This window comes from Schistocerca nitens, chromosome 3 (assembly GCF_023898315.1).
Source record: "Schistocerca nitens isolate TAMUIC-IGC-003100 chromosome 3, iqSchNite1.1, whole genome shotgun sequence".
Lineage (NCBI taxonomy): Eukaryota > Metazoa > Arthropoda > Insecta > Orthoptera > Acrididae > Schistocerca > Schistocerca nitens.
Window position 1 is genome coordinate 250,480,004 of NC_064616.1, and position 271,701 is coordinate 250,751,704.

General features: G+C 40.3%; 1 protein-coding gene and 1 long non-coding RNA gene across 5 annotated transcripts; both read right to left on the reverse strand.

Moving 5' to 3' along the window:
• Positions 1 to 35,144: 35,144 nt before the first annotated feature.
• On the reverse strand, positions 35,145 to 41,200 carry LOC126248215 (uncharacterized). The gene is made up of 2 exons (XR_007545428.1): positions 40,571 to 41,200; positions 35,145 to 38,399 (listed from the first exon to the last, which is right to left on the reverse strand). It is a non-coding gene; the product is annotated as an uncharacterized LOC126248215 (long non-coding RNA).
• Positions 41,201 to 95,977: 54,777 nt separating this feature from the next.
• LOC126248212 (rab11 family-interacting protein 1) lies at positions 95,978 to 239,065 on the reverse strand. 4 transcript variants are annotated; one of them, XM_049949032.1, is made up of 12 exons: positions 238,930 to 239,065; positions 232,340 to 232,378; positions 210,617 to 210,722; positions 210,384 to 210,521; positions 200,432 to 200,595; positions 174,081 to 174,149; positions 159,527 to 159,669; positions 156,147 to 156,372; positions 147,176 to 147,475; positions 140,877 to 141,034; positions 139,989 to 140,126; positions 95,978 to 96,473 (listed from the first exon to the last, which is right to left on the reverse strand). In XM_049949032.1, exons 1-12 carry the CDS (start codon positions 238,958 to 238,960, stop codon positions 96,405 to 96,407), a joined length of 1,581 nt encoding a protein of 526 aa, XP_049804989.1. In that variant the 5' UTR covers positions 238,961 to 239,065; the 3' UTR covers positions 95,978 to 96,404. The 4 variants fall into 4 exon arrangements, with proteins under 4 accessions (XP_049804989.1, XP_049804993.1, XP_049804991.1 ...); XM_049949036.1 differs by having other exon boundaries at positions 96,392 to 96,473; positions 139,960 to 140,126; XM_049949034.1 differs by lacking the exon at positions 95,978 to 96,473 and adding an exon at positions 137,686 to 138,141 and having other exon boundaries at positions 139,960 to 140,126.
• Positions 239,066 to 271,701: the final 32,636 nt, after the last annotated feature.

Genomic DNA, 271,701 nt, shown 5'->3' on the forward strand with positions numbered 1-271,701 from the left:
GAAGTGAAACATGGACGATAACCAGTTTGGACAAGAAGAGAATAGAAGCTTTTGAAATGTAGTGCTACAGAAGAATGCTGAAGATAAGGTGGGTAGATCATGTAACTATTGAGGAGGTATTGAATAGGATTGGGGAGAAGAGAAGTTTGTGGCACAACTTGACTAGAAGAAGGGATCGGTTGGTAGGACATGTTTTGAGGCATAAAGGGATCCCAAATTTAGCATTGGAGGGCAGCGTGGAGGGTAAAAATGGTAGAGGGAGACCAAGAGATCAATACACTAAGCAGATTCAGAAGGATGTAGGTTGCAGTAGGTACTGGGAGATGAAGAAGCTTGCACAGGATAGAGTAGCATGGAGAGCTGCATCAAACCAGTCTCAGGACTGAAGACCACAACAACAACAGCGATGAGACACCCCATAACACTCATAAACTAGTAACAAGTGACATTCCAAAAGTTCTGAGAAAACGGATTGTTTTACATATATCGTAAAGTAATCCTTAGTCAAAATTAAATACTTGATACAATATATGGAGATACAAAGCTGTACGGCAATTGGAAACAAGTTTTTCGCTCCTAAAAGGTTTTCCATCCACGTGCTGAAGGTCGCTCAACGGCGAGTGGCTCTGAAAACTGGATATTGGACGAACCAATAGACAAACGCGATTAACGGCAACAAGCACTCTAAGGAAATCTCAACATTAACAGCGAATCACCAGTAATATCATTGTTCTCGTAACATATCAACACCTACGTGTACACAAATTTGAACTTTAAATGACATGACCAACTTCGTCGTTCTGGACCTGGATTCAAACCCAGCACCAATAGCCATTGCTAACTAAGCTAAGCTTTGTTTGTGCCTTATTGAGACCGGATCACTAGGCATAAAGAGACGTGAACTATAGACGTTTGCACCAGTATCAGTTACCAATTCAGATCCTGAAAATAAATGACGAAAATATTTGTACTGCACTGCGAATCCTGTCATAACAGTTACCGTCCTGGGAACTACCCCAAACGACGTTTAATATGGTGTCATTCACAAGGAACAAGGTATGCTCATGTTTAAAATTGAAATGCCATCATATAAAGCTTGTGACAGGGATGCGAACCCAGCACCTAATCGGATTGTTAACGAAGTACAGTCATGCTCAAAAGTATCCGAATGACCTGGATTGCATTTCGACTGCTTCCCATGCAACCCACAAACGCAGCTGTCTAGCAGTTCCTCTAATCGCTCCTTGATACAGTCGATTGACTATTGAAAATGTCACCACTAGAAAACGCTGCTCTGTATCGCAATAACTCAGGATGTAAAGTAATACCACTATACTAAAAATATCAGGGAACACCTCATCACAGATAAGACTGTCCTTAAGGCTTGTAAGCTCGCATTTATTGCAATAACTGACATACCTGAAATGTTAGCACTCTCATTATTACGACGACGAACCGACTCGTTATGCATATGGATTCAAACCCAGGTCATGCAAACTAAGATTTAGTGACTGACGGAAATTAACAGTCATTCCTGACTAGGCATAAAGAGAGTGATATACCTCGATTTTAGACAGTATCAGTTAACAAATATCAACTTTAAATTACATGACGTAAACATTTTTAACGGTCGCGAATTCCTACCAAGCATCTATTGTCCCTGTTAACGAACTACGAGAAATGTTAAATACTGCTTCTTCACAAGTAACTTACTTGAAATGCAGTGAGGTAAAGCTTTGTGTTGGATATGGATTCGAACCCAGAACCTAATCGGATTGTTATCGAAGCACAATCAACTTTGACATATCGGATTTTCTCGGCAGTAGGTAGATGTATTAAATGAAATGACGAGACGAAACATTAATTTTTACCTTCCCAGGACTTCAACCCGGCACATATCGCTGTTATATTCTAGTGAAAACGAACGTTAAGTATGGGTTTGTTACACCAGCAGCGACATGTGAGCATGTTTGAACTAGAAATAATATGACAAAGAGTTCAGTGCTGACTAGGAATCTAACCCCAAACATATCGTTGTTGACTACACACAAAGAGACGTCAGCTACCGCATTTTTCTCCAGCAGCAGCTCGGAATAACATCCTTGAACTTACAGCTGTCTCGCAAATAGTTCTGTGTCTCACTGGGAGTCAAAATCGTCAGATATCTTTAGTGTTGACAACGAATGAAAATGCATTAAAAATAAAAATTATTATCCACCAGCAGATATGTGTTCTCATGCTAGAGCTTGATAATACATAGTGAAAAGTTTAGTGCTGGGTCAGGATTCCAACCCATTCATGCGCAATATATGGAGATGTTGGGGAATCTGCAGTTTTGAACTAACAACAAGTTGTAGTCGAGCTGTATTGTCACGAAGGGATCAAACTCCGCGTTAAGGGCGGTCTGAGTTGCATTCCCAGTTCAGAACCAATTTTATCGACATACGGAAGCTCAAATAAAAGACGGAATCAGTGTCCTGAGACCATACACAGGGTTTGTTTCATCACTAGAAATAAATAACTAGTATAAGAAAGGTTACTGGTGATAGTTTCTACATGTCACCACTCCTTACTTGATTGTGTTTCCACCTAACGTCTACTTGATAGAGAAGGAATATCTTGTTTAATGTGATTTTCAGACCACAATGCCATTATACCTTCTTCACTTGGCGTAGCCAGAAGAGAATGGAATCTGCCTCTCTCTATCAAAAAACACCGGCAGAAGTTGGAATCGTACCGAGACCATCATCATATGAAACTATCATCAGTCCAACAGACCACCAAACCCTTTCTGTACGACTCATTTCTCTATCACAACACCGTTGCGGCACACAAGATGAGAATTCTGATACACAGGCTCCCTGTAGTGGTTTGCAGGCTGTTCAGTATATTCATTTACTTGGTTGACCGAATCGCCATGAACTAGTTGCCTTGGCTACCCTGTGCATACATTCGACTCTATTTTGTAATCACCGAAATAAAATCACGTAACTGACACCTACACAGAACTGCCAACAGTGTAGGATGCAGAAATTTAAATAGGAAGTGTTCCTTTCCATTTGAGCTACTCTATTGCGCTATCTGTTTGTTGAAACCATCGTGCAGTGCAAAAGAAATGCTGTAACTGTCTGTCTCTCAGAAGTCTAGATCCGGCCATATGCATTATCACACAGCACTGTGGAATGCCGAAGTTCTGGAGGAACTGTTGTTCACTTCCAGAGGTGCTGTAGTTACGTCACAGCTAGTAGCGTAACGGTAAGTGTCGCGCACTGTTGATAAGACGTCGTGTGTTCTATTACATTCGTTACTACATTTTTTAAAACGCAATTCTGCTGTCTGCTGAAGTTATCAATTTAATGGAACTTTGAACATAATTCTCTTCACTTCTGAATAGAAAATAGTCGCATGTGGAAAAAAGGCTAACTTCTGCGTCATTTTGTTCTTTTCAGGTTTAGTAGACGGCTAGGCAGCAGATATGTCTCGAAGCTTTTGTATTATGTATGGGGAGAGTGAATCGTGCCAAAATAATCAGAAAAGTATTTTCTACATTAGCTGTTGTCTGTTAGTGGCATTTTATTCTTCTTCAAACCTTGTTTGACAGCTTTAACTCAGAACAAGTTTTCTACATGCATGTAATCAATAAACTGCATGTGCATTGTCAGACTGTTGTAGATAACATCAGAGAATTCGCATACATCGTTGATGATTAATTTCTCTCTCATGTTTAGTATTGTTCTAACAATACTAAAAGAAACCTTACGAAAACTGAGCACTGTATTGTAAGAAATGAAATAAAACTAACCACGATAACCTTACGACGAAAGTCTGTTTTAACAAAACTGAGTATCTGTACACAGGCGTGCTTCTATCTGCACGAATTAGTAAAATACTACTCACTTAGATTTCGATTGGGTCTGTGTTTAAATGGTATGCTGTGACATACTCAACAGGTATGCAAACGTGGCATTTCATAAATAAAGTTACGTATTCCTAGAAACCCAAAATTAGCTTGTCAGCAGCGGAAAGAGGCGTTACCTGTTGTGCAGCATTGTAAGTTTTCACCATTGCACTTTGAGCTGAAAATATTTTCTTGCGATTTGCTTATCGATGTTTGATCTGACTGCTTGCAGCTCTTACACAGAAGGGATAAAAACGTTACATTCAGCGAGGCTGGAACCGCGAACCATAACAGTCGCATTTCCGCAGGTCAGCACGTCAACACAGAGCTAGCGGATAGATATGGTTTGCGCCTTCCTCTTACGAGGCCAATAGTGGCTAGAACTCGTAAACCGCTATTTACAGGACGAGATTAGTTGTGATTGCCACACTGAATGACTTTGATGGGCTGAAAAACGTAAATTTACAATCTTCTGTTACACCTCAAGCGATAACAACTCAGGTTATTCAATGGAAATGACACGAGAAATCAAGTGAACTTTGAGGCTTAATTCCGTCCACACCAGGAAGTAACTCGTCGATCACAGAGTTGCCAAACATACCTTGCGTTGTTGCCAAATCTGCTACATTACCAGCAGGAAGAAGACGAACCGATGTGATCCTATAGCGGGCTGGGAAGTGACCATAGCTGGCGCCTCAAAGACGCAGCTGCTACGGCCTGGAATACGTAATGCGTCTGATTCGCATTTCTGTAACTAGGTTCAGGGACTGGAGCTTAGTTACTAATAATACTCAGAACTGACTGCTACTAAGCATCATAAATCAGTAACTCTCATAGTTGTTTTTATATTTCTTTCGTAACTGTACTCAAAACTAAGAGACTCATTCACGGACGTTTTCGTGCCTCGCCGATAGTCGACCACAACAAACAAATAAAAATAAAAAGAGTATGTGGGTGTGTGTGTGTGAGAGAGAGAAAGAGAGAGAGAGAGGGGGGGGGGGGAGAGGGAGAGAGAGAGAGAGACGGTAAAAAATTGTTGTAAACAAATTGAATACTGGTATGTAAAGAAATCTTTCATTAAAATGACTCGTTCCCCATCATTACGATATGTCGTATTCTTGATCTATGGAACAAGTATTAATCTAATCTCATCAAATCATATCATATTGCAAACTATCCATGAAGAGTCATGAAGTACCGAAATTTTCGCCTATATCAGTAACCAAATCTAAACTTGAAAATAAAAGACGACAGATTTTGTAGTATACCGGGACTCCTATCAAGACCCTTTCATCCCTGTTAACTAACCATGAAAGATCTCTGATATACCTCAATTCAGAAGTAACGAAGTGTGTATGAATTTAAAGATGAAGCGCATGATGTGAAGTTCTGCGACGGAGATACGAACCCAAGACGTAATCGGATTGTTAACTAAGTAATATCAAATTTATGTATCGGTTTTTCTTGCCAGCTGCTAGGTGTAAAAATCTAAAATAAGGACACAACTTTTTGTGCCTGAGCGACAATCGAACAGCACTCCTATCGTTCTTCTTTATTGTCCACGAATATTTCTTAAGTATCAATTGCTCACCAACAGTAAGATGTGTGCGTGTTTGTCCAGAAATTGTTGGAAACATGAACAGACATTAAAAATGCACGTTAATTTTTCACTAGCAGGCCGGTGTGCACGTGATAGGGCTTGAAATGAAATTATGAATATTTTTGTACTGGATCAGGGTTCGGACCCACATATTTACCTTTGGAGGAGACCTAGAGAAGACTGCAGTCTTGGGAAAAGGAATGAAATGATTGAACTATACTGTTTCGAGAGATTCAGATCCTCGAAAGAGGAGATACGAATTCGAATCACAGTCCAGCACCAAATTTTTCAACGTCTCTAGTTCAATCAAGTACAAGTAAAATAAGAGCCCTGGTCCTTAAGACGGCTATCAGTTCATCAAATAAAATAAAATTTTCTAATGTAAGTAAGTTTACTGGTGACAGTATTTCTGTTTACCCTGACCTCCACCTATGTCATTTTCCAACGTAAACCGGCTCTGCCCAGTTTGGAATGAAGGAACGTGATGTTTAATGCGGATTCTGGATTATAACAGCTTTCTCTTGAGGTTACCAGAGGTAAAGTAAATCTGTTTGTGCCTCTTAAAAGTAAATGCCTGAACCCACACATTGCACTTGTGATAGTTCGTTATACCAGACCACATTTCCCAGCCCCAGGAGTGTACTGTAATGGATGATGTGCTTAGCTTACTAAACTAGTCACGGTGGAGAAAAACGCGAGTCTATTAAATGGTTAAGTAGAAGCAAGCTTCTGACGTGGAGATTATGCTATTCTCATGTCAGCAGGATGTAAAGACTCTTCTAGGCGTCATAACCTCGATTTGAAGCCATTTTGAAATTTTCACTAATTCAGCAAATTTCTTAGTTCGAGAAAATCCACTGTGAAGTGTAAATTTACCGGATAATTCTCTTATCACCGTCATTATTACTATCATTTTCTTCATACCGCTGCTGGAACACATGTGCTTGAAGATCATTTAAGTGCTTTTGGTCATTATAGAAGTAGTTGCCCAAGAACAAGTTCTTTCCCTGTCTACGGAATCCTTTTCATGTTAATATCAAACATCAGCAATTACTCGTAGATCACATTAAAACTAAAGTAATTGATGAAGACGTTACTTGATAACGAAAACACGCTGCCTTTCTTCATTTACTTGCGCCTAGAAATGGCTGTCGAATACTGCCAAACCAAAAGCCAAGGGATCTTACTGCCTTCCAATATACGTCGCTGTCGGTTCTTCCATATGATTTGGTCGACGTGACCTGTTTCAAGTTGTGTGTGACACAGAATGTTTTAGAAAATCAATTGTTTTTCTTTGCAATAAACAGAAAGATTTTCATTCTAAGCTATCCAAGTACAAAATTTTCGCAATATTAGTTCAAATTTAACATTCGCTTCCATAATGTAAGGAAAGTATTTCACAGTTGCAAAACCCGCATCCGACTCACTGTCCATACACTTAGTCGCTGGCCATAAATTCTAGCTCAAAGTGACAACAGCGAAGACTGTTTGCCAGTGCTCTTTCTCACCGGAAAATATGCAATTCACTCATTGGGCTCCATGAGTACACTTTAACAGTAATTTATGTGTGTATGCAATGCATACGGATTGTAGAATTTAGTGGTGCTCTCTCTTCCACTTTTGTGTGCAATATGCCTTACCTAAACGGGCCCTTTATCATTACAGGCCCTGGGCGGTGCAACATCATATTGACAAAAAATGGTTCAAATGGCTCTGAGCACTATGGGACTCAACTGCTGTGGTCATTAGTCCCCTAGAACTTAGAACTACTTAAACCTAACTAACCTAAGGACATCACACACATCCATGCCCGAGGCAGGATTCGAACCTGCGACCGTAGCAGTCGCACGGTTCCGGACTACGCGCCTAGAACCGCGAGACCACCGCGGCCGGCATATCATATTGAAAACAGTAATGTGCTTATACTGACAACCTCATTGTTCGTTTTACCCGATTTTGTAATCATTTAAGTAAAACAACATGACCTTCGAGTGGGAGACATTTCGTCCCCCTTTTCCTTCTGTGAAATTTGCCACTAAGCTTTTTGCCTTCGAACCAGCGAAATGCGGCAGAGTACGGCTGGTAAACGATTTACAAACCACGATTTAGTGCCGTTAACACGATTTATTTAAACATTGGCGTAGCTGAAGGAATTTAGTTTCTTCTTAAATCGTCTTATGCAGCAACGTTCACAGATATCTCAAATAGGAAAAGCTCTTTATCCAGGTACGAAGGTTGTAAAACAAACTTCCCACAGTTTGTGTCAGGTTGATCTTTTCGTCTGATAGCACTGCGTAAGTATTTTGTGTAAGAGGTATTAAAGTAGTGTTCCTGTAGATGTGGGAATCATTGGTAGAAAACGAGTTTCACACCAATGGGTACAGTACTGATAAATATTCAAAATGCTTATCAACCTAAGTCTGCGTTCATCCACAAACTGAGACGTATTTGTAATACTGAAGCTAGACTAGGTATCCCTGTCTTCCTTGAGTGGGCATTGGAAGGCGTTTACACACAGGTATACGAGTGTAATCCCAAAGTTAAGGTCTCCTAAGGGACACGCAAGTGCCAACGCAGGCACAAACGAGAGATCCTTAATTTTAATGGCAAGCAAAAACCACAGTGTTGGCTGCATGGTGGCAAGGTGATAAAGAGCAAGACTGTGGATGCGAAGGTCTCAGGTGCGATCCCTCACGAGTCCCACGATTTTTATGTGCCGTTTTACACATATTTCCCCTGGGGCACTGTTTGTTGATGTGAAAAATGCCGAGTTGCACTGTGGTCCGAAAGCCACGTACAACTGTAGGTTCCCCTATTAACTGGCTAGGTAAGTCAACTCAAAGGTCGGATGAAAGCAACAGCATACCACCTCCAACAAGACCGTGCCTATTAAAGCACTGTGGTGTTCAAACCACTCTTGCGACTGATGACTGCTTTACCTTCTATGGGTTCCAAAACTAATGATCTTCGGGTTATTAACATTTTTGTGTTTTCATGCTGTAGCTTTGATACCAGTAAACGTAATTAACAGGTCGAGCACTGTCACCGTTCGCGTTGTCAAGGTGGTAGACGAGGATGCTGTCGACCCCAGTTACAATTTTGGCCACGGCTATGTTTCAGTTGAATACCTCCATAGGCCTTTCTGCGTATTTCAAGATATACTTTTATACACTTGGTACGCTTCCAAATTGATATCTGATAGAGCTCTATTTAGCAACATGAATCAGATATGTTTTCCGTGCAATATATCAGACAACACGTCAGTGCAGCGAGATTTCGTTTATGTGTTGCTCATGGTGCAAGAAATATTTGTGTTTTGCTTGCTTCTGTGATAGGTTTCACCCCACTGAATGCGAGCAAGCTCACGAATAGACTGTCAATAACTGGAATTACGCAATAACACACTTAAAAGTTGTATTTTTGCATTATGTATCCCGATGAAAATAACTGTAAACATGTTATATGCATACTTGCTTATTATCGCGCTTCTCGATGCTTTCCTCAAAAAATTAAAATAAAAATAAAAAGAGAGAGAGAGAGAGACGGAGAGAGAAAATAGAAATGTATTTCAAATATCAGCTCAGTAAGGCCATGTTCGTCTCGTGATGTAAAGCAAGGATAGTTGATAGGTAATATCTCGTTGTACTAGCGATATGTATGGCTACGGGGTTCTTTGTTTTCTCTCTGCAAACAACTAGACCAGAATTCAGTAACAAAGTGGTAAGAACACCTACTCAGTGCGCCAATTAAACACTCAGCCATTCTCGGTTATTTAGTTAATCGTCTGTAATGCAGTAAACATCCTTGATTATTGATTTGTAATTACTACCATTGTTATTGTTATTCGTCACCCACAACAGCTTTCCTATCACTCATTGCCGCCGATGCACGTAACGAATGGATCAGGATGAATGGAATGTGGGATGTTTCGTCACGGAGAATATACACATTTATCTCGGCGTCTTGTGTCAGGGTAATACGAAAATCTCAATAAGAAAAGACGACAATAACACCCAACTATTTCTGTCCACTTAACACCATGACGACAGACAAACTGGCGTCTCACTGTATTTTGATTATAATTCGTTAGCCTTTTTGCGACCTCATTTTAATACCTCGTGGGAGGAGGCATAATATTTTGCTTTTTGAACACCGAACAGTAACACACAAAGAAAGTAGATGGAAGGATACAAAGAAAAAATCAGACTCATGGGTGTGGATCCAGTTCATCACAAGAAGATTAAACAAGAGGGAAACATTACGAAAGCAATGAATACGCTGGTTAGTATACATTATTTGTATACATCTGAAGATGAAAAAGCGCAGATCTGCACAGTGCCCGCATCTGCACTTTAGTTTCTGTCTTAATGGGCATAATTTTTAGTTTCTCCTCTTCTGAATTATCAAATGAATTGATTATTACGTGGTACAGAATAATTAGGTAACTGTGTTTCTTACAGCTCCCATTCGCACCAACATTTTTCTACATTCTCGTGCAGTTCATGAAATTCTACTTGTATGATCGCAAGACTGCACATAGATGCAATCGATATCAAGGTGCAAAGTGTTTGTTATCTTACATTTCGTGACAGGTGGGCAAAGTTGATTTCCAAAGACTTTTTATTGTACTGGAATCATCTTTTGTCACAAAGTAACAAGGTAAGTGTTTTATTCGTATATATTTTGTGGGAAACTGTAATCGTGGTGGAAGATTACACACCTGAATGTTTGACACATCTGGTAGGAGAAAACGCTGCATATTAACCAAAGCTCGCGCCTCCTCTCCGTATCCTCCTATGACACGAGCACAGGATTCTCCTCCTACAACGCTACAGAGCTGTTCCTAGCACAGCTGAGAATTGGCAACATCGTCACAAACATTTGGCAACACTGTGACAGTGCAATCACTTCCGCGTATGGTACTGAACTGACTCGCTAAATTCACTTGATATTCCCTTTCCATTTGAATGACTCGTGGTATATAATCCCCACGTAAACTAAGACACTGAGACAGAAATCTCAATTTTTAGGCTAAAGAAATGCTATTCTTCACATTAGTGACAACTTTTAATATCTTTCACGATGCGTTATGAGGCTGAGCGACCAATACCATGACGAGAGTGGCGTACTGGCAGCAGTGTGTCCGTAGCCCCGAGGTACCGCCCGCGTCTCGTGTTCCAACTGTTAAGAAAATCGTTAGTTCTAACCATGGTAGGGGCTGCGCGTGCGAGCTTTTATTGTGTATTATTTAATGAAGCTGCGAATTCCCAGAAAAATTCTGTATCAGGATCAGAAGAAAACCTTTACACATCAAATCCTCTTGGCAGCTCGACTCAATAAGTTGTGTTAATGGTAGTAGATCTCGGCTTTCTGACTGCAAAGCTGCTATACAATACAAGCGTCTCTGAAGAAATTCGAATCGACCGTCAACAATACGAAATTCAATAATGTTCTTCACTTTAGACTCCCATGCCAGGGTGATACGTAAGCAGGAAATAAATTGATTATCAAATCGCAAGAAAATACTTTCATCTCAAAGTGCAATGGTAAAAAACTTACAATGCTGCACAACAGGTAACGCCTCTTTCCGCTGCTGACAAGCTAATTTTGGGTTTCTAAGAATACGTAACTTTATTTATGAAATGCCACATTTGCATACCTGTTGAGTATGACACAGCATACCATTTAAACACAGACCCAATCGAAATCTAAGTGAGTAGTATTTTACTAATTCGTGCAGATAGAGGCACGCTTGTCTACATGTACTCAGTTTTGTTAAAACAGACTTACTTTCGTCGTAACGTTATCGTGGGTAGTTTTATTTCATTTCTTACAATACAGTGCTCAGTTTTCGTAAGGTTTCTTTTAGTATTGTTAGAACAATACTAAACATGAGAGAGAAATTAATCATCAACGATGTATGCGAATTCTCTGATGTTATCTACAACAGTCTGACAATGCACATGCAGTTTATTGATTACATGCATGTAGAAAACTTGTTCTGAGTTAAAGCTGTCAAACAAGGTTTGAAGAAGAATAAAATGCCACTAACAGACAACAGCTAATGTAGAAAATACTTTTCTGATTATTTTGGCACGATTCACTCTCCCCATACATAATACAAAAGCTTCGAGACACATCTGCTGCCTAGCCGTCTACTAAACCTGAAAAGAACAAAATGACGCAGAAGTTAGCCTTTTTTCCACATGCGACTATTTTCTATTCAGAAGTGAAGAGAATTATGTTCAAAGTTCCATTAAATTGATAACTTCAGCAGACAGCAGAATTGCGTTTTAAAAAATGTAGTAACGAATGTAATAGAACACACGACGTCTTATCAACAGTGCGCGACACTTACCGTTACGCTACTAGCTGTGACGTAACTACAGCACCTCTGGAAGTGAACAACAGTTCCTCCAGAACTTCGGCATTCCACAGCGCTGTGAGATAATGCATATGGCCGGAAATAGACTTCTGAGAGACAGACAGTTACAGCATTTCTTTTGCACTGCACGATGGTTTCAACATACAGATAGCGCAATAGAGTAGCTCAAATGGAAAGGAACACTTCCTATTTAAATTTCTGCATCCTACACTGTTGGCAGTTCTGTGTAGGTGTCAGTTACGTGATTTTATTTCGGTGATTACAAAATAGAGTCGAATGTATGCACAGGGTAGCCAAGGCAACTAGTTCATGGCGATTCGGTCAACCAAGTAAATGAATATACTGAACAGCCTGCAAACCACTACAGGGAGCCTGTGTGTCAGAATTCTCATCTTGTGTGCCGCAACGGTATTGTGATAGAGAAATGAGTCGTACAGAAAGGGTTTGGTGGTCTGTTGGACTGATGATAATTTCATATGATGATGGTCTCGGTACGATTCCAACTTCTGCCGGTGTTTTTTGATAGAGAGAGGCAGATTCCATTCTCTTCTGGCTACGCCAAGTGAAGAAGGTATAATGGCATTGTGGTCTGAAAATCACATTAAACAAGATATTCCTTCTCTATCAAGTAGACGTTAGGTGGAAACACAATCAAGTAAGGAGTGGTGACATGTAGAAACTATCACTAGTAACTTTTCTTATACTAGTTATTTATTTCTAGTGACGAAACAATCCCTGTGTATGGTCACAGGACACTGATGCCATCTTTTATGTGAGCTTCCGTATGTCGATAAAATTGGTTCTGAACTGGGAATGCAACTCAGACCGCCCTTAACGCGGAATTTGATCCTTTCGTGACAATACAGCTCGACTACAACTTGTTGTTAGTTCAAAACTGCAGATTCCCCAACATCTCCACATATTACGTATGAATGGGTTGGAATCCTGGCCCAGCACTAAACTTTTCACTATGTATTATCAAGCTCTAGCATGAGAACACATATCTGCTGGTGGATAATAATTTTTATTTTTAATGCATTTTCATTCGTTGTCAACACTAAAGATATCCGACGATTTTGACTCCCAGTGAGACACAGAACTATTTGCGAGATCACTGTAAGTTCAAGGATGTTATTCCGAGCTGCTGGTGAAGCAAAATTCGGTAGCTGACGTCTCTTTGTGTGTAGTCAACAACGATATGTTTGGGGTTAGATTCCTAGTCAGCACCGAACACTTCGTCATATTATTTCTATCTCAAAGATGCTCACATGTCGCTGCTGGTGTAACAAACCCATACTTAACGTTCGTTTTCTCTAGAATATAACAGCGATATGTGCCGGGTTGAAGTCCTGGGAAGGAAAAATTAATGTTTCGTCTCGTCATTTCATTTAATACATCTACCTACTGCCGAAAAAATCCGATATGTCAAAGTTGATTGTGCTTCGATAACAATCCGATTAGGTTCTGGGTTCGAATCCATGTCCAACACAAAGCTTTACCTCACTGCATTTCAAGTAAGTTACTTGTGAAGTAGCAATATTTAACATCTCTCGTAGTTCGTTAACAGGAACAATAGATGCCGGGTAGGAATTCGCGTCCGTTAAAAATTTTACGTTATGTAATTTAAAGTTGATATTTGCTAACTGATACTGTCCAAAAATGTGGTATATCACTCTATTTATGCCTAGTCAGGAATGACTGTTAATTTCCGTCAGCCACGAAATCTTACCTGCATGATTGGTTCAAATGGCTCTGAGCACTATGGGACTCAACATCTGAGGTCATCAGTCCCCTAGAACCTAGAACTACATACACCTAAGTAACCGAAGGACATCACACACATCCATGCCAAAGGCAAGATTCGATCCTGCAACCATAGTAGTCACGCGGTTCCGGACTGAAGTGCCTAGAACCGCACGGCCTACACGGCCTAGCCTGCATGGCCGGCCGGGGTGGCTTTGCGGTTCTAGGCGCTACAGTCCGGAGCCGCGCTGCTGCTACGGTCGCAGGTTCGAATCCTGCCTCGGGCATGGGTGTGTGTGATGTCCTTAGGTTAGTTAGGTTTAAGTAGTTCTAAGTTCTAGGGGACTGATGACCACAGCAGTTGAGTCCCATAGTGCTCAGAGCCATTTGAACCATTTGAACCTAGCCTGCATGATCTGGGTTTGAATCCATACGCAGAACGAGGCGGTTCGTGGTGTCATATGAAGTTCATACATATTCTCAACTAGCTGCTCGTGAATAACGTAAATTTCTAATGACATTTTGTGTTACATAACAAGTATGGTATGTTACTTTGAAGAGGAAATCATGAATACGACGAACTTACTACGTGCATTACCTATCTGACGTAATAATGAGAGTGCTAACATTTCAGGTATGTCATTTATTGCAATAAGTGTGAGCTTACAAGCCTTAAGGACAGTCTTATCTGTGATGAGGTGTTCCCTGATATTTGTAGTATCTTGGTATTACTTTACATCTTGAGTTATTGCGATACAGAGCAGTGTTTTCTAGTGGTGGCTTGTTGCAACCATTTTCAATAGTCAAACGACTGTACCAAGGAGCGATTAGAGGACCTGCTAGACAGCTGCGTTACGTAGGTCGCATGAGAATCAGGTGAAATTCAATTCAGGTCGTTCGGATACTTTTGAGCACGACTGTACATTAAATCAGAAGTTAAATATCAAATGTTTTCACCAATAGCGAAATGCTGGAACCTTAATTGACGATAGAATTGTTTTTGTCTGACTGGGATTCGAACCCAGCATCTAGCACCGTCGTTTTCTAGCCAGGAACAGATGATAAATAGCTACTGTTGGTTCACCAGTAGCGAGATGGGCGCATGTTTAGCTAGACATCAGGCGACGAAAAGTTCTGTGCTGAATGGAATTCAAACCCCGCCCACGTGGTCATGAAGAAACTTTAACTATCAAATTCTTTTCCAATAATAGCTAGGAATGGCATGTTTGTACTTTCAATGATGTGATGGAAAATACTCTGCTGGCTAGAAGTTGAATCCACAACATGCCGTCGTTGGTGATCACAACGATCACAACGTCAAACCCAAATCCGTTTTCACCAGTAGGATGGAGAGGAATGTTTGAACTTGAAAAGATGTAAGGAAACGTTTGATCTTGTAATGTTGTGATAAAAAGCTCATCATGTGGCTGTGAGTTGAAACGAACAGGTTACAGTTGACAACGCACGAAGAGACGTTGAAAATGCAACTATTTTTCACCAGCAGTTCGGAGTGCACATGCTACGGCTTGAAATGAAATAATGAATATTTTGTGCTGATCAGGATTCGAAACCTGATAGGTGCCTGTGGAGGACGCCTAGAAGAGTTTGCAATCTTCGGGAACACAGTGAAACCGAATTCTAATCCCAGTCCAGCACCACAATTTTCAACGTCTCAGTTTCAAATAAAGTAAGAGCCTTGTCAACTTACATGGTCATTGGTTCATTAAATGAAATAAGTTTTCTAGTTTACGACGGCTTGCTGGTGACATAGTCTCTGCCTTACGGCGTTTCTCCATCTGTCACAGCTCAAACGAATGCCCAGTCGGCAGCGAAGGGATGTTATCTTTACTGCGGATATTGAACTACGGAGCTTATTGGCGTTCTGCACTTGGCGTTACTAGGGGTGAAGGAGAGCCACTTGTGTGTGTTAAAAATCTACGTCTGACGTGAGATGTGAACCTACACGTCTTACACATGAATACAAGATTAATCCACCAGACCACAGAACCCCCTGCCAAGCACATAATTACGAATTGCAGAGTATTCATTTAGATGCAGATGTCAAGGGACGCGTAACAGGAAGGAGGCCGGGATCTGGGAATGGATAGAAGTGCAGAAGTGTAAAATATAAGCCTGAAATGCTTGTAAAGTATTGTTTACTTAGATGTGTACCACAGTTCGTTTTATCTTAGGACCGAGAGATATGGAAGGACTGTTCTCAGAACGAAGAATGGGTTATAGGGATGGGGAGATCAAAGAATACGGTTTCATAGGTGGTGAGAGGAATGATAGAGAGTAAAGACAGCAGCAATTAAAAGAGAAAATGTAGCGTCATTGGAAACCGCTAGATTTGTTTACAAAGTTTTGGGGGAGTGTAATAGAAGGGCACTTGCGGCGATAGTGTCAGAGAGAGAGTGTGTGAGAGAGAATAGAAGGGATATTAACAACGAGTAAACATAAATGTTCAAATGTGTGTGAAATCTTATGGGACTTATCTGCTAAGGTCATCAGTCCCTAATCTTTCACATTACTTAACCTAAATTATCCTAAGGACAAACATACACACCCATGCCCGAGGGAGGTCTCGAACCTCCGCCGGGACCAGCCTCACAGTCCATGACTGCAGCGCCTTTAGACCGCTCAGTTAATCCCGCGCGGCGAGTAAACATAATATGAAATCGTTGGCGTATTGTGTGGAGGACGGAGGGTGTATTCATGGTTGGAGGAGAAGAGAGAGACGTATTTGAAATAACAAAAACTACTGTGACAGAATCCATCTACGCTGATTAGTTTGTAAGTATGTAGACAGGGTATAAATGAAATCAAAATAGAATACTTAACAAACTGTATATTCAAAAGAAACCCACTTGAATTAAAAGGGCAACTCAAAGGAAAGCTAACCCATATTGTATCTTCTGCGTTGCCACGCGATCTTCCACTAGCTCCCAATGAGGAAAAATGACGAAAAAGAAGACATAACAAAACATTTTAAGAACTCTAATATTTTATCCAGAATCCTTCCTTATTTTGTACTTCTATCACGCGCCTTGGCATAGAATGTATAAGCCGTCGGACGTAACAGCCTGAAGAAGCAACTTCCTCCCAGACTTCCAGGACGCAGTCCCAAAGAGCGTCCGCAGTAGTTGGTTGGTTTCGTGGCCAGTTCTCTGTTAATGTTCTGGCGACCTCAGCTTACATGTTTTCCATGGAGTTCATATCAACCGCCCGTGGCGGCCAGTCCATGACGTTGACGCCAATCGTGGAGAGCCGCTGCTGAACAAATGCAGACTTGTGAATGGGAGAATGGTCCTCTTCCAATGTGACGTCCCCTTCTGCGTACAGCATTCGCACTGACGGAAGCACCACATTTTCCAATATGTGGGCATACTGCGCGCTGTCCAGAGTTTCTTCTATCCTGTGAAGAACTCCCGCCCCTCTCGCAGAAATCCAACTCCAGCAGGTAACAGATAGCGGCCACTTCTTCTCGTCGTGGTTACATATTCGCGTCGATGGCGAGTCCCTTGCGGCCGGCAAACAATTCGTGGACCGTCGTTATTGGTGGAAAACACCTTCTCATTAGTGAAAATGACGTTGTCCCACCTCGCCTTCAGATGGAGCTCCGCAAATGCTAGCCGGTATAAAACATTGTCTTCGCTGAGCTCTTATTTCACGGCGGATCGTCGTGCATGCAGTCCAGCGTCCCTCAGCCTTCGGCGAATCGTGTCACTGGAGCCGGGGAAGTTGGTCTCCCGCCGCAACTGCTTCGCGTTCAGAAATGGATTTTTTCTGCTCCTAGACACTAGGTCCCTGTCTTCCTGCTGTGAGATCACTCTCTTCCTGCCTGAGCCAGGAGCCCTGTTGGTGGTGCCTCTTTCAAGGCAGATCATCCACCATCTCGTTGCAGTGGTATGTGATACTCCATAACGTCTGCCAGCTTCTCTGATGGAACATCCTCCTTCCTCACTGAGAGCGATGACTCTACCTCGGCCGGCCGGAGTGGCCGAGCGGTTCTAGGCGCTTCAGTCTGGAACCGCGCGACCGCTACGGTCGCAGGTTCGAATCCTGCCTCGGGCATGGATGTGTGTGATGTCCTTAGGTTAGTTAGGTTTAAGTAGTTCTAAGTTCTAGGCGACTGATGACCTCAGAAGTTAAGTCGCATAGTGCTCAGAGCCATTTGAACCATTTTTTGACTCTACCTCGAATAGACCTCTCCCAGTGAGCCATTACGGCAGACAGCCTGATGTGCATTTCTGCTTGCCGCTCTTATACTGATTCCAGGAGAGAAGGTAAACATATTTACGTCAAACGGAGCGGCAGAGGCAGAGGCATGCGGCGCAGCCGTGCTGTCTCGTCCCGGGCTGTTGGCCCACTAACGCCACCGCCAGCTCGCTCACTTGCGTCTCGCCTCGGTCAGCCTGGCTGGCCCGTAGCTCGTGACCCGCTGCTAGTACAGTCCCGGGTCGCATGGCCACGATCACGACTTGAAGCATCAAAAGTTACACCTAACCTACCCAAGTCTGTAGTACAAACTAAAGCAGCTACAGCTATTATGCTATAACATGTGCAGGCACACCTACAGTTGACGATTAATTCAAATATTTGACGAACAATACTTTTTAAAATACATTCATTTTAAACATAGCTACCACAAAGTATTTCACCTAGCTAGCAACAGCATGACGCAGGAAACTATACTTTCTTGTAAGCGCTGTGCATTAGATGTAGCCTTAAGAAAAACTGTATTCAACCACGACAACTAAGCGGAATGTAAAAGTAAACAGGTTTGGCGCCAACTTCTCCAAATAATAGTATATACTTAATATATAATACACGTTTTGTGCACTTATAACATGTACTCAGTGTCTCTGAAACAATACGTACTGCACGACGGAAATTACTTTCTGCTGAGGCACTTCATTTACATCTCAATGATACACGACTACTAGAGAACATTGCTCTTTGCGGCAGTCAATCCACTTGTAAATTAACATCATGATATCGCAGATATTAGGCAACAAGTTACTACGGATGAGTAAGGCCTTAAGGTTTGCAACAAAACATGCTACTTCTAGCTACTACTGAATATGAGGTTGATTATTAACGCCGGCCGCGGTGGCCATGCGGTTCTGGGCGCGTCAGTCCGGAACCGCGCGACTGCTACGGTCGCAGGTTCGAATCCTGCCTCGGGCGTGGATGTGTGTGATGTCCTTAGGTTAGTTAGGTTTAACTAGTTCTAAGTTCTATGGGACTGATGACCTAAGATGTTAAGTCCCATAGTGCTCAGAGCCATTTTTGATTATTAACGTGTCTTCATAACCATGTGTGCGGCGTTCGACTCTCAGTCAGCATAGACGTTTTCGTCACCTTATTTCTAGTTAAACGTGTGCACATCTCGCTGATGGTGGACCAACATTGGACATTTCTCGTCTGTTCCTGGTTAGACAACGACGGCGGTAGACGCCGGGTTCGAATCCCAGTCAGGCAATACAACTTCAGTCGTCATTTAAGGTTCCAACCCCACTACTGGTGACAAACTGTGATATCTACATTCTGATTTTACGTACTTGTTCAACAATCCGATTAGGTGCTGGGTTCGCATCCTTGTCCCCAGCTTTACATGATAGCATTTCAATTTTAAACATGTGCATCCTTTATTCCTTGACAATGCAACACTATACAACGTCTTTCGAGGTTAATTACCAAGAAGGTAGTTGTCATGTTAGGGTTCCTGCTTTCGTACAAACATTATCGTCATTTACGTTCAAGTTGAGAATTGATAACTGATACTGGTGCAAACGTCAATATTTGATGTCTCTTTCTGCCTAGTGATCGAGTCTCGATAATGCACAAAGCTTTGCTTGGTTAACAATGGCTTTACGTTCTGGGTTTGCATCTGGATCCAGAACAAAGACGTTGGTCATGTCATTTAAAGTACAACTTCGTGTACAAGTAACTGTTGATGAGTAATGTGAACAATGATATTACTTGTGATTCACTGTTAATGTTTGGATTCCCGTAGAGTGGTTGCCGCCGTTAATCACGTTTTCTTTTAACTGCTTAGTATTACATAAAGTTGATGCGAAACCACTCCCCGTTGAGCGTTGAACGACGTTCAGCATGTGTTGGGTAAACCTTTTAGACAGCAAAGAACTTGTTTCCAATTGCCATACAACTTTATAAATCCATATACTGTCTCAAATATTTAATTGTGCCTAAGGATTACAGAACGATTTATGTGACAAAACTAGTTGTCCCATAACATTTGAAATGTCACTTATTGTAATTAAGTTTAGTTTACAAACGTTAAGGACTGTCTGATCTCTTCTGTACTATCATGGTGTTACTTTACATCTGGACGGACTGTCACAAAAAAATGGTTCAAATGGCTCTGAGCACTATGGGACTCAACTGCTGTGGTCATAAGTCGACTATCACAAAGACTGGTGTTCTCTAGTAGTCTCTAGCGGTACCCATTGTGTATCTTACAACGACTGTACTGTGGAGGGTTGCGACTATGTGCAACGCAGATATGCTATGTTGTTGGTTGCATACATTCAGGTGCAGCCTACAAGTTGGAATTTAGGGGTGACCCACTTCTTTTGCTGTCGAGTGTACCAGGATATTTTATAATGTAAAATGAAGCTGGAAATATGTGCTTGGGAAAGACTCGGTAAGTAGTCTGTAATATGAAATAATAGGGACCTGAACATTGACTGACGGAAGGCACCTTATGACTATGGATTGTCTACCTTTGACTTACAACCCAGGATGAACTAAGGCACCCTCTGGAAATAGTTTTAGGGCCTTGCATAAACTCGTATGTCTCAAATTTTACAACCAGAGTTATTTCGGGAGACATGTGCGATATGGTGTAATACAAAACGGACTCGTTTTGGAATGTGCACCCTCGTCATTTCAACAAGTTATCTGCAAAGACCCGCGATGAATATATTCAACAGGAAACAACTCACTACACAATTCGGCCATTACAATTTCCTGCAATGACTCCTACGGAGAATGTTTAGGATGCTTTCAGTTGGCGTAACTCACCTCCGATTATTTTTGTCAGTCAAGAGCAGTTTTGGAAGAGTGGTATTCACGTTCTATGGTGCTCATATACACTACTGGTCATTAAAATTGCTACACCAAGAAGAAATGCAGATGATTAACGGGTATTTATTGGACAAATATATTATACTAGAACTGACATGTGATTACATTTTCACGCAATTTGGGTGCATAGATCCTGAGAAATCAGTACCCAAACCAACCACCTCTCGCCGTAATAACGGCCTTGATACGCCTGGCCATTGAGTCAGACAGAGCTTGGATGGCGTGTACAGGTACAGCTGCACATGCAGCTTCAACACGATACCACAGTTCATCAAGGGTAGTGACTGGCGTATTGTGGCGAGACAGTTGCTCGGCCACCATTCACCAGACGTTTTCAATTGGTGAGAGATCTGGATATGTGCTGGCCAGGGCAGCAGTCTAACATTTTCTGTATCCAGAAAGGCCCGTACAGGACCTGCAACATGCAGTCGTGCATTATCCTGCTGAAATGTAGGGTTTCACAGGGATCGAATGAAGGGTAGAGACACAGGCCGTAACACATCTGAAATGTAATGTCCAGTGTTAAAAGTGCCATCAATGCGAACAAGAGGTGACCGAGACGTGTAACCAATGGCACCCCATACCATCACGCCGGGTGATACGCCAGTATGGCGACGACGAATACACGCTTCCAATGTGCGTTCACCGCGATGTCGGCAAACACGGATGCGACCATCATGATGCTATAAACAGAAACTGGATTCATCCGAAAAAATGACGTTTTGCCATTCGTGCACCCAAGTTCGTCGCTGAGTACACCATCGCAGGCGCTCCTGTCTGTGATGCAGCGTCAAGGGTAACCGCAGCCATGGTCTCCGAGCTGATAGTCCATGCTGCCGCAAACGTCGTTGAACTGTTCGTGCAGATGGTTGTCTTGCAAACGTCCCCATCTGTTGACTCAGGGATCTAGACGTGGCTGCACGATCCGTTACAGTCATGCGGATAAGATGCCTGTCATCTCGACTGCTAGTGATACGAGGCCGTTGGGATCCAGCACGGCGTTCCGCATTACCCTCCTGAACCCACCGATTCCATTTTCTGCTAACAGTCATTGGATCTCGACCAACGCGAGCAGCAATGTCGCGATACGATAAACCGCAATCGCGATAGGCTACAATCCGACCTTTAACAAAGTCGGAAACGTGATGATACGTATTTCTCCTCCTTACACGAGGCATCACAACAACGTTTCACCAGCAACGCCGGTCAACTGCTGTTTGTGTATGAGAAATCGGTTGGAAACTTTCCTCATGTGAGCACGTTGTAGGTGTCGCCACCGGCGCCAACCTTGTGTGAATGCTCTGAAAAGATAGTCATTTGCATATCATAGCATCTTTTTCCTGCCGGTTAAACTCGCGTCTGTAGCACATCTTCGTGGTGTAGCAATTTTAATGGCCAGTAGTGTATGTCATAACACAGCGCTCCATGCGGTGTATTACTGCTGGAGTAATCACGCTACATGTGGACATTGTGTCACACCAAACTTATATTATATTTTTACATTCCAAACATGTTCTTAGGTCGAATATTCATCCTTTGAAACTTTGTTTCTATTTTCTATTTATACAGTTTCGTGTGCCCTATACGGGCTAGCTTTAATAACAACCGGCACATAAATTTCTGAGTTATCATCTCCTTTGTGACTTTTCTTTAATTTATCCAAATTATTGTAGTCACCTGTCACCAACAACGCGGTTGGTTTGTTTATCGGACGCAGAGCGATTAAAAAAGCTTCGTGACTGAAAGTCAGTACTGGAGCAGGGCAGCATTTTTAGATGGCGCAGGAAAAGTTAATGCTTTCTCGCTCTCAAGGCGCCTCTATCTTCAAGAAAGGGTAACGAAACAAGCATATGCAGTCTGAACAAGAGCAGCACAGAAATTGCATGCAAGCTTTCTCCCACCAGCATATTCTTTCACATGCCGTTTCCTAAGTTACCTACTCTGTCAACAACCAGCTGAGCCAGGCAAAGACTAAAACGTGATCACTTTCCCGGCTTAGATGTGATTTAAGTCACAATTCAAAGAGTATACGTAGTTATTTTGCTATTGACAGGAAGTGAGATTGTTTACCACCACTGTAATATGTAGAGTGAAACCCTAGAAGAAGATGTGGAAGACAGAGAGCATAAAACAAATGTGGAAAGTTGTATTTTCGATAGGTGGCACTCCACAGTTGAAAGGTGTTTTTATTAAACTAATGTTGGAAAGCATCCGAGGGCTGATCTGCAAAGATCATCGTCACTCTCTCAATATATAAACCAAACAGACTTAATTCTAACAATTAGAAGTAAGTCTGTTTCATTCACGTTATTTGGGGCGTGATGGTGATTCGCTTAGCACATGTCGTGTGTTTTCCAACATGGCACCCAAGCCGAAGATGATTTTCGGGAAGGAAGGAAAGAAGACTTGAGTTTAACTTCCCATCAACGACGATTTAATTACAGATATATCATAAGCTCGGAATGGATAAGTAAATGGGCCGTATTCTTTCACAGGAACAACCCCAGTATTCGTCTTAAGCGATATAGGCAAATCACAGAAAATCTTAACTGGGTGGCCAGACAGATTTTTTTTTTTTTTTTTTTTTTTTTTACCGTAAAGTAAGACTTCACTGGAGGGACAGGTGATTAATTTTGAGTATATACAAACTGGATATTAATGATACCAAGAAAGAAGCAAAAATCTGAAGAGGAGTGAGACTACAATGCCCTCTGTCACCTTACTTACTTTAAATAGGTTCATCGAGGAGGCAGTAACAACAGTGCAAGAAAAGACACATGGAATCAAAATTAACGGTAGGCATTAGATTTACATCGGCTGGCACGTGGATGGTTGACCATCCTGTCTGCCGAGCGCTGTTGGGAAGCGGGATGCACTCAGCCCTTGTGAGGCAAACAGAGGAGCTACTTGATTGAGAAGTAGCAGCTCCGGGCTCGTAAAGTGACATACGGCCGGGAGAGCGGTGTGCTGCCCACATGCCCCTCCATATCCGCATCCAGTGACGCCTGTGGGCTGAGGATGACACGGCCGCCTGTCGGTACCGATGGGCCTTCCAAGGCCTGTCCGGACGGAGTTTAGTTTTATTAGATTTACATCAGATCTGCCGATGACAATGCAATAGTGACATGTTCAGAGAAAAAAAAAAAAAAAATGTATAGGGTCTTAAATCAAGGGGTAACAAAACTAAAAATAAATATCAAGAAGATTAAAGTCATCGTTATAGACAAGAAAGGAGGTGGGTGTACAACCGACATGAGAATAGGTAGTGAGCAACTAGAGAAAGCAATCGGATTTCGCGCAGTGAGCAAGTCGAGGAAGCAATCGAATTTCGCCATCTCGGCAGCAATGTGATGTCTCAGGGAAATCAAGAAAAGAATAGCTTTGGCCGAGAGCGCCTTCCAAAATAAGAAGAACCTTTTGATGAACATGTGCATGAACTTCCACACAAAGAAGAGATTTGTAAAGACCCTTGTGTTGGGTATCCTCACGCACGTATTTACTTACTTGTCCTCTTGCAAATCATTCTGCTGGTCTTCCACTTCATTTCTTCCCTCAGGTTTTCCTATAAACATTTTCTTAACAAAACTTCCTGGCAGATTAAAACTGTGTCCCACCCCTTGACCTGTCCTCACAGCTTTTTTATTCTGGAAACTTTGTAAACACTTCGTGATTCTGGCGTTCTCTGTACAAGACCAGCTCATCTTATTATTTCTTGCTCGATTTTCACTACAATATTCATATGCCCAAAAAGTGTTTGTCCTTATTCTCTAACTTCCTTTCTCTCCCACTGCCCCAAATTTCTTTGCCAAAATCTTCATTTCCCATCTCAAGAACTAGCTTTCTTCCTTTGTAGTCATCACCCAGCTTTCCCCATGCAAACATTGCTCTAGGTCTTAATATAGTCAAATACATTTGGATTTTTGTATTCCTGCAAACATTTCTGGTTTGAATTCATTCTGAAAGGAATAACAACATCGGTTTCCACTTGCTGTCCTTTCTTGAATTACCTGTTGTCCTCTTATCTTCTGTTATTATCGAAGCTTTTCCACCCTTTGGTATTCTTTCCTATTTATTTTCATTGAAGTCTCTCCTCTATTCTCACTAGGGTCTCACATCAACATACAGCCTTACTTCGTTTCACCGCTGCTCCTTCCAAGGTAGCATAATTGTCCTTCGAAACTCTGCCATTCCTTGCAATTAATGCAACATCGTCAGCGTATTCCACCACCTGGATCTGCCAGTTAAATACTTTTCCCCCTGTATTTGTTGACATTTGCCGAATTAACTGCTCCACTTCTAAATTAGAGAGTAGCGCAGAGATCACATGTCCCTGCTGCATCCTCTCCCTACATGGCTCTCTCGCGACAACTCTTGCTCTATTCTGACCTTGCAGACTGTTGCTATCATTGTCATTTCGGTCAACATCGCTAATTTTGTTGAGATTCTAAAATCCTTCATACATTGGAAAATCTTATTCCTGTCTAGGCCGTGGTATGCTTGCTTAAAATCAAAGTACAACTGATGCTGTTGCTTGTCATATTCGTAAAACTTCTCTAGCGTTTGGCCCAATAGAAGTATCACGTCCACTGCGGATATATTTCCCTGCATCCAGTCTGTTAATCCCCCAGTATCGTTACCACCCGATATTCTAGCCGAGAGGCTAAAATCTTGCTAAACACCTTATATGTTGTGTCGAAACCCAAGTAACTGCTGCACTCTGCCTTGTCACCTGTCTTATAAAATGGGCAGATTATTCCCATGTTCCAATCCTTGGGAATTTCTTCCGTAATCCATATTTCCTTTATTAATTCATTAATAGCTGTCTCCATCTTCTTTCCCCCAAATTTTAATAACTCCTGCTGCTTTATTATCCTTAAAGTTTTCAATTGCGTTCTGCACTTTCTCTAAGCCTGACGGTGCGACTTCCGGTTCCTCCATTTCTGATTCTAATTCCAGTTCCAAATTCAATTCCTCCTTTTCCTCATTCACGGTTTCCTCTCTGACCCTCCCCCCCTTCCCCCTCTCTTTATTACTCGTTATGTCTCTAATGACCTCGTTGTCAATGGGACATTAAACACTAATCTCCTCCTCCTCCATTAGAAGAAAAAGTTCGAGGGTAAGGAAGTCTAGCCAGTAGATATGTTGGTGAGTGGGGAGACTAAAGCATTTGTGTGTCCTTCAGAGGACCGATGAACTGTGTGTTTGGCATCATCTAAATGACGCCAGAGCGCCCAGTGTAAACGATAGAGGATTGTAGTGGCGATATATGCAACGAAACTGAAGTTTCAAATCGCAAAAAACATCAATTATGATGAATGGGCTGTTATGGGTACCTCCATTTCCTGGTACACTATAACCCGCCGACAAAGAATATTGAGAAGACTATGAATGACTTGCGTGCCCATCTGCTCTTCCTATCCTTCATACACACCATTTCTCAGAAATATTGTGCACTTGTGAAACTCCTTGGACTGGCGTATTCGGTTACTCGGCACGTCTCGTCACCCTACTCATCTCTCACTTGTACAGTGACATTAAACGTCATACTGCAGACAGAGTGGTTATCAATACTACAATTGACATTTCAGAACACCATCATCAGTTGTGATCGCTTCTTTGTGGGAGGCGAAGGGAGGGAGTAAACGGTACTAGGTAAGCGGTATTAATTTAACAATCTTAACTTTTTGTAATGCAGGTCCATAGCCTGCATTAATTCTTTAAATGAAAAAAAAAACATGTTACGTAAATTTGTGTTATTTACATGAAGGGTGAAGTCAGTCAAATGGCTCTGAGCACTATGGGACTCAACTGCTGTGGTCGTAAGTCCCCTAGAACTTAGAACTACTTAAACCTAACTAACCTAAGGACACCACACAACACCCAGCCATCACGAGGCAGAGAAAATCCCTGACCCCGCCGGGAATCGAACCCGGAACCCGGGCGTGGGAAGCGAAACGCTACCGCACGACCACGAGATGCGGGCGAAGTCAGTCAACCTGAGGCTAAACACAATTACGGTCAAAAGCGGAAAATGACGTCGTTTAAGTGATGTCTGTCTTTAACTTCTATTTAAATATTCTGGCAGCAGTGTGGAACACCATCACAGTACTTCACTCTGAAATACTGCCATTTATTAGGGGACAGGCAAGTGAGAGTACACTACTGGCCATTAAAATTGCTACACCACGAAGATGACGTGCTACAGACGCGAAATTTAACCGACAGGAATAAGATGCTATGATATGCAAATGATCAGCTTTCAAGAGCATTCACACAAGGTTGGCGCCGGTGGCGACACGTACAACGTGCTCACATGAAGGTTTCCAACCGATTTCTCATACACAAACAGCAGTTGACCGGCGTTGCCTGGTGAAACGTTCTTGTGATGCCTCGTGTAAGGAGGAGAAATGCGTAGCATCACGTTTCCGACTATGATAAAAATCGGATTGTAGCCTATCGCGATTGCGGTTTATCGTATCGCGACATTGCTGCTCGCGTTGGTCGAGATCCAATGACTGTTAGCAGAAAATGGAATCGGTGGGTTCAGGAGGGTAATGCGGAACGCCGTGCTGGATCCCAACGGCCTCGTATCACTAGCAGTCGAGATGACAGGCATCTTATCCGCATGACTGTAACGGATCGTGCAGCCACGTCTCGATCCCTGAGTCAACAGATGGGGACGTTTGCAAGACAACAACCATCTACACGAACAGTTCGACGACGTTTGCAGCAGCATGGACTATCATCTCGGAGACCATGGCTGCGGTTACCCTTGACGCTGCATCACAGACAGGAGCGCCTGCGATGGTGTACTCAACGACCAACCTGAGTGCACGAATGGCAAGACGTCATTTTTTCGAATGAATCCAGGTTCTGTTTACTGCATCATGATGGTTGCATCCGTGTTTGGCGACATCGCGGTGAACGCACATTGGAAGCGTGTATTCGTCATCGCCATACTGGCGTATCACCCGGCGTGATGGTATGCGGTGCCATTGGTTACACGTCTCGGTGACCTCATGTTCGCATTGACGGCACTTTGAACAGTGGACGTTACATTTCAGATGTTTTACGACACGTGGCTCTGCCCTTCATTCGATCCCTACGAAACCCTACATTTCAGCAGGATAATGCACGACCACATGTTTCAGGTGCTGTACGGGCCTTTCTGGATACAGAAAATGTTAGACTGCTGCCCTGGCCAGCACATATCCAGATCTCTTACCAATTGAAAACGTCTGGTGAATGGTGGCCGAGCAACTGTCTCGCCATAATACGCCAGTCACTACCCTTGATGAACTGTGGTACCGTGTTGAAGCTGCATGGGCAGCTGTACCTGTTCACGCCATCCAAGCTCTGTTTGACTCAATGCCCAGGTGTATCAAGGCCGTTATTACGGCGAGAGGTGGTTGTTCTGGGTAGTGATTTCTCAGGATCTATGCACCCAAATTGCGTGAAAATGTAATCACTTGTCAGTTCTAGTATAATATAGTTGTCCAATGAATACCCGTTTATTATCTGCATTTCTTTTTGGTGTAGCAATTTTAATGGCCAGTAGTGTATGTCAGGCACCAGGAGGGGTTACTTCTATAGTACATCAAAACTAAATCATACAGCACCGGCAATCATTCGCCTGAAAGAAAACACAATCACTTCCTGCTGTTGACGAAATCGTAATCGTATTTTTATATCGACGAAGTCTGTAGCCATGTATAAGGTTTATAACATCCCCGTTTACAAGTTATGGAAGAGACCTGTTAAGTACGAATTAAATTAAATATTTTACTACAAATATGCACATACTGCTTTTGTGAATACAAAAGCAAACACAAAGGCTACACAGCCAGAGAGATGAAGGATTGTGAAGCTAATAATCCACATACCAGCCATTCAATTAGATATTTCATACGATGGAGCCAAGACTTTCAATGATTGCACGAAGCGCGGTCATTTCGATGACAGGCCCTTGACTAAGAACCACATTGCACCTATAACTATCAACAGTTGAGCTACGACGATTGAAGATGGTGCTAGCAAACCAGATACCAGTAAATCAAATTGTGACGTGGGTTAAAGTAAGCTGCGCTGTTGTGCAGGCTACTATATGACTTGTCAGATAGTTTCGCGTATGTGTACACGTATCTGTATTCATTCAATGCGATGTTTTTTCCCCGGGAAGCACTTGTAACACTGCCAGCAGGCCCTGCATACTGATAGTAGGAATAATGAGAGACCGCACGGCGGCCAAGGCTGTGCTTTCGAACTCTTAACAACATCAGTAACCATTACATCGAATGAAAGGTGGTAAATATTTGGTCGGGAAGCCTCCAACAAGCACTCCAGCAGAATATGCTGTGTGACAAGCACTGTACAGTTCTACAGAATGCGTATTTTGATCACCAACTCTCCACGCAAGGTTCATACATCGCCACCCACTCATTCATAAATCATACTTTATGTCACTACAACACATTTATAGTGTTATAGATATAACCCTTTCCACTGACGATTCATGAAAGATGGTGACCTTGAAGATCATCACAGGTATGTGTTGACTAATGTCTAACGGTCATAACGCAGGATTCACATTGAGTCAGAGTCGTAGAAGCAACATACCAAACGTAGCCAGTGGCTAATTTAATAGGACCGTGGCATTCCTACCTTTTATTAGGGGATAAGTGCATCCATTCCAGTTACTGGTATCGAAGCATGTCCCCCTTCATTCTCGTTGGTGTCTGTGGTTCAACAAGATGACCCAGCTGATTTTGCATCTGGAGCTCACTAAAACCTTGACCTCACTTACCTGATAAATTGGATATAGATGAAAAGACCCTCGTTCTTGACCAGGTCATTCGCTGTAACTGATCCCACGAAAAAAGTCTTCACCAGTTGACACCTTCTCAGAGGCCAAGTTCAAAACTTTTGAACATTCTTTTCCGTACCGGTTTCTTCAATCTTTCCATTTTGTGAATTTCCTTTTGACGCGTTTGCTCAATTTTTTCGTCATATTCACAATTTTTCCATCTTTCTTTACTCTCACCTTTACCTCATATTCATCAGCAATTATAGCTTCGCGATCAGAAACACTCTTTGCGTACAGAAGATTGTAGCAGAAAGAGTCTACTATTAAAATAACTTCCATGCGTGTGACCCAGACTTTGCCCTAATTTGTGGCAACACTATCCGCGCTGACAGTCAGCTGAGATCTGTGTTAATTGTTTCTTTACCTATCTTCAGCTCAAAGGATAACACGTACGATCATAATCAAAGACGTAAAAACACAAATAGGATGTGCTATTCATACACTTCTAAGTTACTTTCCAAGTTACTTCTGTGTATACATTTTTTTTTCACACTTCGGAAGTAGAAATACTAAAAAGAAAATCTCAACGCCGAACGCAATTTACTAAAGAGCATCTTTATACGAGTTCAACCAAATCACTAGAGTTTAACTATTAGAAGTTAATTCCACACGTTTCTCAGCAAGCCCGCTACTATTATAACCTTCTGAAGTGGAATCATTACAAATCTCTGCATTTCACTAAATACTGCGGATGCACAGGAAAAACTCGGCACGACACAAACGACATCGACATCATGGACTTCATGATAGCAGTAGGGTAGTATGACTGGCGAGTCCCCCTTTATCTTGTTTTGATTAGGTCTTATGTATGTACAATACACACACTCAGATACTGTTACCAAGGGGACCGCACCTACTCGTCATCACCGATTACAGGCACGTCCAAATTTATGGTATATACAGGGCTTGGTCAGAAATGAAAATCACAGAATGCTATTTTTTCTAATCGCTTGGCCAGCTGGAGCTCCCACTTCTGACTTCCATGTCTAACTACCTACTTTAACATTATATACGAGGATCGCCCAGTACAGTCGTTGATCGTGGTTTCGATGCACTCCGCTGCTCATGTTGTCACTCCGCAAGGCCTAACTAAGGTGCAAGATTTTCAAAGGGCACAGTATGGCAGTATGCTACATTGTTCCCCAAAGAATCGAGACTAGATGCATGCAACTTGAAGCAAGCACAACGAAAGACAAATACAAATGACAAGATATGTCCATTGATTTCATCCTTTGAAAACCAAGTGAACTCTTTGGCCACGGATTCATCTTTTTTTTTAAAAAAAAAATAAAAATAAACCGTATTACCGAAGAATAATTTCCATTTCGTGGAACAGTGTAATGGAGTAATTGATTAACATTTAATATTGAACGGTTTTTCTTTTTAGTTGGCCTGGAAACCGGGAATTACAATGCCTTCAGGCTCAGGGAAAAAACTTTTTCCATAGCTAAGAGCGCTAAATAAAATAATCTGCTTCCAAAGCAGTAAATTTAACCAGTTAACTTCCGTTAGCATTCAACAAGTGTTAAATTAACATTACTTCTTTGGTTCTACTTTGATGGAACGTGCCAGAACCATCACATCAATCTATGAAAATGAAAGAGTAAATTGTATTTTAGTGTAACACAATGTCTTCATGACAGAAAACATTATCTGAATGGGCAAGTTCAGAAACAAACATTAGGATCAACTAAAAAGATCACTTAAAATTTTATTTTCACAATTAATAAACGGATATACGATGGGTTGGTACCTTAGCTTGCAAATCGACTTGTCACCACATTGAATGAACAATTTGTTCACATTGGATGCTGTTGTGAAAGCAGGAGGGATGCAGTACGTCAAAACTGCTGATGTTTGATAGTTTTTTCTGGTATTGTTTCATATCTTACATATTTAAGTGTTAGCAGCTGCTGTACTTACCTTTCTCCAACATAAAATTCCCTCAACCCGACCTAACTGTTCTATGAACAGACAGCATACTTTCAGAAAAAGGGGAGGGGGGGAGAACAAATTAATATTGCACGAACCAGGCACTTACACATGTGTAGTCAGTATCAAACATTATGGGGCAATTTGGACAAAACAGTTTGGCAATACTCATTGACAACAAATCCAACTCTCACTTTCTACTAATTCTATCCCCCTCCCCTTTCTTTCCAACAGAGACAAGCAAAATGTACAATTGGTTCCTCCAACAGCAATGCCACACCATCCTTTCCTCCTGCACTGGGAGTTCCATGTAACTCGAATCTTTCTCAGTTCTTAGTGAGAATTTGCTCAATGCACCAGCAGGAGAAGTTCACTATGAAGCTATTTAAATTTGTTTACTCTACTTTTACACACATTGTTAATGATACTTTTTCAGCCCATTTTGAACTAACAGTTTCTTAAGTTTCACTCACTACAAACAATAAGGGGTACTGATTTAATTAATTGCCTGCAACTTTTGTTAGGTACCATTCACTTAGAGAAAATCTGATGGGGAGAAAAGTAGTTACTAGTTTTACAGACAAAATTTCCTTGTTACTTTCAGACTACACCTTTCCTTCCTCTTCATGTCCATCATTCAGAAGACAAAGCGAAACACTGCACAATACAACCCGACCAAATGAGGCATTACAGTTGTTGAGACTGACCCCTTAGATCCAAGCACATGTTATTCATCCAGTCCAGCAACAATGATTTAAGTTTTCAGTGCTCTTCCTAAATCATTTCAGGCAAATTCTGGGATGTTCCCTTCAACAAGGACACAGACAACCAACTGTTCTATCTTCATAAAATAATAAATAGTCCAGCACTCAGATAATGAGCATAGGGAGAGCAGATGCGATAATTCTGCATTGCAGCTCATGGCAAGGTCCTAATGGAGGTGGTTTGCTATTGCCTACCTCACCTGTTATAATGTGTCTTGCGTGTAGCTGTGTCCTGTGGATGACAGTGATGAGTGCCATACACTGCAGTGTTGGATCTGAGTTGTCACGGATGAAGGAAGGAAGAGGGTGAAACTTGGTGCTGGCATGTAGCCCATTCATCTTGAAAAGCACTCAAGAGACTGCAGAGTTTAACTTCCCCATCCAATGGATAGATCACCACCAACAGAATTACATGTCCTCACTTTGTGAGACACCCCACGGAGGTTTGGAATTTAATCCAGGACATTGGCACAAAGACTGGTGATTGGAAACTCTGGGTCACCTCCTCTCCTCCCCTTGCAGGTCAAATACTGGCAGTGAAAATTTCATGCACTACTGGGATTTGGAACAGCTTACTTCAGAGTCTAGCAACCTCGGCTGTGGAGGCGATTATCCACATACAAACATTTGTTTGTATTTTATGTGAATTTATAGTTATGTTATTCATTTTCATTGTATTCTGATGACAAATCCTACTTCACAGTGAGTTGACACCTGAATGAATAAAATGAAATTAAAATATGATTCTTACACTAAGTTGATTAAGCAGTTTTGGTTCTAGTCTGCTAACCACAAACAACTAATTCTTAAACCACAGCAGCTAGGTCAAACACATACAACTGATGCTCTGTGCCAGTTTCACTAAATAAAGTTTTCAGGTGTGTGTGTGGGGGGGGGGGGGGGGGGGGGGGGGGAGAGAGAGGGAGAGAGAGGGAGAGAGAGAAAAAACTGTATTATTAAATCCCAGCTGCTTCACTTTTTAAAAGAGAATATTAACAACTTTGTGTTACCACTCTGAGAACTAAACCATTTACCTTTATCCTTAGATATGCATTCTATAACATTCAATTTAAGTAGTTAGAAAAATCTTTGTTTGAGCATGAGTTTATCTCTTGCATATTTTTAACTTACTAACTGTGGAGGAAGTAATGCTTCGTAAACCCTATGCTCGGAAAATCATTAAGCAGAAATCGCTTCACCGAATTTACTGCAAAATAAAAACTCTCTCCGAGTAGGATTACCCACCATAAGATTAAGGATCCCCCTGAAAAGGGTAGTTCCAAAGTGGACCCAGAGTACCTCATTTGCTTTAGTCCAGAAAAAATTTTCCATAATAAATGTCTGGTGGAGAAAGTGGAGAAGTATGACCCTAACCAATGAAGATGTAACAAGTATATTATCAATTAGTTAAGGGTTGGTGGATAAAATCCGAAAGTCCTCAGTTTTTTTGCTGTTACTTATAAATTGTGCCATCTCTGGCAACAGTTCATCAATGTTGAAAAATTCGAAGATGCACCATGGCTCAAAACACGTGTTAAAGTGTACATCTACATGTGACTGGCTTGTTCAGTAAGTTCGAAAGGTTGGAGAAAGGCAACAGTACAGTATACCACTCCCTATAGTATTATGACTACCAAAACACTGTTTTTGAAATAAACCTTCAGGTTGAGGACAGTTTTACCTTCTTTACCTCATTGACAGATCCATCTGCACCAGCGTCACATTCAGACTACTAAAACAGTTTATGCCATACAGTTTAGTATATTCTACTACAGAATTCATTTGAAGCTGATTGAGGGATTCTAGAACCAGAAATTTTCTGCCAGCAACCAACACAGCATGAAAGCTTTATCTTTAGTATTGTGAAACAAAGGAAACACACAGGCTTAAAATATAAAGTATGCTGGTCTGATAATGCATTTTATATAAAAGGGGCTGATGGCTCAACCTGGAAACACTGTGTTCTACAGAACTTTTAACAGGGGAAAATGGGGGGGGGGGGGGGGGGGCTTTAAACTAAATATTTTATCTTGGCAAACTTCCCCATCTTTTTTATGGTAACTACTGCAGATAGCTCATCTGCTAGTATTCTGAATAGTTTCACATGAATTTAGTTTGCTCCTGACTGCAACTACAGTTAACATGTGCACAGTCTTGTCCCCTCTCATAATTATTTAAAATAATATGTGGTATACTAACTACTCTCAGTCTGTACAACTGATTAGCCTGTTATCAATGAAAAACAAGACTGCTTTCTTGGTCTGCACTCCATATGAAAATGAGCTATTAAGGGGGAACAACTATCTTACTGAAGTCATTTACCATTGTTAAAGTAACTGCCTCTCTTAGATGAATTCGGTGAAATGACATTCAGTTTCTTTTTTTTCTTTTCTTTTCAACATTTGTTTTTATGATTAGAAAAAACTGCACAATATCAAAAAATATATGAAAACAAATACAACCCACCAGGTACTCAGTACTTCTATACAGATGGATTTGTTTTTAGTTAAAAATGAATGTTTCATTAAAAGCTATGATCTTCTAGGTGTGCCATTAAACTATTGGTTACACCTCACTGTTGACTAAAGGGGTTTAAAATTCTTGAGAAGAAAATCATATTTCATGTGCATATTCATTACTGAATGATGAATGTTTGCTTTTCAATAATAAAATTATGTCTGAAGAAAAATTAAAAAATTCTAGTTAATTGTTATCACTGTTAAGCTCATCATGCTTGTTATTTCCAAATAAAGGAAGTACATGGCATTGTATCATTACACTATTAGTATAGAGTGCAGTGGTGAAACAGAAAGTAATATAAATACAAACAGCAGAGGGGGGCAAACTTACATGTTTTATCAATTTTTATTTATTTTTTAGAGAATGTGGCATGTAGCCCCTTAACTTCACATAATTACCATACATGTAACAGTGCAATTTTAGTTTTACAGCAAGCCCATTATGGCACCAACAAAAAAAGATTTGTAGTAAATGATACAAATAACACTGTGTGTCTATAATTACAATAATGATTGCAATCAAATGCAATTTTTCCACAAATTTAATGTTCTGGAGTACTATTAATCAGCATGTACACTACATGTTTCACAGATTATTGCTGTTTTTGTCTAACTTGTGGGTATCATAGCACTTAAAACCTTTACCTGTAAATTAACTACTGCCAATCCTCTTTATTAAAATAAACTATTTGCTCATGGATGATAAATCTAACATCTCTGCTCCTAATACATGGAATTTATAGTAGTAGTTGAACATCTTTCATAGACTTGAAACATTATTTCCAAACTATTCATATTTCAGTGAAAATAACACTGTAACAAACATTGTAATTGTGATCTTGTTAGCTATACAAGTTGAAATGCAGCTATATAAATGTAGATAAAGTATATCTCAGGCAAACTACAAGAGACTACTTCAGTAAATACAAAAATGCAAACAGCTCTCAATGTCTATCATTAAGCATGTATGGAAGCATAGACAACAGGCCAATTTCAAAATGTCATTTTGTCAATAATTTCCACAAGAGCAGGTAAGCAAGGGATATCTTCCTCCACATATAAATGAGGATATGTTAATAAAATATTTCACAGTATTATATAACTCAAAAGCTAGGTACTGAAGGCTATGAAATAGAACTTCACGTTTCTGTCTGCTGACCTGCAAGCTATCATCCTGCAGGGACAGCATAAATACAACTATGCACTAACATGCTTATTTCTAATTTTAAGCAAAAGATAGCACAAACAGCATGAAAAGTTTTTTTGCTACTGACTACTCATGTTTTTATGGCTATTTCCTTTCAGGTCTCAAGTAGCTCATTTCAAAATAAATTGTATAGTAATTCTGATACTTCAGTTCAAAGTGGAATCATCTGAAATACAAAACTGCTAGTCACCTAAGGCCATTTAACATCAACAAACTCAACAAGAATAAAATATCAGTCAAAGCAAGCAGTTCTCAATCTTGTGTTGAAGATTTACCTCCAATTAGACAAAAAGTAGTTGCTCCATTAGGCAAGTCAGCATAATGTTAGATGACAACAGCCACTTGCTTCACTGATTCCCAAATCCACCTCAGGCATATATCCCAAAATTTTATGTTAGTCCCTTTCCAGAAGCAAACCATTATTAATGAGCATAACATTATTATGATCAAACCCCTCATTTAAGCCACCACAGTTCTCAGGTGCGTTAGGAGTGGGTTTTTATTTTTGCACAAAAATGTTTCACATTTACATTTCAAACAACAATCAACAAGCATATGAAACATTTTATCAATCAAGCTGTAAATGCATCTAGCAGTCCAGTGTTGATGTAATGTGCCACAGTGCTGTAGGACTCCAGTGTAACCATGATCATAATTTCTATTGGATTTTCAGCCCATAACCTGCTAGTGTTGGTCTATTTTCTACTTATTTCTGCCATCGATTTATTGTGTTTTCAGTAGCGTATACAATTTTTTATTTTATTTCTAAAGATATAATTATATGCCTCATTCCAACTTTCACTGATTTACTAAGAAGCTTTCTTTCTATAGATAAATCGGTATGAGCAATACAGTTTTGTATTTCAGTAGATACTAGTGATACCACTGTATGCCTCATTACAACATTCAATGCTTTACTAAGAAGCTGTCTTTAACCAGAGAAACAGGAATGAGAAACGAAAGGCTGTAGCCATACATATTTTATTGTGTAGTGTTCAATAAAAACCAACTTGTGCCAATAGGAAACAGCCGACTTAAAGTATAACAGCATATATGGTGCACTCAACATTTGCCAGCTGTGCTCTACCTGGAGAGAGAGAGAGAGAGAGAGAGAGAGAGAGAGAGAGAGAGAGAGAGAGAGAGAGAGAGAGTGTGTGTGTGTGTGTTTTATTGATGGGAGAAACCCTACAACTGTGTGCATGCATCACAGGTGCATTGCTTCTCCAGAAAACTGTGTTCTGTACACAAGAACACATAACTTGAAACTTTAGCAACATAAAAAAATGTTTTAAAATCTGTTGCCACATACTTAGCAGGATTACATCACATCTAGTAACATTACAACTGCACTGCTCTATTAGTAAGGATGTCAAAGCTGAATAAAAACTGACACTTCAAAAGGATTTATTTATTCATTCATATGAAAACTTTAGGAACTGTAGGCCAATGTGCCAGATTAGGTTATGATACAATTTACTCTGGATAAGTTAAATATCTTTTCATCTACAACACAGGGCAGGCACAAACTTTTTCAACAACATTGTATTAGAATACACACCACTTTTAAACACACAAGTACATAACAGAAAAAGCTGTTCCTCAAAATGGTGAAATTTGTTACAGTCCACAGTTAGATAACAGTATTAAAAACTCAATTATTAACATATTAACTGCACTCTCAGACAAAGAGAAGCATCATGTTATACAGATGAATATAAGAAAATATAATTTTTATTTTTAACAGTAAGGTCAAGAATATTTTGAAAAACAAAGTTGAAATGGTAGTTTGAATTGTTTTAACCACATAAAAATGTGCTAGCTTTTTCCTGTTCAGTCTACTGAAATTTGTCAAGACTTTATTTAAAAAACATAAGCAAAAGCACCTCTTGCAAGCTTCAATGACACTTTTTGCTGCCTTATACTGGATTTCAGAATCCACAGCAAAGAACTACACTTGAAACATTTTTTTGACTAATTTAAACACTATAACAATTGCAAAAGGCCCAAAATTATTTTAAGTTATTTCATATTTCAAATGGATGCAGCCTGATCTCTGTGAGAAAATTAAATTTATGGAATGTTCAACGAGATGAACAACTGTCACTGCCTAGTAAAGCTGGAACATAATATGTGCACTGTTCACTTGAAGATAACTGTTGTACCCAGAACACACAATCTTCTGAGCAATCATCCCACTGGTGAGTCAAATTCGTTAGTATGAATGCAGCAATGCAAATGAAGTTTATTATCAGGTGGTGATAGCTGTAATATTTAACGATGCGCAGACAGCTTGGACATTAGCGCCTGGGGAGGGTTAGTCCTGGAATTTGAAAGGAAGCATCCATGGCCTTTGAATGAGCAACTGCCTGCAATGACTGAGGAAAATTACAAAAGTTCATTAGCATCTAATTCTAGATGGATATCCTACATAATATTAGCTCTTGTATTACATATCTATCTTGAATAACAATCACAGTAAATCAACTTACAACTTTATCCCAGTATGAAATATAACTACCACAAAAAACTTAAAAGTTTTTATGATAAAGACCTTCCCCTTCAATTCTCTTTCTGGAACACTAACTTTAACTGTATGTTAAACAAGAAAACTGTATATAGTAAAATTTTATGCTGCATATGACTGCCACAGAGAAGCTGAATAAATTATTCACAGCGACTCTGAATTGCTGGCAATGTCTCTTGCACAAGAAAAGTTTTAACAAATACAGGCTGCTGTTTTACTAATAACAAATTCATAGTTTCAACAACATGTCAGTATTGACAATTCTTCTCTTACTATATATTTGTATAAATTGTTCTTATGTATGCCCATATGGTTTCAGGAAGGAAACTTTAGCTAGAATTTGACAAAAATCAGTAAAAATGCAAAATGAATGTGTCATTTCATTGGACACTTGCAGTCTCATGCATTTCCATTTATTCAAATAACAGCAACTCGGCAAAATACAGCAACCTGGTCAGTCATATGCAACTACACAGTGCCAGCACTTTTCTTGGCGTCTGTGTACTACTGAACAGCTGTTTTTGTTTACTTGGGAAGTTCACACATTGTGTGCAAAACTGTCTTTTGAAGCATCAGTTTTTGCAATGCAATTTAATATTATTTACTTTTTTGCTACAATAGTTTAGCTAAGACCTTATAGCAAGCAGTAAGTCTACAGTACCTGTAGACAATAACCTATGTCAGTGCGTCTCCCCATAACACTCATGCAGCTGTTTCTTTTATTTGTTTTTTAGCTTGTAATTATTTTCTTGGTCTGATTTGCCCCACTTGCGGTTATCTCTCACATATTTACATAAAACAATCTTCCCCCCGTTCCATGGTTGTGTGCCGTAAGTTCTTGCCCTCTGCGTCCCACGTTCTACCTCGCTATGATAAATTTAGCTAAGCGATATTTTCATTCATGAATTGTGTCATTCTGAAGAACTATTCATTTCCAGTAATTTTTAAGAAACTATATTTTGAAGCAGAATTATTGTAAAAGCTAGCCTGATTGCATGCACAGGGAAACAGCATCTGCAGCAAACTTTTTCGTCTTATGTACCAAATAGGAAATAGTAGAAGCTTGCCTAGCCTTCCGTATAAGCGCTACTTTTAATATAAATGTACGTGACACTGTTTATAATTAAATGTAAGAATGATCCTAGAAACTTACTTACACCATACGCACTTTAAGCTACCTATGTACTGTTCCCAAGACATTGCATGCTATTTGCAGAAAAATACCAACATTCAAATTTGCTATCGTTTGGTATTTGTTACTTATGCGTCAAAGGCATGCGAATTTCTACAGTCATCTTTTTTCTACAGAGACATCTAGTGGCAGAAGCGGGAGGCACTCCAGTACTATAGATTTGCCTTCGAATGTGATCAGCTGATTGCTATTTTGTGCTATAGTTATAAATTTTTATTTCATAACGTTCAATACAGGAAGCAATTAACGCCCTAACATACTGTGATGGAACCAGAGTTATGCAACCAAAAGCATTTAAACGACAGTTTTTCTTTTTTTAATGTAGGTACTGGATTAAGGAAAAACTTTATTCCTTCTCAACAGACAATCTCTTAGGCACGAAACTTCTCAGACCAATATTTATTTATTGTTTCGAGTGCGCGTTTACTACCCTAACCTCTGAGCTTAGTATAGCACATGAAATTTTCTGTGACGTTCGGAAATGAAATTTAAAATATATTACAGCATCTCGTTGCTCCACAGCGTCATTAAAGCCACGTGTGTTCACAGTGTCACAGGGGTGAGTTTTGTCACACGATGGAAACGAATAACCTACATTAACCTACTTTCAAAACTCACTACGTTTTAACCAAACGCATAAACAGAACAGTGTTTTCCTGTGTTGCTAACATGAATGAGATGCTCACGAAAACGTCCATGTGCCGGTTGCCATACCATGCTCTAACGGGGCCATTAAATTTCAAATGTCAGTAATTGCACCAGCGATAGAAAAAGTGGAACTGTAAAAGTGTAAATACGTTAGTCAAAATAATGATTTTTTTTTCACTCACCATGATCATTTTATGCCATAATCTATCGACTACTTCATTCCCATCATAGCTGAGAACAGGCTTCTTCACGAGTACGAAACACTCTTTTTTTTTTAAAACTGTATCCCCACTCTTCAGTCGTGCCACGAACGTCCTTCGTCTTTCACTACAACGACAATTCTTCTAAAAATTCTCGCAGGCAGTAGTGTGGCGCAGCAGTAGTTTAACTCGCTGCTGCAATGTTTGTTGTGGAGAGGACCACTGACTACGTAGTCAAATCAGTATCTTGATATATAAAACTCATCGTACATGTGCCTAACTTTTCTGTTACGCCAAGTGACTCTAAACTGTCCAGCAATTTATTAACAATGTTCTTGATGCATGACTGTCATTTTACTACACACTCTTAAACAGCTGCGTTGCTCCACAGTGCACTTCCAACCCGCGTAGTGTATTTATGGTAACATCAATCAACCACGCAATGGACCAATCCCACTCTACGAAGCGCTCTGTAGTCAGTCACCCATAATAGGAAATGTTGATAATAGTAGAGACGGTGGGGTGCTCTCAATCGTCTTTTACGAAAAAGTGGGCAAATTTACAGTAGGGAGCATTGATATTACTGAACAACATTAGATGAAGAGCGACAGGGAATTCTCGTTATTAGCCTAACATTCCAACAACTTTCTCTGTGAGCAATCGTAAATGATTTACTCATTGAAGTTATGTAGAGGCAAAACGTATTCACAATCAATAAAATTGCAACCTCACGGAAAACAAATACTCACAAATCTGTGGTAAAATTAACGTAAACACCGAGAACAGTACGGTATTAGTGAATAAAGTACAGTACGCCCCCGCTGTAATACGTTAGAGAATTTTTGTTAACAATATTACAGTATCATGTGACTGAATCGTGCCTGACATTCGTTTACTTACTACGTAAAACCTGTTTTAATGTCAACATACGTAATACTCACGTCGTTATAACTGATCGAATGTTTCATTTTATGCAAATCTGTTATAAAATCTAAGACATTCATTACTCTGAAAATATAAAGATGTTACCTCGCTAACCCTAGCAAAAAAAGTGTTACCTTCTTACCGGTATGCAACATGGGCGTACACAGGGGGGGGGGGGGGGGGGGGGCAGCTGCCCAAGAAGATATTCGCAGTTTTTCACTAGTTTACTGTTTTATTTTATTTAGTAAGAAGTGCTGTGTATTGTCTCAAGCCCTTGTTTCCTGAGACTAGTATGACCTGACCCCCCCCCCCCCCCTAGTTTAATGGAAACATCACATGCATTAGTGCTAAAGCTTGCTCTTTATAAACGTACTGTACTTCAACGTTACGTTAGCTATTACATACAGTATATGTACACGTTTGCGTGTACAAACATGAAATTAAGTTTGTCTGCATGGTAGTGAAAGCTGCTGAAGCACGGAGTGGCTGAAGTGTTGCGTTCAGATCATAAAACGAGGTACTAGCAAAAGCAAACAATGCTGATGTACAAATTAAATTATTTGACTGCAGTCAGAAACGAAAATTTAGGAAAGATATTTTCAAAACTACAAAAGTCATACGAATTAAAATCAACTGTGACACTGATACTCTCATCGAACAATAACAATAAAAATAGTGCGACTATTTCTCTTTGATTCTGTCAATGCCTGCATAATTCTGTATAATCCTCAGGTATTAAAGATACGAAACACTTAAAATACGGTACGTTTGTATTTTCATTTGTGGGAGTCCTCTCCACTGCAGATTATGTTCCGCTGTTTATTCCAACACAATGAGACTTAGCTGTTGTTATGAAAGCAACTTTCAAGTACCTAATTACATGTGAAAATATTTCAATCCCCAAGTTCGTTACAAACAGGAAAGTAACTTGTTATTTGCATCTTTAGGTATTCCTGCATTAATTCCACGACGATGTGTTCTCACGCTTAGTAACAACCCCCCTTCACACACACAGACATTCACTCACTCAATCGTTTCCCAGTAGACATTACCTTTCTTACCTATTCACAAAAGAAAATAGTTCTCACCAAAATTCATTAATTCCCCATCATTTTCAGCTAAAAAGAACACTATTCCTTTTGTGACATTAACGGGCCACCAAGAGAAATAACTGCAGAAAATGAACAACAAAACTTGAATAAAATATAGTCTTTTTTTATACAGGTACATAGGTACTAGTTCACGTGTGTTCAAAACATTGACGTTTAAGACAATGCTACCACCAATCACTTATACCATTTCAGCTGAAGTTGAACTTGCAAAAGAATAAGTTAAATAAAGGAAAATCTGGGTGAATGATTTCTCTGGTAGAGACTTGTACAAGCTTTCGGGATTCAGGACTTTGGTCTATGAAGCAAAAAGTCTGATGCTCGGTTTGACGTTTAAGAACTATAGGAAATTGACTGAGCAGTGTAGCAAAATGAAAAGACAGAAACAAAAAATAATTGTGTGTAATGATTGGCTTCAGTTTCACACAAGCGACTGTTCACATGATAAACGTGTCTTTTACTTCCCCAGCGTTTCTATGTTTTTATCCAGACTTCAACGCATTTAGAATAACACTGTTTTCTTCTCACATTAATTATAAAACGCACTGGTGATACTCGACAGTGCTTAGATCCATGAAAGCTAAGGTTCTCAATGTACTTCACTATTTGTCATACATATCTTGTTTCGCCAACAGGAAGGAGGAAAGGTTAAAGTTTAGCGTCTCGTCGACTTCGAGGTCATTCGGGCGGGGCACCAGCTCAGCTGGACATCAAATTCGGCCGTGGCCTTGTTCCAACAATGACCATACTCACGAAACGCAGTGCTTGTAGGCGAAGGTGGCTAACTCACATGGTTGTGAAGAGGATTCCCTACGTCGTGGAAGCTGATGTCTCTCTGTACACCAGCGACTAATGTATCTGCGTGTATACTCTGTACACAACCGTAATGTAAATGTCAGGTTGTTTTTTAATTGTTGTTTTTTAATTGTACCATGCTCCGACAGTTCTTCCTGTCAGATTGAAATATACGACTGGATAGAAGTGTTAACTTGCCTCTACGAATAATTTAATCAGTCTGACTTCATGTGGGAAAGTAGAATGTAATCCTGAGGACAACCACAGTAGCCGGTTCACGCCAGAGATGCACGTTTTCATCTGAACGACCTACCATTAATGCCAGCATCATACAAAGTCTTCTGCGTGGTCTAATGACTCACTGTTTAATCTGATATTACCTGGATATCCGATGCAGTTGATTTTGCACTTTTAATTGGCTCATTTTGTGTGAGACTAATTATCCATCCCGAGCTGCAAGTTGTTTGAGCTGCATGGTTCTACTTTTATTTTTAGCCGCATCGAATTCTTCTTACTTTTTAGCATTTGACGCTTACAGAGTTGAAACGAATAGAAAGTTATTTTCCATGTGTCGAAAATTTTAATCTTGTCGAAAATGTAACATTTAATTGTCTTGCAAGAATATCGAAGGTTCTTTCAGCTGAGGACTTCTTGCTAATACTGTACTGTTCCGCCGTACTTTGTACTCGCATATTGGTGCTTGCCGCGTTAACAGCCCACCAACGACATTGGAACAACAAAAACGTAGGCCTGGGAGGATAACGTTGTGTTTTAGGACTTGAGAAATGTAGTAGTCCCAGCCAGTATTTGTTCCTTATCATTTTGTGTTACTTCTTTAGAAAAAAAAAGAACTGCAAAGGGTTATTCTTCCTTCTTATTTCCTTAAGAATGACACCACAACTTACTAAACAACAGTACCTCTCCAATAACACTGCAAAGACTTCTAACCATCGAAAGCGGGGCCCACAATAAACTAAAACTACTAACTGGCCAAACGTGGGGACTAAGCCCCACGATATCAGACGCTCATACACACCTTCATCCACCCCATCCTCGCGTATGCAACTGCTGCATGGTTTTCCGCCTATTCGAAGTGTTACTAGTCCTTTCATATCATGAATATCATGACTCCACCTCTCTTTCCTTATCCATTTATCCTCCACCATTAATTTCTCGTACCAGCTCATAAATTTCCAAAGCTTCTTCAAACACCTGCGACCTATTTTACCATTCAATGACTCGCAAAATCGAATTCCAACGCTCCATTGTAACCCTGATCCTTGAGAATCATGTTCTTCTACTGTGGTCCACTTCTCTTACATACCTACACAATCGACATCCCTTCCTAGGGTAATTTTAACCTCCTTCCGCTTCCAGACCATGAACTCATACCGGAAATCAAGCCATACAATCAACTGTAACATACCCCACCCCTTCCATTCCAAATGAGAGTCCCAAACCACACTTCTCCTGCATAATTGCAATCCCACTTGCCTCCTACATAGTCTTCTCTAAAGCTGCTACAAAACCGTCATAGGCAGCATTCGCAGGACGAGTTGTAGGACATAGTTTACAGTAAAGCCGGTAAGTTTCAACACCAATACTTGAAAGAATATTAGCAAGCCACTGCCTACCTTGTATGTGATAGGCTGGAAAGTGTGCCCACAGCTGTGCAAAATAGTCAGTCAAGCCCCCAAGCTGTGCGTTGAGTTCTCGGAACTTCAATGCACAGGCAGATGTATAGTGCTGTGGCGCGGTCCCGGTAATAGGAAGCAATGCTGTTATGATTGTTTGGAACTCCAAGAGTCTTTTCATACCTTCCATAAGTTGTTGAGTCTGTTGTGCCTGAAACTGAGAGACTTGTGTGATATTTCTGGCGTAGCCATGGCGTACACAAATACAAGGCGGAAGCAATGACTAATTCGAAGCAAAAGCGATAGCGGAGCACAGTACAACAACAAAATGCACTATGTACACTGGAAGTAGTCTCCTGCCAGAATTCTGTAAACGAGAAGATGTTAATTCACTCAGATGGTTCAAATGGCTCTGAGCACTATGGGACTTAACATCTGAGGTCATCAGTCCCCTAGAACTTAGAACTACTTAAACCTAACTAACATAAGGACATCACACACATCCATGCCCGAGGCAGGATTCGAACCTGCGACCGTAGCAGTCGCGCGGTTCCGGACTGAAGCCAGCCGTGTGGCCGAGCGGTTCTACGCGCTTCGGTCTGGAACCGCACGACCGCTACGGTCGCAGGTTCGAATCCTGCTTTGGGCATGGCTGTGTGTGATGTCCTTAGGTTAGTTAGGTTTAAGTAGTTCTAAGTTCTAGGGGACTGATGACCTCAGATGTTAAGTCCCATAGTGCTCAGAGCCAGCCGGACTGAAGCGCCTAGAACCGCTCGGCCACCGAGGCCGGCAATTCACTCAAATACTGGTGTGCAACGGCTAGAACTGAATCAGACACAAATTTTCTAAAATTAAACAGCACCATCAAAATATTTTTTCTCATCGCCAAATGTTATGACGCTTAGCATCGGCGTCAAACGATCTGTCCGAGTGGTAGACACCCGTACAAAATATACTTCTGCTCAGGAAGGTGCACGAGAACTAAAACGTATATCAAGTATGGAATGAATAACCAAACTTCACTGTAAAATAGTTGTATTGTGAATACTCAGTTTACACATTGAAGATCTGCATGTGTTGCAGCACAAAGTTCTTTGCCTACTGATGACGTTGATCTGCGCAACTGTAAGTCTCTGTACAGTAGCTCTGTTGCGATTTACTGAAGTTAAAGTTCAACGTAGCCAACTGTCCTAGCCCTGAGTTGACGTGTCTGAGGCGAGATAAACACTGAATAGCGATGTACGTCACTGTACCGCTTAGTGACTCCGCTGGCGTCTTCGTACACAAGACTGGTTGGGCCCCGAAGACTAACTGGGGAGTAACTGTCGAGTAACTGGAACTGCCACTACAGACGGCATCTCTATGGGCGGTCGAATCTCGCGGCGGCGCCTGTTGCAGTAGCGACCGCTGGTGGACGGTCGCTGCACTTGGGCTGCCAACTTCGTAATCTTCGATGATGACGGCCCCCGTGTGTCGTGTCGAATGTGCAACGGTACCGAGCAGTCACCTTCACAATGCCCCACAGGAGCTAGCAGGCACTCACAGTCAGTGTATACAACGATTGGACAGTTGTGTCCACAGTAGGCATTTCCTCACCTACCGGTCCCTGGTTCGTGCAGTAAATGAGATACCTTTCAAGATACTATCCGTCGGCAAACGAGCTGAGAAACCTATGGCAAAAATGTCGTTTATGTTCGTGAGCTGTGGTAAAAAATTGCTGATTTGAAGAGGGCGCCGCAGCGTGTAGTGTGAAGCAGCCGCCCTCCGTTTCTGGCGGTGGCGCTGCTGTGGCTATCGCAGCTTTGCTGTCTCCCTCTGGTGGGAAATGGGAAAGGTAGCCTGCTCACGTGCATTTAAGGGGCGCTATAAGCTCGCTAGGGGTCCCCTCCCCCTTCCTCCCTTCCTTCCTTCCCCCTATCTCCCCTGCCCTTGGCATCTCTGCTCTCCCCTCTCCCTCTCCCAGCCCCTTCCTCCTCCCTTGGCAGGTCACCGGACTCGTACATGGTCAGTGGACATTCGCGCGGCGGAGATCATCGCCATCAGTGTCTCGTGTGTGTGCCTTCGTGTTTGTGTTTAGTGTTCTTTCGCCGTCACGCCACCACCGTTCACCTGTGCCGTCGCAGTCGTCCGTGTTTTGTGCACTGGTTTTAGTGGTTTTTTTTTCTTGTCCAGCGTGAACGGCTTCGTGTATATTGTTTTTTGTGTCTACAGTTTTTGCCCGCCATTTTTATTGTTTATCTGTACCTCCTTTATGTTATATATATTGTACCACTCGTGGCTGAAGAGCAGTGTACTATGCTGCTGACGGCCCACCTTTGTACAAGGTGTTAGAATAACAATAAAGGAAAAAAAACTCGCTAGGGGCGAATCTGGTCAGTTGGTCAGCTGGGTCAGTGTGGGGCGGTCAGTGTCTGTCTGTCGTCGTGAGTGCTAGTATGTGTTAGGCCGCCAGTCTGGTCGAGTTTGTTCAGGCAATGGTCGTTGGCGGTTGGATCGACCGGTTGGTCGGTCACGCACTGGGACACAAGATGACTTGTCCGTCTTGAGCGTCAGCGAATGTGAGGTCGCCACGTCAGTCCAGTGGGCCGCGCCGTATAGCAAGGGGTAATGGCTTCGTGGCCGACACGGGAGCAACAGGAGACTACCCCACGACATCGGTCTGGCCGGCGCGAGCTGCGACGCCGTGAGACGGGAGATCGGCGCGCCATCCTGCGTCCGTTGAAGCGGCTGGCAGCGGACGGTTCGGGAGAGCGTTTTGGGGGTGCTGCGCCAGGTCTTCGCCAGACATCGCAGTTTTTTTTTAGAAGTTAAGTGATTCATGATATGTTGTTTCATTTACTTGTTAAATTCTACTTGTTTTCTTGGTCAGTCTCTCGTCCCCAGGTTGCTCGTCTGTCTCCCGTCCGTATTTGTTAGGCAGTTATGGTCTGTCTGTCTGTCTGTCTTTCTGTCGATCTGTCGGTCTGCCGTACGTTAATAGCTGCCTCTGTCAGGTTTGTCGGATTCGGTGTTAACGAATTTATTGCTTAAGGTGTAAAGGCCGAATCCCTGAAATATGTTTTTATCTTGCCTATCATCTTGAGAGGCGGTATATGTGTAATGTAGAGCTTGTTTGTACATTTTATGTAAGACTGCATTTCATGGGTCTTTATTTAAATGGTCATTTTAGTATATAAAGTTGCCACCCTTCCACCGTAAGAGTTTTCTTTAAAAACAAGTTGCACTTTCGGTAGCAAGTAATTTTTTTTTTTTTTAATGTGAGTGTTTTGTACCGTGTCCATCCCTCCTACGGGGTGCATAGTTTATATGTTTGTGCAAGTTGTTAAAATTTTTAGTTTCAAGTAATCTGGTGTGTTGCAGATTTGCACCAGTGTAGCCTTTCAGAGGTTGTTGTGAGCGGTCGTGACTACGGCCATGTTAACAGGGAGCGGCAAGGTTCTCAGCCCAAAATCTCACATTGTCAAAAAAAATTTTGTTATTTCTGCCTCTGAATAAATTGTAACTTGATATTTGCAGGGTGCTTTCTGATTACATTTTAAATCTGTTTTTTAAAAAAAGGGCTTTTAGAAATAAATTTCCATTTATTAAAAAAAATTAATTTGTTTTCATCAGTTACCCACTGGCAACTACTTCCACGCTCACACAGTGTGATTAAATGTGTTAATGTTCTTGATGAATCGTTAGTAAATAAAGTAAATTCTTTAAGAAAAGATTTTGAAAGTAAATACACGGTTTCAGTTCGTCCTTGCTCTACTGGCAGGAAAGTAGGCTGGACATACTTTTGATGCACACATAGCGCCGCTTGTCTCCCTTGGAGAATAGCAACAAATCTACATGTTTGGGTCGTCGACCAGCTAATTTTGAAAAGTAAAGCGGTCCAACTACTTTACACCTTACTTCTTTGTTTTGCACAATGTGCTCCTGGTCATCTTCTAGCTTGCAATCAGCATCCAAGCTGTATACAGAAACTGAATGATCAGGGTTCTGCCCATCGGACTGTGGCAGGACCTAGAGTTTTTTGGGGAATGAGATGCCTTAGAAATTGTATTGTCAACACACATTTGATGTTTTATATGTTCTTGTATTGCATGCATATTTTGATTAATTTCTATCGTTAGCCAGAAGCAATCATGCAAGGCAATATTCATCCTTGTCATCAAGATTCCAGCAGGAATATCTTTCGGAAGACGAATGAAACTGGGCCCCCATTAAGTGGATCAAAGGCATGCTAGTATTTATTAAGGTGGCGTACAAGGCTGAACACCTCACTGGAACTTCTTTCGGGCATATTGGAAAATGGCCCAGTGTGACGCTCTTGGTTAAAGTCCCAAAACTCAGACGTTCCAGACTACTCTGCCACAGAGTCGCCCTGCGATATCACACCACTTGTCCCCCAAATTTGTTCATTGCTCTTTTCCTCAACAGCATCACTCTTCTCTTTCAAGGAGGGCATGAGTTGACGGTTCACAACTGCTTTGCTCATAATGGCGGGATACCGTGGGTCGTTGACGAATCTGTGGAACTCCCTTTCCAAACTGGCATCACAAGCATTAAGGAAGGTGGAACGATCTTGGTAGCCTGTATTCGTGTTGTGAATGCAGGCCTGTGAGATCCTACATGATGCTCCTGCATGATGGTGCTCCAGCCTACTTCGCCATTAACGTCCGGACGAATCTAAATTATGTCTTCCCTGGTCAATGGATGAGGCAAGGCGGTCCAGTTACATGGCCTGCTCGTTCACTGGATCTCAGCGATTTCTGGTTATGGGGCTATCTCAAAAGTATCATGTATGCAGAGCCCATTCCAGATGTGGAGACACTGGAGTAGAGTATTCGTGCTGCCTTTGACACTGTTCAGATGCAGCCTGGTCGATGTGAATGTGTGAGACAGAACATGCTAAAGCGCATACACACATGGATTGAGGCACATTGAAACCATTTTCAGCACATGCTGTAACTGTGGTTGCATGATATAGCACATTTTAGACCGCAGCCTCTGTAACAATGTATGACTGAATAAATGGTCTCTAGCATGAAACCATGCATTTCTGGGCATAAGTTCATTAGATCTTTGTTGTTCCGTATCCTCTCACTGATCGATCCCTAGAGTTTGTACACAGCGGAAAAAAAATCACGCTGTATACCTTTATTTTTTGGTGCAATATACTTATCAATATTTTTTCTCTCTTTGCAGATGATATGGATGAGGCATATGGACGTGGGCTTGCAGCTGCAATAAACGACACATCAATGATGTGTCAATGGCTGGATGCATCACAGTCTGGCCCGTCTACAGTGATGATGTCCCCATGGTTGGCTGTGTCACAGCCCAGGCCATCGACAATGATGTACCCACAGTCAGACGTGTCGCATACTGGCCTGTCTATAATGATGCACACACAAACACCGTGGGCTACCATCTTGACACTGTGGCCCAATCCATCATCAACACCATGGCACAACATTGCAACTCCAGCTCGTTTGCCATGGTCTGGGCCGTATTCTCTGTGACCTGGACCGTCATATGAACGTCGCCATCAGTCATCACCACCCCATCATCCTGGGTCTGGCTGCAGCAGCAGCCACACAGTCCACTCTGTTGCCGTTGTGTTAATGTTCAGTCCCAAAATTGGTTTGCTGCAGTTCTCCGTGCTACTCCATCCTGTGAAAGCCTCTTCATCTCCAAGTAACTACTACAACTTACATCCCTCTGTATTTGCTTAATGTATTCATCTCTTGATCTCCTTCTACGATTTTTAACTCCACACACTTCCCTCCAATGCTAAATTGGTGATCCCTTCATGAATCAGACAGATCCCTTTTTGTAGTCAAGTCGTGCCATAAATATCTTGTGTCTCCGATTCTGCTGAGTACCTCCTCATTAGTTGTGTGATCTACCCATGTAATCTTCAGGATTCTTCTGTAGCACTAGACTTAAAAAGCTTCTATTCTCTTCTTGTCTACACTGTTTATCACTCAAGTTTCACTTCCATATATGACTGCACTCCATACAAATACTTTCAGAGAAGGCTTCCTAACACTTAAATCTATATTTGATGTTAACAAATTTCTCTTCTGTAGAAACGAATTTCTTGCCAGTGCCAATCTACGTTTTATATCCTCTCTACTTTGGCCATCATCAGTTATTTTGCTGACCAAATAGCAAAACTCATCTACTGCCTTAAGTGTCTTGTTTCCTAATGTAATCACTCAGCATCACTTGATTTAATTTCACTACATTCGATTATCCTTTTTACGATTCTAACCAGCACAGCATGGCCATTTTGGATGATGTTGCAAGGCCAGATCAATCACCTAGAATGCTGCCCTTGCAACTACTGAAAATGCTGCTCCCCTCTTTAGGAACCACATGTTTGTCTGTCCTCTGAACAGATGCACCTCTGCATTGGTTGCACCTATGCTACAGCTGTCTTCATCGCTGAGGCACACAAGCCACCCTACCAGTGACAATGTCCATGATTCTTAGGCAGGGGGGAGGGGGGGGGGCGCTCTGTTACGGATCACCAAGTAAGTCTAACAGGTGCATTCGACTACCCTGTGGTGATGCGCCGTACGTTAACGGCGAAGTGGGCTGGAGCACCATCATGCAGGAGCAACATAACCCTTTGAATCATCAATGGCACTTCTTCCAGCAGGGAGGCAAAGTTACCAGCAAGAAACGCCAGTAGTTCCAGTCTGTTATGGGACGTGGAAGGAAAACTGGTCCCAAACTAAAGTCACCAATTATCCCAGCCCACACATTCCGGCTGCACCGATGCTGATGATTTGCGGTCACCATACCATGGGGACCCTGCATACTATCCCACAGATGACTATTACGAAAGCTGAAGATACCACTCTGCGTAAAGGTTGCCTCATCTGTGAATTGGATGGGTGACACAATTTCCAGAATCGTGATTGCCTGGTGAAGAAACCAGTGAGAAAACTACTTCCAATGTGGAAAGTGTTGCTAGTAAGTCCTGCACATGTTGTAAGTGATAAGGGTAGTGACAATTGTCATGGAGACTGTTCCCCATGATCATTAGGCTTACCCTGTACTGGCAGGCCAACTGCCTGGTACTGACACGGCAGTTGCCTTCCACTGTGTTAATCACATTTTCCTCCAAGTCTGGAGTCCAAACATGTCGGGTACGTCCTTCATTATTTTTGGCTTCCTGAAACAACCCTTTCTCAGACGAACGGCTTAACACTGTTGCAAATATTGAATGCTGTGGTTGTTGTCGGTGGGGATAGGTCTCCTGATACAATCACTGCCCACCACCCACTGTCATTTGCCTTTCCACAACTAACACCATGTTCGCAAGCTCTCGATTCGAATATGAAACCATTGTCTACAAAGCTGTGTCACATCCACTACTAGGTGAGTCAACAAGAAAAGTGAATTGGACACAACATTACCAGTGACAGTGGCAGGAGAGGGAGCTAGGGCATGATGTATGGGGAATAGTACCACCTTCTAGTAGGAAACCATGCATACTGTAATTGTGGCTGCATGGTACAGCATGCATTAGACAGAAGTCTCTTTAACGAAGTATGACTGAATAAATGGTCTCTATCATGGAAACCATGCATGTCTAGACATAAGTTCATTAGATGAAGATGGTACCATCAGTGACCATGCAGCTCTCTTAGAATGAAATGATAATTAAATCAGGACCCTAATCTGGCGACAGGCGTTGATATAAATCAACGGGGACAGTTGAAATGTGTACCCCGACCGGGACTCGAACCCAGGATCTCCTGCTTACATGGGAGATGCTCTATCCATCTGAGCCACCGAGGGCACAGAGAGTAATGCGACTGCAGGGATATATCCCTTGCACGCTCCTGTGAGACCCACATTCCCAACTTAATATCCACACATTACATTCGTATTGCCCCTGCCCATTACACTCATTACTCGTGGCAGACAAACTTATCGAGTATTGTAAGAGTTCGGGCAATGTATGTGAATCCACACAGAAGAAGAAGGTCAATGGCCGGTTAGCCTTAACTATATAAAGATGGTATCTGTTCTTTCGGACATGTTCATTAGACCTTTTTTGTTACTTATCCTTTCATCAGTCAACCCCTAGAGTTTCTACATGGTGGAAAAAATCACCCTGTATACAGATGTCTACAGTAATTCTACCTAAACTCAAAATAGGTGCTGGTGAATCAGTCGAAACAATATTCATCACACCATTATTGGCTCCCATGTCTCGTATTATCTTATGCAGATCATCCTGTGGATCAATTTCATTATTAAGGGCACCTAGAAACAAATAAAATCCCACATAAGATTGCATGTTTGTGTGGGAAACAATTATTGTTGTAAGGGAACAAAAAGAACTACTACTTACGTATTTGTCCCGTCATGACTGGAGTCGTTTTCCACGATCTGATGTCGGAGAATTGAGATGAGTGGGATCTCTCATATGCCTGGACTAGGTGTTGGCTCAATCATAGACTGCAGTTTGGAGTGAGTTAAATCGATCTCAGTAACTTCTATCCATTCAACTTTATAATCATCGAGTGCACCTACAAACAAACAAGAACACATTCGTTGTAGTGCTTGCAGTTGTGTTTGTAAGAAACTTAATGTTATAGTAAATGAAGGACGTCTACTCATATATTCGCTCCTCGACAGCTGGAGTCATCCCCCTTGAGCTAACGCCAGATAAGGGCGTCCACTCACATATGGGGATCTCCATCTATATTACTGGAACCTCACCATTCTCCTCTGACTCAATTTCATTAACTGACTGGAGCGCTTAGTTAATTGTTATTGGACCTGGTGGCATATCATCCATGCGCAAAGCAGCAGTCTTGTTGAAGCATTCTATAACAAACAGAAAAAGAAGCATAACGATAGATAACTGCATTAAGCACGCACTTTGGGAGAGGAGGGACAGAGAGGGAGAGAAAGGGGGAGAGAGAGAGAGAGAGACGGGGGGGGGGGGGAGGAAGAATTGATAAGTACGTTCACAAGATTCGTCTGTTATCCATGTGCCATCCTCTGGACCACCAAGAAGCTCCATCAAATCCTCCAATGTACTGTCATGGCTCATAGCGTGCTCCCATCTGCAACAGAAGAAGATGGAGATAGAGAGAGAAATTAGTCATCAGATTTCAGATAAAATGGGCACAACAACAACAACATGGACAGAAATCATCAAATACCTGTTAAATCGCCAGAGTCCAATCTGGCAACATCATCACTGCCAATACGTTGCTTCATGGTTCAAGCACATAAACAGAATACTGACAAGGTCCGTGAAGTAAAAGAATAATGGGAATAGCAGTTCCTATTGAGGAGCAATAGAGAGTGCTCTAGCCAGTCTACTCAGTAGGCACGAAGAAAGGAATGATGGGATGGCCGCTACTGAGGAACACTAGGGAGTACTCCAGCCAGTTTACTCAGCAGAAATCAACGATAGGATGGCTGCTACTGAGAAGCACTGGACACTTTCTCTAGCTAGTCTGTTCAATATATGTAGGAAAGAAATGATGGGATAGCTGCTGAGAAGCAACAGAGAGTGCCTCTAGCCACTCTACTGAAAAGCCAGGAAGGTGATTGACTCCTATCAGCACTCAGACTGGAATGAGCTTCTGCATCAAAGAGGCCCTTTTTGGAGACAAGAGACGCACTCCATTGCTTATTTCAGTCACTAGAAATCGAGTATGTTTATCGCCACATAGACAGGTTATTACCTGTAAGAGTAGGTGTGGTTGAACCAGAACCTATCTGCTATCACACAAGTGTGCGAGCTGGGCCATCATGTGAGCGATGGTGGAATTCAGAGAATCTGGTGATTCAGAGAAAAGTATTTTTCTCTGACGCTTTGTGGGCCCCAGTTAACGGCAGCGCTATCACATCAGTGTTGTTATACAGGGTGATTCAAAAAGAATACCACAACTTTAGGAATTTAAAACTCTGCAACGACAAAAGGCAGAGCTAAGCACTATCTGTCGGCGAATTAAGGGAGCTATAAATTTTCATTTAGTTGTACATTTGTTCGCTTGAGGCGCTGTTGACTAGGCGTCAGCGTCGGTTGATGCTAAGATGGCGACCGCTCAACAGAAAGCTTTTTGTGTTATTGAGTACGGCAGAAGTGAATCGACGACAGTTGTTCAGCGTGCATTTCGAACGAAGTATGGTGTTAAACCTCCTGATAGGTGGTGTATTAAACGTTGGTATAAACAGTTTACAGAGAATGGGTGTTTGTGCAAAGGGAAAAGTTCTGAATGGCCGAGAACGAGTGATGAAAATGTAGCACGCATCCAGCAAGCATTTGTTTGCAGCCCAGGAAAATCGACTCGCAGAGCTAGCAGAGAGCTGCAAATTCCACAATCAACTGTATGGAGAGTCCTACGAAAAAGGTTAGTTATGAAACCTTATCGTCTGAAATTGGTTCAAGCACTGTCTGCAGCTGATAAGATTAAAAGAATCGATTTCTGTGATTTTATCCTTGCTCAAATGGAAACAGATGAATCTTTCGTTTCAAAGATTGTGTTTAGTGATGAAGCAACTTTCCACACTAACGGGAAAGTCAACCGTCACAATGTCTGTATATGGGGCACTGAGAATCCGCGGGAAAGAACTCAGTATGAACGTGACTCGCCTAAGGTGAACGTTTTCTGTGCCATTTCAGCCAATAAAGTTTTTGGTCCCTTTTTCTTCGAAGGTGCTACTGTAACTGGACTACAGTATCTGGAGATGTTAGAGAATTGGCTGTTCCCTCAGCTCGAACAAGAAGCACAACAATTCATATTTCAGCAGGATGGAGCGCCACCACATTGGCACTTATCTGTCCATAACTACCTGAACGTCAACTACCCGAGGCGATGGATCAGCCGCCAGGCAGCCCGTGACAGAGCACTTCATCACTGGCCTCCAAGAAGCCCTGATCTAACCCCCTGCGATTTTTTCTTATGGGGGTATGTTAATGATATGGTGTTTCGGCCACCTCTCCCAGCCACCATTTATGATTTGAAACGAGAAATAACAGCAGCTATACAAACTGTTACGCCTGATATGCTACAGAGAGTGTGGAACGAGTTGGAGTATCGGGTTGATATTGCTCGTGTGTCTGGAGGGGGCCATATTGAACATCTCTGAACTTGTTTTTGAGTGAAAAAAAACCTTTTTAAATACTCTTTGTAATTATGTATAACAGAAGGTTATATTATGTTTCTTTCATTAAATACACATTTTTAAAGTTGTGGTATTCTTTTTGAATCACCCTGTATTTCAATGCAGGCATGCGCTATATCATTTTCGAGCTCACACATGGGCTGCAGCGCATCTGTTGGTGAAAGAGAAAAATAGTCTTCCAAAGCTCTGTGACTAGCTGCAGAGCTCCCCGTTAGTGGCAGAAGATCATTCCATATAAGAGAGAGAGATGGTGGCAGCCATCTGCCGCGAAGCGGCTGTTATCTGCAGAACGTCCCCATGCCACACTCACTGCTGGGCAATATCAGTCACCACTGACCGCCTGGACAGACAGGACCACGGCTTCAGGAAGTGGTGGTGCCACACCACTGTCATAGTCACTCCGTCTTGATGAGGAGCATAACAGCGCAGCGCAGGCTTTTGCTGTGGCGCAATGCTGTGCAGTTAAATATGTCTGTATTTGAAAAGGAATGTGATACAGACGTCTCAGTGGTGACGAAGAAAATTCACTTTCTAGATAAAGTGTGTATCTCTGTTCATGTATTAAATGACTGCCTGTGTACAGAGAGGTCCAAAAGGGCCTTTGAATACAGGCAGCTATGAATAGGTAGCACTTCCAGAAACGTACTGAGGAGGCCTCTAGCATTATAATCGCCATCCTCAACGAACTCCACAGGCCGTGAATAATGAATATTTACCTCCACCCTGTAAGAGGAGGAGGTGAACAAATAAAAAACTACATAGTTTTAAAAAAGACAACGCCGTTTATTGATAATCAGCTTCAAATTATTTGTACATTTCCTGAAGCATATATACACTGAAGAACCAAAGAAACTGGTACACCTGCCTAATATCGTGAAGGGCCCCCGCGACCATGCAGAAGTGCCGCAACACGACGTGGCATGGACTTGACTAATGTCTAAAGTAGTGTTGGAGGGAACTGACACCATGAAACGTGAAGGGCTATCCATAAATCCATAAGAGTACGAGGGGGCGGAGATCTCTTCCAAACAGCACGTTGCAAGACATCCCAAATGTGCTCAATAAATTCATGACTTGGGCGTTTGGTGACCAGCGGAAGTGTTTAAACTCACAAGAATGTTCCTGGAGCCACTCTGTAGCAATTCTGGACGTGTGGGGTGTCGCATTGTCTTGTTGGAATTGCCCAAGTCCTCCAGAATACACAATGGACATAAATGGAGGAAGGTGATCAGACAGGATGCTTACATATGTGTCACCTGTCAGAGTCGTATCTAGACGTATCAGAGGTCCCGTATCACTCCAACTTCACACGCCCCACACCCTTACAGAGCCTCCACCAGCTTGAAGAGTCCTCTGCTGACATGCAGGGTCCAGGGATTCCAGAGGTCGTCTCCATACCCGTACACGTCCATCCGGTCGATACAATTTGAAACGAGACTCGTCCGACCAGGCAACATGTTTACAGTCATCAACAGTCCAGTGTCTGTGTTGATGGGCCCAGGCAAGCCATAAAGCCTTGTGTCGTGCAGTCGTCAAGGGTACGCGAATAGGCCTTTGGCTCCAAAAGCCCACATCGATGACGATTCATCGAATGATTTACACGCTGACTCTTACTGATGGCCCAGCATTGAAATCTGCAGCAATTTGCGAAAGCGTTGCACTTCTGTCACGTTGAACGATTGTCTTCAGTCGGCGTTGGTCCCGTTCTAGCAGGATCTTTTCCCGACCGCAGCGATGTCGGAGATTTGATGTTTTCCCAGAGTCATAATATTCACGGTACACTCGTCAAATGGTCGTACAGGAGAATCTCCGCTTCATCGCTACCTCGGAGATGCTGTGTCCCATCGCTCGTACGCCGACTACAGCGCCACGCTCAAACTCGCTTTAATCTTGACAACCTGCCATTGTAGCAGCAGTAACCGATCTAACAACTGCACCAGACACTTGGCTTATATATGTGTTGCCAACCGCAGCGTCGTATTCCGCATGTTTACATATCTCTGTATTTGAAAACGCATGCCTTTACCATTTTCTATGGCGCTTAAGTGTATAATCACTTATGTGTCCGTCACTCTTTTTCCTGAGTCTCCAAATACCAGGCCAGTCAGAAGCTTCAAGGTTCCTCATTGATGCATTTTTGAATATGTCATACAGTCACAACATAGGCTTTGACATAAACTGTGCTGCCTTTATGATTGTAAATTCTGAGCGATGTCGCCATTTCTTCTTACTACAACGTATCATCATTCCACCACTTTCCGTGGGGAAACTGAGTCAACGAAGCTGCTGTCTGCCGAGTCTTGGCACTCTGTACTGTTTTAACTGGTCTTGGTGAAGCGACAGTAGTGGAGAACATCTTCAGTACTCATCCAATTTTGGTCAATGCAACGAATGCAACATCTTTAAACACAAGCTGCCGTGAACATCTACAAGAATGTTTGCACTTCAATGGACCACCATAGAATGCCTTGGGTGTGAAGCAGCAGTGCTACATTTATGCTAATTGGTGTACTATTTGTATGAGAGGCGAGTAATTAATAACACAATCACGCAACAATAATCCATATGCCATGGTCCCTAGAGGAAAGCTGTTTGGCGATACAAGTTCAGTGCCTATAGGACCTGCCTTAATACTCTCGTTTTGCTTTGAACAGTCCATCATGACAACTGGCGCTAATTCTTTAAATTTCTATGGGCTGGGCATTCACCTAAATTCATTGTCCTCGTATCAAGAAAAGCGAAACCTCGAGAATATATCGTATAGTAGCCAAATATTTTCATCGTTTCAGTTAGGTTGTAGATTATTGTAAAAGGTCTCGAACGTTTGGCATATTTTTTGATTTAACTAAGGCATTTGATTGTGTTGGTCACAATATATTGCTCCAGAAGTTGGACCATTACGGAATACAGGGAGCAGCTCACCATTGGTTCACCTCTTACTTTAGCAACAGACAAAAAAAGGTCATTATTCACATTGCTGAGAACGGTTGCGTTGTGAAATCTGAGTGCGGTATGGTCAATTGGGAAGGGGGGGGGGATTCCAGGGATCAGTGTTGCCGCCACTCCTGTTTCTTATTTATATAAATGATATGCCCTCTAGTATTCCGGGTAACTCTAAAATACACTCCTGGAAATTGAAATAAGAACACCGTGAATTCATTGTCCCAGGAAGGGGAAACTTTATTGACACATTCCTGGGGTCAGATACATCACATGATCACACTGACAGAACCACAGGCACATAGACACAGGCAACAGAGCATGCACAATGTCGGCACTAGTACAGTGTATATCCACCTTTCGCAGCAATGCAGGCTGCTATTCTCCCATGGAGACGATCGTAGAGATGCTGGATGTAGTCCTGTGGAACGGCTTGCCATGCCATTTCCACCTGGCGCCTCAGTTGGACCAGCGTTCGTGCTGGACGTGCAGACCGCGTGAGACGACGCTTCATCCAGTCCCAAACATGCTCAATGGGGGACAGATCCGGAGATCTTGCCGGCCAGGGTAGTTGACTTACACCTTCTAGAGCACGTTGGGTGGCACGGGATACATGCGGACGTGCATTGTCCTGTTGGAACAGCAAGTTCCCTTGCCGGTCTAGGAATGGTAGAACGATAGGTTCGATGACGGTTTGGATGTACCGTGCACTATTCAGTATCCCCTCGACGATCACCAGTGGTGTACGGCCAGTGTAGGAGATCGCTCCCCACACCATGATGCCGGGTGTTGGCCCTGTGTGCCTCGGTCGTATGCAGTCCTGATTGTGGCGCTCACCTGCACGGCGCCAAACACGCATACGACCATCATTGGCACCAAGGCAGAAGCGACTCTCATCGCTGAAGACGACACGTCTCCATTCGTCCCTCCATTCACGCCTGTCGCGACACCACTGGAGGCGTGCTGCACGATTTTGGGGCGTGAGCGGAAGACGGCCTAACGGTGTGCGGGACCGTAGCCCAGCTTCATGGAGACGGTTGCGAATGGTCCTCGCCGATACCCCAGGAGCAACAGTGTCCCTAATTTGCTGGGAAGTGGCGGTGCGGACCCCTACGGCACTGCGTAGGATCCTACGATCTTGGCGTGCATCCGTGCGTCGCTGCGGTCCGGTCCCAGGTCGACGGGCACGTGCACCTTCCGCCGACCACTGGCGACAACATCGATGTACTGTGGAGACCTCACGCCCCACGTGTTGAGCAATTCGGCGGTACGTCCACCCGGCCTCCCGCATGCCCACTATACGCCCTCGCTCAAAGTCCGTCAACTGCACATACGGTTCACGTCCACGCTGTCGCGGCATGCTACCAGTGTTAAAGACTGCGATGGAGCTCCGTATGCCACGGAAAACTGGCTGACACTGACGGCGGCGGTGCACAAATGCTGCGCAGCTAGTGCCATTCGACGGCCAACACCGCGGGTCCTGGTGTGTCCGCTGTGCCGTGCGTGTGATCATTGCTTGTACAGCCCTCTCGCAGTGTCCGGAGCAAGTATGGTGGGTCTGACACACCGGTGTCGATGTGTTCTTTTTTCCATTTCCAGGAGTGTATTTCTGTTTGCTGATGGCACTAGCTTGGTAGTAATGGATGTTGTGTGCAACACTATCTCGGTTGCAAATAGTGCAGTTCATGACATAAGTTCATGGCTTGTAGAAAATAAAATAACGCTAAATCACAGTGAGATTCGGTTTTCACAGTTTCAAACACACAATTCAACAAAACCTGACGTTTTAATTTCACATAATGGGCATATGATTAGTGAAACTGAACAGATCAAATTTATAGGTGTTCAGATAGATAATAAGCTGTCGTGGAACACCCACGTTCAGGATCTTGTTCAAAGACTTAATGCTGTCATTTTTACTGTTCGAACGGTATCTGAAGTGAGTGATCGTTCGACACGAAAATTAGTCTACTTTGCTTATTTTCATTTGCTTATGACGTATGGTATTATATTTTGGGGTAACTCTTCCTATTCTAAAACAATATTTTTGGCACAGAAACTGGCGGTTCGGGCAGTAAGTGGTGTAAGTTCACGAACCTCTTGTCGACCCCTGTTCACGAGTCTGGGTATTTTGACATTGGCTTCTCAATATATATACTCCTTACTGACATTTCTTGTTAATAATATTAGCTTATTCCCATGAATAAGCATCTTTCACTCAGTTCATACTCGGCATAAATCAAACCTGCATTTGGATCGGACTTCCTTAAAGTCTTGTGCAGAAAGGTGTGCAGTATACTGCTGCATACTTTTTCAATTAGCTACCACTCGAATTCAAAAATCTTAACAGAAATCCATGCGCTTTCAACTCGAAACTGAGGAATTTCCTCATAGATAACTCCTTCTATTCTGTCGAGGAGTTCCCTGAGAAATTAACCTGATTCCTGTTGTATTGTTGACTGCGTTTACTTAACCTTATGGATTGACTTTTTTCGGGTCCATAAACATTTATTTTTATCTGTTATTACTTTTATTTTGTAATTTCATTTACTGACACGTTCCATGACCTTGGAGATTTGCTCCTCAATTTGGTCCATCGGAACTTGTGTAAATAAATGAAATAAATTATTGTATCGGTAATATACAGCTACCAGGAACACTTTTGCATTGGTTAGTTTACAGTTGTCGAATACACTGGAATCCCTATTCACATTCTATCTTCCGTCTGTCAGCAGTGCCAGAACTATGAATCGAGGCGTTTCTAGTTGAGCAGCTGTCTTCATCACTCAACTTTGTCTTGATATTGTCGGCAGAGCTAGATACTCGTAGTTACCCTGAACAGAAACATAATGATAGCTGAATTCCAGAATTTAGCACACGTAAAAGTTTCATACATTCCTCATCTGACAGAGATATGTGCAGTACTTTCCACACCAACTTCCGCAAATCTATTTTATTTTGTGCTCCTTGCGTGTGATGTACACATTATTATCTGTAGCACTTTGAACACCCTGTTTGGTGTTCATAATAACGCATTTATTATCCCCAAAACCCCTCATAAACATTTTGAGGAGGAAATGCATATTAAAGCATTTACTTGTCGATCTGTCTAAGAACCATAATGCGTTTTGTAGAGCATTCAGGTCAGAACTCGATATGTTACGTAAGTTTTTAGTGTTGATGTGATTCCAATGTTTCTTGTGTGGTCGACGACTTTGTCACCAGTAAGTTGGCATCGTATTTCTTGAAGCAGAAATGTGAACGTATTATGTATGATGCACGATGTTTCTGCTCGAGCATTTCCATCATTCTTCATAACTGTGCCTTCCAAGTACAGGAAACTGCCGCTTGAAATTGCTAAATCATCTTGATGTTGAATCAGAATTCTTATCTCATTGTTATCATTGAACACTGCTGAAGAAAAAGATTTGTGGGAGCTATATTCCCATTTTGAACTGGATTTGCTACACCAAGCTGCGTCATTGTGCGAAGTTTCAATCATGCTGACTTCAACAAGCCGTAATTCTGGTGTGTTACCACGTTGTCCTTCCACTGCAGATTGGGGTACTGACTGGTGTGGGGGTTGGTTTTATACTTTACGACCATAGTGATGCTCGGAATGAAAATGTACCACGATTTCCTCTCCTCAAAAATTAACTATATTCCCGTTCTGCCAACAATGTTCAGCTTGAGATGGTTTAATGTCCGGTTAGTGACTGGGAGGTATGTCGGGCTGCTTGGTACCTCAACGAGATTGTCCCAATTTAGGGAAAAACCCGTAGATGGCATGTACAGAGTGACAATTATTGAACTATATGGAAAAACGTAAATTAGTTACAAACTACGGCGTGCACACACTTTATTCAACGTTCAAACGTCACTACAGATATTCGGGTTTAAGTTATGAGATGTTCGATATGCCTGCCATCATTGGTGATGATGTAGCGCAGACGAATAGCGAAATTCTGCATGACCCGCTGAAGTGTCGGAATAACGGTGCTGTCGATGACCTCCTGGCTGGCTTTTTTCGCCGGCCGAAGTGGCCGTTCGGTTAAAGGCGCTGCAGTCTGGAACCGCAAGACCGCTACGGTCGCAGGTTCGAATCCTGCCTCGGGCATGGATGTTTGTGATGTCATTAGGTTAGTTAGGTTTAACTAGTTCTAAGTTCTAGGGGACTGATGACCTCAGCAGTTGAGTCCCATAGTGCTCAGAGCCATCTTTGGCATTTTTCAACTCAGCAATGGTCTAGGGGTTATTGTTGTGCATATTATCTTTAATATAGCCCCAAAAAAAGGAGTTGCATGTGTTCAGATACGGAGAATATGGCGGCCAGTCGAGGCCTATGCCAGTGCCCTCTGAGTACCCCAGAGCCAGAATGTGGTCCCCAAAATGCTCCTCGAGAACATCAAACACTCTCCTGCTTCGATGGAGTCGAGCTCCGTCTTGCATGAACCACATCAAGTCGAAGTCAGGGCCACTTTGGATAACGGGGATTAAATCATCTTCCAAAACCTTCACATACCGTTCAGTAGTCGCCATGCCATCAAGAATACCGCACTGATTAATCCGAGACTGGACATTGCACGTCACACATTCACCCGTCCAGGGTGAAGACACTTCTCGATCGCGAAATGCAGATTCTCAGTCTCCTAAATGCGCCAATTTTGCTTATTGACGAATCCATCCAAATGAAAGCGGGCTTCGTCGCTAAACCAAACCATGCATGTGCATAGTAATTCCCATATTGCCCCAGGTCCAACCGTGCAGTTTGAACACCCTAATGCAAACCGTTCAGAAGTTATGACGATTTTAATTAATATGGTTCAATAACTGTCACACTTTGTTAATCGGTCGTTGAGGTTTGGGTTCTTTGCGAAATTACACTCGACACGGATCGTGTTAACAGGTAAAATATCCTCTGGTTGATTCAATTCATAGATTTTTTCGGTATTATTAACCAAAATTTGACTCCTCGAGAAACCAAATATGGACCCCATTGAGCCTTCCTGGCTAAAGTCCTCCTAGATGATGTTCGTTGTTCGCCTCAGTGATCTATGGAATACTGTTGTTAGTTTCCAGATTGATCAATGTAAAACGCTATTCACTCTTGCTTAGATCTATTGGGAGGAAACTAATTCGCACTTAATAGAGATGAGAACTCTGTTCAAGTGACATTTAAACCTTAGCTGACTTATTGATGTACATGCTGCTTGTTTTAGGCAATTATCAGCAGAAACATTTAACAGAAATTACAACAGAGGTACCACAATTCAGACACTTTTTAGTTTAGTTTCATATCTACAAAAGTTGCATCCAGGGATATGCAATTCAGCTGGTAGCTTATTGAGAAACTTGTACAACACATTGTTGTTGATGAAGCAATGACACAATTTTAAATACGCAACACAATGAATTCCTGATACTCATGCAACGTCTAAATTTACGGTCTCACAATTCTTGCATTTGCTTTGGCAACATATTCCGTATAAATATGCCATGAAATCTTTTGAGTTTCTTGATGAATTTAAGCAGATCTGTATTGGTGAGACGTCTATCCAATAGTATAGTTAGGAGCCTTTCTCTTTTAATAAGTAAGCCTAGTCTTTTTATGTGTTGTTTTAAATATAGTCAATTTACTGAAAGTAACTGCCTCTGTTATCCTGTTATGCCGTTGTAGGTAGTGGGGAGCGGGCGTGGTAATTATGACGGTAAATAATCACTCGCACTCCCGTCACTTACCACGAATACTTTTATTTTCGGAGCCTATACACAATGCGTGTAGCATAGAGCGCGTATTACAAAGAACTGATCTGGTAAAATTACAGTTGTTCTTGCTGCTGTAGTGCAGCGATATTATTGGGGGGCGGGAGGGGGGGGGGTATAGCCAGTGATTCTAAGTCCCCACACCGTTTAGATTCCTGTATATGCCCCTCTGTGTTTGGTGCGTTCTTTACTGTTCGGGCTATGGCAGCAGCATCTCCTGCTAATACCCAGTTTCTGACAATCCAGTCAATCTGGGATTAGAAACAGGATAATTCCACCAAATGTCTCTAACTATTCTCAGGACCCTAGGCGTTTCAGTATGTCTTCTTCTTCTACTTTTTTCGTTCTGCATCTTCAAGGCGCTTTTTTCCGATACTACTACTGATTGGATGCAATTTTTTAAACATCCTACAGGTTTCTTCTTATGCTTCTCTAGCGCACGATGAGCTGTGTTCATAATTTGTTTGAAATCTATTCCAGCAAAAATTTAAGTTTGGTATTTATTATCAACTGACAATGCTATAATACGTTGTCCTATGCCCACGTCCCTTCATCAACATATTTGTTTGGCTTTATTGGCTAAAATTCGATTTGCAGCATGACGTTCTGCCAAACCTTGATTTGCAGCATACGCAAAATCATGCTTCTTGCAGGCCTCATCAACTAGATTAATCCCCTTATCACCACAATTCAGACACTTTTTAGTTTAGTTTCATATCTACAAAAGTTGCATCCAGGGATATGCAATTCAGCTGGTAGCTTATTGAGAAAACCGCCACCTCTTCCGATGCACTTCCTAGCACTCATGCTACTGCACTGGCAGAGGTTTGCGCACTCTGTTATATACCAGCTCTCTAGCATTCACCAAACTGTTTTGCGATGATGGTAAGCCAAGCCATTTCACTAAACATGTCTGGTACAGATATTTTCTGTAATTCCTCTGTGTAAAAATCTCCCTACAATTTCTTCATCTCCGCTGTCCTTCAATAGGGAAGTTCTCTGGTTTGTTACCTGTACTTTGAACTGTTGCACAGAGAAATACTATTAGAGCGAAGAATAAAATTTGTGATCTGTACACTGGACTCGCATTCGGGAGGACGACGGTTCAATCTCGCGTCCGGCCATCCTAATTTAGGTTTTCCGTGATTTCCCTAAATCACTTCAGGCAAATGCCGGGATGGTTCCTTCGAAAGGGTACGGCCGACTTCCTGCCCCATCCTTTCCTAATCCGATGCGACCGATGACCTAGTAGTTTGGTCTCCTCCCCCAGATCAACCTAATCCCCTTTTAATCTGAAAGGAACAACATCCATGCATAGCGCTCCTCACCGGTGTGCAATGTTTGAATAATGTGTATAAACACTAGGACGCACTGGAACACAAACAAGAAAGGAGCACAATGCCACAAATGTGCAAGAGAGAGTGTAGGGAACATATGTTTCAACACCATAACGCCACCGCAAAGGTGACTTAACGATATTCTGTTAAGGGGAGCCGGAACAATCCATCTCCTTCATGTTAATTTTAGCAAATAGTAGGAACATTTTTCCTAAAACCATTAAACATGTTGCTCTGAAATTTGGAGTACATGTTCAGTGAATATTTCTCTACAAAGTTATAATGTCATTTTAAGAAATATTTATTGGTTTTTGTTTTACAATTTTTTTAAACAGATGCTTATTTTTTTTCTCTAAGATTTTGCACTTTTTCTTCTATAAGTCTTGAATTATACAATATTTTTTTACAATATCTTATAAAAATGAAGGAAAAGAAATAAACAATATTGCGTATAAATTTCATTGATATACTGTTAGCAGTTTTTGAGAAAATGTTCCACAAAAAGATGAAAATTTTAAAGTTACGGGAAATGGTTTCCAAAGTTTTTTAATACATTCCTGCCCCATATATTGGATTATCAGCAACCTCTTCTCTTTCCAGTGTTAATTTCGTTTTCACTGGTCTTTTCTTCCCTTTTGCTGCATATTGTAGGCTTTTGTCTCTTCTCCCCGCATCTCTTAGTCTTTCTTCATCAATTAGGCGCATTGTGGAAATGGTGTTGTGTCCTGGTTGGAAACCTAAACGTTTCAACACATCACATTTGATAATGTTTCATTCATTGTATGTTGCCACTGCATCATGCACTCAAAAATGCAATTTTTTTATCTGTACAAACACTCTTTTCGGAATCCTAATCCAAATTAAATTATTTACACTTTCATTTGGATTTTGTGTTTTCCCATTTAAACACTTTTCCAATAAACGTGGCTGTGATAAATCTCTGAATATGGGCTTCATTTCATCAATTACAGCATTTGGCCAACTTTTTTTATGGGCATATTCTTTTCCTGATTGATACTTACACCATGAGTCATCACTTGTGGGGCACAGTGCATGTTGTGGGTGCTCATTTGTTGATGCAGTATGAAAAAATAATGCCCACACTGCTCTCCTCATATGCTCAATTCTTCTTGTATTTTGCCTAATTGCACACCCATAATATCTGTGCAATCTATCAATTGCTTCATCTGTCAGTCTTCCTCTTGTTCCAAGGGTCTTACCATCACTAAGCTTCTGGGATTCTAATGTATGCTTTAGTTTGTGCAAGCAAGCCCACATGCGCTTCTGCACATGGCCAATGCACTCCTGTTTTTTAATGTGAATTGAAATTCATTGCCATAAGGTTTGAGTTCCTCTACAGCTTTATATCCCCTAGAATCACCATCTCCTAGATAGTTAGTGTATCGTACATTACACCACTCCTGTGATCTGGAAAAAACTGCTTTCACTCCCTCTACTTTCATCACTCCACTCGTGCCGTGAAAATTTGCTTCACAGCTTTCACTATGTTCGGCCTTGGTATTGCCCTTACATCTACAATGTTTTGAGAGAATAGCGACATCAGTTACTTTGCAACTGTCTCAACTGGTAGCTGTCACAACTCCATTTAGAGATTAATGACCTCTACGTTGACATTATCCATCTAAAGCAACATTTAAATCTCCACAATTCCCATTATCTGTCACAGCTTCTTCAACTGCTTTCTTCATTGTTGCTTGAGCTATATTTTCAGCAGAAGATCCCACCAATTCGTTATAAAATCCTAACTTGGTTGGTGGTTTTGGCAAGTTCATAATTCCTCATAACATTGGCCCTGCAGCACTGCCCTTGCCAATGCAACGCAAGCCATACACTAGCCTAACATTTATATCATACACCTTCTTTCCACTATTACCACTACGATGAATACTGTTAGAATTAGAAAACGAAACTTCTGCAGCACATTTGTTACACTTCAATAACATTTTATATTCCAAACCAATGTGTGAAGTTATTTGCTCTAGTCCTCTTTCTTTGCAAACTTGGCATAATATGTTATGTTTCAAACTATTAGAGAGCAAGGAAATGTTAATTATTTCATTCACATCATTACTGTCACTTTCATAGTTTTCAAATTTTTCTTTGCTGTCACAAAGTTTATTGCTGGAAGGAGTTCTATCACAATCATTTGGAGTAGTCGGTCAGACAGTCTGAGCAGTATCTCTCTTCAAAACAACAAAAGATTTCTTCTTCCACTCATTGCGCCTTTTCTTTAACACTCGATTGCTGAAACGGGGCATATTGATATCCACAAACCAAATATTTAAAACAGGTACGAGCAAAATTCGTCAAATACGCAAAATTGAACAGCTAAACAACATAAAGCAAACTCCATAAGTCCACACACACGGTATAGCGTTTATGTTTACCGATATGAACAGTCACTTGTCACAGAGATAAAGCCATACAACGTTGGAAAACAAAACACTGTCTAATCCCGCAAAGATATCCTGCTTGTCCGCATCTCGTGGTTGTGCGGTAGCGTTCTCGCTTCCCACGCCCGGGTTCCCGGGTTCGATTCCCGGCGGGGTCAGGGATTTTCTCTGCCTCGTGATGACTGGGTGTTGTGTGATGTCCTTAGGTTAGTTAGGTTTAAGTAGTTCTAAGTTCTAGGGGACTGATGACCATAGATGAAGTCCCATAGTGCTCAGAGCCATTTGAACCATTTGATATCCTGCTTGCAGCCAGAGAGCGGCGCCGTCAGAGGTGACAGACCAAGTCCCTACAACCGTTTATGCGGTGCGTCAGCTTTGCAGCAATAAAAAACACACTTAGAATTCACTATGAAGGGTGAAACTTAATTTGTTTCATTTAGAAAACTCCAAATAATTTTTGAATGAAAAAACCAAAAAAACGTTAATTTTGTCATGTGCATCGTTCAGGCTCCCCTTAAGAGTTCAGCGTAGTAACTACACCTAAAAACTGTGCAATAACGCCTTTCATACTGAAAACCTTGCATGAAAGAAAGTACTGAAGCTCTGAAACTAAATATTAGTCTAACAGACAATGCTGACAGGCTCAAAAAACTGGAGCACATTTGGTCACCCATGTGGGGAATCACGTCATCGATAACTATATAACCGTCCCCTTCCTTCCACTCATGATTACAGTCTGCATCGCTGATACCGATGAAAGACCATCTCCATTAGTTGCAGGATGACCTGTTGACATGTGATGAAATGATGCCAGCTGCTACCAGATTGGAGTCTGCTTCTGTGAGTCCCCAACCATCTGGCTCCCTGCCAGTCACAACAGTGACTGACTGAAGATGGGGGCCAGGCAGATGTTCCATGGATGAAGAACTAATCTGTCTGACTGCAGGCTGTTTGAGTTGGAAGCTCCGCGCGTGGTGCTGCCAATACCCGGCAGTGCATGTACTGCCTTACTAGCTGTACGCTGGGACTGCCCTTCACTCTGTCCTCCGTGTCGCTGCTGGAACTCCCACTTACTCACCATCATGACAACCGTCATCATGGGTATGCTGATTTCTAGAGTAACCCTAAGCACAACTATGTTCAGTGAGAGTGCTGAGACTATGGCAGATGTTCACAGTAATGCCAGCCTGTGAGGCGATGCCGGCCACCATTCCACCCTGCACGAGGCCACAGAACTGACTGCAGGCAACACCAGGAGCTACAACTGCAGATTACACGATGGACACTAATGCACCACTAAGCATATTCTTGTGACATAGACACATAATGGCTGCTACCAGGCCAAGCTGAGGAGGGTATGTTAATTTATTGCTGTCTCACTGATGCCTTGGGAATGACACTGGTCCTCACCACCATCTCTTCACCCAACTGTCCTGAACTGTCATAGGTCGTATTCAGTGAAACCCTACTAGACATTGTAATATCTCCATCGACCAGTTTGGCAGGTCAGATTTCTCGAACACAGTTTTTTATTTCAAAATACGTACCAGATCACCTGTAATGGATCTCTTCATCATGGATCCACCGTCTTAATATGACTGTAAATTGTATTTAGAAGTTCATTGTCATGAACATCGTTAGTTCTCATTTTAATTTTGTCATGCTGAGCTCGATTGTACTTCCCAATAATTTGGAAGAATGTCTAATCACGTGTATGAGCCATGAAGATTAAACTGCATCCTCATACATTTTCTATAGTTCTGTTCAGACGCTCCACAATATTCACTTTCATATGGAAGAATGTTGAGTAATTCCGTATCGTTCCATTCCTGACTTGAAACACCGTAAAATTCGCCTCCTTGGTCGGTTTGTAGGTTTTTAGGACACCGATTCGTCCCAGTCTGCAGCAGTTGTTCAAACACCTGCATAACATCCTTCCCACTCTTTGCCTTCACAGGAAGGGCCCAGCCAAATTTGCATTACATGTCTATGATCATTAAAATAGTTAAATCATTAAATAATTATATCATTAAATAAATAAATCATTAAATAAATAAATCATATGTTTGAAACCTTTCAAATGGCTCTGAGCACTAACATCTAAGGTCATCAGTCCCCTAGAACTTAGAACTACTTAAACCTAACTAACCTAAGGACATCACACACATCCATGCCCGATGCAAGATTCGAGCCTGCGACTGTAGCGGTCGCGCGGTTCCAGACTGAAGCGCCTAGAACCGCTCGGCCAACCCGGCCGGCTTGAAACCTTTATTCGATTTGAATATTCTCTCATATCCACAATACTGGCCTGCCATAAACTATCCTAACCTCGTATTATGATACGTCTGCATGAGAATGTTTTGTGAGGATGCCTGTGGAGTTCACTGACCAACGTTTCCATAATTATTATTCAATAATGTGTCTTTCTTAAAGTTCTGAAATGACAGACGTTATTTTGTTCGTGTGAACTGTATCTCCCGCGCTAGCTGATGTCGTGAGTAGTCATAGTCAATCCATGATTTCGTTGGGGTCATCATAATACATGTACTCCAGAGGTAATGTGTTTAGTTTTTTATGCTGAATGTCAGTGTCTTTGCTATGCACACTGTTTATTGCTGGTCTAACAATGTTAACGTTTTTCCTACTGTTTGTGCTTTTTAATAGTCCTTTTGGAGCACAGTCTTGCCTATGTGAGTTAATCATATGTAATACTTCAGCATATGATTGCTTCTCTTTCAGCAAATACTTTCTGGGTTTCGAAGTTTTTACGAATATTAATTCCACTAAATCATGTGTTTTCTCAAACTCCAAGTCTCCAGCCTGTATGGTGCCCAGAAGTAAGCATATTGATAGCTTTTCCACCATATACAGTTTATTATGACCGACTCCGTATGTTGTATCTAATTCACTAGCACTGTCATGGTTGATGAAATTGGTGATATTACATACTTCTTCTTCTTATATTCTTTTACAGATATCAAAAAAAGTTTTGCATCACCCCGTTTCCCAGAACTCCTGAATATAGAATAGACGTTGACTGTGGATATTGTATCACAGACACCGTCCCTTTGACTGTTCATAGATGTCACTAAACCCGCCCAAAGATTTAAACAGCCATGCATGAGCAGCGCCTATTAAACGGATGGGGTCCGACAGACGATCAGTTCCAGTCATTCCACCAGGAAGGAGGTACACGGCTCGTGTTGTCTGTAGTTCAACCATGCCTAGATGGTCAATACCGCGGTTCGATCGCGTCCGCATTGTTACTTTGTGCCAGGAAGGGCTCTCAACGAGGGAAGTGTCCAGGCGTCTCGGAGTGAACCAAAGTGATGTTGTTGAGATACAGAGAGACAGGAACTGTCGATGACATGCCTCGCTCAAGCCGCCCAAGGGCTACTGCTGCAGTGGATGCCCGCTACCTACAGATTATAGCTCGGAGGAACCCTTTCAGCAACGCCACCATGTTGAATAATGCTTTTCGTGCAGCCACAGGACGTCGTGTTACGACTCAAACTGTGCGCAATAGGCTGCAACTTCACTCCCGACGTTCATGGCGAGGTCCATCTTTGCAACCACGACACCATGCAGCGTGGTACAGATGTGCCCAACGACCTGCCGAATGGACCGCTAAGGATTGGCGTCACGTTCTCTTCACCGATGAGTGTCGCATATGCCTTCAATCGGACAATCGTCGGAGACGTGTTTGGAGGCAACCCGGTGAGTCTGAACGCCTTAGACATACTGTCCAACGAGTGCAGCAAGGTCGAGTGCCCTGATGTTTTGGGGTGGCTGTGGGGCCGACGTACGCCGCTGGTGGTCATGGAAGGCCCAATAACGGCTGTACGATACGTGACTGCCATCCTCCGACCGATAGTGCAACCATATCAGCAGTATATTGGCGAGGCATTCGTCTTCATGGACGACAATTTGCGCCCACATCGTGCACATCTTGTGAGTGACTTCCTTCAGGATAATGACGTCGCTTGCCTAGAGTGGCCAGCATGTTCTCCAGAAATGAACCCTATCGAACATGCCTGGGATAGATTGAAAAGAGCTGTTTATGGACGACATGACCCACCAACCGCTCTGAGAGATCTACGCCGAATCGCCGCTGGTTAGTAGGACAATCTGGACCAACAGTGCCTTGATGAACTTGTGGATAGTATGCCACGACGAATACAGGCATGCATCAGTGCAACAGGACGTTCTACTGGGTGTTAGAGGTACCGGTGTGTACAGCAATCTGGACCACCACCTCTGAAGGTCTCACAGTATGGTGGTACAACATGCAATGTGTGGTTTTCATGAGCAATAAAAGGGTGGAAATGATGTTTATGTTGATCTCTATTCCAATTTTCTGTACAGGTTCCTGAACTCTCGGAACTGAGATGATGCAAAACTTTTTTTGATGTGTATACTATCCACTGCAGTGTGTGAGAGCTGTTTAATACTTTCTGGTATGGGGCTAAAAACGTGAGAGAGACAGTTCAAACTCCAGCTGTCCTGGTTTTAAGAGTCGTTGTTTGTTATGAATAGCTTTCTGTGCCTCTGCGACTTTGCGTTTTGTCGACATGTCACATATTGATCACTCTTCAAGAAAGTATACATAAAGTCTAATACACAGTTTTCTTAGTCTCGTCAATCATTTCATCTGTTACATTTAGTAACCTCAGAAGGGTTTCATTGCTTTCTGCCTAAGCTTTCTTTACGCGATACTCACAAGAGGAGACTTCATTAACCTTTAGTTACCACCTGCATTTCTGTAAGAGCGTCACTGATCTTTGCTATTGTCGCCTCGATGTACGACTGTATTTTGTCATTCAACTGCTGCATCTGAAATTCATCTTTCGTAGCTGCTGCCTTGATAATGCTATCCAAATCCGTTAACCTAGAGTCGATTGCTTGCTCACTTCACTGGATTCTGTCATTCGGCTGTTCCACCTGTGATTCACGTTTCACAGTTGCTGTCTTGACACCACTATCCAATTCCGTTAATCTTGTATTGATTGTCTTGATTTTTCTGTCAATGTATAAACGTAAGTTTGGTTTGTGCTTCATCCCATCAGATGAGCACACTGCATATGTGTAAATTTATCCATAGCCTATGACGTACTGACACAGCTGCACATTGATACGCTACCCTTTATGCATAATTTCCTGGAAGTTTCGTCTATTTCGACTACCATTCAAATTCCTCATTTTATCAATAACCAGAAAGCCATACTGCGAGTTACTCCATCATTCCCTGCACACAGTAACAAATACATTGAATAACACGTTGGTTCCTACACGCACTTGGTAAATATGCTTTAAGTTCATATTGTCCTGTTTGAAAGAGATAATGAGGTTCACATTATCCTTAACCAATTACTTCGGGACCATTGAGTACGTGTGACTCAAGCAGAAGCCATCGGATTTTATATGGCAACCAAAGTAGATGTCATTCCTGTTTTCCACCGTGCTGTAGTCAAGTATGAATACACTGTTGCGCTTTACTTTTTCAGATAGTGGTATATCTGTGCTTTTACCGAACGTCTGGTAAATTACTCTGTTGCTGCCATGCATAATCTCGTCCAGCAGCTGATATTTTGACTCAAACGATGTTTTTGAAAAAGTGAAGCGGATCCACTCAGGATGTGTAAACAGTGATAGAATAAGATTAGTCTTCGTGCAGTATGAATGTCCAACAATTAAAGCACATATCTCATCGAAAAGTAATTATCCATTCTTTTTATTCTTCTTACAGTTTCCAGTTTCATTGCAGGACGGGTCGGTTACTATAAGACTCTTGTGACAGTGATGTTTCGTTTACTCCGTCATGACAACGATTACACGCTTACATTGACATACAGGGAATTTTATAGACAACACACATTTAACTGTTAAACACAAACGTGACAATAGCTTCGACAAGAAAAAAGAAAATCTCAAGGTGGTACATATAACCTGTGGCCACGAGTTCGACTCCAGTCCACCGCCAGCAGTGGAGAATGAAGCTTTGACAATGTCAGTCACTCGTGCAGCCAAAAGTCAGAAAAATCATCAAACAAACGTCGGCCAAAGAACCTTACATATTGCAAGGTATTTGAACAGACTTAAATAAAGTCGCAGTTCTGTATCTACATCTGGCACACCGGGATCATAAATTTCTACCTCTACGGACGTACAGCATGAATAATAGAGCTGAGCTATGGTTTCTTCCAATGAGTGAAGAGTCTGGTGAGCTAACTCCAACAGATCACTCCTCAATGCCTCACAGAATAGGGACGATTGCCAACTTAGCCGACACTGCAGCACACCGTATTGCATAACTGCTGCACATCAGGTTCTTAAACGTCCGCTCATGTAGATGTGAGCACTCTCTACTGTTAAATATTTTAATTGTTTAAGGGAAGTCACCAACTGTGGCTCTATGATCTACCAGCATTACTGGCGGAGAGTGAAAGTTTCGGTGGAACAAAGCAGAAATCTGCATTGACGTACCACATGGTCGAACCCACGAACCCATTTATCTTTGGGTAATATCACTTTGGCTAAATCACGGATTTCCGAACACAACCACCAGATAGAACTCCCGGTTCGATATCGTGCCCACACTGACACGTTTGCAGCCGGTGTTATTTACATCGTAGCTAACATTACACAGCATAATTACCGCGTCAAGTGGCTGCAACGACTTCACCTAACCTTTATGCATCCGAGATTTTCATCTTTTGCCGGTTCTCTCACGACTTGAGTGGACTATTTATCGATCGCTGTTCAAAAAAAATGTTCAAATGTGTGTGAAATCTAATGGGACTTAACTGCTAAGGTCATCAGTCCCTAAGCTTACACATTACTTAACCTAAATTATCCCAAGGACAAACACACACACACACCAATGCCCGAGGGAGGACTCGAACCTCCGCCGGGACCAGCTGCACAGTCCATGACTGCAGCGCCCTTTGACCGCTCGGCTAATCCCCGCAGCCGATCGCTGTTAATATACATTATTTGCTGAAGTGTATGCAACTTTAAAAAAATTCTTGTCTTTGGTTTCCGTATAAAAGATGAATACGCTGCGATCTCCTGCCACCTTATAGTCAGAATCACCAGGGTTATGAACCTTTGGACATCGATGGTGCTCGTCGTACACTGCTTCAGTCACTTTTTATTTTGTTCACCACCATCTCTGGTGTGTGAAATATAGAATACTGTAGAAGTTGACTACGTAACATGCACTGCATTTCTAGTATTGTTTCTTCCTCGACGTAGATTAAGTCCGATGCACGCATGTCTCAACTCACTTCTCATTATAAAGTTGCCAGTCCAGTCCTTCCGCTAACAAACAGTATCAGAGTTCGAAGTTCACTGTGAACGATGCCATCTTGGTCGTACCGGAGCTTTGTTTGCGCCACGGTGTTCCTGGCATAGCTGCTGTCAACACTACTACCGATTCCATAGTCAGTCCTTACTCCGAACTGTGTTTACTGCCAGTGTTTCTAGGTATTATCTTTTAATCGAAACACCGTACTGAAACCTATGTTATTTTATCATTCTCCTTTAATCCTTCCTTTAAATTAACTTGTAATATTAGACAACACTTAAACTATCTTGAGTGCATATTAAATCTGAATAAATGATAGTTGTTCATTTCGAAACTGTCTCTGCTATTTGTCTGCAGTGTACAAGACATAGACAACGATCTAATGGAAGGTGAAGGGACGATATCAGGAAACAAGTAGAGTGTACTTGATGCGTGAAGTTGAGAATCGTAGTAAAACGAAGGAAGATAAGGATTTCCCGTCCCGTCGATAACGAGGTCATCAGAGTCGGAGAGGGTCGCAACTGAAGGGTTTTTTATCGAGAAGGGGATGAAGAATACTACTCACAGTGATGATATTTATTTTGTGAGCCAGAACATTACGGCCGCACTTATACAGCGTAAATGAGCATGGGTAGATGTCACGAGGCCCTGTAAAGCGATATGAAGAGTGTATAACAGATGTCAAGGATGCAAAGAAAGAATTCGTTCGAGTCCGCGTGTGGAGAATAAGGAGAGATTCTGATTAAATGAGTATCGGAAAAGGCAGGCTGATTACGAATGCATCTTGAGCAGCGATCCTCGTCGGATTTTTACGTGCTCTCGCCATTAGCATTTGTGAAAACTATATGAATGTCGGTGAAACTTTTAATTAACTACTAACTTCCATAGCTCATCCAAAAACTCGGACATCGCAGAATTTTTCACTCTATAGTGCATAAAAAGTGAAAGTCTATGGCGGAACTGACAGTGAAAATTGCCTATTGCCTATTGGTGCAAATGGAGCTACTTGTTAATGTTATATACGGTCTTTCTCAGCACATATCACCAGATACAACTGCAGTGAGCGCAGGAACATTGTGACTGAACGATGGACCAATATCCCCAAAGAAATCAGGATTTCGCAGAATATATGTGCGTATGTCAATATTTTTGCCGGCAAGCTGCAGCCTGTCATCCTGTCGTCTTTCCCACAAATGTTTTTTTCCAAAACAGCTTTAGTTGTCAGAACGCCAGAATTGTACTATAGTAATTTGAGGGATATAGCGATTAATTGTAGGTGATTCCCTCCCACCCCTCCCCCTCGCCGAAAGATTAGCTGCGTATCAGCCGTCATAAACAAGTCTTTCACATCGTCTAGCGCTAACTCAGAGCTCCATATCCGTCTGTTCGTAATATACAGGACTTCCGTAACCTGTGAGTGAGAATCTGATGTCCGCAGCTCGTGGTCGTGCGCTAGCGTTCTCGCTTCCCACGCCCGAGTTCCCGGGTTCGATTCCCGGCGGGGTCAGGGATTTTCTCTGCCTCGTGATGACTGGGTGTTGTGTGATGTCCTTAGGTTAGTTAGGTTTAAGTAGTTCTAAGTTCTAGGGGACTGATGACCATGGATGTTAAATCCCATAGTGCTCAGAGCCATTTGAACCATTTGAGAATCTGATACTCTCTCTACCTGATCACGTGCCACGTACTTGTGGAGTCCATGCCACGAGAAACTGAATATTTATGCCTGCCAGTTGTACCACTGCGCTTTTAGATGATTCCGACTGATCTGTATTAACGTCGGTGCACATACCTATGATATAACTTTGGTAAATGAATGACAAATCAGTTCTGGTCTCTTCTACATGTTAATCGAGCCCATAACTTCTCGTATAGCTACACATCCTCACAACAGAGATTTGTTTAAACTTACCCATAGTATATAACCCAAGCAATGTCTGACTTTTCCATGTTCCAGTTTGTCAGGAAAAGAAGACGCAAGCCACACGAGATATTCTGCGAACTTAACAGCCATGCTCTGAAGTGTCTCAGTCTTTCTTATCACAGGCGCAGCAAATTTGGAGAGAATTTTCATTGTCAGAGTCCCGCTTTTGACCTGAGCGCTGTGGCTCGAAAAAGCTTGGTCGCGATTAGACGTAATGACAAAATTGCTTGCGGCAGGCAGTGGACGCGTAGGCTTCGGGCCCACTGCTGTAATATGTGCAGAGGCGCCTCGCTGTCCTCTACTGCACGTGCAGCAACCCACATTAAAACCTAGAGGCTTCGTAAGCTGAATTGACATGCCATAAACTGGTTAGAATCTGTTAGACGAGAATATTAACGATGAGTATTTTCTGTTGACCTTTAGCATAGTTAATGGAGATCCGGCGCTAGTGGCTAAATACTTCTTGCTGCAATGTATGCTGACTGTTTTGGAACGTTAGTCTATCAAAATTGGCCGGCCGTGGTGACCGTGCGGTTCTGGCGCTGCAGTCCGGAACCGTGGGACTGCTACGGTCGCAGGTTCAAATCCTGCCTCGGGCATGGGTGTGTGTGATGTCCTTAGGTTAGTTAGGTTTAAGTAGTTCTAAGTTCTAGGGGACTTATGACCTAATATGTTGAGTCCCATAGTGCTCAGAGCCATTTGAACCATTTTTTTCTATCAAAATTATCTATCACGTTTGCCTCATCGACGGAGGGGCAAGGTTGGAGAAGGAAATTGCTCGTATCCTCTTTTCCAAAGGAAGCATCCAGAAACCTAAAAACCTAAATGAGGATATTCGGACAAGGATTTGAACCCCCCCCCCCCGTCCATTTTTCTCTTAAATGTGAGTCCAAGGGGCAAACCACGGTCTGGACGCGTTTTCAAGATGATGTACGAGGTAATACTGTTGTAAGACCAACAGATCGGAATAGTAACTTCTTTTGGATCTAGATTTGTCGGGAATAGTACAGCACTACAACTACTGAAGCGCTGTTAACGGTATATCTGCTAGAATTTACAATGATGGAGTGATGTGCACAGTGTTGGCTTAAAATGTCGGCGAAATTAGAAGAAATGCATGTTGCTAGAACAACATCCAACAAAGAAATCGAGAAGTGCGTTAATACTGATTGTCAAGCAATCCAACAGAAAAGGGCAACAGAAATTATCAACTCTCCCCTAATATAAAAGAAAGGATGAAAATGAGTTACTTGATGGCATTTAAAGAAATGATCCATTATTTGATGCATCCCCGAAGAATCCGGGAAAGTACATAGACATCTATGATCGCCGAGAAATTAGAAACCCAGAGCATATCACCTGGATTTGTGTCAACAAACAAGACATCAGAAATCAAGAGACGAACCTCCTGAGAAAAAGCGCTGCCCACCAGACGCTAAGTAAACAAGATCTTTTGTGCAAGCCTAATACTATTATTATTATTATTATTATTATTATTCTCACTTCAGAAGCACTTTGTACAAAGTTAAATGCCACAATAAACATAAAAATTATATAATACTTCTTTTGACCAACAGTTTACAAAAAAAAATGTTCAAATGTGTGTGAAATCTTATGGGACTCAACTGCTGAGGTCATCAGTCCCTAAGCTTACACACTACTTAACCTAAATTATCCTAAGGACAAACACACACACCCATGCCCGAGGGAGGACTCGAACCTCTGTCGGGATCAGTCGAACAGTTTACAACATCTAGTCCATACTGCTACGTCTGACACGTTTTCCGAGGAGTAAGAATGGAGAGCTGAACACTGTTTCATAGTACAGTCATCAACCATCATTTTGGGATCATTGTAGTCCCTTCTCGCTAGGTTGGCTTTTGACTTGCCTACTCCTGTCCTCTGTTTGTTCGCAGATTTTCATACGAACCACTTTTCGTTGGAGCCATGTAGAAGTGTTCCGTTAATGACATTTCCTAAGATTTTAGGTACCCTGATCTGCCAGAAACTGTGTTCTCTTGCCGTTTTAGGCGGTTCGGTTAGTTGCTGTAATGAGTGCATAGTTGAATCTCTTAGTAATGGATGAACCTTTTCTCATTTAGACATCGTGTTGCATTCTGGGGTTTGGAGCGAAGTCGACGTTTTAACTCTTTCCAAGCCGGAACTCGGAACAGGCCAGTCATTTTAGGATTGTTATTGTCCACAGACCACTGTCTCACACGTACCGCTATGACAGAAACAATCATCTTCTCCGAATTGTTTCTCCACTGGATTCAGTGCAAAATGCGCTAAAATCTGTTCATATCCTCTGACCGTGCAGGGTAGCCGCGTTGTTCAAAATGGTTCAAATGGTTCTGGCACTATGGGCCTTAACAGCTATGGTCATCAGTCCCCTAGAACTTAGAACTACTTATACCTAACTAACCTAAGGACAGCACACAACACCCAGTCATCACGAGGCAGAGAAAATCCCTGACCCCGCCGGGAATCGAACCCGGGAACCCGGGCGTGGGAAGCGAGAACGCTACCGCACGACTACGATCTGAGCCGCGTTGTCTTGGGAGCCTTGCCATGGTTCGCGCGGCTCCCCCTGTCGGAGGTTCGAGTCCTCCCTCGGGCATGGATGTGTGTGCCTTGTCTTTATTGTAAGTTAGTTTAAATTAGATTGAGTAGTGTGTGTAAACCTAGGGACCGATGAACTCAGTAGTTTGGTCCCATAGGACCTTACTACAAATTTCCAAAATTTCCATAGCCTCTGGAATTTAGCGTTTTCTTAAGCACAATAAGGAGACCACACCCTAACGACGAAAAACACCCCCATACCATAACATCACTTCCTCTGTACTTCACTGTTGGCACCACACATGCTGGCATGTAACGTGTAACGTTCTCCATTACCCTTCCACTGATTTGCCACTGGATTAGTGTTATTCATCATGCCAAATCTGTTGTGTCTATTTCAGAAAGCATAGACACAATGAGGTAGCTAGGTGCACGCTAAACTAACGCAGACGGGCTTGAAGTTCTGGAACATGAGACTTATTAATGAATAAGAAGAAAAGTACATATAGGTTTGTTACTTAACTTTAATGAATCCTTGGAATACATCTCTCTTGAATATTCGTTAGCTATAAGCACTGATACAAATGGCGCCTTGCTAGGTAGTAGCTATGGATTAAGCGGAAGGCTATTCAATCTGTCTCTCGGCAAATGAGAGGAAAGCTTCGTACGTCTGGTCGCAAGCTATGTAGTCCGTACAACTGGGGGGAGGTCATGTCCGTGTCCTGTGACCTGCTATGTGGTGGCGCTAGGTTGCGATTACACAGTGGCGACACGCGGGTCCGACATGTACTACAGGACCGCGGCCGATTTAAGTTACCACCTAGCAAGTGTGGTGTCTGGCGGTGACACCACATTCCTCCCCCGCAAATCGGCGAACGGTCGTGAGATAAGGCTTCCGCCCGCCGTGGGGAGGACCCCATGTTGACGTAGGCGATGAGGTGGGGAGCCTAACAACAGGCGAGGCTGTGCCACCCGCACCCGGCCATTCGGTCCGAGGGGAGCTAGGAAACGCCTGCAAACCTAGTCCAGGGTGCATGTCAACATGAGGTGTATGCGCACGTAAGGAGACAAGAGGGGCCGAAGGGTCGACCTCCATGTGGTCGGAGCACCCGACGGGCGAAGACGACATCTGGTCCGGAGCGGGCAAGAGGTCCATGGCGGAGGACGGCTGGTCACGGGAAGCGAGCGGCGGCGCGTGACCCAGGGAGGCGCCAGGCGGCTGCAGCGAAGCGTCCGCTGCGGGCGGCGCCGGCGGCGGCTGCGGCGGCGGCGGCGCGACGCCATGAGGCAAAATGGAAGGCAGCGTCGGTAACACCTGGGGATGAGGCGAGCCAGTAGATGGGTCCCCAGGGCGCTGACCTGACGGCTCCGTCGCTGAAAGCAGACGGGGAGCGGCAGAACCCAGGCGACGACAGAGGCGCAGCTGATTGAGATGCCGACGCACCTCACCAGAGGCCCCCAATACCAAATACATCGCGCGGCCGAGGCAGCGAAGAATGCGCCCTGCGAGCCAACGCCGTGAACCGCGATAGTTGCGATAATAGACAACGTCGCCAGGAGCAAAAGCAGGAGTCTGCCGCTGCACAGGAACCTGATGCGGCGGATGCAGCAAAGACATCAGGGTGCGATGAGATCGACCATGGAGCAATTCAGCCGGCGAGCGGCCATCGCGGGGCTGAGAGCGATACGAAGACAAAAAGAGCAACAAAGCGTCCTCCCGAGAATGCGACTCTTTCAATTTCAACATCTGGGACTTGAAAGTCCGGACCAATCGTTCCGCGGCACCGTTGGACTGAGGCGAAAACGGCGCAGATGTCAGATGTTGAATACCATTGGCCTGGCAGAATGACTGAAATTCTGCGGACATGAATTGTGGGCCATTGTCGGAAACAATAGTCTGCGGAAGACCCTCAATGCAAAAGATAGCAGACAAGGCTTGGATGGTGGCAGAAGACGCCGTGGAAGACATCCGGACAACAAAAGGAAAATTACTGAAAGCATCGACCACAACCAACCAGAATGGACCAGCAAAATCGATGTGCAAGCGTTGCCAAGGGGAAGTGGCTTGCGGCCATGCAAAGAACTTCCGCGGCGGTGCGGAGTGTTGTGCGGCACACGCCACACAAGAGGAGCACATATTCGTAATCGCAGCATCGATGCCGAACCAAGTACAGTGCTGACGAGCAAGTTGTTTCGTACGCACTATACCCCAATGTCCTTGGTGAAGAAGCTTTAAGACAGAAGACTGTAACGATCGTGGGACCACGACTCTGGATTGATCATTATCGGAACGCAACAACAAAACACCACGTCGTACAAAAAGTCTTTCCTTGTGAGCAAAAAAACGGCGAACCAAAGGATCCTCGATCCGTGACGTTGACAAGGGCCATTGCGTAGCAACAAAACGCAAAACAGTAGCAAGGACAGGGTCAGCAGCTGTGGCTGTAGCTACACGACGAAAATCAATCGGAAACGATTCGACCACGTCATCGGCTTCCGAATCAATGAACATGCAAGCAAGTTCGGAAGAATCGAATGCTTTATCCTCAGCAACAGGCAAACGGGACAACGCATCAGCGTTTCCGTGCTTAGCAGTGGACCGATACAAGATATCGTAGCGGTACTGCGAGAGAAAAAGTGACCAGCGAATGAATTTCTGCGCTGTACGCGGAGGTACAGGCTTGTTCGGATGAAAAAGCGATGTCAAAGGTTTGTGGTCCGTGATGATTGTAAAGTAGCGACCATACAAGAAGTCATGGAACTTGGTAACACCAAACACGAGAGCTAAAGCTTCTTTCTCTATTTGTGAATAATTTCTTTGCGCAGATGAGAGCAATTTTGACGCAAAGGCAATAGGGCGATCATGCGAGCCATCTTTGTGCGCAAGCACAGCACCGATCCCGAAATCCGATGCATCTACCATCAACAAAAGAGGTTTTCGGGGATCGAATGGCGTAAGGCAAGTATTTGAAAGTAACGCCGATTTCAACCGGCGAAAGGCGCGTTCGCATTCCGTCGTCCAGACGAACGGAACACCTTTACGGCGTAAGCGATGAAGCGGAGCTGAAATGGAAGAAGCATTTCGCAGAAATTTGTTATAATAATTAATTTTACCCAGCACACTCTGTAGCTGTTTCAAATTCTGCGGAGCAGGTAAGTCCTGTATGGCACGGAGGTGCTCTGGACTTGGATGTATACCTTGGGCATTTATGACATGCCCCAGGTAGGGTAAGTCACGAGCAAAAAACACACATTTGTCCTTCCTCAAGCGAAGACCATGCTGACGCAATACCTGAAGTAATGTTCGGAGATTTTGCAAATGTTCTGCTTCTGTCCGTCCTGAGATCACAATATCGTCCAGATAGTTCGCAGCAGTAGGGACCGACGCACACACAGTTTGTAAATATTGCTGAAACAAAGCAGGGGCGGATGCACACCCGAATGGTAGTCTTTTGAAGCGATACAAGCCAAGATGCGTGTTTACCACCAAGACGCGCTGAGATTCTTCGTCCACAGGTATTTGCAAGTACGCATCTGCTAGGTCCAACTTTGAAAAATATTTTCCCGGGCACAGTTTGTCAAAAAGATCTTCCGGGCGGGGCAAAGGAAAAGTAGCAGTCACAAGGTGAGGATTCACAGTTGCCTTGAAGTCCACACAAAGTCTCAGTTTACCGGAAGGTTTTGGCAAAATTACTAAGGGTGAGGCCCAGAGAGAAGCCTGCACACGTTCAATTACACCTTGAGATTCTAAATCGGCTAATGTTCTTGCGACCTCATCACGCAATGCGTGCGGAACATTGCGCGCTCTGAAAAATTTCGGTTGCGCGTTGTCTTTCAGTTCCAAATGTGCTGCATAGTGCTTAGCGCAACCAAGGCCCGGTGCAAAAATGTCTGCAAATTCTTCACAAAGACTAGAAACACTGGCGGAAGGCACAGTCTGATTCACTGATAGGACCTGATTTACTATAGACAAATTAAACAATTGAAATAAATCTAAACCAAACAAGTTCACTGCAGTAGAAGAACGAAGAACGTAAAATGATACAAGTTTTGTTTGTCCCTTGTATGTTGCAATAAGGCTGCACTGTCCTAACACAGCTATATGCTGTCCTGAGTAACTAGTTAACTTAACATTTGCGGCACGCAACGGCGGGGCGCCCAGTTGTTTGTACGTGTCGTGATTGAGCAATGAAACTGCAGCTCCGGTATCGAGCTGGAAGGGGATCACTTTGCCTTCAAAGTCTAAGTCCACAAAAAGTTTATTGTCCTGTTGACGACAAGAGCGACTGTCACGTGCAATTTGAACTGATACAGGTACAGAAGTACTTGCGACTTTACGGGATTTCCGGCGACGTCGACGCACACTTTTGGTGGGACGAACACAGTCACTGTTAGCTAAAGTGTCACTGGACGGGTGGGAATGAACTACATGAATGTCAATGGGCGAAGGTCCACGAGCCCGATTGTCCTGTGTTCGATTCCGGCGCGAAGCAAAAGGCCTGGAATTTGTGTGATTGTCTGATCTAAGCTTTTTCTGGCAAACACTTTGAACATGTCCTTTCTTTTGGCAGTAAAAGCAAATAGCTTGGCGTGAGGGGCAATTTTCACGCGAATGTCTAGTTGCACACCTCGGGCATGATTTCACTGCAGTTGCTTGCTTACGCGGCGCACGTGTTTGCGAGCTAGGCTGCCGCTGCTGTGCGGACGGGCGCGAGGGCCGTGTAGCGTCCCGGGCAGCGCGGCCGGCGGGCCGGTTAATGTGACACACTGCTGGCGAAGTTTCAAATGAGTCCTGAGCAAAGTCAAGTGTGTCTTGCCTATCCAGTATGTCTATCACTTGTTGAAGGGAGGGATTAACGAGTTTCAAAATATGTTCCCGTATGTGAACATCAGAAACGTTCTGTGCTATTGCATCACGCACCATAGTATCTGAATAAGGGAGGCCACAGTCACATTCAAATGCACACTCCCTAGTAAGTCCTTGCAAAGTTGCTACCCACTCCCTATTAGTCTGACCGGCCGTACGGTTTGTACGAAAGAACGTATACCGTTTTGCAACTACATTTACTGTTTCTTTGAAATAGGCATTTAAAGCAGACAAAATTTCTTCGTAGGACAGAGTTGCTACGTCGCGTCGGGGAAACAATTTCACTATCACACGGTAGGTAGACACACCGACACAAGAAAGCAAAAACGGCTGCCGCTCGTTACCTTGAATTCTGTATGCTGCTAGGTGAAAGTTGAACTGGCGAGACCACTCTTGCCAGGTCTCGTCGGCCGCCACGTATGGCCGAAAGGGAGGTGCAACAGCGTGTTGTGGCAGCGGTAGCGAAGAAGCGGCGGCTACCGCATCGTTTTGCAGTGCACGTTGACCCTGGACGAGCTGTCCTAGGGCTTCCAATAACGCCTGCGTCTGCTGATTCTGCAAGCGAAAAAATTCGGACAGTACATCTGGAGATTGTGGCGAAGCCATGACACAAACGAATTAATACAAACTCTTTTACTCGTCGCCAAATAATGTTGTGTCTATTTCAGAAAGCATAGACACAATGAGGTAGCTAGGTGCACGCTAAACTAACGCAGACGGGCTTGAAGTTCTGGAACATGAGACTTATTAATGAATAAGAAGAAAAGTACATATAGGTTTGTTACTTAACTTTAATGAATCCTTGGAATACATCTCTCTTGAATATTCGTTAGCTATAAGCACTGATACAAATGGCGCCTTGCTAGGTAGTAGCTATGGATTAAGCGGAAGGCTATTCAATCTGTCTCTCGGCAAATGAGAGGAAAGCTTCGTACGTCTGGTCGCAAGCTATGTAGTCCGTACAACTGGGGGGAGGTCATGTCCGTGTCCTGTGACCTGCTATGTGGTGGCGCTAGGTTGCGATTACACAGTGGCAACACGCGGGTCCGACATGTACTACAGGACCGCGGCCGATTTAAGTTACCACCTAGCAAGTGTGGTGTCTGGCGGTGACACCACAAAATCACTCGATCCATTCATCTACTGTCCAGTGACATGGCTCCTCACGACACCTCAAATATTGCTTAGCTTGACTACTGGAATGTATGGGTAACGAGGAGTTGATGATGTTTGGTTTGTGGAGCTCTCAACTGCGCTGTCGTCAGCACCCGTACAAAGTCCCAATTTTTACACAGTCCAATTTTTAACTCAGTCCAGTTTAGCAACTGTCACGAATGATAATAATGATGATGAGGAGGAGGAGGAGGAGGAGGAAATGATGAGGACAACACAAACACCCAGTCCCTGGGCAGAGAAAATCCCCAACCCGGCCGGGAACCGAACCCGGGACCCCGTGATCCAGAGGCAGCAACGCTACCCACTAGACCACCATCTGCGGACAGTAACGAGAAGCTGCTCGACCATTGTACCCCATTCTTTTTCACTCCCAATCCATAGTCATTACACTAGCTGGTATGCTGGGAGTAATCTGGCTCTCACAAGTCATTAGTTCCGCTAATTTAATGCGATTTTTACAGCCACCAGTATTGGCGTTATACCAGTCTGAGTGTAATGCGCCCATTTTTCTTATTGTGCAGACGAACAAGACGCTTTGCCAAGGATTCTTATGCAAACAAATCGCTCACTTGTGCTCGTCACTTATGTTTGTAAGTTTAAAAAAATGTTCAAATGTGAGTGAAATCTTATGGGACTCAACTGCTGAGGTCATCAGTCCCTAAGCTTACACACTACTTAACCTAAATTATCCTAAGGACAAACACGCACACCCATGCCCGAGGGAGGACTCGAACATCTGCCGAGACCAGCCGCACAGTATGTAAGTTTAATTTATGATCAGATCCTTTTAGCTTTATCTAAACGGTCATAGTTTATGACCTAAGAAAAAAATGGTTCAAATGGCTCTGAGCACTATGGGACTCAACTGCTGTGGTCATCAGTCCCCTAGAACTTAGAACTACTTAAACCGAACTAACCTAAGGACATCACACACACCCATGCCCGAGGCAGGATTCGAACCTGCGACCGTAGCAGTCCCGCGGTTCCGGACTGCGCGCCTAGAACCACGAGACCACCGCGGCCGGCATGACCTAAGACACCACCTACTACACTTCCCCACTCGTCTAGACCAACTGGCTGATGAGAGTGGGCTGAATTACTACAATTTATGATGCCATGGCCGCCTTAGACGTTTCCCCCACCACTTCTCCAGGTATGCTGAAACTGACTTTCATAATTGAATGTAAATATTGGTAATGAACTTATTATTGCATCATCAGTGTGTTAAAATACTTAGAACTGCACCTACTAAGAACATTTCTACACACACACACACACACACACTTACACACATCACTAAGTTACACTAAATCCCATGTTTTCTCCATTTCACACACTTATGCTACTACCACCATTACTGGTATAGGACAGGAACAATAACAACATCCTTATTGCAAACAAGCAAAGTATGGGAAAGTATCTGCCATGGTATGCTCTGTCCACACCTTGCTGACACTGCCACAGTTTCAATAGTCATTGCCATTGCACCTGCTATGATAGCCAGCAGCCACCAAATGCAATCACATCTTCCCAGTTCAGATATGGAGTCTGCATTGATTTTAAAAACGTGACCAGAAGCATTGTGGGAGGACGAGGGAATGGACGAGGGGCTACTGCATTAACACGTCGCCCCACCCACCAGCAGCAGGAAGAGGTATTTCTTTGTTCCAGTCCACCATGCACGCCACCTTAGGGACCAGCCCAAGACAGCATATAAAATAAGTTCTAATACTCATAGAATGCCATATAAAGCTCAACAAAACTTATTCGAGAAGTTGCTTCCATCTTAGTGATTTGTAGTCTACGTTCGGTATACAATATACACTCCTGGAAATGGAAAAAAGAACACATTGACACCGGTGTGTCAGACCCACCATACTTGCTCCGGACACTGCGAGAGGGCTGTACAAGCAATGATCACACGCACGGCACAGCGGACACACCAGGAACCGCGGTGTTGGCCGTCGAATGGCGCTAGCTGCGCAGCATTTGTGCACCGCAGCCGTCAGTGTCAGCCAGTTTGCCGTGGCATACGGAGCTCCATCGCAGTCTTTAACACTGGTAGCATGCCGCGACAGCGTGGACGTGAACCGTATGTGCAGTTGACGGACTTTGAGCGAGGGCGTATAGTGGGCATGCGGGAGGCCGGGTGGACGTACCGCCGAATTGCTCAACACGTGGGGCGTGAGGTCTCCACAGTACATCGATGTTGTCGCCAGTGGTCGGCGGAAGGTGCAAAATGGTTCAAATGGCTCTGAGCACTATGGGACTCAACTTCTGAGGTCATTAGTCCCCTAGAACTTAGAACTAGTTAAACCTAACTAACCTAAGGACATCACAAACATCCATGCCCGAGGCAGGATTCGAACCTGCGACCGTAGCGGTCTTGCGGTTCCAGACTGCAGCGCCTTTAACCGCACGGCCACTTCGGCCGGCGGAAGGTGCACGTGCCCGTCGAACTGGGACCGGACCGCAGCGACGCACGGATGCACGCCAAGACCGTAGGATCCTACGCAGTGCCGTAGGGGACCGCACCGCCACTTCCCAGCAAATTAGGGACACTGTTGCTCCTGGGGTATCGGCGAGGACCATTCGCAACCGTCTCCATGAAGCTGGGCTACGGTCCCGCACACCGTTAGGCCGTCTTCCGCTCACGCCCCAACATCGTGCAGCCCGCCTCCAGTGGTGTCGCGACAGGCGTGAATGGAGGGACGAATGGAGACGTGTCGTCTTCAGCGATGAGAGTCGCTTCTGCCTTGGTGCCAATGATGGTCGTATGCGTGTTTGGCGCCGTGCAGGTGAGCGCCACAATCAGGACTGCATACGACCGAGGCACACAGGGCCAACACCCGGCATCATGGTGTGGGGAGCGATCTCCTACACTGGCCGTACACCACTGGTGATCGTCGAGGGGACACTGAATAGTGCACGGTACATCCAAACCGTCATCGAACCCATCGTTCTACCATTCCTCGACCGGCAAGGGAACTTGCTGTTCCAACAGGACAATGCACGTCCGCATGTATCCCGTGCCACCCAACGTGCTCTAGAAGGTGTAAGTCAACTACCCTGGCCAGCAAGATCTCCGGATCTGTCCCCCATTGAGCATGTTTGGGACTGGATGAAGCGTCGTCTCACGCGGTCTGCACGTCCAGCACGAACGCTGGTCCAACTGAGGCGCCAGGTGGAAATGGCATGGCAAGCCGTTCCACAGGACTACATCCAGCATCTCTACGATCGTCTCCATGGGAGAATAGCAGCCTGCATTGCTGCGAAAGGTGGATATACACTGTACTAGTGCCGACATTGTGCATGCTCTGTTGCCTGTGTCTATGTGCCTGTGGTTCTGTCAGTGTGATCATGTGATGTATCTGACCCCAGGAATGTGTCAATAAAGTTTCCCCTTCCTGGGACAATGAATTCACGGTGTTCTTATTTCAATTTCCAGGAGTGTATGATCAAAAGTATCCACACTCCTACTAGCAGAAATTAATATGTGGTGTGCCTACCAGTTGAATCGTACACCATATTTAAAATCATAAAATCATTACTGGGGTTTGAAAAAATATGTTAATTTGTAAACAAACTCATTACTTACATGTCAGTGATTCCGTTTTTTTCCACAGGTTGAAGTAAAAAAAATTTTCTTCAAAACTTCTTTTAACTTTAATTTTTATTTTTATAGTTGCAGCTGGCATCAATTTTCTTTTGGGAAGTACTCCATAATACACTAGACTAAACATAGAGATGTCTAATACGTCTTACAGGAATTTTTACGGACATCTGAAATTATCACTAACTGGCAATGCTGTAGGACTGTGAGATGAGATTGAGGTGACTATTTTCATGATGGGCGCTGCAGTAAAAGCTTTTGCATCTTCCCTGGATAAATAGCATTGTATTATCAGAGCACAAGCTATCATTTATAACTGTGGAATGGAATGTGCATGTTTGACCCTGTGGAGGACTGTCTACATGCCAACAAACAGTTTTTTTAACATAATATGCTGTGCTCTGTGCCCACCATTTCAATGTGGTGTAAATTATCAGATAGCTGATAAAACAGCTGCGGCACTGTATTTAACAGCGTTCTGCATTTTGTCTTCTGGCAGCAATAATAACACACAGAAGTTAACTAGTGTGCAAGTAAATCTTCCACACAGTCAGGAACGAGAGAAGATTGTAAACTATGTTCTGTCTGATTATAGTTTTAATTAATTGCACATAAGCTATGTGGAGATTGCTAATGATACTCCAACAAAGATGACATGAGTATCATACACAGTTGTTTACACAATTACAGAAAAAAATCGCAACACTAAAAAATTATTACACTACTGAACATTAAAGTTGCTACACCACGAAGATGACGTGCAACAGACGCGAAATTTAACCGACAGGAAGAAGATGCTGTGATATGCAAATGATTAGCTTTTCAGAGCATTCACACAAGGTTGGCGCCTGTGGCAACACCTACAACGTGCTGACATGAGGAAAGTTTCCAACCGATTTCTCATACACAAACAGCAGTTGACCAGCGTTGCCTGGTGAAACGTTGTTGTTATGACTCGTGTAAGGAGAAGAAATACGTACCATCACGTTTCCGACTTTGATCAAGGTCGGATTGTAGCCTATCGCGATTGCGGTTTATCGTATCGCGACATTGCTGCTCGCGTTGGTCGAGATCCAGTGACTGTTAGCAGAATATGGATTCGGTGGTTTCGGGAAGGTAATACGGAACGCTGTGCTGGATCCTAACGGCCTCGTATCACTAGCAGTCGAGATGACAGGCATCTTACCCGCATGGCTGGAACGGATCATGCAGCCACGTCTCGATCCCTGAGTCAACAGATGGGGACGTTTGCAAGACAACAACCATCTGCACGAACAGTTCGACGACGTTTGCAGCAGCATGGACTATCAGTTCGGAGACCATGGCTGCGGTTACCCTTGACGCTGCATCACAGACAGGAGTGCCTGCGATGGTGTACTCAACGACGAACCTGGGTGCACGAATGGCAAAACGTCATTTTTTTGGATGAATCCAGGTTCTGTTTACAGAATCATGATGGTCGCATCCGTGTTCACATCACAGTGAACGCACATTGGAAGCATGTATTCGTCATCGCCATACTGGTGTATCACCCGGCGTGATGGTATGGGGTGCCATTGGTTACACGTCTCGGTCACCTCTTGTTCGCATGACGGCACTTTGAACAGTGGACGTTACTTTTCAGATGTGTTACGACCCGTGGCTCTACCCTTCATTCGATCCCTGTGAAACCCTACATTTCAGCAGGATAATGCACGACCGCATGTTGCAGGTCCTGTACGGGCCTTTCTGGATACAGAAAATGTTCGACTGCTGCCCTGGCCAGCACATTCTCCAGATCTCTCACCAATTGAAAACGTCTGGTCAATGGTGGCCGAGCAAGTGGCTCGTCACAATACGCTAGTCACTCCTCTTGATGAACTGTGGTATCGTGTTGAAGCTGCATAGGCAGGTGTACCTGTACACGCCAGCCAAGCTCTGTTTGACTCATTGCCCAGGCGTATCAGGGCCGTTATTACGGCCAGAGGTGGTTGTTCTGGGTACTGATTTCGCAGGATCTATGTACCCAAATTGCGTGAAAATGTAATCACATGTCTGTTCTAGTAAAATATATTTGTCCAATGAATACTCGTTTATCATTTGCATTTCTTCTTGGTGTAGCAATTTTAATGGCAAGCAGTGTAATTTAGAATAATGAAATTTCGGGGATACATTTGTCTAGGTAACATGAGTAAGTGATTAACATTGCGCCGGCCGGAGTGGCCGTGCGGTTCTGGAGCCGAGCCACCGCTATGGTCGCAGTTTCCAATCCTGCCTCGGGCATGGATGTGTGTGATGTCCTTAGGTTAGTTAGGTTTAATTAGTTTTAAGTTCTAGGCGACTGATGACCTCAGAAATTAAGTCACATAGTGTTCAGAGCCATTTGAACCAATTGATTAACATTGCAAGATCACAGGTTAACGTAAGCGCGAGATAAGCCACTTCAAATGTGGAATGCTGGTACATTAATGACCGATGTAACCACCAGATGTTGAATGTTAGCTTGTAAATGTGTTGTACATGTGCTGAATGTCAGTTTGTGGGATGGTGTTTTGTTGCACTTGGTCAGTCAGTACAGGGACGGTTAATACCGGTTCAGGATGAAGGTGGAGTTGTTGTCCAATGATGTACCACATCTTCTCGATTGGAGACAGATCTGTAATCGAGCAGGCCGAGGCAACATGTCGACACTCTGTAGAGCATGTTTGGTTACAACTACGGTACGTTGCCGAGTGTTGTCTTGGTAGAAAACACCCCCTGGAATGTTGTTCATGAGTGGCAGCTAAAGAATACTCAGTATTGTAGAACACTCAGTACAATGTCGATTACTGAAACTGAACCACACTTCTCGAACAATCACTATATACACACAAAAACAAATAACTTATAGACGATCATTCATCAAGAGCGTCGGTGACGTTCGTCGGAGCTGGTCCTAGCTCGGCGAGGAACTGGCTGTACTGCTGCTGCGCTGGCCTTATAAAGCCGGCGGAGTACTCCAACTTACCCTGTATCTGTGTGGCGACCTCTGCAGAAGAAGGTTCGCATTAGTCGATTAGGCGATATTTCCAAAAGAGCTTTTAAGACTTCTGTTTACTGCTTCAATTTTTGTATCAACAGATAGATGGATGTATGGCCTGCACATCACACCATCAGAATGAGTGCATGAAATCCTTGTAAACCTTGTCCATAGTGCAGCGCCACTACATAGTTTTAGGTGAAATTTGTAAGCTGTTGTGGAGTGATGTGTTAGCTATCACTGGCTTCTAAGTGCATTGTAGCAACATGTAGATTATAGCAACATATATGCAAAAAGATTGCAAGATGGGCTAGCCATGTTCTGCAAAACTTGCACTGGACAGTTGTAATAGCCAGAGTGGGCAGGACTGTGTCACCACAGCAGGGCTAGAACTACGTTATGAGATATCTGGCCAGATGCCAAGCATGGTTGTTCACAGTCAGAGGGTGGACTCAGGAACAAGGAGGAGAGCACTGCTGATGTCAGAGCCTTGGCCTACTGGTGGGCAGCCGGCTTGCTTCCCAGTTCTGATGTCAGCATTTCTGGGTGTGGACACCAGCACCATCCACCTGCGGCAGGGGCCAGCCGCCCTCCAACTGTCGCCAGCCAGCTGCATTGGAATGGAGCAAAACTGCTTCTCACTGAGAATGGAGAAATGTTATAATTAAAAGCAATAAAGTGTCTTTTCAACCACCACTCTGTCACTGTGCCCCACCAGCCCGCCACTCAGTCCCACCCTCAGCCAGCCAGCCCCAACAATAGCAAACAATATACCAATGCAGCTTTGTCTTGGTATACCATCTTTTAAACAGAAGCTTGTGGAAGTCTCATCTGTTATTGATCATCATTCAGTTTTCTCGTTTTGTCAGTTATGAGAAACCTACACTAGACTGATTCCAGCAGTCCCTACACACCACTATAAATTCATTGATTGCCATTTCATCTGCTACAAGCACTTGACAAATGTAAATTAAAGGGAGATCCCCACTGTCAGCTGCAGCGGGACATTACGTGGAATCAGTGGTGACGAGTGAAAATGCGTACCAGACTGAGATTTGAAACCAGGATCTCCTGATTAATAGGCAGCTGTATTAACCACTGTACCATCTGGAACACAACATTCTTGCAACTACACTGACTATGATTGCACACCTGATGGCTGATCCACATTCCCACCAAGCGCCGCCTAGATGCAGTCCTTGTCCATTGACTCCATGTTTGCTACTCTGAGATTCCACAGGAGATCGGATGTATCTGTGCATCCATACTGAAGAAAATGGATTCGTTGCCCAGCTATACCTATCAATTATCTGATGGCATGGTGTCTGTCCTTTCGAACATGTCCGAAAGAACAGACACCAAGCAGAATCTGCAGCTGTGAAACATTATATCCAAATTAAATGGGTATCACTCCTGTCAGTTGCAGCAGGACATTACATGGAATCAGCAGCAATGAGTGAAAATGTGTACCAGACCCGGTTTGGAACCCAGAATCTCCTGCTTACTAGGTAGGTGCATTAATCGCAGCACCATCCAGGACACAGTGTTATCGCAAGTGTGCAGACTGTCGTGGTACACCTCACTGCTAATCCACATTCCCAACGAGCACCACCTATGCGCAGTCACTGTCCATTGACTCCATGTTCGCTACTCTGAGATCCTCACAGGAGATGGGACGTATTTGTGCATCCGCACTGAAGAAGGTGGATCCATTCTCCAGCTAGGTGTATCAATGATATGATTGCATTGTATCTGTTCTTTCAGACATGTCCAAAAGAACAGACATGGTGCAGTCATATTTTGATACACCTAGCTGGGCAATGGATCCACCTTTTTCAGTGCAGATTCTCAAATACATGTTATCTCCTGTGGGAATCTCAGAGTAGCAAACGTGGAGTCAATGGACAGTGACTGCGCATAGGTGGCGCTTGGTGGGAATGTGGATTGGCTGTGAGGCATGCCACAATAGTCCGCATAGTTGCAATAATGCTGTGTCCCAGATGGTGCACAGGTTAACATGCCAGCCCAGCAAACAGGAGATCCTGGGTTCGAATCCCAGTCTGGAACACATTATCACTCATCACCACTGATTCTGCATAATGTCCCGCTGCAGCTGACAGTAGTGATCCCCCTTTAATTTACATATAATGTTTCACAGCTGCAGATTCTGCATGGTGTCTGACCACTCCATCATATATGTGATAAATGTGTTTCAAATTCAAAGTGTCCTGTTAGAAAACAATAATAATATCTGCATTATCCCTGAACAACTGCTTCAGATCCTTGAGAATGTTCAGCTCAAATAAAACACACTGACTTTCATTTGATGGCCAGAGCACAAATATTTCCAGATCTCAGCCTAGTTTTCTGCTACATTGTTGTCAAATATAAGTACAATGTTTGATGATCGAACATGGCTGCTTTGGCTGAACATATAGTGCGCTACTCCATCAATGCAGAATCTCCTGCGATAGCTGATACTTGGGCTGAAATAATGTTTTCGAAAATATACACGTGTCCGAAGTAGACCTCCCCCCCCCCCCCCAAGATGTATTAACAGTGACAGAACATTAGTCTTCCCACAATCAGGTGGTATCAGTGTCACTGCAGGACCAATCCATTATTGCAAAGTCCTTGTGATGGGGATGTTTCATCCATTCAGCCATGGTGATGACTAAAGGTTTACATTAGCATGTAAATAATTTTGTAGAGAAAGAAAACACGTATTGCTCTTGGACTTTTATTTCTTCATAAATTCTTACATATGTGAGGATAAATATGAATGCTTAAATTTGCTCATAGTTTGGTACCCATATCAGGCATGGCTGGTTCATACAAAATTCCGCATACACAGTGTGCATCATAAAGTTCAGTAACAATTTCTTCTAACAGATTAGAAGTTTGGCACTCCCAACTCCATCAAATTGGTGCACATTTTCTTGTATAATCTGTATATATATGGTTGTAAGCTTAGAGCATGCTGAATTGCATAACTGACATACAATGATTTTTTTTACATGCCTGCTCTTGTAGATGAGAGCACTCACTTCTGGTTATAAATTTTGATCTTGCCCGGGAAACCTCCTGAGGCAACTGTATGGTTACCTAGAGTCACTGAGAGCTTGACAAATTGCATTGAACATGATGGTAACTGCATCAAAGGTTGACATAAGTGAATCCATTCATCCAAGGATAATATGACTTTGGTATCATTATAGTGAGGATTTTCAGAAACCAGCACTGGATAGAACTCATGACCCAAGATCTACTCCACACTAACACATTTGCTGTCACTGATGTTTAAACTGTAGATGGTGTTATCCTACATAATCCCAACATCTGGTAGCTGTTGTGATGGCTCTGACTCACCTATGGGATGAAGAAGAAATGTTTTAGAAACACATATATGGTCACATTCTTCTACCATCTCCACCAGCGCTAATACTTATCTGCCATCTGCATTGATAATGTATGATTCGACATTTTCAAGGGGGCACTCCTTTTTCTATTTGGAAATACCATATTGACTGTGCTAAACCAGAAGCATGTGTTTCAGCACTATGAGTTGGATATACATCATGCAGAGAGAGAGAGAGAGAGAGAGAGAGAGAGAGAGAGAGAGAGAGAGACTTAGCTTGCTGCTACGAGAGTGGCCAATGTGTCTGTGTGTTTACTCAGGTGCCTGAAGAGGAGGAACGGAGCACGTAGGGTGACTGGTGGTAGCCTGCGCTGCCTGTGTAGAGCTCACTCCACTATCCGATAAAATACATAGTTAACCTATCCCAGTGTTGTTTACTATAACATTATAGTGTCAAAGTGGCAATAGTGTATTTCTGGGCCAGTATGACATTAGTTTGCTAAACATTTTTACACATGATTGTGGGTTATGTATCATGGCATTAGTTGCTAGATCCCATATTCTTGTGCAGGAACATTTTTACTATAATATTAGAGTGTCAAATCAAGAATGTATTATCGAGGCACAATGGTAAGTTCCATATCTATATCTGAATTCTTTTTAAGAAATCAATAAATACCTTTGGGGTGCATTATTGTACTGGAAATTGCAGACTATTCACGATTTTACTAAAGCAAAGCACAGTCTCAGAATGCCAAGTCACCTCTCAGGGTGCTGGATACACTAACAGGGGTGGTGGGGAAAGGACCAATAGGAGCACACTGCACCAGTGGGAGAGGGGAGACGCCATTTTGGGTCATACATTACCATCTTTATGATGACAGTTATCACTTTAGAATAAAGGCATTTGGCTATTAACTAACACATGGGTAAACATGAAACAAGTTCACGGCTCAACTGCCATCATGCCTATAACTTATCGTAATTTTAATAACAGTTATCGACCATTAACGCTAATTGTAATGACAGTTATAGCCAGTTAATTACATTGTAAATAAACAAAACAAGAGCCCTAGAGAGTGGTTTGTTTACATAATAACTCTAAGGCAAATGGCTGGTTTTTTCAGTTAAGGAGAACAATGAACCCTTTGTCGCTATACTGTCTTAGTGGCCACTGCAGATACTGTTGGGGGAAATATTCAAGTTAGACCAGAGAGATCATTGCAGTCATGAGTGTTTGATCAAGGTGACAAAGGCAGCAATGGTTGTAATGTCTTCTTACTACATGGCAATATTGAAAGCAGTTTGCAGCATCCACCAAAATGTTACCACACTGCTACCAAAAACTATTCGTCCCATTGCATTAAAATGGCGGCACTTTATCACTTGCATCATTACATGCCACTGTCCACTGTCACGAACAGCACCCCATAAAAAGACTCAAGGCAGCAAGTGCATGGAACTAAATGTGATGGCCATTGATCTCTTCGAGGCATGCTATCTTAACTGCAACCACTGATATCCAAACAAGAAGAATGGAGCTGAGACAATTGCGTTCCAGAGTTTTATGAAGTCAGGGATACCACTCCTAACTAAGCTTCCGACATCAAAAAATAGACCTCCTGTCAACTGCTGAGAAAGGCAGTCACCAAGTGCTACCTCCTGGGACTCAGAAAACAGATAATGCCTTCATTCCTCCCTAGTTTCCCAGTTTGCCTTGGCGCCAACCAAGTCAAGGGTGGATATTACACCTTTATCAAAAAGTCGCCTGTTTGAAGAGTAAGGAGATGTTCAAATTTTCAGGGGATTCTAACAATTGTTGCCATTTTGGAGAACTGTTAAGTTCTCTCATGATGATCGAATCATAGATCAGGTTCCGGGATACTGCTTTGCAGTATGTAAGGAATCTGGCTATGATTGTCTCTTTAATGTTTATTTTTCATTGAAATGGTCTTAGATAGTAAAACCACAGCTCTAATCGAGCTAACACTAACCAACACCCATTCTAAAGTGAAATTTATAAGAGAAATTTCTGGAAGTTCTGAAATCAAAACTGGAGTCAGACAAGGAAATCATCTCTACCCACTGCACTCCATCTCTAAAGATGGCACTGTGAATGGGACATTAAACTCTACTCTTCCTTCCTTCCTTCCTTCCTTCCTTCCTTCCTTCCTTCCTCCCCTCATTCCTTCAGCTCCTCTTTAATTGTGTTCTAGGAAAAGTCAAAAGAGAATAGAGACTATCATTAAGCAAAAGCCAGATCAATGAGGGAGTTATATTAGGTTATAAAAGTAGCAACCTACAGATGGACTGTATAGTGTCTGCAGACAACATAGTTGTTTTCTCAGACTCAATGTAAACAGCCACTAGAGAGATAGAATTGCTGAAAGAACAAGCTGAAAAAGCAGGCTTACTAATCTCCTTTGAAGAAACAAAATTTACGACCAACATTAAGACAGTTGCCAAGATAATGAAAACTAAATATGGAAAAATTGAGAGAAGTAACAAGTCCAGGTACCTAGGAGACGCAACTGAACAAGACATTCTGGCGAGAGAATCCACTAAAACAAGAGTTAGTAACATGCAAACAGTGTACTACCCCACCAAGAATATAAAAAACTAGAATTAACTATCCCCCAATGCTATATTTAAACAATGCTGTACAGGAATTCACCGAGAAGTACTTTATGCAGCGGAATGTTTAAACAACAATACGATGATGGCAGCATTGGAAATCACAGAAAGAAAAATACTACAGAAAATTTTGGGCCAGTTAAAGAGTACCCACAATTCATAAGACACCATAACAGTGAACTTCATACACAGCTTGAAAAAATTATGGGCATGATTAGGAAAAGAACAGATTTCTATGGTGACATCCAAATGTATTTCAAAAGGCTAACAAAGAGGCTCTTTACTTGTTTCAATAAATTAAAAAATGGATGACAAGTGGTGCAAACAAGTTGGAAGGAATGTGCAGGGCCAGTTTAAGGCCCAAGCGACACAAGTTCCCGCTTAGGGTGTCGAGCTGAGAGCGGTGCCAGATGCACCCCAATTGTAAGATTTTTAAACAGGACATATCACAGTAGCCGCTTGGGGTGCCAATCTGAGAGAGGTACCAATGTGCAAGATTTGTATACAGTGTGTGTCACAGTTTATACAGAAAACTGACACAGTTGAAAGTACAAGGGTTGCCCAGAAAGAAATTCACCACTTTCTTTTCTTCAACAATTCTTTGCTGAATATACTGAGAATTACACATTTTATCTACGCACCTCATTTTTCCACGTAATCTCCAGCCCATTCTGTGACCTACCTCCTGTGTGAAATATGGGCATATATGCCCTGTCTTTACCAATCCTTCTTCTGGTGGCAGAGCCAGTGCTTCACTGTGTGAGTCACCTCCTCATCATCCTCAAAATGTCTTCCACAAATGACATCCTTTAATGGCCTGAGCAAGTGGAAGTCCGAGGGGCTACATCAGGGCTGTAGGTTGGATGGGGTAACAATGTCCACCCATGTTTTGCAAAGTGTTCAGCAGTCCTCAGAATTGTGTGGGGCCGAAAGTTATCATGTTGCAGAAAAACACCCCTGGGTTGCTGTGGCACCAAAGTCACTGGAAGCATGTCTTAAGTTTTGTTAATGCGTTGACATATGCTTCTGAATTAATCGTATTGCCTCTTGGCATCATATCAGTGAGAATCACACCTTCACAGTCCCAGAACATGTTGATCGTCACCTTAACCAGCAGAAATAGTTGCTTTGAATTTTTTCTTCTTTGGGGAGTGGGAATGGCCCCAGTTAATCAACTGTCATTTTGTTTCACACTCAGAATGGTGAACCCAGGTTTCATCACCTGTCACAATCCAGGACAAGAAGGCCTCCCCCTCAGCTTCAAAATTTTGCAACAAATCAAGACAAATGTTTTTTTCTGTACAATTTTTGATCCACAATTAGACACCAAGGGACCCATCTTGCACACACTTTTGAATATCCGATGGTGTGGATAATTGCAGCCACACTTCCTTTGCTCATTGACAGATGCAGCACCAATTGCCGAGTTGTAATGCATCTGTCCTTACGAATGACAATATCAGCTTGCTGCAATGTGTCAGGTGTGACAGCCATGGATGGTTTCCCCAACTGCTGCAAATCGTGGAGCTCTGCCGAACCACCTTCTGGTGACCTCACCCTCCATGCCCAGTGACTAACTCTACTTCTGTCAACAGCCGATGCTCGATAGACTTTGCACATGCTTTTGTGAATATTCCCCACAGTTTCTTTCTCTGCAGTGATAAATTCAATGACGACACGTTGCTTGTAACATATGTCACCTACAGACGCTATTTTGAAACTGCTCTATATTATCTGTTGGAAGTGACGGAAACTTGGCGCACTCACTTCAAATAATACATAAGTAACATTTTGCATTTGTAGCATTGTTTTCAGCAGAGAAAACAAAATGCAGTGCATCACTTTCTGGGCAACCCTCATATATGACAGAAAATGGCAGGGGGGAGAGTGCCAAATGAAAAATCGCTTCTGTGGAAAAATGTCCTCTAACTGGCCCCAGGTACAGGTACGTACTGTGAATTACTCCACACAGTATTTAGTAACACTTGTAACATTCCAATGGTTTCCATGAAGAACCTGTCTACAAGTAATGTGAACGAAAATTGTGATTTTTCTTCAGCATTTACGAGAACTTACTGTATCTCATAGTTACAGAGCTGAATATCTGCAGTATTACAAAGTGACCATCAAAAACTTTTTTTCAGACCCAGTTGCCCACTTTTCGTGAGCACCTTCTTTTACCTACGGAAAGCTGAACATTGTACCGACAGATTCATACACTTAATGTCACATGTGTTAGCCTCAAATTTTCTCCGACTGTACATTTGGCGTTAAAGAACAGAATTATTCAATTACAATAGCAGAGTTCATTGTGGCATCATACAGATGTGTTGTCCAATCAGTCATTCATGATTCGTCCTCTCTGCTATGCTATTCCTAGTTACTGGACAAGTTCTAGTTACTCGTTCAGAGAAATACAAGCCATGAAAATGTGACATTGAGAATGTGAACCAGTCTGGGAAGCATGCTTAGGTGGCCTTAATGAAGGCGAGCACTTGCAGAAAGTTGAAAAAACCGAGTTCGAATTGCACATTTTAAATAGCGATCTCTGTTGTTATATTATGTTATGTTATTTATTCTCTGTTTTCTCTCTTCTTGTTGCAGTTTTATTTTGATTTGGAATGACAGCTGCATTATTAGGTGCATAATTAGGTGCAGAACACTGCAGCTGTGCACAGAAGAGAAGATTTTGGCTATAGTCCTGCTGATCACAACACACTAGCTTTCTCCCACAGTGTTATGTATAAATTGTGAAAAATTTAAAAGGAGCAAGAGAGATTAAACTTAAACGTGGCATTGAAGGCGAGGTCATGAGGGACAGAAATCTTAAGATGAGAGGGACAGAACTGAGTCTGAATCCATCTCTTTCCCCTCTCAGGAAGAAGTATTGTTGCGATCTACTTAACTGAAAAATGCTTCTGCTCTGTAGTTTCTTTAGGTCATTCAGTACGTGGGAGTGTTACAGATTACTTTCCTATCTGAAGAGAACATGAGAAAAACCACCGCAAAACATGTAATTTCAGTATCTTGCTGCATGGTAAATCTAATGTAACTGAATATCAACTTCAGAGCAAGAGTTCTGCAGAAGGCTCAGAAGAACTTTGTGATGTAAACTGACAAAATATTTTTCAAGTTTAGGAGTTTTCTTGTATTATACCAGTCAATTCATGGAAGTGTCATTCAACATCTAACAATTCAAGAAGAGACACTGTGTGTAACAATACATTTTCCACACAGCAAAATAACTTACTGAGTTTCTAAAAATTGTCAAGCCAGGTAATAATCCATCTGCCCATGGAATGTTTCCTATTGTGTTAGCTGAAGAAAAATATTGATAGTGCCAATAAGAACAACAGATTGCTTAGAGATGGAGAGTTCATCATTCAGGCATCTCAACAAACAGGATGGGTTGTGTACTTACTAAAACTAGATCAAAGCAATTTTTCAGCTAGATGGGAGGCCTAAGAATCTAGAGTTGATGGTAAGGCTCATACTGAAACTTGGAGCATCTGATATCTAGGAAATTAAAAATGAATATGGTATAGAGTATTTTGCATTGAGTAGTGCTACATGAGGACTCAGGGTCTTACAGTGGACATATTCCACAATTTAAAAAAAATTGCCAAAATTAATCTTCTAGGGCAATGTTCACCTGACACAAATTGCTACTCTTCCACCACCTCTGAAACTCTATGTACATCATCATCCCAGTATGTGTCTCCCCAAAAGGCAGTTTGAATAGAGATCCATCACTGAAATCTAGGGGAGCTGTCATTTGGTGACTTTGTCACTATAGATATCTTCATCAGGTAGGTTTAAATGAACACTGAAAACTCTAAGACGATGACAAATATTCACATAAAACATAAACACAGATTACACTTTCACAAAATGAATTCCACTGTGATATTAAATTTGTGATTCTGCTTGAATTTCATTCCTGCATTCGGTGCATCAACTATGACTAGCAAACTGGCGGAAAATACTGTCTCGCTGTATCTTATCTTTCGGCATCAACCACTGGTACTCTTTGAGCTCACAGGAGAATATATTTCCAACAGATCTGCAGATCAGAATAGAGGCAGTAAAATATTAGCCTAAGTAGAATCTTAATGTAGTTGAGTAAGGGGCCCAAGACTACAGATCGCATATAAAATGTGACAGTGTCTCGTAGGCAAATGAGGAAAGAGCACCCCTGCACCGAATCATGTCCTGTAGTGTTTTTCTGAAGATTGTACCAAATCATGGGTGACAGACAATCAGAAGGACCAATAAGAAACAATGAAATATCTGACTTAATTAATAAGATAACTGAAAAATCTCAAAAATGTCTGTGGACAAATACACCAGGAAGAGTATCCATCAGTAAGTGCAGCAGGGGCGAGTTCTTTGAGGGATCGCTAGAATCTTTGGTCGTGAGATCCATTGTTGAGTTCTGAGTACAGGTTAAGAACATATGGTGAACCTGAAGTGATTTGTTAATATCCCCTGGCCTCGACAAGCTGAAATGACTGCTGAGATCTGTCCTTAGAATGAAATGCAAACATTAGCACAAAAGAGAAAGCAAGAAATTAAATTAATGAATTAAGACTCCATAAAAACTGGTTTATTTGCTTTATTGCTGTATTTTTTTATGTGCTGATGATGCAGAGACTGCTCCTTCTAGAGTGTGAATGTTGTTGTGTATGACATCATACACAATGGTAAGGAGAGGTGGGCCACAGAGTGGTGTGGCAACTGTCGTCATAGGACAGCTGGACAGGAGCAAAAGGTTTATCTAACTTGTATTTCTCCAAACATGCAAAGACTCATTAAAATTATGCAACAATAAATAGAGCCCAGTTATTGATGCCACAAGGAGAAGGATCCCTGCACTACATTACCAACATTGGTGTTGAAGTGAGGAAGCTCCTAGCGAGATTGGGCTGAGACACTGCTGCCAGCCATCCTATATCATGATGGCAAAGGGTGCTCATGGTACTGAGCTACTAGAGCTATGGCTCAGTGGATGTGCTCCATTGGGCCTGCCGGATCCCGCACAACCACTATCGGCGTCTGAAAGAAACTTGCAATTCCATTGCTATGATGCCTGTGGGGTGATACCACAGGGATCTTGAGCAAAACATAATATGTATGACTGTTTCGAACACTTTTTGGTCAGAAACTGTCGATACTTTGATATGTTTTGATCATTCATTACACACAATATCAGGTAATATGAAGCAACTGCAAAAAATTCTGGTCCATTTCTGTGACACATGTGACCAAGATGAAAACTATTGTCATAGGTGATGTGGCCCATTTCTACAAGTTTGATCCAGTGCAATGCTAACAATCATTACACACCTATTTATTAAAAAAAATCAGGTAAAAATTCTGTCCACTTCCATGGATGACTTGTCAGAATGTATGACTGTCACGCAGAAGGCTGAGGTTCCATTTCCTGAAGCACAAAGCATTTTCTTTTCCATCTGGGAGAATTGGAACAAGTTATACTCAGCCTCACAAGGAAACTGAGGAGTTACTTCAATGAGAACAAATGAATCTGGTTCTATATGGCACGATTAACAACTGAGAGATTGATGTACAGACCACATGCCATCCCAGTTCTTCCATCAACTGATGCCTCAGGCAGATGATGAATCAGCAGTCAGTTGGTAGACCAAGGTCCTGCAATGGACTGCAGCAGCAAACAGTAAGGTATATAATTTGTAAGGGCCATAGCCCACTAGGTTATGTACCACACCTCTAGTATAAATAAATGCAGTAGGGAAGCTCTTGTAGAATGTAATTACTTTTGAGTTAAAGGAGACCTCTAACTGAAATGCAGAAGCATTGAGTTGTCAATAGACACACATAACAGAAGGAAAATGAGCTAGATTTCAGAGTTATCCATTGACAAGTTAGAGTAAAACACACACACACACAAAACCCAAGGTGCAAGACCTGCACAATCCACCCACCCAGCACCTCCTACTCCAGTCCTGTCACAGGCCTATCCTACCCCAGCAGAGGTTGCATCAGCTGTGAAAGTAGCCATGTCATATACCAACCCTGCCACAAACACTGCACAGCTTTTTAAGTTGGTATGACTACCAACCAGCTGTCCACCTCGATGAAGGCCAAACTGTTGTCAAGAACGAAGTTGTCAAGAACAAAGTTCACCACCTAGTGGCACATCATGCAGCTGAGCACACCATGCTCAATTTCAATGGTTGCTTCATAACCTGAGCCATCTGGATTTTTTCCTCCACTACCAGATTCTCTGTGCTATACAGATGGGAGTTATTGTTAAAACACATCCTCCACTCTCATAATCATCCTGGCCTCAATCTCAAGTAACCTACTGACCCTCCACACTACATCCAACAGTTTCTCCTTCCTCTGTCCTGTCATCCACTACGAATTCATGCCCCATGTTGCCTTTAGCATGTGCCACTTCCCACCAGTTTCTACGATTGCACCAGCCTATATACCTGCCATCCTTCCCTCACAATAATGAAATTAAGTCAGATTAGAGTTTAATTTCTCATGAAAACTCTGATTATTAGATGCAGAGCACTAGATCAGTTTGATAAGGATAGTTGGGGAAGGAAGACAGACCTGTTTGGCCCCAACATCTGCCTTAAGTGAAGAAGGATGGGAACTGTAATGTTATCAGTTGTAACAGCATAATGGCTCCTTTGGAGACATGATCAAAAGAGGATGAGCATACTGTAATCTGATTTTTTAATTGTGAGGGTGCAAAATCAGCAGATATTCATCAGAAGATCAAGATGAACTACAGGGATTTTTGAATTTTGCTGCAGCTGGTGAACAAGTGGCACAGAAAGTCTACAATGTTGTGACTGCAATGGATGTCATTTCAAAGACTGAATGATGTAACAGATTCAACAGTTAAGAATGGAATTAAAATCTAGTTCACAATACGCTGAAATATCACAGAAGCCATTATTCCTGACGAAGAAAATGGATTTAGATCAGGTTGTTTGTCTACAGACGATGTGTTTGTAATTAAAAACATAGAAAAACACAGACAATTTAATACAAAAAATCATATGGCCTTTATTGGCCTGTAGAAGGCTTTCAACCATGTGAGCTGTGATAGATTATGGAAGATTATGTGTGAATGTGTATACCCTTACTACCTAATAGAGGTAGTGAGAAGTCTTTGCAAGAATACATGCATTGTAATGAACACAGGTAGGAATCAATTAGAAGAAATAATTATTAACCAAGGTGTAGGACAAGGGTGTGGACTATCACCTACCCTTTTTAATATTTGCATTGACTTCATTCTTCAGAAAGGAAAATGCTTGTGCTATAAGTTTTGATTTTGACTCTGATACTGAAAATAAAACACACAAATTCCAAGCTGTCTGTGGTATCATTAAGATTGGAGACCATACATCATGACAATTCCAGGTCACATTCTGAATTACAAGCTAAATGGGAAAAAGAGACACTGGAAGACCTTGAAAAAGGGGGGAATGATTCTGTTTGTGAGTTTGGAACAGACAACAGCCTAATCCTTGACAAGAAAGTGGTGGCGAAATGCTAAAATAGTACAAAGTTCCTGACAGTTGGGTTATGAAACAATTTATACCAGAATTAAAGAATATCATGTGAATCTCTATGAAACTCTTCTACAACTTTATAAGACTGAATAACATTATTTCTTGCAGTTACCTGTGAAGACTTTTCAGTAAACTTTTATCAACCAAAGCAAAGAATCAAGTAATAAGTAATGAGTTTGCCAAAGCCCTGATATTCCATTCAGCTCTTTCTGTTAAAAAAGTGAAGCTTCTGCTCTGTTTGGCATTTAAAAATTAAACCATGTAACCCACTACTGACAGAATATGCACAGTTAACATTAGTCATGTTGTAGTAATCTGAGACTAGGATCTGATCAGAACGTCAGTTTACTGAGCATAGGTATACTGTTGCAGCATGATACTGAAGGACACACAGAGCTCAATTAATGGCACAATGAACACAAGATCTTCATTGATAGTCTCTACCACAGACTGCATATGAGCAAAAAATTCCGGAACAGTCGTAATTTTGTGCCAATGGTTCATTGGAGCGAAATGCAGTTGATATCCCTGCGTAAGCCTGTACTTAATGTGTAACTGCTGGAAGTTTCATTGTTGTATGTCTGTTAGTGATTGTTCAGTGCTGTATTGAAAAGAACATTGTGTCGCACAGTTTATGAATTTCGAAATCGCAGAGTTAGAGGAGAAATGAGTCTGCATTAAATTTTGCATGAAACTCAAGACAACCTTTACAGAGACACACAAAATGATGTATGAAGCCTATGGTGATGAGTATTTAGGCCATACTTGGTGTTGCAAATGGTTCACATGGTTTAAAAATGGCCAGATGGAAGTTACAGGTGACCCTCAATCAGGATGCCCTATGACATCTACAGATGATGCTCATGCCACAAACATTAAGGAAATCGTGCTTGCCAATTGAAAAATGGCTGTCCAAGAGATTGCAGAAGAATGTAACATTTCTTTTGGATCATCCTGACACAGCATCTTGGAATGCATCGTGTTACTGCCCAGTTCATCCCATGGCTCATGAGTCAAGACCAAAAAAACCTTCTCCTCACAATCTGTGAATAGCTTTTGGATTGCAGAAATGAGAACGAGATGTTCCTTAAGAGAATCATAACTGGCAATGTGACATGGGTCTATAGTTATGATATTGAGACGAAGGTTCAATCTCCATATGGGTCTGGAAAGGTTCTCCAAGACCAAAAAATGCTTGTGCAGGTCAGGTCAAATGTTGAAGCCATGCTGATAGTTTTCTTTGACTTTGAAGGATTAGTTCATCAGGAATTTGTGCCACAGGGACAAACTGTTAATCGATGGTACTATAAGGACATGTTGCAATGCCTGCAAGAAAATATGAAAAGGAAACGGCATGAAATGTGGCAAGACAATTCATGACTCTTGCATTCAATAATGCACCTGCACATTCATCCCTGTTGGTGCATGGCTATTGCACAAAGAACGAAATCACTGTGCTGCCTCATTCTCCGTACTCTCCAGACCTGGCCCCTGTGGACTTCTTTTTTATTTCCAAAGTTAAAAACACCAGACTTGCAACAATAGATGAGATAAAAGAAAATTCACAGATGGCCCTTTGCGTGATCCAGCAAGAGGCGTACCAAGATTGCTTCTGGAAGTGAAAATGGCATTGGGAGCAGTGTATCAGTTGTGGAGGAGAGTATTTTGGAGGAGACCATGCACAATAAGTAAAAGCTAAGTGTAGAAAACTTTTGTGGACAAAGTCCTCGAATGTTTTGAACAGACCAGGTATTTGCCTAATCTTACATCAAATGACTATCAAATGTATGAACCCTTCAAAGATACACTAGGTTACAAGAAGTTACAGGGGAATGATGAAGTGGAAGTAGTGCATAAATGGTTATGTAGTCATCATGAAGAATTTTTTTCAAGTATTAATAAAATATTGGTACACTTTGACAATCAGAATAAATAAACCAGAATGAGATTTTCACTCTGCAGCGGAGTGTGCGCTGATATGAAACTTCCTGGCAGATTAAAACTGTGTGCCGGACTGAGACTCGAACTCGGCACCTTTGCCTTGCGAAAGGCAAAGGTCCCGAGTTCAAGTCTCGGTCCAGCACACAGTTTTAATCTGCCAGGAAGTTTCAGAATAAATAAAATTTTGAAGGATCAGTATTTCTGTCCTATCTAATTGTACGCATTCAATGAATTAAAAAAGTATACAATTGAAATGACACAACTTCAGAGACTTTACTGGTCTCATACAGATATGATTTTATGTATATGTATATGTACTGTATAAGTACCTGCACCTGGGTTTCAGGCTGGATCCCCCATTTACATTTGATGCTGAGGTGCTGTTCCAGAGAATAGAGAGCCTTGGCAATTCTGTTCGTGTGTAAGGGGGAATTTAAAGTAGACTGGGATGGCAGTGAAAATTTGGATGAAGGAGGGAGGCTTCCTAGGGTGATCCATGCAGTTGTGTGAACTGGCTTAGTGGCTAATGCACCTGCCTAGTAAGCAGGAGACCTGGATTCAATTCCCGGCCTTGGTACAAATTTTCACTCGTCACTTCAGTCTATATACATAAAAAATATTAAGGTAATGTTTACCCCTGCCTCACCTTTTTTCTTTTTACTTGAGTATTATATATCTGATTGTATTTCAAAATATGTTTACTATGTGATTCAAGTATATTCCACAGTCAGCTGTTTTCTGAATCACTTGTTTTTACATCTTGACTTGCCAATAATTGTAATTTATTTTTTCTGCAATAGCAGAAACACTTTCCAAAATACACTGCCTGATAAAAAAAACTGAAGCACCCAGAAAAGGATACGGAAATGAAATGAAACTTCGCAGGTAGAGAAGGTACGTGCTGTTGTTTCAGTGATTACAAAACCGAGTCCAATTTACAAAGAACTTGGCAGTATGAGTCCACATATCAATATGATTATGCACCCCTTCTGGTCTGGATACATGCACTGTTTTGGTCGGGAAGGGTCCCATAAAGCTGTTGTATCCTCTCTTGAGGCAACTTTGCCCACTGCAGTGTTAACTGGCCCTTAATATCCTGGGTATTGGCACTGGGATGGAGTTCACAGCTGAGCTGGTCCCACACATATTCTATTGTGGACAGAACTTTGGATTTTGCTGGCCAAGGGAGTACCTCATAATGCACACAGTTCATAAACACGTGTTCCTGTGGACAAGCATTGTCCTGTTGAAAAAATGACACCACAATACTGACACATGAGAGGTAATACATGACAAAGGCAGGCTGTTTGTGACCTACATTTCTACCATCGTAGTGCCCTCTGTCATTACCAGTCATCACCTGAGGTCATACTTAATGGCCCCTCATACTATAAAACCAGGAGTAACATATCGAGCCTCTATAAAACATTGGAGGAACTGCAACTCTCCCCAGGGTTATCGCCAAAGTTGCCAATGGTGGTCATCCAGGGAATTACAGAACCGTGATTCATCATTGAACACAGTGCAGTGCCATTCATCAACAGTCCATGCTTCCCAGTCATGGCAACACTTCAAATGCAGCTGTTTGTGTTGATGCTGTTACAGGAAGCCCACACATGGGACAGTAGTTCCCCAGTCTGGCTGCTCCTAGTCTTTAACCAATACTGCATGAGGACACATAATTTTGCAGGAAGTCCATTAGTTGTTCTCAGCTGGCAGGCACAGATATGAAGGGGTTTGATGTGCTTGGAGCATAATACGGAGATCAGTGCTCATGGTGGTCAGACATAGCCCACCAGAACCTTGATGAGTATGCATGCCCCCACATCCCATGCATGATGATGATGATGATGATGATGATATGGTTTTGCGGACACATGAGAAGAAGGTCTTTAGCATGCATGCAAAAACATAATCAGATGAGTGTGGAAGAATATCATTAAATTACTGAAATGAGAACTGTGAACAAAAACACGAAGCAAGTCTTGAAAACTTGCACACACACAAATGAAAATCATGTCAAATCTCACGCATGGTAAAAAATGGAAAAATCTGTGGAAAGAATTAAAAGAAGTCAGCAGACACCTGAGGATGGCTGATTGTCAGAAGAAAAGGGTTTGAACCAGATTCTCTAAAATACACTAAAATCTCCTGCCTAAAAGCTTAGGCATGAGACCAGCCATCACAAAATTTTAAAAGTTTGAACACATTCATCTCGTCATCTGATAAAATAGAGGCAGATACCAAGCTAAATTTGCTTCTTCCCACTTGCCAAACAATAAAATGCTCTCAGTTAAAATCTAGTGTACACTGACTTGCATGCCACAGATATCACAAGCAGGGTGTTCCTCTCTCAGGAGTAAATAGCCATGTGTGAGGGGACAGTGCCCAATGTGGAGGCAGGTCAGGGCAGCGACCAGCATGAGGATTGCCACAGCTGGATAGTTCACTTCACTAACTGCAACTTACTGTCCATCACTGCCAGCCATTTCTCCTCCATAAATTGCATGGATGTGTGGACCCCACCCCATGAAATGACAGTCTGCAAGGGAATGGCGCATTCTGTAATGTATGTTCCCCAGAGGCCTCCTTGGTAGCTTTGTTGGCCTGTTCATTTCCTCATATTCTCATGTGTCCGGTACCCAGCAAAATGATGCCTTCTTCCCCCACAACTGCAGGAAGTACAATTGATAGTGTATGAGCTGCACCTATTTCTCCACTGGGTACATGTGCTGCAATGACTGTAGGGCACTAAGGAAATCAGAGCAGATGATTAAGTGTGTATTCTGAAGATGCCTCATGTACTCCAATGCCTTCAGGATTGCATAGAGCTCTGGTGAAAATACATAACAGCTATGGGGAAGGCAAATCCTTAAGACACAATCAGGAAAGACAACTGAATAGCCAGGGGAGACCCCTTGTTGGGATCCATCTGTATACACAACTATAAAACTGTCACGCCTACCTAAAATGTTAAAAAACAGAGATTGAAACATAAAATTGGGAGTGCAATCTTTTTTAAAATTCATCTAATTTAAATTAATTACAAGCCTCTGTGCGGGCCAAGGTGGAGATCTGCTCCAACATTTGTGTAAAACACTAAACCAGCCACACCCATCTCTAAAAGGCAATCATTCATGCAAATCCCAAAGAGTTGCTCTGTGTCAAGAATGGAAAAGCCCTTCCATTGATGGCCAAGTAACAGTACGGTATGCAGGTGTGTATGGTATAGACAGTGTTTTACAGGTCTGTTGCACCATGAGGGGTCATTGCCGAATGTGTTAGAATGGGACTGGTGCAAAAGGCTCCAGTGGCCAGCCAAAATCCATCACAGAGCACTGCCTCCAACAACTTTAAAAAAGACATTTGTGCAGACCCATATACTGTGCATCCATAATCAAGATGAAATCACATGAAGGCCCTGTAAACCTCAGCAGACAAGTCCAGTTTGCTCTCGCTGCTCCCCATGAATTGTGGCTAAGACATTTTGCTGAGTCAGGTCCCCAGATGTGAAAACCATGTAAGTTTTCAGTCAAAGGTATGGCCACAAATCTCACCATGTTTTTAAAATTAAGAGCAGTGTCCCCCATCTGCAACTCAGGAACATTTAAAACAGAATGGGAATTGTTGAAAAGTATACACACAGACTTCTTGGTTTATAATTTAAACCTCTTCTCTCTACCCATTCATCCACCCAATGAAGGGTCAGTTGCAACTGATGAGTTGTTGTTGCAAGGCTTGCAGAGGAACAAGAGACAGAGAAATTGTCAACAAACAAAGAGCACTGGATAGGGCACCTAACAATTGACGTCATACTATTAATACCTATGGCAAAGACAGCCACACTTAAGACACTACCTCGAAGGAAACCATTCTCCTGTTCAAAGCAGTCAGAGAGACCATCACTGACTTGATATCTAAAATAGTGGGATTAAAGGAAGGACCATATATAGTTGGGAAGACATCCTCAGAAACCCCATTCACAGAGCTGCCCGAAGATAATATGCCACTAAATAGTCCCATAGGCCTTCACAGTGTTAGAAAATATACTCAGGTGGTGATGCCAGTGCAGGACCAGGTTATTAAAGGTGGATCAATACCTGCTGAACTCACACTGAAAGTGATTAAGGAGCTGTATGGATTCTGTGATCCAGACAAGGCAGTGGTTCACCATCTACTTCAAAGTCCCTCCCATACAAATAGTGATAGCAGCACTACAATAACTATTCAGGTATGTTAGGTCCTTCCCAAGTTTTAAAAGTGGAATTAAAATGTTCTTTTGCCATGAGTCAGTAAAGTTTCTGGTGCCGAAATGAGGTGAAAAAGGGTGAGAACCATTTCTTTCCTAAACCCTGTGAGGTGCTGTAACATACTATAGTGGATCGCCATGACCATGTGACACATCATGAGCTGCATCTCATTTGGAGTCAAACTCCCACATGGAAGACGGAACAGTCATATTCCTCATCCGTGGTGGAACTGAAGTCCCAACTGCCCCTCTCAGCAGCCAATCTGTAGCACCGGAAAACTGAACCCTAACTGGCAGTGGTGATAACTGTGGCAAAACAGGCCATCATAGTCTGGGAATTATTTCTCTGAATGATCTGGAGACTTCCATTCCCCATTACAGCAGCCACTGAGCACCTTCCCCCTTGCCCACAAATCCTCCTGATGGCCTTCCATACAACTGTACTTTTAATGGAACAGTTTAAGGTGGACACCGACCACCATAATCTCTTTTTGCTCTCCCTAATAATTCAGCAACATTTTGCCCTCATTATCCAAAAAACTGCAAGGTTCTCTCCAGTTGGCCAGCACTTGAACCTACACAGAGCCACTGGCCTGACCTGATTACAGTGTGGCATTCGTCACTCCACCAAGGGCAGGTTACCTTTTCAGCTGGCCTGAAGACTACAGAGTGTATACTTCAGCAGCATGGTGGATCACTTGCATAATATAATCCACCCATTCCTGGATGCTGTCATGGTGACCAAACACAGCACATTGGCTGTAAAGCATCCCATCTACCCTACAAAGCTTCAATCGTGGCAAATGTCATTCTGGCACCACTCTCTCTGGCAGATGGTTTCAGACTGGGGAGTGGTCACTTGAGTGGAAGTCATCAACTACTTCCCATTGAGTGGTGTGTGCGAGGGAGGGGAGTATACCAAGAGATCAATGGAGGAGAATGAGACTGAAGCAGTGCTGAAGTGTGTGTTCCACCCCATGTCCAGCAAACACTCACATGAGGACAAGAGGAGGTTCTCAATTGATCTACCATTGGGGCAGATGGTTGCAGAGCCCAAAAACACACCATAGGATAAAGGGGCATGGGAACAGGGCAAGGAATTCATGGAGAGCCTCTTCGTCTAAAGATGTGGAGGCACATAAGTGAACACACTGTCAACTGATGATGCACACATACCGATACAGCAACTGCTTGCAGGCTGTTTGAGAGGGAGAGAAATGAGGGTGGTAGTTGTTGTTAATGAAAACAGCCAATCCTTCTCTCTCTCTCTCTCTCTCTCTCTCTCTCTCTCTCTCTCTCTCTCTCTCTCTCAACTAAGGTCAACACTTTTGTGAAGAATGTAGCCACATAGCTTAGCTCAGGGACATCAGAGAATTTAAAACGTGTCTCTTGAAGATACACACTGGTCTGTTCTGAGTTAACAGACATAGTTCCTCTACATGCATCCTGAAACTGTTCAAGTTCCACTGCAGCATGGGAGCCATTATAATGGTGATGTTTTTCCCTGTCTTTCCCCTTGTCGCTCCTCCGTGGTGGAGAGACTGCATCATCTAAGTCACATCATCTGATGGCTTTGGGCCTGAATGTTTTGCCTTGATGGTTTTTGTCCCCAGCTCAGATACTGGGGACAGTGGGAAGACCGTTTTAACGGAAACAGTTTGCTAGGTCTCGTCTGCTGTCTGCCATGAGGGTCTGTTATCCTTTTCAATACTAGACTCTACAGCCGCCACTATTACTTTAGTGGGTGGGCTAGGTTGTTGGACCACCAATACAGGTTTACAGCTGCATTTACAGTTGCAGTGGGGATGCCCTGATCAACTGTCAGGGTTTGGGTGCCAACACTAGTTTTCAGCACAGGCCACTTCAGCAATGAGGCAAACTACTGCACAAAAGTGGGCATCTGCAAGGCCTCAGAGTATGAGTGGCATTGTGCCATTTTAATTCCCTGTTTTTTCTCCACTTCTGCGAAGACAGGATATTCTTTGCTCCAAATGGGATGGGCCTGGGAGTAATTGACACATATGGGTGGGGCAGTAATGAATGCTGAGTTCATGGGCAGTGGAGCCGAATCTTCCACATGTTGCCTGACAGTTGCAACCAATAGTGGTACGACCAAAGAGTTGACAATTAAAGCAAAGCTTTGACTTAGGTGCATAGGGGCTAAATTTAAGGCAGACAAAGCTGGCTGCAGTATATTCAGGCAGCTATGGTAAACAGAAAGTCAGAATAAAATATGCTGACTTCTGGAGCTCACCATTGCCCCTTTTCATAACATGCTGCACTTCAATGACCCTTGCACTTGCCCATTCCTGTTTCAGTTCTTTCGTATCCATATCCATAAAGTCCCAGTGAATTACAATTCCTTTACAACAATTGAGCCCAGTGTAGAGCTCACTGTTGACAGGATATTCTCCAAGTAATTCAGCATTCAATAACTTGTTCACTTGATTAGCCTACTGTGTCTAAATCAGGAATGTGCCATAACGGAACCTCTTGATTGATTTAAGTTGCACCACAAGTCTCTCTAGCACTTTATGGATGTAGAAATGTGAGAACTTTTCAAATGAACCTTCTACATGCTTTACAGCAACAAATACATTATTAACCACATGATGTCTATTACTATCATTGGATGCATTCAGAGGCATGTCAGGTGGACTATCCACTCAAGGTCTCTTTGAGCTTTGGGTGTTAATGCAGCCCAACTGATGACCCAAACCACTGGGAGTAGAAAAAAAAAAAACAGAATTAGGCTCCATGGAAGTCCCACGAACAGCTACAGAATTAAGTGTCAACTCAGAGTCCCACTTGCCTGGTTAAGCTCTATACAACTAAGGCATGGCAGGTTCCCCAGATGTTGCCAGCTAGCAACTGTTCAGGCTCAACAGCCATGCATCTCATAAGCACACATCACACCTTAGGACTGAATGGTTTGACGTTTCTACTACTCTCGTGATCCAGGCGGTAAAGCCAAGATCTCCATTTTCCAAGGAACACTATGTGCCCCCGCTGTGCCGTACAGTAGTCACTGAAGTATGCCCAGAGCTTATTGAGACCGAACTGACAGAGCTTACCTTTCCCCAGCTCGGGATCCCCAGGATCGCCATGCTCATACCCAGAAAATGAATGATGAGCCCCTGTGGGCTCATGTCTCTTGCAGCTCGACATCAGGCCACTGTCACACTGAAATGCCCCACAAATCTGGATATTGCACCATTCAGCGTGCCAGATGAATGGCAACCCACAGTGAGACACCTTTCAAACTATCACCTACTGATAGACAACTAGACAACATCTTTGGGACCTTCACAGTGATCAAGATATATCTGATAACCGTTGACACTCCTTACATACCCTACCAGGCCCGATAACAACACTAAAAATGAACACCACCAATGCATTTTGATGGCCATTATTTTTGTAAAAGGGAATTGCAACTCTAATCATTTACATATCTGCTGATTGTGTGTACACGTATGAAGTTACACTGCCATCTGACCATGTCTTCTAGTTGCTCCACTTGTTTTTGTCAGGCATTGAACACTGAGGTGACAAAAGGCATTGGATAGTGAGATGCACATATATAAATGACAGTAGAATCGCATACATGAGGTATGAAAAGCCAGTGCACTGACAGAGCTGTCATTTGTACTCAAGTGATTTATGTGAAAAGGTTACTGATGTGATTATGGCCACATGATGGGAATGGTGGTTGGAGGTAAATGCATGGGACATTACACATAAAAAATTTCTTAGGGAATTCAATATTTCAAGATCCATAGTGTCAAGAGTGTGCAAAGAATACCAAATTTGAGGCATTACCTTTCACAAGGGACAATGCGGAGGGAAGGCCTCTATTCAACGATCGAGAGCAGTGGCATATGTGTAGTTGTCAGTGCTAACAGACAAGCAGCGCCATGTGAAATAACCTTATAAATCAATGTGGGATGTACAACAAACATATCTGTTAGGACAGTGCAGCAAAATTTGGCACTAATGGGCTATGGCAGCCAATGACTGACTAGTGTGCCATTGCTGGCAACACGTTGCCTGCAGCACCTCTCCTGGGTTCATAGCCATATTGGTTGGACCCTAGATGGCTGGAAAACTGTGGCATGGTCGGATGAGTCCCAATTTCAATTAGTAAGAGCTGATGGTAGGGTCCATGTGTGGTGCAGACTGCATGAAGCCATGGACCCAAGTTGTGAGCAAGGCACTATGCAAGCTGCTGCTGGTTCCATAATGGTGTGAGCTCTGTTTACATGGAACAGACTGGGGCCCACTAGTCCACCTGAGCTGCTCACTGACTGGAAATGGTTAAGTTTGGCTACTTGGAGACCATTTGCAGCCATTCCTGGATTTCATGTTCCCAAGCAATGATGGAATTTTTATGGGTGACAATGCGCCATGTCACCGGGCCACAACTGTTTGCATTTGGTTTGAACATTCTGAACAATTCAAGTGAATGACTTGGGCATCCAGATCATGTGACATGAATCCCATCAGACATTTATGAGACATAATCAAGACATCAGTCTGTGCACACCATCCTGAACTGGCAACACTTTCACAATTATGGACTACTATAGAGGTAGCATGGCTCAATATTTCTGCAGAGGACTTCCAACAACTTGTTGAATCCATGCCATGTCGAGTCGCTGCACTACATTGGGCAAAAGTGGGTCCAGTATGGTATTAGGAGGAATTCCAAGATTTTTGTCACCTCAATGTATGTTTTCATTTGTCTGTTTTGTACACCTGAACTGTCAAAGTCTTGACACGTTTCAGATGACATCTCGTGGAAATCGGGTTTTCTGCCAGATATCAGCGTCTTCCAAACACAATATTTCGACGTCACTATTTGACGTCTTCATCAGGTGTTCCCTGAGACTGGCTGCTTGCTGGACCGGGTCGCATATTTATGCCTGCCCGGTGCCTGGTGTTGTGTTTGCCGTTCCCTAGTCGGTCCCCGCCCGCGAGTCGCGCTATCCTGCCACTCTAGGTGTTCCCTATTCCGTCCGCGCCCACTCTGGCCGCCTCCAACTGCGGTCGTGGCCTTCTGGTGTTGCCTTCTCAGTCCATGCCCGTGAGTGGCACTCCCCTGCCACTCTGGACGAAATGGTTCAAATGGCTCTGAGCACTATGGGACTCAACATCTTAGGTCATAAGTCCCCTAGAACTTAGAACTACTTAAACCTAACTAACCTAAGGACATCACACACACCCATGCCCGAGGCAGGATTCGAACCTGCGACCGTAGCAGTCCCGCGGTTCCGGACTGCAGCGCCAGAACCGCTAGACCACCGCGGCCGGCCACTCTGGACGTTCCCAGAGTGGCAGGGGAGCGCCACTCACGGGCGCGGACCAAGAAGGCAACACCAGGAGGCCACGACCGCAGTTAGAGGCGGCCAGAGTGGGCGCGGATGGAACAGGGAACACCTAGAGCGGCAGGATAGTGCGACTCACGCGCGCAGACCGACTAGGGAAGGGCAAACAGAACACCAGGCACCGGGCAGGCATAAATATGCGACCCGGTCCAGCAAGCAGCCAGTCTCAGGGAACACCTGATGAAGACGTCAAGTAATGACGTCGAAATATCGTGTTTGGAAGACGCTGATATCCGGCAGAAAACCCGATTTCCACGAGATGTCATCAAATCACTAGGAAATTCTAAGAAATTACATGTTTCAGATGCTTTTTAACAATCTTCCTGGACATTAAAGTAGCATTTAAAGATGTAATACAAAGTTCTGCCACGACCAACATCCCCAAATAGTTTTTATGATGATGATCACATATGTCAAATGTGTGTGTCCGTATTGTTATCACAGGAAACTGCATCTCTATTGCTATGTATTTGGTAACTACAGATTTTGTCATCAATGTCTTTCATCAAATCACTTTAATTAAATTTTATTACCAAAAAACCAAGGTCTGTGATTCAACACTGGTTTGGTCAATCACAATACCACTTTTCTTGTGCAATCATTAAGGAATCGAGCAAATATACTCTTATACAAAATCTCATTATGTATGTATCTTTTCTCAGTATTACCACAACTACTAGTTTCAAGCATTAAGTTCTCTGCATTGAACAGAGCAATGTTTTAGCAATTCCATAAGGTACAATAATTTGTTCAGTTAGTATTTGTCACATTTCTGTGTAGGTATGTAAAGCAGCCAAATGTCTTTCCTTTATTCATTTATGAATACTTTTGTTATCTACTACTGGCAATTGTAACTAATTTTAAAATGATTCTTTCACTGTGCAGCAGAATGTTATTTTGACACTTTCTTATGCTTAAAGCTGTTTTCCAGACCAGGAGATAAACCCAGATCCTTGTGTTTTTGCAGTCAGTGCTCTTACCAACTGAATTCTCCACTCACAAGCTGTGATCCTAATTCTCTACTTTAATTCCGTCAGTACCTCTAGCCTAACTTTCTAACATCTCAGAAATTATCCTGCACACTTTGCTGGGCCTGCACTTCTCAAAGGAAGGATATCATGAAGAAAGGGCTCAGTCACAGCCAATGGATTGCTTCCAGATTGAATCTTTCACTCAGTAGCAGAGTGTTCACTGCACTGAAACTTAGGGGCAGATTAATGTGTGTATGGTGCACCAGCTCTTGTATGTAGAACCTTACTGCCTTCGCAGCACTGCTCTTACCAACTGGGTTATTCAATAAATGTTTGTAAGGCAGTGTTCAACAACAGAAGATCTGTGAAAAATCACAAAATTTAATGTGGCGTTGGTCCTCTGTACAGTATTCTGAATTGTACATATGGAAAAGTCTGCTGTTGCTGAAAACAGTCTCAGAAACAGACAATTACGTTTGATGAAATAAAATCTTTTCCCATGCATTTGTCTACAGCAGGGCTTCCCAGCGTGTGGTCTGCGGACCCCTTAGGGGTCCGCCGGCTCTTTCTAGGGGGTCTGTGGCCACCTTTCACCAAATCGTGTAAAATAATGAGTAAAATTAGTGAATAAAAAATGTGAAAATCAAATTCATCACTATTTTTTTGTGTTAAAAACATGTGTACTTTTACTTCAGGTCGTATTCCCAAGTAGCCTTTGCGGTTCCTAAGTGAGAACGCATACACAGTTTAGCACCGGAGAATGTGGCTTCTCTGATCAACTGTTTTGCAACAATATGGGGGTCGTTTGTGCGCCGGCTCACGGCACTAGATGCGTTGAAACCTTTTATGCATGCGCGGAGCAAGCTTTGTCGACCAATCACAGCGCTCGCTGGCACGTATCAGGCCCCAGGCATCATTAAATGTTAAACTTGCTTTGTCAGTGCACTACCTATTTCATAAGTCGATTTTTGACCAGTTTATTACTTCTAATATGGATCAGTGGCTGAAGTCAGGATCATTGAAGAAGGGTGCAGTTCTTTCATCGCCTTCACAACAAGGGAAGTTTCCAGCTGAAATGAATGAGGAGGGAGGACGACCAAAGGAAGAACAATCACAAGAAGCTCCACAGCCAGATTTATTATGTGAAAACGCTGCAAGTACTCCACTGGTTGCAATATCCTGTGGAAGTGGAATAACCAAGAAGCTTAAGTACAGCGAAAGCTGTTTAGAAATGGGCTTCATGGAGACAAAGGAGGGTAAAGCTCAGTGTGTAATTTGTGTGCGAGTCCTTCCGAATAGTTCAATGGTTCCAGTTAAACTGCGCCGTCATTTTGAAGGTACTCACCCAGATTTCCAGGCTAAAGACACCGATTTTTTCAAAAGGAAGTGCTGAACTAGCTGCTTTTCAGCATTGCATGAAAATTCATGCAAAAACAATTAATGAAAATTCATTAAAAGCTTCTTTCTAGGTTAGTTATCGAGTGGAAAAAAGAGGCAAAGCTCATACCATTGCAGAAAATCTCATAAAGCCCTGTGTTAATGATATTGTTTCTTGCATGCTAGACGAGAAGACAGTAAAGCTTGTATCTTTGGTGCCATTATAAAACAATACTGTCAAGAGACGCATTGTTGACATGTCAAATGATGTGAAAGTGTTTCTCACATCCAACACAATTCATTTTCTCTGCAGATAGATGAATCCACTGATGTTGCAGGATTAGTGATTTTATTGGCTTTCGTACATTATGAATATTCTGGATGTTTTGAGGAGGCTGAAATATTCCGTCTATTGGATGACTTTTTAAGGACTAATGAAGTTTCATGGTCTAACTGCATAGATGTGTGCACAGATGGTGCAAAAGCTATGACGGGACCTACAGTAGGAGCAATAATGAAAATAAAAGAAAACACCAAGAATTGTTACGAAACAAATGCCTGTTTCGTTCAAGAAAGTTTTAGATGAATCCATTTAAATCATTAAGTACATAAAATCAAGGCCGTTGAAAACAAGACTTTTCACAATAGTGTGTGAAGATATGGGCATTGTTCCCTGCTTCTCCACACAGAAGTGAGGTGGCTCTCACGTTGGAATGCACTCTCTCAGTTGTACGAATTAAGATTGGAAGTCTTAGCTTTCCTTTTGGAGCATAACACCAGATTAGTAGACCTTATTAATGATGATAATTGGCAGTGTATACTTGCCTATTTGTCAGATACTTTCTCCAAAATGAACGAAATGAATATTTCACTCTAAGGGCAAGGTGAAACAAAAAAGGTCACTGCTATCGACAAAGTTTGAGCATTCAAGAGGAAAATCAGTTTTTGGGCAGAGAGTGTCGAGGAGGGGGAGGTCGAGTGTTTGCCTCTTCTCAAGGAGGTTTTGAAAAACAAAACATTGGCACTTGGGGAGAATTTGTTCCTCAAATCCTGGAACATCTCCGAAGCTTGATGTCATTGTTGGAGCATTATTTCCCAACAGCTGAAGATGAGAAGCTGCAGAAATACAAATGGGTGGTCAACCCATTCACTGTATCCAAAAAGCCGAACATTCTATCATCAAACGAATATGAGTTGTTGATAGAAATTGCCACAGACCCTACCTTGAAATCAAGTTTTGACATTGACAGTTACTCACACTTTTGGATCCATTTGGATAACAAGAAATACTACCCTCTTGTTGAAAAGGCAAAACGTGTAGTTCTTCCGTTTGCCACAACATACATGTGTGAATCTGGATTCTCGATCTATGCTGCCCACAAAACTAAGTACCGAAGCTGTCTAGATGCGGAACCAGACGTCCATCTCCAGTTGTTAAGAATGGAACCCAACTTTACAAAATTGTGTCAGCAGAAGCACTATCAACCATCACATTAGGATTCAATTATTATTCCTATGGGCTCATCTATAATAAAGAAGAAAGCATTCTTCTTCGTAGATGCTCAGTGAACGTACCTGAACTATAACTCTGTAGGAATTTTGTTTCTATCTTCTATCATTTACAAAATAATTACTAATTGAATTCTGTTGGCATTGATATTTTTGTTACAAAAATTAAAATGATCTATAAAGCTAATTTCTTTTCTTTATACTATATTCCGTCCTCTCAGTTAAAAATATGGCCTGCCTATACTTCAGTTACAATTACCTGCTATTACCCTGACACTATATTGTGGCAACTGGCAGCTGTGAGCATAAACAAATGAGGACTTTTCATGTGCCACCTTGTAAAAGGTAAACCACCTCTGCCAGAATTGTTTCCTTTGAGAAAAAAAGTCTTACATTCTGTGGAATGCTTTGTCTTCTGTTTGTTTGTTTTCCTAATTTGTTTACAGTCGAGGCCGACTGCCACAATATAGTGTCCAAGTAGTAGTTGAAGTTGTCAGCTGTGGCTAAACTGTTGCCACACCACCTGCCAGTTGCCAGCTACCAACCGACAGTACACTGTTGCAATGCTGCCTGCTAGCTGCCGGCTATGGACACAAAGACATAAAAATAACTAGACTTTCCGAGCTGTTTACATGGGCACGAAAATCGATTGTGGAACTGGAAAACGGCTTTATAAAAGCAGATTTCCAGAATCGATTTTGAAGTGTTTACCTGACCAACCAAAAGCAGAATTGGGACATCGGCTTACGAAATCCGGTTTTGAAAACACATGTAAACTGGGTGGATGTATTCCCACACATTGCACAACACGTCACAATAGTCCTTTAAAGGCAATTCCTTGGCCTCTTTTCTTTCGTGATGTGTTTGTATCCCGAATCATGGGTCTGCCTCTTTTCTTCACAGCCGCGCGGAATGGCCGCGCAGTCTAAGGCACCATGTCGTCATGGATTGCGCAGCTGCTCCCGCCAGAGGTTCAAGTCCTCCCTCGGGCATGCGTGTGTGTGTGTGTGTGTGTGTGTGTGTGTGTTTTGTCCTTAGCGGAAGTTAAACTTAGGTTAATAGTGTGTAAGACTAGGGGCTGATTACCTCAGCTGTTAAATCCCATAGACTTTACATACATTTGAACATTTTTCTTCAGATTTCACGAAAAACCACCCACCCACCCACACACGCACGCACGCACGCACGCACGCACACACACACACACACACACACACACACACACACACACACAACTGTTACAAAATATGCATGCTCCTTACACAACAGTAGCCAAACAGTGGAAGTGAACAGACCACAAGCGGTTGCTTGTCAACAGCGAACAGTTTGGACGTGACATTGATTGCTCTTGGAGGAATGCAGCTCCAACGTGTGAAATGTCAATTACCAAGTAATTTTAATCAGGCTATAGCGTGTTGAACAAAGGGAGTAAATCCACTTGTGTGTGTCTGGATACAGCGGGAATTCAAATTGGATCATTCAAGTTGTTTTCATTCATCTCTAAACCAAAGACTATTGATACTTGGGGGGGGGGGGGTCATTGGGAACATGGCACTTGCACTAAGAAGCTTTCAGTTCCCATGGGTTTCACTCTGAAATTTAAATTTAAAATTACTGTGCTCTTGACTGACTAGGGATCTGCCATGGATTTTTGACTGAAGAAGGGGTCCGCCAGCTGAAAAGGTTGGGAAGCCCTGGTCTACAGGGATTCAGTCATCAAGGAGCTCTTTAGATCAGAATGAGCAAAACTTCAACTGGGACAACAGTTATATTTTTAATGGTGCTTGGAGATGGTGGCTCAATGTTGAAAGTTCACAGAGATGTAAGCTGAGTTATCAGTGTTCGATCCTCCACCGTAGACATTGATATAATCTTTGATAGCATATGGCAGTTTCGTGACTGTGTGATGTCTTCATGACTTAATTTGGCCAACTACAAATGAAAGTGCCAAACAGCCTATTAGTAAGACAAATGAATCCTGACAAATTACAACAGAGAAAGTCATTGAAAGCTTGAATACACAAACGAATCTCACGAAGCGAAAAGATCCAAGAAACATTTATCCAATATCTCTGTTGGTAGGGCATTACCTGTAAAAGGCAGCAAGGTTCTGGGTTAAAGTCCTGATCCATCAAACACTTTTTAATCTGCGAGAAAATTTACAATCCATGCAGACTCTGCAGTAGTGAGAAAGATTCATTGCGGGCACAACACACAGGTTGTGGCTATGCCATTTGTCCATGATAGCTTTTCTTCCACAAGTGCTAGTCCAGCAAGATATGGAGGAGAGCCTACATAGGGTTTGGAAAGCAGGAGAGGGACTGGCAGAACTGAAACTGTAAGTGTGGGTTGAGGGTCAAGCCTGGATAACTTATCTGACAACAGAATGTCCCATGAAATACAAGGTTCTGTTTCAAAGTCCTGGACTTAAGCCATTTTTTTTTTTTTTTTTTTTTTTTTTGCCTCTCTCCAATATATATTGCCATGTTACAGTATCTCTGTAGACTCTTGTTAATAAATTGTGAAAACAATTCTGTTTCTTAAAATTTAGTGCATTGAGGGAACCCTCTGTTGTTGAGCATTACCCAAGAAATGATTCCGAGTTACTCTTCAGTTTATTTCTACCGCCCTTCCTGTTTGTCCCACATGATGCTGCTTGGAAACGTACTCCTATCTGAAATTATAATTTTCTAACATTCCTCTGCCTCTACATCCAAAGACCACTAACTCAGCCTTCTGGCTCATTTCGATAACTACTTCTCTGTCTGTTTTCTGTCCTTGTACCCTTTTCATTACACCTTTCTGTTGATATCGTAGCATGTGCCCTCGACTGGTGAAGACTGAAAGATACTTCATACGAAATCCCTTTACGCCAGCTTTATTCATCTTAATTTTACCAAGCAATATGGCACAGCATAAGATGGCCCCTTTAAGCATTTTACGAATTACTTCTCTCTGGTCTAACTTTAAAGCTGATATAATATTTGTTAAATAAATCTGGGATTAAGTCAATACTGACAAAGTTAATACTAATCAGCAGTGCTCCAATTTGTTTCCTTTGTGCAAAGTAATTTTCAGGGTAATGTCACAAAATTTGCTTTTTGAAGTCAACTATATTAACCTAATACTTAATGTTCTTACTTGTATCATCATTATTCATATTTGGCATAACATCCATACTCCATCAAATACTACTGTAGTAGTTCTTTTAAGCCACCACATCTTTCTGATATATACTCCTACATCTGATATATACTCCTACATAAATTGAAGTTTTATGGGATTGATGGTATAGCCAACCAATGGATCATGTCATATCTAACTAAAAGAATGGAGAAAGTTGTACGAGGGTAATACAATTATTATCCACAATTTAGTTATATTTTTGTTTATTTTGGTAGTACTGTCATTTTACGTTGATAACGCATGCTTTGATTATTTATTGTTAAACCTTTGCAATTTTCAAGCTGCTAGGTTAGTTTCATCATCACTGCCATACTGTTAAACATGGCTGCTTCGCTTTCTATTTGCACCAAAGAAAAGCAACGTTCAGTGATCCCTTTTTTTGTGCTCAGAAGGCGTATCAAGGGCCAAAATTCATGAAAGACTTTTGGTACAGTACAGGAACAGTGTTTTGTCACAACAGTGTGTCTATGAATGGATTGAAAAATTCTGAAATGGTCGCACAAGTGTTACACACGATGAAGGGGCCAAACGACCGTTTACCACCACAAATGAAGAAACCTTTGAGCGTTCACGTGAATTGATTCTCTTAGACAGACGATTAACTATTGACGAAGTGGCACATCGTCTGCAAATTAGTCATGATTCTGCCAATAAAATCATCCACAGCAGACTTGGGTTTCATAAAGTTTGTGCAAGATGGGTCCCAAAACATCTCACACAGTTGCATAAACAAAAGCACTTGGACATCTGCAAAAAACATTTGGATCATTATGGTAATGAAAGGGACAACTTCTTATACAGGATAATTACTGGTGACAAAACATGGATCCATCATTATGAGCCGGAAAGTAAACGGCACAGTATGGAAAGGAAATATAGAAAAATTTGCTGTGCAAGAAAAAGTTCCAGACCCACCCCTCCACAAGAAAACTGATGCTTATGGGTTTTTCGGATGTACAAGGTCCAGTACTGGAACATTATGGGGAAAGAAGCACAACAATGAACAGTATATGTTACAGTGAGATGCTTACTGCCATGCTAAAACCTGCAATTCGAAGCAAACGCTGAAGATTGCTGTCAGAAGGTGTTGTGTTGTTGCATGACAATGCCCGTCCGCATACTGCTGCCCACACTGCTGAAACGCTCCAGAGACTCAGTTTTGAAGTACTGGATCATCCTCCATATAGTCCCGATCTTGCCCCTTCCGACTATCACTTGTCCAGTCCACTCAGACAATGATGGACCAAGTGCATTGAAACACAAGGAGACTACGTAGAAATATGATGTTCTTGTAAATTTCCTATTTGATTACAATAAAATTTTATAACTACTTCGCGGATAATAATTGACTTACCCTCGTACTTAGTAGTAATCCAAACAACAGAATCCAGGGACATAATTCTGACTGGGAAGAATTCATGTATGGGGTTCCCCAAGGCTCAATCATAGGTTCACTAATGTTTCTAATATATGTAAATGACCTACCGTCTAATGTACAACAAGCACAATTAGTTCTTTTTGCAGATGATACCAGTATTGTAATCACTCCCAGTATATATACACAGAAATGGAAGAAATGGTGAACGAAGTTCTCAAATGTATTATTGACTGGTTTTCTGTGAATGGTCTGACCCTGAATTTCACAAAGACGCATCATATTCAGTTCTGAACCTCTAGGGGTACTGCACCAGTGATAAGTGTAACACATGGTGATGAAATAATACATAGGGTGGAAACTTCAAAATTCTTAGGTGTCCAAATTGATGAGAATTTAAACTGGAAAAAACACATTTGGAACTCCTAAAACAACTTAGTTCAGCCACATTTGCACTTAGAATCATAGCAAATTTTGGGGAGAGAGAAATTAGTAAGTTGACAATTTTGCTTATTTTCATTCAGTAACATCATATTGAATAATGTTCTGGAGTAACTCATCTTTAAGAAAGAAGGTCTTCATTGCCCAGAAACATGCTGTAAGAATAATACATGGTGCTCACCTGCGGTCATGTTGTAGACATCTGTTTAAGGAGTTGGACATTCTGACTAATGCTTCACAGTATATTTATTCCCTCATGAAGTTTGTTACAAATAATCCACAACAGTTCGAAAGGAACAATGAGGTACATAATTACAATACTAGAAGAAAAAAATCACATTCCTTACTCAACATTAAGGTTGTCTTTAGCACAGAAAGAGGCACACAAAACTGCAACAAAAATTTTTGACCACTTACCCAGCGACATAAAATTCGTAACAGACAGCAAGGTAAAACTTCAAAGTAAATTGAAAAAGTTGCTCCTTGACAACTGCTCCTATTCCGTAGAAGAATTTCTATGATTGTAATGTGTAAAAGGTGGTGGGTAGGAATTGCTAACTCAGTTTGTATATCTTACTTTCATTTCAGGGGGAAAAAATAGGGTGATATTTAGAGTACAAATAATGTACAAATTAATTTGCAATATGAATGTAAAATGACTCATTCCACATCATGACAATTTATCATGCAAAATGATCCATGGAACATGAAAGAAAGAAACTAACTAACTAACCAACTACGGAAAGGAAGGTTACGGTTTAAGGTTTTGTTGACTATTTATTTTAATATAGTACTAGCATATCTGAACAACAATAATAATAATAATAACAATAATAATAATAATGACTATCAGCTGCGACTTGGGAGAAGGAGACACACTAGGATTCACTCTAAGTTATTGACAACAGCTATTCAAATGCTAAATCATGGTGGGACAAATTATCTGAAGACTCTCAATCACAAGTAAATAGTGCAACTGAAGGTGAATACTAATGTTTCTGAGGAAAATATCTTGCAAAAATTTCACACAAATTTGCTAGTAACAGTTTTATTTCCTATAAAAATATACATTGCATCAAAACATATTCTTCACCAAATAAAAACTTTTTTTAAATTTTTTACATTCATGGAAGACAATACTATTTTACATTGTTATTTAATGTCTTTGTAAGAAATGCGGCACTTAAATCTAATGAACATACATGTTGGTCAGAGCATACACAAATTCTTATACAAATTAGTAACAGTCAGATATTACCTCAACCATGTTATCACCATGAATTTTTCAATTTATGGCATTTTGATTAGCATAAAATGTTATGTAACTCTTAATAGTCAGCAGAGCAATTCAACATTGTAAGGCACTATTAATGCCACAGTTATGGTTAAATATCATATGGCAAGAAGCTGATATAATGAGTTAGTTGCCTCATGCTTTAATTTTGGTCCAACTCCTTGTTCATGTCACACACATTTATCTTGTTTTAAATTTGTGTCAACATGTGAGTCTTGAAAACTGTGCACACTACCTCCAACATTGTACATTAAGAGAAAAGAAAACAGAAATGGAAGCAAAAGGTATGTAAATTGGAACCCAACTGTCTCAAACTCTTCTTATAGCACTGAATGTGCTATCAAGATGATAAAACATTCTTTTACTAAAAAATGGGACACAATACCATGAGGTTTTTCTAGCCACTGGAATCACACACCAGTCTGATTGGTCAAAAGAACTAGAACTGTGATAAATGTGCTTCATGTTCCTAGAGAGCTACTATACTTCCTCACAATACAACTGAAAACTAGTTTTTCTTGCAACTTTACTCCCGTTAACACAGTTTGCAAAAACTGTCTAGAAACAACATTAAGAAAGTGTTGAGTCATATGCTATAAAGAAGTTCATACTTCGTTAAAAACTAAGGTTTTGTATGTGATAAACTAGTATGTGGCAAAGGGAAGCACATGGAAAAAGACACTCACAGTTCTACTGTTCCTTTTCACATCTCAGTTCATTAAAAATATGGATATTAATACATTTGCACATGCATTCAGTTTTCACAAAATGATTGCAGCTATTTAAAAAAATAATTTTCACAGTCTCTAAAACCTAGTACTGACAGATAAAAACCATTTAAATCACTGGGAGAAGCTGTGACATACTTAACAAAATAGAGAGACATCTAAAGCAGGAGTTTATTAATGAGAATGAAGGTGTTCCCGGCAAACTCCACTGATGAAATCTTCTCTGGTTATTGTCAAAGAAACAGTGTCTTCTTGAGGCAACTTTTTGACAAGTTTCTTGCTCATCATCTTTAGACGAAGAAGGTGTCGAAACACCCAATGAGCAGGAAATTTGTTGAAAATTGCTTAAGTCAATACAGTTACTCAGCTGATAAGCCAAGAATATTCAATCGGGAATTTCTTACTGTACCAAAACCGAAAATGGAGAACCATTAAGTCACTGTTTCATGTGTAAATCATTTGATGCCCACCTTAATGACTTCTGTTTTTATCTTTATACTGTTTCTTTTTGAAACATTTATCCTTACCAAAATTTAGTAGTATATCAAACAATGCAAATTTATTATAAAACTTTACAAGCGGACATATTTAATGAGCTAAATTACAGTTATTTAAATGGGTTTTACTTCTGACATACTTTGAAGCCAGTTATAAGGCATTCCCTGAATAATGCTTATGACACATTAATTCACCAAGATTATCCTGTAGAGAATCTTCGGCGAGAACGAGTACTTTGCGATTTACTGGCACAATCTGATTAGACAATCATCATAAAATGCAACTTGCTCATTAAAGTGGGCCTCAATACACTGATTTATTAGACTCTGTTTTTTTTTTGTATCCTTTATAAATAGTTTAATATGCTGTTTACAATAGGTATGATTGTGAAACATGAAAATCTCTAACAAATAAATTAAAGTATTTTGCTAAAGCAGAAATAATACTGAGATAGACTGTAAACAATGGCACAATCAGTAGTCAGCTTTTTATATTCCATTTGCCCTACGAATGACATTGAAACATTTGTCTTTAACAGATACTGATTTAATTTCTACTATTCTAAAAATGTGTTTGATAATAAACAAAGAATTGTTGCACCTCTATCAATAAGTTTTTAAGCTGCCATACAATAATAAATGCATTCCATATCCAAGAATGCAGACATAATCATTAAGAGAAAATTTAGGATGTCATATAAACTGGAGAGCCTTTTGATGTGGTATATATATATATATATATATATATATATATATATATATATATATATATATATATATAGGATCTAAGCCATTCATTCAAGCTTCTTCAATGCAATGTGTAAATTCTAAAATTAAGTTTTGAGACTGAATATATTGTTTTGGTCTTCCAAAACTTTGAAGTAACAGTTTAAGTTTATATATTTTCAAATACATTTACAGTGAGAGGGAAGCAACATATTTCAGTATACCTCAACATAAGCAGCAGAAGTTGTTTCCTCTATACTATATGGGCATAAGTAAGAAAATTAGAAAGATAAGAAAACATTTTCAGATAAAGGCAATTGTTAATTGTTCTGCAACCTAAACTGCCCAGTGAGACAAGAGAATTAAAAGGGCAAAAATTCTCCATGGCTCAGTATCCAAAATGCATTATATAACAATAAGTAGACAGAACAAATGTAACTACTGATACCATTATTGTTCACAGTCTAATTCTAACTAATAAATAGCAGCTATCAAATAATACTGAGTGAGACAGTATGGCTACTGTTTATGAAAAAAAGAATCTTTCTGAAGAAAAGATTACAAACATCCTATCCATCACAAGGTCATTAACAGATAAGGATGTTTTTAAGAAGAACAAGTATAAAGGGTAACAGTAATTGGGACAATACACGGAGCACTTACATACTGATATTCAAACATTTTAAAAATATATACCTTTATTTTAATATACACAACCACACATTGCTCCTCTATCTGTGATGCGAGGGAGGGACAGAGCGTGGGGAGGGGGGGGGGGGGTTATGTGAGTAAAGAAATCTCTGCTAATGTAGTGACTCAGACAATAATCAGTAGCTAATAACTTTTTATAACACTACAAATCTCCAGGTCGATTTCAACACTTTTTTTCTACACTGGAGTATACTTTCATCGGTTAATTGAAAACAAAACATAAAACACCCACAAGTTCATAACTCAACAAGAATATTATTCAGTGACACCACAGTATGTTATTCCTTAATATTTTTTGGGTTTTTTAAATAGTGCTTCTCTCTATATAAATATATTTTTCAGTGCTATTTCATTTATTTTCTCTACAGCTCACTGCACATCTAACAGAATCCAGTTTTATTATCTTACCCTAAATATAAACTGGAAGCTGCCTGAGAATCCAGTTTTATTACCTTACCCTAAATATAAACTGGAAGCTGCCTGTCATTATCATCTAGCCCTTGGGCATCTATAATTGCATATGTCATAATTGTATATCGTCAGTTTGTTTGGTCTGGTATAAATCATTTAATGCTAGTCAAAGTGGCAATTGAACTTCATTGTACACATCAATAATTTATCTTCCTTTTGCTCCGAGACATACACAGAGATTGCAACTGCATCCATATTTCCATCCATAGAGTAGGACCTGATTCAAATCCCCCAATCATATCCTCTGTATTATCTGAGTTCTACAAAACTTCCACCACAACTGGTCACACACGCTACTGATATACTACATATTCCTAGGACTATCCCAACTGGTTGTTTGGTTTGTGGGGTTGAAAGGACCAGACTGCAAAGGTCATCAGTCCCGACTATCCCAACTCATTTATCCTCTTGGATAGTCTGACCTTTGTATCATACATATGTTTTGCAGATAATCACAGTTGTTGTGAAGGGTATTAAGATTTCCAAAGAATAAGGTTGTGGCCAAATGAATCATCCTATAAAGTTAATCATATGGGTCCTAAAAGGATGAGGATGCTATGTAATGTATCAGGGAAAAAAAGGGATCTAACAATATCAATCAATAGCTAATTTTTTTTCCATTTAACACTTTTTTACATATCACAGAAGATAATTCATGAACTAGCCAGTGTATTCTGCAATAATTTCTGTATACAAGAAAAGGAGGATGTGGATGGGAATGTCCAATGTGTTGCTGCTGCTGGCGATATTGAATTTCCTACATAAGCGATCTCCATCACAATCATCTGTAATGAATATAAATGCAGCAGCTTGTTCCACACAAAAATACATATTTGTTTGAGCAAACGACAAAAACAAGGTGTTTTGCTGTAAAACAGAGATGAAATTAGGTTCTATTAGGAAATAACATAAGACAACTCAGTCACTTGTGCCAGAAACTTCATATGCCCCAAGTCCAGCACACAAATCATTGTCAAAATACAGTGTATAAGAAAATGAAGAGCTATTTTAATAGATAACTGATGCAAAATGAGAGAACTACAGTTGAACATAGTATCAACAAACAGTATATGTAAATCTGTAAAACAAGCAAAGAGAGACACCAAATGATGTGAGGAGGCTATAACTGGACAGAAGATGAAGAATATGGGTGTGATAACTTTGAGACAATGATATTTAAATGGGCTGTATTAAGTTTATGTTACTGTAAAATATATATTAAAGCTGCCTAGAGTGCTTTCTTAGCATGCTTTTTATTTTATGACAAATTATATTTAGATATCTTTGGTTCTGATCCTATATCACAGACTTATCCACTTCCATAGTTGATAGTTAAATTCATGTTTCAAAACTGAGATCTGAATCATCAAGAGTGCCATCTTTTGCCATATCATTGTGGCATAGGGGAGGACACAATATAAGCAGTTTATTTGAAATGTAGATTTGTTTTCAGCTGTACACCTAATATAAAACTTTTTACTGTGATTGGTAGATTTTTAAAAGGTACACTACAAAGGGCCTTAGTGCAACAAATGAAGATGCTGCTCCATGATATATGTAACAATGAAAAGTCTAAGGACTGAAAATTAGCTCACATGTAGATAGTGCAGGCAAGTTGGGAAATAGGGAAAAACTACATTATAGGGGTTGCACTGCTTAGTTCACAACAAAATTAACATAAGATGACAACAATGGATATATATTTACTTTTATTGCCTCACAATTTATTGGAAGATGAACAAATTCCTACATCCAATATCTAGGTACAGAAAATCTGGCAAATCATCAACAGATGCAAAAACAGGTATTTGCAATTACAGTTTGGCAACAGTAATCCAAGCAACAAAAATTTGAATTTCATCCCACAAACAACCTGCAAAAATGCAATATGAAGCTTTCAAACCACAACCACAATGCAGATTTTAAACAATGACTCAAAAATACTTTTTTAATAAAGAATTGTACAAAATACAAATGCCACCTCTGTCTATTCAAGTTCTCTTTTCAAACAAGAGACATATGCCAAACCAAAACTGAAAAACAATTCAGATTCTCTATAGAGTTTACCCCATACCAATAATCAGCGAATTGGTCTAGCAAATGCAAACTGAGTCACCAAATGCTGTTGTATGCATTTGGTCCACATATAGTATTACAAGAAGAAAGAACTGCAGTACAAATTGGTAACTTAATTCAGGTTTATAAATATGGTAAGGAAAGTTCTGGCAGAATGATCTATGGATAAAGGAGACAACTCACTGAATAGTAACTGACATTCCAGTTTAATGACTTACACCTTCAAATAAAGCAAAATTGGCCAGGCCAATATTTTTAAATTTTGCACTGATTTTTGTCTTTAACTGCAGTGTCATTTATTTTCAGAATAATTTTCTAAACAACAAGATTATTTTCTTTGATTTTTAATAACATTACTCTCCATTTTCAAGAAGATATGTGAGACTCATACATGACTGTGAAAATGCCTATTATAAAAGGAAAAACTCATGTAGTCTGTTGAAGTTGATTTATTTTTGGTTCTATACTGTTATGACACACATTTGATTGTAATCTGTACTGTACTATTTTATTAACACTATTATCTTTACTTCACCTCATTTTGTCTTTGTAAAAAATCTCTATCGGTAGTCATACCCAAGTTTTTCCATCTTTTTTGTGTGCCAGGTGTCGACTCAACACTTCTGTGCTATATTTGGTGAGTTGTCTCCTTTATTCCTAAATTATTTACTTTGGGTTTATCTATTTCACCCTCCTCTGCTAACCCTTCAACAGATAAAAAGTCATGCTAATAAAGAAAAGTTGATGTATGCATAAAAGACAGCCACAGAAATCCTATCAAATCATGTTTCTAACAGTCTTCAGTCAGAAACTTAAGAAAGAATCTGGGGAGGGGGGTTGGGTGGGAATAAAAGAATGGCAAAGGCAAAACAGTACAGGTGGCAGGACATGAAGATACTGATAAAAAAAGACCAAAAAATGAATTAAAATTAGGACAAAACAATATCACACTGCCACATTTTTCTACAACTTTTTGTCTCCTTCAGCATTCAGCAAAAGGATTATCAGTTCCAGCAGTTGGACATTTTGTGAATATTGGTCACCGTATATTTAACATCGTTTCATTTTTTTTTTTTTTTTTATTTGTTCCATATGATTACTTTCTTATCAACTCATTATGTATCTCTCTTTCTTTTCTGTTTTTGCTTCTGCTTTTCATTTATTTTTTGCCCTATTTCTTTTTAGATTCCTGACCTTCCCCTCCCTCCCCCAAAGTCATTAATTCAGTTCTTTTCTTTCAACATTTTCATCCAGGCTAGTCATCTCATCCGGGCCAGTCATCTCATCCACCTCCCAGCTGAATGCCATCCACTAACTAAAAAATCATTCTACAAAATCTGTGGATTGCAGGTAAGACATGCATCTCCTTAAGCTACCATCTTCGTGGAGAGTAGATTTAAAATCTGCATCTTACAAGCAGTTCTGATATTATTGGAACCATAAAGGAGTTTACAATACACATGTTATTTTATGTCTCATCAACCACATACAAGCTAACAGTACCACACTGGCACTATCCCATACTCCATTTTGAGACATTCAGGATCTAAGAAGTCGATTAAAAGTTACCTAGGTGTCTACTAATGAACAAAGGCAACAAAACACTAACACTATACATGGCCTAGAATTGGGTTCCAGAATTGGGTTGTTTCCCATACACATATTTCAATCACTAAGTGTATCATACATGCATATTCATTCATCTTTAATGTCATAAGCATGAACTACCAATGCTAATGTTCTATCTATGTTCATATATTTTTGGAATACAAGAGTAAGTCATTAAGTAAGTAACAAATTGACATGGGGTGCTGAATGTCTGAATTAGGCACCACAGGATATGGATATATTAACTAGAACAGTGCCAAGTGATATTTGACACAAAAAGTGTGTTTACGAAAGCATAACAGCAGTTTAAAAATGTACAGTTCCTCTGAGAAAGTGTACAATTCTTAAGCAGCATTCTTTTATGCATTTCTTGCTGGTAAAGAATACGTAATCAAAGAATATCCATAAAGAGGAGCTTCCTATGTGAGGTGAGGGTTGCCTGTTATGTAGCACTGTTTACAATGCGTGTAGCAGTTTTTTGGTACACACTTATAAAAAAGAACATCACACTGGATGACAAGTAGAGATTAACAGAGGTAACAGACTGAAGAATTAATCCAAACAAACAGAAGTGTACAGACAATGTATCAGCTCCATCAGTTATTCATATGGCATTGCACACCTTATAACACAAGACTGGTTGAGAGCATTGAACTAAGCACACCGAAGCAAAAGAATGGTATTACAGTATCCCAATCACTATGATGATTAAAATAGATGACAATAAGCCCTTGATACACCATTACCAGCATAGGACAGTGTCCACAATGTAGTAAACACATTTTGTTCTGGTTGTGAATAAATCTAAGGAGACATATGTTAAGAAAATTATATGCAGTGTTCAGGATTATAACAGCATTTACTCACCAGATTCCAGCATCAAGATGAAACTGTAAATGTAACATCATCAGGAAGCTTTGAAAAGACATTTAACGAAACTGTCAAACACTCCACGCCAGGGCATGCTGGTGTGTCACACCACCACCAATAAGTCAAGCAAGCTGCTGCAAAATTTCAAGTTTTAACTCCCCAAGAATCTTCTAAGGTAGTATGATCTAACTCTAAGCTACTTTCATTTGTTCATACCTGTACATTTCTTACTCTGGTAGTCTAAAAGGTTACTGGATGAACAAGTATACACCTCAATGTACAGGGAGATTATAGTGGGAATTTTAACTATTGTTTACCTCAGTATTCTTAATTTTCTGGTTTATGTCCACCTGTATCTTACTTATTGGCTTATGCCAGTAGTTCTAAAATTTTGTTCTGGTACACGAGAATACTAATATGTAAGTTCCAATACCATCATCAAAGTGACAAATAGTGTTGATGGTCTCCCTGTAGGTAATTTTTTTTTTTTTTTTTTTTTTGAGAGAGAGAGAGAGATTTAGAAAATTTCCCAGAAGTGAATAACGAAAAATGGTGACAAAAAATGAAGCTCTATTACTGCTAAACTTAAAGGCAGTGAAGTCTATCTAAAGTCTTAAAATTCACCTTTGTTTTGGAAATTAAAGCTACATTACCAAATAAGCTCTCTCTCTCTCTCTCTCTCTCTCTCTCTCTCTCTCTATCACACACACACACACACACACACACACACACACACACATTAATATAATTTCCAGTGTTAGCTGTACTGCACTCTTGGCTAATGGAAAAGATTCTATTCCGTATAGTGTGCATGCCCATATGATATACTACCAAGTAAGTATACAGATGACCTGTATAGTTATGCACTACTGTTACATTTTTCTCTCATTTAATTATAATTCCAGTTCTGATGTTCAGTCTTATTGGCAGGAGCATTGCTTATCAATCTAATACATTTCTAGCAAAAATATAAGCTATGTATGGAAGGGCATAATAAGCCTGAAAAAACATTTCTTACCACCATTCAAACCTTCAAAAGCTTTCTCACACAGCATCTTAAAACACAGGCTTACATAAACAACTAAAAAGTAGCAAATATTTACAGCTTGTGGTTACTGTCTAAAACTGACAGACAATTTTTCTACAAACATCACATTGAGTATGGACAGATTTTTGCAACCCTTATCTTTTAAAAAGCATAGAACAAACAAGAAATCTTCCATTATGAGTGACATTGCTAATAATTGCAGCTGACAATTAATCAGCCTGAGATACACAAACTTTAAGATTATTATGTAATAATTTTTGGAATAAAAACTGAGCAAACCTATTACGTGTGTCCCGAGAAATATTTGCATTCCTTCCTGGGCAAAAGGAAACAGTCTCTACGTGATTATTTATTGTCAACATAAACTTCGGTCCATTACATAACAGACACCTAGTAATACAACAAAGAGGCTCAAATCTTAAGAATTCCAATTTTTTTTTGTCACTCTGAGAAAAACATTTCTATTTCCAAAGTAAAGGAAATAATATATAGCGAAAATTATGCTGGTGGAAAATTCATGAAAAGAACTGAATAACAAATTACAGTAAAATAATTTTCTGTGGTATTTTTGTTACAAAATAAATCAGATTAATGACACAAAGAGGCATGAAACATCTATTAATAATGCCAGTTTGGAAGATTTATAAACACTTACGTTTTCCAGGAAGAGAGAGTGAATGAATCACAAAAAATATATAAGAATGGTAACAAAGGAAGAATAGCAGTAACAATAACAAAAACAATAACAAAACAACAGAAATAACAACAATAGCAAAAATAACAACAATAAAAATGTTAGCATAAAGTAACAGGAAGAACTTTTCACTGTATCAATACATTAAAATCACAGATTTAAATCATTAAAATACTAGAAGCTAAGAGTTTCTTCACCAGATGCTGGCAGCTATCATCATGTTTAAGAAACTGACACTAACGTAAGTGTATTTCTGGATTCTCAGTAGTTTCTTAATAAATACTTTGCTCTCTCACAGAAACCATGTTCCTGTAACCCAAAAGAAGGAATTTTTCCACATTAGGTAAATGTTCCAAAGTGGTGGACATGATTAGCGCACAACCTATAGTTTTAAAAAATAAGGTAGATACACATACGGAACAACATTTTATCCATTTATGGTGCTGTAGATTACTGTAACATCATGGCTTTGTTTTTCTGGTTGCCAAATGCATTACCAGATGGACAGTTTTCACTAACAAATTGGAATTTAATTTAAAAGGGAGTTCAAGACCTATATGGCATAGCATCAAATCAAAGTGTAGATAAAACATATGCCAAGAATTTGATGAGAGTTTTCACTGAAATCCTTTTTAAGTAGTACAGTTCATTAATTTACTCTTAACTCAATCAGTTTTAATAGGGAAAAGTAGAAGCTCAAGGTTTCTGAAAACTTTACAGTGGAAAAAGATTAAAGCTCTCACTTCACGATTCATTATTATGATAGGATAAATTCATTTACATAGACAATATCACATTTATTTTGTGAACTAATCAGTTAAATAGCAGACTGCTATACATAAAAAAATATTGTTCAAATTGAATAAGAGCTGAATAAAGAAATTAAAAAATAAAGTTTTTGTTATAGTGATGGAAATGGTTCTAATAAATTATGTACTACAATGAAGTTATTCTATGAAAAAAAATATCCAATTGCTGGACGGCATATAGCAATGCAGGTACAGGGACAGGGGCAACCAATATTATAGAAAAATTAGAGAAATCTGTGGTGGGATAACTAGGTCACTCCTAAGAAACAGATTGACCACCAAATTACTTAACAAGTTACGCTATAATAAATGAACTTTTGGTTTCAGTTATGAGAATTTAACTTCCTGCGTATCTACATGAAGTTAGCAGGAAGCTGCACACTATTGTGACTGGGGATGAAGACACATAGTTGTCGTGGCAAGAAGAAAAGTATATGCCCTTTCTTCAAGAGGGAGACTTGTTCTTTGTAACTATCTGCAATTGTTACTCTATTTATTTCTCTAACCACTCGCCATTTTTTTTTTTTCTGTCAAGACAAAGCATGTAAAAATATGACACAATGAAGTGTCACAGGCTAAAATGCAATGTCAAATAAACTAACACGTGAAAAACAGATAATCTGGCAAAAATGGTCATACAATTAATACATTGTAAGATTTCTTGTTTACACAATGATAGTCACAGTCCTAAGCCATAAAAGCACTCATAAAAAAGCCTCACTGCATACCACAGCACAAAAAAACAAAGCTGGTATCTACTTTTCTACTGTTTCACAGACAAATATCTAACAACAGTTTTCTGTCAGATCCTATGTAACATTCATGTTTACATATGGTCATGAATTATAATCTAAAAAGTACTACAGCATGAGGAAATACTGCTTTTCCACACACAAAAATAAAATCACTACAACACAATTTAAAACAGCATATAAAGGTTTTCATTTGAACTTTCAGGATAATCACTGTTCTCCTGAACAGCAATAGTGGGATAGCAACAATTTGTCATTCAATGTTCCACTACAAGTTTACAGGTAGCTGAAGTATTTGTATGAACTACTTCAATGGAAGATCGTTGCTGAGATGACTGATTCCCATGAAGCAGGCTGAAGGGACAGACATTGCTTCATAAGAGTCAGTCTTTTCAGTAGCAGGCTAGATAAAAACCTAATAAGCTGTATCTTATAAAACCTGATTAAAACTGTTTGCCACTGGCCAATGACTAAAACATATTGATGTTTATACATGCCATTTATCACTTGCTCAAAAAATATGTTTTGGTGTAAAAATTATCACATCAACTGATTTATTTGCCTACCTAGAGTCTATTTCTGTTTTGACACTCACATACGGATTCTGGAGGATACGAGGAGTTGTTTCCATTACTCGCAGCAGTAAATTATCCAGATAGTCTTCAAGATCTTTCACTTTCTTGTTTTGGTCTTCAACAGTGAGCTGAAGGTTATATATTATTGAAATCAATTCCTGAAACAATGATTAACACATGAAAAACAGTATTCATGACAAACTGAAGTAGAACATCATTTCAAATATGAAACAAATTAATTAACTGTCTTATTAAGAAGCAGGGAAATATCATCTTATGGAAAATTACACAAGACACTAAAATTCAAGTTTTACGCACAGAATTTTAAGTTTTTACAACCAAAAAAAATTCTGGAAATACAATAAAAGAACCTGAAAAAATACGGCATAAGACAAACAACAGTTACATTATTTTGCAGAAGCACAGCAAAAAAAGTCAAAAGTTTAGGTTGACCTAGATAGACACTGCATCTTGCACATTTTTTCTCCACATATTAGTAAACAAATGGTTAACAGTTTGTGGACTTTTCTGAGTGAAGCAGTCAAGTATAAAGAAGCTACTCTACTCATCTGTGCAAAGGGCAAAGAGACAATGACACATGCAGTTCTGGTAGATTAAAACTGTGTGCCGGACTGAGACTCAAACTTGGGACCTTTGCCTTTCGCGGGCAAGTGCTTTACCATCTGAGCTACCCAAGCACAAGGTACTGGCAAAATTGAAGCCATGAGGACGGGTCATGAGTCGTGCTTGGGTAGTTCAGATGGTAGAGCACTTGCCCATGAAAGGCAAAGTTCCCGAGTTCAAGTCTCGGTCCGGCATAGAGTTTTAATCTGCCGCTGCAGAGTGAAAATCTCATTCTAGACCCCCTACTGACAGCACAGTATAATGATACATTAAGAATTACTTACTTCTTTGGTATTATTTTCATATTTTTGGATAACAGAATCTGGTGTTTTATTCCCACAAGTACGGACTTTTTTATCATCATTTTCACCACCTATAATTATTCGCTCTTCTGCAGTAGGAGTTTTCACCTCTGGTATAGCTTCCTCATTCTTCGGATCACCTACGATACAAAGAAGTTAAATACGATAATTTATAATCAGTAATTATAATGAGATAAGTGGCAGTTTATACGAAGAGGGCTTACAAGCAGTACACATAAATAATTTAAAGGCATCACTATCAACATTTGTTTTATAACAACATGCTAATGAGCATTACAGAATCCACACAAATTACTGGTGTTGGAACTAACCACAGAAGTCAAACAAAGTAAGAGAAAGACTTGATGCAGAGAGCCACCTCACGACTGCAGCTCTGGCTTACTGCAGCACACTGTTTTTGTTTTTAAACTTTTATATTTCTAACAGTTCTGTTGATGCCTATGTATCACATTCTCCATATTATTATATTTATTTACTTCGGTAAAATGCAAGCACTCACTTCTGCCATTCTTTTGATCTAGCTTTACCTTCTTGCTTCACAGTGATTTCTCTGTTGTGACCACTATATCCCATTCTGCCTGGCTCCCTTTCTCACAACCCTTGTAAGCTGCACCATCTACCTTATTATGGCTGGATTAACTGGCACAAGTACTTCAGAAATTTTAATAAGTTGCTTGGGAGATCAATATTACTGGCCTGCATTTAACACAAAAGGTTCCATCCCCCCCAAAAACGTTGCCTGACTCTCAGTACTCTGAACTATGTCGAACAACTACAGCTCATCAAGGACAAGATGGGTCATCAATTGAAATTAAATTAGCATAAGCTAGAACATGACAGTTTTATGTAAAAAGTATTCTCACAAGTAATACACAATGAGAAATTGTGAACATACACCCCCCACCACCCCCAGTCCCCTTTTCACATACAACTAAGGTTGTGGAGAAGCCTTCAAGTGTTACGCAAATATTTCTAACAACTGTATAGCTCTATTAATAAAAGTAAGATACAATGACTGTTTTATATATTTTTAATCTTCACGTTTTTCTTGAACATATATGAAGTTGGCCTCTATAGCAGAAGGAAATGGTCATTATCAGCTACAAAATTTAGCAGTTGTGAATGAAAAATCAGTTTTAACTCATTGACAGTTGCTGTTACTCTCAAAGAGGATATGTCTCCCCTTAGAAAAATATTGTGTCAACATTATGGTTTTTTCCAAAAGATTTAAAGCAAAAGTACGACATAGCCAAATCATATCCAAGAATCCAAGGTTTTTGAATTCAGAATGTTTGATAGTAGTCTTCTAAATCAAATATTAATACACTGAGGGTAGTTACTGTCTTATTTTGTCAGCCACATGCAACTGGGCACCTTTTGTTCATAACTTGTACAAAAATAAAAATCTACCTTCTCCCATTAAAAGCCTGCCAGAATCGCACACGAGTACACTTCAGTTGAAAACAGTTGTTCTTACTGTCTTCATTCCAACGGCTAGTTCGACCCAGCTCTCTATGCAAGTCTATCCTGTGCAAGTACCTTCACTTTGCACAATTGTTGCAATCTACATCCATTTTAACCTGCTTCCTGTGGTCACACCTATATTCATAATTTAGAATGTGTCCTATCAACCCACCTCTTCTTTTAGTCAAGTTGCGTCACAATTTTTTTTTCTCCACAGTTCGATTCAGTACCTCTTCTTTAGTTATCCCATGTACTCTTCTAATTGTCAGATTTTTCTGTAGCTCCAGAATTAAAAAGCTTCCATTTCCTAATTGTCAGCATTCCTTTACACACTGCATTTCAAAAGCTTCCATTCTTTTCCCATATGAACTGTTTATTGTTCTCATTTTGCTGATGTATAAGGCCACACTCCAGACAAATACAGTTTGTAACCTGTTTGTTTTTACCTTCATCAGATATTCTGCAACTCAAATAGCGAAACTTGTCTGCTACCACTGTAGACACTACACGTTCTGTTCAGCTGATCTTCCAAGTTATTTAGTATCCCTGACAAAATTACAGTATCTTTGGTAAAACCTTAAATTATTATTCCTTCTCCCTGAACTTAAATCCACATTTTTCAAATTTCTCTTTGCTTTCCTATACTACCTGCTCAATGTACAGATAGTAAAATGGGGGAGGCAGTGGGCTACAACACTGTCTCATTCCCCTCTCAACTACTTCCTTTAATGGAGGAGGAGGAGGAAATTAGTGTTTAACGTCCCGTCGACAACGAGGTCATTAGAGACGGAGCGCAAGCTCGGGTGAGGGAAGGATAGGGAAGGAAATCGGCCGTGCCCTTTCAAAGGAACCATCCCGGCATTTGCCTGAAGCGATTTAGGGAAATCACGGAAAACCTAAATCAGGATGGCCGGAGACGGGATTGAACCGTCGTCCTCCCGAATGCGAGTCCAGTGTGCTAACCACTGCGCCACCTCGCTCGGTTCCTTTAATGCCCTTTGACTCTTTATACCACTGAATGGTTTCTGTCAACAGCCTTTTCCTCCTTGTATTTTATCCATACTATCTTCAGAATTTCATAATGTGTATTCCATAACCTTCGTCAAAAGCTTTCTCAAAATCTATAACTGCATTAAATGTAGTTTTGCCTTTTAAAACCTATCTTCTAAAATAAATTGCAATGCTCAGCATGTTCTTTTATTTTTTCAGAACCCAAAGTGATTTATCCGGAATCAGTTTCTTAAAGTCTTCCCATTCATCTGTAAATAATTTGCGTTAATATTTTGCTGTCATGTGATACTGAACTGATTGTCTGCTAATATGCACATGTTGGCACTTGTCTTTGGAACTGAAATTACTGCATTCTTCTTTAAGCCTGAGGATATTTCTCCTCTCCCATATACACTGCATACCGGGTGGAATAGTTTCGTCATGCTCGATTCTCCCAAAATCTCAATAATTCTGAAGGAATGTCTTCTACTCCATATGTTTTGTTTTCACTTAGGCATTGCACTGCACCATCAAATTGTTCTCAGAGTATTATATCTCTCATTTTGTAACACTTATGCCTGTTATTGATTATGACAATTTTTAGCAACCTCCATGTTCCCCGTGGGTACTGTAACATCTATGTTATATATATTATTTGATTTTAAACATATGGAAATTCTGTAGCATTATGTAAACAGAATTAATTTGTAATTTTTTTTAAAACTATGTTCTTTCATAGTATAATGAAATATAAAAGCTGGAGTAAGTCTCTCCACAACAAAAAGGCTTAGGTGAAGTGTGAATGGTGGTTTTGGCACGGAGTAGTGCGAAATATCTTTGTGGAATATATAGTCTGTGGCCAGCAGCCAATGAACTAACATCCTGAGTGCTTAGTGAGGCAGGGACTGCATTGAAAGTGGAAGAAATATGCCTGAGATGCAGATTATTATTTGTTGTTATATGATGGTATTTATTGATTTGCTCTGAAACAGGAAATTCTGACACCAAGAAGATATTTCAAAGAGCATTTTACATCAAGAGCCATGATTGTACAATATGGCTTTGCTCTGATGCCACAGAAAAGTGCCAATGCCACCACATTCAGTCAAAGTAGGCATTAATGTTGTATTTACATGCTTGGACCAGAAGTATGCTGAAGTTACCAATAAAAAGTTTTCCTGTTTTAAATATGTCATGAATATTTGTTTATCCTTAATCATTTACCTTTAGAGGGTCTATTTCCTGTTACTGAGATATTCCAGGTTTTTCTCAAAGTTGATAAACTATATAATAAATATTGTTAAAAGTTTTTGCTAACTTTGGGGAAGAATAACTTTGTTAATTGATTAATGAACCTTTTCTATGAAGTGTTCAACATGGTTATCAAAGTACCTCAGGGAAAGCACAGTAAAACAATAATTGTTAACAAATACTAAACTGAAGTCTGAAATTTCAATTACTATTCAAATCATTGCACAGAATTTAAATTTTGCAAAGTAAAATAGTTGAGTACAGAAAACAAATGTAGGCTGTAACATTTCAAAGTCCCAGACCTTTCTGACTTACTTTACAGGTTTGCAATAACGTTTTTGTTTGTGAATTTATGGCTGTGTGTATTATTACTGTGTATTATTAGAAGTGTTCGCATAAAACCCAATCAGTAAAAACAACAGCTTCTAGGTTCCCCTACATCAAATCTCTTATTTAATAAACCTAAAGTAAAAATTTATATAAGGTTTAGTAATTTTTCTGCAAATATTTGTGCACTTGATAAAATAACTGGCACTAACTGATTAAAACTGTAACAGATTAAGGGTCCATAAAAACAAAGAGTGCTCATGTCAGTTAAAATAACAGCTTGGTAACTTTTTCAAAATTACTGTCTTTCAGCAGTAAAGTGTTAGAACCACCTTATATCTGAATTGTTCCAACTGTTGGTTGGCACATTGTGATGAGCATTACCAATCACATTGTAAAGTAGACAGTGTGCGTTAGTGTGAAACAATTTGTTGCCATCACACTTTAAACACTTATCTATTTCATTACATTTTAATCATTTATCTGTCTCACTCATGAATAGTTTGTATGCAAACACATACTATGTTGTGGTGGTGTTATCAAACCGATTTCATATTCGTGTATAGCAGTTAGTTTACTTTGTTAGCAGTATATTTACTTGGAATTACTTTCTCTAATTAGGCTGACTGCCATATTCATTTGCATGATCACAGATTTACTTTCCAAATGTAATAACGTAGGTTCGATTCCCACCAGAATAATTGTTGCCTCCTTTCAATACACAGCCTTTCAGGTGATGAAATGCTGTCCAGTTACTTTCCACTAACACACGTCAAATTTCAAATCCCGTCAAAAAAGTAACATTATAACTGACTCGCTCATACAGTAATAACCTAAAGTGTTACAATTTCATCTTTATCCATGTCTTCCTCCCATTCCGTAACACAGACTTCATGTTTCTTTCCCTTATATGGTCCTTCTCTATGTTCTTTCCATTTTGCTGCTTTCCTTTCCTTGCTTAGTACTGGTTTGCCATCTGAGCTTTAGACATTCATACAGCTGCTTCTCTTTTCCCCCAAGGGTAAGCTATAGATGGCATCAATCTCTCCAGTCATGCATGCTTCTACAAACTTGCATTTGTACTCTAGCCATTGATCTGTTGCCACTTTGAACTTTGTCAAGTTAATTGTTTAGATTTCCATACTACCTTTTGACTATTTCATCTGAAGCATTTTTATTATTTCTCCTCTTATCGATTACATCAATATTTTGTGTGTTATCCTCGGATTCTATTGTACACTGTCTTTCTGCCTAGTTGATCTTCTGCTGCCATCGTTGTTTTATCTTTAAAAGTAACCCACTTTTATTCTATCATATTCCTTTCCTCTGTTTCAGTCAAGTGCTGCCCAATACTGCCTTTGACACTCTGAAGAACCCCTGGTTGTTTCAAATTATCCAAGTCTAACTTCCTATCTTTCCAAAATTTCTTCAGTTTCAGTCTGCAGTTCATTAGTAACAAATTATAGTTGGAGTCCACATCTGCTGCTGAAAGCATTTTGCAGTTTAAAATCTGGTTTTGGAACAACTATCTAACAATTATACACTGTATCTGAAACATTCTGGTGTGTCCAAGTCTTTCCCACTTATAGAACCTCCTTTCATGATTCTCTGCAATGATTAAATTGTGCTCTGTGCAAAATTCCACCAGATGGCTTCCCCCTCTCCTTCCTTCTTCCCACTACTTTTCCTTCATGTCTTTTTCCTAAACTACTATCCAAGAATAATGTGTTATGGAGCATCCATTCAGCTAATTAGTACCAAATATTTGGTTAATAGGAACCTCAATATTATATAATGAATGGCACTGAATACTTTGTAACTAAAAGCATGCACTTGGAAATCAAATACATGTTTCATATTTCTCTTTACCAACACCAACTGTTGTCTTTTCATTTCACCTGCTCTAAGTTAATTTTTCCATCAATGTACTGCTTGTCAAACAGCATACACATCTACACCAGTCCAGCCAGTCATCAGTGCCATAACTTCTTGAATCACCAAACATCTTACCCTGTTATCATCAATGGAATCAGAAAACTGTTACATATCTTTCCACACACTACTATTCCCTTCATTGGCTTCTTACCCAGCTGTGTGAACACCACAAGACAGCACTATATTCATAAAATAGATAAAGCAGCTACTATTAAAAAGCTCCATATAAACAAAGTTTAGTAGATACTGGAAAGAAATGTAAGAAACACACTTTATCTGTGCAGAAAACTCACCTTTACGAAAATGTTTATTAAAGCGTCTTGCAAGTTTTGAGATATCTTTTTCTTTTTCTTTTGTTTTTTCCTTTTCTTTATCATCCTGTGTGATGGTTTCAGTAACATTTCTTGGAATATCTTCATTAACCTTTCGTAATGCTGCCACTGGAGTGTCTATTGTATTTGCACGGACAATTGCTGGTGTGCTTGCATGAGTGATGTTATCAAATTCTTTATCTTCACACTGACTCATAGTAAATGACTTCGATGTATCCCAAGACCTTCTCTTTAGTGTATCTGAATGATTAATAACTGAATCTGTTCACAGAAAAAAGCACATCAGCTTCATTAACATAACAACAATATGTATAATTTCGAACATAAATTTCCAAAACACACAGATAATGATTGTAATTATTATGAATCTCACATCAGCTGAGTACCTTCTGAGCTTGAAACAACTTGTAACAATAAAACCTGAGGATACGACAGCTCTAACTATAGTATGGTAGACTGATGAACAACTTTAATGATGAAGTGGAAGCAATGGATGTTAAATATCAAAACACTGTAGGTTGAAATCACTACTGAAATTGTCACATTACTTCTGAAATTATGGAATATTCCCCAAGAAAAAGAGTAAGTAAACTTTTATATATACTCCAGTCCATCTGATGATTCTGATGCTTTTATGGAAGTAAATGTGATCTTGATTAAGCCCAAAAACACTGGGCATTACACTAATTACATTCCTTACAACCCAAAATTCTGTAAGATTCTCAGAAATTAGTCTTCACTTGAGTATTACCAATGCTGGCCATCTATATCTGATTACAGGAGGACAATCAGATGCAGCACAGGACTGATATAGATGACTTAGTGAGACAGTGTATTGATATGGTGACATGATTCAGCAACTCCTGCATATTGTTCCAGTTATTTGGAAGGTCATCTGCCAGTAAAGTGTGTTGTTTGCCCTTCTAAGTATCCATTTTCCCAACTTCATTTTTTTGATTGCTATCCAACAGATTCCACCACATAGAAAAGTGGTCAGGGACTGTCATCAACTTCTCATTTTGCACAATTTGAGAGATTACGACAAGACAGTGGCAGGTTTACATATAACTTAAAAGGCTCTTCATTAGTGTTACAGTGTGTTATGTCCAACACTGAGTAGTCTTGTTTAATTTTATGAGACTCAAAAACTTTGGCTCCAGGTGATGGCAGAGGGAGCTCCACAGCAATCACATACAGTAATTTTTCAAGAAGAAAGACGATGATAGGGTCCAGCAATAGGGACATTGACAGACATTGTGTTACCAGAGTCATGTAGTAAAAGACAGGAGGACTATATCTTTTACAGACACTTGTATGTAGCAGTATTCAGACCCACTGGTCACCACATGATTTAGAATGGGTCTAATGAAAACAGATGAAAGTTTGTTTACTTTGGTCCACAATCCATTTAAGCTCTGCATAAAAATGAGATCACATTAACAATAATGTCTATCATCATCTTCAGAATGTTTGTTCCTGTAAAACTATCACAACAAGCAGACTGCATGTTTTTGGATTTCCAACCAATTTGACAAAAGCATTTTTTTGTGACCTAACCATCACCTTAGGCTGCACCACATGGTGGCCTTTCATCTTACACGTTCTTGTTGATTGGCCTCCGACTAGACTTTGAGATACTGTCATTGTCCCACAACTTTTTATAGCAGAGTTCCAATTCTAATGTCCAGCATGTCCTTTAATATACAGAATGATTAAAACTAAATTTTTCCTATTTGAGCCAGGGTAGACAGAAAACTATTTACCGTATAGGTTCACAACTTTAGAGGAATGATGTTCAGACGGCCAGCGGTAGGATTCCCATTGTTGTTAGTGTTACTGTCATGACTTGCCGTGATGCACTGGCACTGATATAGCGACATAGGGTTGAAACACAAACATCAGTGTTCATTACAGTTGCAGGCAGTCAACACAGGTCTGGACAATGTGAGCAGGGCTTTACCTGTAAAGCTGTTTTATGAAAACACCAAGAATAGTGTAGCTGCTCTTTGTATTAATGCATTAAAGGAATATGGAGAAGTTCTCTTTCTGCACCGAGATTGAAGAACCTATTCGGAAGTTTGAATGAATTGGCAATTTGCGAATTCCTTCTGAGAAAGGCCCACGGACAAAAATTGTTGAAAAAATTACTGTTGCCATGGCTGAGAATGATGGGCGCAATATGTGAGCTTCAAGCAGTGTACAAGCTGTGCCATGACAACTGAACATTAAACGGTCCACCTTTCGAAAAGTGCAGTAAACTGGGAAATAGTACCTCTAGTGCCATTTCAGGCTCTTGTAGATACAAGTGGTTGTCACATTGAGCTATGTGTGTAATCTGGAACATAAACATAGTATGCAATTGCCTCTCATGTGGCAGTTAAAATGTATTTCTTTCAGGGGTTATTTGTTATTTCTCTTCCACATGTTCCTACAAATGTTTCCATGAAGTTTCATTGTCCTACATCATTTGTTTTTCATGGGGGCTCTCAGAAGTAGTGGAATTTTAATTATAATTGTCCTCCACATTCGTTTTTCTGTTATCATATCATTAAGCCTTGCTCACTGTTTTAAGGACTCTGATGAACTGTGTGGCAGGTGAGATCCTAAGCCTTCCTTAAATTTTGAATGTGTGTATTTTCTATATGTACAACAGGCCACAGGTATATTCACTCTTCTCTTAAGCCAACAGAAGCAGCAAGGCACATCAGCTGTTAATGAGTATTGCCTGGGATATAATTAGGAAATGAGAAACAAGGCCAGTATTGTGGCGAGAACTCTTGAAAAGTTTCCCATAGAAGATTGGCAAGTAGCCTCCTGAAATAATTAATGGCAAACATCATATAGAGAGGGACTGAGGTCTCAGATTCACTAATTTATGGTATTCCCAACTTAATTTGTTGAGATCTTCGCAGCAATCTCATCTGAAAGGACATTTTTCCATGGGGGAAAAAACTGCAGCAAGGAGTATAGTGAGCACTGACAATTAACCTCTGTTGTACATATGGACACAATACATGAAAAGCAGTGAGCACAAATAATACCACTATTTGCAGCACCTGAAGGGGAAGACTACATTGGTCGTCAGAATACTGTCGCAAAAATGTATCAGTGTTATGCCCCAGAATGATACTCTGGGCAGATGTGAAACATTTTTGGTTTCCCCTCACTGGAGCCAGTGCCAGAATTGAAGCCAAGGCAGTCTAGTACGTAATATCAAGATTGGAATGCCGACAAGGAAGAATGGGCAATATTGCATGCAGAATGGGTAAAATGGACGTACCAACAAATTAACTGCTGCACATCACCCGAGCTGGATGATCGAAGCACCGCTGCAGCAGAGTGACCTCAGAGAGAAGAGAGTGTAATGTTATTCTACTGATCACACACAGTTTAGTAACAATGTGTAAGTTGTATGCAAAACTGACTTTCAGCACACATATGCTGCAGAAATAACTAAACTGAAAGTCCAAAAAGAAGAGTTCTGACACTGCGGTGCATTGCAGAGCACTGTCGGGTCCAGAAAACTAGGCCACAACTGGTCATTCTTGCCACACAATAACATCATTGGCATAAGCTGACCAGTATAAACACTGTTGACTTCCAAAGGCCAGTTCTCAGTTTGCATCTAACCAATTCAGAGAGAGACCTGTGACACGCCGTCTGTTGTCCAACAAGTTAACTTCAGTCTACAATACAACAGCCAGGCCCATCTGAAGTACTTAGCTGCCAAGGGCTGCTGCCATCTCATCTTTGCCTTTGCTGATGAGATGACTTGGGTGCTTCCTATCACCACGCCTGCTCAATGTCTAGCTGATTGTACCTGGTGAGCTGCTGAACCATCATCAACCTGTGGGATAGCAATACCTGGCACCATCTGACCTGCATCTATGAGCAAACACTGGAATCAATACAGGGAGCAAAAGGTCATTTACAACTTGTACAGTAACTCAACTACAGTTTTAAAAGTTGGAGGGCCTGTAGAGGAAGTGTTGGCTGAGAAGGGAATGAGACAGGGATGTAGCCTATCCCCAGCGTTATTCAAGCAAGCTGTGAAGGACAGCTAGGAGAAATTTGGAAAGGGAATTAAAATTTAGGGAGAAGAAATAAAAACTTTGGGGTTTGTTGATGACACTGTAATTCTGTCAGAGACAACAGAGGGTTTAAAAGCGTGGATGAACAGAATGTACAGTGTCTTGAAAGGATGATATAGGATAAACATTATCAAAAGCCAAACAAGGGTAATGGGATGTAGTCAAATTAAAACAGATGATGCTGAAGGAATTAGATTAGGAAGTAAGACACTAAAAGTAGTAGACTTGTTTTGATATTTGGGCAGTAAAACAACTTATGATGACCGAAGTATAGAGGACACAAATGTAGAATAGCAATGACAAGAAAATAGTTTCAGAAGAAGAGAAATTTTTTAACATCAAATATAAATTGAAGTGTTAGTAAGTCTTTTCTGAAAGCATTTGTCTATAGTTGGCCTTGCACGAAAAGTGAAACATGGCCAATAAGCAGTTCAGACATTATTAGATTAGATTAGTTTTTCGTTCCATAGATCCGTGCTGAGGAGATCCTCGTGGATGTGGAACATGTCAATTTATTTATTTTTTTTTAAGCTGAAATAACAATACTAATAGTATGAATATATACAATACATCATTTGTTTCTATTAAAAAATTCATCAATGGAATAGAAGGAGTTGGCCACTAGTAAGTCTTTCAGGCTCCTTTTAAACTGATCTTTATTTGTAACTAAATTCTTTATGTTTACTGGCAAATTATTGAAGATGTGTGTTCCTGAGTAGTGGACCCCTTTTTGAACTAAAGTAAGTGCTTATAAGTCCTTGTGCAGATCATTTTTGTTCCTGGTATTGTATGTACGAACTGATCTGTTTGTTGGAAAAAGAGATATGTTATTTAGGACAAATTTCATTAATGAGTAAATATACTGAGAGGCAGTAGTTAGTATACCCAGTTCTTTGAAGAGGTTTCTACAGGACGTCCGTGAATTTACTCCACAAATAATACGTATCACACGCTTTTGGACTCTGAAAACTTTTGTTTGACTTGAAGAGTTACCCCAAAATATTATACCATATGACATTATGGAATGAAAGTAGGCAAAGTATGCAAGCTTTTTCATTTTTATGTCACCTATGTCTGCTAACACTCGAATTGCAAATACAGATTTGTTAAGGCGTTTCTGCAGTTCTGTGGTGTGCTCTTCCCAACTGAATTTATTATCAAGTTGTAATCCTAGGAATTTAAGACCGTCAACCTCTTCTATTTGCTCTTCTTCGTATTTTATGCATATGCTGGGTGGAAACCTCTTACAGGTTTTGAATTGCATATAGTGAGTCTTTTTGAAGTTTAATGACAGTGAGTTGGCTTTAAACCATTTATTAATATCCATGAAAATATCATTAGCAGATCTTTCTAGAACTACACTTGACAAACTATTTATGAAGAGAATAAAAGCTTCTGAAATGTGCTACCGAAGAATTCTGAAGATTAGATGGACAGATCAATTAACTACAGAGGATGTACTGAATAGAATTGAGGAGAAAAGAAATCAGTGGCATAACACATTTTGAGACAGCTGATTTAGTATAGGAGGGAAGTGTTGGGGGTAAAATTTGCAGTGCGAGACCAAGAGACGAGTACAATAAGCAGTTCGTATTCAGAGTTGAAGAGGCTTGCACAGGAGAGAGTAGCACAGTGAGTTGCAGCAAACCTGTCTTTGAATTGAAGAAGAAGAAGAAGAAGACCACCACCACCATTACCACCAGAACAACAACAACAACAACATATTTCCATTTCATAATCAACTACTAAATAACACCAAAAGGCAACACCAAGGGAAGACCTAGTGGTAGCATATTTATCTGCTGACATCACATTTCTTGACACAATACCACAATTAATTGTACTACAAGATGCATTCTGGAGAGATCTTTAATGCTGTGTATGTTAGCTTTGATTCATGCTTAACATTTTTTTTTTCCAATTCTAAACTTGAGAGATTTAATGATTTGTGTGTATACAATCTGCAGCATTTATGAGTTTGTGCAACAAAACAGTGATGTCCCCATTTGTTGGTAGATATTCCCTTGTATGTATGTTCACACAATGGGACAAACTCACTCCTGAGAGTGAGTGAGAGAGAGAGAGAGAGAGAGAGAGAGAGAGAGAGAGAGAGAGAGAGAGAGATTTTCACAGAAATGTGAAAACTCTTAAACATTCTTTAAATAAAACAAACATGTCAGCCTACAATTTCAGAGCTCTCTAGCGGTAAAGGGCTGCAAATGAAGAATAAAGATGCAGAATGTTAATAATGTTAATTTTATTTAAAAAGCTGCGACTTTAAGAAAATACAGAAGTGCACAAAAATTTTGGAGAAAGCAGGATACGAACAATCTATCCTTTACATTTCCGCACTTATGTATCTTATATTAAATGATCCCTAGAAAGGATTAATCACTGTTATGTTATTAACTGACATTTAATTAGAACATATTATACCAAAAACAATGCATTTTTGATACACCTTCAATGTGCCATTACTTTGAAATGGCATACTTCCCAACACACATGTTGCAATTCAAAAACAATGAAATACCAACATTCTTTCACCACCAATATGATGTTTCCCATCATTTTCTAACAACAAACCATACAAATAATGATGCATTTTTGAGAGATCCTTAATGCACTGGTGCTTTAAACTAGCATATATTCAAAGGATATGCATTATAATATAAACTCCACAATATACAGACTTAAAATAATTAGGACGAAACGCAGTATGTCACCATCTACGTTCTGCTTGTGACACAGGATGGCTAGGCTGTAAGGACTGAGCCAACAGGAGGCCCATAAGAGCCGTACTCTGTAAAAGCCACATTCCCAAACCTCTGCTGCATAGAGCTAAGTGGAATTTCAAGGAACAGCCTTAAGACTAATTACTGCCTGTTCGCAAACATCATTTGACATCAGATGCCAAAAATGTTGACTGTCATTCTGTAAATTCATGGCACAAATATTTGATATCAGGGTTGCCACAAGTGTCCCCAAGTGAAATTCTCCAATATTTTTCTAATTTCCAAACAAGTTTTAGCATTTTTCCCTGACAAATTTTGAGATCTCAAGGGTAAGTAAAGACATAAGTTGACAAAAAAATATGACTTCTGTACTTCTCCCTCATGCGAGTAAAAAATCTAAGTACTAACATCAACATCTTTTGTAGTGAACTGCTTTTAGATGGAGAAAGCAAGCCATATGGTATGTATATTTCAGTAAGACCACTGTTGTTATTTTATTTCAATACAACGAAACACATCCGGTGACAAAAATACGCATTTCCTTGGAGTTGAAAGAGAGATTTAAAATACCTTCACTGATTTCAGAAAAAACCTCAGAAAAAGTAGGCCTCTTGAAAGAAGTGCGTAAGGCAGGGAAGAGTTTTGTACACCAACACTATAGGTTACCACCAATAAAATGTTAGTTCTACTATGTTCATTATTGTCTGCTATTATCCACTGCGTTATGTCTATTATTTTACAGGTATTGTGTGATTTTTCTTTAAAGAAATATACGAATACATAGTGTACAAACCACCAGCGACGGTCACAATTTCCTTCTTCTTATCGTTCATACTTTCTAATATATAAACTACTTTCAAAGAGCCAAAATGTGCTACAATTAATAAAATGTCTATAAAATGCCACACTGTACAATACACTTGCGGTGAGACAATCACAAGTCCTGAAATCCATTGCCCATGGCCTCTGGCATGCTGAGGAGCACCTTGGTCTTGGTCCATAGAGAAACCACACAAATCCACAACATTATGCCAAACACAGACAGACCTGACCTGCAAGCATATCTGCGAGACTACATGTGACAGGCATGGCCTGCACATTAGAGGGAAACGATGGGCTTAAGACTGGCAGGCGATCCGTTACAGACACCCACAGAAATGGCCTGCAGTTTTGGTCCATCACAGGAATCCACTTGTGTGGCCAGCTATTCACTTGTCACATGTGATGAAGTGAGATTCCAGTGATCAATCCATGCAACAGATAACTTGCGCAAATACTCTGAGAATCAATACTAATGAGGATGGGTAGCAACTCACCATAAAAATAATTTCTGAGCTGCAGACGGGCATGTAGGAAAGACATTCACACTCTCATAGCTAAACTTTCGGCCACAGCCTTTGTCAGAAAATGAGAATATACACACATTCCCACAATCACACAGACGCAACTCATGCACACATGACTGCCATCACCAGCCACTGCATCAACAATCTCTGAGAATCAGATTCAAACAAACCACTCCTTGTGCTTCCCTGCCTCTCGTTGGTAGTTACTAGGCTAGTGGCAACAAGCGGTGGCAGCACTGACTGCAAGCTGAGAGATGTGGTAGGAAGGGTAGAAGCAGTATGAATGAGGGAATAGGGAAGTGGCGCATGTTCTCAGCTGCGCCCAGACAGTGGCGATTCGTGACATCCCAGTAAACAAACCATTTCATCTACTGAGACAAAGAGAGATTTTTTTCCATTTTCTTTTTTTCAAATTTCCCTGACACATTTGAAATTCCCTGGTCTTCACATATTTCCAGAACTTGTGGCAACCCTGGATATGCAGTCTGAAATTTAACTTCTGTAATCCATTATTGAGAAATGTATCTTCATTTAGGGGTGGCTCTACCTCAGAGCATTTAACTATGAGCCATGCCTGCTGTAACGCCAGAGTATCAGTATTTTATGGGCTCTACTTCTCTACACATCACAAATGTTACTAATAATAAGACATAACAAACTGCTTATTCAGGTAGTTGCTCGACATAATTAAAAAGTCTCTACTTAGATTAAGAAGTAAACCAAACTACAAGTATAAGTACTACAGCTATTTTAGAATTACCTTTCCCCTGCTTTCCATATAATTTCTGTTCCCATTCATCAACAGTCTTATCCTGTGAAACACTTCTTGGTGGCTTAGGTGGAACAGAAGCTGTACCAGTCATGTTTGTTCTTCGCAAAAATTCTCCTCCTGCCAAATTTTCGAGGGATCCAGCAGGTGGAGTTGCTGCCGTTTGCTGACTTGTACTCAGAGAACTCAGGGAACTTTTGTGAGACAGGTCATCAAACTAGAAAGAAAATGTTAAGATACTGTAGACTAGAAAACCAGTAACATTTTACTCAACAACAAATACAGGGTAGGTGTGTGAGGAGAAAGAAGGGACATGAGAAAAGGTAAGCATGAGGTGGTTTATGGTGGTGGTTTTGTTTTTAAGATATTAATTAAGCAAAAGAAGAGTGAATCACCGGCACATGGTAAGATTAATATCATTTTTTTAATTTGACTGGTAAATCATGGACGGAATAGAACAATCTGCAATACAGAGGGAGCCTTGAGTGACAGATATGCTCATTAATGACATGGTGAACACTACAGAGCGGGTCTGTCCTTTAGTGTAAACCAATTTGTGTGCCGATCTACTGTTCAATACTTCCTGTACGTAGCAACTGACATCACTGAAGAATTTGAGCAAATATATGAAATGGGGCACACGATTCTGTAAGTTTATACCTATACTAGGAAGTAACCAGATAGAGTGCAAAGAAACATTCTAATGCAGCAATGAGCTTCATATGTTAAGATGAATTTTTCAAACACAATATTTGCTAATGAGACTGACAGCAACATACTTTTGTGTAAGAACAATGACCATAAGAGAAATTAGGGATAATATGGAGGCATACAAACAGTCTATTTGCGAGTGGAACAGTAAAGGGAACAACAAATAGTAGGGCAAGATACACTTCACCATGCACCATATAGTGGCTTGCATACTATGTATGTAATTGTAGATGAGAGCTCAAACCCAAACATGACTTTTTGAAATTTTTAACATGATCAATAAGAAAAGTTCTGAGAGACCATCTTTAAAAACAACTACCAAAAGTTTAACCTTGTAAAGAAAAATGACAGCTGACTGACCAATCATGTAAGAACACCATTTATTTAACAGTTTACCCACTCTTTGACTTATGAAAATATTTATTTCGGCTGTGGCAGATACCCCACTACTGAGAATCTAATCTCAGCATTTCTCATCAGAATATATATTCCACAATACATTCAAACAATAAAACAATATAGACAACTGCTTACCATACAAAGGAAGTGTCAAAATAAGTGGATAACTGCACAAAGAAAAACTCAATTCTGTCAGCGTACTGTTCAACACCACCACCAAACAGTGGGTTGTTGTCATTATCCACTTATTTCTTGACCATGTATCCAGGATTTTCCATTACCACAGCATAATCATTGTATTTACATAAACTTTGTACATCATCATGGAAGTAGTAAATTTACTAAGTATCGTCATGCACATGATTAAATACCAGATCAAAATGTAACAGAGATTAGAATATAAGTAGCATATCAGAGTCTATTACTAAGGGGCAAATTTAGTATGATAAGCTGCCACACTCCTACATGTCTCATCCCATCAGCCCAAAGTTTAACTGTGATGGTGGTGGTAATAAATATTTATATTTGATTACTTATGAACCCCATTGTCACCCATGCATGTTAAAACAACTTTATGATATTTTATTTTTGGCACAGGTTGCTACCGCACATTGAATTATTTACTCATAGTGATTAGAAAGTTACACAATGAACTAGTTTAGGCATTTTGCCATTATCAAGCATACCTGTGCAGATAGTATAGTGTGCATAATATTGTTTCCTATGTCTGTGTTATGTATTATGAGTATGTATGGTAAATAATGCTTATGTATTAGCTGGTACAACATGGTCCATATTGCATCTTGGAGTGTATCAGTTGTCTTTCTTTTATGTTATGATCACGTTATTTCTATATACTTTTATTTGATGATTTCAATAATTTTTTAGTTTTATTTATTTATTTATTTATTTATTTTGACAGCTCCAGGGATGCTGTATTTTTACAAAGAAAATCCTGTTTTGGGGTAAGTCAGTGAGAATGTTTAATTTCACTGATTGTATTTTTTTGGATTTACATGCATAATGTCCTATTGTTTGTCAGGACAATTTACCCTTTTTTCTTTTATACTGTCAATAAAATTTTTCAGGTATTTTTATGTTTAAAATCTGTTGGGTATTTTTCTGTATAATGTAAGTAAAATGTGGATTGCTTTCTGTCGCAGTTTTGTATATGTTCATTAAATATCATTCTGAAATTCCTAGCTGTTTGTTTGATATAAAATTATTTGCAGTCGTGACAAGAAAGTTTGTGGATGCTTGGATTTGAAAAAGTGGAGATATATTTTTTTGGTGACTGTATTTTGGCCTTCAAGTTGTTATTTGTACAAAATGCTAATTTTATTTTTGTTTTCTTGAACATGTTGTTCATCTTATTCAGTATAGGATCTATGTATGGCGCTGCAACATAGGTAGGTTTATTTGTGGTTTTTCTTCTCTTTTTAATGTTATTTCTTTGTCTATGCTATGTTTTTGGTTTTGCATGCTGTTAATATAATTTTAGTACTATTTTGGAGTTTTTATTTCATATTGTATCACATTATTAGCAAGATGTAACTTTAAAATTCTGTTAATCACTGATTTGAAACATGCGTAGATCTTCAGACTTGGGCAACAAGAATTTTTATTTATGATGATATCTGTGGTAGTAGGTTTTTTTTTATATATTTCAAACTAGTGGCGGCAGTTTTTGTTGCTTACTTCCATTGTAAACATAACACATAGCTTGAGCCAGAGCTGTCAAACACTTTATGATAACAAGTGAAACACCCAAGTAAAAGCCAGATACTTTCAAACTGCAATTTATGTTCACTGAATGTATTTAAGGGGCCAAAGACGTTTATTATTAGCCAAAATAGAATATATGTACGGCTTCGGCAGCCAGAGGCAATGGTTGTGTGTGTGTGTGTGTGTGTGTGTGTGTGTGTGTGTGTGTGTGTTTGTTTTGAGATGCTCTACAATGTGGTGCATTTTTCATTGTCATATCTACTGTGGTTTTTCTCTCCTAGGTCTTTGAAATCAGGGAGGTTTGGGTGGGACACCCTGTATATCCCTTTCTTATATTGCCATTATTCCATCCCGGATTTTCCATTGTTTGATATCTATTACTCAGTTGCCTCTAGTCCCAATACAAGACTGAAGAAACAAACAGCCATGAAACATGTAGAGATTATAAACACTATATGAATTGAAAACATTTTAGTACATGATTCCTATTTCCATTAGTCATTTAATTGAAATTTGATACATAATATAATATTTACAGTGAATTCATCCTCATCTTCACTGATTACACCAGGGTCAGCTTCTCCTGCGATCTGGCCAATTCTTCGGTGGCTGGGACCAAGATTTCCATCAAATGACTCTTCCTTCAACTTGCTATTTGAGCCTTTCCCCACTTTCTTTCCTGAAAAATAAAATGTACATCTGAAAATCGAACTCTCCATTACTTGTGTTCTTCAATATCTACTAAGCATTTAGGTTCTAAATTATTTACACTCATTCACATACTCTGCTGCAAAAAATGAATCAACAAGTCCTGCAGATAAAACTAGACAATGCCAGTTTCTTTATGTCTGATAACAGTAATTGCATTTTTCCCTCCACCCTCTTACTTTAATTGAAGACTTGTTCACAGTTATTAAATCATGAGGCCAGCAAGTAAAATGAGCCATATTAGTCACCAAATTACTTATTCTGATGATGAATTACTGTTTCTATCAGTTTGTATGTATGTACGTATTTTTGAAACCACGCATAATTTGTTCCTATAAACACAGCAACAGTGCTTTATTTTTATCTACTGCACACAAAACTCAACAACAAAAGCTTCCCTACTGCATCAAACAATTAAAAATAAAAGTAGAGTGTTAATTTCACAACCAGTGACTGAAGCACAACCACCTTTTCTCGTCATTAATATTCCAAAACTGGCATCTGATTATGTCCTTCATACAAAATTTCTATACTGGAATATTTTCAAATATTTGTTGGAAGGCTTTAAAACATTTACATTGATGGTCAGATGCATTAGAATAGGTAATAGTGTAAGATAACAGCATAGAGGTAGCGAACAATGCTGTAGAAACCACTGGAACCTAGTCAAAGATAGTCACTGACTGCAGGAAAGGCTGGCTGCCACTAACAGAGTTACAACATTGACATGCAGTGGTTTCCTTTGAAAAGTACTGGTAGCTACAGAACTGTGTGCCAAAGTAAATATGTTTGATAAACTGATATAACAGAGTAGTACAGTTTAGTTTCACCCTATCTTGGTGGTTTGGCAGTTTTGAGTCTATGCTTGTTGACCATTATCACAAATACATGTTCTGCTACAAAATGAATGTTTTGGAGTTGAGGGTTTGACAAACTGAAACAGCTTAATCCTCAACAGATTTCTTATCTCCAACCAATGTGATAGACTCGCATTACTACAGAAACTACATACCTCTGATTGTGAAAGAGGGTGACAATACTAGAATCCAACAACACTACCAGTAGATAAATGATGGAAACTGGTAGCATGTTCTGAGGAGAAGTATGACAAATCCAGGGGGAATTGTAATGGCAATAGGACTTGCAACACAGTGTGATCAGAATCTTCATTGATTGTGGAGTGAAAGAGCTATAGATGAGAATTACTGGAGTGTATGTGAATTTGTAGTCAGGATCACAGCTGAGAAGACTGAAAAAACAGAAATAGATCGTGTCAAGGGGATCCAGGTAATGGATACAAATGTGGAACTTATTTTGGACACAAATTTCGCAGAAGGTAGCAACACTAGTCAAATGGGCAGCCCAACAGTGAACTGAATGAACATTACAGTATAGTACAGTACAGACCATGGTTGCAATTAAACACGTTAATAAACAGAAGCTTTAGACATGAGTATTTCCTTCACTCAGACATCACACTCCACACCAAACTGTCACCCACCAACCACAGTGAGGCACTCCTATTGCCATGGGAACCTCATATTAGGATTGTTTTGCAATACAACTCAATTTATAATGCTTTTTCTTAATAATCTCCAATACAGACAATACATTGCTTCATCTTCCAAAACAAATCATCACACTATAATTTCCAATTGCCTTCTGGCAGTTACTCACAACCTTTTTTCCAGATCTGATGGAGCTCTTCATCCACAGAAAAGTTTGAATCTTTCCAACTATGTTTTCACTGATGGAGACAAGGCAAAATAATACAAGGGTAAGATCTGAGCTGTAAAAATATCTATAAAAACTTTGGAGTTCACTGCAACCAAATAGTAGTTATACACAGAAGCACCAAAAAAATTGGTGTAGGCATGCATATTCAAATACATCTACATCTACATATTTACTCCGCTAGCCACCAGGCAGTGTGTGGCAGAGGGCACTATTCACACCGAAGTCGTATTTCCCCCCCATTCCACTCGCAGGTCGCACGAGGAAAAAACAACTGTCTGAACATCTCAGTACAAGCTCTAATTTCCCTTATCTTTGAATGGTGATCATTGCGCGATTTGAAGGATGTTGGTAATAATATATCCTCTACATCCTCGGCGAAGATTGGATTTTGGAATTTAGTGAACAGCCCCTTCCGTTTAGTGCGTCGTCTATCTGCAAGTGTGTCTCACTTCAAACTTTCTATGAGATTTGTAATGCACTCATGATGGCTAAATGTACCAGTCACGAATCTTGCCACTCTTCTTTGGACCTTCTCAATCTCTTGAATCAGACCCAACTGGTAAGAGTCCCATACAGACAAACAATACTCTAAGGCTGGATGAACTAAAGTATTGTAAGCAATTTCCTTTGTTGAAGGACTGCATCGCTTCAGGATTCTACCAATAACCTGCAATCTAGAGTTCGCCTTAGCCATTACTTGTGTAATCTGATTGTTCCATTTGAGATCATTTCGAATAGTCACGCCCAGATACTTGACGGATGTTACCGCTTCCAAAGACTGGGCATTTGTTTTGTACTCTTACATTAATGGGGATTTTCACTTTGTTATATGCAGTACGTTACACTTACTAATATTGAGAGATAACTGCCAGTCATTACACCACACATTTATTTTCTGCAAATCCTGATTGATTTCTTCACAACTTTCGTGTGATACTACTTTCCTGTAAACTACAGCATCATCAGCAAACAGTCTAATGCTACTCTCAATACCATCAACCAGATCGTTTAAATCATGAAAAGCAGCGGATCTATTATGCTGCCCTGGGGAAGCAATACAGAGATATGTAAACAGGCAGAATACAGCGCTGTGGTCGGCAATGCCTATATAAGATAACAAGTGTCTGGTCCAGTAGTGAGATTGGTTATTGCTGCTACAATGGCAGGTTATCAACATTTTAGTAAGTGTGAATGTGGTGTTAATAATCGGCGCATGAGCAGTGGGACACAGCACCTCCAATGTAGCGCTGAAGTGGGAATCTTCCTGTACGATCATTTCACGAGTGTACCGTGAATATCAGGAATCTGGTAAAACATCAAATCTTTGACATAGCTGCGGTCTGAAAAATATCCTGCAAGAATGGGACCAATGACGACTGAAGAGAATTGTTCAGAGTAACAGAAGTGCAACCCTTCCACAAATCGTTGCACATTTCAATGCTGGACCATCAACAAGTGTCAGCGTGCAAACCATTCAATGAAACATCATCGATATGGGCTTTTGGAGCTGAATGCCCACACGTATACCTTTGATGACTGCACTACACAAAGCTTTACACCTCACCTGGGCCCATCAACACTGATATTGGACTGTTGATGACTGGAAGCAAGGTGACTGTCTGGTATGAAATTGTATCAAGTGTATGGACGTGTACCGGAATGGAGACAACTAAGCGAATCCATGGACCCTGCATGTCAGCAGGGGACTGTTCAAACTGGTGAAGGCTCTGTAATGGTGTGCGGCACGTGCAGTTGGAGTGATATGGGACCACTAATATGTCTATATAGGACTCTGACGTACATAAGTATCCTGTCTGGTATCATCGATATGGGCTTTTGGAGCTGAATGCCCACACGTATACCTTTGATGACTGCACTACACAAAGCTTTACACCTCACCTGGGCCCATCAACACTGATATTGGACTGTTGATGACTGGAAGCAAGGTGACTGTCTGGTATGAAATTGTATCAAGTGTATGGACGTGTACGGGAATGGAGACAACTAAGCGAATCCATGGACCCTGCATGTCAGCAGGGGACTGTTCAAACTGGTGAAGGCTCTGTAATGGTGTGCGGCACGTGCAGTTGGAGTGATATGGGACCACTAATATGTCTATATAGGACTCTGACGTACATAAGTATCCTGTCTGATCACCTGCATCCATTAATGTCCATTGTGCAATCCGATGGACTTGGGCAATTTCAGCAGGACAATGTGACACCCCACACATCCAGAATTGCTATAGAGTGGCTCCAGGAACACTCTTCTGAGTTTAAACTCTTCCGCTGGCCACCAAACTCCCTAGACATTAACATTACTGGGCATAGCTGGGATGCATTGCAAAGTGCTGTTCAGAAGAGATCTCCACCCCCTCATACTCTTGCGTATTTGTGTGCAGCCCTGCAGGATTCATGGTGTAAGTTCCCTCCAGTACTACTTCAGACATTAGTTGAGTCCATGCCAAGTCATGTTGCGGCACTTCTGCATGTTCACGGGAGCCCTACACGATATTAGGCAGGTGTACCAGTTTCCTTGGCTCTTCAGTGTATTTTGTACACATGTATTTGATCCTTGTCATGATAAAAGAACAAACTGTTAATCATTGATCTTGGACTGCTTAGTGGATGATTCTAAAAGATGTGCTGAAACTTGAGGCAGCCATAGTTCCCCATACCACCTACCAGTGTACGAGTCAAGAATATGTTCTTACATCTCGTATCCCTTATGGCGATGAAAACAGCCTCCATTTTCTTCATGGCAGACAAATGTTCTGACAGCAATGGTTGTGCCTTCAATTTAAAAACTCACATTTGATTTGTTATAATTTTTTAATAGTGAAACTAGGTTTGTCACCTACAACAATGTTGTTCACATATTGAGATATTCAAATTTTTTGAACATTTATTTGCAACACAATGTGTTGTAAACTTCTCTGGCATGAAGCATATCACAATCGAAGATTGTGAGAACTGCAGGTGGAGAAAGGCATTAATATTCTTCCTTTCAGTGATGTAATAAACAGTGGTTTCCCTCTGTTTGTTTCTATAGTGTAGTACCAATCCCTTTAATGACCAAGGAATTAGATAAATGTGAAAGGAAAGCATTCTCAGGCCTGAATAACTAGTGAGATTTCCTCTGAGCACTGATATAATGTCAGCAAAAAAACTGGTTTCCTATTCCCCTTTTGATGATACTGTTAACTTATCCACACACTATATAATGCCCAGAACTGATTAAGACCTCTCACTACGAAATATGCACTTGCATATATGACATGAATATCTGATCTCAATAGCCAGATAATTTCCATCTCTAAAAACTTGTGATAACATCCACATAGATCATACACCATTATAAGGCTGATTACAGTAACATAACTCTAAAGGAAAATGAACAAACTGCCACCACAATATTTAACTGTTGAGAAGCAGATTATGTTGGCTCACCTTCCGGGAATGATTCCAGCAGGTTGCCAAAGGTACCTTGCATCTTGGTCCTCGCAAATGTAAGGGCTCAATGTACACAAAACTGTCCTGTCATCTCAAATGCTGGTGCTTTTTTTCTATTTTTAGTGTAATTTTTCATGTCATTTACATCCCCTAACAAACTCCTGCAGTCTAGCTGTACACTAACATCTTCTGAAACTTTATATTCATTATTTTCTCTAGATTGCAGGTTGACAATCAAACATTAGATGGGTACACAAATGTGTACAATTAATATTTCACTTATCTCACTAGCTCATCTTTAGGGTTTTCCTTGCCATTTTCACACACACACAAAACCACAAACAGCAGCATTGGTGAGGGCTTGGTCCCACATTAAACCCAAAAAAACTATACCCTTCACCACTTGCATGAACTATGATATATTGCCAAGCAGGATGCACCACCTCATATGGTTTCCAATGACTGATAGCCTGCCAATTAAACTGATATTTTTTCTTGCTCTTTCAATCTGTGACAGTCTAAAACGAAACCCGTCATTAACACACTATTGTCCCCAGTAGCTTATCCTGGTAGCACTAGTTTTCTTCAAAGTGTGGTACTCATGGGACAATTTTGTCATTGGGTAGGGGAAGAAATCTGTGGTTGCACAACCTCAGAGACAGTGTGTCATATGACTTATTTGATATCCTAGAATGGCAATACCAATTCTGACAGGATAGCAGAGACACTACTAGTTAGAGAGTCATATTGGGTATTCAAGTGCGAAATGAGTACTATAGACTGTGCCTATGACAGACTGGTACACACTGTGGCATTTTTGTATGAAGCCATCATTAATCAACATTCAGATACCTGTATACAATTGAGCTCTTCTTTGTTTATAGCATGGACTTTGATTTTGGATTCTCAACTCTAGTTAACAAGATTCTTGAATATGTCATTGTCTGTCACATCTTCCTTGTAAACATGTAATCATCAACAACTGTCCCAGATGGTAGTCTCTTACCAGCACTTCTACAACTCCTAACCAAACTTCTGCAGTTCCACAACTATTTCAGCATTAACAAACATTAAAGCTCTGCTGCCTTTACAGTGGTTCAAATGGCTCTGAGCACTATGGGACTCAACTGATGAGGTCATTAGTCCCCTAGAACTTAGAACTAGTTAAACCTAACTAACCTAAGGACATCACACACATCCATGCCCGAGGCAGGATTCGAACCTGCGACCGTAGCGGGCTCGCGGTTCCAGACTGCAGCGCCAGAACCGCGCGGCCACTTCGGCCGGCCGCCTTTACAGTGTTCAGAACTTTGTTTCTCTCAGGTATAACAGAAAAGTGTCAACAAGGACAATTCCTACAATATGGATCCACCCGATGAAGTGGCATAATTGTTGTTAATTCAGCCTTTGTTGCATTGCAATTGGTATTTCTGATATTACTCATCAGATTGCTACTTTACTTTCTTAAACTAGTAAACAATATGAATTATTTCACAAGCCATAACTGAGCAAGTTCGTATAGTGATAAGACACTGCACTTTCCTTCAGGAGGACCATGGTTCACATTCCCATATGGCCATCCTGCTTTAGGGTTTTCTTTGTTTCCCTAAACTGCTGAAGTCAGACACCAGATTAGTTCTTTTGAAATGGACATAGTCAATTTCATTCCCCATAGTTGTGTTCCCCCTCTAATGACCTCATCACTGATGGGATGTAAACAGAGCCATATGCTGCAGACTTCTAGCCCGCCTGAGTTCCCCACGGTGGGCTGACCTGTCTTGGGTGGGCTGGCCACTCACTGGTCGGCCAACTGACCTCAGTCTCGCTTCAGCAACAGACTAGTCTGTTAGTCTGGCCTGTGCATCCAGCTCAGCCAACCCATAGCTCGGGATCCACAGCAGGTCCAGGTCCAGGCTGTAACGCTAACCCCAAGCGCCAAATTTGTAGCTTCACTGCAGTGCTCATCTCATCTCATTTCATCTACTTTATGAAAAATCATGTAATCAACCAAGTGTGTGGTACAAATTAAAGCTGCAAGAACTATGTTATCACAGCATATGCAGTTGCATGTATTTTTACATTTCCATATGAGAAAAAAATACTGCAATTACAAACATAGCTACCAAAAAAGCTCTCATTTAGGTAACAATCTCAAGAAGCAGGAAGCTTTGTCTCTTGTGAGCTCTCTGCATCAGGTTCAAGCTAAAAATAAAAATGAAGAATTACTTATTCTTTCTGTAACTCCATGAAAGAAAAGTCTGCAATATTACAGTAAATAATTTTGATGAGAACCTTACCAAACAACTGTGTACAAGTAGAGTGCAATTCTAATTCTGAGCACTTATTGTACCCTTTTTCTGTGAAATGACTGAAATTACATCCTGCTTAGGCACTACATCTGCATCTACTTGACTAATCTGCAGTTCACACTTACATGTTTGGCTGAGGTTTCATACAACCAATTTCAGACTCTCTCTTGATTGTTTCTCTCTATACAGCATGTGGAAAAAATGAATACCGAAATCTTTCTGGGAGAACTTTGATTTCTCAAATTTCTCCCTTTATAGGTGGAAGTCAACAAAATATTTTTGCATTCAGAGAAGAAAGTTGGTGACTGAAATTTTTTCAAAAGATTTCATTGCAAGAAAAAACACCTTTGATTTAATGATAACCACTCTAACACACTTATTACATCCATGGCCATTCTCTCCTGTTTTTTGATAACACAATACCAATTGCTCTTCTTTGAACTTTTTCTATATCCTTCATCAACACAATCAAGTAAAGATCCCATACAACATGGCAATACTCCAGAAGAGGACAGACAAGTGTAGTGTGCATAGTCTCTCGAGTACATTTGTTACATCTTCCAAGTGCTCTTCCAATGAAACCTATCCTTTACTTCACTTTCCCATAAGATTTTCTATGTGATATATGCATCAATAGATCACTTTCTTTGAGGTATTTTATAGTGGTGGAACTCAGTATACGTTCGAAAGTCCTGCTACAAATCGACGTCAATGATATGGGTCTATAACTCAGCAGATTACTTCTGCCTCCTTTCTTGTTTATTGGTATAATACGTGCAGCCTATCAGTATTTACATATGAATCTTTCATCGAGCAAGCAGTTGTATGTGATAGGTACAAATTAAGTTATTTAATCAGCATACTATGAAAGGAATCAATTTGGTACATAATCTGGACTGTAAGATTTGTCTTTATTAAGTGGCCTAAGCTGCTTTTCTTTACAAAGGGTACCTACTTCCAACTTACTCATGTTGGCAGCTGTTCTTTGTTTGAATTCTGGAATACTTACTGCTTCTTCTCTGTTGAAGAATTTCACAAAACTGTGTTCAGTAACTCAACTTTCGTTGCACTGTCATCAATAATACTACCACTGCCATCACATAATGAAGATATTGATTGTGTCTTTCTGTTAGTATGCTTTCCATACAACCAGAATCAATTTCAATTTTCTGCCACATTTGGAAGAGAGTTTCGTCTTGGAAACTATCAAAAGCATCTCACACTGAAGTCTGCACTAAGTTTCGATCATCTGAAAACCATTGCCAATCTTTGAGATCTTACATTATTTTAAATCTACCATCATCTTTTTGTTGCTTCTGCAACAATCACTTGATCAGTTTTGTGTACAATGAGGGATTTGTTCTGTATCTTATTAATTTACTTGGTACAAAATTTGCAATTGCTGTCAACACTATTTCTCTGAATTTACACCACATCTGATTGAAACTTACATCGTTAGTATGGAAGGAATGGAGACTGTCTCTTAGAAAACCAGCAAGAGAGTTTTATCTGCTTTTTTTTAAATAGATATGTTTCATATTTATTTCTGGTGGATTTGTATGGTATGGCATTCCATCTCGCTACAACCACCTTGTGGTCACTAATTCCTGAATCCATCTAGATGCTCCCTGCTCAGGATTGTTTGTCACTAAGATGTCTAGTATGTTATCACAATCACTTACACTTTGTGTGAGCTATAGAACTAATTTCTCAAAATAAATTAGTAACTGGAACAGCTAAAATCTTGCATTGCAGTCTACAAAGGTAGCACGGATGCCATTAGGTACAGTCTTGCCTTCAAAACATACTGACATTCTCAAGTGTGTCATTCTCAGAAGCCCAGTTTCCAAATCTGTTGTTCTTGAATGACGAGCATTTCTTCTCTGGTGTAATTTCGTTTTGTACATCTAAAAAAAGAATCACTGTCAAATGATGTTATAATAATTAAAACATCAAAGTTTGAGACTTTATTCTAACCTTAAGCGGAAAATTAACAGAGAAAATTTTACCCACAAATATCTCTCCCTCCTCATCTGTTTCCTCCGAGTACTTTCTTTCTTCCACTATCTAAAGTTCACAAGTTAACACACAAAGATGAACTCAGTAGCTCCCCATAATTTTATCTGAAATAGAAGTGTGTTCACAGTGTCCATACATTACCCCTTTGTGGTTACAGTAGCTCTCACTAGATTATGAACACACATCAAATCAAACCAACTTAAAATAGTAGCAACTACAATAATGCCTTCTTTAGTAGCTACATAGGCATGACAATGTTGCTGCACTACACGTGTGATTTGATCTATGTTTTGTCTTTGTCTCAGAGCAGAGCATTTCCACCAACTTCCTAGACCTATCATTCAAGGACTGGACCAAGTTGCAGTTTCATGTTCTTGTTATTTCTGCCACCAAAACTGCACTTACTTTCACACCAGGCAAAACATGTTTACAATGATTATTAGTTTATTTTTCAGTCAATTTAAATGCCCTTAACAACCATATTTACCACACAATAGCATATTGTGTTAGCTGCTAATGCTCCACAAAATGAAATATTCATTGTATTGCCACAACTTCTAATCCATAAGGAACTGCAAAAAAGTGAATGATAACAGTTTATTGTAAAAGGAATTAAGAAAACAGTTTTAGACAGTCAATTATTTGTACTACTACTTAATTTCATCCAAATAAGTGACATTATGAGATAATGTACACATTAGAGATCATCCCATTTCAAGATGGTGGGTGACATTGGCTCTCCAGGCTCACAATTCAATCAGCGTCCTCAGCCTGTGCCGCGATACATGAGGTGTTGACAGCCCAGTGCCCCGGCCTGGTAAAAGCACAGCTCAGCGAGTGAGACGTGGTACGGTGCTGCCCGGTGACCCATATCAGACTGAGCCCACTCGTGCCGCATAGGCCAGCCTGTCAGAGGTGGAGTAGCACTGGCTTGCACCATGTGAACCATATTTATGGTTGTAAAACCTGCATCTTCCTTCCTTCCCTTCAAAAGTCATAGCTATTAGTTAATCCTATTAACTTAGTCTTTTCTGAAATTTATGATATGAAAACTAGTCCTTATAGTAAGCAAACTAACATCATAGCTACAAGGCTAAAATTTGACCACAGCGCCAAACAACAGGTTCAGTCTTGTGTTTTATAGGCCGCTGAACTTCAAGGTCTATACACACAGTGCAATTTTTTGTATGAATAGGAAGTTTATCTGGAAGAAGAGGGAGACTACATCGTGTGCGATGAGTTCGTTCTTGCAATCTGGGAAAGCCCCAGGAGTTGATGATATAGCAGCAGAACTCATTGAGGCTGCTGGGGAAGAGCTACGTGAAAAACTGTTCCATCTCGTACAAGTTATATAAGAAACTGGGGAGCTCCCAAAAGACTATAAAAATTTGTCAAAGAAACCATCTGCAAAACAGATTTGAACAATACAGGGGCCTCAAGATATTGACCTCTTTCATTTCATAGCAGTTAGAGGGCAGAATGAATGCAATCATCACAGACGCGCAATGTGTCTTTAGAAGGAGTGCAGGCACATGAGAAACAATACTCTTGAGGAAACACTACAGAAGGCTCAATATATTGTCTTCATTGATTTAGAAAAGGATCTAACAGGGTAGACTGGCGAATACTTTTAAGATGCTGAGAGAGAGAGTGACATAAAATACACACAAACAGACGAGTAGTGCAGAAACTATACAGAGAAGAGGTGGCTGTGGTAAGGCATTGAGAACATCTAGAAGAAGCTACTGTAAATAGGGTATATGACAGAGCAACTCACACTCTCCTGTCTTGTTCAATGGATACAGTTCAAGGGCAGATGATGATGTTAGGGACAAACAAGAGACTATAGAAGGAATTAAAATTCATGGTAAGAAAATATACATGTTGAGAGTTTTTGCCTGTACCACAGTGTTAACTGAAGTTGCAGAACAATTAGAAGCAATGCTGGTCCAGATGGAAATCACCACCAATTCATCCTATAATTGAAAATTAATAAAGGTGAAACAAAAATCTTAGTGGTGAGCAGACAAAACATTGTTGCCCAATGCTCATTTATTAATGAGTGACTGAAGACCATCTAATTCTTTGCCTGACTACAGAGTAAAATTACATCAGACAGAAGATCCAGGGAGGATATTGCATGGTGAAACCATCAGGCAAAAGCTCCTTTTAACAAGAACACCTCAGGAAAGACCTCATAAAGACATTTGGAGTGTGGTGCTGTACGGAAGTGAAACATGGACACTGGGACAAGCATAAATCACAAAATAAGAAACTTCAGGATGCGGTGTTACCACAGAATGCTGAATGAAGAGGTGCTCAACAGAGTGGAGGAAGGAAAGCCTTGTCTCCTGAAGCTTATCAAACACAGAAGTGACACGTGGGTGGGCCACCTTCAGAGACATGATGGTATCATTAAAAGTATCACTGGAGGCATAGTAGAAGCAAAGAAAAAAGAGGCAGAGCGAGACTAGAGCACATCAACTAGATCATGGAAGATACCACAGGGTTGCCACAAGTTTCCCCAAGCGAAACTGCTTGATATTTCCCTGATTTCCAGACAAGTCTTGCATTTTTCCCTGACGAATTTTGAGATCTCAAGTATAAGTTCAAATGTAAGTTGACAATCTGTCTTTGTAGCTACGGTAAACAAGGAAATATCTAAAAAAAAATTCAAGCAGATGGCGTTTCCTGGTGTGAGCAAAAATCTTAAGTACTAACAACAATTTCTTTTGTAATGAACTGTTTTTAGGTGGAGAAAGCAAGCCAAATAGTATGTGTGTTTCATTAAGACAGCCAATGTTATTTTATTCCAATAAAACAAAACATATTGGGTGACAAAAATATGTATTTGCTTGGAGTCGCAAGACAGATTTGAAATACCTTCACTGATTTCAGAAATAACCTCAGAAAATAAAGTAGGTCTCTTGAAAGAAGTGTACAAGTTAGGAAGAAATGTGTAGGTGACTGACAATAAAATTTGGTTCTAATATGTTTGTTATTACCCACTGTGTCATACCTATTACTTTACAGGTATTTTTTGACTTTTCTTTCGAAAAATATATCAGTATAGAGTGTACAAACCCCGAGTGACTGACAATCTTCTTCTTCTTATCGTCCATACTTTCTAACACACAAACCACTTTTTAAGTGCCAAAATGTACTAGAACAAATAAAATGTCTATAAAATGCCACACTGTGAAATGTACTTGCAGTGAAACAATCACAATCCCTGAAATCCATCGCCCGTGACCTCTGACCTACTGAGGAGCACAACAGTCCTGGGTCCGTGGATAAACCATGAATATCCCCTACATTACACTACACACAAACTGATCTGGCCTGCGGACAGATCAGTCAGACTAGATCCGATGGGCAGGGCCTGCTCATTAGTGGGAACCGAATGGCTTTAGATTGGCAGGCTCAACCCATGACACACACCCGCAGGAAAGGCCTGTGGTTTTGGCCCATTGTGGAAATCCACTCATGTGGCCAGCTATTCACGAGCCACAGTCAGCATGTTGATGAAATGAGACCACGGTGATCAATCCATGCAACAGATAACTTGTTCAAATACTCTGAGAATCAATAATAATGAGGATAGGTAGCAACTCACCGTAAAGATGATTGCTGAGCCACAGATAGGCACGTAGAAAAGAAAATCACACTCTCACAACTAAATTTTCAATCATAGTTTTTGTCAGAAAATGAGAGCACACACACATTCACACAATCACCCACACACAACTCAGATACACATGACGGCCATCTACAGTCTCAGAATAAGATCCAAACAAAACACTCCTCATGCCTCCCTGCCTCTCGTCAGGTGGCAAGAAGTGGTGGCAGCACTGACTGCAAGATGAGGAGAGTGGTAGGAAGGGAAGAAGCAGTAGTAATGAGGAAGTACAGCCAGTGACGACGCAAGTCACCTTGTCTCTACTGAGACAAAAAGAGATCTTTCCAGTTCCCCCCCCCCCCGCCGTGATATTTCCCTGACATGTTTGAAATTCCCTGATTTCCAGAACCTGTGGCAACCTTGTACCAGCTCCACCACCTATACCACTCTCAAGAGGGAGGCTGAAGACAGTAATGTATGGGAAGCTGCTGTGAACCAATTTAATTTAGAAGACCTACAAAAAAGTGTAATGTGTCTTACACAGTCCCTTATTCACGATATAGTGATTAGATTAGTCCCTCATAAAAATATAAGAGTAAAGATGCTGGGAACATCAGACCTACACATCGGTGAAGCCCTGACAAAGCATTTTGTTCCCTGGAAAAACCCAAGCAATCCTAGGAGTGTATATATGTTAATTCTGCTGGGACTATTCCTGAGAGCAATGTAGCTACTTGTGGTACATGCGGTCTAAACTTTCCTTGTGAGGCACAGAGGTCTACCACCTCACTGAGCACTATGATCCATGCCCTGACCACCATTTCTGCAATTGAGGATAATTCTTTTGACGTAATGTCTGATGCTGGTGGCCTGTTCCCAGTCACAGCTGTTGCTACAGACCAACCCCAGCTGTACTACTCACACATCACAGCAGCATTATGATTTGAGATCACACCATCAGTAACAATAGTTTTCTAAGGTTTATACAGAGCAGAGATGGAAGCCATCAAGACAGAGCTCCTTCCGCCACTCGTGCAACTCCCAAAACCCACGCTGTCAGAGGCTGACCCGAGCAACGCCCCACAGTCTGTAGACAGATTGATTTCATTACTGCCTCCCGTGCTGCCACCTGTTGCTTCAGACATTGAATATCACTAGATCCCACAACAGTCCTGGCATTGTCATGGCCACTATTGTTTCCATCACTCATCAGTATATGTAAATGTTGATTAATACAATTACTAACCTATACTTTTGGCTATTTTCTTCAAGCTCTTCCTCTTTTCCAGACTTCCAATACTGAGTAGACTGCCACCTGCAAAATACAAAAAGAACAATACAATGAAGGTTTTCACTGCTCATCATCTTTGCTGCTGATGAATTTTCCATGTTGTATGGTCATGATTCATGAAACAGACACAACCATACAAACCTAGTGATTCTCTGGCAGCTACAAAAATAATTACTGGCTTTAGCCAAAAAGCTCAAATAAAAGCAATAAATTATCATGAAATCTCCGTTATGTAATTTAAGGGACAGCATCACACAGTACTCATTGCATTTTAAAATACTTTAATGATTTTCTATGACACAAAAGGACTTGTTAGACTACAAGGCAAAATTTGGAAACTATACAGTTTGCATGGACAAACTGGAGTATGTTTCTGAAGCCTCATATGCAGACTGCCAGACTTCGCTGCAAACTGTACTCACTATTTTGTTTGCACTACTGCACTTGTTTTTCTCATATATTAGATATACACTGCATATAATTTAATTATCATTGAACTACTAGTGAAAGGTTATTATTTTCCCCAACAAAAGTCAACAGTCCAGATACAATACTCTTGATGTTTCTTAAGATACGTCTCAATTGGAAAAAAGACTTTAGGGTATGATTAATACAAAAAATATTGATATTATTCTGGGACTACTGACACGTTTGTGCTGTGTGAATTACTGACACAAATAATACACTGCACAAAATTTAAATTTTTCATTTTCTGTAGTGCCAATGGTGAACATTTTGAAAACATTGTGATGTGATTGTTTGCAAAGATTGTTTTCATACGATTATTTCACTTATGTATGGTGATATGAGCTGTACAGCGTACAGCGCCATCTGTTAGCAGCTTTTGTAACTATTATTTCAAACTGCTGTACAAAATTCTTACAGCTTTCACAATAAACATACTTTTTACTGCATTCCTCTATCGATCTTTGTTTTCGAGACATATAATTTTGAAATCAGAGAGTCCTTTTCTGGACACCCTGTACAATGTGGTGTGAGGTAAGGCCGACTCACTAAGATGTCACATACCAAGCCCAAATTGCATATTTCATTCATATTCATTTTATACGTGACATCACAAGAGATAAATAGTACATGTTGTTAACCGCCAAAGATGATTTAATCTTTGAAATTAAATTCAACTTTTTTTTTAAGTTTAGAACAGTAACTGAAAGAATTTGCAGAAATGTTGCTGAAGAATGTTGCAGTTGCCACCAGAAAGATCGCAGGAGGCGCATATTGGCACGGCGCGTCATGGAGAGTAGTTGCCGCAAGTAAAGTCCCGTCCACCAGAGGGCAAGCGAGAATTCGGCCGCACGCTCTGCCGGCGGAACAACAACAACTCAGGCACCACGGGCCGTGACCAGTCAGTTTTATATCGGGCATGCCTAGCAGACAGTTCCCGGCCTACACTATGTGAAGTGCGAAGGACAATGTGAATCGTGTTAATACAACTGTGTTATCTACAGCACCATACTTTTCAATGATCATATGCAAAATACAAAGAAAGGCAAAAAGAGAATGAAAATGTGTGGAAGACACAAAGTCCACAGTGTGGTAGTCATTGGACGGCAGAGGAAACAAGAGATAAAGGTAAATATTACAGGTAATATGCACGAAAAATGAGGTATTAGCAAAATGTGAATGAATATTGAAAAGACAACATGACTGTAACATGCAGGAAGACTGTGATGGTGAAAAACAAAACACAGAATTGAGGAATGGAAGGAAAACCAAATTTATCAGCTCAAATAAATAATAAGTAAAATATGAAAAATTGATACAATAAACAGAAACAAAAATTGTATCTTAAAACCTTCAGCAGGCAGACAGAAAGAAGCAAGATATATGAAACTTGCATTATTCGATTACAGTTTCAAAATGGTTAATGAATAGTCACTCAAGCTGCTAACTTTCTTCCCCTCCACAGAGTTGGCTTTTACACTAGTGGATCTGAAAATGGCTTCAATATAAAAGCTGAAACTGATTGTCGATTAACATAAAGAACATTGCAGCACCTGGGGCAGCTATTCATTAATTCAGTGTACTGTTGCACACCAGCAGTTCTCTCCAAATAAGGGGAAACTAATAATTTAAAATATTTATTATAGGAAAGGCAGGAAAATGATGTCACATAGGAGCTCTTTGTTTTTTCAAATAATAAATCACTTCATGGTTAGCATTACTTTCTTTCCAAACGACAACATATTCCTCAAATTATCTCTCTCTCTCTCTCTCTCTCTCTCTCTCTCTCTCTCTCTCTCTCTCTCTCTCTCTCTCACACACACACACACACACACACACACACACACACACACACACACACAGAGAGAGAGAGAGAGAGAGAGAGAGAGAGAGAGAGAGAGAGAGAGAGAGAGCTGATCTACTTTGTTAAATAAAGCTTCCTACAACAAACAGTCTGCTTTGGTTTGGACATAGTACGTCATCTTGAATCCCAAAAACAAGATAATTTTGTTTCTTCTTCCCCTATTTGATATTCAGCTGGATGCTAATCATATACTGCCATACACTTTATTACCATTTCCTTAGTTTTGTTTGTATACAGACTAGCTTAAAAGAAAAGAACAGGCTAAAAGAACCTGGTTTCCATAAATTTGGGAATAACCACGAGAACTATAACAATTTGCAAAAACTGTAAACTAACAGACACAAATACTTATGTGATTATCACAGTAAACATCACATGCAAAGCAGAGGCACTAACAGCTAACTGACTGATATGATGAATGTAGCAGACAATTCTAAAGCAGGATAGTAATTGGAGCTGTGCAAGTGAAGAGAACAGGTAAGATGGAAAAGCTGGTTAGGTAAGATGGAAAAGCTGGTTGAATGGTATCACGCCATTAGTTAGCAGGCATACTGTAATGAATGGCCACAGGAAGATTGTGAAAGTAGGTCAAATAGAGGCATGCAGTGAATTGTTCATCTCTCACAGACTTTGTAAACAACTGTATCACAGGTTCAGTACAGATAAGGTTTAATTAGTGACAATCATGGTATGACAAACACCAATGATCAATATTTATGTTACATAATTGAAAGTGTAAGACCCTAAGCCATCCAAACTTTAGTGAACCTTTGTTGCAGCCACTTGTGGAGAGACATGAACTATGATGCTAAGCAGAGAAGGCTTCATAATGTTAAGATGGAGGACAAAAGATAAGGCTTTAATGTCCCATCAATGGCCTGATCATTACAGATAGAGCACCATCTCAGATTGGAGAAGAATGACGATGAAAAGCTGCTGTGTCTTTTCAACAAAACCAGCCCAGCATTTACCTTCTGCAAAATTAGGGAAACCATGGGAAACCTAAATCTGGGCAACTGGTGGGGGATTTGAACTCACCTTCTGAAAGCAAAACCTTCATGAATGTAACATGTATGTTTGTAGAGTTTAAACCCATCACAGGAAGGAACATTTGCAATAGGTACACTGACATGTACAATGGAGTGCACATCATTTAACACTTGTTCTCTTGACAGAAAAGTTACAATTACGTTTGCAAAGTGGCAGCAAAAGATTTCAATTTGGCGAGAAGACAGAACCAGTTAATAATCACAACAGTGAATGAGAAATAGAAGCGGGTTCATTAGAGGGAAATGAACGTATACATCTTAAGGACGAAGAAATGCAATGTCATGAAAATGATGATGTTGGTGACAATGATTTTGATTTTATTTGTGAGTCTTTTGTTGGTAAAGATGGTAAAACTAAATGATCCAAGGAAAATATTATAGCCAAACCTGCAAAAACACAACAAAAATCCTTCTTGGTCCAAAGAGGTCTGCTGAGGATATTACAAAGGAAGTGACGCCTTTCACAAAGATTATTAGTGAGGAAATGATTGCTTCATTGTGGAATACAACAACTTGCATATTAGAAACATGATATCACAAAACAAGTATATTTGAGAGAGAGAGAGAGCGAGAGAGAGAGAAGTAAAGGAGACTTCAACAGAAGAGTCTGTGCTCTTATTAGAACCCTTATTTTGACTGGCTTGAACAGTGGAAATAAAGCAAATGATGAACAGCTATGGAGTAGTTATGGCACTGGTATGATGATTCTCATGAGTTTGTATGCCATGCAAACAGCTCTTATTTCTCTTCAGAAGTGTTAGATTTGATGATGGAGTGACAAGAACTTGGAGACATGAGAAAGGTAAATTTGCACCAATCCTGTCATGTTTGGATAAATTTGTTACAAATTGTAAGGAAAGCTATAGTTTGGGAGAGTTTGCTCGTTTGTTCGTTCCTTCAATACATACCAAACAAACCAGCCAAGTATGGATTGAAATTCTTTGCTATTTGCAATGTCAAAACATTCTACATGGCACCACTTGAGTTATACTGTAGAACACAATCAAATGGCCTTTACAAGGTGTCAAACTATATGATACTGTGCATCAACTAGCACAGACTCTGAATGAGTCCAATTGGAATATTACTTTTGATAACTGTTATATTAGTTACCCATTGATAATCTCACTTTTGCAGAAACACACCAGTTGCACTGCAACTCTTGGGAAAAAAATAAACAAACAAATAAATAAATAGAAGGGAAATCCCCCTGGAATTCCTACTACTGAAAGCCAGGAATATTGGTTCTTTACTGTTTGGATGCCTGACAGATGTCACAATGGTGTCATATGTGCCAAAAACTGTGTTGTTTTGCTTAGCATCATGCACAGTTAAAGCACAATTGATGAAGAAACCAATAAACCACACATTATCATGGACTACAACACGAAAAAGGGAGGGGGTCATTGCAGTCGACCAGATGTGTAGTAAATACTCTGTGGCTTGTGCAATTAGAAGATGGACAATGGCTGTATGGTTTGATTTACTAATGCTGGCATCAATGCCCAAATATTGTTTCAGTCCAAAGCAGAAATCCCAAGAAAACCAAGGACAATATTTCTGTAACAGTGGCTTCAACACCTTATTAAAGCTCATTTAGTTACAAGATCTCGCATAGCTGCACTTCCTAATGGCATCAAAATATTTTTGGCACCTTATAAACTGGAAGAGCCTTAACAACTGAGAGAAACTCCAAACAAAAAGAAGAGTTGCTGCATTATGTGTGAAAGGAAAAACAATGTTGTTAGCGCAATTCGTTGTTATCAGTGTAAGATGTCTGTGTGCAAAGAGCATTCTTCCATTGTCTCTGAAAAGTGTGCATGTAACACTGGATGAAGTGGAGGAACAGATGAGTAACATTTGTTTATACATAATAATAATAATAATAATAATAATAATAACATATTTAACAAATAACCAAAATATAATGTAATAGGATAGATATAAAATCTACTCATCAAGTGGCAGCGGCACACATAAAAGAAGGTTGTAATTGGGCAAGCTTTCAGAGCCAGTGGCTCCTTCTTCAGCCAGAAAGGTTGGAGGGGAAGGAATAGGGATGAAGAAAAAGGACTGGAGAGGTCTAGAAAAAGGGGTAGATTTTGGAAAAGTCACCCAGAACTGCAGGTCAGGGGGAGACTTACCAGATGGGATGAGACTCAGTCCCCAACAGTCAGTCTTTCCTTCTCATCCCATCCGGTGGCCCCAACAATCAGTCTTTTCGTCTCATCCTGTACGGTAAGTCTCCCATGACCTGCAGTTCTGGGTGACTTTTCCAAAATCTATTCCTTTTCATACACTGTCCAGTCCTTTTCCTTCATCCCTTCTACCTGAAGAATGAGCCACTGGCTCCAACAGTTTGCCTAATTATTACCTTCTTTTATGTGTGTGTTCTGCCACTGCTTGTGAGTAGATATCTTTATCTATCCTATTACTACATAACAACAAAAATGATTGTTTTCTTTGTTAAATAACACAAATATGATACAGTAAGTGTTACATAAGTAATATGCACTGTGAAACAAATGTAGGCTGATTGTGATTTTCGATTATTGTGTGTGTTAGAAATTTGATCTTAATTAAAAGAATAGGATAATTTTATTAGATTCTCTAACTACCTACTATGAGGAAATTAAGTTCAAAAATTAAAATATGTAAAAAACAAGATAAAGTTAATTTTTTTCAATGCCAAGCTTATTAAGCCAGTATTTTTTGTGCCTCTAAAGAACACAATGGGTAGGTGATAAGAGTCAACCATGCAACCACTGCTGTTGCAAAAAATGACACGAACATTCGAGGGTTAAAAGAACTCTTTTTTTACATACTGCACAAATAACAGAGCCATTTCACATGCAAATGTAGTGACACATATCTATGGAGGTGGGATAATTCATGCTTGTCCGTCTCCTGAGGGTGGCACATAAGCCAATGATTTCATCCTATAAGAGTTATTTTTAAAAATCTCATATTTTTTTAGGGGCATAGAAAAATAGTTAACATGGTTGTTGGCCACTATGCTGTGACTGCACTGCCTCTGCTTCCAAACAAGAATGTGCGCACTTTGATTGGGTGCTCCGTCTTGGTTTGGCAGCCATTCAATACAGAGTTCCCATTCAACAGTACTATGAAGTACAAAGCTTGCACAGTTATTCAATTTTTGAACACAAAGGCATTAAACCAGTTAAATTCATCCCCAATTGACTGAAGTGAATCGACAGTCGTGAATGGATGTCCAAAACATTTGCCAGGGGTGTAGAGAGTTTACAATCGGCTGTATTGAAATTCATGATGGAGAAAGGAGCAGCAGGCTGCCAGTTCCTGACAAGACAGTCATGAATGCTGAGGAAACCATGTGTAAAGATCAGAGGATCACTCTGAATACTCTCCAAATTTCATTCCCTAGCTTTACTGTAGCATCATCCACAGGATTTTAACAGAAAAGTTGCAAGTTAATTCTAGTTATACCTGTGAAACAAATGGAATGTACCTATTTCATACAGAAGAATTTCTGCTGAAAATTGTGCTGGTTTTGTTGGTTGTCTAAACAATGGATCATGGCTACTGATTTCACAGTCAATTGCTAACAATGCTTATGATGCTTTCTGTTGAATATTCATGTCAAATTTTGAAATGTGTTTTCCTACAAAACTAACTGGAGCCCATTTATGTCAAATAACTAAATCTAGTTCCTCGATTATGTCAGGCATTAAGATTTCCTGTATGACTTTAAATATGCTCAGTTCTCAAATGAAAAGGCCCACAGATTCCCAGTTTATGGAATATGGAAAGATTTATAAGAAAATATACTGACAGGTAAGTGTAAAGGCAAAGCTTCTTAGAAATGATATAATAAGAATGTCATGCAACTAATCAAAATCTGTATGGAATACTGCAAAAACTGGAAGATGGAAGATACATGAAGAGCAGGGAGTTACACTTAAAAATGTTGTTGTTATCAACAGTGCAAAAAAGGCCTGCCAAAAATGCTTCCCAAAAACTTAGCTTAAATATCAAAAATCAAGATAAACTAAGGTTTTTCACAGAAGCATACAGCATGAGATTTGTTCCAACTAGTGAGCATCAAGTAGTAAAATGTCAGATGGTGTAGATGATGTACCAGTGTCACCTATAATCCATACTACTCACTTTGCTAATTTATCATTCACCGAGGGAGTGTTCCTCAAAGATTAAAAATGTGGGGAACAGTACATAAAGTTGAAAATTACCAACAAATTTCACTCCTCTCAGCATTCTCTAAAGTAACAAAGAGATTAATGAAACAACGAATTGTCAAGTACTTGGACAACCCCAGCCTTCTGAATAATAATCAGCATGGCTTTTGAACAGGTACAAGTACAGAAATAGTGATAAATGATTAAACCGATGAAACAGAAATCTGGATAACAACAGTGTTGTAGAAGTTAATTTAAACCTTCCTAAGCTTTCAACATGGTTAGTAATGAAATTATTTTAGATAAGTTAGAAGAAAAGGTGGTAAAAGGAACAGAAAACAAGTGGGTTCAATCACACTTGCAAAATATGATCACAGGTTATGGAGTTCATATCATCCCATGCTAATCATAAAATCATATATCTAAAAACAAAGATGATGTGACTTACCAAACGAAAGCGCTGGCACGTCGATAGACACACAAACAAACACAAACATACACACAAAATTCAAGCTTTCGCAACAAACTGTTGCCTCATCAGGAAAGAGGGAAGGAGAGGGAAAGACGAAAGGATGTGGGTTTTAAGGGAGAGGGTAAGGAGTCATTCCAATCCCGGGAGTGGAAAGACTTACCTTAGGGGGAAAAAAGGACGGGTATACATTCGCACACACACACATATCCATCCACACATATACAGACACAAGCAGACATATTTAAAGACAAATAGTTTGGGCAGAGATATCAGTCAAGGCGGAAGTGCAGAGGCAAAGATGTTGTTGAATGACAGGTGAGGTATGAGTGGCGGCAACTTGAAATTAGCGGAGCCTCTTTTCTGATGAGGCAACAGTTTGTTGCGAAAGCTTGAATTTTGTGTGTATGTTTGTGTTTGTTTGTGTGTCTATCGATGTGCCAGCGCTTTCGTTTGGTAAGTCACATCATCTTTGTTTTTAGATATATATTTTTCCCACGTGGAATGTTTCCTTCTATTATATTCATATCTCTAATCATAAAATCAGATTAGTATCGTATGTAAAAAAAAAATAAATAAATAAATAAATAAATAAAGGTGTACCCCGGGGTAGTGTGTTATGCCCCCTTCTGTTCCTTATTTATATAAATGACATGCCTCAGAAACTTCAGCCAACATCATGTTTCTTGCAGATGACACTAGTGTGATAGTTACATTAAGGAATCTCTGTCCACTACAACTGATCAATCCCTCAAGTCCTTGCATTCATGATTCAATACCAATAGACCCTTAATGTGAAGAAAACAATCTATGTAGAATTTGGGAAGATGAATCAAAACCAAGATCTCCGCCTGTTACAGGGTGGAAGTTAGTTAGAGAGGGTATATGCAAAAAAACTTTGAAGAACATATGTTGACCAAGACTTAAGCTGGAAAGACCACATAACTAAACTCTTCCAGAGTGTCAGTTCTGCATGCTTCGCTCTGATAATTATTTCTAAAGTTTGCTACTCAGATGGAGCTAGAATGGCTTATTTTGGTTGCTTCCAGTCCCTTGTAGCTCATGGAATAATTTTCTGAGGTAAAATTAATGGTCAATTAAATGAAATTTTTGCATTACAGAAATGGGCTATTCGAATTACATCACACAGCTCTACTAGGGCTCACTGCAAGTCCCTATTTAAGAAGTTGTGTTTGCTTACTATACCCTCCTTCTACATATATAAATGTGTGTTGATACCAAGAGCTGCACTTGGTGACCTGCAAACCAACTCCAGTTATCACAGCTATAATGCTCGCAACTGTGGGTCCCTCCACACGGAACAACATACAACAACTTGTAGTAAAAGACATGTGAGCCAATTTGGTGTCACTCTTTATAATGCACTGCCAACACACATAATGAGGTTGCAGTCACAAACAGCTTTTAGAGCAGAGTTAAAATCATTTATTGTTGAGAGGTGTTCCTACAATTTTAATGATTATGTTAGCTTACAGGTTTACTAGACCATCATTTATTGCTGAGTTCTTTTGATTCTCTTAACTGATACACCATGTATGCTGTCTTTGCAAAGAATGTTTCTGCTGCTGTTTGTTTTCTGTTTCCTCTCTTTTAGATGCAGTGAAACACACATCCTCTGAGGAAGGATTTAATTCTAGCATAGTTGTGATGGGCACAGTGTCGGCAAGTTTTCATGTATTCATGTGTTATACTTCTCTGCAGTGCTACATAATGAGTTCATGTATTTTTATTATTTCAGTGGAGTTATATATCAAAGTTTCCTTATTTAATTGCATCAATGATTTACTTATTGTGCATATTGCACTTTTCAGTAGTGTCATATAATGTTTTCGAATGTTTATACTTTTTCAGCAGTGTTTTTATTTTCAAAATTTCTTGTACATTGATTTAGTTCTTGCGCAAGTTGTACTCTCAATGTACACTATGAATTTGTGATTCCCCTTCCAATCATGTACCAAGTGAGATGGCTGCACCAGTCTTAATGTGCCAGACTTGCCTACAGGAAGACAAGGGCTATTCTCCATCCAGCCAGACTGATTTACGCTTTCCATTGTTTTCCAACTTACTACAGTGAATGCTGGAATAGTTCCTTTGATTAGGTCACCTAATCCTATACTACCCTGTTAATGTTTTATATATGTATATATTTTTTCAGTAATGTATCTGACATGTCCAACACTATTGTACTAAATGGTCAATGGATGAAAGACTAAATTAAATAAATAAAATTTCAGAAGGTGTGTGCCAGATGGGTACCGCATATGCTGGCAGAAGACCAGAAACAGCAACAAGCTGATTCTTCCTGCAAATTTCTTCACCGCTATGCAGACAAAAAGGACAACTTCTTAGGTGTGATTGTCATGGGTGATGAAACCTGGGATTTCATATTACACATGAGATGAAACAAGTAACTTGGGTGGTGGCACCCCTATTTGTCCAAGCCACAAAAATTCAAACAAACACATTCTGCTGGGAAATTCATGGCAGCTGTGTTTTGGGACCAGAAGGGGACACTGCTGGCTGAATTTCTGCCCACTAGGGGTAACAATAAACACTTAAAGGTACAATGATACACTCAAAAAACTGAGAAGGGCAATTCAGAACCAGAGAAGAGGAATGTTGACCAAGGGGATAAGCATTCTCCATGACACCATCAACCTGCATGTCACTTGCCACACCACTAATCTCTTGCAGAACTTTAGTTGGTACATAATCAACCACCAATCACATACCCTGGACTTGGCACCGAGCAAATACCACCTGCACCTTCAGCTGAAGGGATATTTGCCTGGATGGCAGTTCTGCTCCAACAAAGAGGTGAAAGATGAGTTTCAATGCAAGATGAGTTTCAATGCAACCTGAATGACATGGTCATTGTGAAACTGCTGCAGCATCTACAAAAATGCATTGCCTGAAATCGCAATCAAGCAGAAAAATGAAACATTCTTCAACTTTTAAAATGATGTAACTACACTGCTGGCAACCGTAAATGCAACACCAAGAAAGACAAGAGGTAGCACAACAAAATTTATTTTGTAGATAACATGTTGACCAAGTATCAAATGATTACGTTTACAGACGTCTGTGACATGTGGTTCCTGCCAGAATCAGTAGCCAGAGTAGCCGCCATTGTTGGAGATCACCGCTGCCACACGTCTCGGCATTGAGTCAAAGAGACGTTGGATGTGTTCCTGGGGTACAGCAGCCCAAGCAGCTTCCACACGTTGCCAAAGATCATCTGGTGTGGCAGCTGGGGATGTAATCTGGGTCACTCGTTGAGCAACCATGGACCACATGTTTTCTATCGGCGAAAGATCCGGAGAGCGAGCCGGCCAGGGAAGCAATTCAATCTGGTTATTGACGAAGAACCTTTGGACAATGCGTGCCACGTGTGGTCGCGCATTATCCTGTTGAAATATGGCTGTGGCCGAGCCCTGAAGGTAAGGAAGGACAACTGGCTCCAGCACCTCGGATATGTAGCGCCGGCTATTTTAAGTACCGGTAATGCGTACTAGAGGTGTGCGAGAGTAATATCCAGTACCGCCCCATACCATAATACCCGGTGCAAGACCAGTGTGGCGGTGCATAATGCAGCTGTCCAGCATCCTCTCTCCACGGTGTCTCCACACTCGAATGCGACCATCGTGGTGCTGCAGACAGAAGCGTGCCTCGTCAGTAAAGACAACGTCATTCCATTCTGCCGTCCACATCCGTCCGTCATCACACCATTGGCGACGGAGACGTCTGTGGTTCTGCGTCAATGGTAGATGAAGCAATGGACGTCTTGCGGACAGACCACTCTGCTGTAAACGGCGTCAAATGGTACGCGCAGACACTGGATGATGCATTACAGACGCAAAGTGCTGTGCTATGGTTCAGGATGTCACTGAGCGATCCGTCACTGCCATGCGCACAATTTGCCTATCAGCACGTGCAGTGGTGCACCGAGGTGAATGCGATCGACCACGTCGGTCCGTTGTACCCTCCTGCATCCAACGGTCACATATCCGCATTACAGTTGTTTGGTTTCGTCCAACACGACTAGCGATTTCTCTGTATGATAATCCACAATCTCGGTAAGCCACTATCCTTCCTCTGTCGAACTCGGATACTTGATCAAAAGACGTTCGCTGTTGTCTACGAGGCATAACTGATCATCTTGTGAAACAACCACAAGGTAAACACACGTGCCGAACGTACACTCGTCGAAATCGCCAAACCTTAAATGGCGCTATGAGGTGGCGCCACAGGCGCGCGTGATGTGCGTCTGCGCTGAAATTCTAATCAGTTGCATATCTCATCGCTGCAAACTCATGGTGTAAATTTCACTTGATTCGGATGCTTCCTTCAGGGTGTTGCATTTACGGTGGCCAGCAGTGTATTATAGAAAATAAATGGCTGCTTGTATATATAAGAATATAAGGTCCCTCACAGTGACACTGCCCTTATGGAAGCAGACCACGCTTGATGACAGCACACAGTTCACAGCATTATTGGGCAGCTAGATCAACTAATTTTAAACCCATAAGGCATATTGAGATTGCTCTAAAGGGACTTACTGCTGCACAGACTGAACCTAGACAGATCTCTGACATTCTGAAAGCAGCTTTGGAAGACAATTAGAATTTACACTGTCTGTGTGGATGCACACATATGCTGTAGTAAATATTGGGTAAAAACCTGTACAGGTGTGGGCAAATACCGGGTTTACCTCCTAAGAGTCTTCATGCAAATTTTCATCAGCATTTTGGCAGAAAATTGCAAATTTTGTTTTCAAAGTGCATAGTGGGAGTCAGCCCAAACACATACAGCTCATCACATCTTTCTTGCAATGCCCAGTGTTGATGGAAAGCATCAGTTCGTTTCCTATTGTGAACAAAATTATTTTTAAAGTGGAATTTTGCATGCCCATTTGATAGAGTGGTCTGAAATTAATCTACTAGAATACCTGTTTTATCAGTATGTATTAAAAGCAACATTAAATCATGTTGCCCTAGCCCATGCTGATTGCTACTGCCATGCAGCAGCGATGCTCAGTTGCTGCTGGCGTACTGTCTACTCGTTGTGTTGTAATACTCCTGTTAATAAATATTGATAAAATGGATATTGCACTTGACTAATTTGAGACCACTCTACTGAATGGACACATAAAATTCCACTTTAAAAACAATTCTGTTTGCAATGGGAAACAAACTGATGCTTTCCACCAATGCTGGTTGTCAGACGAGACATGTAATGAGCAGTATTTGTTTGGGCTGACTCCAGCCACACATTGCAAAAATGAAATTATAAATATCTGCCAAAACACCAGAGGTAATGTGGTTGACTAATCTTAGGGACACCATCTATACATGTGAATTTTCACAATAAAACTACACTGTATTTAAAAGGATAGTGCCAATATTAAAAATTATTTTCATTTCCTTGCATTTCATATACTTTATGTATACCCACATTTGCAAGAACCTTTACAACACATTGGCATAGAGCATTGTTTTGATTGATTTATTTTGTTTTAGGGTGCAAATAAACTAAGGTCATATGCGCCCATTTCAGAACTGTAGGACATTAAGACAAAGAGAGGAGTTAAAAACGGCTACATGTTAATCCTAATCAATGGACGAGAAGAGAGCTAAAAACAGGGAGGTAGAAAAAGGTCTATAAGATACGCCACAGAGAAACTGAGGTCCTGAACTAAAAATTAAATGTCCTTCGCCATATTGCTTCAATGGATAAAAAGTAAAATGCAGTCAACAGCCTGCACATTGTTGGCTAAAAATGGCCAATAACTCAGACGGCAAACATAAATGGTTAAAAGAAAAAGGGCATTTCATCAGGAAATGGCAGGCCGTCAAAAGCTGAACACAATGAGGACAAAGTGATGAGGGAGAACCACTTAACAAATGGTGATGGCTAAAAAGACAGTGCCCGACATTCAACCTAGCTAAAATGATCTCCTCATGGTGAGACGGCTGAGAGGAGGTCGTCCAAGCCACTGGAACAGGCTTAGGACCTTGTTCCCATAAAGGGAGGACTAGTGGTAATGCCAAAGTGACACTACCTGCTGACAGAGGGCAACACACAGATCATCAGGGGGAATGTAAGAACTAGCGGGATGAGGTACAAGGACTGCAGCCTTGGCAGCAGCGTCAGTGGACTTGTTTCCTGTCTGACTGACTTGACCAGGAACCCACATAAACATCACAGTGGCTGCATATAGAGTGAGCAAGTGACAGCTTTCCTGAACCCGTTGCACTAAGGGATGGATGGTGTACAGCACACAGAGGCTTTGAAGGGCACTGAGAGAGACGGAGCAAATGACGTAATTCAAAAGCCTGTGTCGCTGGATGTACTGCGTGGCCTAATATAGGACAAAGAGCTATGCTGTAAAAACTGTGCAGTCTTCCAGAAGCCAACAACAAAAAATACTGGTGCCAATGACGAAGGCATACCCGACAACACGGTCAGCCTGAGAGCCATCAATATACACAAGTGTACTATCACAAAGTCCCATTTGAAGGTAGTGGAACTGAAGGTGACAGAGCGAGGCTGGAGTAGTGTCGTTAGAAGGTGAATGAAGGCCAAGGTGAACATGGGCCACAACATGAAGCCAAGGTGGTGAATGGTTCACACCCACCGGGAAAGTTGCAGGTAGCATGAAGTTAAGCTGCCGGAGCAAGAGCCGAAAGCGAACTCCAGGAGGTAATGGAGAAGAGGGGTGCGTCCCATACTGGTGATCGAAGGAGTCACTGAAGGAGGAAGCATAAGATGGATGGCCGTGCATGACAGACAAATGGCATGCATATCTACCGAGGAGAACATCACGGCGGTAAGACAATGGTACTTTGGCAGCTTCTGCATACAGACTCTCAACTGGGCTAGAGTAAAAGGCACCAGTGGCCACACGGATTCAACAATGGTGGATAGTATTGAGACAGTGTAAGAGTGGTAGATGAGCAGATGCGAACCCCCCAGAGTCTAGTTTCAAACGAACAAGGGACTAGTGCAAACGGAGGAGGGTGGTTCAATCAGTACCACTGAGTACATGTAGGACACTGAGGGACTGCATACAGTGAGCTGCCAGGTAAGACACATTGGAGGACCAAGGAAGTTTCCTTTTGAGCATGAGCTCCGGGAATTAAGTAGTTTCAATGAACGGAAGCGCAACATTGCACTGCGTGGCCTCTTGAAACCAAGCTCATGGGGTAGGCTGTGAGAAGTATGTATTGAGCCATGCCTCCTATTCATGAAACTGTCTTTTGCTGTTTGGGCTAGATACATACTGTCCCCACAGGTGTGACCGTTTTTTTCTTAAAACAGTTCTAGACGTGTAAGGATACATTCTGTGACCATGTGTCATAGCCACAAGGGTTCATTGGAATCAAAATAAAGAGTTTATTAAATAACATAAAATGTAACAACTGTTCATTAAAAGATTTATTTTATATTTTGAAAGTTCTGTTCAGTCAGCTGTTGTTTTCCAATGAAAGAGGCCTATCAACACAATAATGGTAATATTATAGGTTTCTAGGAAATTCCACAAGAAGTTGCCAGGCTTTTTTTTAAAAGTAAAAACACTTTGTGTTAGTAGTTTGCCCTCTTATACATAGTATATTTCTCATAACAATAGAGGAAGTAAACACACAAGTCTGTGTTGTTGACAGTATCACGACAATGCCCCCCCCCCCTCCCCCTGCGGCTCGCCACTCTTTGACGGGTTTGTGCGTACCTACCACGGGGCCCCAGCCTTTGCAGCATAGTTTCCCTTCTGTACTGCATGTCTATCCGCTTGCTTTTCCATTCCCCCTCCCTTAGGGAACATGTCTGGGATGTTTTTGAAAATGTGTTCTGCATTTTCAGTGGCCAATGTTTGAGCATCTTTCTATTGGTTTTTGTTCCTTTTTTCGTTTTTCGTACCGCTTCTCCTATCCTTCCTCCTGTTTGAGGTCCCTCTTTTTTCTTCTTCCTCCCTGTGTGCTCCTGAAAGCAAGCTCATGGTTCTGACCCATAACGGGTAACTGGGTAATGCATAATTCCTAACCCTGGGTTGACAGGTACCCCCTTGTACAGGCCATGCCCATGGAGGGGTGATTTCCTGAGCTGCAACTTTCCCAAATTTCAGATTGGCCCCCCCACTCAGATGTTCGGGAGGTGTGAACAATCAGGTGCACTCCATTCTGAAGGGCCCCCCAGTCAGGAGGAGTGCACCATCAGAGACGCTGGCAATCATGGGGGATTTTCTCACAATGAGCTAATCATCTTCACAATCAACATCTACGAAACGGAAATTGAATGAGGCCAACGATTCGAAGACCCTCCCAGCTTCTCCATGGTTCCTCATGGTTTCACGTACTGAAGACGGTCAGTCCTTTGCTACGGTAAATCCGCTTATTATTCAGAAAGGTGTTGATGCAATTGCTGGGCCTGTGAAATCCTGCTCTCATTTACGCAGTGGCACTTTGCTTTTGGAGAGTACTTGTGATTCTCAAGCACAACAACTGCTTGCTGCTTCACTCCTCCATGGCTGTCCTGTTCGTGTCAAGTCTCACGAAATGCTGAATCCTTGCCGTTGTGTTATTTACACTAGGCACTGTGGAAGAAACCAACTGTGCAGCCAGAAATTCATAAAAAAGGTTTTCACAGTGGAAAAATGAAAGCTATTGTTGATGCTTCATAAGTAAAGACAACCGAGACATCACTGAAGACGCTGCTCAAGGAGACAAGTCCATGGAGAACTGCAATAGATCACGGAATCGTCATCAAAAAGGGAGCCAGAGATGCCCAACCATTTTCCTGGAGAAAGCTGTCCGACAAAGCAGAACCCACACGTACTTTGAAAACTCTCTCTTTTAAAAATTCCTGAAGTAAATGGGGCATGCAGCCACGGAAGCCCCACTGTAGATAGTATGGAGAATACCAGTCCTCCAGCAGGTGTCGTAGGCTTTCTCCAATTTGAAAAACATGGCCACAGTCTGAGATTTCTGCAGAAAACCATTCATGACATGGGTGGACAAAGTGACGAGATGGTCAACTGCAGAACAGCATGCTAGAAATCCACCATGTGCAGTGGTTAGTATATTGCGAGACTCGAGCCACTGTACCAGCCGGGTATGAATCATATGTCCCATCACCTTGCAAACGCAGTTGGTGAGAGAAATGGGGGGCGGGGACCTTAACGTTCTTCCCAGCATCTGAGAAACATGACCTCTGCCCAGATGCGGTTGTATGTATGAAGCAGAAAGTGCTTGCCCACAAGAGAAATGTGCTGCAACATCTGACTGTGAACATTGTCTGGCCATGGGGTGGAGGGTGGAGGATCAGGATGAAGTGAGAGCAAGATCTAGCTCACTCATAGTAAAGGCAGCATTGTAGCACTCACAATTCTGAGAAGAGAAGGGTATCGCCTGAGCCCCCTCCGCTCATTTCCACTGGAGGAAGGCAGGGTGATAGTGGGAGGAGCTCGAAATCTCTCCAAATTTGCGGCCCAAGGTGTTGGAGATAGCAATAGGGTCCACTATGATGTCATCTGCTACTGCCAGGCTGGAAATTGGGGAATGGATCTTCGTCCCAGAGAGTCGTCAGAGGTTGGCCCACACAATGGAATAGGGAGTGGAACTGTTAAAAGAACTGGTGAATGAAATCCAGCTGGCTCTTTTGCTATCCCGAAGAACGCGACGACACTGTGCAAGCAACTGTTTATAATGAATGCAATTTGCCATCATAGGACAATGGCTAAAAAAGCGGACAGCACATCTCTGCGTGTGAATTGCGTCACGCCATGCCTCAGTCCACCAGGGCACCTGGACACGGCGTGGCACAGAGGAAGTGCAAGAAATGGAACATTGTGTGGCGGTAAGGATAACATTTGTAAGATATTCTACCTGGTCATCACAACTGGGGAAATATTGTACATCAAAGGTCTCCAGGGAGGAGTAAAGCCTCCAGTTGCCCTTAGTAAGCTGCCATTTGGGTGTGTACATAGGTGGGGTAGGAGTCAGCAAACGGACAGCACACAGGAAATGTTCACTCGAGTATGTGTCAGAGAGAACAGACCACTTGAGATGATGGGCAAGGTGGGTAGTGCAAAAAGGCAGGTCCAAATCGGAATAGGCGTGCGTGGAGTCTGAAAGGAACGTGGGTGCTCCTGTGTTAAGGCAGAGGAGTGTAAACTTATTCGGAACGTCACCCACAAGGGCACCTCTTGGACGGGTTCTGGGAGAACCCCAAAGGGGATGGTGTGCATTAAAGTCACCGAGCAGCAGAAAGGGGTGAAGTACTTGCCCAATGGGTGAAGTACTTGCCCAATAAGCTGGAGGAAGTCTGCCCTGGTAACATCAAATGATGGAGTGATGTAAACAGTACAGAAGGAAAAGGTCAAGTGAAGAAAGGAAAGGCGAACTGCAACAGCTTGAAGGCAGGTAGTCAGGGAGATGGGTTGACTATGTACGTCATCCTGAATGAGCAGCATGACTCCCCATGAGATGGAATGCTGTCCTCAGGGTGGACATCAAAACAGACCGGGAAGAAATGCAAGAGCTCAAAGTGGATGCAATTTTGTTTCCTTGAGGCAGTGAACAAGCAGACACTGCAATTCTAAGAGAAGCCATAAATCCTCTTTGTTGGGTCGAAGACCACAAACGTTCCATTGGAGGAGAATCATGATGAGAAAAAAACGAATGGGTGTCACCTCGGCAGCTGCTGAGAGCCGGTCTTCGAAGACTCGCTGCTACAGGGCACAGAGGAAGGAGGATCCTCCTCCATGAGGCCTAAAGAAGCATCAGCATTCTCCTTCTGTCAGCCTGCAGAGTCCAGGGCAGAAAAACGATTGTTGGTCGGCCGGGAGAGGATATCACATGGCGACACCGTCATAGAGGATCGTTGAGTTGGTGAAGGAGAAGACCATTTGCCTTCGTTTGACTTCTTGGAGCATTTCCGGTTGACTGAGGAAGACTTAGATGTTGGCTGGCTAGAAGGACATAGGAAATCTTCAGAGGAGTATTCTTTCTATCCTTTCTGGCCTGCCAGTTGTAGCAGGTGACTTCACCCCAGGACGCAAATGTTTGGTGGTGTGTTGCACAGCTGGAGGAGGAGACATGGATACTACCAAGATGCTGGGTGATTTCACAATGACAGTGCTAAATTTGAGGACACATGTCTGCATGGCCATGTCCTTTGTGGAGCGAGATGTAGCAAGGACAGTCCTGTAGGTGCCTAATGGTAGAACGCAGGGTTCCCAACTAGTCAACAACTTGCGAGCGACCAGGTAAGGTACATTACCTTCACTCGGATCTCCTCGACAGCCTGCTTATCAAGACATACGGGACAATCGCGGGAGGAGGCAGCATGGTCACCATTGCAGTTGATGCAGTGGGGAGGAGGTGGACAATCGCCCTTGTGTGTATCCCTACGACAGGTGACACATTTTTAAAATTAAGGGTGTCAACAAGATCTCTTGAGTGTGGTTGTAACGATGACACTGGTAGCAAGGCACTGTGTTTGGAATATACAGTCTGACTGTGATAACTTCATAACCTGCTTTGAGCTTTTGATATTTTACGGAAGAACCACTCCATCAAAAGTGAGAAAGAGAGTGCATGTGAGCACTAAGGAGGTATCTACCCTTTTCATCACCTGACGGACTGTGATGACGAACTGATCAGAGAAGTATGTTAAGACTTCTACTTCAGACCATTGAGCAGCCTAGTGTAAATAACACAATGGCAAGGATTCAGCATTTCGTGAGACTTGACACGAACAGGACAGCCATGGAGGAGTGAAGCTGCAAGCAGTTGTTGTGCTTGAGAATCACAAGTACTCTCCAAAAGCAAAGTGCCACTGCGTAAATGAGAGCAGGATTTCACAGGCCCAGCAATTGCATCAACACCTTTCTGAATAATAAGCGGATTTACCATAGCAAAGGACTGACCGTCTTCAGTACGTGAAACCATGAGGAACCATGGAGAAGCTGGGAGGGTCTTCGAATCATTGGCCTCATTCAATTTCCGTTTCGTAGATGTTGATTGTGAAGATGATTAGCTCATTGTGAGAAAATCCCCCATGATTGCCAGCGTCTCTGATGGTGCACTCCTCCTGACTGGGGGGCCCTTCAGAATGGAGTGCACCTGATTGTTCACACCTCCCGAACATCTGAGTGGGGGGGCCAATCTGAAATTTGGGAAAGTTGCAGCTCAGGAAATCACCCCTCCATGGGCATGGCCTGTACAAGGGGGTACCTGCAGACGCTACCTGTCAACCCAGGGTTAGGAATTATGCATTACCCAGTTACCCGTTATGGGTCAGAACCATGAGCTTGCTTTCAGGAGCACACAGGGAGGAAGAAGAAAAAAGAGGGACCTCAAACAGGAGGAAGGATAGGAGAAGCAGTACGAAAAACGAAAAAAGGAACAAAAACCAATAGAGAGACGCTCAAACATTGGCCACTGAAAATGCAGAACACATTTTCAAAAACATCCCAGACATGTTCCCTAAGGGAGGGGGAATGGAAAAGCAAGCGGATAGACATGCAGTACAGAAGGGAAACTATGCTGCAAAGGCTGGGGCCCCGTGGTAGGTACGCACAAACCCGTCAAAGAGTGGCGAGCCGCAGGGGGAGGGGGGGGGGGGGGCATTGTCGTGATACTGTCAACAACACAGACTTGTGTGTTTACTTCCTCTATTGTTATGAGAAATATACTATGTATAAGAGGGCAAACTACTAACACAAAGTGTTTTTACTTTTAAAAAAAAGCCTGGCAACTTCTTGTGGAATTTCCTAGAAACCTATAATATTACCATTATTGTGTTGATAGACCTCTTTCATTGGAAAACAACAGCTGACTGAACAGAACTTTCAAAATATAAAATAAATCTTTTAATGAACAGTTGTTACATTTTATGTTATTTAATAAACTCTTTATTTTGATTCCAATGAACCCTTGTGGCTATGACACATGGTCACAGAATGTATCCTTACACGTCTAGAACTGTTTTAAGAAAAAAATGGTCACACCTGTGGGGACAGTATGTATCTAGCCCAAACAGCAAAAGACAGTTTCATGAATAGGAGGCATGGCTCAATACATACTTCTCACAGCCTACCCCATGAGCTTGGTTTCAAGAGGCCACGCAATGCAATAAATAACAGTTAGAATTTCTCATATTCAAAGTTTTTCTTTAATATAATACACATGAAACAACACACACTGAGTTTAACATACCACTCTTTTACGTGTGTAGATTTTTACAAGAAAATAATGTGTTAAGGTTGAAATACGTACTTGCTAATATGTTTCTTGACTGAAGACTCTTAATTTTAATACCTAAAAGATTTTGGTGACATCTAGAAATGGGAGAACACTGTTCTAAAAACTGATAATGATTCACAATAATTAATTCTTTACAGCAACTGGTTACTGGATTTTTCTTGAGAAATGAAATGGTTGTTTTACATATTTGATAGGTCTGTACTGTGTGACTTGAATCACGAAACTTTCCAATTGTTAGCCTGATCATATTGAAATGAAATGTATAATAATAAGGTAAAAATGAATATCTAATGAGCAATGTTTCCTTTATTAGGAAAGATATAAGGTGCAGTCAAATGAAAATGACAGATGGAAAAAAGGTAGGTAAACTGTTTATTGTTTCAAAAGTATGGAAAAAAGGTAGGTAAACTGTTTATTGTTTCAAAAGTAATCACTGTAACTGCTCATACATTTATCCCAAATTGAAGGCCCGCCAAAGTTGTTACGAGTATGCTGCAGAATTTTTGGTGGGAAGTCCCTACACATTCTCCATATAGTCCGTATCCTTCCTCATGCAATCTCCATATTTTTGGAGCCCAGAAGAAAGCCATTTGTAGTCATCAATTTGCTTTGGTTGATGAGGTGCATCCCTGGGTACAATCATCGTTCTGTAGGCAACTGAACACATTTTTACACGAAGGCACTGAGTCTCTTGTCTCACAGTGGGATAAATCAACTAACAGTTATGGTGATTATTTTTTAAATAATAAACGGTTTACGTACTTTTTCCCCATGGCTCATTTGCAGGATAAATCATAATGAAGTGGAACAAGTAATTTATCATGCACACCACAACTCAATTTTTAAATATGGCTACATGCTGAACAATTATAAAGTAGTTTTTTCTTTCTTTTTTCTTCTTAATATCTATAGATATGAGTAAGTTATTCCTACCCACCACCTTTTAAACATTATAACAGCAGAAATTTTTCTGAAGAATAGACCAAGCTGTCAAGAAGAAACTTTTTTAGTTTGTTTTCAAATTTTACTTTGCTACCAGTCAGACATTTTCTATCATTGGATGAGTTATACAAAATTTTGTTGCAGCATTATGTACCCCTTTTGTGCTACAGACAAGCTTAACGTGGAGTAATGAATGTCATTTTTCCTTCTGGTATTGTAATTATGTACGTCACTGTTCTTTTGAACCACAGTGGATTGTTTACAACAAACTTCATGAGGGACTAAATATACTTTGAAGCAATAGTCAAGAGTGCCCAAATCCTTAAGCAGATGTCTACAAGATGATCATGTATGTGCACTGCACATTACACTTACAGTCCATTTTTGAGCAAAGAAGACTTACTTTCTTACAGATGAGTTACCCCAGATTGTTATTCTATATGACATTATCGACTGAAACTATGCAAAATATGGTAGTTTATTGACTTGTCTCTCCTCAAGATTTGCAATGATCCCAAGTGCAAATGTGGCTCAACTAAGTTGTTTTAGGAGTTCCAAAATGTGGGGTTTTTCCCGTTTAAATCATCATCAATGTTAACACCTAAGAATTTTGGAGTTTTCACCCTATTTATTATTTCCTCGCCATGTGTTATACTTCTCACTGGTGTAGTACCCCAAGATGTGCAGAACTGAATATGCTGTGTCTTTTTAAAATTACGGGCAGGACCATTCACAGAAAACCAGTCAATGATACATTTAAGAAGACTGTTTACTAATTCTTCTGTTTCTGTATGCACTCATAAAAATTGTCTTTTTGATGGGACTTAATGGAAGCAAAACATGTATGGAGCTCCAAACATGCAGAAGGGCTTTCCATGGTTGTGACTTCAGCCATGTCCGAGACAGATACTTGATTGTGACTGTTACTTGATTTTGACTGTATGTGAGTACAAGAAGCAGCAGCAGCAAAGATCAGTGGCAAGGACAGATAAAAACTGGCACTACTCTCTGGCACCAACTGCTTCACTGACAGTGGATTCGCATTCTGGAGGATGATGGTTCAAACCCGTGGCTGGCCATCCAGATTTAGGTTTTCCAAGATTTCCCTAAATCGCTTCAGGCAAATGCTGAGATAGTTTCTTTGAAAGAGCACAGGTGATTTCCTTCCCCATCCTTCCCTAATCCGAGCTTGCGCTCTGTCTCTAATAACCTCATTGTCGATGGGATGTTAAACACTAATCTCCTCCTCTCTCTACTTTACTGACACACCACGACTGTGTTTGCTGAGATCGTATCTGTCATTAAAATTTACGTTTGTTCCTTACTGCTAACTTTCTGTTTCCCTCGGGTAATACTTTATAGTGCTTGAATGATGACCCTGAAAGTGTGTATTAAAGCTAAGATTACTGAGAGCACATCAACATGGACGAAATTTCACATAAGGTGAAGCAAGGTGAGATATATATTAACGAATGAAAATAAATTTAAACTGACAATTTGAAAGAAGTTTGGCTCTATTTTTACGGGAAGGAGAAAATCGTATGCACAAACTTACTTCTTCAAAATTTCTCAAATTGTGCGACACAGAGGCAGGTTACATGGAGATGAATTCAGCTGTTAAATTACAGAAAAGCTTCACAGACCAGTGTGTGCACTTCCATAAAAGAACAATCAGGTCCAAGTGCAAGCCTACTATTAGAACTGCAGTATAGAAAACGTGTTAAAATTGTTCACAAAAATTCAATATCCATGGATGAAGATCAAAAATTTGCAGTTGCCATTGAGAACAGCAACTTGTGGATATAGATAGCATTTCACTCAATCCCGCAGACTTCTATCTATACAGCTAACACCAAAATCATTACCAGCAACACACATTACATTGTATGTGCAGCACTCCTGCGCAGGAACAAATCTGAAGTGTAAATATGAAGTCCATGTCTGAAACTGGGTTCCCATCTGATATGCACTTTATGTTCAGCTGCAGAAAACACAAATTTTTGAACTGTCATTATTTTTGTAGTATTCTGTGATACATGGAAATCCTAATTCAATGTGTTTAGTTGCCCACTGGCAATAGCAGAAAATCATTCTCTGCTGTCCCACATAAAAATAAATACCAGGGAGCTCAGTGCGTATTTCATCATGAATGTCATATGATTTTCCTTCTTCAGGTTCAATGTTTCACACTCTGCAGATGGTAAGAGACAACTAAATATACAATAATCAAATCATACACCTGCATTTAATTACCATTAGATTTTTTCCTGCCCTGCTGCTACTCTCTTCATCTTTTTTCATCACTGCAATCACCACTAGCTCTTGAAGTTATAAGATCTCTCCAATTCATATCGTAATCCACTGTTTTATCATTTGCCTAATTCCTTTACTCTTTACTCTTCTACAAAAGTGACTGATGCGACCTGAAATTTAATCTTGCTGCTTTGCAGACCACAGTCTTAAACCCATTTTTCTTCTGTTAGTCTCTTCTCTTCCTCTCTCCTCATCAGATATTATTTCCAACTTTTCCTTTTCCAGATCTATCAAGTTTAATGCACTTTTTCACTCCATTTCATCTAGTTTCAAAATTAGATAGCTTTAGTTCTAGAATGCCAAAAATCAATATCCATTCGCTTTCCTCCAGTACACAAAGTTTATGACTATTTGATGGTACAGTCATTTAATCAGTGTAACAATAATATAAATTTGGTGTAAGATCTACAACACAGATAACATCATGATGTTAAGGTGAATTAAATACAAACTGGAAATTTTGTTTTACGTGTCGTTTACTGAACAGAGAGCAGCACGATCTTTGCTAACTGCTAATTGTTGCTTTTGTTTCCAGTGATTGTTCTGCCCAGTTAGAATGTTGTTGTGCCATTTCTTTAGTCAGAATTGCAATGTCAGAGCAAGAGGTACCATCATCTGATGTGCAATGCATTATTACAAAGTTTCTCACAACAGAGAGTGTAAAACTGTATGAAATTTTGAAGAGACTTGCAACACAGTTCAGAGCTGAGAATGACTCATGTTTACATATGGCACTAACAGTTTTCTCATGGGCAAGAAACAGTTGAGAACACAGCTTACCAACATCACCAAAGGACCAGCATGGCTGGAGAAAATATTCACATTATTAACCAGTTTACTGAAGATGACTGCTGAATAACAGTTGCCGAAATTGCTACTGAGGTTGGCATCAATTACGGTAGTGCTCAGGCAATTACTACTGACAACCTTGGATTTCAGAAAGTGTTTGCAAGGTGGGTGCCTCATCTTCTCATTGCAGAGCACAACTTTCACTATCTCGAGGTGTGGAAACAGCTACTGACATGCTACCAAACTGAAGGGGAACATTTTTTGCACTGGACTGTGACCTGTGATGCAACGTGGGTGCATCACTACACCCCAGAATCAAAAAACAGTGGCATGAAATGGTGCAAAAGGACATATCTGCACCCATCACAGCCAGAAACCATCTCTCTGAGGGAAAGGTTCTTAGAACAGATTTTTTTTCATTTTAAACGAGTTCTTTTCACTGATTTTCTCCCAGTGCGTCATACCATGCACACTTATCATCAGAAATAAAGTGTACTTTCAATCTGGGATGTGATCATGCTTTATGGCAATCTTGACCCCACATACCTGCCTGAACTCAATAAAAAAAATTCGGAAACTGTTCTGGACCACACGAGAACATCCTCTGATAGTACAACTTACTGCCCTGCAATTTTCATTTCTCTGGCCCACTAAAGCAAGCAGTCAAGAAGAGACAGATTTAACAATGAGGGCGCTATCGAGGTATTCATGTGCAACTGCCTGCTATCGCAGCCACACTCATTTTACAAAAACGGGATCAAGAAACTGGCTATCTACTGTGAAAAATGTGTTTCCTGTTCAGGAGACTATAAATAAAAATGAGTTCTTGTGTCTGACTTTTTCTCAAGATTAAATATTAATAAATTTATTAAAAATTCTGGTTTATATTTGATTCACTGTAGCAGTATACCATGATAAGAGATTACAAAAAATAAATAGGCAAAACAACAAACATACCGACAGATTGTGCCATGTGAGACAACTGTCCAAGGGACTTGTGTTTTTCTTTTTTACTTAGATCGGTGAGGCTTCCAGCTTTCACTATAAATGTTACTTTCACTTCAAGTTCTCCCCTGTGTTTCTGTTTCTCCTTACCAGGCTTACTTTTTAGCTCATACCATCTGAAAAGCATGAAAAGTGATATGTTCCATCACTGCACATAACCATGAAATTTCTTCTGTTTAACACACGCAGAAATTTTGTATACAAAATGAAATAAAGGGAAAGAAAACTTAACATCTACTAATAGTACAGCACATGCACCATATTCCACCTAGAAACAAACAACACTCATTTAAAGATTTTTATATGCTTTGTTGCCATTTTTGTGCATCCTCTCTTTAACATCTTTCAGGTTATCTTCATTTGTTAAAAACAGTTACATGGTATGGATACCGTTTCATCTTATGGTATAATTAATAATTTCTTAAAATTTACTAATTCTGATGCTTAATCAAACATTGCTACATATGACTGATATATAAACACAACACTTTCACATTTGTACCAGGGATGGACAAACATCCCCAAAAATCAAACTGCATACCTACATTTAATATACGAGGGTAAGTCAATTATTATCCACAATTTAGTTATATTTTTGTTTATTTTGGTAGTACTGACATTTTACATTGTTGACACATGCTTTGTTTATTTGCTGTTATATCTTTGCAATTTTCAAGCTGCTAAGTTAGTTTCGTTATTGCTGCCATGCTGTTAATTATGGCTGCTCTCCTGTCTATTTGCACCAAAGAAGAGCAACATTCAGTGATCCGTTTTTTGTGGTTGGAAGGCATATCAGGGGCCGAAATTCATCGAAGACTTTCGGTACAGTACAGGAACAGTGTTTTGCCACAACGTAGTGTCTTTAAATGGAATGAAAAATTCCAAAATGGTCACACAAATGTTACACACGATGAAGGAACCGGATGGCCATTTACCGTCACAAATGAAGAAACTATTGAGTGTTCACGTAAAATGATTCTCTTAACCAGACAATTAGCTACTGATGAAGTGGCACATCATCTGCAATTAATCATGGTTCTGCCTACGAAATCGTCCACAACAGACTTAGGTTTCATAAATTTTGTGCAAGATGGGTCCCAAAACAACTCGCACAGTTGCATAAACAAATGCGCTTCGACATCTGCAAAAAACATTTGGATCGCTATGGTAACGAAGGGGACAACCTCTTAGACAAGATCATTACTGGTGACGAAACATGGATCCATCATTAAGAGCTGGAGAGTAAACGGCAGAGTATGGAATGGACACATCCAAATTCACCATGCAAGAAAAAGTTCAAGACCCAACCATCCACAGGAAAACTAATGCTTACAGTTTTTTGTGACGCACAAGGTCTAGTACTGGAACATTATGGGGAAAGAAGCACAACAATAAACAGTGTAATTTACAGTGAGATGCTTACTGCCAGGCTAAAGCCTGCAATTCGAAGCAAACGCCGAGGATTGTTGTCAAAAGGTGTTGTGTTGTTGCACGACAATGCCCATCCACATACTGCTGCCCAAACAGCTGAAACACTCCAGAAACTCAAATTTGAAGTACTGGATCATCCTCCATATAGTTCCAATCTTTTCCCTTCTGACTATCACTTGTTCAGTCCACTCAAACAGGCATTAAGGGGTCGCTGATTTGCATCGGACAAAGCAGTGAAAGAAGTGGTGCATTCCTGGCTCGCAGCTCAACTGAGAACCTTCTTTTATGAGGGCATCAGGAAGCTTGTAACAACGATGGACCAAGTGCATTGAAACGCAAGGAGACTATGTCGAAAAATGATGTTTTTGTAAGTTTCCTTTTTGATTACAATAAAATGTTATAACTACTTTGCAGATAATAATTGACTTACCCTCATACATTAAAATTTCAACACTCAGAAGCTGTCATCCAAAACAGATTACATGAACAATGACATATACATAATAATTATGGTCACAACATGTAATAATCAAAGAAGAAACAAAACAGTCCAGAATCCAAGGCTGCATTATGAAATAGTAGTACAGAGTGCCTAGACAAATAAAAATGGCCATACCGACTTGTTATCTGGAGACTCTTAACTAAAGAAACAGTGTTCACCCAAGAGATGAAGATTTTCATTAGTTTCCCTAAACCTGCTATTATGGTTTGTCAGAATAGGCCACAACCAATTTTCTGCATCATCCTTGTCTAAAGTGCTCGGTCTCTGTAATCATGTCATTGAAACTTCCTGATACATTTAAACTGTTTGGCAGACTGGGACACAAACCTGGAACCTCGTTTCTTGCACAGAATGTTATTAACCACTGTGCTATAGAGGCATGATGCATAACCAACAATCAAGGAACTAATTGTATCAGTGCAAGTTTACTTTTCAAACTTCACAGAAACACTCCTTGCTGGACTATCACTCCCAGAAGTGTGTGAGAAAATGGGCCACATTTTGAAGATTGATTCCAAGCATAGTTCCTGGTTTGGGTCATAGTCCAGCACATAGTTGTGATCTATCACAGTTTCAAAACACCATACACTCTACTTGAAAGTGAAAAAATCATTCTGCAACCTTGTAACCAATGGAAATTGAATTTTGTTTCCTTTCCTGTTGTTTGACTAAGAGATTTGACATATGATGTAAATTTAAAATGCACATCACACTCAGCTCACAACAGAAGATCCCTTTCAGAGACACAATATGCGAGAGAGAGAGAGAGAGAGAGAGAGAGAGAGAGAGAGAGAGAGCAGGTGGAGGGGAGGGGGGAATTAGCAAAAAATGTGGTGAATTAAACTGATGATCATGATGATGGTTATGATGGTTTCAGGGTGTCCATCTCTCTTGAGGCAGTTGCCCATTAGCATACATTAGAGATTTAATAGATCGTCTGACAATAACAATCAGTTGCTTACCAATTAATTAAAATGGATAGTAAAAAGGACGAATAGGGTGTGTGTGTGTGTGTGTGTGTGTGTGTTTTCACACTTTAATAAAACTATAACACAGTAATAACAAAAAATACTGACAGAAAACAACAATTAGTTGAAAAATGTAGTTAAATTTTTCCCCAGGTACATGCATCTGGCTGACCACTAATAAAAGGGAAGAGCAAGCCAGTCTCAGAACAAGTAAAACTTGGTTAACAGTTCTATACATGCACATTAAAAGAAACTTTATAAGCATTAAACAAAATAAATGAACACACAGTGAAAATTACAAAGTTTTAGTTCCAATAATTGTGACTGGTTTGATCACTGACTGAAAACTGATGCACCAACCACTCTGAGACCCCTTAAAATACCCTATTGAGTAAACTGAGCAGGAGTCCTGTCAAGACACAAAACTTTAAAACCTTTTCCACATTCATCTCAGTGTTACTTAAAACAGTGGACAAATTGTTATCAAGAAAAACTAGTGTCCTCTTGTCAAAATATAAAATGCAATTTGGTACATGAATATGCCACAAGTAGTGCAAACTGATAGGTCCTCACACCAAAAGAGGTGCCCGTGTCTGAGGATACCATTATATTGTCAAACAGATTAAAGTCGCTTTTTTCTGTCTTTGTATCTGGAGGGATGATTGTGACAGCAAAACTGTTGCCAACATTAGTCTTAGTTTGATGTTTTCTACTACCTCCAGCCACTGAATTACATCACTGGCATGTAACTCTCCTCCTCAAAAGTGAAATAATAGTACCCAATAGGTAGTACATTATTTTCCTAGCATGTATCCCTTGCTGCCACGTAGCCTGCTCATTTCTCTAGATTCTTGTATGGCTCAATACCCAGCAGAATGCCACTTACTTCCCTTGTCATTGTAGTACATGATGGGTGTCTTGTGTTGGATACACCTGCTGAATGGTCTGTAAGGCACATGGAGCAGACACAAAAGGTATTCCATCGACTGCACATGTGCTCCTGTGCCTTTACAGCTGCAAAGGGCTCTGCACTGAAGACTAAATTCATGTATTAATCAGGGAGCATACTTTCTTCAATTCTGTGTTAAAACATTTAGGTCCACCACACTGAGGTTCCTAAGTTACTCCTTCACTTTAATCACAGTCTTGTTGCCCTTATTCGATTTACATACACAAGTTGTGCTGCTGGTCAAACAAGAGGATCAGAAGCTGGAGACTGTACGAGCGACGGGATATTATATGCATGTCACACAAAGAGGAACTTCCACAGGGTGGTTAAAAATGGTGACCAAACTTCAGCACAGAGGTTGGGAACAGGGTTGTTCTTGCAGCCATCTAATGCCCACATGGTGAGTGCAGTCCAAGGTCTTTATCTTTTAAAAACCATTCAAAATCCAATATCGAACAAATCCCCCCCCCCCCCCGAAACAACTGGTTTCAACAGTCTTACCTGTCATCTTTGGGTCTTAAACATATATTTTTTTTCTTTTTGAAGCAGTAAAACGTGTTCATTTTACACTGAACCTCATGCACAACATGTCAAGTGGATAAAACTCAGCACATTATAAACATCTGTCATTGCTAAAATATTTAATAACTAACAGCACCTTGTCCAAAAGGCCATGTCTATATACATGTTGCTCACAGATGCTTGTTACATGATACAAATACAGTAGACATTAGAACATCTGTTTACATATGCTGACACATATCAAGTGTACTATGTTTGTATCATATAACAAGCATCTGTGAGCAATATGTAGATGCTGTTTCGTATGTGTCAGCATATGTTAACAGATGTACTACTGTGCACCGTATCTGTATCATGTAACAAGCATCTGTGAGCAATATGTATATGGACATGGCCTTTTGGAAAAGGTGTTGTGTGTTTTTAAATATTTTAGCGATGACAAACATTTATAATGTGCTGATACCAGAGAAGGAAAGTGCTACTCACCATATAGCGGAGACGCTGAGTCACAATAGCCACAATAAAAAGATTCACACATTTAAAGCTTTCGGCCATTAAGGCCTTTGTCAGCAGGACACACACACACACACACACACACACACACACACACACACACACACACACAAACGCAACTTGCACGCACATCAGCAATCTCAGAGAGCTGAGACCACACTGCGAACAGCTGCACCAGTGCATGATGGGAGTGGCGACTGGATGAGGGTAAGGAGAAGGCTGGGGCGGGGAGGGGGATGGATAGTATGGTGGGAGTGGCGGACAGTCAACTGTTGCAGTTTAGACAGAGGGAAGGACAGAAGGTGTGGAGGGGGGAGGGGGTAAGTAGCGGAAAGGAGAGAAATCAAAGAAATTAAAAGACTGGGTGTGGCAGTGAAATGATGGCTGTGTAGTGCTGGAATGGAAACAGGGAGGGGGCTGGATGGGTGAGGACAGTGACTAACGAAGGTTGAGGCCAGGAGGGTTACGGGAACATAGGATGTATTGCAGGGAAAGTTCCTACCTGCGCAATTCAGAAAAAAGCCGGTTTTGGTGGGAAGGATCCATATGGCACAGGTTGTGAAGCAGTCATTAAGATGAGGGATATCATGTTTGGCAGCGTGTTCAGCAACAGGGTGGTCCACTTGTTTCTTGGCCACAGTTTGTCGGTGGCCGTTCATGCGGACAGACAGCTTGTTGGTTGTCGTGCCTACATAGAATGCAGCACAGAAGTTGCAGCTTAGCTAGTAAATCACATGACTGGTTTCACAGGTAGCCCTGCCTTTGATGGGATAGGTGATGCTAGTGACCGGACTGGAGTAGGTGGTGGTAGGAGGATGTATGGGACAGGTCTTGCATCCAATCATGTGATTTACAAGCTAAGCTGCAACCTCTGTGCTGCATTCTATGTAGGCATGACAACCAACAAGCTGTCTGTCCGCATGAACAGCCACCGACAAACTGTGGCCAAGAAACAAGTGGACCACTCTGTTGCTGAACATGTTGCCAAACATGATATCCCTCATCTTAAGGACCGCTTCACAGGCTGTGACATATGGATTCTTCCCACCAACACCAGCTTTTCTGAACTGCACAAGTGGGAACTTTCCCTGCAATACATCCTACGTTCCCGTAACCCTCCTGGCCTCAACCTTCGTTAGTCACTGTCCTCACCCATCCAGCCCCCTCCCTGTTCCCATTCCAGGACTACACAGTTGCCATTGCACCGCCACACCCAGTCTTTTAATTTCTTTTATTTCTCTCCTTTCCGATACTTAACCCCTCCCCTTCCGCATCTTCTCTCCTGCCCTGCGTCTAAACTGCAACAGTTGAGTGTCCCCCACTCCCACCATACTATCCCTCCCCCCCCCCACCCCAGCCTCCTCCTTACCCCCACCCAGTCGCCACTCCCATCATGCACTGGTGCTGCTGTTCGCAGTGTGGTCTCAGCTCTCTGAGACTGCTGATGCGTGTGTGTTTGTGTGTTTGTGTGTGTGTGTGTGTGTGTGTGTGTGTGTGTGTGTGTCCTGTTGACAAAGGCCTTCAATGGCCGAAAGCTTTAATTGTGTGAATCTTTTTATTGTGCCCATCACAACTCAGCATCTCCGCTATATGGTGAGTAGCAACTTTCCTTCTCTGATATTGTTACATTCCATCCTGGATTTTCCATCATAAAATGAATGCATTTTACTTTTTTAAAAAAATGTTTAAGACCTGAAAATGACAACTAAGACTGTTGAAACTGATTGTCTTGAATAAAAAATCTTTTGTGTGATCTTAGCTTTTTAATGGTCTTTAACAATTGAAGGACTCAGTGGAAAAGGAGCACATGCCACCAGAGTATGTTGTGTCAGGAAATGGGAATTAAGGAAATATGATTTTGTATAGTAATGTGAACTCCTGCTGTGATACCAAGTTGTTACAGTAACTAGATGGTGTTTTGCTAATACTATTAAATATTAAGCCACTTTATTACAATTTAAAGTGCAGAAAATGAAATCCTGGATATGTAAGCACATTACATAGCATGTCATTAATAGTCAAATTCCTCATCAATGTTTTCCAGTTCCATTGTATTGTCACTACCATCACCATCACTTATCAATGACTGATAAAAACTTGAATATATTGGAGGCAGAAATTGCAGTAAGCTTTGAAGGTCCTTGAACTTTGTTGCCTTAATTTGACATCCATTTGGATACTTAGGAACTAACTGGCAGTCTGCAAGCTTCATAAATCGTCCATGACACTTCTATACACTAACTCGCACAGGTTTTGTCAGTTTCACTGTGTGAATATTTGATATATACAGAATGTTCACCACTCACTAATCTAAACACCATTGCGTTTGTGATGTCTGCAGGCTTTTTGTCAACAGTAACATTACGTTTGATGATAACTGTTCATTATAGAAGACACAGACACAAAGTCGTCTTTCTTCATTTCAACCACAATGAATGGGTTCTTTTGCTTGCTCTTCAACCCATTTTGCTGGACTGTACACAGCCTGTGTCTTTCTTTTCAGCTTCTCAATAACTATAAAATCCCAGTCACATGGCAGGAATATGTGACCAGGGAGGAGAAACTTGTGCTCAACAACATCAAAACATTTTTTATCAAGGAGGTACAACCGCAGACATAGGATAATATAGTTTTTATTTTGTCCAACACACAAATCAGAATAAATGATGAGCGTTCAATTATGTTCTTCCTTCACCATGTCTAAAGCCTTTAAAAAACACAGTTACCTACTTCCTCATTGGCCCCTCTAGATGCAACATTCTCGGACCAGACACACATCACTGCCTTACCAGACACACATCACTGTCTTCTCATCACTACAACGGTGAATACAGAAATTATATGTCCAAAGTTGTCTCTTATAAAAAACTGTTTCCATCAAAATATATGGTGTTGGCAATGCTTGTTGTCCATGCACAAAACAAGTGCATCACTACCATCGTGTTTTGATTCATTTGAATCACTTTTCAGGGCACTATATGCAGCTTCAGCTTTCTCAAAGTGTAGTTTGATGTCTATGGATTCGGTGTTATTATGTGCCTTAGCAGAATCACAAATACGACATATATCACACAACAGCAATTTAAAACCAATATTATATTCCTTGTTGAAAATGGTTTCATACACATGTTGTTGCACTGGGACTTCATCTGTATTTTTAAGATCTTCACAGTCCAAAGGATACATTCCAGCAATCGATTGAACAGAGGTTATGTAGGACTTGTTCAGATTCTGTAACAGAGGTTATGTAGGACTTGTTCAGATTCTGTGTTCGACTATAATGTGATGTGTACCTTGGAAACATTTCAATGTGATTTCTAACTTTATTTTTTCTCTTGTTATCAATGCCATGAGGTCTGTTAGAATTCCTGCCTCTTCTATCCTGTCTAGGTGTATGTACAGATACAAGTGTTGTAGATTCATGACTCTCAGTGTCACATTCTTCATTGCTATGGACAGTCCTCAAACGTGTAGCAGAAATGGCATGAAAAGCTAAAAATGCAGTCCTACACACTTCAACCTCAGTAAATGAAGTGTCACAAATAAAATACCTGGAGGAAACATTCGTCTGGCTAACTGTTGGAACCTTCCTCTTCTTTGGATACACTTTTTTGCACTTATTAGGCCACACTAATCCAAATAAATAAGTATTTTGCTTGTTATAATGTCCCAACTGATAAAACTCAATAAATATTGCCTCCTCTTGTTCTTCATTCAATGTTGAGTATTTGCAGAAACTAGTTTTCAGCATGGATCACTGGCACTACGAAACACTTTCTCGGCCACAATCTTATTTTTTCAGGGTATATTGTTTTCCATTGTTTCTTAACCTCTTCGTTTCATTATCTTTCCACTCATTTTCTTTACAATTTGTTTTACATTACTATTGCATTTTCTTCATGAGTAACATTAATAGCAACACCTATTGCCACCCTCTTGGAAACACATGAACAACATCTGAGAAAAACTTTCTCACTGGCTTTCCGAAACAAGTCAACCAATGAGACAAATTGACTCATGAGACACAGATACAATTGGCATGGGCCTCTTTTTCACTGGGAATGTGTCAGTCCCAAATAACAGCAAATATAATACTCTCTCTTTAAAGGAATGGGCATATGCCACTGCGCTAGAAGTTCCCACCTCCGATGCTAGATGGCATTGGCTGTCTTCCTGTACCAAAATCACAAAATCACTGCGCAGGTGGTATGTGCCCCTTTTCCACTGGGCCCCTCAATTTAAACAAATAATCCTTCAAGACTCTCATAAGGAGAAAGTTCAACCAAGGCCTTTATATAGGATGGACGTGCTGATATCAAATTTTTCTCTGATAAGTTTTTTTTATATCAGTTTTTACAGTTCAAGGGCTTGTTACTGTTCTCCAGACATTTAATTATGTATTGACTGATTTATAATGCTTTAATGGTTCCTTAAACCTTGAACCTAAGAGACAGTAAATCGTAAGGAACCCCCATAATAAGCATCATTCTCTCTGAGGAATATCATACTTATAAAGATGTGCTGAAAAGTAATGTCTCCAATTTTTTAATGTGAAAACTACTCAATCTTTTTAAACAAATGAGGTTTGTGGTATATTTGGCACCAACAACATGAGGGTTGTCCATTTCATGGCAGCTGCAGCACTTTTCATATACGGATGACCAATAATTTAAGGTGCATTTGTTGCACATAGAGTACAGCTTCTTCCTGTGTCACAGACTACATGTCTGTCACATGCATTCTACAACCACTAACTGCACTGCAGTATGAGAGTTGCTTCTCTCTCCATCTCATTACTACGGCATCATTTAGAAACTTCAGCAATAATGCACTATCTTTTATGAATGGTGAGTTAACTTATCACAGTATTCACACAAAACTAAGCAAAGCATATGTAACTTAAAGCTACAATGTAAAGTTCCATCAAATCAAAAAGCAGTTGAACATGAAGAAACTGCCATAATCATCAATTTATTAACACAATGAGAGACTGGATAAATTATATCCAGAAAAACTTACTTGCATCTTGGCCTTTCATACACATCAAAGTCTGCCAGAGGAATGTTAATTACTCCTAGGAATTCATCTACACCCATAAAGTTGCGGTGTAATGCTGTCAAGACAATTTCAGCTGTATTTCCTTGTTTAGGTATTGGCCTGAAATATAGATGTGTTGAAATATATGGGTACAAACACTTATAATTTAATTGTAATTTCAACAATTGTGGAATGCAGAAAAAGTGATGCCTTACAGTTCACATTCTTCATGCCATTCGACATCTTTGTCTGCCTTCTCCTTGACTGACGTCTGATACTTCTCCTTACCAAGTGCAATCGTAACAAAGGCATCATTGGTTCCTACAACCAAGTAAAAATATATACATATTTTATGCCAAAACATATTCATCTTTAAATGAAGTCACATACTACCAAATGAGTATGCATTACTTAAAAATGAAGGCCACATTTATCTACAACTTCATTAGGAGACTGCAGAGAACATCTACATAACAATAATTACTGAGGAGATCTTCTACATTCATTCTTCTAAAAACAGATTAGCTATGAACTTTGTTATTACTGCCATATCTTTTTCCACTTTTAAATCATATTATTGTAACAGACAGTACACGACCCACAACACAAATACCATGTATACAATAAATATGTGCTTGTGGAATATCAGAGCAGGTATGTGATTGCAATGAAGAGTACACAGTTAGCAGATACTTTACAGTAAAGACAAGTGGCTACTCAAATTCCTGGACTAATATGGTGCCAAGATGCTCCAGGTAAATTAACTGTGATTGGAGGGGGTGGGGTGGGGTGGGCTGGGGGTGTGGGGGGGGGGGGGGAGGGGCAGAGTGGCCGCATACCACAATAATGACTTTTCTTTATCTCAGCTGAGCCACATACCAGCCATAAGCAGTAGTTAAACTACAGTTTTTAAACATCAATAATTTATATGCAACAGTATTCAAATTGTCGCAGAAGAAGCTGAGTAGCTCAGTCGTCGTAGTGTAGTGGATATGATACCAGACTGTTGCATGGAGGGTTGTGAGTTCAAAACTCACCTGAACTGTAAGATTTTAATTTCTATATTCGGTTCGAGTACATTCTAGAAGTATCCACAAATGGCAAGAATAATTGTACTGGAATGTTCTGTAGCTGTATATATACCGTATGTGTTCTGCCTGCAGGCAGTTCGCTCCGTGCTCTTACACGTGCAAGTGCTAAATAAACCTTCGTTAAGTGAAGTTAGTGTTCGTCATTCATCTACTTACACATTCCTCTATGTGACATTATTCTGGTGGAGATGCTGGGTATTGGAACTTGTGATACCGCACATTATCGACGACATAGTGGCTCCCATTAGGCCACAACAGAGTCGCCGTTTACGTGGCAAGAAACCCGAGTTCGAGCCATATTCAACAGATCTCAATCTATTGGAGACAGGAGAAGAAGAGGACATTACGATGACAGCAACTGTGTGCCACCACATGAGACATCCTTCCGGGTTCTCTGGTGATGATGGCCAAGATCCAAACAAGTGGTTGAAGGTATATGAGCGTATAGCCAAATTTAACAAATGGGATGACACCGTGTGTTTGGCTAATGTATTTTTCTACTTGGAGGGCACTGCAAAGCAATGCTATGAGAACAATGAGGAGAAGTTCACAAGCTGGGAAGTATTTCAGGCAGAACTGTGCAAGTATTTCAGCGACACAATAACAGAAGTGCAAGGCTGAAGATAAATTAAAGTGCAGGGCACAGCGCCCAGGAGAAATGACAGTACCCTACATTCAAGACATCTCGGAGCTGTGTAAAGTAGTGGATTGTAGAATGAAGGAGAAAGATAAGGCTGCACATCTCATGAAGGGTGCTGCTGAGGACATGTATCAAGCCCTACTCCTGAAGGAGGTTTCGACAGCAGACGGACTTCATGAAATGGTGCCAGTATATCGAGACAATCCATCAAAAAAAAATTACACGCAAGAAGTTTGAACAGCTTCCAAACATCATATCAATGTCTGTGATGGAAGAAGAAACTGATTTCACAAGTGTTCTACGACAGATAGTGCGGGAGGAAGTTCAGAAAGCACTTGGATTGCACAGCGAGCAAAAAACCGAGACGCTTCAAGAGGTCATAAGGGAGGAAGTGGGACAGACATTGAACCCAATCTCCCTTCTTTCATTTCCCTTTAAAATGGTGAAAAAGTTGAGACCCAGGCGAAATTACATTTCTACAATGCCGCATGAGGAACCTGTTCGGGCACCAAGGAAGACTGACGTCTGGAGGACCCAGGATAACCAACCAGTGTGTTTCCACTGTGGACAACCTGGACATGTGGTGCGCTATTGTCGAGAAAGGCAGTGGGTATTTGACGACGCCTGCACCAGAAGACAGCAGGCTGATCTTAGCCGACACCAACTCCGGAATGACGAAGATGAATAAGAAGATGTGGGTGTAGGACGACATAGGTCACCATTACCGCAAGCTAACCACTGGAGAGGTCGCTCCCCAACACACCGATCAAAGTCTCCAATGCCGTTTAGAAGCTCCAGCTGATCACCTAGCTGCCGTGACCTGGAAAACTAAAGGGTGTGACCTTTCTTGGAGGTGAGGCCGCACAAGAGAAAAATCCTCTGCCGTCGATCACTACAAAAATGATAGGAAACTTCGTTGATATTCTCATGGATGGCCGACCAGCCCAAGCTCTTGTGGACTCTGGAGCATCATATTCAGTCATTTCGGAGAAGTACCGATGCCAGTTACAGAAAACATTATTCATTGACAACAAATCATCTCTGCTGAAGGTGGCTAATGGAAATATGTAAAACCTACAGGAAGATGATTCATTTGTGTGGGTACAAGTGGCCATACACAGCCCTTAAAATTCATTATCTTACAAGAGTGTAGTCATGACATCATTCTCGGATGGGACTTTTTGAAAGCTTCTCAGGCAATTATAGACTGTGGTCGCTCGAAGATTATGCTAGATGAGATGAGGTACTGCAGACAGGAAGATGCACATCTGAGTGTGTGGAGACTATATGTGCTGGATGAAGTGGTCATTCCTGCAGTCAACGCTAGAAAGGTAGCTGTCATGTGTCATGTCATGCATCAACCCATGGATCTTGTAGTGGAATGTATGAGAAACATACCACTGAAGAATAACTTGGTCATCCTAGCCTCTGTCGTCTCGTTTAAGAACGGATTCAGCGTATTGTGGATAGTTAACTGTCGCCGAAAACCAAAGATCCTTCCAAGACGCATGTGCGTAGCAAACGCTGAGCCGTTAACTGCAGAACAGTTGAGTGTCATACAAACCTCTCATGCCAAGTCTGCGGGTGAAAGTAGCACTACAACTACGAGACAAGATTGCCGTTCTTCAAGAGCTCTCTGAATGCTTCAATCCACAGGTGAAGAGAAAATTCGGCAAATCGCCAGTGAACCACCGGATTAGCACTGGGGACGTAACACCAAGACGCTGTTCTCTTAAGGAGGGAGGAATGTCGCAGAAGAAGCAGAGTAGCTCAATTGTCGTAGTGTAGTGGATATGATACTAGACTGTTGCATGGAGGGTCATGAGTTAAAAACTCACCTGAACTATAAGATTTTAATTTCTATATCCGGTTTGAGTACATTCTAGAAGTATCCACAAATGGCAAGAATCACTGTACTGGAATGTTCTGTAGCTGTATATATACCGTATGTGTTCTGGCTGCAGGCAGTTCGCTCCGCGCTCTTGTATGTGCAAGTGCTAAATAAACCTTCGTTAAGTGAAGTTAGTGTTCGTCATTCATCTACTTACACCTTCCTCTACCTGACAATATAATTAACTCACTTTGACATATTAAGTATTTTAAATTTTGTGATTTATAAAACTCAATAAAATTCAATTTCAACACTAGGTTAACAATGCAAAATTCCCAGAGATTTTGTGAAATTCTTGAAATTCCCTGAGTTTTCCAGGTTATATGTAATTCCCTGAGAACTCCAGGTTTTCCAGAAGAATTGCCTCCCTGGAAGAGAGACTAACAGAAGTGGACATTGTATCACACTTAATTAAAAAAAAGTGTGAAACGGCTTACTATTCATGATATATGTGGAACTGAACTAAACTCTGCCTGAACAGGCCATGAAGGCCCAATGGCACCAACTGGCTGCCATGTCATCCTCAGCCTACAGGTGTCACTAGATGCAGATATGGAGGTGCATGTGGTCAGCACATCACTCTCCTGACCGTATGTCAGTTTACGAGACCGAAGCTGTTACTTCTCAATCAAGTAGCATGATATATGTGGAAGTGTGGAAGTTACCTGATAATAAAGGCACGTCTCTCATACTCCTTGAGATTGGCACAGTTGTATATTATGAGGGTTGTATCATTACAAAATTATTGGAAAATGCACAAAAAAATGAAAAGCATCTGTGCTTGGTGTAAAAAAAACTGATCCCAAATATAAGTATATGTAAAACAATGTCTGCCAATAGGCTACAGGGCTCGATATTGTTTGATTATGTCAGACTGATCAATCAATGGAATAAGTCAGAACAAGTCAAATACTTTGAGGTATCCATCCAGAGTAATCTAATATGGAACGATCACAAAAATTTAGTTGTGAGAAGGCAGAGGGACTGAAATTCATAGATAGAATCCTAAAGTAATGTAGTTCACCAATGGAAATCATTTAGAAAACTCTCATTTGATTATTTTTGACAAGTGTTCATCGCTTTGGCACTCTTATCATGTTCAGCTAACAGGAGGGAGGGGGGTGGGAGGGGGGGAGGGGGGGGGAGGGAGGGAGGGAGGGAGGGAGGGAGGGAGAGAGAGAGAGAGAGAGAGAGAGAGAGAGAGAGAGAACAACAGTGTTACTCATCAGAGGCTTGTTTAGGAAATATAACAAGGGCGTCTCAGAATACATTCAACAAACTGCAGTGGGAGACACTATTAGAAAGACTTTCACTACCATGGAAACACTTACTCTGTAAATTCCAAGAGGGATTAAAATGAGGTAAAATCAGTTTTATATCAAAGTGTGACAGCAGTTACTTCATTCATTCTATGAATGAGACAGCAAGATAGGAAATACTACTGGTATTAGGAAGGAGCAACAGTGATAATGGAGAACTATTTACTTCTTGCCACACGTTATTGTGGTTTAGTGTGTACAGATATTAATGTCAAAAGTAACTATTAAGGTTGTCATCAATAAAGAAAGAGAGCTGGACCTTTTACAAAAACCAAAACTCAAGACTAAAGAAAAAATTTTCTGGGTTATAATTAATGACAGAACAAGTAAAAACTGGCACACATGAGCTTCCCTGACTAACTGTATCATATATGAAAACACTAAAATTTCTGGCAAACAAATTAAATAAAATCATAATGACAGAAGTACAAATAGATAGATTACAGGTAAACAATGAAATCATGATTTAATTTATTAATGACAACACAGTAATTATCAAAACAACACAAATATCTTTGAGTAAATAACAAGCTGTCAACCTTGAATTTCTATGACTGTCAGACAGTAAAAAAGTATTATAATACCATGTGCCACAGAAAATTATCAAACAGCCTTAAAACATCACAGAAAGTAATATTACAACCATGAACTACAGACATCAATAATCATTTACTCCAAGTTGACAAATGTCCATCTACGTCAGGACATGAGTACACTATCAAATGTAAAAAAAAACTTTTATAAATTATATATTACATAAATTATAAATAAATGCAATTGTTTGCAGATGTACTGATGAAGGTAATAAAGCTGAAAGAAGTTTATATACCAAAATAAAAAATTAAGCAGCACACTGTTTTTAAATTCTCTACATAATGTCCTACTCTGACATAATATATGCTGCAGGTCCCACAATAAAGAAACAATACATTTAACATTGGTTTACTGCAGAATCCTTGAAATTAATCTCAGTTCAAATATAATAAATTTTATTGAGGGGGAAAAGTTTCCATGCATCTTAGAAAGCATCGCTCATGTAAAACTCAGCTTTCTCTTTTCTCGCCCAAGATTCAGTGAACCACGGATGAAGGGCAAAAGGCAGATTCCATATTCCTAGATTTTCATAAGGCATTTGACATGGTGCCACACTGCTGACTGTTAATGAAGGTACAAGCATACGGAATAAGTTCCCAGGTATGTGAGCGGCTTGAAGACTTCTTAAGTAATAGAACCCAGTATGTTGTCCTCGACAGCAAGTGTTCATCAGAGACAAGGGTATCATCAGGAGTGCCACAGAGAAGTGTGATAGGACAACTGTTATTTTCTATAGACATAAATGATCTGACTGGACAGGGTATGTAGCAGTATGTGGCTGTTTGCTGATGACGCTGTGGTGTATGGGAAGGTGTCATTGTTGAGTGACTCTAGGAGGATACAAGGTGACTTACAAATAGTTTCTAGCTAGTGTGATGAATGGCAGCTAGCTTTAAATTTAGAAAAAAATTTAAATTAATGCAGATGAGTAGGAAAAGCAAACCCATAATGTTTGAGTACAGCATCAGTTATGTGCTGCATGACAGCCATGTCGATTAAATACCTAGGCGTAATGTTGCAAAGTGACATGAAATGGAATGGTTATGTGAGGACTGTACAAGGGAAAATCGAATGACTGACTGACTTCGGTTTACTGGGAGAATCATAGGAAAGTGTGGTTCTTCTGTACAGGAGACAGCATACAGAACACTAGTGAGAAACCACTATTGAGGACTGTTTGAGTGTTTCCCATCAGCACCAGGTCAGATTTACATCAGCAGATTGTGATGGTGCCATGGAACAATCTCAACATGCAGTCTCATCACAGGAGTAATGCTTCTTTCACTATGGATGGTTATGACATGGTAAGCCATCTTCCAGCAAACCCATGCATAACAAGTGCATTCTGGACACCTGAAGGTGAAAAGTGGCATTATTACATAATGAGGCCATTTCACAGTATATAGGATGCATATAACTATTACAAAAGGCACTCTGAAATCAGATTACACCACTCTTGTCAGAGACTAATGGCATTCTTTAATGAATGATGGCTGCTTCTGTGGGCATGGAATTTTCCTGAAGGACAAACTCCTCATATGACAAGGCTTCTATAATGCTACAGTTGTCTGAAAAGCACGTTGGTCTATTTAGAAAGCAACCAAGTGTACGCTCAGAGTTCACATACTAACTCCTCATAACATACTCATACATGGACAAATGGTGTCTCCTGTCAATAGCCACTACTAAGCAACAAAGGACAGAAGGTTATGGTTTAACATCCTCTTTGTTACGGCATAAGGTCAAGCACCATAAGGTCAAGCACCAGCACGCCAGTTGGGAACGGTAGAGAGGAGATGACTGTGAGAAGAGGTCAGCCAATAGCATGCTGAGTAAACCCTCTCCAGAACGACAACGCAACAGCAGTGCCCCTAGGTGAAGAGGACATAAGTGCCGTGTCCGGCTGGTCACAGCCCTGTAGAAGAGTAGCTTCAAGATTAGGCACTTGTATAGCAGTGACTTAGGAGTCGTTTATACTGAAGAAGCTTGTTTATTTTGTAGGTCGCCCTTTGCTCGTGACACATCTGTGTAATGAACAAAGTAATCTTTACCATTTGTAATAAAACTCAATAATACAATTTGTTTGAATGCTGTCTAGCGATCTGAGAAAGCAGGTTTCCTAGACACCCCATATTTGACGACTAGGATGAATTTAACACTGTTGATATCAATATCGTTGAAGACTGAGCACAAGCTCTTATTGTGGAAGGAGGGGGAAGGAAATCAAGCATGTCCTTTCACAAGTACTATCCTCAAATTCACCTTGAGCAACTTAGGGATATAATGGAAAATTTAATCTGGATGCATAGACAGGGTCTTTAACTGCAATCCTTCCAAATACATGAAATGTGTCTAATGATTGCACCACCTTGCTTGGTGCTTACTGACAAGGGAAACTCCTCACCGCGTCCCCCTCAGATTTAGTGTTAGATGGCCCAGTGAGTAGCCGATAAAAAATTGAACACAGATCAAGCACGAAACCAGGAAGGTGTACTGAACTGCGAGAAAAAGCAAAATAGAAACAGTGAATGGTCAGTGTCATGGGTAAGTGGTCACAATGTTGGAGTCCATGCGGGTGAGCTATGTTCAAAACACTCTTGTTCCATATGTTTTTTCCTTCATAACATTATGAACTGCCCATCTGGTCATTGAAATATTTGTTCTCTTTCTGTAGCCTTGGCAGTTGTCAAACTATACATTGGTTATAGAATATGAGTCATGTGGTACAAATATATTACTGTCACAAGTAAATGTGATGAATAGTGAGAGCAGGCGAGATACGACATAAATATCTTACAGAAATGAAAACAACATTATTACATGTGTGAAGTATGTTACAAAAAAAGGAATTCACGAGTCAAGGCTTCCAAAGCAGAACACAACTCCAAAAACATTAAAAACATAAGTTTTGACAGAGCACAGAGAAACTGTGTGATTGTGAAACTTTTATACTTTTGTTGCAGCTTATTTGCCAAATGTTATGTTTTCATCATTTCCCTGAAAGTGATCACATCCACATTCATACAAACACCTATATTGGACACAGTAGCACCCGCCATACAAATTAGATGTGTCTATACGAGATTCCTGTTACATAACACATGTACTGCATACCAGACGTGTTTCCCAGTGGGGAATTCGGCTGACTTGTCACCTGGTCATCAAACGTTTGCAGTTCCCATTTGAAATACACTTCCTGTCAGTTGCTAACAGAGTAGTTGTCAGAATCTCTGTGGGTCCCTATCTTACACCTTGCTGTTGCAAATGGATGTTACATCATGACAAAGACACAAATTTGAATAAAGCAAGCAGCGGGGGAAAAAAAAAAAAAAAAAAAAAAAAAAAGCTGAAGGAACATTTGAACACAGCTCGTCCCATTGTCACTCAAACACCATAACCACTTACCCACAATGCCATTTCTCTAACCGGCTGCATTATGTAACCCTTCTTGTCCTTGGGCCATTCACTGTTTCTATTTTGCTGCTTCTCCCCCCCCCCCTCTCCCCACAGTCCAGTACATCTTCTTCCTGTTTTCATTCACGATCTGTATTCAGTTTTTGACAGGCTGTCCAATGGGTCCTCTTACCACTAAATCTGAGGGGAGTGCGATGGGGAGTTTCCTTCATGAGCACTTGCAGCTGCTTTATATGTCTAACGTGGACACTATTAAGGAGGCAGTTATAATGTTTTGGTTGATCACTGCATAATGTCCAATCTACTACGTTTAATTGTTTAATTTACGCACAGTTAAGATATTTCATATCATGATTTTTATAATTCATATGGTATATCAAACATGTCCTTAACTCCCTAACTAATTAGCCCCTCCCTCTCTAAAGTGCTGTGTCTCTTACCAGCACAGTGAACCATTTCGTCTCTCTCTCTCTCTCTCTCTCTCTCCCTCCCCCCCCCCCTGTCCTCTCTCACCCACCCTCTGCCCATTTATGAAAATAATTCTGTCTTCAGTTGCTTTCTGATTTTTTGTGCATGAGCGGGAACCCAAAAGAAACTGAACTCATCTTTTTTTAACTTATTTATTCACATTTAAAGCACAAACCTTCACATGCTTTTAAAGTACTCTCCAGTTGCAGTAATACACTTGTCTAATTTTTATTCCATTTTTGAAAACATGGTTGAAATTAATCTTTTGTGATTCTTGACAGTGCCTCTCTCATTTTTTCACCTCAGCAACATTAGCAAAGCACTTTCCTTTCATGTCTCTTTTATTCTAGGAAACAAAAAAAGTCTCACGTGGCAAGGTCTGGTGATTATGGGGTCCAGAATTGTACAGACAGGGCTGTATGAGCAGGGGCATTATCATGATTGAAAAACCAGTCATTCGACTGGCACAAATCAGGCCACTTCCATCGCACACTGTTGCGCATTATTTTCAAAACTACCAAGTAGAAAGCCTGGTGCTTCTGAATGGACAACCACTTTCACATAAAGAACAAAAAAAGCACTGTCTTAATATTTGATTTCACCTGACGAGCTTTCTTGAGGCAAGGCGAACTTGCAGTCTTCCACTCGCTTGATTGTTACTTTTACTCAGGATCATAAGCACAGCACCAATTTTTGTCAGCTGAGATAATTTTTGAAAAAAAGTTTGGATCATTTTGGGACTCTTCAGTCAAAGCACATTATGCTCTCATGCGATCTCGTTTTCGTTCAGCCAATATCAGTTAAGGCACGAATCTGTGAGCCATTTTCATTCCCAAATCTGTCATTCTTCAATGGTTTGTTGACAATCTTCGTCGATGACTGCACAAATGTTTTCAACATTTTCATGTGTTCGGGCTGCGGGTCCTTGTACGCCATTTTTAACTATTAAAGAGTTCCTATTCCACTTTTTCCAAGCAAAATACAGAATTTCACCACTGCACACTGTTCACAGCTGTCACTATAAACTCTACTGAAACTAGCCCTGACGTCCTTCAGTGACAGTACTTGGCTCACTGACTCTGGAATGTTCATTCTATGCGGTCTTAGTGGCAATTCCTTTTGGTACACACCCCCCCCCCCTGTGTGTGTGATTATATATATATATATAGGGAAACATTCTACGTAGGAAAAATATATCCAAAAACAAAGATGGTGTGACTTACCAAATGAAAGTGCTGGCAGGGCGATAGACACACAAACAAACACAAACATACACACAAAATTCAAGCTTTTGCAACAAACTGTTGCCTCATCAGGAAAGAGGGAAAGAGAGGGAAAGACGAAAGGATGTGGGTTTTTCGTCTTTCCCTCTCTTTCCCTCTTTCCTGATGAGGCAACAGTTTGTTGCGAAAGCTTGAATTTTGTGTGTATGTTTGTGTGTCTATAGCCCTGCCAGCACTTTCATTTGGTAAGTCACATCATCTTTGTTTTTATATAAAAAGAAAGATGATGAGACTTACCAAACAAAAGCGCTGGCAGGTCGATAGACACACAAACAAACACAAATATACACACAAAATTCAAGCTTTCGCAACAAACTGTTGCCTCATCAGGAAAGAGGGAAGGAGAGGGAAAGACGAAAGGATGTGGGTTTTAAGGGAGAGGGTAACTCCTTACCCTCTCCCTTAAAACCCACATCCTTTCGTCTTTCCCTCTCCTTCCCTCTTTCCTGATGAGGCAACAGTTTGTTGCGAAAGCTTGAATTTTGTGTGTATATTTGTGTTTGTTTGTGTGTCTATCGACCTGCCAGCGCTTTTGTTTGGTAAGTCACATCATCTCCCTTAAAACCCACATCCTTTCGTCTTTCCCTCTCCTTCCCTCTTTCCTGATGAGGCAACAGTTTGTTGCGAAAGCTTGAATTTTGTGTGTATATTTGTGTTTGTTTGTGTGTCTATCGACCTGCCAGCGCTTTTGTTTGGTAAGTCTCATCATCTTTCTTTTTAGATATATTTTTTCCACGTGGAATGTTTCCCTCTGTTATATATATATATATATATATATATATATATATATATATATATATATATATATATATATATATATATATATATATATATATGTCACAAACCATTCCCAGTTATTGGGTGCTTTTTTCCCTACACCATTGTTTCATCTGTTCTATTTAAGCTCTGTGAGTACACAAAAAAGTATATAATTTACAGAACACTTATGATACCTAACTGGTGTCCACACCTGTTTCCATTGCTTCTAATACAGTTCACTACAGTTGCCCAACAAAGGTGTTTATTAATATGTATCTGGTGAAACAGATTTAGCCCATTTTTTTCACTAAATTTCACTAACTCTTTTCAACACATCGCAACATGCTGATAGTGACATCATAATTAACATAGTACTCACTCGTGTCATCATGGCATTTGCTTGATTTTACTTGTCATGAGGTAAACTATATCACAATTCCACTGAAGTTTGCTGCAATATGGCTCCAAGCCTTGGACTGACTTTATTTGACAAATAATGGGGAAGTGCTGAATTTTAAACAACACCATCAGCCACCAATTTACCTCTGATAATATGGTGTTGCACAGTAAGGACATTGTAGAACTTAACATTACGATGACAAAAAGGGCAAATGCAACACACATTTCCTGATGTGTGGCAGCACACCCATGTATGCCGATACACCAACTACAGAGCTCATATATGGTGCTGCCAGTACCAGACCAAAATGAGAGGGCGTGCTTCGGTTGTTGCCAGCATCTCCATTGGTCGCATAGAGACAGGTGCATGTCAACAGTGCAGCCCACTCTCACTTGCATCAGTAGTGCTCAGTGAGAGACATCACTGCCAACTAGGGTTGTTCAGTGCTTTTGCTATAATGAATTTTGCCTGTTACCAGACTCAGCCTGGACTGTTTTTTCCTCTGTTTCAATCTTCACGTGCAGAAGTAATTCTGGTGTTAAGCCACTACTGTTTTATGTTCTGTACGCTTGGTTGTTGTAATAAAACTGTAGATACTACAGTTTTGGTGACAAGGTTGTTTCTGCATCTGCACGTGTTCCATGAGCACAATGGCTCCAATGCTGGTTCAGTTTTTACAACAGCACCAGTTATATTTTCTTTATCAGTTGGTTACGACTTTGCAAGGTGCCACAGTCCTTCCACAATTGCCCTTGGCATGCCACCTTCACCCCAGCTTTCCTCCATTCCAAGAGGTAAAGGAAGATTGGGACTCATATGAACAGTATTCTGTGACATTTTAGGTAGTGGACCCAATTTTGCGAAAATCCTTTTTCTTGTCCTGTAACATTTGATTTGCTTCAGAAATTTGCTCTGTTAATGGACCCTGCGGCATTGTTGTTTTCTCGGGTATGTGAGTTGCTCAGTGCTTATTATCTTAAACAAATCCACATTGTGGTTTCCCGTATGAAGTTTCACCAGCACAAAAGAAGCCTGGCCAGTCCTATCAAGTGTGAGTAGCTTATCTCTGGGGTTTAAGTCGGAAGTGCTGGTTTATTTGTGCTCATGTAATCAATCATATGCCGGCTTCCAGATATGTGACACCACAGTCCATTCTGCTCCAGACAGAGGGGTGCATAGGGGTGCGATACTTTTAATAGGTCCTACAATGAAGGTGGTCTTAGCTGTAGCTCAGGCATTCAAAGTCACACAGGCTGGGATTTAACAGTTTTAGGATGTAATGTACACAGCAGCAATGCGTTTGGTTCTACAGAAAAGACATCATTCACTGACACCCTTGTCATTTTCATCTCATTCACAACTGGACTATGACTCTTCCAGATACAAGTTTCCCTCGTGACCTAACTATTTCCGTGCATGGACCATAGCCGCTGCCCCTACCAGCAGGCGCTACGTGTGGCTCGCTACAAACACGGCCATGTGGCAGCCATTTGTCATAGCTGTCCATGTGGTTACACCTCTGACAATACATTGAAACCAAGTAAAGAGCTGTGTCTGAAGTCAAAGGCAAACAGACACGTTTTGTTTATTCTATTAATTGCGCATTTTAGCTACTGGGCTTACCCACAAGTAAACAGTTGTTTGATATACTGTAAAAGTTAAAAACATTAAATGAGCAGTAGTACGAGAAAAGGCCACACAGGAAAGTAACCAGCTAGAAGAAGTTGATAGCACTACATGAGAAAAACAAGTTTCCTGATTTTCTTGCTGTAAACAGTAAAAGCTCATTAAACTCTCCATTTCTTTCCAAAATTAAAAACGACTTGTTTCACATTTGCACATCTCCTTCACCACTGTATATATTATCTCTCATTCAATCCTGAGGAAAATAATTGACATACAAAATTGATTTCTTTTGTGTCTTATGGTTTCATACCACAGCTTGATGAAGAAGTGTCTACTTGTTCTTTATGTGTCATAGTTACTGTAATACTTAATTTCCAAGCACTCTGCAGTGCAAAATTTGAATGGTTTGCACTAAAGTGTGGTCACTGGCTACTTTACATTTGGTTCATTTTAGGTGCACATTGCTGTATACTAAATGTAGCTAACATATCATAACTGTTTTTGAAATTGGAAGGAAAGCCAATCTCACCCTGTATAGAGAAACTGGAAGTTAAAATATTTTATTTTAGGGCACTGCCTGAGAACACCACACACAAGTTGCCTGCAGCTCACAAACAGATTACCGGTTTTATCCAAATTTATAGTATGTGCAGCACTTGGCCTGAAGTACAAGAGACAGAAGCGAGAGTTTCACATGGCCAGGCATTTAAAAGAAAACAGCAATTTTGGTGTGGCCTAGGTAAGGGATGAGCCATTTATGGTAGCACAAGTTGTAAGCAGTGTGTGGCGTAGTGGCAAGAGTGTGGAATGGTAAGGCATGGGTCACAGATTCGATTCTGTCCGTGGAAGCTATTTTATCTTTTCTGTTTCCAATTTTTATGTTACTTACACTGCAAAATAAACAGAAATAATATTTACTATATCGTATTTATTAATACTTTCACAAAAGGCATGAAAAGGAAAGGCAAACAAAAATTTGGGTTTGCATATAATTTTACAGGAAGCTATAATAAGTTGTACATGAGAATGTCGAATATAAAATTAGAAGCTTTAATTACTTTACAGCTGACGATTTACACTTAGCGGGTTCATATTTATCATAAAAACAGTCGTGAACAGTTCATGGAAGTAAATGCATGTTTCTCAAACTAGTAACCACAAGTTATTGTAGTACTTGTGGCTGGAAGAAAATGAAGAAAAAGAAGACATCCTGCACCAACAGTTACATAATGGAAAAGCTGAACACATCTCCTATTTTGGACAAAGTTGACAGAAGTTTCTTTAAGACGCTTATCAATCGTCATTTATTACATGAACATAATTTATATTAAATAAAATGTTAGAACGAATTAACAGGTCTGTGCATAATTCAAAACATTTGTGAAAAATTAAATTTTAATCAGCCTACTGTCTTCATTTAAAGTAAGGCCTATGCGTTACTTTCCGGTTCAAAACACAAATGAAAACTCCAGCACTGAGGTATACCCTGAAACCTCTGAAGAGTGTTCAACAACAATTGTTTCTGCTGGGAGTGAAGTGTATTTATTAGTTCACAGTCCAAGAGAGGAAAAACTAAGGAGTAAAATAAAACTGCTGTAAAGAAAGAACCTATATTTACAAAACAAAGCAGATTCACTGTCACCTGAAGCTAAAAGCATGGCAGTTCACTGTATGTAAATGCAAATAGTAATTAATTTAAAAGCTCATGTGATAAGTTTTTAACTAAAGATTTATCACAATTTGTTTCATTAGCATTTCTTTTCGTAAAAGTATTCATTTACTCAGCTTATTTCTGTTCCGTAAGAATGTCTATTTCGAGCCATAGTAGTAAGCAGCTATCATTTCGCGTTTACTTGGTTTCAATATGGCTTCATGCAAATCAAAGGCATCACCCTCAACTTTCCTTTCCATCTACTCTCTATTCTGTGCCCCAGATGTGGACACGGAGTTTCTGGAGTGTCACAGTGTCGCACCACTGCGCAGCTGGGACCTTCACGTTTCCCCGCAAGATTTATGCTAAGCTGCTATTCCATTTCCCGGTTGATAGCAGGGTCCTTTGTGTCTCCAGTGAATCTCGAAACCTATCATTGCTTATGTTGCCCTTCTCTGCCCTCCACCAATTGTCGTTCAGTCAGATACAGTGATTGGTCAATCCCTGTTCCCTGAGAATGAACATGTCATGAAAGCAGTCAAGTTTTTGGCTGTCGCCAGCACAATATCTGAAAACATTTCTGGTTTTGATGCAGTCACAGTTTTTGGGTTTCAAATTCAGCACGCTGTGCATCTCATTTCTGACTCCACCCTATTCCAAGCATTGGATCACCTCTGCCATGAGTTCTGACTCCAACCTGTTTCAGGCACTGGATGACCTATGCCATGAGTTAGGGTCTCTTGTTTCTGCTGGGATTGGGTGCTGCCAAAGACTACAAGACCCACATAACCGTGAAGTTGATGGCCATTGCAAGTTCTGTCATGTTCAGCCTATTCTATTTGCCCAGTAGCAGGGTTTCAAGGAAGAATTGGACAGGTTGCATGGCCAGGGCATCATTGAACCCATTCCTTCCAGCCAGTGGGCTATGCCTCTGGTTGTTATCCAAAAGCCTATGAGAGCATTTTATTTGTGGGGAGATTTTAAATCTGCTGTTGATGCGCAATCAGTTTTCCTGACCTGCAGAAATACTTTTGAAACTGCCTAGTGGTGAGTGTTTTTCAAAGACTGACTCGGTGGAGGCATACCTGCAGCTTCAGCTAAATTCTTCCTCTCAACAGATCGCAGTTACCAACACTCCCTTTGGGTTTGACTGTTATAAGCACCTGCCATTCAGCATCATGAGTGCTCCCACCATTTTCCAGAGATTTTTAGAATACTTAATGCAAGGCATTGCTATCTGTGCAAACTATCTTTTTGACATTATTGTTATGGTTTCCTTACAGCTGGACCATATTGCTAACCTATGGATTCTGTTCATTAAATTGCAAGAGGTGGGCCTACACTACAATCAAATTAAAGGTTTCTCAGGTAGAAATCGAATATTTGGGCCACCTCCTATCGAAGGATGGCATCAAACCTACAACATGCCACATAGCAGCAATCAATTACCTACCTAAACAGCAGAACCTGAAGGAACTCCAATTGTTTATGTGCAAAGTCAGTTATTATTTGAAACTTCTACCTATCAAAGTGGACATCATTCATCTGTTGCACAAGTTGTGTAAAGGAGGGTGCTCCTTTTGTTTGGTCTGTAGACTGCGACAGTATTTGCCCACATAAAATCACTGCTAAAGACATCATGCCCTGCCTCATTAACTTGACATTGGGCAAACTGCTTGTGCTTGCAACAGATGCTTCCCAACATGGTGTTTGGGCAGTTCAGAGGAATGCTGACACTTCCAAACAGCCCATCACATTTGCCCCCAAAACACTGACAGCCACTCAGTGCGAATATTTTCATATAGAAAAGAAAGGCTCAGCCTTTATGTACACAGTCCAGAAGTTCCATTTTTTTCCTCTACGGCATCAAATTCCACCTCATCACTGACCATAAGCCACTTGTGGCATCCTTTGGCTCCCGTTTGCAACTTCTGAGCAGGACTTCAGAAGGATTCCAGCACTGAGCTTTGTTTCTGTGTGAGTATCAATATGAGATTCATTATACATCTGCGGCATAGCATGCTAATGCAGACCTGTTGTTACACTTGAAGGGATCCAGCCCAGCTTTTGACGAAAGCCGAAGTACTTGTCCCCCCCCCCCCCCCCCCCGATTGATTATCACTGGTTAGACAGCCCGTAAAGGTCCATCACGAAGTACAGGCCACTTGGAAAGATCCCATACTCTGACAGATGGTTGATTTTTTGTACAATGGTTGGTGCAAGTGACTGCCCACCAAGGAGTCTGCTCCACTTTGCAATTATTTCCTCCTCCACCATCAGCTGGAGGCAATTGATGGCACTCTCCTCCTTAGCACTGATTCAAGTGACCCCTGGTTCATCATCCCTGCGGTCCTGTGGGCTTGTATCCTCCTCCTCTTACACTGTGGCCACTGGGGTATGAACTGCATGAAGGTCTTTCATGGCATTTTGTCTACTAGCCTGACATCGTTTTGATGATTGAGAAGAATGTCCATGTGCCAAACAGCAGGTGGCCAACACAAAGTCAGCCATGAGCCATGGGACTGCTTCCACCTTGACTTCACGGGCCCTTTCAGTAATTCTATGTGGTTGGTGATGGCTGACGCACTGTCCAATTACTCATATGTTCTCCATATGCGCTGCATCACCACAGAAGCTACTGTGTAGGCTCTCAACAAGGTCTTTGAGATTTATGGGCTGTTCGAGATGATTGTCTACAATAATGACCCACAGTTCATATCTACATCTAAATGATTACTCTGCTATTCACAATAAAGTGCCTGGCAGAGGGTTGAATGAATCACCTTCAAGCTGTCCCTCTACCATTCCACTCTCGAATGGCATGCAAGAAAAATGAGCACTTAAATTTTGCTGTGTGAGCCCTGATTTCTCTTATTTTATCGTGATGATCATTTCTCCCTATGAAGGCGGGTGCCAACAGAATGTTTTTGCAATTGGAGGAGAAAACTGGTGATTGAAATTTCATGAGAAGATCCCATCACAACGAAAACAGTCTTTGTTTTAATGATTGCCACTCCACATCATGTATCATGTCTGTGGTACTATCTCCCCTACTTCGCAATAAAACAAAACAAGCTGCCCACCTTTGTACTTTTTCAATGTCATCCGTCAGTCCCATCTGATGCGGATCCCACACTGCACAGCAATACTCCAGAATAGGGCGGACAAGCGTGGTGTAAGCAGTCTCTTTAGTAGACCTGTTGCACCTTCTAAGTGTTCTGCCAATGAATCACAGTCTTTGGTTGGCTCTACCCACAACTTTATCTATGTGATTGTTCCAACTTAGGGTATTTGTAGTTGTAATCCCGAAGTATTTAGTTGAATTTACAGCCTTTATATTTGTGTGACTTTTTGCATAATCGAAATCTAGCAGATTTCTTTTAGTGCTCATGTGAATAACTTCATACTTTTCTTTATTCAGTGTCAACTGCAACTTTTCACACCATACAGATATCTTATCTAAATCATTTTGCAATTCATTTTGGTCATCTGATGACTTTAGAAGATGGTAAATGACAGCATCATCTGCAAAAATCTAAGACTGCTACTGAGATTGTCTCCTATGTCCTTAATATAGATCAGGAACAATAGAGGGCCTATAACACTTCCTTGGGAAACAATGGATATTATTTCTATCTTACTCGATGACTTTCCATCTATTACTACGAACTGTGACCTTTCTAACAGGAAATCATGAATCCAGTCGCACAACTGAGGCGATATTCCATAGGCACACAGTTTGGTTAGAAGACGCTTTTGATGAACAGTGTCGAAAGCCTTCTGGAAATCTAAAAATATGGAATCAATTTGACATCCCCTGTCGATAGCACTCATTACTTCATGAGTATAAGAAACTAGTTGTGTTTCACAAGAATGATATTTTCTGAATCCGTGTTGATTATGTGTCAATAAATCGTTTTCTTCGAGGCACTTAATGATGTTTGAATACAGTATATGTTCCAAAACCCTACTGCAAATCGACATTAGTGATATAGGCATCTAATTCCACAGATTACTCCTACTTCCCTTTTTGGTTATTGGTGTGACTTGAGCAATTTTCCAGTTTTTAGGTACAGATCTTTCTGTGAGCAAGCAGTTGTATATAATTGCTAAATATTGAGCTATTGTATCAGCATACTCTGAGAGGAACCTGACTGGTATGCAATTTGGCCCAGAAGCCTTGCTTTTATTAAATGATTTAAGCTGCTTTGTGACACCGAGGATATCTATTTCTATGTTTCTCATCTTGGCAGTTGTTCTTGATTGGAATTCAGGAATATTTACTTTGTCTTCTTTGGTGAAGGAGTTTTGGAAAATCGTGTTTAATAACTCTGCTTTAGTGGCACTGTTTCCAGTGACTTCACCGTTTTTATCGTGCAGTGAAGGTATTGATTGTGTCTTGCCACTAGTGTGCTTTATGTATTACCAGAATCTCTTTGGGTTTTCTGCCAGATTTCGAGACAGAGTTTCGTTGTGAAAATTATTGAAAGCATCTCACATTGAAGTACACACTATATTTTGAATGTCTGCAAAACTCTGCCAATCTTGGGGATTTTGCGATCTTTTAAATTTGGCATGCTTTTTTCAGTGCTTCTGCAACAGTGATCTGACCCGTTTTGTGTACCATGGGGGATCAGTACCATCACTTATTAATTTATGTGGTATATATCTCTCAATTGCTGTCAATACTATCTCTTTGAAATCATTCCACAACTTTTCTATGCTTACATACCAGATTGGAAGGAGTGCAGACTGTCTCTTACAAAGGAGTTAAGAGCATTTTTATCAGCTTTTTAAATAGATATACTTTGTGTTTCTTTTTGACGGTTGTAGGAGTTACGCTATTCAGCCTAGCAGCTATTGCCTAGTGGTCACTAATCCCTGTATTCGTCACGATACTCACTATTTGTCCAGGATTATTTGTTGCTAAGAGGTCGAGTATATTTTTGCAACCATTTACACTTTGAGTGGGCTCATGAACTAATTGCTGAAAATAATTTTCTGAGAAAGCATTCAGTACAATTTCGGATGATGTTTTATGCCTGCCGCCAGCTTTAAACATATAATTTTTCCAGCATATCAAGTGTAGATTAAAGTCACCACCGACTAAAATTGTATGAGTGGGGTACCTATTTGAAATGCAACTCAAGTTTTCTTTGAACTGTTCAGCAACTATATCTTCCAAGTCGGAGGGGGGGGGGGGGGGTCGGTAAAACGACCCAATTAATAGTTTAGTCCGATTGTCAAGTATAACCTCTACCCATACTATTTTGCAGGAACTATCTACTTCGATTTCACTACAAAGCACACTACTTCTGACAGCAATAAATACTCCACCGCCAATTGTATTTAATCTACCCTTTCTGAACACTGTTAGATCGTTAGAAAAAATTTCTGTTGAGCTTAATTCCAGCTCTTTATTGGTGTTCTTTCACGATATCTGCTCCCGCTATGTTATTACCCACTTTGTGTAAGCATACAGCACAGTTAAAAAGTGCTTGACTGACTCTCAGAAGACTTAGTGTTGCCTCTGTTTTTCAGTATCTAGGACCACACCACTGCATGGCAGAAGCCAGATGGAGATACTCTATGGCTGGCAGCTCCTGACTCTGCTGTACCTGCTGTGCCACAGCCTGAAGTGTAAATGCACCCATTACGATACATTCTGGTAACCCGTCTGGCACGTACTTTCGGTTGGGGACCTGGACGGGCACTGGCAATGGTGCACACTCAACAAATGTTCACCATGGATACTGGTGAGGTGTCGCTCTCCCACCATCAGAAAGAATCAGTTGCATCCACAGTGGGGAGCTAAGACACCACACCTGCAAGCACAGCTCCTGAGGCACTGCCACTTGAGGAGCTGATTGGCACCAACAACGTCAAGATGTTTGATGGAGGCCACGAGGATGTGACCCCCTCACACGAGCATACGTCGAGCCTTGCCCCCCCCCCTCCCCCCACGGTATTTATAGCCCCCGTCCCAAATGGTGTGTTTCCCCTGTTACCCATATGCACTGCTATGCTCAGCTCACCATCATACAGGTCCCTCTGGCCATATGCACAACTGGGGCAGAGACAGCTGACGGCCCAACCCTGCTACAGTGATGCCTCATCAGAGGCCGATGATTCAATGGAGGTGAAGTCATCAATACGCAGCTGCAGCCATGCTGCTGACACAGAGTCACCTTGCAGACCATGTGGCCTATTTGGCCAGATCAGTTTGTAGACAACAGCCCTGCCAGTTTGGCTCTCTGCCTTCTTCCATCAACACCTGCAGTGCCACCTCCCTGAAAGGGATTTTTTTTTTTTGCGGGGGGGGGGGGGGGGGGGGGGGAGAAGGATGTGGCAGTGTGTCCACATATGCAGTCACCACAACCACAGAGCCCATTTCTTGTGCCACCAGAGAGAGGCCAAAACAAGAGCACATGTTTCGCTTGGCTGCCAGCACCTTTGCTGACCATGTGGAGACAGCCATACATCAGCAGCACAGCTCAGGCTGTCTAGCATAAATGGTGCTTAGTGAAGGTTCTCCTTACCATCTAGAACTGTTCCATGATTTTGCTATAACTAACTTTGCTTATTACTGGACTCTGCCTGGACTGTTCCTTCATCTGTTTCAATGTTCATGTGCAGACGTAATTCTGATGCTAAGTCAATGCTGTTGTTATGTGTACTTGGTTGTTGTAATAAAATTGTACATACTACACAATCATCATATATAAAATTATCTGTTTGCAAACACATGCAAAACTGATTGCCTATAGAATTACAAAAAGCTGAATACTGTAACAAGCATTACCATTCCTGCCTTTAGTCAGCAATCCTCTGGCTCTATGGACTGCAAAGAAAAGAAAAGAAGAAGTTATTAGATTGAACATCCCACTGTACAGTGTAATTGATGACACAGAACAGTACAAAGCATGTGACACTTCTATTTACAATGAATAGTGTGGTTATAATTAAACTTCATTACTTACAGGCAGTAGTAGGACAATGAAACTTTGTGAAAACATTTATAAGCACATGCACAAGAGAAATAATGAATAGATCATTGAAAGAAAGAAATTTTAATTTCCACATGAGAGATTAACATTCGTTAACTCTGTACCATGTTTACATTCCTTGTCACGACCATCTGCATCCATGATACCCTGGAACTGTACTAGAGTTTACTCTACTGCTGCCCATAACAGCTCAGATGGGATATTGGCTATCTCCCCCAATATCCCTATCTTCAACCTCTAATGTATGTTAGTGTCTCACTGATAAGCCACGTCCTTCAGGAAACCTCGGGGCCAGAAACCATACGGGTTCAAATCTAGCGGTGTGGGTGGCCACGCAGTTTGTAATGATGGATCAATGATTTGGTTTTCTCCAAATGTGTTACAGAGTAACCGAGTGACCTCACAAGCAATGTGAGGCAGAGCTCCATCATCCATCAAAACAGTTGAGTCCAAAGCATCTCCTCCCATAGAACAGGGACCATATGTTTGCAAAGCAGGTCACAGTAACATGTCCTGCTCATGCTGCATGTCCTTTGTCCTTAAGGTCAGAGTTCAATGAAAAATGGACCAATTATGAACTGTGCCATAAAGCCACACCACTTGGTGATGCGTTCACTATGCAGGGGAACTTAATGAATTTTTTTTTTCCAGTCATGATCCCCAAATGTGACAGTGTGGAAACAACTCTCCCGTATTCCCTTCATGTGTTGATTCTCACAAAGGGCAGCACCACTATTTTTGTTGTTCTGAGAAAACAGCTTTATGATTAAAGCCCTGCTCACCTCGTCCATATCCATGTTGACCGTCTGCAATTGTAATTCACACTGTTGTCTGATGCTTGTCTTTCCACCCTACATTGTTGTACATGTACTGGTGCCTAATGGCAAGTCATGCCACTAACACTACTAACAATGCAAATCCTGCAGCATACCATTCCTACAAATTTGGGACTCTCAAATTTTATGTTGTTATTGTGCACTGAATTTTTATGATATGAGCTTTAAAAGCATCTCAACCAAAAACTGACACCAAACTGCAAATAGCTAAAAGTTGAAATTGTCCATTAGTGGTTAGGCACCTTTTCAAAAAATTCTGGCTGTGGAAATTAACCTAACTTAATTCAACAGATTATGTTCTTGAAGTCGCACCAGATAATCTAACATTTCTGAAAACAAGACCAGCCCGAATGAATACAAACCAAGAGGATTTATAGAAACATGTGCCTGAAATAAGTGTTTCAGAACACAGACGTTTACCTGTAGGGTCCTGTCGTAAGTGTGTAATGCCTCATGCCTCACAATTACATGCTATTCCTATGTACACTTAATCCATAGGCACAGTATCATCTTTTGCAAGTCAAATGCACCAAAAATGGACATTATTCAAACTACAGAAAAGGACTCAACTAAAGACAAAAGTTGGGTTCATTATAAAAAAAGCTGTTTGAGAAACTGAGGATTCTAACTGCACCATCTGTTTACATCTCCTAATCCATTATGCACATTAATAACAACTCAAGTAATTATTACTATTGATGATCAAGGGAAAGAGAGCACGCATTGAAAGAATTAAGCAACAAATTAAAGGCAGTGTTTTCTACCAGGGACCCAAACTCCACAACAGACTGAAACTTGCTGGTAGATTAAAACTCTCTGCTGGACTGGAACTCTAACCTGGGATTTCTTCCTTTCACAGGCAAGTGATCTACTATTGAGCTGTCCAAGCACCAGCCATTACCTGACAACAGACTGCCCATGGAAATAAGAGATAACTAAAATCAACATGTTTAAATAGGTGGTGAAAGCTGTTAACTAGTGCACACTATACATTGAGGAATTGTGGTCCAGTTTTTCATATAGAGGAAGGAGAATATGAGACAGTGAAGTCTTCAGTCCCTTGTTCATGAGGTAGGCCATCTGGAGCTAGTAATATCAGCCAGAAACCTGATAGAATTGTGACAGTATGTGTGTAATGAACATCAGTAGGACTGAACATAATAAAAAAAGGTGAGAGATACAATCAGGTTGGTAGATTTGTCGGCACAGTTAGGCTCAGCATGCAGCAGGAGTTGTTCCTACCACAACTGTCCCATCCCCAATCTGAAATATTCAAAGCGTTCACGATGGGAATAGAACCCACTCTCTTGATGCAAGCATAAAAATATGTCGAACTGTTCCTTTGTATCACTTAGTAACAAGGAGACGAAAGGTCTTTCATTCATCAATGCCTTTATATGAATGGACAATCCTGAAAAAGCCAAATTGGATACATCAGCAAAAAGAGACTACCCGTAAATAACAGTAATTAAAAACAAAGTAAAAGGTGGACAATCTGAATGGCTGGGAGAGGAAGAGGGATCCCCAGGTCCAGTATGCTGTGAGAAGCATCCCATTGCCAAATTCCTAATAGTCCCCCCCCCCCCCCCGAAAGCAGTTTAAAACTTCAGATATGAGAATAAAATCTCTGCTTCATTGGAAACAAAGAACCAGTTTAAATTCTATGCATGCCATAGGCCAAAGTTCTATGCAAAAAATCTGGAAGACCATTCTTGGCATATAGAGACAGAAGAAGGGAGCATTCCATTATCCTCGTTTTGCTTTTGTCGATGTTCATCTTATATCCTCCTTTCAAGACACTGTCCATTCCTTTCAACTGCTCTTCCAAGTCCTTTGCTGTCTCTGACAGAATTACAATGTCATCGGTGAACCTCAAAGTTTTTATTTCTTCTCCATGGATTTTAATACCTACTCCGAATTTTTCTTTTTGTTTCCTTTACTGCTTGCTCAATATACAGATTGAATAGCATCGGTGAGAGGCCACAACCCTGTCTCACTCCCTTCCCAACCACTGCTTCCCTTTCATGTCCCTCGACTCTTATAACTGCCATCTGGTTTCTGTAAAAATTGTAAATAGCCTTTCGCTCCCTGTATTTTACTCCAGCCACCTTCAGAATTTGAAAGAGAGTATTCCAGTCAACATTCTCAAAAGCTTTCTCTAAGTCTACAGATGACAGAAACGTAGGTTTGCCTTTCCTTAATCTTTCTTCTAAGGTAAGTGTTCCAACATTTCTACGGAATCCAAACGGATGTTCCCCGAGGTCGGCTTCTACCAGTTTTTCCATTCGTATGTAAAGAATTTACATTAGTGTTTTGCATCTGTGACTTGTTAAACTGATAGTTCAGTAATTGACACATCTGTCAACACCTGCTTTCTTTGGGATTGGAATTATTATAATCTTCTTGAAGTCTGAGGGAATTTTGCCTGTCTCATACATCTCGCTCACCAGATGGTAAGGTTTTGTCAGGACTGGCTCTCCCAAGGCTATCAGTACTTTTAATGCAATGTTGTCTACTCCCGGGGTCTTGTTTTGACTGAGGTCAACTTACAGGTAATATTCTGCTCACAACAGAAAACTTTTTCACAACTGATATAATCAGTATGGAGGATGTGAATACTGAAGACCCAGCAACTGAGAAGAAGAGTTAGTTTTCAGAAACATTACATGAATATGACAATAAAGGAAGCTTGCTTTCTTTCATTTTAAGCAAGGGCATCTACATACTGAAACTGAGTTTCTCAACTTTCATCCAATATACACTCTCTCATCTATGCACTTTCTGAGATAACTGATGAAGGCCTGCAGACACATTTCCCAAAGAAGTTACAGGGTTAGAACCAGCTGCCAAAGAGATCATGCCAAGAACATTAATTTTGTTGGAGTTTCAGATTGCAAGAAAGATAACAGACAAATACGGGTATCCTGCAATTCCACGGAGAGCTCTTGAAAAAAACACGAATACAGATTACATGTATGAGATCAAGGGGCTCAGAGTAGATGTTCAAAGTTGATGAGAAAGATGTATCCTACATCAAGCTTGAATAAGTTCTTGCTATTGTCCCAAGTCTGGGCACCAAGCACATTATAAACACGAATTTTCCAGAAATTTAGAGTTTTTCAAATTTCAGCGAGTAGTAATCTGCATTTGATAGCTTTTTTGATGGTGGATTTTTTTAAATCAAATAATCAGGTACTCAGACTTTAAAGTAATACTGTTCAGAAATTTATCTTACTCATAGGTAACAACACACTACAAGGTTATTTAAAAGGGGAAGTGGTCTTAAAACTTTAACTGCCAATTCATCTACATATTAGTATACCAATTAATTTTCACTTATGAAAACAGAATCTACTTCTTACTGTCCCACCTGCGACAATTCCTTTCCACCCGTGACAGTCTTTGATTGTAATTTTTATAAGTAGCCTAAATATTAGTAGTGTTACATTCATTGATATTTCACCATGTAAAGAATTGTTGTAATTATGTGAATTCAATGTCTTCAAAAGAAAATATGGACACATTTCACAGAGTTTCTGTGAAATGCTGCTGGGCATTCAATGCTATGTGCATTTGCTGTCCCATAGTGTCAAGGTTTTAAAGAGGATTAACAGCTCATTTCGCAAAGTTCTGATATTCAGTTTTAATGAGAAGGTAAAGCAACTATGCACATGATCATCAATACATTATTAATTTATTTCTATTTATCTTTTTTTGTTATATTAGCTTTTGAGTTTTGAAAAACACAATGCAACTGTTCCACCAATGACGATGGAACCACCTGTTCCATTTCCAGCTGATCTAAGTTTATTTTTTATCTTATCTCAACAATTATAATGATGTTGTTCTACTTCACATCAAACTGGCAACCTACTACCTTTCCACATATTCTTGTAACACAACATTCATTCCCACCCTTGCTGAACTTGGATGTTTCACTATTTCTGTCTGTATGGGTAAAGCCTTAGACCTTGTTTCCCTATTTTGAGTTATATCAGACTGTTGTGAGATCTCATTTTGCTGTAAGACAGGGATGAAATCACTAACACGAGTTGGCTCTATCCGAAGGCAGAATAATAGACCACGATGAGTGATATAACATTTTCAGAACAATGTAAGACAAATAGTGGCTTGATGTAAACTGACAACACAATCCACACCACATTCAACTCGCGAGACATATAAAGTAATTAAGTATTTCTCATCCACAACAATGATTTAAGGTCACAGCCATCCATTCAGGCAAAATGAGCCTATCAATGCCTGATGTTTTCATAATGTGATGATGTGGCATGTAAAGGTAAATGCACATGAACAGAAAGAGAACAGAACAAGAACACTACTATTTTTGCATCTATATCAGTTTTCAGAACGTGGGTTGCGGTGACACACTGATCCTATCTTGAGATCTAGGTTAGGTCAGAAGGTGATTGGTCTTGTTTATCCACTCCTAAATCCTGAAGTGTGATGATGAAGTGCTTCAACACAACACAAAGGCTTCATATTAACGCACCGTGTCATTGCTAGATCAGTGGAGAACTTGCTGCACTGACGACCTCGCCGTTTAGCGCACTAAATCACTACACTAAATGGAAAATCTATTAGTAGAAACACTGTGGTACACTTGATTTTTTGGGTGCTTATCAAAAATTATAGCATTAAAAAAGTCCAGAACACGCGAAATGATGTAAAACTTACTAATATGATGATTTAGACTTTTCTAAGTCATTACAGCGAATACTGTACTGATTCTCTGACTGTCACATCTGATTACACAGCTTTCTCGTAAAAATGAACTAGTGTACCCTCTCCAATAACTTCACTGCCAGCAGTTCCAGAAAGAATGGCATAAAACGCTCATAAAGCAGAAAAGAATCTCACTTTCTCAATAATGTCTAGCAAATTTGGAAATAAATTAACTGCAGTTTCTTTTTCCACGACTGACTTTGTTAAGCAAGTAGTATTATTTTTGACAACAGTTTCATAACAAAAAACACTTAAGTCTCGTTGCAATATATGACAAAGATAACAAACGTAATCAGCTATACTATGGATACTTTTATGCAAAGTGAAAACACATAGTGAAGCACAAAAGTTATCCGGCAACATTTGTTTCACATACTGATTTCCATAACACAAGTAATACACGATGTTACAATGAAAAACGCGTAACAGAAGTAATAACTATCGATGTCCCCACTGTAGATCTACATAATTCTTAGCAAGGGTCTGTAATTATATATCCATAATTAATGCTTTCATAGCTTCCAAATACATAATGAACCAGCAAACCTACCCAACCCTAATACATAGGTTCCGTATATACGTTCTAAAGTTGAATATCAGCACACGATACAATTGTGTTTTTACAGGACATTCCAACCTGGTAATGCATGCCATTACAACTACACTACAGACACAACAAAACATTGCTGACGGTTATGGAATCCCAAAGGTTCATATCGTAACATTACAAACGACAACGGAAATTCATGCATCCAAACATTAAGAAATATACACACTTCCGTAAATCAAACATAACAACGCACCTGTAACTAAAACGTGAGTTGGACTCCACATTTTGTATTATTTATTGCCAAACTACAACACCACCTGATACTATAAACAACGCATCACCCGATGTACTGTTATCTCTAATCTCCACCAATTGCTCACATTATACGTCAAAACACTAAAGTGACACAATTGTCAAAGATAACACACAACTGACAGCCGGCAAACTTATCGATAGTACATCTGTGGTCGAATGATATCCTCACATGGGAAACTCCCCATCGCACAGCCCTCAGATTTAGTGATAAGATGGCCCAGTGGACAACCCGTTAAAAACTGAACACAGATCAAGCACGAAACCAGAATGAAGGTATACTGAACTTTAAAAAAAAGCGATATGGAAACAGTGAATGGTCCAAGAACAAGAAGTTCCATAAAGTAGCAGGCGTTGTGGGTAAGTGGTCCCAGGGTTGGAGCACCATGCGGGCGAGCCGTAGTCAAAACGCCTTCGTTCCACTTCTTTTTTTTTTCCTTCGCAACATTATGAACTGTCCGTCCAGTCATTGAAATATTTGTTCTCTTTCTGCATTCTTGGCAGTTGTCATACTATACATTGGTTATAGAATATGAGTCATGTGGTAAGAATACGTTACCGCCGCAAGTAAATGTGATAAATAGTGCAAGCAGATGAGATACCACATAGACGTCTCATAGAAATGAAAACAACAAATAAGTGAGTGTGAACTATGTTACAACAATGGAATTCAAGGGTCAAGACTTCCAACATGGAACGTAACTCCAAAAACGTTAGAAAGATATGTTTTGACAGAGCACAGAGAAACTGTGTGATTGTGCAAGTGTTGTGCTCATTTCTTGCAGCTTATGTGACAAACTACCATGTGGTTATAATTAAACTTGCCCTATTTAAAATGTTATAACATGGAAACTAATTACCGCACGAGGACCAAACAGGTATCATTTATGTTACGGACATGGGGAAGAGAAATAATGCAGAATCAATTCAGCTGAAACACTTTTAATGTGCTGCTAGCAATCAGCAATACCATTACATACTGGTACCATTACTGCTACAAAATTAGCTCAATATTGCGCCATCAGTATTCAGAAGAGTCTGAAAGCACAATACAGCAGAACGAAGTATGTCGGTAGGTATGCTGACTACCTCTCTTGATATGCTACGCTTCAGTTCAATACATATGTAACTGTTCCCCTGGTAAACCCTATCCTTCAGGTAGAACCACAACCAGAAATCACAGGGAGTGAGATCAGGTGATCATGCCAGCCAAGCATTTGGAAATGATTGTCTGATAATTCGATGGTTTCTAAGTGTGTTTCGGAGAAGCGCTTGAACTTCACGACCGATGAGCAGTGGGGCCCCATCTTGTATTAAACCTGTCGAGTTCAATGAATCTCTCTGCTGCAGGGGGGGGGGGGGGGGGGTACGACATGCTGGAGAAGCATACTACACTAACGATGGCCATTCATACTGCACGTCTTTGGTCCTTGAGCGCCAACCTGTTCAAAAGAGAATGAGGCAGTGATGAACGTAGTCGTGAAACCACACCATATGGTGGCATGTTCACCATACAGAGGAACTTCATGCACAGTGACTGGAGGTGAAGATCCCCCACTCGGCAATTGTGCATGCTCACCTAATCCATCAGAGAAAAATGAGCTTCGTTTGTCCATAGGATGGTCCAGGGCCAGCTCTCATCAACTTCAACACTTGTGAGAAAGTGGAGAGTGAAGTCAACACGTCGTTGTGCGTCCTGTGGTGCAAGCTGCTGTACAGTATCGATCTTGTACGAAAACCTTCAGAGAATGGTTAGAAGCACGGTCTGTACAGTGGGCCACAGGATGTTCAACTCTTGTGATACAGCACGGGCACTGTCTGACGATAGGTAATTGCATGCGGCGTTGTCTGCCATAGCACTGGAAGGTCTTTAACGCCACAACGTGTCTCACCCTGGCATCAGATCCACAGTGAATTTCGTGTCAAGCAAGGTGGTATGGCTAGATGGTAAGAAAGGCAACTGCATGTGGGCATCCTACTGCGCTTTGTGCCAGATAACCAAAGTTTCATGGCATGTGTACCCAACGATTCAGGATTTCCCTCTCCCAATGGCAGGTTTTGCATACATTCATCTAGATCTCGTTGTCCCGTCACCTTGTATAGATGGTCACAATTACTTACCTACTACTGTTGATCATTGTATCAGGTGGTCAGAGACTATATCAATTGCAAATATCGTGGCTGAATTCATTTCCAAAGCACTAATGGGCGCTTGGTTTTCTCATCATAGAATTCATCTTCCAATTACAATGGACTGTGGCTACTGGTTTGAGAGTTCTCTGTTCGACGAGCTCCTTACTCTTTGAGACATTCATCACATTCATACTACACCCTTCACCCTACCAGTAACTGCATGTTGGAGTGCATGCACCACGCCCTGAAATCTATTCTCATGTGCCACACAGCTGCTTGGGGCAATTCATTGACAAGGGCTCTGCTCGGTCTACAGTCAGCCAGCAAAAATGGTTTGTCTTGTTCACCAGCTGCACTTTCCTGGTGAATTTACTGCATCAGCACTCCCTACAGCTCAGCTGTCCTGTGTCCACACTGGACTTCTATAAAAAAAACTGGAGTTGCTAATACAAGAACTTCATCTACATAGCCCGCAATGCAATCGACAATGTCATCCTTTCATTTTCAAAGATTTGAAAACCTCAATACATGTTTGGCTGTGTGATGACGATGTATGTCCGCCTCTTACTCCTCCATATTCCGACCCATATGAAGTAATATCGAGTGGAATGAACACCTTCACCATCCATAAAGATGGCGGGCAAGAAACTATGTTCACTGAGTGATTTAAACCTGTTTTCTTTGACATTCCAACAAACGAGCCTGTAGCGATTCTCCAGCATTGACACCAACATGACAACAACATGCAGTAGCTACGCCACTCATCACTCTACATTTGACAACTACTGCGCTGGGTCCGTTGTCCTTTCCTGTCCCCTCCCTCCTTCATATTTCTCCTGTAATGACTCACATAAGCTGATAGACCATATGCAAGTGCCTGGATATTCTCGGCGCGCCAGGTTATTATGCACACAGACAGTGGCAGGACAAGTTGCCCAGCAGGCCGAGATTCCTACCAACATTTCTGAGCTCTCTGTTGGTTGCTCCCTTCTTCCGCCATGGATCCATTTTGAAATGGCCAGACATGGCCTTGCTGCATCGACCTACTGCTGGCATATGTTGGTTGCCTCCCCCAAAGTCCTTGGGGAGAGCAGAAAAAGACTGTGGCACAACGTGCCACTTGTTCTAGCTTTAGGCTCTACAGTTTTTCAAGGGGGGGAGGGGAGGGAAGCTACTGTGGCGGCTGTAAGATCAATTGATCGAACTGCATTGTGCAGTTTGGTGCAAAGCAGTGATATCTTTATGTCTCTCGTGACTTTTGTCTTGAGTGTTTGTAATTTGCTTATGCTACTTTGTATCTTCCAAAGTATATTTTCTGAATAAATCCTGGTTGTATGTTATTGTATAGCGTTTCGTCAATCGCAATTAGGATACCACCAAAAAAGGAATCCTACAATATCATAGCAAGACACAGATTCTGAAATCAGAAATTGGATTTATGGCATTTAGAGGAGCAGATATAGACCCAGACCATAATTTAGCAATAATGAAGAATGAATTTAAGGTTAGATAATCGTTTGAAAGAATCAATCTGTAAAGAAGTGGATTACTGAAGTACTGAGGAAAGATAAGATGTGTTGAAGTTTTCTAAGGCTATAGAAGCTTCCATAACGAATACAGCCATAAGCAGTTCAGTAGAGGATGAGTGGACACGTCTATAAAGGGTAATCGCAACAGTTGAACACGCAAATATAGGTACAACGAAGATAATTCTGAAGATCGATGGGTAACAGAAGAAACACTTCACTTGATCGATGAAAGAAGGCGGTACAAAAACGTTCAGAGAAAGAGATGAATATAAGTCACTCTGTAATGAAATAAATAAGATATGCAGGAAGGTTAAGGTGAAATGTCCTCAGCAAAAATGTGAAGGTATCGAAAAATGAATGATCGTTGGAAAGACTAATTCAGCATATACAGCTTCTGGTGAATAAAAAGCTAGTGCGTAAAGAATGAAACATAAATTTCACAAGTAAATGCAGACGCGAGAATGGATATGTGGAGACGGCACAATACATGCCTCTATGAGGAAGAGGAAATTTCTGATGACATGACATAAGAAGAAATGGACGCTAATATGAAAGACACAGAGAATCTATAATTAGATTCAGTGTTTAACACAGGTTTTGGAGACTTGTGATCAGATAAGGTGGAGGGAATTTCTTCAGAATTCTTAAAATCATTGAGGAAAGTGGTAATTAATCTAGTCTGGAGACATACCATCAGACTTTCTGAAAAAATATCATTCAGACAATCCTGGAGATAACAAGGCCAGATAAGCGAGAAAACTATCGTACAGCCCCCTTAATAACTCACGTATTAAAGTTGGTAACAAGAATAATATACAGAAGAATGGAAAAGAAAACTGAGGAGCTCTTAGCTGACATTAGTTTGACTTTAACAAAGGTAAAGCCATCTGAGATACAGTTTCGCGCTTGCGCTTGACAGTGACTGAAGATAAATGAAGACACACTCATAGCGTCTGTTGACACAAGAAAAACGTTTGGCAATGTAAAATTCTGCAAGATGTTCAGTATTCTGAGAAAAACTAAGTGTAATCTGTAGGAAAAGACATGGAACATACAGTATATACTGAAATCAATAAGGAACAATAAAAATTTAGGACTGAGGAAGAAGTACCCAGACTAAAAAGATGCACAGAAGAGATGCAGTCTTTCACCACTATTGTTCAATACGGGCATTGGTGACCTTTCGTGACCTGCGGCTCTGATCGCCATACTCACTTGAGCTCACTGGCCGCCTCATCACGTGGCACAACAGCAGCGCTCTTAGCACATAAAGTCAAAACTACAGTGTCCGTGATGTTAATATTTAAGGTGTAGCGCACCAATATAAATTGCGTCCCTTTACCAACGCATCACACCATCAAATTATGCCCTAAAACAAGCGTTTTTGGCAGTACATTCATTTTGTGTCCACACTGTCTTCAGATGATTATTATATTTATTTATGCATCGTCAGCACTGTTACTTTAGTTACAACTTTTACACTGACTGTCTTAAAAACTTCTGTTGCAGAATTCCACATTACCTCACTCTCTCACCCATAAATTTCTCCCACAGGCCAGACTGAAACCAATCATGGGCCGGATCAGGCCCACAAGCTGCTAGTTGCCCAGCTGTGGTTCAACATCTACAGCAAAGAAGCAATGAAGATTCACTAATGAAATTGGTATCCTCAGTGAAAATGAGGAAGAACTGCAGGACCTATTGAATAGAGTGCATAGTTTGCTGACCACACGCTTTGGATTTAGAGTAAACTGAAGAAAGACAAGACTAATGATAAGTAACAGAAATGAGATTGGCAGAATTGAGGACCACAAAACAGATGAATTGACAGATTTCTGCTACATCATAAGCACATTAACACATGATAGAAGAAGCAAAGAGACAATAAAAAGCAGGCTAGTACTGACAAAGAGGGCATTCTTTACTAAAAGAAGACCGCTAATATTTCTGATAGTTTGAAAAGTACTGATCATCAGAATGAAATCGAGCAAAGTATGGACAAGATGTGTAACATCGTTGCATTTAATCTGGGCAAAATGTGGGTGCCCAACGTATGTGATGTTAAATCCACAAGGTTGGGTAAACACTGGGCTTTCTATGTAACCTTGTCCTGGGGGTATAATGTGGGTACCTAATTTTGACATAACCCAATTCCACCAGAATGAAGCTGTGGCCAACAGCGTTCTGATGACAGGCACTAACATTGCTATCATGACATGTAACAACCATAACGGGGAATTGAGAGAGCTAGGACAGTGCACTGTTGCCACATCATTCCCAAAGTGAAGGTCAAATTCACTCCCTGCCCATCCACCTCAGCCCTCGTCCCTTCCTCTTTGCCCAGCCCTCTGAGCCCATTATCCTATTGGTGGAAAACTGGAAGAAAATTCAAAGTCGGTTGTGTTTGTGGAGGATGCTGAGACAGCTTGCATGGCTGTCAGATTTCCCTCGAGGTTAAAGGGTCATAACATAAAAATGCAAAATGGTGATCAGAGATGTCAGAATGAGCTTAATCCATGTCATATAGGTCTACCAGTCCAATTTGGTGGACTCACTGACGTCACAATTCAATATTGTCCACTTATGATATATATAAAATGACAGGAAATTTTAAAAAACATATTTTCCTTGTTCTATGTTTTCAAAACTATTACTAGATGTGTTTTATTGCATTGATGTATTTATTTAAACTTTGTAACAATAAGCATTATTAAACATGAAGGAGGAATTTTGTTGGAACTTTTTATTCAGATCGAAACATAGCTGACAACTGTTGTAAGGTGCTTAGTCACTCACCAAGTGCTTATGGTCACGCCAGTTGTGTGCGTGGGTAACACTATCAGGACTAGGAGATGTGTGAAACAACTGGGGATGATTTATTTAACATTTATACCACTAAGCCTACGTTTGAATGCTTCAAAAAGATGCGAAACACAGCCACAGTTGACAGAGGGGCTTGAATGTTTGCGTGTTTCAAAAAACATTGCACGCCTGCTGCCACAGTTTACAGACATGGATGGCAGCTGAAACACATGGCACACTAACCACAAAACTGGCCTGCATGCCCCTCACAGTCGCATTTGGACAAACGACAGTAGCAGTATGTGTCCCTCACTACTAGATACATCACACTCCCATGCCACCAAACTAGTTTGCAGTGTCCCTCACTGCTCCTCGTTAGCACCATGGCCAGTGGTGTGCCTGTGTCTACCTGCACCAGCATTCTTGTGGCCACCCTTTGACTCTTTGGCCACATTCCTTACATCCCCCAATATGTATATCACATTAAACACGCCAGATCACACACAGTTCTTACACCAGGGAATAATAGGCTGACAGTGGAATTAATTGTGTTGCCTACAGACATGTGATCTGAGAATTTCAAGTAGTCATTCCTTACACCCCTGTCAAGTTAAATTCGTAAGATCACACCCATTCCATGTATGTGGGAATTTTAGGCAGTTAACCCTGCCCAGTTAAATATGTGTCGGGGTGTAGGACCACACGAGTTCCCTGTAGCTGGGAATTTTAGGCAGTTAAACTTGTCTGGTTAAATAATGTTGGAGTGATTCTTTCCATTCGATACGAGCATCCAGCACTCCTGTCAAGATAAATCTATAAGACCACTCACACCTTCTGCAGACCTCTCTGAATTACTTGGCCTTCCGTAAATCACAAAGGGCAAGCCAAGATGGCGACATCCATTTTACCCCCAAGATCAAGCTCCCTGATCGTCAACTCACGATTTACAGCAGGGAATTGATTTGGAGAAACTTTATTTCTTATCTTGGCCTTGAGAGTGATCGATGGCCAACGTGAAACAAACATCTCGTCACTCCAGCAAACAAAGACTTGTTCTTTTCTTGAGATTGTATCTCACCCTGAAAGGTGACAGACTAACTGTTCGGTGCAAACTCCTCTTCTGGCGTCAGCTCATACTGCTGGTCATCCTGTGGCGTCAGACACAGCACTAACAAGACTGCAGCGTCTCCAAAACAAAATTTACCCAGTCAGCTCAGGTGCTGGCAGATACATCCCAAACATATATACAAGAGACTTTTAGGTTAACGAAAAATCTACATACTTATTCCGGATAAGACCACAAAATTTTATGAAGGAACGCAAACCTCGCCTCACATTCTCGTACAAAGTTTAGGACAAGAACCACCAGTAGCTTCTCACAAACGAATAAAATTAAACATTGCGCACCACTTCAGGGACCAATAACACACACACAAAACATAAAGCCCATGCTTACGTACTCAGAACACGCACACAACCCCAATTCTTCATCTTTATGAAATCCCCTAGCGAATTCTGAAGTACACAGGCACAACTTGATACATTGTCCCTTGCTCGTGTCCGTTCATGCACGAGTTTGCTTGTATTTATCAGCACACAGCATGAAGGCCTACAAAGTCTTTATTTGCAGCATGCGCGTTATCGAATTCTTTGCAAGCTTTTTCCAACTAATTAATTCCCTTTTCATCATGTGCTAACAACTTTTACAACTTGTTTCCTCGACTGCAATAGTTACATTAGGGAATATGTTAATCTTCAGGTAGCTTGTCGAAAATACCGCAGCTACCATGTGTCTTGTACTTCCTAGCAGATGTTATGGAATGGTTGGAAGGTTTGCGTACCTTGTTACGAGTATATATCACATTTTTAACTTCGACCCAGCTGTTTTGTGATGAAGGTAAACCTAGCCACTGAACCAAGACCTTATTCTCCCATCGCCTTACGACAGGCACTATGAGAAACATGACTGATTCAATGTTTCTCTGTACTTCTTCTGTGTAAAAGTTACCAGTTATTTGATTACTACTGCCATTCTTTAAGATTTAAGATCTAGGATTTGTTCGTCACACTTTGGAAACAGCAAATACTTCCACTGATCAGTTCAGTGGATATGATTTCTACAGCTACACCTGCATCAATACCCCAAAGTCCACATGACGTTGAGTGGCAGAAGGTACTTCTGGTACCACTAATTAATCACTCTGTCCCTCTTCCACTTACGAATGGCGCATGGGAAGGATGATTGTCAGTAAGCCACTAATTTCTCGAATTTTCTAAAAGTGGTCATTTTGTAAGATGTATGTGGGAGGCAGTAATGTTGTTCGACTCCTCCTGGAAAGCAGTCTCTCAAACTCCAGTAGTAAACCTTTCCATAATGCACTATGTCTCTCTTGTAGTGGCTGCCATTGGAGCTTGTTGAGCAAGGTACTCAGGCCAACTAAACGACACTGTGACGAAATGTGTCGCTCTTTGTTGGCTCTTCTCTATCTATTTTATCAGCTCTACTTGATAAGGGTCCCAGCATGGTGAGAAATTCTCAAGTATTGGTTGAACAAGCTCCTTCTAAGCCACCCCTTTTGTGGATGAATTACATTTACTTAAGATTATTCCTGATATGCAATCATCTACTCTGGAATACATGCCAAATCACCTACATTAAATTTCTGTTTGCATGGTTCTAATATTTTATACTATTGTATACTGTATTTAAAAGCTAATTATTCTGAACATCAATCTGTTGGATTTCTATTGTTCAATTTATAATTAGGTTATACAGCTAAGTTAATTATGGAGGACTATCTGTCTGTTTGCATGATCCATGAAAATTAAAATGCATCCAGATGTGGATTTTTATCATTCTGTTCAAATGTTCCATGATACTTGCTTTGTTGTGGGTGAATGTTGATTAGTGATGAATTCTGTGCTGTTATAGTGCCGTCTTGAAATATCTAATATAAAACTCACCACCATGATCAGTTTGAAGGTTTCCAAGACATCGATTTGTTCCTGTCTGCATCAAGTGCTCCATCATCTGTGCCACTTCCTTCCACATATTTGTTTTCTCTGGTAAGGTGGAAGAATCTGTGGAAAATGTATCAATGACTATTAAAATTTACCTGATGCGTTCATTTACTGACGAATATTGCTGCATATCTACAATATCTTCTTGATATAAATCATCTGAACCTTCTGCAACATCGCGAGTCAATATACAATATCATTTATTGCACTTCTTTGCAGTACAGTTCATAGCTTTGGAGCCGTTGGCAGTGATAGAAACAGCCGCTTGTATCTTAGTGTGACTCATTCGCACCTGTTGCTAGCCTAGCCGTGGGAAGCAGTACCGCCGGCCGGAATGGCCGAGCGGTTAAAGGCACTACAGTCTGGAACCGCACGACCGCTATGGTCTCAGGTTCGAATCCTGCCTCGGGCATGAAAGTGTGTGATGTCCTTAGGTTCGTTAGGTTTAAGTAGTTCTAAGTTCTAGGGGAATTATGACCACAGCAGTTGAGTCCCATACTGCTCAGAGCCATTTGAACCATTTGAAGCAGTACCTGTGTCATTTCAAGCTCAGAATATTCAAGCCCCTAAGAATCTAACTAAACTGTGTTAAATATTATTCAATTTAGTTAAAAGTCAATATACTGTCCTTTGTTATTAAAAAGAATATTGTGTAAAAATCTCAACTTTCTAGCTGGCATACTTTCAGAGTTAGGGAAAATTACCTAAAACATCCCAAACCGACACTTGTAAGGTTAAAATCAGTTAGGATTCATAACAGTTTGTCTTTAATATCATTTGGAATCACTGCTGAAGTTCACAAAATGTTAGGTCGAATTGTTTGAATTTTCATAATTAAAAATGTTAACTATTTTTCATTTTTGTAATACAAAATTCAGTAAAGATCAGCATTTATTTAATGTGTTGTTGTGTGAGTAAATGTGAATGGGAGAGAGTCTGTATGTGGGACATACGAAAAAATTCAATATTATCTCATGTTAAACATTATGTAACTATGTCATGAGCAAGTGTTAAACATGCAAGTTGCAATGAAAAATGCAATATCCCCACTGTACTGATGACGTATGTCCAAGTGTACTTGCTTTTGTAAGAAGGCAGCCAGAATAGGCAAAAATATGGCTCTGAGCACTATGGGACTCAACTTCTGAGGTCATTAGTCCCCTAGAACTTAGAACTAGTTAAACCTAACTAACCTAAGGACATCACACACATCCATGCCCGAGGCAGGATTCGAACCTGCGACCGTAGCGGTCTCGCGGTTCCAGACTGCAGCGCCAGAACCACACGGCCACATCGGCCGGCCCAGAATAGGCATTTGCAGAGCAATAGTTTCCTAAAGTTATTTCAAAATTATTTTTCTTTTCGTTTGGTTTTGTTAGACATTTTATTAATATTTGCATGATGAAGTGACGTAAATGCAGCTGTCAATGGTGATTGGCGTAAGACAATTTTAGCGCGAAAATGATCTTGAAGGATTGTTTTGATTGGTTGGTCATTTTGAACAACCAATCAGAGTTAAGCATTTCCCGCGCATTGCAAGTAGTTATAGGCCCTGGAAGGAACAGTAGTGAGTCAGTCGCTAGTCAGCTATTGGACGTGCAGGTCATGCTCAATGCTTCAGCTGTTATTATGTGTAAAATGAAGAAATAATAGGCTTCTCGCGTCCTGACTGTGTGGCCGTAATAGCAGTTGCATTTACGGACAGTTTTGTGAAGTTTGGAAGTTTTTGGATTGTTTTGTAGGAAAGAGAACCGCTTGTGAACTTTCGGCCTTTGTAAAATTCCATGTGGCATGCTTCATATTCGTCTATGGAATATTTGGCGAGCAATTTCTTTATTAGATATCCACTGAGAAAGGACAGAATGGCTGAAAACAATCAGGAAATAGTAGATAAGAAAGTGAAGGTAGATTTAGGTAATGTAAATTATGAAGATGATTCAGTGATAGGTAATTTCAGTTTTGAAGTATCACAAACAGAGGACAGTGGTTTATCTGAGTCAATGTCATCTAACTATTGGGTAGATAATGGACTAAGTACGGTGGAAGTCAATGTTAAATATATGCCTGTAGCTATTCGTAAAACGAAATAGGAACCAGTATCAGTGGCTTGTGAACCAAGAGATCGCGTTTCAGGTATGTTAGTAAATATTCTAAAGAATATGAATCAGATGAATGTTAATATGAAGGAAACGGGTAGTAAAATTAAAACGTCATTAAGTGATGATATTGATGATAAAATAAATAAAATAGGTACTAACATTAATACTAGTATGAATAAATTTGGTTTGTAAATAAATGAGTTACACACTGAAGTTGATTAGGTTTTTAAATAAATTGTCAGTGGAAATGGAAGCTAAAATGGAGGATAAAATTTCGAATTTGAGAGATTCTTGGAAAAATGACCTGTATTTGTTCAGTAACAATGTTAAAAGTGAAATTAATCAGGTCAGAAAAGAATGTAATACTGCTATTGTGACAATGAACTAACTAGACAGGTTGAGCAAGTTGCTGAGGACAACTAACAGCTACATTTAGAATTAGACAAAGTTAATTAACAGTTCCATAATGTACAAAAGCACTGTGAGGAAAGTCACCACTGCATTGGCAAATAAAATGAAAGAAGGAAAAGATGTGTGTGCCAAGTTTGGTATACAAGCTGCTATACCCAGCAATTCAGTACCAGTGTGAATGAGCAATTTTGAGAACATGAGGGTAGACTAACCCAAGTGGAGCAAAATATTAACAACCATAGTGGCTGTGTAGTAACTAATGGTGTAGTAGACTAATCTAAATTGCTTATGCAACACATCGCCAATTTTTGAGATTTGATCCTAGTAAAATTGTTCATCCAAACGAAATTTGGAGTTATTTTGATGAGGTTTTGCCAAAAGTATGGAGCGATAAACAGAAGATATGATTCATTACTTCAAATTTGATGGGAGAGGCAAAAATTTGGGGAAACTTGGTCCCAGATAAATACGACAGATTAGTGGAGTTCAAACATGCCTTTCTCACTGAGTATTGGGGAAACAGAAAGCAAATGGAGGTTTTAAATAAATTTTGGCCAGGGGGAAAAGACCAAGAGAGATAGCATAAGAAGATTTGTACAGAAGTGGGTTACGGCTTTTTCCTATTTGAATGCCAAAGTAGAAACTGAGGAAATTATTATGGGAATTGAAAATAAATTGACATTGTATTGGCGAAATAAGATAATTTGTGCATCCAGGGACGACATTGACCGGTTTTTGGATTATTTGGATTATTTGGAAAGAGTTGAAAATATTTTAAAAGAGGAAGAAAATACTAGGAGAGATTTAAAGCCTCCCACTAGACCAAATGACAACAGAGCCGAAGTTAATGTAAACAGAATAGGCATACAGCATGTGCACAGTTATAGAGGCAGATATTGGGGGAGAGGTGGCTCTGCTGAAAATAGTTTCAATGACAGAGTATAATATTTTGATTGCCGTCACCTGCAGTCTGATGACGTAACGGGTTGGTGCGGCCTGACAGGTGATAGAAACGTCAGAGGTAATGATGTCACACAGGAGGAAAACTGTTAGAAGTCTGTAATGGCTCTAGCGTTTGCAGACTGAATCAGCACAGATTAAACCCGCTAGCGATGCCCTTTGTAAAGAAGGAATCTACTAAACACCATGGGGCTAGCATAATAGAAAATAGAAGGGTAGAGGAAAATGACACTGCAAAACAATTTGGTTATTCAGTAAATTTAGTAGTTTTTTGTGAAAGGGAAAGCTCAAATAAAGATCGCAGGAACCATATTAAAAAGGAACTAAATACAGAAAGTGAAGACTCAGATCAGGAGTTGGGGGTGAATCAGCACTGCGAAACAAACAACAGGCTACCTATAGACGGTGGAATGAACACTATGAAAATACAACAGGAGGATGTGCATAGGTTGAATCAAGTAGTTTCCGAGAATGAGGAAGAAGAGTCGGAAGAGTAAGAAGATGGAGATTATTTAAATAATTCTGGCAATAGCTTGGATGGGGTTGCAGAAACAAAAGTGAGTACAGGGGGTGAAAAGTAAGAGAGATGTTTCGATTTATCTATAGTGGACAGGACAGTAAAAGCAGGCACTATTAATGAAGCAAAAGGGGATCCAGTTAAGTGTACTTTCCACAGAAAGGTTAGGGTTTGACATACGTGAAGTAGTGCATGATTTATTAGAGGAGCCTGAGTGTGTAATCAGAAGGGAATATGTTGGACAACCTATCATTGAAGTCACTGTGTTTAAAGAAAAGGTTCCTTGTCTAATAGATACTGATTCTCAAGTTTGTGCAGTGTCCCAGAATTTTGTGAATGCTCTCCCTAAATATAAACAAATAGTGATAATGCCCGTGAGTGGGCTGAAAATTGTGGTGGCCACTGGGAAAAGCAAGAAGGTGGTTAAACTGTAAATATTGTTACCAATCATAGTAAGTGGAGTACAAATAGAATTAAATTTTTTGATTATTAATGGACTTAGTGTTGAAATGTTGGTAGGGGCCGATTTCTTAAATAAATACAAAGGAAGGTTAGACTTTGGAAAAATTGAGGCGATAATAAACGTACAGGGGGAAAATTGTATCCATTCCTTTTGATGGAGAAAAAGGATTTATTGTCAAAGATCTGCCTATAGGTTACTGCAGGACCATGGTAAACATTGAAGAGATAGATGATAATGTAGAAGGGAAAGATGCAGGTCCTTCTGGGATAGGAGAAAGTCACTATGTTAATATAAAATCATTCAAGTGGTTGGGAATCAAAAACATACCGGACCTGAAAAGATACTTAATGGAGCAGTAATTAAACAGTGGGATCTAAGAAGCTTCAGGGGTCACACATTCTTTGCGTTGTCATGTGTTTAACGAACACCCAGCGTCCCAGTTTTTGGCAGTACTATTTCCTTTTCTTTTCGTGTTGTCAGCCTTCCTCTTCATCATTCAGGACTTCTGCTATCATCTTTCCTTCTTCCCTATCAGTAAATAGGGTACATAGTGTTATACAAAGAATGGAAAGGCAGGAGAAAGCTAGTGTCCAAGTAGATGATTAAAACACTAATTAGAATGAGAGAGAAATGAAAATGAGATGGTAAAGCATACACTAATGTGATTAATTTTCTGAAGTCTGCGATATGTAGAGACATTGTTGTAAGAAATGTGTTCAAGGCAAGAGAGGATTGCCTGCATAATGAGTAAATGAAATAGTATATGAGGCGTTTTGAAAGTCACAGAGAGGTTGACTTAAGTGGAATTTAGTAATTTCAATAATGATTATTTTCTTTGAATATTGTGTACAAGATGTGTTACAGAACTACTGAAGTGGGCATGAGTAATTTTCAGCAATTTGATAAAATGGTTTTATATTTTTTGTATATAATGTATATACACTCCTGGAAATTGAAATAAGAACACCGTGAATTCATTGTCCCAGGAAGGGGAAACTTTATTGACACATTCCTGGGGTCAGATACATCACATGATCACACTGACAGAACCACAGGCACATAGACACAGGCAACAGAGCATGCACAATGTCGGCACTAGTACAGTGTATATCCACCTTTCGCAGCAATGCAGGCTGCTATTCTCCCATGGAGACGATCGTAGAGATGCTGGATGTAGTCCTGTGGAACGGCTTGCCATGCCATTTCCACCTGGCGCCTCACTTGGACCAGCATTCGTGCTGGACGTGCAGACCGCGTGAGACGACGCTTCATCCAGTCCCAAACATGCTCAATGGGGGACAGATCCGGAGATCTTGCTGGCCAGCGTAGTTGACTTACACCTTCTAGAGCACGTTGGGTGGCACGGGATACATGCGGACGTGCATTGTCCTGTTGGAACAGCAAGCTCCCTTGCCGGTCTAGGAATGGTAGAACGATGGGTTCGATGACGGTTTGGATGTACCATGCACTATTCAGTGTCCCCTCGACGATCACCAGTGGTGTACGGCCAGTGTAGGAGATCGCTCCCCACACCATGATGCCGGGTGTTGGCCCTGTGTGCCTCGGTCGTATGCAGTCCTGATTGTGGCGCTCACCTGCACGGCGCCAAACACGCATACGACCATCATTGGCACCAAGGCAGAAGCGACTCTCATCGCTGAAGACGACACGTCTCCATTCGTCCCTCCATTCACGCCTGTCGCGACACCACTGGAGGCGGGCTGCACGATGTTGGGGCGTGAGCGGAAGACGGCCTAACGGTGTGCGGGACCGTAGCCCAGCTTCATGGAGACGGTTGCGAATGGTCCTCGCCGATACCCCAGGAGCAACAGTGTCCCTAATTTGCTGGGAAGTGGCGGTGCGGTCCCCTACGGCACTGCGTAGGATCCTACGGTCTTGGCGTGCATCCGTGCGTCGCTGCGGTCCGGTCCCAGGTCGACGGGCACGTGCACCTTCCGCCGACCACTGGCGACAACATCGATGTACTGTGGAGACCTCACGCCCCACGTGTTGAGCAATTCGGTGGTACGTCCACCCGGCCTCCCGCATGCCCACTATACGCCCTCGCTCAAAGTCTGTCAACTGCACATACGGTTCACGTCCACGCTGTCGCGGCATGCTACCAGTGTTAAAGACTGCGATGGAGCTCCGTATGCCACGGCAAACTGGCTGACACTGACGGCGGCGGTGCACAAATGCTGCGCAGCTAGCGCCATTCGACGGCCAACACCGCGGTTCCTGGTGTGTCCGCTGTGCCGTGCGTGTGATCATTGCTTGTACAGCCCTCTCGCAGTGTCCGGAGCAAGTATGGTGGGTCTGACACACCGGTGTCAATGTGTTCTTTTTTCCATTTCCAGGAGTGTAGGAGGAGTTGCAGAACTACAGAAAGTTGCCTGAATAGTTTGCAGTGTTCAATAATTTTGTATTCCTTTACGTAATGTATAATGATATGTTTCAGTGGACAGATGGTGACAGAAATTTATTTTCAATATATTTAATGATTTATTTTTTCCTAGTGTATAATAGCTTACTTGTGTAAAGCCAAGCAGTAAATTTTCTGAAAGAATGTTAACAAAGAAAGTGTAAATTGTTGAATCAGCAATAATTGTAACAGTAACTTGCTTGATGATTGAAACAGATTTTAGAAAAAAAGATTTCAGTAGTAGTACCAATTTTAGGTACTGTTGACTTGTTTTGAGGGAAACAGTTAACTTATTTTTCATTGAGTTAATTAATACTAAATGTAAAGAAAATGTTACTACAGTAAAGTTTGGAAAATTTTAAAGAAAGTTTTGAAAAAGTTCTTTGAAGAAATTTTTACTTTTGAATCTGAGAGTCAAGCTTTGAGAAACATTATCTATTAGGAATAAATGTGTGTGTTAGGTTAGGACATAAATACTAAGGATGGATGCTTAGACATACTGTATATTGAAGGTACGGAAAAGGTGACAGAACCGCATATGGGAGTGACAGAGAATCTGATGTTGAGACAAAGCCGGATGCTGTACCCTAGTGACAAGCCCTTATGTGATCCAGGTGTAAGTGTTTGTGATCCGTACACATCTGCTTCATCTGTGAAAGTATTCGAAACCCCCAATTTCCTGTGAGGACAGTTTTAAATTTAAAGACGACCCCCACATTGCCGTGAAAGGGTTAGGAAAGGACACGATTTGTAGTGCCTGAATTATATTTCAGTAAAGTTTTTGGACGCTACTTAAGCAACGAACTATTATTATTGTTTTTGGTTAAATATTATGTGGAAAATGTAAAAGTTTGATAAGAAAAGAGGTGAATGTTTCAAGAACTTATGTAAAAATTCTCTTATATGAATGTTTTGTAAATTTAAATTGAGAGAAAATGTTGTAGCATTGGATTGTGGAAAAAAAGAATTGAAAATTTTTTGTATAAGAATTTACTGTATGACATGAAGCCATAGCCATTGACTGTTGATGTAACTGTATATAATATTATAACGTAATCTTAGATATATTGTTTATCCAAGAAAAACTTCATTTTAACATCAATTTTAGGAAGAACAATTTAGATTTGACAGTGTCGGTGCAGCTATCGAAATCATTCTTAAATAACATTTATGGCAATAATAACCATAAAATATTCTCAAGAGAAATTTTAGGTTCTTAGGAGATGTGTAATGTCATGAGTCAATACGCAATATCATTTATTGCACTACTTTGCAGTACAGCTCGTAGCTTTGGTGCCATTGGCAGTGATAGAAACAGCCACTAGTATCTTAGTGTGACTCATTCACACCTGTCATTAGCCTATCCGTGGGAAGCGACAGAATATTCAAGCCTCTAAGAATCTAAATAAACTATATTAAATATTATTCAATTTATTTAAAAGTCAATATACTGCCCTTTTTTTATTAAAAAGAAGATTGTGTAAAAATCTCAAATTTCTAGCTGGCATACATTCAGAGTAAGGGGAAATTACCTAAAACATCCCAAATCAACACTTGTAAGATTAAAATCAGTTAGGATTCATTACAGTTTGTCTTTAATATCATTTGGAATCACTGCTGAAGTTCACAAAATGTTAGGTCGAATTGTTCGAATTTTCATAATTAAAAATGTTAATTATTTTTCATTTTTGTAATACAAAATTCAGTAAAGATCAGCATTTATTTAATGTGTTGTTGTGTGAGTAAATGTGAATGGGAGAGAGTCTGCATGTGGGACATACGAAAAAATTCAATATTATCTCATGTTAAACATTATGTAACTATGTCATGGGAAAGTGTTAAACATGCAAGTTGCAATGAAAAATGCAATATCCCCACTGTACTGATGACGTATGTCCAAGTGTACTTGCTTTTGTAAGAAGGCAGCCAGAATAGGCATTTGCAGAGCAATAGTTTTCTAAAGTTACTTCAAAATTAGTTTTCTTTTCGTTTGGTTTTGTTAGACATTTTATTAATATTTGCATGATGAAGTGACGTAAATGCATCTGTCAATGGTGATTGGCGTAAGACAGTTTTAGCGCGAAAATGATCTTGAAGGATTGTTTTGATTGGTTGGTCATTTTGAACAACCAATCAGAGTTAAGCATTTCCCGCGCATTGCAAGTAGTTGTAGGCCCTGGAAGGAACGGCAGTGAGTCAGAAATAGTGATCAAACATACTATGCGGCATTTCTAACCCACCCCGCCCTACTTCTATTATAACACATATTTGAGGGAAGTTTTTTGCATGCAGCTTTGTGGAGTTCTTGAGCTACTGTCTCATAATTACTCAGTAATGCATCTTTGTCAAAGCTCTGTAATGAGTGAAACGATTTCTTTTTCGTGAACTATATTCCTGGTTAGCTGGCAGCTGTAGCTGTGAGCAGTGTTGACAGTTACAGTATTTCATATATATTGGGTGTGAATCACAGAGACAATTTGATTGCTCATTTTTATGCTGTATGTCGATTCCCATATGATGCTATGTATACCCTCTTACAGACTTTTTGTTCTTAACCGATTGGCTTTCAAATATACATCAGTGATACATAATCGCTGAGTATATTTTCTAAATCTTCTGGTTGATACTTGTTGAGGTTTGATGTTTTTACGAATATTAGATTCAGTAAACCAGCTTCTCTTTCAGATTCTCCACCCCAGAAATGTATTGAATGCTCAGTTTTAATTACAGGTTGTGTCCACAGCATGTTTGGCTTTCCCCTGGTGACTCCATATATTGTGTTAATTTAGTGTTGTTGTAATGATTAATGATGTCAGCAATAGCTATTTTTTCTTTGCCTGCATTTGGCTTCTTGCTGATTTGAAAATGTTAATTGAGAGTGTCAGCAATAGGTTTAAGCGTTTCTGGAAGAGAATGATCTCACTCCAACTGTTGTTAACCTAACAGTCGAAATTTATGTACAATTGCCTTCTGCACCTTGATAACCTTGCATTTTGTTGATGTGCTGTTGCATATTAAACAGAATCTGGAATAGTATTCAGCTTATATTCTCTCATATTTGCTGCATTAACATTTATTGTTAACCTATAGATTAACCTAAAAATGTCTGTAATATTGCCTTCACATTTCTATTACACTTGTTAGTGCTCTCTTCTCAAGCAGTTATATCCTTGATACTTTACTGATGCTTCTTGAGCATTTATATCCATGACACTTTTAGTGAAGTTTTTTATCAAGCATTTATATCACTTATACCTTTGCTCATTCTTTCTTCCTGAGGATTCGTATCCTGGATGATTTTGCTGATGCTTTCTTCTTAATCATTTATACCTCTGATACTTTTACCAACGCTTTCTTCTCAGATATTTACATCCTTGATACCTTTGTGGACATCTTCAGCACAGAGTATTTTCATAGCTTTTTTAAGTACAACAATCCTTGCAGCTAGCATTTTGATTGTCTTCCATGTGCTCTCAGATCTTACATTTAACAGTTGCCCAGTCTTATCATAATATGTGTTAATATGCTGATCAGCTTGCTCAGGATTTGTCTTAACAATTCTAGTAAGTATTTCTATTTCTGTAGAACAGCTTTTAAGGTTTTCATTGCAGTTTTTCTACTTTGACTTTTAATGCTTTCATTGATAGAATCCATTTTCGCATCAGTGGCTGTTTGGTCTGTGCATCACATTCTAGGAATGAATGCATGACAAGCATACAAAAATTTTCCATAGTGTAATGAATAATGATGTAATTACCCTTTAACCTTATCTTTCTATATAGATGCAAGTATAGATGCAGTTCTCAAGCCTGTTTACATTTGCCTCTGAAAAGGCACCATATGACCATATTTGCCCACCGTATGCAGTTAACCGACACAGTTACATACCGGTGCATTATCTTTTAAAAAGAAAACCTCAAATTTTCGTTTATAGCTCCAGTCATTAAATTTTTTTATCAATAACAAAAAACCTGTACTACGTGTGATTCCAGCTATCTCAATATATGGTTATAAATTCATTGAATGTCATGTCAGTTCCTAATGTGCTTCATTATCGTGAATCTCTCGCCCAGCACAAAGTCCCGAACGACTGAAAAAATGTGCAGATGACTCACATATATAAGAAAGATAAAAGAAGTGGCCTGAGAAATTACAGAACAATATCCTTAACATCAGTTTGCTGTATTCTCAGTTAGAATACAATGCATTTCCTTGAGACAGTCCTGTGCCAATTCAGCACAATTTTAGAAAGTATCGTTCGTACAAAACTCACCTTGCCCTTTTCTCACATGATATACTGCAAACCATGTCCCATATTCCTAGATCTCCGGAGAGTGTTGCACTCAATGCCTCACTGCTAACTAACGAAGGTACGAACAGATGGAATAGGTTTCCAAGTACGTGCCTCACTCGAAGACTTCTTATTTATTAAGTCCTAGTAACATATTTTCGATGGCGAGTATTCATCAGAGACAAAGATATTGTTAGGAATGCCTCAGGGACGTGTGGTAGGAACACTCTTATTCTCTGTGTACGTACATGATCTGATGGACAGGGTGAGCAGCAATCTGTGGCTGTTTGCTGATGATACTGTGGTGTACGGAAAGATGAAATCTTTGAGAGGCTGTAGGAGGATACGGGATGACTTACGAAAAATTTCTACTTAGTGTGATGAATAGCAGCTAGCTCAAAATGTAGAAAAATGTTAGTTAAAACAGATGAGTAGGAAAAACAATCCCATAATGTTTGAACATAGCAATAGTAGTGTACTACTTGGCACTGCCATACAGATTAAATATGTAGGTGTAACGTCGAAAAGTGCTGTGAAATGGAACATGGACGTGAAGATTGTACTGGGGAAGATGCTGGTCAACTTCGGTTTATTGGGAGATTTTTAGGGAAGTATGGTTCGTCTGTGAAAGAAACCGCATGTGGAACACTAGCGCCACCCAGTCTTGAGTACTGATCGAGTGTTTGGGACCACCACTAGGTCAGATTAAAGGGAGACATCGAAGCAATTCAGAAGCGAGCTGCTAGATTAGTTATCTGTAGGTTTGATCAACATGCAACTCTTACAGAGATAGTACAAGAATTCAAATGGGAATCGCTGGAAGGAAGATAACGTTTTTTCTGAGGAATGCTAATGAGAAAATTTAGAGAACTGGCATTTTAAGGTGACTGTAGAACGTTCCTACTGCACCCAGTGTACATTTGACATAAGTTCCAATTATATAAAATAAGAGAAATTAGGGCTCATATGGAGATAGGGAATTGACTAGTATTGGTTCAACAAACCCTTCGCAATCTACTGTACAGTGGCTTACGGTGTATGCATGACGATATAGATGCAGAACATGTTTTAAATTCGAATTGCTTTGTCAGAAAGCGATAATAATGTTTGCGTTATCCCTCACCAATTGCTTTGGAATCCTAGAGTATGTTTGACTCAAATGAAAGACATGTACCTCCATATGACGACCGAAACAGAAATGTTTCTTTATTTGATCCTGGTTTTTCACAGCAACATTGTCTAATATAAATATACTGTTTGGCTTTACTTTTTGTGGCGATGGGTTATTTCTCCTTTTGCTGAATGTTGTGTATCTTACACATGTAGTATTCAGGTTGAAATAATGTTTTAGAAAATACATATATGGGCCCAAAGCGAATTTCATATGATTGTGTTAGCTGTCACATAACAAAATTCATTTTGCCACAATATGGTGGACCTACAATTATCAGTCATATATTTTCGTAGAAGTTTGCCATTCTTCTTCATCTTTTGGTTTTCAGTAATAGTGCATGACCAGTCAGTTACTGCAACGCCCTTGTGACAGGATGGACACCATGTGTCATAATGTTGAACGACAGTTTCTTCTGTAGAACGTAAAGTGTGGAGCACTAACACCATCAAGTTGGTCCATATTTTCTCATAGAAGCTGTACACATATGGCTACCAAATGTATCACTTTTAATAAATATCATGTGCAGTGAATATCACTCTAAAGCACAAAATGTACAGCTGTATCATCACTGCTCGTATCTCTGCTTCAGGTGTAAAATAAGAATACAGTGGGATCTACAGCGATTTCTCCACTATCATTACTGCTGTCCCAGCAGACATTGCTGAAAATGAGATATGTTATAATACTTGACACCACATATGATGAAGTTACAGTATTAGTTGATAATTTAAGTGGTGGAAAAAAATGTATGCTACAAGTCCTGAACTTATCCATTCAACCACTGCAACAGAAGAATGATCACTGCAAGACATTGACGTTTTCAACAAATCTACTATACCCTATGATCCTCATTATTCTGGAACAAATTGGCCCTGAATGGGTCACAATGCTGCAGCTGGAAGACTATGGATTTGACAAGAAAGAGAATGTTAATATTTATAACTTATTTGAGTCTTTTAAATCTAAGATCATAATTTGAATGCAACTGAAAATTATTTACTTTCTAAACAATTGCTACCCTTTCAATGTGATATTTCATACAGGTTTTACAAGTTTCAACAAATGCTTCAGAGTGATTTGCTTATTTCTAAGCACGAACATTTTTATAAGCATTGCAGGATGTCAAATTGATAGGATTCCTTGTATTAAACTGCACTGTGTGGGTTGCAAAAAGGAACAAATAAAATAATTTTTGCCCATGACATATTTTCCATACAAATAAAAGCCTTATCATAATCAACAGTCATAATAGCTTAGACAACTAGGGGAAGATAGTAATGAGACCACTCTTCTTTCATATAAACCTGTGTTTAAGAATCAGTTACCTTATTGACTGCACTACAATTATTTCATATTTAGAAACTTTTAGAATTATTAAATAAGAATAGATCTGAGGGGTTGAAGTGAAACATATTACGATCTTGTAAGAGATATTATTTTATTATGTATTTCTGTACTCTGTTAAAACCTAGTCACACATCAATATTTATCAAAAAATGTATTTTGTAAGCTATAAATTTGGCTAATTTCTGCTGGGAGTAAATTTAGCAGATTTAGATTTAATAGACATAGAGGCCCCTGTACACATATCCAACTCCTCAATTGCAAAAATTGTATGTTGTATCATGTGCTTGGCAATATTGTAACATAGGGTTTTGATGAAAATCCATCATGATTTGTATGGCATCGTACAAACTGATAGTTCACAACACTTACAAAGTTTAAATATACACACTGCCCTTTGTATTGAGATGATAACGTCAATGTGGCATTACCATGCACATGAATAATGGGTGCAGTGATGGTCCTGAAGTAGATATTTTGAGCTGGTTCAGTGTCACCACATTCCTCCTCGACATGGTTCAAATTGCTGTATAGTTCTTCCCACTCCTTGTCATATAACACCACCTTCATAGGTCAGGGAACATTTTGAACATCCACTATATCTTCAAAATATAGGTTTGGTGCCATTCCCATATCGATGTATGTCGACCTGCTGGTGGTCCCATGACACATACTGATGAAGAATAACATTCTGAAATTTATTAATTGGATGGGTCAACTGCCTGGTTTTTATTAACAAACATTCCAAGTACGCCATCTTGGATTGTGATGTGATAGATACCATAATCTTGAATTGCCATCTTGTATCTGCCAGTGTAGATTGTAACATTAGATTGGCCGCCATCTTGGATCGCCATCATGGATTACGATGTCACGAATCTTTGATCTTGAGTGAAATATGTCAACTATACAGACTATCCCAGTATGATTCACCAATAACGCAATGGCTCTTACATTCCATGCGATTTCCCCACCAATAAGCAAAGTGGCCTACAGTGGTTAGGGAAGGGGAGTGCATATGGGTGGGGTAGATGGGGCAGGCAGGAGGGGAATTGACATTGACCTTTGGGGGGATATGGCAACAATGTAGTGTCCTATGTCTTTCAGTTCCTACTCCTAACACCGGATATACAGAATACAGTGCACCAAATTACCCACCAATTCAATGCTAGACCACAATTACTAGTGAACACCTGTTCCATCCAAACAGCAACCTCCTTGCTGTGTAGTAAAGAAAGTACTGACAAACATGTTACCACTGCATCCCTTGTATGGCGGGCACCATTGGGAACTTGAAGCATAGGAAAAGATTGCCTTGACAGACAAAAACATGGCACATTTTATCAGAAAAGTATGGGTATGGCGAAAATCATTTGCTAACAGGGCACCAGTCAGGCAGGTAGTAGAAGTATTCTTGTGCTGAGGATGCTATGTTGTTTGAAATGGGTTAGGTAGTGATCGATCAGAATCACACCTCTACATTTACAGTGCCTTGTTTGTCACGTTCATGCCATGAGACACTGCTGCCATCATTGGGTTGAAAGTACAAGTTCAATGCCAGGTAGGTGCACATTGACTTCTAGTGGAAGTTACTCAAGGCTTTTATTCTCAGTTTAAACAGTGTCTACCAGTCACAGTCGCTGTTAGTAGCAGTGTCACTCAGTTCTACATCGTCCCTGCCAGACACATTAATTAACGTCACTCATGCGTGTGTTATTTTTCTCCAGATACTACATGGACTCCATGCAGAGTTGCTGGTGCCAACAAAATGATTTACTCGTTGTAATGAAATGTACTGGAGCACTCCTGTAAAGTCCAGTTGACCAGGTTATGTGTCTCAAAGTAATAAATAACACCCAGGAAAGTAATTCTGACATCATCATTCATGCACCGTGGATGTCATAGTTTTATTTTTAATGTTAGTGTTTTATGCAAAGGTGTCAATTTTTTCTGAATACGCCGTAAACCAGAAATTTCAATTGTTCCAGTTACAGGCTACCACCACAACGCAAGCTCCCGCACCCCTCACAGAATCGTCCGAGGAAACCAGCCACATATATTTTATCTCTGTACTTACAATTGAGTATTAAAACTGAAGTCTCAATCTGACAACATTCGACAATGATCGAAGTATTATAAAGACCCTGTCCTGACGACTGTATCTGTACCATTCCTGAACTGGACATAATTTTCCACATAAAAAATCTTTCATCTCCTCTTACGGCTATCCCAATTTTCCACATCAAATCCATGCCTTCCTTACGACAGGACATAGTCATTTTCTTTGCACATGTCAGAATACTGACCACAGTACATGTACTTTATAAGCCTGCTGATCACGTCGAATCTATCACACACCCCCTACTAAGTATAATACTTCGACAAAAACTGAATGCTTATGATAAGAAACCATACTGATCGAAAATCTGAGATGGATGGACATGCCTAATGGTACCAGTGTGTCTTAGGAAAAGAGACGTTAAGCGACCAGCTATTAAGAAAATACGAGTGCAACAGCTATGTTACTGTCACAAGCGGTCTTGGTTCTACCAGTGCACACCAGTATCGCTAACGATATCCATGTTAAAAACTATATAAGCTTTATAGATTGAGGTATGGTACTGCCTCGAAATAAACAGGTCTTCCAGACAGATACCGCGACGTTGAATATAGAATATGATCGCTGGCATGTGTGTTAACAGACAGAAAGCCCAGGGTGAACGTCGCTGGCGATGTAAGCTCGTAACAAAATCACTGAATTTAGAAAGTGATTCGGCTAAGGAATGTTGGTACAGTTGATGAGACTGTCGGTCTTGCCATCAAAACAATGATATGCCTACAGGACAAGAGCTTTTACCAGCAGGGAATACATGTTTTTCCTCTACGTTGCCGTATAACCATAGGACATGGTGGAGACTACATAGAAAAATAAGAAATGGGCAACTCAAGTTGAAATATATTGTCAACAAATTCTGACTCTTAACAATATATATGTTCTGAGAAAAAAAATGTGGGACATTACTTATTGACAACCCTTGTATTATCAATGAAATGAATAACAACAACAACAACAATGAAAATGAAAAATTGTACTGCAAAATAACTAGGAATTAAAGAATATTATAAAATGGAAAAGAAAAAGGTATTGCATTTATGAATTATAATTTTGAAAATTTACCTTTTAATGAATTATGTAGATTGTATATGACAACGAAACTTCCTGACTGATTAAATCTGTGTGCCAGAACAAGACTCGAGCTTGGAACCTTGGCCTTTTGTGGGAAAAAGTGCTCTACCATCTGAGCTAACCAAACACGTTTTAGGACCCATTATCACGGCTTCAATTCTGCCAGTACCGTGTCTCCTACCTGCCAAACTTCTGCTCAGATGGTAGAGCACTTGCCTGTGAACGCAAAAACCCTGAGTTCTAGTCTCGGTCCGACACAGAGTTTTAATTTCCCAGGAAATTTCATATCAGCACACACTCCACTCCAGAGTGAAGATCTCATTCTGTATTCGACAACTGAAACATATTAAATTAAAAGTGCTGAGTATATTAAAAATTATATAAATTTGGTGTATCTGGATGGAAATATATATCAGGACGTTATGAATTATCTGTAGATTTTATTACAGTATTTCAAGATGAATTAGTATGGAAAACTATATTAATACTAGAAAGGAATTTGCCTGAAGATTTTACTACAGAATTTCGATGCAACCTAGATTGGGATATTTTGTCAAAATACAAAACATCATCTGAAAATTATATGAGGGAATTTCAAGATGGATTACATTTGATAGCGATATATATATAGTCAAAAGTTGTCTGTTGATTTTATTAGTGAATTTCAAGATAAATTCAACTGGGATGAAATATCAAGTGAACAAATATTATACGAAGATTTTATAATAGAATTTCAAGATAAATTAAATTGAGAGTATATTTTAGCAAAACATATCTGAATCATTTACACAAAAAAAACTAAAGTGTATGAAATAACAGAACAGTCTGAAGATAATGATTTTTCTATATCTTTAAGTAATGAGAATCATCAATTTGTGAAAAGAAAGTGTACTCATATTTTCCATAAAGAGTGTATTTATGAATGGTTAAAAGAAAAAGTTATTTGCCCATTGTGTATAAAGTTATTAAAAATTTAGTTAGATGCAGTTAATTTTGATGAAGAGTATTTGTACCATTAATCGATTGTTCTTAAGTGTTATCATTTAAAATACTGAAATAATTGTGCCAACAAATAATTCTTACTGTTTCTTTCATTCCTTGATATAAATTTAATGAATTAGGATTGTAATTAAGTCATAACATTTCTTCATAGTTTGAATGTCTGTCTTCAATTCTATAGAATTGTCTTCATAATTATTTTAGTTGTGTTCTAATTATATAATACGTATATTCGTCACCATTGTCAAATAATTTTAAAAGAACACAAGTTGGTCTTAAATTTTCATTAAATATTTGAGAAATAATATGACTTAATAAATTAATTAATTCTTTGTTTCTTTCATCCAAACTTTCTACAGTACTACCAACTACTGCATTTAAATTTTGAATGTTATGTTTTCGAACACTGTTTAAATTTTCTAAGGGAGTTACTTGGCTTTTATACATCTCTTGCATTTAATTTTTTATATTATATTCTCCATCTTATCGAATTGATTGCAAAACTTCCTCATAAACCGAATTTTGGATCTCAGACCTAAATGATATAAACCAGGTTAACTGACAAATTTTGTTGAATTTTGTATATATTTAGGTCGTTCTGAGAAGGGACTAACAAAATATTAAAATAGCTTACAATATTTTGTTTCACAAAGTCTTGCATAGCTTTCCTAGGATGAGTCATTATAAACGATCAGCAACTTGATTTCCACACAATGTTCTTTCATTAGTAATCATAAACACTTGCTTATTATTGTATGTAAGCTTTTTGTGGATGATATCTATTATTGACTCCATTTAACAGATAATTTATATCAGATTTTTTACTTTCAGTAATAAAAATTAGATATCTATAGACTAGACACAGACAAAGTTTGTATGTCAGAAGGGGTGCTGTTGGGTAGCCCACACATACGTTCATGATAACTAGATGTGGATCCATTTTGGGGTCTAACTAAATCTAACAGTTTCATTTTAAAGTTTAATATTAAAGAATGTAGACCATACTTATTAGTACAATTAGAATAAGAGTTTTTATTCATATTAGAAGGATGCCCCAAAAAAGGGCCTCTTATGAATTTGCAAATCCATACAATATTTATTAAGTAATTTTAATGTGGTTTATAATAATTTAAATGTGTATAAATGAAGCTACTTATACTATTGTTGCTTGTGAAAATAGTAATTAGTGATGACAAAAAATATGCAGCAAAATATTTAATTGATTTTGGTTCTTTGAATATTACATCAACAGCTGAAAAAATTCAAGTGAGTGAATGATTTAGTAGGAGAATGATTAATGTTATTTCAGTTAACACATACCCATGAGACAACTGGTGAATTAAGTAAAGAAACTATAAATTTTATGAATAGTCCTAGATGTGATGTACAAGATCCGTTTGGTTGTGTATCACTACTATGTCTAAATGTAATAAGAAGAATTTGAAATGGAATTATAAAGGAAAAATAAAAAATGTTAGAAGTAACAAATGTATCATTTCGTTTGTGGAAAAAATATAATGATATTCAGTTTTTTGTGATATTAATAATCCTGATATTTTAATTAAAGTTAAAAGACAGGTACATACACATGTAACATCTGGTCATTGATGTTCAATGGAACTAGAAGGAAAAAAATGTGTTATGTCATGCACTTGTTCCAAATACGAAAAGTGATCCTATAGAACTAGATATGTATAAGGATGAGACCCTCTATACAGACACTGATAAAAATAAACCAAATTATCAAACTAATTTATTTCACTTTTGAAACTGATGATGCGTTAGGTTTATATCATTCAGATGTTTATGAATCAAAAAGGTTCGCATTTAGAATTATTTCAACAGAATATTGATGCTAGTCAAAGTTTATATGGTAAAAAATATTAGCATAAACGACTATACCAAAAACTACACCATATGTACCAAAAGTTAATTTAAATGAATCAGTAAAAGCACTATGTGAAATTATTAAATTTCATCACTTATTAATTATGAATGGAGTTTTATATATTTTTTCTCAGAAGTCAGGATGAAAACGTGATGTTATTAATTCACAATTAATAACTAACTGGTTAAAATTTTTATTCGAAGATTTACAAAAAATAGATGGAATATATCAAATACCAAGTGGTAAGTGCCAGCAGGAGTGGTCGAGCGGTTCTAGGCGCTACAGTCTAGAACCGTGCGACCGCTACAGTCGCAGGTTCGCATCTTGCCTCGGGCATGGATGTGTGTGATGTCCTTAGGTTAGTTAGGTTTAAGCAGTTCTAAGTTCTAGGGGACTTATGACCTCAGCAGTTGAGTCCCACAGTGCTCAGAGCCATTTGAACAACTTTTTTTATTAAGTGGTGTAGTCAACACAGGTTCAGGTAGACCAATTTTGTTCTTTAATGAACTTTTCTACATAGAATTAGATGAATGTAATTTTACATATAAAACAAGGACTTATAACTAGAGAATATCCAGAGTTAACTACCAGAATTAGTTCTTCATTCAGATACATTTATGAATTGTATTTTTTCAAGGACATTACTTTTTCTAAATATAATGAATTGACAAAAAAGTAGTTAGAGTTAGTACAGTTGATTTATCTTTATTTGGTATAACATGTTCAATATTAGTGGTTGAGGTAATGAATATATTAAAAGATACATCAGAACTATTAGCAAATCTTAGTTTCTCACATATCTAATAAATTTTTTTCTATATAAATGGAGTAGGTTCAACAACAACCAGAGCAGTCCTTAGTCAAACCAAAAATTTTAAATACTGTAACACTGAGAAGTCAATTCATTATTTGACTTCAGAGAAATATACAAAAGCTGGAAACAAAACAATGTGTATACAATGTGTATACAATGTGTGAATGAATCCGTGTAAATAATTACAACCAGAAACGAATTCCTTGTGCATGTGGAAAAAATATTTCTAAATGTCATTATAAAAAATGTACAACGAATTCAAAGTTAAGAACATTTGCAAATGTCATTATCGATGAATAATAATGAAAAACACAGTACCAATATAAAAATATATACAGCTTGTCAAGAGATTGAAATGTTAGATTGTTTCTGTGTCAATCCATCACATAATGATAAAAATTATGATACATGAAAAAATGTACTTTGGAATATATGAAAAATAAAAAAGGAGAAATATTTGGCACTTAATATTTAAATATCTATTAAATAAGGATTCTTACTGGTCGAATTCAGAAAGTTATCTTTTACATATGTAATAAATTTGATTTTCTACAAATAAGAGAGCCAATTGTTCAACTTCATGGCTATTGTAAATGGTGATCTAATTAGATTTGTTAACGGACATCATCTAATGTGAGATGGAAGTGTTAGAAAACAATTACCTTATTGCAAAATTGGAGGAGGTGATGAAATTTTTCAAAATAATAAAACTAAACCATTGAAAGTAATATTTCCATTTTCTACTGACATGTTTGTGACACAAAAAGGTAGAACTAATGATGAAAAAATATTTCCTTTTTATACTGATTTATTTGAGACAGAAGAAAAGTTCATGATTATCTGGTTGATACATTTGCAAACAGATTAAAAACTATAAATTTTGAAAATAATATATACTCAGTTGCACCTAATCATTTATTGACTGTAGTGAAACCGAAAATTATGATAATTGTAAAACACAAGCACCTTTTCAACTTTTTTGTGAATACATTTAGAAACATTATGGAATTTCATTTCCAAATAGAAAAATATATAGTGGCAAATGAGAGAGAGTTAATTAAAAATTGTCAACAAAGTGTTTTACCAAGAATGTCTAATTTTCAAGCACAAGGAGCATGATGGACATTCAAGAGAATTATTGGTTTACAGCTAGGAATTAAAAGATATGTTCCATTGAGAGGATTATTTTACACTGAATTATCCAATAAAATAAACAATAAAAAGGGTATATTAACGTAAAAAATAAAGTACAAACATGAATTTCTGTTTGCTATAAAATCTGCATTATAACCTGTAGATAAAAATTGAGAACAAGATACAAAATATAAAAATGTTGGTTTTCATCTTGATCAGAAACTCAAAAATTTTCAGTTTCCTTTAGTGGCTGATAATATTCCAAAAATCAAGGGTAGAATTAATGTATCTATTAACTTTTATTCATTTGGTGAAAAATATCAAGTGTATCCATTTAAAATAACGAAATGTATGAGAGAGAAACATGCAAATCTTCTTTAGCTCCTGGATGGAATTAATTCACATTACTGTTATATAAAAAATGTATTTAGACTAGTTTAGAGTCAAAGTAGTAAACATGTAGAAGTAAAACTTATTTTTGATGTGTACTCAATCCACCAGTAAAAAAATTAGATAATCCCAAATCAATCCATTTAGTTAACATACCATTAAAAGTAGAAATGCCAAAGAAACGTTCATATTATCATTTTATAAATTGTCAAGATACATAAAAGTTCAATTTGTTATTTATTATGATTCTGAATGTTTGCTATTAAATATGGACATATACAATGAAATACCAAAACCATGAAACAAGTGGATTCTGATATTATATGAAATATATTAATGTTGTTTATAGAGAGCTCAGCAGTCATAAGAAATTTATTGATTGTATAAAACAAGAAGTGGAATAAATAGGAAGAATTTATTCTGAAACTGAAGAAATGAGAGCAATCAGGATATTCACGATCGAAAAAGTGTTCATTGTGTGTATGTCACTATTTACAGAAAAACAAAAAGGTACACCCTCATGATCATTTAACTGGAAAATTTATAAATCCATGATTTAATAATTGTATGTACACTTAAAACATCCTAAATTTATACGAATTTATCTGGATATTATACACATCTGTTAGTAAAAGAACTTGGTTATTATAAAAAAGAAATAGATTTATTTACTAAATGATAAAGGTAGATGCATTAGTTTGACAAAAAGTTCGACAGAAAGTTTGAAAATTAGGTATATTGATACATTTATATTTATGTCTTTATTACTTGACAGACATTCGTCAAATCTGAAAAAAGAGCAAATGAAAAATATTAAAAAGGTTTTTCTCAGTAGAGATGTTCAATCTAGTGATCAGAAAAGGTGTATATCCATATGATTATATGGTTGCTTGGAAAAAATTTCAAGACATACACCTATCCAGCAAAGGAATAAATTTGCAGTAAACTGAGTGGCTATGAAACAAGTGTGGAAATTATAAACATGCAGAATTAGCTTAGGAGAAAAATGTCCTTATATACACTCCTGGAAATGGAAAAAAGAACACATTGACACCGGTGTGTCAGACCCACCATACTTGCTCCGGACACTGCGAGAGGGCTGTACAAGCAATGATCACACGCACGGCACAGCGGA

What these genes read in the sequence shown, in the direction of transcription:
- LOC126248212 (XM_049949032.1), bottom strand. Translation starts at nt 238,960, where the DNA reads ATGTGGAGTCCAACTCACGTTTTAGTTACAG. An exon ending in TGGCATGAAGAATGTGAACT is followed by an intron (nt 210,522 to 210,616) that starts GTAAGGCATCAC and finishes TCTATATTTCAG; the next exon opens with GCCAATACCTAAACAAGGAA. An exon ending in TCACATGGCACAATCTGTCG is followed by an intron (nt 174,150 to 200,431) that starts GTATGTTTGTTG and finishes TGTATTTTGCAG; the next exon opens with GTGGCAGTCTACTCAGTATT.